We start from the raw sequence: 288358 nt of genomic DNA, 5'->3' as shown, positions 1-288358 counted from the left end.
CCAGGTACCAGTGCAATTAATGTACTTAAGTATCTGTAATTTACTTGAGTATTTATTTTTCTGACAATTTTGTACTTTTACTACATTTGACCACAAATATCTGTCATTTCTGCTCCTTGCATTTTCAAAACAGATTATTATGGATTATTTTTATTCTGTGTCATTGCAAGCTGCCTTTTCAACATCACTAGATGTACGTAGCAAGACAGAAACAGAGAGAGGGAGACCTGAAATGAGGAGAAGAGGCGTGTTAGTGTCTCAAACCTGCAGAGACCCTGCAGCCCTCTGCCTGTTTTCTTATTTTCTCAGTATGTTGCTGCTCGGGACGTCCTGCGAATGAGACTCAACAATGAACTATCTTTGTGTTGCGTTCATGAACAGCTCGGACAAAGATTCAATCTTTAAGTTAAATAGTCTTTGAATTATATTGAGGTTCAGTTAGCTTTCCTAAGAGTAGAAATGTGCTTCAGAGGGACACTTTTTACTTTTACACTTTGAGTACATTTCAGAGCCTGTACTTGAAGTTGAGTCAGAGTTTTTACTTTTACAAGAGTAAAGTATCTGTACTTCTACTTGAGTAAAGAGTCTGTGTACTTTTGCCACCTCTGTTTAATCAGCTCAAGAGGATGCATTGTTTTAAATTAAACTAAGGCTACAACAAATGAATGTTTTCATCCGTTAACCTGTTGTTTAATAGTATAATCAATTAATTGTTTGTTTAATCCATGAAATGTCAGACAGTAGTAAAAAAAATGGCACAAAAAATCATAATCTCCAAGGTGACGTCTTGAAATGTCTTGTTTTGTTGAACCAACAGACCAAATATATTCAGTTTATAATGATACAATGCAAAGAAAACCAGCTAATCCTTATACTGTATCTGAGAAGCTGCATGGAATTGCTCGAATGAACTACCAAAAATAAATAGATAGATTTATTGAAATCAGTCTGAAAGTGTCCATTCTGCATTATGTGTACTTTAACGTTCGATACTTTAGATATATTCAACTGTAAATAGTTGTGTGCTTTTACCTTTGCTTTGGAAAGACTTTTATTTGTATTTCTTATGTTGTTTTTCCGCTTTTTCATCTCTAATCTGACACCGAAGTGATGAAATAGATGAAATGATCATCCACAACAGCATGGCAGGCTCTGAGCTCACTCACAACACCCCCCACAACTTCTTCTCTGCAAAGAATGTGAGTAGAATGAATGAGCTCTTGTGTGTTTGTGTTTGTGTGTGTGTGCATGTGTGATTGATGGATAATGTTGTCAGCGCTGGAGAGCTGAGATCTGCGGCAATAAACTATAACATGTTGCTATCAGGGAGCTGTCATGTTGCTCACCCCTTTGTGAAGGCTCATTTCCCCCCAGCATCATCCAGAGGACAACGAATGGCCAGAAAACACTGCTCTCCAGATAGGAACTCATACGTGGAGATAGCCGGGGGGGCAGAGTCTATGCGACTGTCATTAAATAAAGTGAGAGTGAAGCTGTGAGGAGAGAGACCACCGATCAGCTGGAAGACCTGCATTGCCAGCGCCAAGTGTTGGGAAGCATCAAGCTGAATACCACCTCGGTGGGGATAATGTCCTGTGAAGTTGAAGCCGCCTGGTCGGGTGGAGCTAAATGACACTAAAAGATCCACAAGCAGATTGTAAAAAAGATGTGAGATTATATTGTAAAGGTGCTGGTTGTTAAAATGGAGTTAGTAGAGATATTTACAGAGCTGTGACAAATAGCAAGCTCATCTACCTTCAGGAATATTGTGGTTAGGTTTAGGCTCAAAACTACTAAACACTGTCCACTGGATATTTTTAAGGAGACGTTGGGACAAAAAATTGTGGTGACCAAAGCAGGTATTTTCAGCCAAAACATGATCTTTTCCTAACCTCTATCTTAAGAGTTAGATTAGATGTGATTTCCTCCCTGTGTTTCTGAACTGGAGTTTACTTCTTTTCCACGTGGCTGAACTGATGCTGATTCTTCTGCTGCGACTGAGCTGAAGTGGGTCTCATCAGCTCACTTGACCTTCAGCACTGCCTGAAGGGGGAGTGAATGACGACAGCCACAACCATTACGAGAGATGACAAGTGCCCGAATGATAACCCGTTTGATCTCCCTCTGAATTTACCTGTCTCTCTCCCTTTGTTACCCTCTGTGTCTCCACCAACACTGCTGCTCCTCTTCAGGAGAAAAATAACGACGGTATTAAATAATATTCACTCAGGGAGGAAATCCCATCCCACTGCAGGGTCCCATCCAACCCACACTGCACAGCTGAACAATAGTCATGTAGCATTGTTTGCCTGTGAGCAAAATAAAGCTGGATGAAGTTAAATGCTGGAGATGTGGTTATAACTTGGGAGCTAATTTATATTATTGATGATTATAAATATTCACTCAGATGATTATTTCTTTTAAGAAACATGCCCGAGGTAAGACCAGGGGAAATAAAACCAAAACATCATCAGTAGCAACATTATAAACACGAGGATGGTGTTTGAAACTTCCACAACAGCTTCCTGCATTAACTTTTCCATATATAATTTAGTATAAATTGTTCTGTTCGTTTCTTTTAAAGAAATCCTACACAACTAGACAAACAAATACACAACAAACAACAAATAGACACTGTAGTCTGATGGTAGGCTAATGACACTTACACAAAGTTTGCTCTGTTTCACCATGGTTATATTACAGTTATTGATCTCACATAGCCACAAACAGACACATTTGATACACATTACCTCCTCGCCATGCATACTGCAAAAAATTATGTGAAAACAAACGCAGACATTCACCAGATCAAGATCTTTACAACAGGAGACGGGCGGTGCTCACACCTTTTTCTGTCCACAGTGGCCGCCAGAATCAACAAAACAGAAAGCTCCTGCTGCTTTTAAAGATTTCTAAATGTGTTGCAATTATTAGCTTTTCAACTGCAACACAAAACCATCTTTATTGACTGAATGTTGCATCATCAGTAAAGTTTTCGACACTGAATATTGAAGTATGTTCCTCTTCAAATGTTAAACATGTGACCTGATGTGTGTATTTTGAAGAAAGGGAGAGATGGTGAAGAGAGGGGAGCATGACCTCTGATAGAAATTCCTATTTTAATGGAGTACATCCATCGTTTAGCATTTTCTTTGTGTTTTCCGGGTCAGAATTTGACCTGATCTTGCACTTAAATATCCATGTTTTATGCTGTGTACCACACACGATGGACACAAACCATACTGCTTGAAACGTAAGATATTCTAAACTTCACTGTCGAGCTGGTATTTCTTGCTTTGAAATAAGTTGCTATCTGGTTTATATTTTGCAGGCATTAGTTTAACTTTGACCTTGTGATTGTATATTTAATTCAGTAAATCATAAATGATGGAGAGCATCTCGTTTTCTCAGAAAACAAAGACGATCTCTGTGGAAGAGCAAACCCTCCAACAAAATGCAGTATGTATTATACATTCTGTGTTCTGCTCCAGTGGCCAAAAGCTATAAAGTATAAGAGGCTTGTTGTCTCAGTGGGCTTAATTATGCACCTGGTAAGTCCGTCAGTGTGAAATATCTAACTTTATTAATTATTAGACAGCTGTCAGCCTGCAGGTTTGCCACAAAAGAGCGTTGGAAATCTTTTAATGTGCATTCACACAATAGTCAAGTCAGTTATTTCTATATTATGGCCTCAGAGCTGAACTGACATGCTGCAGTTAGTATGTGAGCTTTTGTCTCGTTTCTTTTGAGTTTCTCTTCACATTTACAAAAAAGTTGGGACTCTGCATAAAAGGTCAATTTTAAAAAATGCAGTGATTTGCAAATCTGTTTCAGCTGATATTCATTTGAATACAGAATAAATACAAGTTATTTCATGTTCATGTTCTGTAAGACGCTGTGTGAGAAGAAATAACAGCGTCCCAACTTTTTGGGAATCGTGAGTTTTCCAAAAAACAGGAGAAATTAACCACTTTATTCTGGTAAACTAAATTGAATTTTATGCCTGATCCAAACATCTGCAGTTCTCAAGATCTCCAGGATTATGTAACAGAATTATGACAGGCAATAAAATCATCTGTGTGGTTTATTTTATTATTTGCTGAGGTATCTACACAGGAAAAAGGCAAACACGTGCCCAAGAGGCCAAAAGACCTCGCTGGTTAGCATGAGTGTGCATGCTGTTGGAGAAGACACTGGGGCTGATCACAGGAGAATCTGGGCCAACCTCAGCGGCTCTTTTGCTGATCAGCGGAGCATTTAGGGGACGCTCGGTGAGCAAATGATCTGCCAGGTCCAGGCTCCTTTTAGGAGTGGCAGCTAACTCCACGCACAGTGAGGCTGCCCTTTCCACAGCCTGCTGCAGCAAACTCTGATCTGTCATTCTCGTTTGTGCACAGCATTAATCTCTTCTGCTTGTGTCCCATTTCTCCATTATGGGGACGTCAAAACTGTTGTTTTCTTCACCAGCCTTCGTCCCAAAATACATAAAGTCTGTGGATCAGGTTTTAGAGCAGCTGCACCATATAATGAGGTTTATAGATTTCTTTAAAAATTAAGGTTTTTATAATTTAAATTTCAAAGAAATGTGTGAGGAGGTTTTTGATTTTCATTTTTACTGATCAGCTTTCTCGTTAAGATTCTGTCTTTGTCGAATAACAGTTTTTATTTGATGTGGTCACCTGTGCCGCAGGTGATTAAAACCATTATCAAAATAAGAATGTTATATTATGTGTATATACAGTATATGTCTTCCTCTACCTTAAACAAAGTTGCCATCTTTCGTTAAACAGTTATATCAGCCATGGAAAAGGTTGAATTGTGTGTCTTAAGGCTATTAGTCCAAATCGTCACTATTAGGTAAATATTCTTGGCCTTTTCATCTGCTGCTGCCCTTCTGCCTGACATTTATATTACACATTGCATGTCATGTAGGTGTCAGCAGCCATACGCAGCCTCATTATATCGTATGCACATTTTTTCCAAAGGTGAACATGGTGAGATGAAGTCGTACGTATTGACTCATTTCCCACCTGTCTGTTGACTTCAGCAGCTCATTAAGATTCTGTCTTGATGAAATCAGCTTGTCAGATGATGCTGCAGGCGCTGCTGGTGATGATATCATCGCTTTAGTACCATTTAGTATAAGCTTAATGGATGTGTCTTTTGCTGTATTAGACATTACATTTCTTTATTGATTTATCAAGATAAACTGATAATTACATTACCTCGTGGGAGCTTTATTCAGAGGTGGAATGTATGACTCAAATACTGTACTAAACATGTGTATTGTACAAAGTACATTTACTCAAGTACTGTAAGTAAGTAACATTTTGAAGTACTTGTACTTTACTTGAGTATTTCCATATTCTGGTACTTTATACTTCCACTCTACTACATTTTGGTGGCAAACATTCCTACTTATTACTCACTACATTCATTTAATAACTTTAGCTACTAGTTACTTTTCAGATTACATGCTGCATCAGAGCTACATGAGTGCATATTTGAATTAAATCAGAATCAGAAAAATGCTGAATATCGGATCTGATAATCTGGGTCAATAATCGATCGATCCATAGTATATAGTGAATGCATACATGTAAATAAATGTATAGTTAAGTAGTGCTTTTGATACTTAAGTACAATTAATATCAGGTACATTTTAACGCAATATATTCACTTTAACATAAATATGACTTTTGGGATACTTTATAAAACACTGGTAAAAACAAATGACTGTTAAAAAAAAAAAAAAAAAAAAAATGTTTTTTAAAAAAAGTGTGCATATAATGATGACTGCTGAGGGTTAGGATGGGCAGACGCTGCTATCTGTTGGGCAAACAGGGTATCACAACCAGGCAGCAAAGGAACATTTCACCTTAATACTCACGCATGACCTCGCATTTTTAAGTTATAAGACAAATGCACACACAAAAAGGGATGTTATTTAAAAACAAAGATAAATAAAAGGCATGTTTCAAAAGCAGGCATGGCACGAGACCCAGACATCAGGTCTGAAACTACAGCCAAAAAAAAAAAAAACTGAGCTGGTATTTCATCCTAGAAATAAAAGGATACTATTTCATACAATAGCTTGATTTAAAATTATTTTAAAATTCTGTATAATGTCTCCCTCCTCCTGTTTGTCTACACAACGCATGCCTATTCTGTTCAGAGGAGGTACTTGTTGGGTGTACTGTCCCTTTAAGAGTTTCCTCTCGCCTTTTTGGGCTCTGCGGCTTTCCGTTATTTCAGGAAGTGTTTGTGTCGCTGCTGGTTGCGCAGTGTGTTTAAACAAGTGAAGCACCGCTGGTCCGCAGGAGCGCTTTTTATTATTTAACGTGGACTAAAGTGAGACTTAAAGATGTCAGGGGGAACCCAGTTGGAGAACGCGAACCCGGTGATCTTCCAGCGGTCCGGGGAGAGGCTGCTGACGGCGACCGACGAGGATGAAGAGGTCCATGACCCGATCGACGACAGAGAGATCTTCGATATCCTGTTTAACACTTAAGCTAACTTCTTCTGTACTTAACACCTGTTTTTAAACCTTTACATGTGCTTGTTAAGATTATATTTTAATTTATATTCTGAGAAAAAGACAAAAAAAAACATGCGTTTAATAACGTTACAGGCTGTTGCATCAGTTCTGACGTTAACAGTTATGTAGCTCCAGATAACAATAACACACTGTTAATGTTTATTCTGCATGTTACCTGGAAAAGTCCAGCACTGTGTCACTGACAGGCATGTATCAAGATAATTAGATTAATTTAAATTACGAGTAAAATACTGCCAATTCATGACAGCCATATTTTCTAATATATTTTATTAGATATATCAAGCAATATGTCTTGAAAACATCAGAATTGATCCAACAGTTCATCAGCTGATATTGGATTTTGAGATTTGATTTTTGGAAAATGACAGTTTTGGCTCTGGGATGTTGTCAGACAGTCATTTTGTATAATTTCATAGACTTAATAATCAGCTCATACTTGAGAAGATGAGCCACAGATTAATCAAAATTGATATAATTATTAGTTGCAGGCGTTAAATATGAAACTCAAGTGAAAATGGGCTCAAATATAAGTACGCACCATGTGTTGGACCACCATATTTTTTGTTCTCCATGTGCCTTGATAAGCCATATTGCTTCATAACATTTGCATGATGTAATGTCTGGTATCCTTTACTTCATCCTTGCTTTTTCTGTGTTTTATGCTGAGATTTGACGCTCATGATGAGATGTTAATAAGTGCTTATATATACGTACTGTGAATGAAATATGCAGACAGCCTTTAGATCAGTTGTTGGTTTTTTTTAAAGCAAACACACAATTACATAACTTAGGTTTTAACAAAAACAAAAAACACTTATGATACTATCAGTTTCTCCCATAATAATAGATATATTAACTACATTAGAGTGCAGCTTGTGTTGTTTTATTATGTTCTCTTAAATTCTTTAACTAAAGTCACATCTGATCAGATCCATCAACGACCCAGAGCATCCTCTGTCCCTGGAGGAGCTCAACGTCGTGGAGCAAATCCGAGTCAAGGTAAGCAGCTCTTTAAATTTAAATTGTGTCCTTGCTGAGTTTTTTTAATTTTTTTTTTAGGTTTGCTAACAGGATGAATGAGGAATAAGGCATGAGACTTATCAATACTGTAATTTAGTGATGAAATTGTGAAAAAACAGGGTTGAACTTGGCCACCAATCATCATTCTGCCCCTCGTTGACCTCGCTTCAGAATTTTAACTGCACTCATGAAAAGGTGTTTGTTGTATACGATCTTATTTATATTTAAGATATATTTCATCTTTTTTAATGAGATCAAACATTTAAACTAACTCTCACACTCTTTCTTCAGCAAAATAAGCATTATTTACGTAATTCCCTTTATTTTAATTTTATATTTTATTTATTAAGTCTCTTTCTACCTACCTGTTTGTCTTTTCCTCAGGTTAACGATACAGAGAGCACTGTGGGTATTGAGTTCACTCCCACGATCCCCCACTGCAGCATGGCAACTCTCATCGGCCTGTCGATCAAGGTCAAGCTGCTGCGCTCCCTGCCAGACAGGTTCAAAGTACGTGTGTCTATATGTGTGTGTTGGTTTAAGGGATGCACCTTTAACATCCCCTCCTTTGATTGTTGGTCACCATGTGCAGCACATCATACAGTATGTTAATGTTTTGTTGTTCACCTCTTGTCTAAACTTTGTGTGTTTTTCTGTTTCTACTCAGATCGATGTCCACATCACTCCCGGGACTCACGCTTCAGAGGAAGCAGGTAAAAAAAACACATCAAATCAAAGTGATAATAGTGTTGTTACTGCTCAGTGGTAAATGTGAGGAAATACTATGACTGTATGTTATGTAATGTATCTCTTTTATTGTGTCTGTGCAGTGAACAAACAGCTGGCAGACAAAGAGAGAGTGGCAGCTGCTCTGGAGAACTCGTCGCTGCTGGAGGTGGTGAACCAGTGTCTGTCCACCAGGAACATCTGAGCAGCCCGTCAGCTGTGTCGTCCTCTATTTTCACTCACTTACTATCGCAGCAGAATATTCTGATCAGCCAAACATGTCTGGCACTTCTTTTGACTGCTGAGATTTATCTGCCATGAGACTTGACACAGCCAGCTGATAATGGCGGCAAAACAAAGTCAGTTTTAGTGTTTCCTGGAGAAAAGTACAGAGAAACTGTTACACATGGCTGAACTTTGGGTTCATCAGTGTTAAAAATAAGAGAAGCTGAGAATCTGCTGAAAATGCTCACCTGTATATGACATTAATGCTTTTGATTTTATTAAATAATGCACAGATCATTCATTAAAATTAAATGAAGGTGTTTGTGTGTGTTCTTTTGCATCTTTAGGCATTGCATCTTTTTTTTTTATTCATGCTACAAATATAAAGGAGAACCACTGGTAAAATACTTACTTCTTTACTGTGAAGGCTGCACTTCAGTTTAGCAAGCAATTATTTAAGCAATGCAAACAACTGAAGTGATTCAGTGCATGTGCACAAACAAAGTGAAGACTGTCTTAAAGCAGCTTGTTGTAATCTCTCCTTCGATCCAGCAGGGGGCGCCCTTTTCCTTTTCCCTGCAAACTCGGTGCTTGAGGCTGATGATGAGAACTTTTCTTGTCCTTCAGACCTTGAGGAGGAAATCCAGTTTGGCAGAACAAACCATAGCACAGAGTCGTCCAACATGCTTGTCCACCCACTCCCACCTCACTGAACTCAGTCAACAGCCAGGCTTTCCTTTAAGTCTTATTCAACCAGACAAGCTCTCCACGCTCTGATAATAAGGAGGGTAAATATCATAAATCTGTCTGAAGTGAAGGACATGGCAGGTTGTGTCAAGGTGACGTGAGATATGGAAATATAAGAAGATGATTATGCTGCTTATGTAAAAATGTTTTTGTTGTTCGTACAGATCACACAGATGGATAGTTGCTCCAACCAGCTCTCATTCCTAAAAAGATTAAAAGCTCTTATTGTGAGTCACTTTGGCCAAATTTAATTTTAAAAGTTCACTTAAAGTTCATAATAAAAATACAGATAAAGATTTTTGTGTAGCCTAAAAAAACAAAACAAAAGATGGTTATGTAATCCCACTGTTGTCACCATTTAGTGAGCATTCACATAAATACATTAATGTATCCTATTAGAAGTACTACGGTAAATTCTTAACATTATATATAACTTCTTATGTATTTGTTGGGGGGGGAGTCATTGTTGTTCCTCAAGCTAGACTAATAAGGATTTTTTTCCCTCCTGTTCCACATCTGGAAACATTGCATCACTGCTAAAACCCCGGATAAAAGACCCAGCCGGCACAGCTGCATTAGCCGAAGCCAGAGCCGTACATACACAGGGTTGAGTCAACCAAGCACGGTCATTAGAGGATAAAGGGAGGAACAGCCAGCAGTGGAAGGAAACAGAGGGCTACTTTTCTAAACAGACTCAAAATACAGGATACTTACATGTACTTACATTAACTACAATAGTTTACAGTATTTATATTAGCATTGCATTCAGCTGCCTGTCTGGAATAGGAGGGGGCCGTGATGCAGGGCTGGACAGGGGGCCAGGAACAGGACACAAGTCATGATTGGTTGCTCAAGGTCCCAGTTTTCAGGTTTTATCTGTTTCTAGCAAGTCCTGACTGTGGAGGACAGGAAATAACAAAATCAAACAATAGGAAATAGATGAATGACACCGTTAATAAATACAAGATTCTAGAAATGTATATATAAACATGACATACATTGATATTTTTGTTTTATTGCTTCTGTACTTTTTTTTAAAGCTTTATATTGATTCCTTAAATTATTTACATCCCCAGTTTTTGAAAATTTATGTATTTTTCTTCTTCTTCTTCTTATTATTATTATTATTATTATCAATAATATTAATATTATTGTTGTTCTGTTGTTGTTTACATTTTATTCATTTATGTATTTATCAATGAATTTCTTCACTATGAAGCAGGCAGAAGTTTGTAGAAATACAAACTGCAGTAAAATACTTAGAGAAAAGAAAATACAGAAATAAATACTTAAACACATACATAAATTAGAAAAACGATACATTTGTACAATAAATAAATAATAATGTCACATTTATGTAACATTTTTATAAATTAATTCATGCATACGCTTATTTTTAAATATTATTTTTGAGTGCATTTAATAGCATATTAATTTAATTATTGTCATTTATATTATGTATTAATTTATTTATTTCTTATTTTGGCGGTTTCCGTCCTCCATACATGAGAACAGTGTGCGTAAAAGTTTTGATTTTGGCACAGTAAATGCTTAATTATAAGTTTAAACAGGCCAATCAGGATCTTTTCTGTTTTGATAATAAGTTATATAATTAGAATTTAAGGGTCTAAAAAGAAAGAAAGAAAGAAAGAAAGAAAGAAAGAAAGTTTTCAGTGAGCTTTGTGTGATTTAAAGTCTCTTTAGCAGACATAAACATGGTGTCAGTATGACCAAGTGTTAAGTGTCCTCTCCTGTAACATTGGCTCAACCCAGCCTGTGCACGGCTCTGGCGGAGGCCAGTCTCTCTGGCCTGCCTGCCTGGCTGCCTGGCTGCCAGTCCTCTGCAGACTTCAGGGCTGGCTGCACACACAGCTCCTCCGCACCGACCTCTACATACTGACGGGCCGATGGAAGATTATTAGCCGTGCACAGCATTTCATATTCCCAGAGGTAGGTTCATGAAACATCATGTGAAGTTTGCTGTGAGTTTGGTGCGTGTGTGTGCGTGTGTGTGCGTAAAATAGCTCCAGTGAAGCGGAAACCGTGAGACCCGAGTTCGGTTTACAAGCAAAAAAAAAAAAAGAAGTTGTCATCCTCCAGAAAGCAGCTGGGGCTGAGTCCAGCAGAGATGGCGATTGAGTCGAGACGAGCTGTTTACTTCAGCGTCTGGAGGAGAAGGAGCGTTTAGTCGTACAGGGCTCTGCTCTGCCAGGGGTGTTAGGCAACAGGCCAGAGGTTTGTCCCTTTCTCCCACCCACAGCATGATGGTCAATGCGACTTCTGTATTAACTGTTTTTTTCTTTTTAAAAGTGTGTGTGCGTGTGTGTGTGTGAGAGGAAGGCAGCTCGTCACATACAATCAGGCTGAACATCTGAACTGTAGCCATGTGTTTTTGCCAAGAGAGGAAGAGCTGAGGAAGAGCTGAGGGACTGACTGAGCTGCTCTCACATATTTGGGTTTTTTTTATTTTCAGAGAGCTTTGTAGGGAGTACAGGGACCACTGGTGGGTTTACAAACACACACACACACACACACACACACACACACACACACACACACACACACACACACATTCACACAAACACTCACATATACACAAATGCAGATGCAGATAAACTGTTGAATTCGACTGGACGTATCATCCACATAGCATAAATTCATAGGATGGAAAAGGAATGTGTGTGTGTGTGTGTGTGTGGTGTGTGTGTGTCTCTTTGCAACCTGTTTGACAGAATGCCATTGGGCTGTAAGCAGTGAGACACACTCTGCTCTTCAGCTCAGCGACTTCTGTAAACATTTAGTTTGTAGAGAGCTTCTTGTTGGCTGATGCTCGTATGACACTAACCTGAAGAGCAACAGGATCATGGATCAGCTTCCTCCACAGCAGCTGAGCAGATACAGTAGCCGACTCGTCTCAGCCCTGGTTGGTTTACTAAAGTTAGAGCTCGTGTATGTGGGGTGATTTATCTCGATGTTATGCATCCCTGGATTGTTTTGAATAGTTTTGCAGAATGGAGGCCATGTGGGAGACAACATTGTGCAACATGCTGGTCGAGGGGCCGGGCATTATGGTCGAAATAACAATCAATATATAAATTAGTGGTTCTCGGCCAGGGAGTGAGACTCCAGGGAGGCTGTGAGTCAGTTTCCAGTGGTCCCCAGGTGGTTTAGGGCCTGTACCGTTCATATCATTTAACCTAACAGATTTTATTGAGTGTATTTGTGAGAGTGTGTGTGCACGAGTTCTGATTGGACCCATAAAACACAAAAGATTTGGCACATTCAGGATGTTGTAAATCAGTGCTGGGGAGGTTCTGAACGCCAACCTGATGTTTCTGGGCTGTTGTGACTCAAACAGGTTGAGAACCTCCGACATAAAAAAGAAGAATATTTCCTCTGATATCCTGTTTTTCATAGTGAGATAAACATGTCCGAAACCCTGAATAATAATCCAGTTCTTGTTTAGCATGAAACTATTTTCCTACAGTTTGTTTTCATTTGTGGTATCATCAAAATATGATTACACTCAAAATTAATAAGTTATAGTATTGAATTATTGCATAGTACGATTGAGAGTCGCTGGGGACTAACTTGAATCCACTTTTCCGCAAATCAGCAGCGTAGGGGTGCTCCATATTGGGAAATTTATATTATTGGCTATATATCAGTATCTGTAAAATGACAGTCAATAAATAGAGACAATAATATGAAACCAAATTGCTTTCATTGACTCAACAAGCGCAGCATTTACAACTTCAGATACAGTTTGCTCCTGGTTTGTGATCAGCCATTGCCCACAGAGGAGGAGGAGGAGACGATGAAGGAGAACAAATATTAAATCATCCTCCTTTGCTCACATGCGAGCCTTTCTAACCCTCAGATGTGCATAAACTGAAAACTATGAACTTCTCCCTTAGATACAACCATGTGAAGTTATCATGTAATCTACAAAGTAAGAGTAGCGAGTAAGGAGTAAAAGTATAATAATCGCCTCCAACATGTGGTGCAGTGGAAGTATAAAGTAAATTTATATAAAACAGAAAATGGAAAAATGCATGTAAAGTACAACTACCTCAAAACTGTACTTTAGAGCAGTACTGGAGTAAATGTACTTATTACATCACTGGCGTCTGTTTATTCCTGTCAGGACTTTTCTATTGATATGTTTTATTAATCACACATTATCTGTGTTACACTTAGAGCTCTTAAAAGCACAGATAGCTTCTCCAACAAACTTCCATTTAAGTAAAGTCGACGGAGACTTTTAAAAGTGAGCTGCAGTTCAGCTGTGAAGAGAAACGTTCTGCTGTAATCATGATGACTAAGATGAATATGTTGATTGAGTGTCAGCAGTCACATGTAGACTTCAGTGGGATATTGACTAACTGGGCTGAGACTATATTGACATTAGTGTGGTGTGTTCAGTACACTCAGTGGTTATTGTAGGTATGTTTCTGGATCAGTGTCACATGAGCCACTTTGGTTATCTGATTAAAAAGGATTTATCCGTGTAGAATAAAGAAAGCTGTTTGGAGCAGTTCAGGGTTCATTGTCGAGCTCAAAGTCACTGTGAGGAACCAGGACGAGATGCTGTTACCTGAACTGCTGCTGTTTAAACACAGTCTCCTCTTTTTGCCTCCACACCATGTGAGAAATATGAACTGATTTCACTTCATCTTGTGTTTGTCTTGATGACGGTTTTGAAACTTACAGTAAAAGGATCTTAATCCATGGCTCTGCACATCAGTTCCTTTATGTTCATATTTCTTTACAGTCTATACGTTTAATCACGTACTCTTTAAGTTTGACCCCATCACCCTCTGTAAGAGGAATTGGATACAATAACAGGAACCTATGTATAGACACGTGGTGTGCGTCTGTTTCTTAATATTGTGGCCCGAGCTGCTTCCTGTATGGCCGTCACCCAGCAGCAGCTCTGATCAGTAATTCATGGATTTTATCAGTTTATGGTAAAGATCTCCTCCAGACATGTTTTAAGACGTATCTAAAATGCTCTTCGTTGATTAATAACGTGTGTCTGATTTAGAGTTATTTAGTAAGCACAATGTTTCCAAATCCTGTCCAAGTAGTTTAGTTATCTAAACCCGACCAAACTGCGAGCATACGATGGAGGTCCAGTTTTAACCCGTCGCCTGTACGATGTAACGGTCATGTTGTTTTGGAAGTCACTGGCAAACGACATATTTAGTTGTTCAGGTGTGGACGTCTTGTGTTTGAGCACTGCAGGCTTCCAAACAATTTCCTGACGTCACTAATCAGGCCCGTAGGTTCTTCTACTTTTCCAAATACATCATTTCTAAAAGCTCAAACATTCAACTGTAGGAACGAGGAGCATTTTTTGACTGGAGAGGGGCTGTAAGGTGTGAAGGAGGTCATTGCACAGCAGAGAGGAGCCTTGTTTACGTGCTCATGCTGCCTCTGGTTGTGCTTTGTCACAGAACTTGTTTTAGTTCATTGTAGCTCTGAGTTCTTGGCATTCCTCAGTGGGACTAACCTAGCGTCGGTTAGGAAGCGAGGGGCCGGGTGAAGCTCGTACGTTTATTAAACCTACACTTGCGTCCTCCCTCGAACTGCATTCAGAGGTGTTCTGATGAGGTTCTCATCATTTCCTACCGCATTAGCAAACACGCCGTGACAAGAATTGCAACACTGTCCTGCAGACTTTGTGGCCGACGGATGGCATGTGCATTTATTTAGAGTGTGTGGGTTGTAGTAGAAACATAATGCGATGCTGTGCCGTCTGTTTGTGCTCAGCTCTGTTTCCGCTGTAAAGCACGTGATCCTGGCATCTCGCTGGCCGTCCAGCACTGAAACCCATGACCGTGATGTGCCTGATGTGTTGTGAATGCAGGTCAAATGAGTCAACAGTCATGATTTAAACTCAACTTATGTATGTGGTCGAGCATATCGTCATAACTCATTTGCTAAGTGGAGCTCTCTTTGTCGTCCTCTGAGTAAATGTAGGTTTCTAATTATCATTTTAGATACTTTTCAAGCAAAAACGTCAAACTGGATTATAAAGATTTGCTGCTTTTCTTTGTCTGTTTTGATAGTAATGAAGAGTCTTTGGGTTCTGGTCTGTTGGTTGGATAAAAAAAAAAGCTATTTGAAGACGTCACTTTGGGCTCTGGGAGCATTTTTCACAATTTTTATGGCATTTTATAGACCAAACAATCGATTACTCTTGAAAATAATCGGCAGATGAATCGATAATGAAAATAATCTTTAGTAGACATAATGAATATAATGAATCTAGGACAATAAATGGTCATTTTTAAGGGTAACTCCACCAATTTCTAGCACATTAAAGTGTGTTTATAGGTCTTGGTGTCACTCAGTGGGCAGGATGCATTGTGGTTAATGTAGGCACCAGGGTGTTGAACAGCTGGTCAGCACTGCTGAAAATCAGTACAGCAGAACCACAGATATCACCTGTTTTATTCCACACAGTATTCCTCCTTTTTAAAACCTGACCCCTACATTACCCATAATGCAATTCAGCTACTGAGTGACATCACTGGAAGCAATTTATCAGATTACATGCAGCTTCCTCTGGAGACACAAAAGGCTTATACAGTTTTTTTGTCACACATGCAGTTGTAAACACAGTTAATGTGTAAAATGTGTGGAGTCTCCCTCCAAATATTAGAACATTCATATAATACAGTGTCTTAGCACTTGAATCAAACTTTGTTGTACATTTCCGGCTCAGTTTCTCACAGTTGAAGCATTCAGATGACAGTTTGTGGCGTCTCTTCACGGCCTACGCTACATGAGTCATATGTGTGATGTGTGACTGATCACAAAGCATCTAAAGACTGTGACTCGCCTGCAGGCGAGCTGCACTAATGTTCATGTGACCGTGACATGCAGAATGGGGGGCATTTCAATTCTCTTCTCTTCTCCTCTTTTGTCCTGTCTTCCTCCTCATGCGTAGTTGTTAACTAAAGCATCCAAAGACTGTTTAGCCCTTCAGCTCCGTGTTAGTGATGTGGACTACCACATTCATGGTTCTGTGGTGAGATGGGTAAACCCTTGAACCTGGTGACATCACTTCATAAAGTGTGTTGAGACACAGGGACTCTGCAGGGCTGGTGCTGATGTCAACGGGAAACCAAGAGGAAATATTGAAAATATTGAGACACAATGCTGCTGCTTTTGCAACACCAGGCCGTAGTTTTAGTATCGCTGAAGCTGTGGAAAGATTACGAGGAGATGAAATGATGATAACATGCTTCTGAGTAAGTGTGTTACACTACAAGCACACTACGATACAGTAGCAGTAGTACAAGCCTGTCTGTTCAACTGATCAGACCTGTTGATTCTACTCAGTGCATTTAGCATAATGTCTGGTGATGCGTTATGTCCCTTTACCACAGTACATAATGATTCATTAGGTGGAAATGATGCATCAGCGAGTTGGGAAGCAACCTTTGGTCTCCTTTGTGCTTCATGATGTCAGACTCTTGTTTGATTTCTTGGGGAATTCTTTGTTTAGGTCACTGGCAGTGAGTCGGATGAGAGGATTGTTTGTGTGAGTTGGACTGTGGCGCTACAGCCAGCAGCAGTAGCTTCAGTCTACCAGCTTCTTCTGGGCTGGTGCTAGTGCTGGTTAGGAGTTGGTTCAACGTGTGAACCTTTTAGGAACCTGTTCCACGGACATGAGAGCCACCGTGGCGTCACATCATTCAGTCACTGTACACGTCTCCAATTTCCCAACATTGCTAGGGACAACTCTGGGGGACTACATCGACTCTTTACAAGTGTTGCTCTTGGCTTTGCACGCCTACATTTGCGTCCAAACATGACCGGTCCTCTGACCACTGTTACTTCGATTTGGTGTCCATAATGGAAATCTTTTGCCTTTTCTCCTGTGGATAAGTGCTACACTAGCTTTGATTTTTAAAAATGGTGGTCATCAACAGTTTTAGTTGGTCCTTGGTCACAATAAGCTTTGTAACGAGATGATCAATCAGTCAGTCAGAGAGCGATATTGATCTTCTTGTTGAACCAGAAACGAAGGATGTTTATTTCTCAAAAAATCATTAAAAACTGTCTTCTTAATTTTATCCACAAATGTTAATTAAAATGATTTTGTGCTTGAAATGAGGAGGTGCTAATTCAGTCACAAACGCATGCTGTAATGTGGTTAATAAGGCGATCTCAGACATGATGATGGCACACGCCAAAAAAAGAAAGTGAATTCAGCAAAAAGGAAAAAGAGTCACAGACACTGACGTCATCTCTGCGTCCACAATCTCCACATTCATTGAATCCAATCAGCACAATCTGAAGACACCAGAATGAAAACGGGGTTTGTTCTCTTTTCACAATAATTAGTCAACAACGAACATTTCTCAGAGGCAAAGATTTATTTTCTAACCGTTTTAAGGGCCTGGTGTGGAGTTGTGTTTGTTTCAATCTCAGCCAGTATCAGTTCCAGTACCTGTAGTGGCTGAAAGGACTCTTGTAGCTCCACATGTGGAGCCACATTAAGTTCCTGTTGCACATTTGTTTTGTATAAAGTCAAGATGCTGATTTAACAGTCTGAGCATGTTTTCTTGATGCCAAACGCACTGGCTTCTATGGGAACACTGGTGTTTTTTCTGGTTAACTGAAGCACCAGCACTCACACGTTTTTCCCCTCGCTGCAGGCTGGTAAAGAAAAACCAGCTGAGGGAAAGAGCGGAGAAAGCCAAGGTGTCTCTTCAAGTCCAAGCTCTGGTGCTGTACTTGGCTGGAAAGAGGAGACATGAGGGAGAGTATTGAAGTGCGGCCGACGGCGGGTTGGCAGACCGCCCCTGACTGTGTTGCGAGGCAGGAAGTGTGACACCGAGAGAGACAGGAAGTGGCTGCTGCGGAGCTATGCTAACCCTCTCGTCCAGCAGCTTTAAGGGGGCTGGGATCAATTCACGTTCAGTTAAATAGAAGCTGTTTTTCATTTTCTAACAGTGGAACAAAGGAGACGGCTTTCCATAGAAACTTTTGTTTTTCTTTATACTTGTAGTGTGTTTAAACCTTCTCAGGAAATCCACTTTGTAAATGAGGTCCAGTCCTGTACCGAGCAGCTGAAGACAGTAAAATGCAGACCAAAAAAACGAAGTGTTTATTTTTCTGAGAATTTGAAATGAACTGAAACATCTGTAATACAGAAAACTGGAACAGCAGCGTGCAGCCGTTTGCTCTCCGCCCCCCGTCTTCACACCTTATTTATTCTTTCTTTCAGTATTTGTTGCCACTGCATGTCGGTCATCTTCTACTTCTCCCTTGCGGTGCATGTTTTTTTTCACACTTAGTCAAATTTGTAAACCGAACTAGTCACCAGTTCCCATGCAGAATTATGAGAACAGCTCATCTGCTCTGCTGTCTTTTGACACCGTGGACTCTACTGTCTTGCTTCTGCCAAGATTTACAGAAGTTACATGTTGTGTAATCAGTCGTCATCGATCATCTCCGACGTCACTGATTTTTCTGAGTGGATGATGGATTTTTTTACCTTGTGGTCCCCGGATAAAATCAAATGCACAGATCCTTTCTGATGTGGTGGCCATGAAAAGTCAAAGATTAAAAAGAAATGGTAGTAAAATATTAATCCAAATCACAGAAATGTTCACACCATCATGATTTTACTAGATTTTTCAGTGAAAATGAAAATTGTGATGCAAAAATGATCCGTCCCAGTAAACACAAATCACATTACAATTATAAAATCTGTCAAAATAATTGCAATATATCATGCTGCTATAGCTGTGTAGTTCATACATGGCAATACTGTGCGTTTCTGTGTTAAAAATGATGTTATTATCTCCTCACCTTCATGGTGAAGGGAAGCCGGGGGGAAGTTTTGTAGTCCACAAAACATTTCTGGAGCTTCACAGCAAAACAGTGTTGCAGCATTCTCCTAAACAGCTGAAGTAGCTGGAGACTTGTTTTAAAACGTAAAAAAAACCCCAAAACAACTGAAAGACGACATAAAATGGCTCCGTTCATTCAGCTCGTCTGGCGTAATCCAAGTCTGTGGAAGCGCGAGAACCAAAAACAGGTTTGAAAATCTTTGCTGCAGCCGCTATGATAAAAGCCCACACACTGTCTTGCTTTGTGGACTACAAGACATCTCTCCACTCTCCATCAGCATGGCTGTGACTATATAATGACTGATTTCTTCATTTTTTGGTGAACTTATCCTTTAAGGTTTCAAAAATCAACTGTAATATTTTGTACTAATATTAGATTAGACCAGCCTGGGTTACAAATATTAACTACATTTAATTAATAAAAATCTAAATCAGATAGACCCCAACAGATACTGGATTTTGTTGTTATCAGGTATCTGTATATCTGTGAATACTCTACGTACAGTATACTGTGTTTATACAGAATACATAACCACACATGATATCTTGTGTATTGTTCCGGCTCTAAAAACAGATGTGAAACTTAAAAGATGTTGGTTTTCACGTGGAGGATTGTGCAGCCTGGTGGATGAACACACTCTGACTGCACTCTAGTTTTTAGTTTTCCACTTTGTTGGACCGCTACCTGATACCTGAACGCCCCTGATATGATCCCCACAGATATCGTAAAATGTAGTGGATTTCTATTTCCCAACCTTGTTGAACCTTATTGCAGACTTCATGTTACCCCTCCCCCCTCCCCTGTGTGGGGAACTGAAAATGAGGAAGTAGCGCGTGCCATATATAAGGTTAGTGTGCGCTGAAGTGGGACTTCTCTGAATATGAGATGTGAGTTTTAGAGGAAGAGGAATGAAGAACTTCGACATGTTGCAGAATGTTTTTTAAAGACTTTTAGATGCTGCTAACGTTTCCGCTTTTCCTTCTGATTACAGCTGTATGTGGCTGCTGTTCACATTTTGCACTTTTATGAGGAATGAACTACGGTGCTTCTTCTACTGTCTTCTGAACGTGCTTCTGATTCTTCTATGGACACAGATTGAGTAAGTAGACTCGCTGATCTTTTATTTCCGCCGACAGGTTTTCACCATGTTGTAGCAAAAAGAAGGTTTGTGAAGGGCCGTTATTTGGTGACATCTGAAACTTGAAGCCTGTCTGCAGTCTGCTGATGACTTTTTGAGCTATGTTTTGCCTGTTGTGACGTTTAGAAAGGCTGCTTGTATGTATTGCTGCAGTTTATTAACAGACTCCAGCCCAGTTGTCTTTTCACACCAGGAGATTCGTTTCCTGTTTGTAAAGATGAAAAGATAAAGTGATGAACCCTTTCAGACAGTCTAACTGTGTTGATGATCCATTAATTATTTAGTTAATGCACCAAATAATGCAGTCAGTATTTTGAAATGCTCATAAAAGTTTGATTTTGAGTAAGGAATAGACGACTTTACACAGACATCCAGAATAGGCACTAGGCCCGAGGTTAGACTCTGTTGGAAGGTTAGGAGCTCTAACAACAGTTATTGTCATTATTGATCAATCTGCTGTTTATTTTTCATTTATACTTTAAAATGTATAAAACAAAAATGTGAAAAATGCTCATCACAATTTCCCAGAGCCCAAAGTGACCTCATCAGACTGCTTCTTTCTGTCAAACCAACAGCCTCAAACCCAAAGATTCTTCATTTACTGTCATAAATGCAGCAAATTCTTACAATAAGAAGCAGGAACCAGCTAATGTTTGACACTTTAGCTTCAAAAATGACTGAAAGGAAGAATTTATCATCAAAATAGTTGGCGATGAATTTACTTTCGATCACCTAATCGACTAATGGTGCAGCTCTGTTGTACTTTTATTCACTTTTTTTTGCCTCTTCCAAGGAGGTTATGTTTTCAGCTGTGTCCACTTTTTTGGTTTGGTTTGTTGGTTTGTCAGCGTGATTACACTTTAACCATTGAACAGATTTCCACTAAGCTTGGATGGATCATGTGTCTTGGCCCAGAACAGACCCCATTAACTTTTGGTTTGGATCAGAATAAAGGGACGAATTTTTCCCCCGACATCGTGAGATTTCAGATCAAGGCATTTCTCAACAGTTTGGTAAATTCTTACAGAATAATGAATCGATCATGATAAAGAAAATACAGTTGGCTGGCTTGAATCTATGAGATGGATCCAAATGAAAATCTGGAATCACTGAATTTAAATCTGGTTTTTGTAATATATATTGTACTAGGCTTGATTAAAAGGAGGCTGTTGGGCCTTGGCGGAGGTGTGCGCTCTACTGAATGCCATTCTAGTTTATGTTTTTATTCATTTTTGCAGAAATCTGCATGTACTCAGAGGGAGAAAAGCTGCAGATCCTTGAATTTAAGAAACTGGAACATGACTGAAACAATTATTTCATTATAAAATCGTTGGCGATAAATTTTCTTGCGATCAACTAATCGATGAATCATTACAGATTTACAATCGTGCTTTGTTGCAACAATAAGAGCAGATACACAGATTATGATGCCTTTAATAGCCTGATGATTTATGAAGTATCCTGTGGAGGGTGAAGTTATGTTGTGTGTTGAAGCTGAACAGTGTAATGTGGTTACATATGTTTTTTTATAGCCACGTGTGACATTGATTGGATCCGTCACAGTGTTATACAGATGGGACCTGAGAGACGCACATGATATATAGATGGATGTAAAGGAGGTTTTATCGGTATTAAAGCTGTTCTGTAGATTGTAGAACTAAACATGAGACATAAATAAGAAGCTGCGATTTAAACATCGACCATTTCAAATCTGTTCACCAGGAAAATCTCATTCATGGCCTTTTTTTTTTGCAGTTTTGCAGATTTCATTGTTGTGTTCTGTGTAGGAAGTGGTTTCTGCCATTGTGGAAAACCAGAAAACTAACAGTGAAGGTGGTTTATTGTGTATGTTGCTCAACGATGTGATCTGCCAGGACTGGAGGTCTGATCACTTTTTAAAAGCATCTGTAGAGCAGATGCGTGCAAGAAATCTCTCCTAGTCCGCTCAAACGTTGTCGACGTCCATATTCAAAAGTGCAGAGTCACATCTGGATACACTGCATATGTCAAGAGAGGAAACACACACACACACACACACACACCCTTGCTAAAAAGTGATCCCTCAGTTCTGCAGCAGATGTTTATTTGTGCAGGTCTCCATCACAAGATGTGTTCAGCATTAATTTCTTTATTTGAAGAGTGTTCAAGAGGTAAAATTAACCTGCTGAGTCGAAGTCTAAAACAACAGCAGTCGAACCACATCTGCTGCCAGTACAGCTGCTGTATGTATGTATGTGTGTGTGTGTGTGTGTGTGTGTGTGTGTGTGTGTGTGTGAGCAAGTGTATGTGAACACACCACAGGATGTTAGCTTAGCCACTCAGCACTGTTCCTGCACTGCCGACACATTTATCACTAGCCTGGGCTTACATTCATCATGTCTAAAATTACCTTCTCGGCAGCCCGTGTTTGATCCGTCTCATTGTTTTTGGAACGTTAATGTTTACCGTCGAGCCGTGTGAGAATCTGGGTGGAGCTGAGTCGAAAGTGACGGGAGGTTTCCCCTTCACGGCGCACCAGCTCCCACCCATCGTCACCCCTGTGAAAAAAAAACACGTTTGCGCTTCGAACCACAGGCCTCCTTTTTAGGTATTCTAGACAAAATGCTTAAAGTTGGCCAGACTTTCTTAAGATAATTTAATAGTAAAGCCTCAGCTGGTGGTTTGGATCTTCATTACCTCCACCAAGAACGTTTGGTTTTCACCCGTGTCCGTTTGTTGGTTTGCTTGTCAGGATTACACAAAAACTAATGAACAGATTCACACTAAACTTGGATGGAGGACGGGTCTCAGCCCAGAATAGACCTCATTAACTGTTGGATTGGATCTGGATAAAGGGACGGATCCATTTTAACATTGCCAGATTGGGTGTTTTCCACATATTTGTTACTTTCTCAGATTAATTCATGGATTTTACGTGGCTGGTTTCTTTAAGTGAGTACAAAAGGTGTTGGGCCTTGGCAGAGCTTAATCCCAATTTGCACAGTCAGGTAAAACAATCTCTTCTCCAACCTGGTAGAAGGATGCATGGCTGTGAACAAGGCTTTACCAAGTTATCCTCTTTCTGTCCCCCAGTCAGTGCATACTGCAGCGTTTTAAGTCAATACGTTGCCTGGTTTTGGTCATAAATGGGGCATTTCCCCAGTGTGAACTCACAGATTTTCATTTACTATTTCCCCTCCTCCAATAAACCATCAGCGACTTGATGACACACGGGTGAAGCTCCCAAAAAATCTGATATTTTACTTCAAAGTGAACATAGTCACAGTCGTGCACAGTAACTCTAATGAGGTCGAGGAGCACAGGAGGTTCGGTGGCAGGATGAAGAAGTTTTTTTTTTTTACGGCCATTTGTAAACTGAAACATATGTGAGCTTTATTCTGTGTGTGTGTGTGTGTGTGTGTGTGTGTGTGTCTTGACGGTGTTTCTTCAAAGGATCCACACCCTGAAATCCCTCATATAACCCCACCACCCACCCCTCTCTCCCTCCATCTCTGCTACACTCTGTCTGTCAAAGGAGCCATTGTGAATGCTTAGCTAATATTAGGCTGTGTGTGTTTGTGTGTGTGTGTGTGTGTGTGTGTGTGTGTGTGCGTGTGTGAGAGAGAAGTACTGTTGTGCATTTAAATTTCAACACACAAGCCTGTGGCGGAAGTCGAAGTGTTTTCTGCGTTCCCTCAGAGCTGCTTCAGTATCATCAGTAACTCTGACAGTCGGCTCACAGACGGACTCAGTTTAGTTTCCAGTCTTTTATATTTTGGTGTATTTTGAAGCACAGATTTGATTTTTTACGCTAAAATGAAAACTGTCAGCTTCACAAAAACCAAGCAGGGGGTTTTCCATCCCTTGCAACACATACATGTAAGAAACTCATTGACTCTTGCCTGCACGCCTGATTTCATCTGCAGTTGTGTCCGTGCCGTTTCATCAGTGCTGCAGGAAACGAGGCGATGTGTTAGTCTCTGTGTCCTCCATCAGAAGCGACTCTGCTTTAATTATAGACCAAAGTGTTACGTGACATTGTTCACTCTCAGCTCTGTCTCTGCTGATGAACGGCCTGATCTGTGAATCCAGCGTCGTCTGCTTAAATTCTTCCTAACGTCAGCATATTTAAAATGCAATTAAGGATCCTGAGCACAAAGAGGTAGACGTACATTTCCCCCGTCACAGAGGGTTCAGTCATGAAGGGGGGAAACAGAAACATCTGTAGCTGTTAGCACAGTAGAAACATGCACACGTGTGTCTGGCTTTAAATCAGCCAGTCTGGCCCCAACAGGCAGCTGCTGTGGAGACGTTTGCTGCTAGTGACGTTTTTCTGCTAACAATGAGTTGTTTCATCAGCCAGAACTGAAAAACTTACTTCATAACTATTGATGAATTGTGTCTCAGTGGCTGTTATTAATCAGGTTAAACAGCCAAATATCAGCTGCTTCACCTCTCATATCTTTAAATCATCAGGAAACGGTTACTCTTCTCGGGCTCACACTAGGTAAAGAGATATGAGCATCTGCTGACTAGTGAAGATCAAATCATCAGGGGAATGAATGAGTCCCAAAACCCGCAAATACGTTAGCACTTTTTCAATTTTGGTTCTCTCGTCATTGAGCCAGTGGGCTTTCAGTTAGATGTCTTTATTAAGGTCTGTGGTTATTAGACATAAAATACATCAGTAAATACCCCCACTTTTTTAGACCAACACCGTCATGCTGAACACGGAGAACCATCTACTCCTTAGAGACGGATGTTTGTCGCAAACTAGTCCGACTCTTTATAATAAAGTGTGTATTGTTTAGTGTTAGTAGGAGGCTTTGTGGTGGTGTCACTGAAGTCATGCGACCACAATATAATTTATTTATAGCCTAACGTTACCTTTTCAACTTCTGGTGCTTCTAAAAAATCTTTGACGTGACGTGTATTTGTTAAGATCATCTCGCTCAACACAGCTTACGCCTATTTTCTGCAATAATCCAAAATCCAATTGGGCGTTGCTACTGTAACTTCTGGGTCAGCCTGAATCATCCCTGCAGCACACTATACCAAAGAAAATATAATGACTGTATTATGAGCTGCAGCTGACAGTTAATGAGCCTTTTTACATGACAAGCACTTCAACATGGTGCGTCGATCACGAGCTATGAGCACATCATTTCGTGGAAGAGGACTTCATTCCTCACATTCATAATCAAAGCAGTCTGTGTTTGAGAGTTTGTGCTGATTTTTGTATTCTGTATCTGTTTGCGTAGCTCCAGACGTCTCCTCCTGCTCTGTGTCGGCGCTCTGACATTTGATTGGACGGGTAATTAAAGTGTGTGACCGACATTGATTACATGTTTAAAACGTCTCGGTGTGAGTGTGTGTGGCACTGCCTGGCAGGTTGTTTGAGTGTTGACTGCTGAAATTCAAGGTTAGCGAGGATGTGTCGGTGGACGTGACACATACAGTAAAAACTTCAGCATTTTTATTCTGATGAACTCTAGTCTCAGATGTTAACAATCTGCAGAAACTCAACTTTAAATCATGGACAAGACGCCAAAAATCAACAGCAGTACAGTGTGTCTAATGTAAAGACTCTCAAAACTGATAGGCTCTGAATCAAAGAGTCTATATGTTTGTTTTTATGTATTTATTTCCTCAAGATTATATTATACATCAGCATAAAGCCTGTTCTCATTCCTCAACCTCAGACTTAAAAGTTTTCTGTTTTAGCGGACGTCATACTGAGGCCTGTGTGCTGTACATGTCCTGTTCATGCTTCGCTCGCACTCAGTGTTTAAGCCTATTTTCTCTCCTGTATTAAGGAGCTTCTTCCCATCATGGTCATATATGAGAAACATGTAAACAGCTCATCTGACGTAACTGGCCCATGAGTTACAGTGTATGAAATTTTATATCGGGGTTGGGGTCAGTGTATTTATATTTCCAATAAACATTGCATGTTAGTCTGTGTAGGCCACAGCTGGTGTGATAGGGATGAGGTTGTTTTACTCAACAGTAGATGTGAAAGCTGCCAACATCACCCTATGAACTCAGCTCAGATTGTCATCAGTCTGGTTTCACTGGAAGATTTTAGTCAACCAGCATGCTGAGAAAAAAGAGAAACTGAACACTTGTATTTTTCAGGTTTTGCCAGACTTCCACATTTACTGTACAGAGTTTGAGTCGGCCCTTGTTGTGGCTATGTGAGAGATACCTCATGCTTAATTTACAGTATAAAATATGGACAGAGCTTTCAGTTCTCTAAAGTGAAGCTGCTGCAGAAGTGCTTTCCTCGTTCTTTCTGCAGGCCAGTAGTTTAAAAAAAGAAGTCAGATTTGAATGTAAGCTTATGAGAAAAACCCGACTTCTCATTTGATTTATTGCCTCAGTAAAACGTTTCCCAGGGAAATAATGGTCTAAATCACTAGTTGCAAGTCTTCTTTAATCCAGCATGATGTTCATTTTATACACCAGAGTCCTATTTACAGTAAAATAGACGTAAAAAGCCGGGTCTGCTTTAGAGCGTGGCTACCTGTGACTGACAGGTTGCTACCACGGCGTGTGCTCCTTCAGATCCAAGCAGGATATCCTCCCCAGCTCTACCTTGTTGTCCAAATATGGTCACCTCTGGCTCCAAAAAACCAAGATGGTGACATGCATATGCCAAACTTGACACTTCAGACAGTTCACAGACCAATGGGTGATGTCATGGTGGGATCACACCTGGTCGTTAGTCACAGAGGTGCTGTTAACATGCTGGTTTTTAATCTTTACCATTTTAACCATGGCTGATGGAAATGTCATCGTAGCCTTATTAGCCAAAGATTATTTAACCATTTAAACGATAGCACTACATTAAAAGTAACCAAACTCCACCCCTCAGGTGACATAAACGTGCGTGTGGACCAAATTTAACGGCAATCCATCCACTAGTTTTAGAGATATTTCACCCTGATCCACAAACGTCAACCTCAGAGTGATGCTAGAGAATGAGAGATGAATAGCTGAGTGGGCATGTGTGCTTGCTTAAAGCTGCCACACATTCAATGATTTTTGTTGATTGTTTTAATACAGCACAGACTGTTTTCAGGTGAAGGCAGCACGCTATGAGCGGAAACTTTGGTGTACAATGATGTAAGTGACAAACCTTACAGGAACTGGCAGATACTGAGAAAAGAGGGCTGACAGGGGTCACATAGGTGAGCGTCAAGATGGTGCACACGGATGAAGAGAGCACGAAAAAAGGCAGGAAACAAGGGGAAAGAGGTGATACACAAATGCAGCGAAGGAGCGGTGAACGGTTAAAGGACAGAAAGTGAGAGGAAGGAGGGGAATGTCAAAATGATCCGAAGCCGAGATGTGGAGGTATCATCATCCTGGCAACCGGATGGCTGCGGTGCTGGAGCCGCGTGGTGACTTCCTGTTTGTCAGCAGCATACAGGAAGTAAGAGGCCCCTAGAGGATGGTCGGCCTGCCTGCCTGTGTGTGTGTGTGTGTGACTTACAATGAAGTGAGAGGCCAAGCTGTGTGATTATTTGTGCGAGGCGAAAATGGCTTATTTTAGTGTGAATTTGAAGGTGTTAGTGTGTGTGTGGGAGGGAGGGAGAGGCTGTAATAGGCTGTAATAGGCCGTTACATGCAACTTGTTCTTCCTCGTGCCTCTTGTGTAACTGGGTGTCTGTGTTATTGCATTTCACCTGACATGACCTCTATGATCTCACTGCAATTAGTTTTCGTCATTAAAAATGAAGCAGGTTAATGTAATGCCAAGGAGCCGACACTGTGGGCCTGTAGTTGTAACTTGTACATATTAGAGTTTGGCTCTAATTTGCGGCTGAACTCGGCCATATTTTGCACTATCGATAATATTTTTATTTAACATTCAGCCCTGCTTTAATAGCAAGCCTGGTATTGATGCAGCTTTGCCAGTCAGAATAGTCCCTTTCCACCATGTTCACATGTTATTTTGACACCTTCAAGGCTCTTAATCTAAACCCCTGTATGAAAAAATGGGTGATAGAGAAGTACCGAAAATATCTACATAAATTCTTGTGTTTTGGTGTGTTTACCAGTCCTCACAGTTTAGATGGGGAAGTGCTGTATCTGACTCATGTCATGTCAGTAATTGGATTTGCGAACTGTTTAACTTAACTTGCCGGTTTTGTTTTTGCCCTTGTCATTGTCGGTGGTTTTTAATATGAGATCATTTATAATATATTATATTTATTATTAATGCTGATGTAGTTTTCTGTCTGCAGTTCTGGTCGACAGGAGAGACTGTGAAAAGTGTCTCTTCCACGTCCTTTTTCAGTATTTTGAGATCATCAGAAATTCTGCACAGAATCGATCCAGTCAGACAGCAGCTTCTGTGTGTCACTGTGGGTTGATGTTTTCATGCATGTTGCAATATTGGCCTCAAAGAGTCAGTGACGTGTCTGCAGTTGCTTTTAATATCAGCTGTGGTCAGTTAGTCTTTAAAGGTCCCCTCCACTTATGTATTAAGGCATGCATACATTTTTTTTTGTGTGCCTGATGTGGTTTTGCAGGGAAAAAGTATTTATTTATTCAAAATCCTTAAAATGGCACCGACTTCTCCTCCCTCATTAAAATCCCAGAATATATGAACTGCTTGTGATGTCACAAATCACGCTAGCAGCCCCGCCTCTGGTAAATATATTTTCAACGAGCACGGACAGAATTTAAACTTTGAACTGTGAATGTGAAAACAGTCTTCTAGTGTCAAACTCTGCACATACATCACTCTGCGCGGTGAAGCTCGAACATTCAACTGTAGGAACAAGAAGAAGAGCATTTTTGACTGGAGGGAGACTTTAAGCTTGTCTGACATGTACTGCCGGCTTGTCAGAATGAGATTTATCTTCAGGTTCACATTCAGGATGAGACATTCTCCTCTGTTGTGGCCCTGCATTGTAACTTCTTTGAATAAGTCCAGCGTTTTTTTACGTAAACGTCTTGCTAAGTGCAACTTTAACTATTTCAACAAAAGCATAGATTCCCAGAGGACAAACACTGAGCGTCTTCTCTGCTCTGCTCTGCTCTGGTCTGACAGCCGTGCATTACGAGATGATTTGTGAGAAACTGTTGTGAAAATAATCTCTGGATTTACAGCCTGTTTAGAAGTCATGTTTTAGGGAACTTAACACTCAAGTTCCTGTTAGATGAAACCTTTATGGTAAGCTTGTAACCTCACTATCAGCTGATTGGACCTGTTACCTGAAATTTTTCGACAAACCTTTCCAATTAAAGGAATGCTGTGCCTATTATTACAAATAGTTAATTTCTTAACCACAAAATCAAGTCATAATCTCTACAGAGGGGAAGAGGCTACAGAGAGGAGACCAGATCCAGAACATCTCCCCTATCAGTTTTCAGAAGTTATTACTTTGAACCTTAACCTTTGAACATAACTTTTTTAAAGTTATGTTCACCACCACTCACCACCAGGCCAGACAGCTCTTGCTGAACAGGACAAAAGCTGGATGGAGCTGATGTGTAGTTAGCCAAGCGACAACCACCATAGCCGAGTGTGACAGGCTGGGATCTCTGTGTGCAAGTGTGCAAACTGATTCTCCAACTTGTCAGGTCACAATAAGACTCGTTAGAGGAAGTGAAATGAACTGCTGTGACCACTGATCATAGCGGACAAAATGTATTGACTGTGTATTGAAGTTCATGGTTTTCTGAGTCACTTCAACACAGTCAGAAAAAGCCGATAGCAGATGGAACAAAATGCAGTCTATCTATCAGCGCTACCTTAGGGGCAACTAAACCTCTGCCCACATGTGGAGGATGAACAGGAGGCTTTTCCTTTGAGGTGGCCCTCACTTCACACAGGTGCTGACGATCTTTAAGAATAACACCAGTAATCTTACAGCTCAGCTTGAAGTCAGAGACCGCCAGATCTCAATATCTAATCAAAGATGAACAAAACATTTTCATCCGTGTCACGTCCACGTTAAAACTTTGCAGCACAGCATCTGTGTTTGACTGAAGAAATGTCCATCTGAGGACTTGTATTGTTGTCTGTGTGTACAGTTGGTGGAAAGGTAGCTGTTAAAGTTCTCACTGTCTAAATGAAGTCATTCGGACATGTGGACACCCTGAAACTGTCTGAACGACTCCCAACAACTGCGACTGCAAAGATATCTCGCAGTGCCGCTGTTCTATTTCATTAAGTGTGTGTTTGTGTTATCTGTCCTCCAGGGTGCGGCGTCCAGTACAGATAGAGTAAAGTGGAGAGAGGAAGATGCCAGCCCCACCTCCCCCTCCACCCCCAGGGCCTCCCCCTCCTCCCACCTTTGCTGTGGTAAGTCATACAACTGTCTGTCTGTCTGTCGGTCTGTCTGCCCAGTGGCATCTGCTGCTCTGTCCTCTTGAACCTGCTCAGCAGAGACATCTTGTGGATGAATTCTGTCATTACATTTCCTGATAATCCTGTATTTTCTCCACTCACTTCCCGTTGCCATTCCGCTATTATGGATTTAACACGCATGAATTGATAAAGGCATCAGTTGCTTTCCCTTTTCGGGGTGTTTTCTGCAGCTTTGCTCTGTCTCAGTGACTGTATATCGCTGTGTGTGTGTTTGTGTTTCAGGCCAACACAGAGAAACCAAATCTGAACCGTAATGAGCAGCAAGGAAGAAACGCTCTGTTGGGGGACATTACTAAAGGAGCCAGATTAAAGAAAACTGTTACCAATGATCGCAGTGGACCCACACTGGACAGTGAGTCAAGAACTTTTATTAAGTCTGTCTTTAGTGTCCTCAGAGAGGGAGGTCAATATGTAGCTAGGTTAGTCACACCAACTCAGTCACTGTGACAGCAGACGACATCAGAAAACAATGAATTTACAAAAAGGTCTCATGTGATGCCCACACCACACCTTCATACAAATGTGCAGCACTACAGTGTATTTAATGTAGAAAATGTATCCTGCAAATGAACAATTCATTTAATATTTTTTGTTTATTCTTTCAGAACCCAAAGGAGGTGGAGGCGGGGGAGGCGGAGGTGGTGGAGGAGGCGGAGGAGGAGGTGGTGGCGGTGGCGGTGGCGGAGGAGGTTTAGGAGGCCTGTTTGCAGGAGGGATGCCAAAACTGAGGTCTGCAGGAAACAAGTCCAACGGTAAAAAAATCGATCATTAAATCAGGAATAACAGTCAGTGAGGTGCTCCTCCCACAATCCACTTACATGCAGGTGAAGTTAAGCAGGGGTAGACTCGGGATGTTTGAGGACCAGGGGCCAAAAAAATAAAAAGGGCACCAGCCGAATACGGCGGGGCACCGGTGTGCAGAGAGGGCCCCAAATCAGGGCTCTAATAACACCACTAAAATATTTTAAAACTCTATTTCCTTTCTCTCCTGCAGACTCACCACCCAGCCGAGGACCCGTGCTCCCCCCTGGAGGCCGCTCTGCTGGTCCCACCCCCTTTGGTGGCGGTGGAGGCCCGCCTAAACTCCCAGGAGGCCCTGTTGGTGGCCGTGGCAGCATCCCTGATCTTCCCAAGGGCCGTCCCAACCTCTCATCCAGACAAGACACTTCAGGAGGCCCCCCTCCTCCTGTTCCCAACACACCTCGACCAACCCAGGGCTTCCAGTCTCGTGGGGGCCCACCTCCACCTGGTGGACCCAGGCCCAGCCATGCCTCCATGCCTGCACCTCCCAGTGTTCCTTCAGGGAGACACGGACCTCTCCCTCCCCCACCTGGAGGCTCCTCACCTGGGCCGAGACCAGGATTCTCTGCACCTCCTCATCCACCCCCAAACAACAGCCGACCTTCTTTTCCATCTCCTGGAGGGAGGCCTCCGCTTCCTGACGACAGACCTCCACCACCACCAGCTCCTGGTGGAGGTCATCGGCCATCGATGCCCCGTGATGTGCCCCCTCCTCCACCCTCTGTCAACTCCAAGCCTTCTCCCGCTGTGTCTTCATCCTCTTCCTCCCGGCCCTCGGTTGGTGGGGGTGCACCCCCCCTCCCACCGGGCCGACCGGGTCCCCCTCCTCTCCCACCTTCCCCGGCTGGAGGGGAGGACCACAGCACCCCTCGTTTGCCGCAAAGGAACAGCTCACTCAACAGGTACGGGAAGGTTTAACCTGTTGATGGATGAATTACATTGAGGCAACGAGTGCACACATATTTGTTATCAGGCATCAGTCGCTGAGAGAATATTCATGATAGCTTCATGATTTTCTTACCACAAATATTGTAAAGTTGGTGTAAAGATAAAATTTAAAGTTTCTCCTTGCCAGCCACAGTCCAGCGGCGCCACATGGTCGGTCAGGACCTCTCCCTCCTCCACCAAACGAGAGACCACCAGCCCTCGGAAGGAACCAGTCCTCAGTGCGCTCAGGTAAGCAGCCTGAATTTGATTTGTGGAATGACGGATGACTGTTGCACATAAATCATATGAGAAGAGTGATCATCCAGCATGTGACTTCTGTCGGGAGCTGCTGTAAATATTAGATATGAATGATTACAATCTTAATTCATCCACTTCACTTTTCATCAGCTAACATGTCAACTTTTACTTCCACCTCCAAAGGGCCTCTTCCTCCCCCTCCTTCCTCAGTGCGTAGCCCGGGCGGGGGCAGCATGAGGTCACCAGCAGCTCCTTCTCCTATTGGTCGGCCGGGCCCGGAGCCACCTCGTGGTGGACCCGGCGGTAGACCTCCCCTCCCTCCGGACAGGCCGGGGACAGGAGCGCCCCCTCCTCCACCCCCCATGGGTAACGGCTTCCAAAACTCTCACCACAACCAGATACAGGGTGAGTAAACCCAGGAAGGTTTATGTGATGCAATCAATTAAAGAATCTGTCAGAATGGTGCAAAAGTACACGATACAGTAAATTATGAAGGGAAATAAAAACCCTATCAGTTAGCAAAACGTACATCTAATAAGTCTGTGTGTGTTAGAGGTAACTGTACAGGCAGATAATACAAACTCTCTGCCTTGTAGAGGATTAACTGACAAAAACTGTACCGTACTGTCCTTGTCCCTACAAGAGACATCATGTTGTTTTTACCACATGAGTTCCAGCGAGGACAACTATGGCAGAGAAACCCACTGAACCCCCGCTCGTGTTGTTTTATCCCATTGAACCAAAGGAGTCAGTTTGATTTGGAAGGCAGCGGGGACAAGAAGTGACAAGGGGTCCCAAATGTCCTGATCCAGAAAAAACTTTGACAGTTTATAATCACATTTCCTGAGTATCCTGAGAATATGTGGTGCCTTTCAAAAGATTTTCGACACAGATACTCTTCGGCTGGCTGCTGGGTATCAAACTTTTTAAGTGCCGAATGAAATCAAATCAGTTTTATTTATATATCCCAAAATCTAAATCACATTGCCTCAGTGGGCTTTACTAACAGTACAGTGAAACGACATCCTCTGTTTTACACCCTCGATTCGAGTGAGGAAAAACTTGCCATATTGAGAAAAAAAAAAACTTTTAACAGGAAAAAAAAAAGATGGAAAAAACTGATATCGAATTCTAAATGGAAAAAAACGAAAAATAGAAAAAAGGTTTCCAGAAAATCAGTGTTTTCCTAATTTAATTTACTTGTGCAGAGTTCCAGTGAAGTTTCTCTGCACTAGTCGACTTCTGTTCTTCTGTGTTTTCAGAGAAACATGTTGATCTCTATTCATGTTTCTAATCTTTCTCTGAATTGTGTCAAATCATAAGAGTCATATTCAAATGAGAAACAAATCCAAAGCCATGTACGTTTGTGATGTTTCACAGGGGGTTTTTAGTCAGTCTGATGGCGACAGATCCACTAACCTTCATTTCTCTCTCTCAACAGACGAGTGGGAGTGTCGGTTCAATTTCCATCCTGTGTCAGACTTTCCTCCACCCGAGCCCTACGTGCCCTTCCAGAAGACCTACCCCAGCAAGATCGGCAAGACTGACGGCAGAGGTCAGTCTCACACACACAGACGGCACACACACTGCTTTCAGGTTGACTGTCACTCAGTCAGTCTGAAGTTTCCACACAATCAGGAGTTACTGCTTTTTCTCTACTCGCACAAATAATCATGAAGTCACTTTTTTTTGTTTTACACATGAAAATCATTCCAACATCATTTTATACAGGCTGAAATTAGTTAACACTGAACAACCTTCATGAATATTCTGTGGTTTTTGAGATATGCTGTCAGATAAAGACACAAACACATGGAACAATAACCTCTGAGGTAGCAGTGACAAAGCGCCACCTGGTGGAGGAAAACACTAACTCCTCTGTGCCTTTGCTTCGTTCCAGGGTCTGGTAAAAAGGAGCGAGGAGCTCCTCCTCTCCCTCCTATACCCAGGTGAAGAACAGGTGGCAGCAAACACAACCCCCGGAGCTACTTTCTCTGTTCCCCCGCCCGTCTCTCTCTCCCCTTCTCTCTATGTGCTTTTACCTGTGGCATGTGGTCCATCGATGGACCGCAACACGTTAAATGGACCTGCAGCACGGTCGACCAAGTAAAAGGACAGACTCACAAACGTGGAGTTTACATCACGTGCCTCTGTAGCAGCAGAATGGAAAGCATTCAAACACCAAAGCCTGTTTATATACGTCGGTACACTTTGTTAAAAAAAAAGAAAAGATAAAAAAGATAAAAAGAACAGAAGCTTGCACCTCTTTAGGCACCGTGTGTTCCTTTCAGGTTTACAACTATGCTGTACAGCAGCCGACGGATGCTTTTGGGTCGGCTTCTTTGACCCGTTTGCTGTGAGATCACCTAGAAACAACAGTATTGTCGTGAACCATGATCCATGTTGACTTTTTTCCAGTGACTAACTTTTCATCCTTTGCTTGCCAGATTTTATGTTTTTCCAACCCGCTAAACGTTTGGAAAAAGAAGACTAACTCTTACTTAAATAAACCAGAGTTTGGGAGGTTGCACATGAGACATTCCCAGCATGTTTACACAACACAGACAGCATTCGGTGAAGCTAAGTCAGCATCTTATTGCAATAACATTGTAGTCCCAGGGTGTCAGTGCAGGGCTTTAATGCCACCAATCGGCTTCCTCAAGCTATTTCTCTCGGTTTTTCCCTTGTGCCTTCTTCTATTCAGGATGGTAATCTCCAGGCTGCTTAAATGAGTTAAGGGAATTAACGTTTTGTGCCTTAAATTATGTTTATACGTTTGCTCAGCTGGATCAGATCACCTCTGCTGATGTAAATGTAAAAAACAAACAAAAGCAATACTCGATTGCCACAATATCTACTAGCATAGCAAAGTGTCTTTATGACATCATCACATAGACAGACATGCAACTTCATTTAAAAATGGCCACAACTTCCTGCTAAAGCTGCTTAAAACATCAGGGGGAAATCCAGGTGTTTAGTTAGCCAAAGCCACATGTGCCTTCAGAGTGTGTGTATATGTACATCTGTGTGTTTCTGTTGGACCACTGAATGGTACTTTTTTCATTTGTTAAATGTGACGTGAGCATGCATTTATTGTTTTTTAAAGGACGTTGTGTGGTGTTACGGCAGCATTGGTTTACAATGGAACTGATTCTTATTTTGCTGATTTGTTAAAAGCTGCCTTGACTTGATGATGAAGGACCTGTGTATGTATCTGTATGATTTAATCAGGCGGTATCGGAGGACTGTATTATTTTAAGTTATGTGTCTGAACTGTGCAGTATTATGTTTTTTGTTTTGTTTTTGGCTTCACCCGGCACTGCTTTGAATGGTCTTTGTATACAGGATGTATTATTCTCATGCTGTTCAAAGAAAAAACATTTTCTTTCAGACAATCATATGGACGTAAACCTATTTTACATCAATAAATAAAAATGCTTTAAGATGCTTTATTTGCTCTATATGAGGTGAAATGCGCTTTTGTTGGACTATTCATTTTGAATAATTTCATACTCCTGCATAAAGGACGGTTATTTGATCGCAGTCGAGGACATTAATAATGTCAGCACACGGATGAAGCGTCGTGTATCACCAGATAAACACAAGATGCATTTTTGCATGTGCAATAAAGCTGGACGACGCATTGATCCGACAGTGTGTCATGATATCTATTATATCATGAAGTGTAAATGCTGATTTTCTTAACTAGAAATTCTTATCAGTCCAAACACATTGTGATATTATTGTTTTCAAGGCGCTAAGGCAGAAATGTGTTGGTATATTTTGGTCATCCAGCAACATGGAAGCTCATGTGCAGTGTATAAGAGACTTCACAAGCTCTTTGAAAAGCCACCAGGTCCTTTTTATAGCCCCTTTGTGTAGCTGTACTAGTATTTCCAAAATAACCTAACTGTTTGACATTGTGCTGCTCTCCTGCTTCATGCCAGAGGATTTTGAAGTAGGGGGCTGATGGAGAGCTGTACTCTAGTATTTCAATAGATTTCACCAGGGTTTGTAGTGTAATTCTGACTTCATTAACCCACACAGGAAAACGAAAAACCAAGAATCTGAGTTCTTTTAAAAAAAAAGTGGTTTTATTAATTTTCCATAGTCACAATAAAACAAAACATAACTCAACATAAGACAATGCAACATTACATAACATAAAACCAAGCACCATCATAACGAATATTACACCTCGCATTTGACACATACACACACTTCTCCCTCCCACACAGAGACTGGTCCTCCAATATCTATCCAGAGTGAAAATACAGATACATCAAATAGTTAGTATATTAATAAATAACATAGATTTTATATGTCGTCAATGGGTTCAGCATAGGCATCTTTTCTAAAGGAAAACATGTTTTCACCTCATTAATCCACTGAGTGATTCCACGAGGATGTGATGCAACTGTTGGCAAAATGTGAGTTCTTCTCAGAAACTCAGCTGCTTGTTTGCCTGTGGACCAATAACGTTAGATACGTTGTTTTTGGGTCGCTGCTCATTAAAATGTAATTTCATTAGTCAACACTGTAGGAAATGATTTATGTTGGTTTTGTCTCTTTGATCACAAGTTCCTTCATGGAACGATGTCTCGTACAGGGTGTGTCGTTCATCATAGATCTGTCAGCGTGTGCATCAACAACGCTATGAAGTATTTATATGGAATAAAAGAGAAAGGACACCAATAGATACACTTTTGAGTTTTACCCTTGTGTATATTATTGGTGTACACTGAGCGTAAGTCAGATTGTGGTGGTTTTATCAGTGATGTTGCTGCATCTGAACCGCAGAGAAAGGGATTTTGGTGTTTTCAGTAACGCAACAAGACCCTGATTGTGAGTACTGGTGAAAAATAATGTCAATATAACCAATAAATCAACATGTCTGGGGATGTGTATGGATTTTGAGGGTAGGAGACTTAATCTTGAGCTGTGATGGCCGAGTGGTTAAGGCGTTGGACTCGAAATCCAATAGGGTTTCCCTGCGCAGGTTCAAATCCTGCTCACAGCGAAGAGGTCCTCACCTTTGGTTGAATGACTAAGAATGTAAGATGTACTTCACAAATATCATGACAGAAAATGCATCTCATTGACATCCTAATATACATAAAATATATAAGTATCAGGCAGTGACAGTGCAAATCAGATAAAGATGTTCATCAAAAGATCAATTACAGAGAGATAAAGACAATATTAAAACACATCTTCATATTTTTTTATTTAAGGCATTGCTGCTTCTCAGCTGAAATTATATTCTGATCGATTAAATAACAAATGAACGACACAATCACGATGATCCACTTCACATTTCTTGGATTTTAATTTGTTTTGCTGCTATAAAACACTAAATGAGCTTCGAGGTCACATGAATGCAGCATCTCGCCGCACGCTCTCATCCAATCACAGTCGGAGTTCGAAGCCTCGCCGCGCGATGATTGGCTGAATCGCCTGTCAGACACGCTTCAGGGCGTTGCCGCTGTCGGCAGCTGTCAGATTCAGGAGCAGAGCGTCTCGCACAAACGGGGGGAAAAAAAAAACACGGGCTTGTTTTAACGGGACAAGGCGGATAAATGTCGTACATTTCAGAGCAGAGATGGTCTTCTGAGTGACGGAGGTAAGGACACACTTTCTGAACAAGGCATTTCATGTAATAAATCACTGCCAGACGCTGAAGGTCCGTCTTTTCCCTCAGGTTTAACTAACCTATGTTCCCTGATGTTTTTAGCATGCACCTAGCTAACAGTTAGCTAACGGTCACCTGGCAGTGACAACGGTGGGGTCACTGGAAACGGTTAGCGTCTGTCACTGTGAGATAACACTGGTTTCAGTTTGCTAGTGTGGCTGTAGAAGTCGACTGTCATTGAATGAAAGCGGGGTGACTTCACTGTGCTAACTCAGCTAACGGTATGTTCAGGCACAGAGGCGTAAATAAGGAATTCTTGGCACCCTGAGAGACTGTTACTCAGCCAACAGCTCTCTCTCTCCAGCTTTTATATTAAAACAATCCGTCTTGGTTTCTTTTGGGCTCCCTCCAGCAGGGAGGAATCACACTTTGCGGTTACTCTCTCTCCCCCCTGCTCCTGTATAATTAGACTATGTATCTCTATCCTGCCTGTTTTCACTTCCATGGTATGTGTTTCCCTCCAGAGTGCTGATATTCCCCAGCCATCACCTGACTATCCTGATCTCCCCTCTCCTCCTCCCCCATCCCATCATCATCATGGAGATTGCCAACAACTACGTGCTGATCCATGGGAAGAACATATCCCATAACACCCTGGTGGGCTCTGCTGCGGTGCCCCACATGTCCATCGACAAGCTCTTCCCGGCTCTCCTTGAGTGCTTTGGCATCATACTGTGCGGCTACATAGCTGGCAGGTAGGGCTGTGCAAGAACAGTACACACTTGATGAGTTTGTCTCCGTGTGTGCACGAATTCTGGACATACCCACTGTGAATATGCAAGTGATGACTGAACAGCCGCTCTGGCTTTCATGTGCATTAAGGACTTTTTCCTCCATTTCCACCTACAGGGCAGACATCATCACAGAGAGCCAGTCGAAGGGTTTGGGCAACTTTGTGTCTAAGTTTGCTCTCCCTGCTCTGCTCTTCAAAAACATGGTGCTGTTGGACTTTGGAGACGTCATCTGGGCGTTTCTCTGGAGCGTGCTGGTCGCTAAGGTCGGTGTTCACAAAAAGAAACGCATTACTTTTTTACTTAACACCGCTTAGAACAAATATTAATTGCCTCAAAACAATAATTCAATGAGAGACTGGCCTTCCTAACACCGTAAGAAGATGATGATAGACTTTCAAGGAAAACAAATAATGAATTATCATGTGAAATTTGTGTTTTAATGGGCCAAACACACTCAGACAAACCCACTTGAGTCACTCGCTCACCATACCACTGCTTTATAGTAGACGAGTCAAGCTTATTTGGCATGTTTATTACTAAATCAGTGGTTTACATCTCAAGGAAGAGTCTCTCAAATCGTCTTTTCCTCCACGGTGTCAGTACACGACTGTCTGGCTGAAGAGCCTCTCCACGGTCACACGAGATAGCATCGCTGTGCTGACTTTCATGGATATGGGGCGAGGTTAGCCAGCCATTTAGGAACAGTAATGCGTTACATGTAGCCCCAACGCTGTTGTGTATCTGTATGTGTGGGTACAATATTCGTCTGTGTGGAAAGTCCGATTTGGTAAATTCTCTGTGGAAAGAAGTCATGTGAGACAAAGAACCAACAAATAAACAGGTCCTGACTCTGATACCTCCATCCTGTGTGTAGGTGACAGTGTTCGTGCTGGTGTGTGTGCTCACTCTGATGGTTGCCAGTCCAGAGAGCAGATACAGCAAAGCTGGCCTGTACGCCATCTTCGCTACGCAGAGCAATGACTTTGCTTTAGGATACCCTATAGGTGAGGCAGACACAAAACACAAACACCGATCTATATGCCTCACAAGTTGTTAAGGATAGAAACATGCTGTATTTAAGTGTGCGTTCCCCTCTCACTCTCTCACTCTCTCTGGCTTTGTGTCTTATAGTTGATGCTTTGTATCGGAGCACGTATCCAGAGTACCTCCAGTACATCTATCTAGTCGCCCCGGTCTCTCTCATGCTCCTCAATCCCATCGGCTTCGCTCTTTGTGAGGTGCAGAAGTGGAGACAGTCCAGCCACTCACAGCACAGCACTGTTGGCATTGTGGGAGTTGTAATCATACAGGTATTGTTTATCCACGTATGTAAAAGATTTTAAGGTCAATAAATAGCAAATGTAACACACCTTTTCAAAATAAGAGTTGTTTTTTTTTTTTTTCATGTGTGAAACCAGGTGTTCTTATTATTTTCCTCCCAGAAGATTTTTGATTCAGCCGGTTTCAGACATGGAAAAAAGATTAGATTAGATAGATCTAATCGAAGATAGATTTTTGGAAAAAAAATAGATTTCTTTGAAAAAAAATGATTTTTCTGAAAAATATAGATTTTTGAAAAAGAAATCGATTTTTTGAAAAAAAAAATTGCATTTTATTTTTACATTTTTAGATTTTTTTAAACATTTTTTGAATTTTATTTTTACATCTTTAGAATTTTTTTTTTTACATTTTTTGAAGAAAAAAATCTGTTTTCTTTAAAAAAAAAATCCATATATTTTTTTCACAAACTCATTGAAACTGACCCATCATGTACATGTAATTTCTTAGCTTTAGAACTCAAGGAAAAATACTGGAAAAAGGTACAGGGGATAAATTATCCTTTCAAACACCAGTTTAATGTTGTGAAAGGGTCTATTTTAACCTAAATCACGTTTTCCTGAACTCAACTCAGTATTTTTGTGCTTGAATCTATACATTTTGTGCAAGAATGGAAGCTCTTTTAATATTTTTTTCTTAGCTTACTTTTACAGGCTAAGTTCCTCTCCGTGTGTGATAGCTGTTGTCTGTAATCACTGTAACAAAGTACGGATGAGAACTTAAGCCTCCCTGTTTTGTTAATTATTGTCTGTGAGAGTCTGTAAAGCCTGGTTCTTATCATAAAAACAGTAATTGACCTTGATCCGTAGTTTAACCTATGCTGTATTTGGTCCGTGAATGTGACGGCCTGGAAAGTCTTTGACAAAGTGGGAACCCTGACTTGAAAATATAACTTCCTGTTTAAAGTTATTGTGTCTGTCCCTCTTTCTGTCACCTCTCCAGGTGCTGAAGAACCCAGTGGTATTCATGGTGATCATTGGAATCATTGCCCACTTTGCTCTGGGCCAGCAGATCCCTGCTGTCCTGTCAGAGTTCATAGACGGCCTGGCTAACTCTTTCGGAGGGGCAGCCTTGTTTTACCTCGGCCTCACTATGGTGATTTTGGTTTTTGTTCAGTCTTACATTCAGCTTAATAATTCAGCTTGACTCACTACTGTATAATCAGTTTTTCTTTAAGCTTTAACAGTGGAACCGTGTGCAAATATGAAGGATATCCTGAGTAAAGTAAATCTCTGTTTCTGCTGCAGGTCGGCCAGCTCAGAAAACTAACCAGAGACACTGGAGTTGCCTTGATTCTCCTCATCACAGCCAAACTGTAAGCATGCGTGTATGTGGTTTAATGTAGAGGGAGCCTTAATAACAATATTCTCTATATTACTGTATATTTAAATGTGTTTTATTTTATTTTTTTTGTTTGTTTGTTTTTTTCATCTCAAAAACAACCATACACAAAGAAAGTATTTATTACAAGGCTTTTGCATTGGATTTGGATAAATTTGTACATCACAGGATATCTAATTATATAAAGAGAATAATCAGATAATTCAATAATTGTAGAAGCTAGCAGGATTTTTCTGCAGAGTGTGTCAGTATGTGATTGTGTCCTATTGTTTTCCAGCCTGATCTTAATGAACAACAGGAGCTTAACAGCGGGTGCTTAATGCAGTTTTATAGATTCATTTCCTGGCTCTCTCTGCCTCCTCCCTCTGCAGCCTGGTGATGCCTCTGGTCTGTAAAGACATGGTGGATATTCTGGATGTAGGAGTGAACAGCACGAGTGCCAACCACACCAGTCTGTCCAACTTTGCTTTCCTGTACGGAGTCTTCCCAACTGCACCCAGTGTGGCCATCTATGCTGGACACTACAACATGGAGCTAGAGGTGGTAAGTACGGTTGATGCAGTATTCTTTCTTTAAACAGCAATTTGTAAGAAATTAGTCTCGTACGATTATTATCGGAAAATACAGGAGGATGAATCTGGATTAAAAAAAAGAAGAATCCAATACTTAATGACTAAACAAGGCATCACCGAGGCAAACGCCTATCACCTGGTCCCATCACATGACAAGAGTACGCTATAAAAGGATCACACACACTAAAGCCAAGAAAATCCCCATTTCTTGCCAGTCTGCCGTTTCAAATGTATTTACTATACTCTGTTTCCTCCCCCACACCATGACACCACCCACTTACACTCTTCTACTCCATGTAGTAATAAATAGTTTTTCGAAAAGGAACAGGAAGCTCTGTCAACATGGATGTCACAGCCATCATGATTTTATATAGATTAACACATCTGTGATCCTGTTCAGACGGTATTCAAATTAATATAGTCAGATCCCACTTTCCACGCAGTACATCATAATCTGTATCCAGATTACATTCACACTGTCAGTGAGTCTCGTGCCTCATGTTTTTAAATGTCTTTCTCTCTGCTCTTTCTTCAGGTAACATCAGGGATGGTGATCAGTACGTTCCTGTCTGCCCCCATCATGTACGTCTCAGCCTGGTTGTTAACGATCCCTCTAATGGACCCGACGCCCCTGGTGACAGAACTTGAAAACGTTAGCTTCAACATCAGCATCGTCAGCCTCGTAGCACTGGTAAGTGTGTTTGTCTGACAGGAATGAATCCTGAAATACCGGTCACACAAAAGGAGTATGGACAGATGTGAAAATCACGAGAATGTGATTAAGAAAGTTGGTTGTAGTTTTATGGACAGAACATTGGTACTGATAGATAATAAATAACTGAACCATTTCCCAAATACAGTAATAACATGTGATCATGTGTGTCTTCTCTCAGGTGTGGACCATTGTGGTGATGTTGCTCAGCAGGAAATTTAACAGACTTCCTCACCTGTTTGCCTTAAATCTGTTCCTGGCTCAGGTCAGTCTCCAGTCATAATGTGCTGTGATTAGTGATGCTGTCTTATAATGATATTTAGAGGTCATTTTGTGTTTTCTGTCTCACATTCACCTTCATTTACTTTCATTTACTACTGTGCTTTACTCTGCTCTAGTTCCTGGTGTGTGTCAGTATGATCTTGTGGAACTTCTTGGTGAAAAAAGAAGATAATCTCGTCGGCAAAATCCTCACCTTCACTCTGCTCTACGGATCTCTGTACAGCACCTACATTTGGACAGGTGTGTGTATTTAATGAGCGGTTAATAACACCTCTGTTTGAGTCAATACTAATTGTGTTTGTTGTGTACACTCTAGTTCTTGCATATCAATGTTTTGGGTGTTTTTTTCTTCAGGTTTAATCCCTCTCTGTCTGGCTCTGACTAACAGAGATGACCTGTTGAGACTGAGACCAGGAGTGTTCATGATTTTGGGTTGGGGGTAGGTCAACACAACCAAACTCCTCAGGACTTTTCTGTAGAAACCTTTTAAAAATCTTTAAAGTTATATCTGCTTTGTAGATCAACGTAAACAAAAATGTACTTTGCCACAGTTTAATTATGAGAGTAGAATCTCGAACATGAGAAAGCTGTGTGAACATCATGGTACATATGTCTATGTGTGTGTGTGTGTGTGTGTGTGTGTGTGTGTGTGTGTGTTTGTGTAGGGTTCCCTTCCTGATGGTCGGAGGTCTTCTGATATCAGGAGAGAGGACTGACACCATAGACTCTGCCTTCTTCTATGGCAGAGCTCAGGTTAGAAAAATGCCATCTGTAATTCTGAGTCTGTTTAGTACCTATTTAAATCTATCAGCGAGATCTCTGCTTTCACTAAGAATTATGAATGTTACATAAATCCCAAGATAAATGCAAAACAAAGTAGTCCATGAAGTTTAACTCATATTCTGTTCTTTGGTATTCCAGATAATCAGCACAGCGGTGGTGCTTGCAGTCAGCCTGGTGCTCGGTGCGATTTCTCTGATGGGTCTCAGCCAAGGTGAGAGGGAGCAGAGAGGCTATCAGGCCCTGAGCAGAGCTGCTGTTGCAGGAATCAATGATGAGCAGAGGGCCCCTGGTGTCCTGGAGGATCCACAACAACAACAACAACAGCAGCAGCAGCAGCCACAGTTGGCAAATTCACCTGCCTGCAGCATCAACTCAGGTAAAAAAAACAACTTTTTGAAACAAGAAAACATTGTTTGAAAAAAAGATTTTTTGAAAAAAATAAATTGTTTGCAAAAGAATATAATTTTTGAAAAAACAAGAATTTTTGGGAAAAAATATTTTTTTGAAGGAAAAAAAATATGCGTGAAACTGAGTAAAAAAAAAGGGTTTTTTTGGGTTTCTCTGTCAACTCAGATAACCCTGTTCTAAAACCTTTGGTTTAGTCTGAGCTGGACAGGGTGCAGACTTATGTCTGTTGGTAAATTTGGGTTTCTGAAGTCCCTTACACATTTATGCCCAAATAAAACCTAAAGGCTGCATGTAAGCTGAATTTCTTCAGAGTTGAAATGAGTCATAACTTCCTATCAATACTGACCAGATGTCTAAGGTCGATATTTATACTCTTTCTGTTGTGTTGCCAGACCTCCACAGTTTCTCTCCTCTTCAGTCGTTACCTGACATGATCGCCAGCACGCAGAGGGAGCACACAAACAGCACAGGTAACAAACGCACATGTCATTATTTTCTCATTTAAATTGTAACACTTTTTTTTAGTAAAGATAATTCTTATTTTATAAAAAATTTTTTTAAAACAACATAAAAAAGAGTACATTTCTATATTGTGCGCTAAAATGATTAAAATAAAAATATTTTTGTGCAGCTGAAATTACAACCTGCTGTCTGTCAGTGATGTATCTAAATAAACACAACAACCATAGTAGTACCAGGATGTTAAGATTTTTACTTCTAGTCAAAAAATAAATAAATAACGACCAAACAAACATGAATGAAAAAAATATTGCATGTTACAAAGTGCGATAAAAGCAATGGAGTCATATGAAACAGTATGAAAATATCAGGACGTGAGGAATTTCTCCAGTCACTCTGGGATCTTAACAATAGTCTCCTTTCCTCTCCAGGCCACAGTGGGGCGCTGTGTGACGGACAACAGCAGCAGGGTCCTTCCTCCTCAGAGCAGCCTCTGAACCTGCCACCACCTGGGCCCCCGACCACTGATGACAAACAGACGGTCAGACACGTCCTGCTCTGTCTGCTGCTCTTTGTCAGCCTGCTCGCGGTGAGGATTGAATGCTCAAGTGTGTCTGTGAATGTAAAAAAATGTATCAGAGAAGGTTTCAAACGACAGTGCCACGTGTTCTCGCTTAGAGAAAAGAGCCTGGTTAACTTGTATAAAGTGTATATGTGAAGCTGAGATGTAAAATGTAAGGATGAATGTCCTGAATGTCTCCGTCCGGATGTAGAACCTGTCCAGCTGTCTGTGGTGGCTGTTCAACAAAGATCCAGGAAGACTTTACCTTGAACTACAGTTCTTCTGCGCTGTAGCCAACTATGGACAGGTACCAGCGTCTGTCCTCTTTAAATGTGTAAACATGTGTTTAACTGTTACTACAACTGTAAAAACATAATTCTCCGTCTCTTCGTTCAGGGTTTCCTGTCCTTTGGGATCTTCGGTCTGGACAGACACCTCATCATCCTGCCTTTTAAAAAGAGGTGAACAACATGACCTCCTTTTACGTTAAATAATCAGAAGAGACACGCAGAACTGGAATAATGTTTGTGTCTGTGTCAGGTTGCTCGGGCTGTGGCAGGGCAGGGAGAGTGATGATTTGAGTCCCTCAGGTGTACCAGAGGAGGTGAGGCTCACCTGTACCCAGTTTGTCCGCTACCACAAAGACCAGTGTGTACAAGACATAGTGCACACACGCAGGTAAGAGTGCTAGTTTGTGTGTGTTTTGTCTGTTAAAGGGGGAATACACTTGAATTAACTTTATGAATTTTGAATTGAATTTGAATTTGTGGAAAGTGAATAATTCTATTCTAGCTTTGATTTAGTTCTGTTCTGATCTGAAGTGCTGTCCTGGTTATTACCGCTGGGTTATTATTTTGTTCCCCCTGATTTTTCGTCAATATTTTGCATCATCTTTGCATGTGATCTGTTGATCTGATTTATACATATAATATAAATTAGACATTTATATTATATGTTGTTCTAATTTAACATTTGTTTGCAGCACAAGTTTATAGTTACATAGAAGAATAAGCTGTTACTGCTGCTATCGCCTGCAACTTTTGGACATTTCTGAGCTTCATTAATGTTTCATTACTGTTTTAACGTCTTTTCAGTGATATGCAGGCCACAGTGGGTGTCTGATTTCCATAAAAGAGAAAGATTAGCTCAGATTTTGAGATAGTGTTTCCATTGTTTACTTTTTAGCAGTAAGCAATGTGAAATCTTACAATATTTAATGAATTTTGGCATTCTACTGCTAAATCTCTACCAACTAAAAAACTTTCTGATTGGTTTTGAGTCTTGGGTGCTTTCTTTTCTTTTATTCTAACACATAAAATGCTTTCCACCCTTCATTTCCTCTCTTTTGCTTGTTCTTTCCTTTCTTCCCCCAATATTTCCTTTTATTCCTCCCTCTGCCTGCCTTTTTTCCCCCTTCCGTTCCTCCTCTATCACCCCCTAGTGGCTCAGGGGAGAGTGTGAGCGCTTCGACAGGTGAATCCTTCCTCTGATAATGACAGGTTTGGGCGAGGAGGACGACTGGAGGAGGTGGAGGCTTTGAGACATTCCCCCTCCCATCAGCCCCAGCATCTACACCTGCATCAGGATTCTCAGGAGCATCTAAACAGGAATCTGCACCAGATTCACCAAAGTCACGGTCCAGCTGAATCCCGCGGCCAGCGTTCGCTTCCATCCCAACTTCAGCTTGTGCCTGAGAATGAACACCAAGCACATATTTACAACTCTGGCATCCAAGACGAGCCGATTTCCCAGCTCCACTCTAACCAACACCTACCCCAGCATGATTTTGCCTCTAACCCACCCCATCCTGATCAGAACCCCCAGCTCCATTTAGAAAGAGTGTTTCGGGGCAGCGACCTGGTGGGCTGGCTGGTTGAGCGGGGCCTGTGTGCCGGGCGAGCTGAGGCCCAACTGTACGGTGTTCGACTTCAGCTGGGAGGAGTGTTAGATCACCTGACGGGTCAGCACAGCTTCAGGGATGAACCCACTCTGCTGTACCAGTTCACACAGGGGAGAGGGGAGGGATGGTCCAGGAACATTTGAGAGGAAGTGAGGAGAAAGGAGGTGGTGAAAAGGAAAAAGATACCGAGCAGCAACCACCATGGCCGAGAGCCAAAGCGGAAGTGCCTTATGGTGCAGTTTATCCGACAACCACTGGACCGGCTCTGGAAAGGCTAATGGTACTGAAGTCAGTGAGGCAGATCCATAACTTCTCTATAGAAAGTGTCCAAATTTTGACAAATTTGTTACAAGATGATATCAAATAGTATTTTTGAAGGTGTGTTTACTTTAATTGACATGTTTCTTGGGCTGTTCATGGTGGTTGCTGCTTGCTCGTCCGCTCAGGCTTATCCCTACATTTGAAAATATCTGAGAGTAGTTACACGGGACCGAAACAGTGATGGCAGAGGTCGTGGACGAAGAGAAGACAAGCGCTCCCTGCTGGTACTTCACGTCACCCGACTCTGGACCAAGTCGTCTTCACTCCTCTTTTTGAAAAACGTTTAGTTAAAATCTTATCACCACTCTGAACTGAGCTGGCTTCGATCATAGCTTTTTGATTTTAGTCGCCTTCAGATGTGAACATATACAATCGCTCTCTGACATGTGACGGAAAAATGATTTTCCATCTTTTCTGTGAGCCAGTAAATTCACATTTTCAATATGTGAAGGACACATAAGCTTTGTTTTAAGGACAAGTCGTCCATTCATCAGCCTGTCGATTATTTATGTGACATTTTGCGTGCAAGCGATGAGAAGACACTGTATGTTGTCTCTTAGCCAATGAGCTGCAGGCCTGCTCACTCCGAAAGCCAATGGCGTTGTTGCCTGCTCATTCTGTTTTATGTTGTCATGTTTTCTTTCAGATGAAAGAACCTGCCTGTTATTTCAGTATTTGATATTTTGCACGCTGTGTCTTTTAACCACTCTGGTCTACGTTGACTACTTGCATGACTCGGAGCAGAACAGACTTCTGCTCAGCACTGAACCTTTTGCACTGACTGAATAATGACATTCTTGAAGTCTTTAACATTTAGCAACTCACTTGATATTTGTCTTGTGACGATGCTGTGGAGAATGTTTGTTGTCTTTACATCGTGTAATTGCGTTGCCGCTGTCAATTTGAAACATTTGTTTGGACTGGACAAAAAATGAACTAACGTTATCAACAGTGTGACGAAACTGCTGCTTTTTGCCAGCTCTCCTTGGCTGTTGCTAGCAAAGGTTAGCTAATTAGCTCATGGCTTGGCTCTGTGCTTTGAGGTCCCGGCCCTGACAAACTCTAGGGCCACTGGCTCCACGGCTAACTCGGTCATGAGCTAACAGTAGCTAGCTACACGTAAGGATAACGAGCAAAGAGCAGCAGTTGTTGGGTGGAGGGCCTAGCTCTATAGCACACTAACTTAGTAGACACCTCCATAACGCAATACACAGATGTCTTTGACATTAACGTCAACACTCCATTTCATACAAAATTGCTAATGCTAGCTAGCTACAGCTGAGGATAGCTATCAAAGAGCAGCATGTTGTCAGTTTCTCTGGTTATATTCTGCATCCTTTGCTTTTGGAGCTACATTTGAATTCTGGCCATAGCCTAAAAAAAATTACACGTTTAAGTGAAAAATACTAGAAATTCACCATATCTGAAACTCATCTGTCCATCTGAATTTTTCATTCATCTTGTTAGATTTTGATGAGACTGATAAGTTCATGATAACAGTCCTAAATTAGCTCATATTGTACAGAAAACTGACCTGAGTCGTAACCGCTACTGAACTGTTTACAGATCGTTTGACTCGCACTGAGCGACTCGCAGCACTAACTACACTACAACTACTGTTCGCCTGTTATTTGCTGCTGATTTGTCTCCATGAAGTTTATCGTGTGTTGCCAGGACTGAAGAAGATGGATGGTGATATATTTACATATGAGCCATATATGTTGACCCATGTGTCTTCTGCCAACTGACGCCACATTTATGTTCATGCAATTCACACCAGGTCCTTGTGTTATAATGAGTTGTTAAAATGAGTGCCTGCCTGCGCCAATGTGAAGGTGTGTGTGTGTAAATGTGTTTGTGTGCATGAACAAAAATGTCTTGAGTTTCTGTGTGTGTGTGTGTGTGTGTGTGTGTGTGTGTGTGTAAGCTCTGAGAGAGAACAAGAGAGATTATAATGTGAGGTTGTATCTGTGTGTCGTTGATCGATGTTTTGTTTCAAGTGCGTTGCAGTAAATCAATCAGGGTCGATGACTGTGCGACTGCAAGAAAAGGCACAAATAAACTATTGTTTGCATCCAAAATCGTACATGTTTCACTTTGTCACAAAAACCTGTATTATCCTCAAAAAAGGTTCTTTTTTTCTTTTTTTTGGTCAAAGAGGAGAACAAAAATCATTAATAAAAAAAGGACATTTTTTGCATCTTAAATTCATTTAATTTTGCTGTTGGGACGTGAGCAGCAGATCCAAATGGGATAATTGGCACTTTGGGTCTTATTGACATTGTTTTTGACATTTCTCACCTCTGTAACTAAAGATCCTGAACTTCACAACACGTCAGGCTAAAGAGAGAAAAAGGATTTTACAAATTATCTCTGAACAGACGAACAGACAATATGCAAAAAAAAAAATCTGGGTTTTTAAAAAACAACAGATTTTTAAAAAAAAAAAAAAAAAAAGAAGAAAATTAGAAAAACAAAAACTGATTTTCTTTTGCAAAAATCTGTTTTTTTAAATCTAAAAATCTATTCTTTTTAACTTAAAATCTGTTTTTTTCCCTAGATTTAAAAAAAAGTTTTACTCGCTTTTGTCTCCTCCAGAATTCGCTTTCACCTGGTTTCACACATCAAATAAATCCTTCTGCAAAAAATACATTGCTTGAAAAAAACATTATTTTTTAAAAGTAGTTTTTTTTAGAGTTAAAAAAAATCTTGTTTAAAAAAAAAAAAAAAAAAAAACTACTTTCAAAAAATCAGGGTTTTTTTCTCAAAAAATCTTGTTTCAAAAAAATTTTTTTTTTTTTAAGAAATCTGTTTTTTCAAACCATGTATTTTTTGCAGAAGGATTTTTTTTTTATGTGTGAAACCAGGTGAAAACAAATTTGGAGGAGAAGAAGGCGAGTAAAACATTTTTTTTTTTTTTTCTTGGAGAAAAACTAGATTTTTAGCAAAAAAGAATAGATTTTTGGATTAAAAAAAAAATGATTTTGGGGGGGAAAAACAAGATATTTTTGAAAAAGAAAATCAGTTTTTTTTTTTCAAAACCTTTTTTTAATCCAAAAATCTGTTTTTTTTTGCTAAAAATCTAGTTTTTCTCCTAGATTCGAAATTTGAAAAAACTTTTTACTCACTTTCGTCTCCTCCAGAATTTGTTTTCACCTGGTTTCACACATGAGAAAAATCCTTATTGACATTGTTTTTGACATTTCTCACCTCCGTAACTAAAGATCCTGAACTTCACAACACTGTCAGGCTAAAGAAAGAACAAGTATTTTACAAAATATCTCTGAACTCTGAAATACCTCTAAAATATACAACAGACAATCCAGATCTGCAGAAAGTAAAGGCTTCACAGTTGCAGACTGTCCCTCGTCGCTACAGTCACACCTGAATTTAAGGCAAACATGTACAGCTTGCTCCTTCTGGTTAATCTTATTTTTTTTTCTTTGGTAAGAAGCTACAACGTAAGACCATTTACTATAGACTCTCCACTCTGCAAAATACTGATAAAAAAAAGTACATTTCCACATTTAAAGTGTATCAGATACACTGATAGCAACAGACACGGTGCAACACGACACTCAGTTAAAGGCTTCATTTTCACCGGAGCACAAGATGAGATCTTCTCGTGACTGTTTCACAATTCAAATACAAAGATACTTGAAAAAAGGCTAAGTTGAGTGAAAAAGGAAGGGAGTAAACTTTTCCCTCAGGTGATGTCAAGGTGCCCTTGAGCAAGTACAACACAAGAACCCTCATTGTGTCATTGTGGCAGCAACACGGTGAGAATGTGTGTACCTGTCAATGTGATGTAGTGCAGGCTCGGTAAAGGTTAAAGAGTTACAGCTGGTTATATCTTTAAGAAAATGTCACTTAATGTACAAAACTCTCTGACAAGAAAAGGATACATTTATATTTTAAGAGTTCAGGGAGCTGCTCACCACATTACAGTGTGTTTGTGTTCATAGGAAGTTACATTTCTCTTTGCTGAGACCATCGTGAGAAGATCAAACCTTGTCACTGTCGGTTAGCTACTGTAAAACCGATCCGTCAAGGCAGCCACGGCTACATTAAGACACATAAGTGCTTGAGGAAAACAGACTCACTCAATCTTGAGACATTCAAAAGTCCAAATATACTAAAACTTTTTTTTCCATGCAAATCCCAGAACCTTAATGGCTGCACTGGTTAACCGCCTGATCTCCATAATCCACAGCAGACGTTTAAATAAACAAAAAACAAAAGGAACAAAAAGTGGCAAAGGTTTGTGAGGAGATCCAGAACAGATTCTTCCACAGCAGGGTCAAGCTGGGCCTCCTGTGTAACTAATTACTTTCAAAGCTCTCGTGGTAACTTGGCACAGTTGCACAATTCTTCATGGAGGCGAAGAGAGAAAGAAACGTATCAAGAGCAAAACTGTGATGTACAACAGACCGCGAACAGAGAGGCAGTCTTTGGTTGCCCTGAGGCTGGAAACTCTCCGTATGACAAGAGGGCAACAGTCTGTTTCGGGTCAGTGAGACAGTATTTCATTTCCAAACCATCTCAATAATTGACAAGCATGAAACATCTAGTTGGGCGAAATTGAATCTATATTGTCATTTTCGGGGTCATCCCTCTGTGTCAATTAAAAATCAAGGTCATTTAAAGCTGCTTGTTTTTGGTTTTTGGGGCCCATCTCAGAAGATATCACTTCAGCTGTGAGAGATGTGAACTGTGAGGAGACAGAAGCCTGCAGCCTGGTGTAACATGACCTGAAGACGTTTCCAGACTTTCAGAACGGATCATACTGTAAGTATGAGGAGACTTTGGTGTGACCTTACAGAAATCTCAGGGCTCACGAGGACAAAGGTCGCGTACCACTCAGCAGAGAGTGTTTTCCATCTCAGTTCTTCTGACACCATGTTGTGTTTGGGAATCGCACCAAACCCGACGACTCTTTCCTCTTCTACCCCAGACTCATCGTCTCTTCCGGTCCTGCTTGATCTCAGCCTGGCTCGGTCCGTTGCTGTCCATGCCGTCCACCTTGAGGTGAGTTTTGCCGTAACGTTTGATCAGCGCTCCGGGGAGGAGAGCCATGAGGGCGATGGCGAGGAGCTGAGCCAGCGTCCCCCAGGAGAAAATGTCATCCAGGGAGGAGATCTCTGAGAGGATGGAGCCGGTGCGAACACAGATGAAGTTGTAGGGGATCAAACCTGGAGGAGAGATCAGCAGCCGGGTGATCAGAGTTTGTGGCTATCTGTGTTGTGTGTTTGTGTTTTATTTAGTGTGGTGTAGCCTCACCTATGAACACAGAGAAGAAGAAAATGGGCATAGGGATGTTGAGGACAGGACAGGTGATGTTAAGGAACCAGTTAGGAGTCATAGGGAAGAAACGGAGGAAAAGGAGGAAGAAGAACAAACTGCTACGGTTTTCCTCCACCTGACAGGAGAGGGAAGAAGAAAAGGGAGAGAAAAGAACAAAGATGGTGAGAGGAAGTGAGGGGAAAGTAGATGAAAGCAGAAAGAGAATGAAAAAAAATTAATTAAAAAAAACATGGCTTCTTTTTCCATCACAGAGCTGCTACCATGGACTATCAGTCGCCTACCTTCCTCTGCAGCAGGGCAACCTTGTCAGGGAAGAGCTGAACCACATGCTGCTTCCCAAACGCAGAGGAGAGCAGGTAGCAGAATGTGGAGCCTGTGGTGGTGAGCAGGCAGGCCAGCACCAGACCCTCCCAGGGCCCGAATATCGCACCGGCTAACATGTTCTGAAAGAGGGGGGGAGGAATGGATGGATGGATGAGAGAGATGGATTAGTCATTTGTGTGAACCGAGTACTGTGCATCATTCCTCTGTATGTTTGTCAGAATGTATATGTGTGATATGAGTGTCAACAATTCTTTGAATGCAACTTTCTTGTTTTTTAATAAATATTATCTTCCTGAGTCAATAAGATGTAGATGTTCTGACGACTCTGTCAAACCAGAACTGTCTGATGTTTTTTTTTTTAAATCTATTTTTGTCTCGTTTTTTTTTTTCAAATAAATCTGTTTCCTTCAAATAAATCTGTGGTTTTTTCCAAAAAATTTTGGGTTTTAAAAAAAAAAAAAAAAAGGTTTTCCCCCCAAAAAAATTTCAGGTTTTTTTTCAAATAAATCTGTTTTTTATAAAAAAAAAAAAAAATTTTTAAATCTGGGGGGTTTTCCCAAAAAATCTGGGTTTTTTCAAACAATGTATTCTTTGCAGAAGGATTTTTTTAATGTGTGAAACCAGGTGAAAAGTGAATTATTGAGGAGATGAAAGCGAGTAAACCATTTTTTTGTTTAAATCTAGGAGAAAATAAGATTTTCTGAATAGACGATTAATGAATTCTCTCCACAGGTCTGGTCAGAATCATGTAACTGTGTGTGTCCAGTATGTCTCACCAGCAAAGAGGAGCCCGGTATGGCGAAGGACTGTTTGTAGAGGTAGGCGCTGCAGAACAGCAGCAGGACGTAGCCGTGATTTTCTCTTTTATAAAACTTGAGCATCTCTGCGAGCTCCCGCAGCTCGTCCAGGTCCGACGGGAACTTCAGCCTGCGTGGAGAAACGCAACAGAACAAACATTGGTACCTACTGACTTTTCAGCTAATCCTGAATGAACAATAAACAATAAAGCTTTTCACCACCATGTCTGTGATGTCTGATGTTCATTGGCTATTTTCTTGTGCATGACTTGATTCTTGATTTATTGCTTTTAAACTCATACTTAAAAAGTAGTGGCAAATGGACTTGCATTTCTGAACAAAACAGGAATCGAACCAGCGACCACCTGATAACTTGGCGATGCAGTCTACCTCCTGAGCTACAGCTGCCTACTTTAACAGCACGATGGGTAACTTGTAATATGAAATGTGTTTTGAGTGAACCAAATATAAGCTTGACACAACAAAACATGGCTGCAAAACGTTATTACAGAGAAATAAAAGGAAAGATCATATAAGAAAGAAGATAGTGGGCAGTGTGTGTGTGTGCGTGTGTGTATGTGTGTGTTTGCAAAAGCGTGTGGGAGGGTAATAGGATACATTTGATTGGGGGACAGAAATAGTGTCGCTGCCTGTAGACTTGAGCTGAGGGTATGAAAACACTCCTCTCTCTCACACACACACACACACACACACCCAGAATCGCCCCCCCACTTGAAACTCAAGATGCCGACTTCCTCTCCCACCTGCTCTGACCTTCAGCACTCCTTCTTCCTACTGGTCAGCGTTCAACCATTCCCTTCTCTCATTGGCCGGCAGGTTGATGACTGTATGAATGTATGTACTGTATTTAACGAGGGTAATGTGTCAATGTGGGCACTTTTAATTTCGCTTACACATAACCCCATGAGACACACATTCACAGACACACACACAGAAGTGTTCACATATAGGCCGGTAGTTTGATTCACTACATCACAACTAGGAACTGATATGAAGCGGTGTCACGTCAGGTTTAATGTTGAGAGACTGATGTTGTTAAAACTATAAAAAGTGATACAATTTCATTTAATTTTTTTGAAAACAGAATACATTGTTTGAAAAGATACAAATTTATTGTAAAAAAACATTTTTGAAATCTGTTTTTTCAAACAATGTATTCTTTGCAGAAATTTTATTTTTCATGCGTGAAACCAGGTGAAAATAAATTCTGGAGGAGATGAAACCGAGTTGAAAAAATCTGGGGGATTTTTTTGAAAAAAAAAAAGTTTTTAAAACTACAAAAATCTGTTTTTAGTGAAACCAGGTGAAAACGAATTCTGGAGGAGATGAAAGCGAGTTAAACATTTTTTTAAAATCTAGGAGAAAAACAAGAGTTTTTGAAAAAGAAAATAATTTTCTTTGTTGATTTTTTTTTTCAAAAAAATGTTTTTTTCTCAAAAAAAAAAAACTTCCTTAAAAAAATTCTGTTTTTTCTAAATAAAATCTGTTTAAAAAAAAAAAAAAAAAAAAATTCTGTTTTTTTCAAAAAGAAGGATTTTTTTATGTGTGAAACCAAGTGAAAACAAATTCTGGAGGAGATGAAAGTGAGTAAAACATTTTTTTCTAAGATCTAGGAGAAAAACAAGATTTTTTGAAAACGAAAATTCAAAAAATGTGTTTTTTAAAAAAAAAAAAAAATCAGGGGTTTCTTAAAAAAAAAGATCTGGGTTTTTTCAAAAAGAAGGATTTTTTATGAGTGAAACCAGGTGAAAATTAATTCTGGAGGAGATAAAAGTGATTAAAAGATTTTTTTGAAAAAAAAGACGTTTTTTTTTCCCGAAACCCCCCCCCCCCCAAAACTACAAAAATCTGTTTTGAGTGAAACCAGGTTAAAACTAATTCTGGAGGAGATGGAAACGAGTAAAACATTTTTTAAAAATCTAGGAGAAAAACAAGAGTTTTTGAAAAAGAAAATCATTTTTTTTTTGATTGAAATTTTATTTTTTCAAAGAAATCTGTTTTTTTTTCAAAAACAATCAGTTTTTTGTTTTTTTTCCAAAAAAAAATCTGTTGTTTTTTTTTTCAAAAAGATGTTTTTTTTTCAAAAAAATCTGTTTTTTTTTCTTCAAAAAGATCGTTTTTTTTTCAAAAAAATCTGTTTTTTTTTCAAAAAAATCTGTTTTTTTTTCAAAAAGAAGGATTTTCGAATTCTGGAGGATATGAAAGTGAGTAAAACATTTTTCAAAAATATCTAGGAGAAAAACAAGATTTTTTGAAAAAGAAAATCAGTTTCTTTTTTTGAAGAAGAAATTCAAAAATGTGTTTTTTTTTTAATCTGGGGTTTCTTTAAAAAAACCAGGTGAAAACGAATTCTGGAGGAGATGAAAGTGAGTAGAACATTTTAAAAAAATCTAGGAGAAAAACAAGAGTTTTTGAAAAAGAAAATCAGTTTCTTTTTTTGAAAAAAAGATCAAAAAAATTGGGGGGGTTTTCAAAGAAATCTGGAGTTTCTTTAAAAAAAAAAGATCCGTTTTTTTTCAAAAAATCTGTTGTTTTTTTTCAAAAAAAATCTGAGGGTTTTTTCCCCCAAAAAATCTGGGTTTTTTTAAAAAAAAAAAGACGTTTTTTTTCCCGAAAACCCCCCCCCCCAAAACTACAAAAATCTGTTTTGAGTGAAACCAGGTGAAAACTAATTCTGGAGGAGATGGAAACGAGTAAAACATTTTTTTAAAATCTAGGAGAAAAACAAGAGTTTTTGAAAAAGAAAATCATTTTCTTTTTTTGAAACATTTTTTTTTTTTAAATGTGGGGGTTTTTCAAAGAAATCTGGAGTTTCTTTAAAAAAAAAATCTGGGTTTTTTTTTCAAAAAAATCTTGGGTTTTTTTTCAAAAAGAAGGATTTTTTTTGTGTGAAACCAGGTGAAAACAAATTCTGGAGGAGATGAAAGTGAGTAAAATATTTCTTAAAAATCTAGGACAAAAACAAGACTTTTTGAAGAAGAAAATCAGTTTTTTTGTGGAAAAACTTTTTCAAAACAATTTTGGTTTTTTTTCTTCAAAAAAATCAGTTTTCTTTTTCAAAAAATATGGGTTTTTCAAAAAAATATATGGGTTTTTTCAAACAATGTATTCTTTTCAGAAGGATTTTTTTAATGTGTGAAACCAGGTGAAAATGAATTCTGGAGGAGATGAAAGCGATTAAAATATTTCTTATAAATCTAGGAAAACCAGCTAAAACAAAAATCTTATGGAAAAAAAAAAAAATCCCGAAATGTACTTTTTCACCCTGTTTCACACATGACCAAAACTTTTTCACTCAGTTTCAGACATGAAAAAGGAAAAAAAATTAAAAGATTATCCTGGCAAAACCCTTTCCCCGACACTTTATGAAGTCAAACACAAGAGAGAAATCAATTCAGAACAGACTTTACAAAATGGATACTTAAAGACTATTCACATGAGTGACTTTCACTTTTTCCACAGTAATATTGTAACATGACTTTTGTGTACAATTTCACTGCTGAGCCGATATGATGCTAATAAATCTTAACTCCAATATCTCATCACTGAAATCACAGTCGCACACAGAAATACACGGCTGAGCAAACATGATGCCAACCAAGTTCACTCACTTAAATTACTTGATAAGTAAGAGTATAATATGAGTAATGGGTGCAAACACACACACACTAACACACACACACACACTTGGGCCCTGCTCTTGGCCTCAGAGTGTCTGGGTCGGCGTTATTCTATCATCCCTAGACAACCTCACATTTGACCGTCTGGCACATTACAACATACCACTTATAAGACTCACACACACACACACACACACACACACACACGCACACACACACACCGAACACTCACACAAATTCTGAGGAGTAATGCGATCAGTCCAAAATGTACCGAGAGGAGAGAAAAAGAAAGGAGAGGAGATGAGAATATAAAAAGACTTTTAATATTTAATAGCTATGCTGACATTAATATTATTAATATTAAATCCGAGAACACAATGTTATTATGACAAATCTACGGGTGGCTGGTGTTGAAATGCTCAAATCACCACAGACTGTCAAGAACTGATTAGCGAGGTTGTTATTTCCTTTACTTATTTCCTCCCTCCCAGGGATCCTATCCCAGCATGCACTGGGAAAGAGGAAGGTAAACAGTGTTGTTGGTCTTCAATCCTTTAAAGGTGTTATTTATAAGAAAAGTTGATTTTTGAGACTCATTCCCAACTCATCAAAAACTTTGGGATGGTGGCCGACCGGACCTACAATCCCAGAACGTCATCATTTGACAGGTTGGGAGTCAGACTCAAAAATCAACTTTTCTTACACATAACACCTTTAAGAGGATTTCAGGTAAATATGAGGGGTCATTATGACCCTAAACTATGAGACATTACAATATGTTCACACCACACCTGTTTGAATTTTTGCTTATTGTTTCTATTTTCTTTCACTGTCTTTGAACTGCTCACACTTAATGTCCAGAAACTGCGACAACAGATATTGATTTATTATTGGGGGTCAGTAGTCGGATGTGACAGTAAAAGATTTTATCGAGGATTGCGATAAAAACACCATAATCGAAAATCGTCAATATCCTCAGATGAATGACTTGAAAAAGGTGTCTAGCCCACAAATGTATAGATTTTTTGGATTATTTTCAGAATAAAATAATCTGAAAATAATCCAGAAATAATCCTAAACCTGTCACTATGGCGGATGGCAAAGCTTCTCCATCGTATCCCCCAGAAAAAAAGTTAAACAGATGCGTGGACACGTACTCAACACGTCCAGTTTTCTCCGTTTAGGTACATTTTAGTGCCATTTTAAGAGTTTTAAGCATAATTTTGTTGGTTATCAGGATAATATCATGAATCGCATTTATTTTCATATCCTCCCGTACAGTCACAAGCCAAAAAGATTGGGAGCCATGACGGGGGGAAGTTTTTGCAATCATGGCTGTGGGTAATTTAGTCTCTGAGACACTTGATGTTTCTGTAATGTAGGGGGGAAAACCCGAACCAGTACTCCGACAACTGAGTCACTGCACGGTCACTGCCAGTGTTTTGAGAATAACTCAGAACTTTTTTGTTTAACTTAATAAAAGTAGCAACAACAAAGTGTATAAATACTCATTTTTTAAGTAAAGCATTCCATGTTTTATGTAGGTAAAAGTAATTATATTTAATGTACCAAAAGTTAAAGCACTCATTTTGCGGAATGACTCCTTTAAGAATTATATTTTGTGACTGGGTTATAATTAGAAAAGCATTAAATGTATTAAATATACTTTTCATGCTGCTGAGTATCTTAGTAAACATTGCATACATCATCATTTATTTATATAAATAACCTGAATGTACAAGGTAACTAGTAACTAAAGCTTATCAGAAACATTTAGTGGAGTAAAAAGTGCAATATTTACTAATAAATGTAGTAAATAAAAGAATAAAGTGTCAGAAAATTGAATTATTTAAGTACCTTAACATTGCAATTAATAAGCCTGTAATAAGCCAGTAGTTGAGTAAATGCACTTAGTTACTTTTCATCATGCTGACCCAAAAACTTGGGCTTTTAGGCCATAAAATTATCTTACAGCAGAAGTAATTTAATAGCCCAGTATTATAATGATTTTGAGTTGTTTCCTCTGTATTTTACACAGATAGTAATGTAAGTTTGAATATAAAGTCACTGTGTCTCTTTCCTTTGCCCCACCTGTACTCCTGCACCGCCTCGTCCTGCCCCTCGGAGCCCGGCTGGACGTGCTCTGGTCCCGGGGGGAGATGAGTGGACAGCAGGTAGAGGTAGACACTCGCCGCCGCCACAATGGCAGCCAATCCCACCACGGAGCGCATGTTGCTCCCCGCTGGAAGTCGCTCTTCACCGGCAGACTTCCCCTGGCTCCTCGGCCTGAAGTTAGGAGGAGGGCAGGACCTCCGGGGGGGGGGAAGACAAGTCGACGTGTTGGGGTTCAGTTCACCGGGGAGGAGCGGCGTCTTTACCGGCCGACGGGCTACGACTGACGGTTGACATTCTGGCCGGGTTCGGCCGGAGGATCACATGGCAGCCGGCGACCAACAACTTTCTTAAGGGACGACACACTGTTGACATGTGTGTCACACTGTAACACAACCGCCCGAACTCAGGACTTTTCTCTTTAGTTCCTGCTCCTTTTACTGTTTTTATTTATTATTTTAACCCCACAAAGATACAAACTGAACATGTTTAACTGGTTTAAATGAACTTTCTGTGTGAGTTCAGCTGTTTGTTGGGACTCTGGATGTGTATTTACATGAATCATCCACTAGAGGGCGACATTGTAAAGGCCATGAGGAGTTCATAGGTATGAAATTATATAAACTTACATTTTGCAGTGGAAGTATTAATAGATCAGGATCCTTATTATGCAGCAGTCTGATCCCATCACTGGGTTACTAGTAAAATATATATATTATAAGATTCCTGCAGGTTTTTGCAGAGTAACCTAAAACTGAGGGGTTATATATAATGTATATATATATATAGGTTGTTTTTTTTAAGAGACAAAGTAAAATGAATGTTAAAACAGCAGCACTGGGTAGCAGAGAAGACTGAAGAACAATAATTTACATAATAAATTACCATGATCTACAGATAGATGTTACTTCCCTGCAGAAATGCTTAGTTGAGACTGAAATAAAGCCAATTTCATGTTTTATTGGTCACTTTACATGATAGTTTTTTGTTAAATATCCTTTATTATTATCCTTTATAATGATCAGATTGGCTTTTAATTGGCTTTTGAAAACCTACTTTTAAAAAATTGATTCTCAGTGATTTTATTTATGAATTTCTTTTTTACTCTCTTTGAGTCTTATGTTAGTTTTCATGGCTTTTAGCTTGCTTTTATGTGTGTTGCGTTTATTCAGCTGTTATAATTGTAAAGCACTTTGTAACTGTGTTTTGAAAGGTACTATATAAATAAAGTTTTATATCATAATAATTATTATTATTTCTAATTATGTTTTTCAGGTTGGATGAATAAAAGCTGGGGAATCTTTATTTATGTCAGATTTTATTGACAATAACAAAACATAATATATATTAGCTAATTATACAGGGATACATTAAATTAAATAACCTCCATAAAACCAAAGAAAAGTAATATTCACAAATTGAAAATATTGCCCTCTAATAAAAATGACTGTCACACTTTTTATCCTCTTAAAAAACAAATATAAAAGATAATCGCCACAAGAACACGCATTTTATTGTGTTTATTTCTTTTTCATCTTTTGAGTGAAACAGTTTGGGTCAGATTTTTAGGTTTTCCGAGCTGTTCCCGAGTCGTCTTCTCCTGCAAAAGAAGTTCAGAACATTTTGTAACAAATAGTTTTCACAGTCTGGTATCAACACAATCACAACACCTTCTCAAAAGCTGAAGTTAGTGACCCTAAACTCTGTGGAGACACTGAGAAGAGGAAATTATACTTCGATAAATGTGGTACGAACGCATGTGAATGGTTTTTATGTGCTGATGAGGTGTAAAGATTCAGCTGCTCTGATAGTTTACAATTCAATATTACAGGACATCCTTTTAAAACATTAATTTCCTACTTTACAAGCTGCCTTTGTTTTTCATTCAGATTAGTTTGCTATGAAAGTTCACTTTGCAAAGATTTGTTCTGAACAGGTATAAAGCCTTCACATTTGGGTTTTAGCCAGAATAATGTTGTTGCTTTAATGCAGCTTCAAGCAGGAATTCTTGAAAAACGTGACTTTACTTTTTTCAGTAACGATTTAGTATTATTATAAGTTACTGGCCTGGTGAAAATCAAGAAATAAATATTGTTCCATGTTTCCTTGGCTCCTCTTATGGTATTGCAGAAGCCTTAGCACTGTTTTTTTTTTTTTTTGAAGGGTATGAAAGTAAAGTACAAACACTTCTAAGTAAATATTAAAGGTCCAGTGTGTAGGATTCAGTGGCATCTTGCCATGTGTTTGCAAATTCAACTGAATACCCAAATCTGACACTCTACAATGAGAAGACCCTCTGTAGACCCAGTGTTTGGATTGTCCGTTCTGGGCTACTGTAGAAACATAGAAGTACAACATGGAGGAGTCTGTGGAAGTGGACCTTTTCCTTCTGTAGGCTCATTCAAAGGTGACGAAAATAAAAAAGATTTGTATGTTGCATTCAAGCAACCAACTCAAACATTTCTGGTCGTCTACTAGAAAATTACAGTGGGAAGCCAAAGTCGAAATTCCTCCGTGTACACTCAGGAGAGAGCAGTTTTCTGATGTCAGCATCAATGGGGAGGAGGTAGGATGTATTTGTGGGTGACAGTATTGGTATAAGTCTAGTTGATGGAATACTTAGATGTGTTTCCACGTTTAAAAGTGCTCTAAAATAAAATGTATAATGAGTCGTTTTATGTAAGGAGGCATCACTGCTGAGGGTTCAGCTGTTTGGACACTTGCCAAAGAGACATCATTCTGTTGCAGCTAAACAAGTTTTTTGTTGACTTTTGTCGACGTGCACCTGAAACACTTGCAAGTGTTAAACTCCAATCTCCGAACTTAACAGTAGTTTCAAGTGATTATGCACTAATGCAAACATTGTTTCACTTTGTACCTTTTACATAAAGGTAATACGGCCATATTTCACATACTGGTGAGAACACGTCAGCATCAGATCCTGAGTGGAGTTGACTGTGTCTGATAATAAAAACTTAACATATAAGTGACACAGTGTAATTACTAAAGTTTACCGTTCGTATCCACGGTGTTGGGTTTGCTCCTTTTTATGTCGTCCAGACTGATTTTCAAAATTTCTGGCACAGCCACATCTCCTGGGATAACTGTAGGATTGGAGCAGATCCCATCAGAAACAAATCCACAAGGTTATTTCTTAGTGCTGCTCGAGTATGTAAGTAAGAATTACCTGGACGCTGCCCAGGTGAATCAGGTGTCGTCGCTTTGAGCCCGAACACAACAGCCAGGAGCAGGAACATGACCAGAGCTTTCATTTTCTACAAGAGAGCACTCAGACTTAGTGCAACCCTCAGTCTGTCTCTTTATGGTAAAAATTAATGATCCTTTTTAATTGTCAGTAAAGTCTGGAAAGAGATTTTAAATAATAACTCACCTTTGCTATTAAACTCAGCAGCAGTCCTCTGTGGGTGGGTCTTAAACGCTGAAGCTTTTATGGTGCCTCTGCTGTGAGTCTGACTTTTATATCAGACTGGCAGGCCTCAGTCGGGGCGTGTCGGGGTGGCAGAAGTATCTTAAAAATCTACCCAGGTCAGTTTTGGGAAGAATAGGCTCTATAAATAAACAACTCACTTGTGTCTTGTACTTCAAACTACTTGTATTACTTGGTTGTTATTGAGCTTGTAATTGTAATAATAGGTCGGGCAGTATTTGACAGTATTGAGTTACAGAGAAAGTGTCAATTTTCCACCTGAATATTGCCCAGATGATGCTGCAGGCAGATAAACATCCTGTCTATATAGTATGCTCTTCTCACATCTCGCATCTGGCAGCAACGCAGCTCTCTGAATCTGTTTGTGTAATATGTAAGAATGTAAAAATTCATCTCCCACCCGGTCCTCCACCATGCAGGCTTGTTCTAAACAGCCTGAAGGTGAACAAGCATGCAGACCCATCAAACATCCTCCTTCAAGAAATCCCAAAGAAGCAAATATTTGCCTCTCACATATTTCTGGAAGGTCGATTGGAAAGGAGTTCAACACCAAGGTCTCATGAAGCCGCTGGTGAGATTTAGCAACATTTGAAGTTGGCAATTGTTGACTTTTTGTTTGACAAATAGTCCGACTACTGGCAATATGTTCAAAGATGTTTGCGTGACATTGAAAAAGAAAGTCAATCGGTCAGGAAAACGCTCAAGACATCAGTTCTGTCAAATATATGCTGGAGTAACTGCACACTCAGCCCATTAAACCACAGGGTGATCAATGATCCATAATCATCAGGGCTACCACACGTTGTCTCAGCTCTTCTTCTGGTATGTTAATTGCATGAAGCTACAATATAGTACATTCACTTAAATGTGTGTGTGTGTGTGTGTGTGTGTGTGTGTGTGTGTGTGTGTGTGGACATAAAGAACAGGACGCTGGGCTTCCCGTGGACGCTGAAAGTGAAAAAGAAATCAAAAAACACAAAGACAAAAATATTAATTCTGCATGTTGAAGCATGTCTACAGATCATTTGTTTGTGAGCGAGTGTTTGCTCAGAACCAGCCACTCAGATTCGTATAAGACTTCAGATTTATTCACTCTTCTCTACAGAAGAAAATATTTAACAAAATCTCTAATACAGGAACATAAAGAAACATTATTGACCGCAGTTCCTAATATATACACGAAGTCTGTTGTCTGGAAAGACGGAGAAAAGAAAAGAGAGAGAGGAGAGATGGGAGGAAGTGATACACATGTCAGACATTTACATTTACTTACAGAGAACGCACCCACAGTATAGTGCTGCTATCCTAGCTGAAATAAATAAACAAGTGTGCTAGGCCCGGAGCAATCGGAAAAATATGTCTCTCTACTGTAATAATACTGACAACCTGATGATCTTTACAACTTCTCCTCTAATCTAATAAAAGCATTAACACTCCTCAACCTAACACAAACTGAAGCAGACCCAGGTGACGACGCTCTGATTCACCGTCCAGGGTCACACTTTTTAAACAGCGTGATGAAAGCTGAATGTCACGTTGTAGTTCTGTATCACCCTCTGCTGGATGATTGGGAAACTTTGACTTTGTGTCGGCTGTGTAAAGCTCTACATTCGTTACTGATCTGGATGATATTTTCAACGTACGTGGGAACGTGTGCAAACACGAAACACATTTATTTCATTTTCGAGTGAATACTGGCTATAAAGAAAGCAACTCAGGAGGGAATGAAGGCTTTGGAAAAAGGTGGATTGTTTCATGATTAGAGTTGAATGCTTTGCTAGATTCTCAGTGTAACTTTAAATTTAATATGCTGTATTTTATACAGTCAGCATCCCATAAAAACCTTCTAACGAGGTGCAGCACTGTTTATATCGACTACTTTCAAGAACGACTAGTCTACCAAGGACTTAGAAAAAGGCTCCACAACCTACTCCGAATATAAGAACAGCGCGTTACAGCGGCAGGGATGCAGGCTCAACGTTTTGTTGTACTTGGAAATCATCATCAGGAAGTTTTTAACATGCAACGTACATATTTTCAGATATCAGTTGGTCTCCTTGTTAATTTAAATTTCATTACAATTTCCTAAAAGTCTGTGTCATAGTTGTAGATTAGTAAAAAGGCTAATTTTGTGATTTTGTTGTCTGATTCCTCTTGAGTTTTTACAGGACATGCACTTTATTAATGCACTCAGAGTATATTAAGCCTCTCTGTACGACCTCTTTCACGTCTTGTATAGTTTAATAACATTACGTAAGTAAACACACTGAATCCCCGGTCACCAATTGAATTTTTGGGGTAATTTCAAAATCTACTTGTTTTCACCGTCACTGACAGAATTATCACTACATCACTAATTGGCCCACCGAAGCCGATCAATCAATCATCAGAAGCAGATGAATCCAAATGAGAATAATAAAGTGTGTGGGAGAGAAAGCAACACAGAAAAGAGAAAAAGAGAGTAACTAAACATGGATGGAGGAAAAGCATGCATGGCAAAAGATGTAAAAACCGAGGATCAGATATTTGGTGTAATGCGAGGACAAGAAACGGATGTAAATTGTGCACTTAACTCATCTTCAGCTGCCAACATCACAACGTATCAGCAAGGATTCAATAAATGATAAGATCTTCCACACCACATCAGAAAACCAACACTTCATAACATAACGGAACATAAACAGCCCAAAGCACTGGGTTAGTTGCATTGAGATTATTAGATTATGGCTACAATGTTCAAGCTAACAGTCTGAGGGCTATCAGGCACATATTTCAAACACAAAAACAACGTCACACGAGGAGGACGATAAAGTTACCGAGAAAAAACACAATCCCGAAACAATAAATAACATTTTGCATTGTTATTAAAACTCAGCCTCATTGACGTCCTGCTTCAGTAACTGGTGATACACACACAACTTTTTATTAAAACACCGCTCCTTTGCTTCTGTCTTTGTCACAATATGGTAAATGATGAATACGTTGAGGTGATGGAACAGGGTCTCTGCAGCCGTAGTGGAGGTGTCCTGCTCGAGGGGCACAAACAGTGGTGAGTTGCTGGTTTAATCTTGTGTGGCCACACATAACGCTGCCTGGATTATTATCCATTATTATTATTTTTTTTTTTCCCAATGAGACATTTACGCACTTATGCACAGGATCAAACTAAACTCTGGTTAAGGTTAGGCAAAGTGAATCCTCTTGACAAAAGGTCAGGAAGAGTCTGCAATGATGATTTATTAAAATTTCCATTAAGATGGGAGCTGCGAGCCGAGGTCTGTACTTTTACATTTTCTGCTGCACTGTGACCTTGGTGTTGCTGAATTAAACTGTCGAATGTACTTAACTTTTTACTGATTTTCTCAACCTACAATCCTTTTACGCACCAGGGGCGATTTTTTATACGTGTGCAATTAATCGAATAATTTGCACGTCAACATTTTATGCACACAAAAGTGAAAACAAAATGTCAGAGCGAGGTTGAATTTCCTGAGCTTCCACTCCACAAATGAAGGAGTCGACCAATCACGGTGTGCGAAACAGATGTCACATCACATTGCAATGGCGGACCTGTTGACCTAGTTTAAAAAGACAGTATGACAAAGGTGATTTGGGAGGAATAACCTCGATCGTTCCCTGTACTTATGCAGGGTTTACCGATGGGAACCTTAAGCTGTCATACATCTGCGCTCTCCTCAAATCCACCAGACTACTTTGATAAAAACTGTAATTTTACCTTCTACCTCTGCAGCCCCCGGGGCCTCGCTCAGAGCTCTGCAGGCTGTCACTATTTTCTTGCTGTCATAATATACTCATGTCTTAAATTCACATATTTGAGCAAACTGTCGCAAATTTGAAATGCTGTCGATGTGAATCACGTGACATATTTGCAGGCGAGTATTCAGCAAACTCGTGTCATGTATTTGTCACGTCCCTGGTGTGAAAAGGCCTTTAATTTCTCTGAGATGCATCACTTTCATACCTAAAAGTGAGCATTCAATTTCTGCTCTGCTATTAAATAATTAATAATTTAGGACATTAGATGAATCGTAGAAACAAGCCGCTTTTTTCTTTATAATCAATTACTCATTAGTCATTTTTTGAATCCTCAATTGCTGGATGTAAAGCTTATTTTTTGCTGTCTTGTGAACTGAATATCTGTTTTGGACTGTAGTCCGACAAAAAAAACAGCGATTTGAAAACGTCACTTTGAGCTTTAAGACATTGTGGTGACCGTTTTCACTGTTTTCTGACGTTTCATAGATCAAAATCTAAATTAATTAATCAAGAACACAATCAAAAGATTAATCAGTAATGAGTACAGATTATTATTCCTGTCGGGTTTTTGGCAAATTAATCTAGTCGAGGCTAAAGTGGCCACATCAACATCCGTGTCTTTCCCGAATTAGCAATCTGATGAATCACATGATCAAGTTAACACCATCCAGTGGCTGCAAACGCAGGTTAACTGAGAGGATGTTTAAACCTTTAGTGCAATAACGAAAAAAAAAACACCTACATGATGGTTCGAGCCGAGTTAAAGACAAAGTCAGAAGCATCCGTTCCTCTAGTGAACAGTGTGTTAAGGTCTACAGTTTATGTGTAACGTCTTTGTTGCATCAGCCCGACCTCATCAGGAAAGGAGGGCTGCGAGCTACATGTTGCTGCTGGGGTCCAGTTAACAGAATCGATATTAAAACCAGAGCCCTTGATAGAAAAGAGTTACGACAATTTGTACGACAGTGTGACAAGTTGAAAGCCCCTCTCTGGTGATGACGGATGTTCTGCTGTAAATATTAACATAGTGCTTGGCCCAAAGGCTGTCGGACACAAGTGGATTTCACTCTTTCGTGTCCAGGTAGCTTCCTAACCATTTCATTACGGAGTCATCGCTCTAACGACTAGGATACTACCACCACACTGGAAGCTACAGAACAGCACACTGCTCTAAACACACGACAGAGACGGAGACTGGAGATCAGCAGTGGTGTTCTGGTAGTTTATGAAGTCTAACACAATCATCGATCATTTAAATAGACGGAGAGGTGAGGATCATACCAAAAGAAATGTGAAGGGGTGGTGGGGTACTCCGTGTGCTTGTTTATACCTTAAACTACACTACTAAATACCACAATGATATTGTTTTACACTTTCTTCTACAAAGTCAGCTGGCTGTCGTCAACAGTGTGATGATTAGATGCATTTTCGTTCCAGTGATTCAGCCTCCAAACTCCAAACACCGACACGTGACTCTCAGATCAGTCCTCATCCAATGAAAGAGAGCTTAACAGTCAGAAAATGGCAAAAACTGAACCAGACAATGGCGTCATTACAAGGAGGAGGATACTGTCCGAGGGAGCGTCAAACCTTTTTGGAAGCTGTCGTTCCAGAAACTTTACAGATCAGTGAGTTTTAAATTTTTATCCACAAACAAACTGTAGTTAAACTGTCGAAAACTGGAGTCTTGGCTGTGTTTCAGTCCACTGAGAAGCTGACGTCAGCAAATTTTCAGCCTTATTAGGTGTAAGCAACTGTGTGAAAAAGGTGTGCATCTCATTTAGTGTCCTTTGTCTGGTGTCACAGCTGCTCCTACCAGCCATTTTGTGCGCCCGCGTCGCAAGTGTTTGTCTGATTCAGCTGGAGACGACCAACAGCGCAGGTGAAACAAACAAATTAATCGTCCTACGAGATCTGGTTCGCTCCCGGCTGCGGGGAGTTGTCATCACCCCCCCTCTCTGATTGGTGTTTATAAAGGTCACATGGCATGAGGGGGAGGGGCTGTCCCTGCTCGGCCAACACTGACTCATAAGGCGGCGCTGCTTCCAGCGGGAAGGAGATGGATGCGATGTGTTGCGGCTCCTGCTCCTGTAGTCCCAGAGGGTAGAGGGAGGGGGTGAACCAGGCGGCGCTGGCCGAGGTCTCTCCGCTGTATGGAGACGGATCCAGACTGGTGTATTCAGGCTGCTCCTCCTGCTCTGCCCCTCGCTGAAAGGGGTCCAGTAGGGAGTAAGGAGGCGGGTCATCTGTAGGGATGTAGATCTGGGTCGATCCTGGGCCAACACACTCATCGTAACTGTGGAAATAAATAACAAAAAATAAGGAATTAGTACTACGGGGGTGAAGATGATGGAGAACCAAAGTTCATTCTCTCTGGTTCGGATGTTAGCGCTAACAAAGCAGCACACTGGGAGAAGAGTTGAGGGATATTTTTATTTATTTTTGGAACTAGAGTTTTGTTTGACTGCCAAGACCTGGATGAAGTCCAGTCCAAAGTGTCTGGACCTCTAAAGGGACAGTTAAAAGTATAGGGAGGGCGATTCTGGGGATAGATAGTTGTTTTTTGAGTCTTGTTCCCAGGTCACTTTGGGTCAGAATTTCAGGCTGAACATCGACCCAGAGCGTCAGTACTAAACGACATATACGACTTATCCATCCAGACTGTCTTGGTGTGAGTGATGTCTGCCTTCTCTATAATATAATAGAAGTAACTGGTACTCGGCCAACAACACAGAAGGAATCAGTTTTCTTTATATAGCACCAATTCACAACAAAAGTTATCTCATAACACTTTTCGATTGGAGCAAGTCTAGACCATACTCTTGAATTAATTCTTTAATTTACAGAGACCAAACATATCCCCCATGAGCAAGCACTTTCTGACAGCAGCGAGAAATAACTGCCTTTAAACAGATAGAAACCCTCGGAGCAGTGCAGGACTCATGGTAGGCGGCCATCTGCCTCAACTCTACTTCTGAAATGTCCAAAACTCGGCAAACACCAAAACAAAGACGAAAATCTAGATGGATAAATGGCTCAAAAGGTGAGAGGAAAAATATGTATTTTTGATTTGCAAGTGCCGGTTAAGAAATCAACTGTTCCTGTGACTTGGTGAGCAGAAACAAACAATTACACCTTGTGCAAACCTAATAAAACATTCAGCACTTTAAACTGGGTCACTAGTTCTGGATCACTTTTAAACGAGCTGCAGCTACGGGGCAGTGTTTTGTGGAGCCGTCTAATGGAGATTTTCCTCAATAGCATCATTTGCTGAGGCTCACGGCTGACGAAAGCATTGATTATTAGTGACATAAAATCATCCAGGAGACTTCTGGAAGCAGTCCCAGTTCGCAGCAATCCCATTGTCCCGACTCAAACAATGTACAATTGTGCGTCTGCTACGTCACAGCTAACTCTATGATCCATTATGTGCTGACAGCTGTCCAGTTTCGTCTGTCTCTCCGCACTGACAGGGACACAAAAAGGAAGAGAAATAACCTTGAAAGATCATCTTAATGTAACAACAACAAATGCAAAAATAGCTTTAAATATGTCTTAAAAACCTGCCTTCTTGATCCTGCCTCCTTAGTTGCCAACACAAATGCAGTGCTGCACTGACTTGATACCATCCATCAATGCAGGAATGTTATGATTTAAACATGTGCAGAGAATATCTCCTCCAACGAGGTTCATAAAACATACAAACTTTGGTTTCTCCCCTGACTGTGTTTAACTCTCTCCTCGGGAGATTTATCAGTCTGTGTTTGAGAGTTCAGAGGTTTGGGCTACATTGCTGAACAGCTTGCTGGGAGCGGATGAAAAGCCAAAGTCTGGCTAAAGGACATCTCAGAAGGCCAAACAGTGTTTTTTGGTTTGGAAAACATTGTTTTCTGGTTAACTACGGCACACTGCAGAGCTGCAACCAAAACAGGTTTTTTTTTTAGCCAAAACAGGGTCTTTACCTAAACCTAACCGGATCAGACCTGGTCCAGTGATCCATTTTCTTCCCTGTCTGCCCATTTTGACCTGGACATCAGCTGAAACAAGCTATTTCAATGGTCTGTCGTATACTCGGAGGTGCGTTCAAATGTTTTTTCTCCTGAACAAATGCTCTGCAGTGGTGTTCTTATGTTAATAAGAACCCATAAAATCATTTTTTAAAATAAATTTCCATCCAAATTTTTTAGATGAAAATCTTCTTTGTGTGAAAGGGCTTTTATTCTGACGATCGAGTCTGAAAACTCACTATTCATGGTTTTGGTTTTAGTTATTTGTACGACTTTAATCACACTAATACGTTAAACTTAATGCAAATTATTCTTAAACTGAAGATAAAAATGCTGCGTGTTTCACCAGCAGCATGTAGCAGCAGCCTCCGTTTGTTCTTTACACACAAACACACACACAAACACACACTCAGAGCCTGCTTCCTCCTTCCTGCTGTTTTTTTGGCAGATTCCCAAAACTCTTCCCTGATGAACTCCTCCAGCAGCCCCAGAGGTCGTGTTTCTACCAACCTCCTCCCTCAGCCGGAGAGAGCAGAGAACATACAAAACAGAGTGAAACTAAACAGAAAACAGGATTATAAAACCAGCGAGTGTGTGTGTGTGTGTGGTAGATGGTGATGGGGACATAGGAAGCAATAAATCAGAGTAACTCAATCAGCTCGGCGGTTAACTGTATCAGCCTGGTACCACGCAGTGCTGCGAGTGCGTGTGTTTTACCTCGCCCTCTTTCTTTCCTTCAACTTCTGTTCTTTCTTTTTATTCCTGTGTCTTTTCTCCGTCTCCTTCACTATCCTCTGTGAGGGTGTGTGCCCACTTGCCAGCTATTTTAAAGCAGTGTTGGAGACTTTGAGTGTGTGTCTGTGTGGTTTCCTGTTCAATGTGTAAGTTTCTTTTAAGAGAGGGGAGCTCTTCTATTTTAGCCGTGATGTGAGGACGAGGCTCAGTCAGAGAGACCTGGTGTCACCTCACACACCTCTCCCTGTGACCAGTGATCAAAAGATGGTGTTTTGTGTTTTGTTTAGCTCATTTTATTACATTTGTGTTACAAAATCACTGGTTGGTCATTAAACTCGCAAATTTGCAAGAACTTTCATCAGAGAGAATGTTTTTTCATTGATCTCGGCAACTTTTGGACATTCACATCAGCATTTTCTTTCATTTTTTAACCAACAATGGCTTTGATACCCAGTCATAGTCATTTATCCAAACACACTGGATAGAACCAACATTTCTAAGTACGATCTTGTGAGAGAACTGGAGCTCGTCTTATTCCCAGTGTGATCCAACCACCAGGGGGATGAAGACACACTGCTGGTCCTCTGATAATTGCAAGGAACCTTTAATGTGACCCGCTTGGAGATTTGGTTACTTCAACATCTTCTTTAATGAAGAGTTTACACTGTCAACACAGTATTTCTACATAGATGGTTAGCAGTATAATCACTGTGTTATCAACATTTAACTGTATTATTCTCTTTGTGACACTTTTTAAAATGATAGCAACAATATTTTTCTTACATTAAATCTCCCCTTCCACTAAACACAAATCAAAGGACTGGGGGCGAGCTACAATTTTTCTAACTATTTTATTCTGATTGTTTTCTTCTGCTTTGGGAAAACTGACCTTGAACACTCGAGCCACTGCACCTGACGAGGTGAAAATTGGAGACGGGGGAAAGTGTGTGCTGAAGGTGTTACCGAGGTGTTGTAACACGCTGTAAGTCCCAGCGTCTTTGTTCTCTCAGGAGTCATAAGCTCCTCTTGCTCCCCCGCGGCCCTCTGCTGGGTGTGTTTCTGCAAAAGCGTCACACTAGATAATGACTGTGGTGTTTTACACTCATGTGTGTTCTGCTAATGAGTGTGAGCGTGTGTGTGTGTGTGTGTGTGTGTGTGTGTGTGATAGCTAGGTGTGGCTGAGTGAAAATAATTCGTCCCCTCTGAGACACATGCTGGGAGTTACACAACTGTGTATCTGTTTATCTGTGTTTTTTGTCTGCTGCTCCTTTCTGTCTGAGATTCACACACTAATTTTCATGGTACGGTTGCACTAAGAAATAATTTTTTCGGCCCTATGGAGAAAGAAGATGGTAAGATGGTACCCCTCTAGTGGTAGTGAGTGTTGTATATTTAACTTTTAACATTTCAAAGACTGTACCAGGCGACTTTTTACACATCAGATTGTTGTCTCCTGTTACATTTCACCATTGTTCCTGAGAACCAATTTTTGATCTTCCATCTCAGCTCTCACTTTCTCCCTTTCACTTGCTCAGTCCTCGTCCTCGCTATCTGTTATCCTTTCTCTGAAGCCTTCGCTGTTTCTGGGCTCAGTGTTAAAATTGCTGTGAGACGTCCGGACCTGAGATTCTTGAATGTCTTGAATGAGTGTGTACATACTGTTTCTTACTCACAAAGATTCACTTAGAAATAAAATCTCATGCTGTGTACCGTATTGTTCCACGTGTTTTCTAATGATCCTGCAAAAAACTTGCAGTCGGTAGAAAAGACTGAAGCGGTGTGACACTGGTACGATGCTGTAAAGCCTCTCTAGGAGAAAGTTGTCTTCACTCATCTTAATAAACCCTCTCACCTATAAATAACATTCACAATAACATTAATTTGCAATTCTATGTTTACTAACCTGAATTTTTTCACATTCAAACATGATAACTTATTGTTATAACACCAAACATTTTATCATAATATAACAAGCATCTTTATTTTTTTCTGGCATGCAGCGATATGTTTCAGTTTTTCATTGCGACTGCATGAGGCATCATAAGACGTTTTTATGGTCAGGTTTATGCACTCACTCACTGTTAGGGACCGTGGTCTGGTTTAATACAGAAATGGTGATTTAATACCATTTTACTAAAACCACAGTCTTTCTCAAACCTGGACCAAAGAGCCTTTCTGGCTTAAACCGAACCACAGAGGGGAGTTTTGGTATGAACACTGCTCTCTGAACTCCTGTGATTTGTACGCCCACCTTCCACCCGACCTCCTCTCTGTGACTCTGGCAGCGATTATATGACACCAGAATGTAATCAGGAAAAAACAAACGACAAGATAAACCTAATTTTCTCGATGACAGGTTTACAGTCAGCGTTACTTTCTTTTAACAGTGATGAGGATCTATCCCTGACCTCATCCTGGATATTTGTCACGTTAGTAAAGGTAGTCAGATACACACAGGTCATGAGAAAGGGAGGACCTCTGGCATGTGTTCATTCACTGGTTGTGACGCTCTACAGAGCTGGACGCCGGACAACGCTCGCTACAGAATCGAGCATATGGTCTCTGTGTGTGAGTGTGAGCATGTGTACAGCTGGCATGTCTCTGCTCTCGACCACTGTGAGAGGCACTAGCCTGTGGAGTGAAAGGGCCATATAGATGCTGTACTAACAGGTGTGTGTGTGTTGTGAGGATCTGATTTCTCAGCATAAATCAGATCACAAGACAAAGCATAATTTTAGGCTTAAAGATAAAGTACGTAACATTTTTGCATTAAAATGTCCAAAAATGACGATATGTTCTGTTGAGTTGTGCAAGTTTACGCTATAATAAACGATCCCAACAATGTTCAAACTTAGAGGAATATGTCATTTTAGTCAAGGTGTTTCATTTAGTCGCCTGTCAATAACTTCCAGGAGAGAGTCAGAGAGGGAGGGAGGAAGAAAATGTGACTAAAGGAGGGCAGTGGATATGGCATCCTCTGTGGATCTGCTGGTTCTGAAAGCACACTGGTGAGGGTCCAGCCTCTCCAGGCTTCCTCTCAGTAAATCCTCATCATTGCTATCTGGTGTTACACTTTCTCCTTTCACCGTTCACAGGTCGAGTGTTGAAATTGCTGTTAGGCGTCCTGACACGAGTGCACTCTCTGCACTGTCTTTGTCAGTGACACTGACCGTTGGTGTCATACAGTATGACACAGCAGCAAGCTAATCATTAGCAGCGCCGCTATTGCCAACAGTCAATGAGGCCGCCGAACAGGTAATCCAATTGAAGAATCTTTCGATTTTTGTCATGCAGCCTGTTGTGTGTGTGCCAGGCAGGGCTGCTACGATCTGAAAAACATATGATATTACAAGCACTATGGTAATTTAATGCTGAAGAAGAAGAAGAGGAAGAAACAGTCCTACCTGAACACTGCAGGCTGGATTTATGTCTGTGATTATAACTTAAAATAAAAATGCTGTTTAATATACTGTATTTCCACTGCGCTCATAGTGAAATGTCAGGAAATCAGTTGCATTTTTACATTTTTAATCATATTTAATGCATTTTTGCAAGACAGTGTTGTCTGTAAACAAGACAACTTGTTTTGGTTCACTATTTGTGAAGTTTCATGTTTAGAGAGATTTTGAAGCAACTCAGCTGCGGTTAATTATTTTCACCATCAATTTGTCTCTCAGTTACTTTTTGACTAACTGATACGAATAAAATGTCATAAAATAGTGAATAAAAGGGAACAAAAATTTCCCAGTAGCCTGAGATATTGCTCTCTGTTCAGTGTTTGTGTTTATGTTTTATTGTTTGTGTCCGAAAGCAATATTTAGATATTTTATAGATTACATATAACAGAAGAAAAAGCAGCAAATCTCCACATTTGAGAGCAGAGAATCGATTCAAGTTTTGCATTTTCTGTTTGATAAATATATAAATCAATGTTGCTTTTAGAAGATTTAATTATGGTTTAATACAAGTAAAAAGACACCAGATGACATGTTTCTAAACTTTGTGTAACAGTTTAGCTCTTGCCCCGTGTGTGTGTGTGTGTGTGTGTGTGTGTGTGTGTGTGTGTGTGTGTGTGTGTGTGTGTGTGTGAGTGTATATGTGTGTGTGTGTGTGTGTGTGTGTGTGTTTGTATGTGCCAAAGCTTGCAGAGCGTCTCCCTGAGAGGAAGCAGAAGCTTGCAGTCTCCACAGGTGAGCTTCTGATCTGTGAGTGTGAGTTTTTCTGTGTGTGTGTGTGTGTGCGTGTGTGTGTGTGTGTGTGTGTGTGTGTGTGTGTGTGTGTGTGTGTGTTTGTGTCGGAAGCGTTACATTCACAGTCTCAGTAGGTGAGCTGTTGATCTGAGTTCTCTGAGTTTCCCTCAACCATCTGTGGCCCACACAATCACACCGACCCACCCACCCACCCACACACACACACACACACACACACACACACACACACACACACACACCCACCCTGCAGGATCATCACATGACTGCAACTACCTGCCTGTTGACAGCGTACCAAACCACGACGCGCCAGCGTTATGGTAAACAAAATGTGCAATTTATATGTATGCATGTGTGTCTTTTTCTCATGTGTGTGTGTGGTTTGGCTGACGTCCCATCGTCCGGGCCAGAAAGTCCGGCTCTCACACAGGCTGTCCAGAACACTCTGCTTCCCTGCCAAAGCACTGACGTAGCAAGCTAGCTCCCCTTTCCTTCTCCTCTCCTCTCCTCTCCTCTCCTCTCCTCTCCTCTCCTTTCCTTTCTTTCCTTTTCTTTCCTCGTGACATTTTACTGCTCTTCTCTCTCTCAGGTTTCTGCTGCTGAAGAGAGAAGACACACCCTGATTTTGGTTTCTGTCCTGAACTGCTAAAAGGCAGGTCCACGGTTTTTCATAAACATTATGAATGGATTCATTAGAAGTCTGGTGGGAGCCGTGATGGTGCATTGGAACATTTTCTTGGCCCACGTTCGGCCCTGCAGCATCAACCATCATTTAAACACCACAGCAAAACTCAACCCTGCTGCTGAGCAGCTGTATCCCTCCACAGACCATGTATCTTGCAGCACGGCGCACTTTGTCTGTGTTACAAGACAGGACCAGGAACATGACAGGAGCTTTGGTTTAGTCGGCAGATTACAACCTCAGCAGAGACCTTCAGCCTCGGGTTCAACGTGATGAATGTGATTGTGTAATGCTATTGAATCAGCATGAATGAGGATCCATGTGGAGCATTTCCTACAGTGATGAGGCTTCAAAGAGTTTGATGTACAGTATGTGGAATAAAACGGCTGTTGAAAAATATCAATATCTTTTTAATCCATGTTCACTTTAACTGTTTGGTGACTGGCAGTTTGGCCTCGATAATCATGAGACTAGGCCTGAATAATCAATGAGAAATCAACTTCGATAATAAATATCTGGTTCCAGGATGACAGGAACAATAATAAACATGAGGGCCACATTTCCATCTCATTTTATGCATAGTTTTTTTTAATAATGGTTTAAAGACTGGAGAATCAGTCAATGAACCACATCCCATTTGGCAGAATAAATGTTTGCAATGTCCGTTTCTGATATGTTGAAACCTTTTATTTATGTTGCCACCTTATGTTTCCTTTGGTTCAATTTTCTATTTTATGATTTGCCAATGCGCTGCTTATGATCTGATTAGGTTTAGGCACAAAAAACAATGGTAAGGGTTCAGAAAAGATGATGTTTTGGCTTAGAAATGCCGGTTGTGGTCGACAGAAACACAGCTGGAGATGTCCTGAGGTTTCCTTAAAAATATCACAGTCTCAAACTGTGGTCACTGGCTTGAACGGAAGTGGATGGGAACATACATTCATTTACATTTTATTTTGAAGATTTTCTTGAAATCTAGTGAAGTCATTTGAATGCCATCTGACTCTTAAGGGGCTCTTAAATAAGAAATATCAACCAAGTTCAACATTGTGTGAATGCAGCAGCAGCGTTGAGCTGAATCTAAAGGCAGCGTTTTGTAGATTATGATTATGACTCAGGCCATCAGGCTAAACTCTATAGGGGTATCATTACATTTACGACCATCTGCCATCTGACAGAAATGTTTATTAGCTGTCGGCCTTCATGACGGGAGAATATAGTGTTTCCATAATGAAAAACATTGGTGATTTCAGCGTAAGAAAACGTTAAACAGGAATTCACTGGGTACCCATAACCTTTCATATTGATGCCGAGAGCTGTTAAGCTGGAAATGAGTCAGCTGGAGACCAGAGGCATCAGACCCAATAACCTTTCATATTGATGCTAAAAGTCGTTAAGCTGCAAAAATGTGTCAGCTGGTGATCGGGGTCATCAGAGAGTCAAATACAATCGTCTCAGAATGAATAAATAGAAAATATAAGATACTATCCAACCGACGACCGATTGTTTTAGGTGAAGTAGGTGAATGTTTGTGAGGCAGAGCATGGAGGAGAGAGACGCGCACACACACACACACACACACACACACACACACAGCAGGGGAGGGATGTATGTGAATTATTAAAGTTGCCAATTAGACCAGTTGACATTTAGATCAAAAACACGATGACACTGGCCTTTAGCGAGCTCTTTCTTTCTCCGATTCTCTCTCTCTCTCTCTCTCTCACACACACACACACACACACACACACACACACACACAAACAGACACACACAATGCAACACTCATTCCAGCACCTTTACAAAGGGCACCGAGGGTAACAGTGCTCCTTAATAAATGAATTACTACAGAGGAAGGGTCAAACCAGGTGGAGTGAGAACAGCGGGGGGACACGGCTGAATGGTCAGTTACATTTTGAAATTTGACATTTGACATGACAGGAGGAGGGTCTATCGTGAAGCTGGTGGTGGGTGCAGACAGCCCAGGCTCTTTTCATTTCATTTGAATCATTCTTCTGAATATTTCAGCTCAAGTATTTGTCTGTATGTGCTGTACGCTATGGGCTTATTTCCTTTTTGAGCAGAAAGTAAAATAATATTTTGGGAAACATGCTTCCATACTTGTCAACTGTAAGACCTCGACAATAGGGAGGATTTCAAAAGCAAACTGAGGCCCTGAGGGTCTGCCTCAAGAAAATCTATTCATGTGAAATACTTTCTGGCAGAGTCAGAGTCAGAGTCTTCACATCAGCACTTACCGTGGTGGTGAGTCGGGGTACAAGTTGTTGATTTGTGACAGAGTGTCTCTGTATGAGTCAAAGTCTAAACCAGGAGGAAAGTCTTCTAAGCAGGTAGATCTCAGCTCTCCTACTGAACCTCCATATGAAAAACCATCCAGACCTGCAGAAACAGAGACATGAAGTAACATCCTGGCAAAAAAAATGACGTAATGGATGCAATTTTTGGCAAACAGCACTCAAGCTGATGTATCCTTTATGATGACAGAGGCAAAGAAGCAACAAAATTTCAAAGGACAATTAAACAGATGAGGTAATTTGCTTTTTCTATCGATCCATTTTTAAAGTCCTGGCAGCAACTATTGTTTAATATTTGCTTAGTGCCTTGAAATATTTACATTCTCTTGGGAAACAAAACAAACCTGCTTAAGATTTTGGAAGCAAGTGATGTGCACGATATTGTGGGTGTAGCGAAACGTGAGCAAGACAAATGTGTAGGGGTGTTTCATCAGTTATAAGAAATATCCTGAATCAACGGGCCTGAAATCTTAACAATCATATAATCTTAACAGTGTGATACATGCTACAACAGAGTTTATTTCAAAACGACTTCATGTTCTGCTCCATCGCTCCACAGATTGCCCTGGAGATGGTGGAAACTACAGATTTTTGAAAGACGGTAATTGCTGAAAACCTAAATGACACTTGGAGGGGAAGACAACATGACAGCAGGTCACAAAGTCAGAGCCGCAGACTGACCGTAGCTCGCTCGGAGGTGGGGGTTTCGGAGTCGACTGTCTTTGCGCAGGCTGCCGACGATGATGGTGATGCAGGAGAGGAAGAGGACCAAACCTATAACAATCCCCGCCACCACCAGTGGAGACACCAGGAGAGACGCCTCCCCTCCCGACTCCCTCTCACTCCGGCAGTCTGGGTACTCCCCATGGCTCTGGTTGGAGCTCACTGCAGGGGGGAACAGAGAGATGGAGGTCAAGCTTGAGTGTGTGTTCCTGTGTTTCAGCGTGTGTGAACATGTGCTGTATGTTCAGATTGGAAAACAGGGGAAAGATAATTGTTATCTGACTTTGTGCATTGTTTTCTACTTATGTAGAAAATAGTTCACAAAAGCCTTGTTTCCACCAAGCAGTCCGGTTACTTCAGTCTAGTTTGTTACACTTTGGAGCGGTTATTTTTGCGTTTCCGTGGTCAAAAGTTAAAAGAACCGATCCGTACGGTTCTGTTTATTTATCACCTTTCTGTTGAGGTACAGTGATCAGTTATTATGAACCACATATCTGGAACCAACTCCCAGAAACCTGCAGGCCGCTCCAACTCTCACCTCTTTTAAATCAATCCTTAAGACCTTTTTGTTGCTCAATGTCTTCCGACTTTTAATGTCTTTTAATGTAATTTTATGCCCCTGTAAGGCATTTTGAGTTGCCTTGTGTCTGTATTGTGCTATACAAAAAAACTTGCCTTGCCTTACCTATCCAACACTAAAAGGTGGAGTTATAACACTGCAGCCCGCTGATCGGTCAGGCGAAAACAGCCGGAGTCGTCTCGTCCTAGTAAAGGATCTCACCTCTGTCTCGCCGTGTGCAGCCGTCTCTAAAGCTCGTCTCCTTGTCGTAATTAAAATAAATTAATAAAAATCAAAACACATTAATAAACAAATTAACTGTCTGTCTGTCCGTCAGGCCTTATGACGCTAGTGCATCTGGAGGTCGTGTTACATAACCGCCGTCTTGCCCGGCACACATCGTATCATCGAGGACTTATTCCATTTCAGTGTGTGACAGATAATTAGAGCTGGAGTCCACAAACACACACACACACACACACACACACACACACACACACACACACACAACACACACACACGCTCGCTCGCTCTCAGTCACCATCATCATTAGATTACAGAACGATGCTGTTCCCCTCCATTTCTGTTTAATGTCTCATCTGTCTGTTTGCTCTGCCTGTCCACCCTCTTCCTGTCTGTCCTCCTCTTTATCCGTCTTACTGCCAGTCACTCTGGATCCGTCTGTCCACGTTTATATCACATCTGAGGGAGGAGAGAGACTACGACTTGTTTTTGCTCTTTCTTTTGACATAACCAAAATGTTCTGATGCCCAGCCTGTGTTTTTTTCTCTCTTCATCGCATGTTTCCTCATAAATACGAGGGGAACAAAGCTGCTTTAAATGTTTAGACCTTGTGTCATGTCACTAGATCAAGATCACAAAATACTCAAATCAGGAGGAGCATCATCGAAAGGGCGAAAGGTTGTACAGGTCCTGTATTGTATCAGTCGATTCTTTAATGTTGGCAAACCAAAGCAGTTAGGTACAGGAAGCGTCAGCATCAAGGACAACAGCAGCATTGTTTCGAAGGGAACAGCTTAGTGCTCTGTATTGATAATGACAAGGACAAAGGAGGAAGTCGGATGAGGTTGTAATAGAGTAACAAAGCCTGTATTGGGAGGAGATTAGGGTGGACTGGATTACCAAAACGCCAGACTTCACTGTGAAATGGGAGGTTGCTGTTCATTCCCTGTTTCCTACCAACAGTCAATGTTAGATTATTTTAACCTCTACCACTGTCATTTCCTGATAATTGTTTATTAATGATAATAATTGACCATGACAACCAAAGTCCCCAGCTCAGCCGAGGTCATTTCAAACAACAGCGATAATGTTTTGTGAGCTTTGTCCAAAGTCGGATCAGAAAAACACATAAAAAAACTCAATGTTTTGTCATTTAAAAGTGTGATCTGTATGAAATGGTCAGAATTTGAAGGTAGCTTAAAAATTCGCTTGTAGCACTGGACTTGTTGTTCTTCACTGCAGTTGTCTTTGGCTGTCGCAATCAGCTGCCGTTAGCAAGCAGCTCAGGTAGCTGTGCAGCTAAGTGGCTACTGAATGTTGGACTAGGAACCCTCTGCGACGATCATGGATCTGCAACACAGGTTAAATATCTGAACGTCTGGCTAGGACTCTTTTTGGATGTTTGTGGACGTGCAAGAAAGCGAAATATCTTGACGTGTAGCCAGGACCTGTGTCTAACGCAGGTCCAACATCTGAGCCAATCATATTGCCATTGTTGGAAACCAAAACAAGTTTTTTTTGGGACAAATATTAATGTGAAATACATGTTAAGCAAAGACAAATTACTGAATTATAATGAAAATGGCAATTATGAAATAACATTTAATATTTCAATATGCTAAATCTGTCATTTTCCATCAAATGTACCAACTGAAACACAGTGAAACGCAGATCATTTTCTCAGCTGACTGGCCCAGAGGGAAACTGCCTCCTCTGTGTTAGAGGACATGTTTCCTCTTGTCTCTCTCTCTGTGTCTATCACTGCTCTGAATATAAAGCAGCAGAGACAATCAAAATCGCAAAATGATTTACACTCACAATATCGTTTTCATTTCAGTCTCTGTGCTTCTCTATTGCTCATTTCTCGTCTCTTTCCCCCCGCTGAATGTCTCCGACTGTAATTCTGTTGTCTACAGTAATATGGTTTCACACAAATTCCCGAGAAGAGTAAAATGTTCTCTCACCCCAAACGATCCCCAGCAGACCTCTCTCCTCTCTCTGCAACGTCTCGTCTCTCACACACTTCTTTGTCTCCCCTTTCTCTCTCTGCTAACGTGATTTTCTCTTCATTTCGCCTCTCATCTCTTCCTCATAAACTCCATTTTCTCTCGTTGTCTCCGGAGAGAACTCGCAGAGAAATCTATAATTATATAGATTTAAAATCACATTAACCTCGCTCCTCTGTAACATTAGCACAAGGAAGCACACATACGTGCACACAGAGACAAACTCATAATAACCTTAGAAGCTACTCATCCAAAACATTATTCTTTCTTGCAGGCGTGATGGCAAAATGTTCAGACGTTCATGGTGCAGCTGTAGAGGCTGAATCCAATTGATTTCCATCAGTCTCTGACTTTTGATGTAACGCCTTCATCAGATCAAATTTCCAAATTGTTTTATGCCTCACTACCAGTTGAACCAATGCTATTCCCATCAGCCTCAGCTGTAATTTATATTTATCGCTAATTAGCATATGTTATGTTATGTTATGCAAACACACATAACTGAGATGGTGAATATGGTATTAACATTCAACCCTGTCTCCTAGAAATTATTTTGTATGTTACTTCACTGTTTTTATTATGTTGCGATGAGAAACGTAACACAGTCGCAGGGAGGTGGTCACACAAAGTGCAGGATTTTCACTCCAAAGACCTGAGTAGACATCCTGAGTGCCACCTGTGGTTAGGTTTAGGTATTGGGTTCTCAAAGTGGGACCCCCAGGAGATCCTTGAGGGGCTTCCAGGGGAGGTACCCACCAAAAAGGGGAATAATTTACGTTCACTTTAACTTCATCCAGTTGCTTTTTAGTCATGTGTTTCCAACACATTCTGTAATAAAGACTCTTCTTTTAAAATCTTATCAAATCTGGGTATTATGGTCTAATTTACGACAGTTTTGGGTTCCTTGGCATTAAAAAGTTTGAGAACCACTGTGTTTAGACAACATGTTGGTTAAACACATTGTGTCTCAGGTCACTAACGACTAAACCAGACCACAATCTTCCCGAACTCTAACCATGTGCTGAGAGTGGCTAAACATACCATACCACAGCCATTTAATAATGCTGAAGTTACAGAAGCAGATATATTTCTGCAACATCTACTGTAATACTCTCCATTATCTATAGAAAGTATAATCCAGTTGGTATTATATTTTCTTCAAAATGTATTACTGCTGCTGAAATTGGTTTTACATATACATAATCCTTTCATGTATGGTCTCCGCTACAGTGGACAGATATTAGGAAGACATTTTTAACCTTTTAAATTGGAGTACCGTGTCCCAACCATCAGGCCAATCCAAAGCCCATGTCCACAATTCCATCTGATCACTATCCTTGTATCTCTTTGACATTTTTTAGATATGGCATCATACATTGAAAATGTTGGAGAGAAGAGGAGACGCACCAAATAACTGTTAAAATCACCTCACTCTCAGAAAAAACAACTTTCAACAACATTCAACAAAGTGTTAGAAATACTTTCACCCAGAACATTTTTCTTATTTACTTTTTTTTGCCTTATTTTGCATGTTTCATTCAAAAACAGTGATGTTAGATAGTTTTGTGATTTTCTATAAATATAGGTCCGAGTGAATGGTGATGTGATATAAAATGGTTTGACTTGTTTTGATTGTACCGAGGTCATGTTGGATTTTCTGATCTGTGCAGTTACAGTGATGATCACTTTTGCTTCATCTGCAGTGACAGAAACGTGGCACACACACACGGGATATGAGACAATATGTTTGACAGATGGTTTGAAACTGTATTTATGCCCTTGATGTAAATTGTGGCTGTTTGATTAAACAGTTTTCAAGCTAATTTTAGTCTTTCCTTGAAAACTGAAAGCAAATAGATCTGACACACAAAGTTGTTCTAATCTATTTTCAAATTGGTGTAAATTGCCGTGTGCCTGGTGTCTGCAGGATGACTTTGACATAATATGTGCCTTTGTGGTGTAGGCCAGCCACGGACTGTCCAATGACGTGTCATATTTGTATTTTTAGATTGTTTTCTTTATGTGTTTTTGTGTGTGTACTTCTGTTTGCCCTCAAATTGCCCCTTGAGGGATGAGTTAAATATCTTGAATCGAATTAAGAGATGTGATCACTCTGCTATAAACCAGTCACAGTGCGAGGCAGGGATGAACTGTACTCCTACTTTCTTGCTTCTACTTTCTCCTCTTATGAAAACGAATGACCACCTCTCACGGACGAAGATCCGGCTTTTACGTGTGTGGCTGCATGAGCTCATCCTCCCCCGCAAGGCCACTGGACGAAACTGCCCAGCAAATATCTTTTCTGTTCTCTGCACTTGATGATTTAAGACAGAGGAGGGGAGTTTAAGAGATACGAGGAGCGGAGAAACAGCGGAGAGAGGAGGCAGGAGCACAATAATTTCGGACGAGCGAGGGAGCAACACACAAAGAGAGAGAGAGGGAGAGAGAGAGCAGGAAAGATTGTAATAAATGGTGATAGTGTTATATTTCAAAACCCTGAGGGGACTGGACCCAGCTGCAGAGAGAAAGCAGAGAAAGAGGAGAGAAATGTGTATCTACGTACATGTGTGTGTGTGTGTGTGTGTGTGTGTGTGTCTGTGTGCGTGACTGTTGTAGTGTAAAAATAGTAGCCCTGTTTGCCCGTTGCATGAAATAAATCAGGGTAAATGATCAGAGGGAAGCAGGTTAACAAGAAACCTATAAATCTCGGGACATCCAGCAGTGGACGGTGTCATAAATCATCTGCACACTTACGGTGTCGCACCTTGTTTGTTTTAGTGAATCTGCTTTGTCTTCTTCGTCAAAAAAACCTGTCAACTGTCATTTTAAATCCCGGATTTTGGTTTATCACGTGTGTGTTCGAGTGTGTTAGCTCAGAAGCCAAATCCTTGAAGAACTGTCACAAAAACACACAATGAGTGAAGCTAAGATCCACTATCGAAGCTTCAATATCTGGAAAATAAATCAACTATTTAAAGACAGACGTTGAGCCTTCATTAAGCAGCAGTTTCTGATACTCTGCTTGTTAGGGAGACAGTGACTTGCCCAAAGGCACTCCAGCAGGGCTCGTGCTCACGGGCCTTCTGCATGAGAAACACGCAGTGACCGCTAATATGACAGAGTATATGGTGCATGTTCATATATAATGAAACAGCAGCAGTGGTAACTCACTTTGACAGCTTGTCACTAAAGCTTACTGTTGAGCTGGCGCCCACCTCCTGCACCATATGTACCATGCAGTGTGTTACAAAAAGCCACTTCATAATCTTGATGTTGACACCAGCCCCGAGCCAAGTGCTGACCTGGGGCTTATTTAGTGACTTTAAATGTGCATGAGCTCATGCTGTTTGTGTTTTTCTGCTTTTTGTGTCTTCACACCAGAAGTTGTTGTAACTGTGAGCAGAACTACAGATGCAGCTTTTTATTTTCCCGGAGAGGAATCATCTTTTTGAAAAACTTACAGCATGATTTTTTTCATTTCAGCTGACAGACGTGACCTGGGAATATGGTTTGAGTTTTGTTTATTGTCATGAAAATTTTTACTTCACTGCACTCAACATCATCATTGTTTATTTTGATGCTGCAGCAACATTCAACAATGTAGAAACAGTAGAAGACATCAGATCTGCAAGCAAGGAAAAGCAAGTGGCTGCATCGGTGTGATCGTGTTGCCACAGGTATTCATTAATATCCAGGAAGTCCAATTTGGGTAATACATCTATGAGTTAGAGGGCTTTTCACAGCACATTGGTCTAAAACTTCATGCAACACGTTCTCAGTCTCAACTCGTCATAAACAGCAGCTTGGTCAGTGGCCTTAAGCTCCAAACTATGACGCTCTACCTGCTGTACACCTCTAGTGTCAGTTTTGTATGTGAAGGGCTCCTCCGCTGTCAAGTTAGCAATAATACGTAATATACAATGTCGAGTTAGACTTCCAAAATTAAGTTAGCTGACAAACGGTTCACATGTTATGACATATTATGACTTTTGGACTGTTGTTAACGTTGGTTAGGTTTAGAAAAAGATCATAAATTGGGTTAAATTACTACATTAAGTGATACGTTAGTGATGTAACTTAAGTTAAGTGTAGTTAGGACAACACTTATGTAAGTTGTGTCATTCATGTACGTTAACTTACTTGCATAAAATAACTTCAAATCACTCTTGACTCTTGGTCACAGCTTGAGTAATCGACCCCCCCAGTTTCTATACTACTGTACTAGAGGGGCACTTCAAGAAGTGAAGATACAGCAGCAAACTTAGAGGCGTAGTCTGCTGTATTTGACGTGTCGGGAGTGAGAGCCAGCTGTACGATGAGATTTTACAACTCTGAAAAGGAAAAATATCGACCATCTTTTTATCCCGTCTGGATGAACGCAAGAAAAGAATTTCATCATTATGTTACAAATTATAATACAAAGAAACTGTAGCTGCAAATACTGGAGACTATGAGGTTGCCGTATGCAGTAGGTTGCGGCCAAAGTTTAGAAAGAAACCACTCAGAGCCTCCTCATTTACTGAATGAATGGAAAGATGCAGTGCTATTGATGGTCTGCATGCAGCCCCCCTCTTTTTTTGGATGGTAAAGAAATTAAATGTACATACAGTGTAAATATAAATATATAGTGCATCATTTTCAGAAATGTGTCTTTAGGGTATTTTTTGTTATTAAAAGTTGCATCTTTTTGGAGTACTGCAATGATAAATCAAGAGACGCAAACACACACGGGAAGACAAAATGATCTGGTGTCAAAGATCAACATATAGGTCCCGTGTGTGTCTCTGTGTGTGTGAGTGTGTCCATTCAGATTCGGTAGTCATTCATTTTTGGTCGTCACAAACTATAAAGGTTAAGAGCCTGCAATATCGACTGCTGCTGCGCACGCTGCATCACTTTGTACATTAGCTGCATACATTATACAGAAGCATCAAGCGGCCCCTCAGATTCATTCTGACAGCTTGTCATTATGAGTTACGACCACCGTTCTCTTCGATATGAAATATACCATAGTGCTGGCTGACTGTACATCCACAGACATAGAGGCAGAAAGAGTTTCCTCCCGGCAGGATGTTCAATAACGGACGACAACAAACTCGACTTAAGCCAACAGCGGCATCGACGTCGATTTTCAGGGCGGGTACGAGAGGAGGAACTTGAGGAGTCTTAAGGGACCACACCACTGTTTTTCCACATCCTACAGTTTACTCTCTTTGGTAGAGTATGGAAATTATTGTGCACACTTGGAAGTAATCATAGTGTGCACAGTTTCCTCCCTAATTTAATATATTTTGTTGAAGTGTTACTGTGCAATGACTCATAATTGATCCATAATATCCTTGCATATGGCGCCGAACATGTGGCGCAGTGGCGATGCTACAGTATATAACAGGCAGGGACATCTTGAAAACCTTCAGTTGCCCTTAATCTACCAAACCATCATCCATGTATCCGTCTTTCTTTCCTCTATTATTCTTCCTCCTTCTACCTCTTTCAGTTTCTTCCCTTCAACCTCTGATCTTTCCATCTTTCTCACATTCCTCACGCTGCGCTTCAGTAGTCGCCGAACGTTCACAGCAACCCAACAAACCACTACAGACTTTCCTCTGTTGATAGCTGACAGCTGGACTGCTACCATCCCACACACACACACACACACACACACACACACACACACACACACACACACATGCATCCCTCCTGAGACATCAGCATCTTCTTCAAGGTCAGGACAGTCTTCAGGCTTTGTTTGTACACCGAGTTAATCATTAAGAATTATCTGCATAGTAGAAGCTGAAACAATCTGTCAGCTGTGTTGTGAGTGATCAAGAAAAGAGTACGAAATAAAGATCGATCAGCGCAGAATGAAAAAACTCTAATAAAATTGAGGAATAGAAAAAAAATTGGTTAAATATCAGCTTCAGTTTATTTTCAGTTATTTTTCACTCTTCACTTCAGTTTGACTTTTAATAAACAAATCATTATTTTCTGACATGATTCATAGCTATTGTGTGGAGTGGAAGTAAAGCAGCAGAAAAGAAAAGAGTTTCCAAGGTAGCAAAGCCTTTCTAACTGACAAAACACTGTAGAACAAGTAAATGTTTAAAGGACCTACTTACAAGAAAAATGTATTTTTCAGTCTCAACTCCTCAAAAACGTTGGGGAAACCAAAAGCGTCATTATTTGATGAGTTGGGAATGAAGCTCAAAAATACACTTTTGTAGGCTGTGTAAATATATATTAAGTATAAAGTGACTGATTCTTCTGAGCCAGTTTGGCTCTGTATGTTTGAGAAACTTGTTTAAAGTGACTCCAAATCCAGTCCCAAAACACTAATTAGCTAATGGACAACATTCATCACATCTGACACTGAAGGCTAATTAAGCCGGCTGCACAGATAACAATCAGTATCAATGCAGTTAGACCAGGATGCTCATTAGGATGCATTAACATCATTGCAAGTCTCTGACCACACAGCTGGATTTTTTAGGCCAATCAGCCTAATTGGTATTGAAAACAGCTCCGTCACAGCAGGGAGTCGTTCCTCAGACTTTGAACATACGGTTGAAGTTTGATCGGATAACTCTAAATGACAAAAGCAGTAAGAGTACAGAGTTCTGGCACATCTTGTTCGGTTTCTTTTTCTTGAAACTCTGAGGATCAGAAGTCATTTTACACTGATGAACGTCTTAAAAGATGTCTGTCGCATCTTTAAAGAGATATTTAAAAGTCAAAAGGTAGCTATTAAAGGAGCTAAAGCATAAAGATATCTTTAAAAACATCTACAGCTCAGCAGGAAGGTAATAAACTAAGACTATGATAGTTTTTATATGTCATAATTTATTTGTTTCTATCTTCTTGGCGCCCAACACAACCACAGTGACTTGTGGTTGGCTGCTCCATCTACTCGCATCAAAAAGATATGATGATAAAGAGACCTCGAAATTATATTAGATGCATTTCTTTATTGTTTTATTTTTGTCTGTCATGAGGCCAAGAACTTTTGTGTATCACACATTGTTTCTTTGCTCATGAATCAAAAATAAAACTGCTGTGAGGAGATTTTTCTCTGCATTCAAGTATGGAAAGTTGGCACCAAACGTCTTCAGCTATCCAAATATGTTTCATTGTTTGTTGGAGCTGATTTGATTTAATGCTGCTGCAGAGTTTTCACATCCAGCTCTTGAGGGACCCTGCAGGGACCCGGTTCTTCTCTCTCCTGAGCCTCGACCGTAGTGAAGCACTGTTTTCTTTGTTTTTCTGCAAAACCCCTCAGACTCCACCTGACCTGAGCCGGATTTGCATGAACTGACACAGGCACTAATTAACCTCTCAGCTGGTGTTGTTATTGTTGCAATATTATATTTATTTGTTTAACATAACAGCTGAAAGAGGGGGATCATTTTAACTTTTGGGTGGTTTTAAGAGATGATGTGACCTGTTTTTACTTTGTTCAAAGGATTATTTTTACACATCCATCGAACTTGGGAGCAGGTGCATTGGAAAGATCCCTCACGCTGCTATTGCTCAGCATCAAAATCTATTAATAAAGTTTGTGTTTCGCCTGGACCTTGTGTTTTAAATAATTTGTTACAACAATGATCTTTAATAGATGATGCTCTGCCCATGCTTTGTTCACAGGTGGCTCATCTGCTCACTTATGTTTATTAAACTTTTATAATTTTGCCGTGAATAAGAGCATCTGCTGAAAGTCAGTCCAGTCTCCAGGATGAAAAAATGTTGGCAGCAAACGTTCCTGCAAACCGCTAATACATTCAAATTGTCACAGGCTACATTTAAAGAAAACATGTCATACCATGTTCACATTACATGTTTATGACCTGACTTTCATGTGTGGAGGGATAGGAGATGGTGTTGGAGTTACAGGCGAGAAGGCTGCCAAGCCAGTGATCGCTCTTCAAAAGTGTGTTTCAACATTTTCAACATTTCACGGAGACCTCGGGAGAAAATATTTTTGATGAGAAGCCAGGAACGTTTGTGGTGACCAAAGCAGGTATTTTAATCTAGAACATGATCTTTTCCTTACCCTTACCAAGTTGTTTTTGTGCCTAAACCTAACCAGACCACAAATGTAGTGTTGTCACAAGATAACAAACCAAAAGAAAAGTTAAATTTCAACATAACGCTGGTTTTCAGAAACGTACATTTCCAACATTCATTCTGGTAATTTGGTTGTATGATCCAAAACAAACTTCACTTCAATCAGTGTGATATTGGAAAATATATCCTCTGTTTTCACAACATATGTTTTTTTGAGAGTGTGTTCAGCATCCGAGGCAGCGGGATGACCTCCAGTGTCTGAACCCCTCGGGACTCCAAGAGATACTCCACCACTCGCAGAAAAAAAAAATGTTGTTCCTCCTTTTGTGACACATGAGCGGTCTTACACTAAAAATATCCCCTTCAGAAAGACTCAAGTAAAACATGACTGTTGTATTGAATGACAGTATCTGTAAGTACAGCGGAGGAGGCACTTCGGTACGGTCGGAGTTTGAAACGAAATGAGAATATTGAGAATATAAGTCCCATTTTGCATGATTTAACCGATAACAACATTAAGACATTGTATCATCAGCAAAGCTTGGGTATAGTGAACTATCAACACTTCTTTAAAACTAATTAATCTCATTTATTGGTGTCCATCCTTGATCTTAACAGATTTCTAACCAAAAAATCCAGTTTTACCTTGAAAAATAACTAAATTCCCAACTTAACATGTGGCAACGGATCCCTAAAATGTCTTTTTTTTTTCTACAGTAAAAGATCTGAAGTATCTTTACTTGCAGAATATGTAGTTGTGGCTGTGACATAAAGTGACAGATGTTATCTCCTCACTTGCTCAGTGTGCTGGAAAAGCTTCAACCTCCCTACAGCCCGGTCAAAGGACAACAGGGGGCTCAAAGAGAACATCTCTCTCCCGCTCACACGCACATCCTCCTGCCTCGCTGTCTGTCATTGCGGTCCTACACTTCCCCTTCCTTTTTTTATCTCTGTCTTATCCTTCCTGTTGTTGTATTGACTGGATTCCAGGAGGTCTTTGGTGTTCGAGGAAGAGGACATATGCCATTAAACCATCACGATGCATTATCACTGGAGCAGGAAAAGGAAGGAGGAGATGGAGGAGAGAAAGAGGAGCTCTGAACTAATCTTTGATGAAGGCAAAAGGTTCAAGCCCTCGCAAAAATGGGAGTGAAATATTCCCTCTGCAACTTAACACCAGGCTAAAAATCAGTGTGATGGACTGTATGATAAATAGTGGAGGGAGGTCTCAAATGTGGCATTACGGTGGTTGGTTTTTCGAGCCAGAAGCGACCACATTCAGCTGACAGAGTGGAGCTGGGGAGGTTATCCTGATTGGATCTGACTGTGAACCCGAAGAAAAACGCTGTGGTAGCCACTTGTTCATCACAAGGTAGCCACAGCCTGAAGCAAACCCTGCTCTATCATCTATTTTACTCTAAATGGGACCATGATTTATAAAATGAACATCATGCTGTGTTGAAGAAGACTTAAAACTAATGATTAAACTAGTGAAAAAATAAAAAATTAAGACCAAAAACTAATTTGGAAAACTGTTTACTGAGGTAATAAATCAAGCTATGAAATAGGGTCATTTTCTCATAAACTTACATGCAATCGGAATTCTTTTTGCAACCAGTAGAAGCACCGTCCAGTCATTACACTGTGGATGGTTTCAAGGCTGTTTCACATAAGAAGTGTGCTTTGCTGGAGAAAACAAACACTTTTTAAAGATTGGCTGACCTCGACTAATTACTGTACCTACTGCAAAAGTTAACTTTGTCTGACATTTTTATTTCCTTCTACCACTCAATTGAAGAAAACACATTTACAGTTGCAACTAAACTGCATTTTCTTCGGTCCAGTACCTCACAGTTGAATCTTGTGCCCGAGCGTCGACACAATACTGTTATTTACCAGCCTTTTCTCTTAACCTGCTGGTACGACCCAAACGTTATTCACCTGTCAAATATCCAGTATAGCTTAAAAGTAGTCATCAGCGACACAGCCACCAATCCAGCCTGTGACATAACAGAAGACACTCTTCTTCCCCAGTATCAACACTTTCCAGCTCACAGCTAGCTGCTCTCTCCTTGTCCTGTCATGTCTGAATAAAGCCGTGAGGAGCGTTTACATAACACACACCATTCCTTTAACTGATGGATTAAATCGGTCATGTTGTGTATGACTCCTGCCTTTAACATCTACTTGAGTGAATGATTGAATTTGGAGGGTAATTAAAAAGCAGTACATGACAACAGGACTCAGTTAAAGCGAATAGACTGTTTGGATTAAGTTACTCTCCCCTGTGTAGAGAGTCAGTGAGCCAGGGGGGCGTCAGAGCAACAATAATATTGGAAAGCATCAAGAAACACAAAAAATGCCTTCAGCAAGGTAAACAGCAGACGTTCGCTGAAGACCTTGTAATTTCATGAATGCAGATGTGTTTGTTTTGTGAGAGGCCCGTGGAAACGTTCCACACACTTGGTTCCCTCAACCTCGGGCCCGACGCCGTTTCAAGGTTGACAGCTCATCAACATGAGTGACAGGTGCAGTGGCTTGAACCGAGTGACAATGGAGAGCACGACACACTTTGCTGACTCGCAGCGAAAAGTTGCACACTGTGGATTTCAAATCGTAGGTGATATTTGATGTTGACAGACAGCAGTTACACAGAAAACTGGTTAATGTAAGCAAAGCATGACTGCACATAGAGCTAGCTGTATTTTATTTTATTTTCACTTTCTGTTTAAAAGATTGCTTTGATGATCATTCAAGTATTCTTAAACATTAATATGTTATTCAATCTTATTTTAAAGTGTGTTTTTGAACCGCTGCTGCCATAATATTACAGTTTTTATAGTTTTTTTTAATTTATTTTTTTACAGTGTGTAGTTGGCTTATTAGTATCTTGGATGGATTATTGAACGGGCCTACCAATTTAAAGTCCAGAGCCCAAGGCCCTGAGTAAGAAGAAGTCAATCAAACAACTACAAACACATGCAAAATGACCCAAAAGAGACACAAACAACAGCCACTAAGAGATGAAAAGCTGCCACAAAGACAACAAAGAGATGCAAAACAACCGCACATGAAGATGAAGATCAAGATGGCCACCTCATGCGACTTCACAACCCCTTCTCACCCTCCTCATACATCTCCCACCTCTCTTTCTTCAGGTACAGCCTGTGGTCCATAATTGGCCTTTGTGACTCTGGAGACACATCTCCCACACTGACTCTCCTTCTCCCCCCAGCCTCCAATACATCCATCATAGCGGAGCCTAAATGGACACCTTCCTCCCTTACAGGTTCACCCCCCTCCTCACATCCAGTCACCCGTCGTCAACATCCTGAACTTTGAACCTTATTGCATTGAATCTTGAAAAATGACATTGTTGTGGTATGATAGTGTGACAAAAAGAGCACAAAGAGACAAACAAAAGGACAAAAAAAAGGACCACAACTGATTTTGCCTGACTGACTGCGATGTGTGTTAACCTATAGCATTATCACACTGCAGTGGTATTCGAGGTACAGGATATTGCATCCATGCCAGTGAACATGCGCTCACTCACACAGATATCAGTATCAAATTGGGATGTGTATTTAGATGAGGTAGTATGTGGGTCACAAAACATCACTGGGTGCATGAATATGGGTCAGAATACATCATACATCCCCTTAATCTCTCTCTCTCTCTCTGTCTCCCTCCCATGTGAGATAGATGGCAGAGAGACAGATTATTACACCCTGCTGGCCCACATTCCTACCTTCCCCTCGTTTTAATCATCCTCCCCTTTTCCTCGCTCGTTCAGCTCCCACCATCACTTGTTGTTGTTGTGGTTTGTGGTCACATATTTGGATAATTTATCTACGTAAAACAACGGCAGACCTAATTCTGATTACATAACCGCTCACGAATTACAAGGAATTATAATGAAACAGGATTAGGTTTTCTGTGCAGTGACATCATTTGATTTTGTTTCACCTATTACGTAAACGTTTTACGTGCTTTATCAGCAAGTATACAAGGAGGCTGGATGATATATACAGTAGATGCAGACAGAGTTATCAGTAATCAAGTGTGAAGATCTATGTTGTGTGTGTTAGGTTGTTTCTGGAGGCTGTAGAGGCAGGAAGAGGTTCACACATTTAAATTTTGATGAGATCTAGTCAATTTTGTTTATATAGCCCGTTGTCGCAATTCACAAATTTGCCTCTAGGGGATTTACAGTCTTCTAGACCTCACTTCATGCAAGGAAAAACCTTTGAGTCCGTTGGCTAGTTTGACAAACAATACAAACACATCAAAGCGAATAGCACGATGCCTCAATTTAATTGTATAGTGAGGCCATACATCGTTAGAAAGCTTGTGATTGGGTTCATGCAAACCATTTTGAGATAAAACTACAGGTACAATCAACAAACAAACAAACCAACTAGCCTACAAACAAGCATGAACAAATTTTAGGCAACTCACCGATTAAGGGTCTGGGTGTTTTCTCTTATTCCCAAATGTCCCATAGATCCATTTCAGTAAAATATTAAGTCCAAAACTCAGTAGTCAATGCATAAATGGCAACTAAATAGCAAAAGACTGTGGTATTTGAAAGCAAAACTGCAATACAGAGTTACCTAAGATGGCTGCTGACCTTTGACCTATTGATTGACACCTCACATGACCTGTTAGGGGCTTCTGTGCCCGCCTTGTGACCTGCAACAGCCAACCAGTGAGCCCCACTCTTTGTTCCATCCCCTCTCTCCAGATCCAATTACCTGCCAGCCTCCGGATGACTGAAGCGTCATGTAGCCAATGAGACATGAAATAATAATAACAAAAGTGTGAAACCAAAATAATTTTGCATGAATTTCCAGGAATGGTAACAAAAATGAGAGGATTATCAAGGCTCACCTTGATTACAGATTTCAAAAGCTTGCTCTCGTTGGTTCACATCAGCAGAATCAATTCTTTTTTGGGGCAGTTTTTTTGTGCCAAGCTGACTAGGATGTCCTTCAAGTCCAGGCTGGGACACATTTGCATCACAAGCCTGAGCAATTCTTCAATAATCCTAAAAGAAATACGCTGGTCCGCTGCTTTGCCAGATGTTCAATAATAGGATCAGTATCAATCGATAGAAATCTCTTTGTATTCAGGAGCGAGATGTCTGCTACTAAGTGGCTTCAGCACCATGTTAAGGCAACATCTTACATCCTGATTTTACATGTGATATACTCAGGATAATTGGCTCAGCAGGTTACAGCATGAAAATGAGACAGCTCTAGAGTTATTAGACGTCCCCTCAGACAGAGATGTAAGCTAGCAGGTTCCCTCTACTTCCAGTGTTTGTGCTGAGCTAACTATATGTTTAACACAGAGAATAAACTGATCTTCTCATCTAGCTGCAAGTAAGAAAATCATCTTAAGAGTGGGAGTGTGTTGGATTGCATTCAAACCTGCAAACTAGCATGGAGTTGTAGAGAGAATGTTACTTCAGAGATGGATGATTTTACAAGTTACCAGCTGAAAGCCTTCACTGGGCCACTTCACTACCTGCAGCTGCTGGTTGTGTGGGTTTGACAGGAAGAAGGAACAGAAATGTTTTAATAAGCAGGTGCATTCGAGGCCTGAGAGGTTTACTAGAAGTCCTGTGGTCTGATTGTGTCACTGCACAGAGCTACAGAGAAACCTGTGTAAATATGTTTAGGCCTAAAAAAAAATGCACACAACTCGGAGTTGCATCTTTCTGCAACAGACCAGACTGAAAGTAGATCCCTGCAATGACTGCAGCATATCCCTCTGTGATTGGTCAGTGATCTCCGTAAATCCAGCTTTGATTGATCCATAAACACTGCAGATCAAGACATGATTGGCTACTGCCCATGAAACGTCAACACTGGTTTCTGAATGAGCCTCGTAGATTCAACTCCAAATGGTCAGGGAGCAATTTAAATCCAGCTATGATTGGGCCATCAAGACTTCAGCAGTGCAGAAAATACCATCCACTGTCCCACACCTACTGTACACACACACTCACACACACACACACACACACACACTCACAGTACAGTAGGCTGTATGAACCCGTACATGTACACACTTGACCATTTCCACTGAGGCCATCTGGTAAAATATTCTGTGATTAACGTTTTAACGAGTGTGAGGCTCGGATATAATTGGTAACTAAGTGACTCATTTCCTGTTCCTCCCATCTGACCTCGCAACAAGTCACAACACCACGGCCGTCCCCACGAGCCCCTCACAGAGAACTGCTGGGCCTGATTCGTTCACATTTGTACGTGTCCTTGGCCACGTGTCGAATTGACATTTTAACAAAACGTTTCATGTTACGGGCAAAAAGGTGTGACTTAAGCTCGAGGCTGCGTTTCAACATTTGCAAGTGTGAAAGATCGCTTTAAACCAACAATGGGACGTCTTCAGCCGTATTTGTGTGACCAAAACAAGTACTTTAAGCACAAACATGATCTATTTCTGACCCTAACCAAGTGATTTTTGTGCCTAAACCTAACTAGACCATGAGCATCATCGCAACATCTGTTGTTTGCAGAAATGTACATTGCCATAATTTCTTCTGGTGATTGGGTTTGCTGGGCAGATTGTAAAGTAGCTCATTTAAAATGATCAGAAACTGTGAGACAATGAACAGTATCCTTACCTGTCTGTCATCAAGACTTCCACACGGCTTATCTTAACGTAATTTTCCCACATTTCACAGGTAGAAACGCAGCTGTCTGTCTTTTCTGCCGGGTACATTATTTTCCTGACTGACAGGTGTCACATTCAGCTGAAGTGTTCGGACTTGTCTCGTCACTTAATCCTCTGAGGCTCACCTTGTTGCGCCTCGCTTTCTTTTCCCCAAACACCTGACAGGATGGTGAAAAAGCTGTAAACCCAAACTCCCGACTTGAGAGCGTCTATTCATAAACCTATGAGAAGCATCACAGACGTGTTTTTATACATTTCTGGTCCGTCTCGGCATGAAAAGATAGAGCTGCCCTTAATGCATGCTGGGGTTAACACCATCATCACTAAAAAGACCTGAGCAAGTAGACAAAGTGAAATGACTTGAGTCGTATCCCAAATACAGACTTTTAAAAGTTAGTAAACAAAGATACCATCTACAATTTAGATCTTAAACTTCTACAGTCAATTGCAGATTGGGACATTAGTTACATAAGAACTAAAAACAACATGAAGGAGAACAGACACAACTGACTTCTCTTTCCTCCTAATATACTCATCCGGTCACTTATCCGCACTTATAGAAATGGCTTGGTGATTTACATGCATTAAAAAAAAAGGACGCAGAAGAAAAAAGACTGAGCAGCAAGCGACCTTTTGACAATTGTCTGATGCCTTTTCCTGTTACACAATAATCTCTCTAACGGCATTATCACCTTTCTGGCCTGACTAGACGGTTAAAAGCTGAGAGATTGATTTGACATTTAAATAAAGAAAGACGTGGAGGCAGAGGTGTCTGCCGAGAGTTCGGCAGCCACATGCAGGCCTGCACAAACTTTCACGAGACGACATGGTTAAAATTCGACTCATTCTGATATGAAATGTTCAGCTACTGTATATTTTCTGTCTTTCACAGCATTTCAGAGTCTGTCAGTCAGTCAAGTAACAAAGGAGAAGGATTAAACACACACACACACACAGCATCTCACACTGATTTGTGAAAAAAATCTGTCGGTTTCGGCCGACCGATCGGATTCAGTCTGCCTGAATGTGTTTTTGTTCGTCTGTCAGGTCAGCGAAGGAGGATTACGCCCAATCCAGTAAGTGCCGGTGGCTCATGGCAACTGGAGCAATCTGATGAATAAAAGCCAAAATAGTCATAACATCATATCACGGGAGCCCATTTCAGTCAGCCCCTCTTTCTTTTGAATTATAAGACTGTGATCTCTTTCTCTCCCTGACCTTCCTCGCCCCGCACTCTGTCTGACTCCCTCTTTCTTTGCCTTTCTATGTGTGATTCCCTGTGTGGCTCTTGCCCTTTCTGCTCATCCCCCCCTTGCTTTCTTTCTTTTCTTTCTCTCCTCCTCCCTCCTTCTTTCTCAGAAGTGCTGCGTAGGGGATAATGACTGGTGAGAAAACGGTGGAGGAGAGGGGGGGAGAGGAGATGATGAAATAGAGGTGTAGAGGGGAGGAAGAGACGATGTTTAATCATGTTAAAACAGCTGCTGCATACACACACCCCTGTGTAGCCTTCTCCCCTCTGGGCACACACACACACACACACAAATATTCACAAACACACATTTATGCATCGCACATGTTGCATAACATGTTGTAGATGACATTATTGACATCGCAATATTGTAAAGAGCCAATCTGTCATCTGTCATCGTTCCTTTACTATTCATTCTTCCATTTGATTTGATTTTTCCATCTGCTCTATCAATCTGGCCATCCATCCATTTCCAAATTATTCACACTGAAAAGCTTATTAAATATTAAAGTTGTCATCTCTTTTTTCCTTCCACTTCTATAAATCAATTTGCGTATAAATTACTGATTAATTCATAAAGGGGGCACCAAACTAAATGCACATTTTAGCTTATTTTCATGCAGGTTTTTGGTTTGATTTCCTTCCTCCAGGCAACCACTTGAATCCCCCTCCTGCTTAGTATGAAACCAGCTTGACTCAATCCATCAGACTGATCAATTAAACAAATGTATTTTACTTTTTTCTTATCAATCATAGAACTTCAGGGAGTTATCGCTGCACCAGCTCGATCACAAAGAGTCAGGGATCGCCTTCACCTGTGTAGGGTGGCATACCTGACACCAAGTCAGGCCTCCAGGGGACAAAATTAGCATCATACCAGCCAAAATGTGCAAGTGACCGGTCAGCTTGATTCACTTATTAGCCAGAAAAACAATGGTGATCTATTGCGTGGCTGGTACATTCATTTGAACGTTCAGTAGCCACTTGATTGGTGGCCAAAAATGTTAATCTGGAACCCTGCAGGCCTCGCTGACTACCCACTGCTGATCTGTGTGAGGATGTCAACAGGTCTCCTACATGAAAGTCAGATATCTCACCACCCAACCTCTCTCAACCTCACCCACTGCCTTGCTACTGTGGATACTACATTGGCACTAAACATTGATTCCAGTGGGATAAATGCATTTATCACTTTAAATAGATTGACTACTGTACGGTCAATCGGAAAAAATCCTCAGTAATTCTGTTTGTAAGTACATGTGATTTTGTAGTTAATAAGCTTAAGCTGTATAGTCCTTTAAGGTTTGATACTCCATCAATCCATCCATCCATCCATCCACCCATCCATCCATCCACCCATCCATCCATCCATCCATCCATCCATCCATGATGATATTGAACAGCTGAGCCAATACGTCCATTTCCAAATGACAGAGCTAATGAACTGAAGAGGAGGATGCAGCGAGTGGACTGAAGTCAAAGGGAGCCGGCGTTAGTCAATATTGGCACCAAAGACATTAGCAAAGACATCTACCCTTCACTTCTCCTTCCTCCTCCCTCCCTCCCTCCCGCTCTCCCCCTTTTTTTATTCTCTCAAACGTTCCAAGTCACCTCCCTCAATTTCTCTCTCCGCTCTTCTCCTTTCCCTCGACTTCCCCTCGAGAGTGATGCCGTTTCCCCCCCGACGCCCATTTCACTTCCTATACTGTACCTTGCTCCTGTCCACCGCTTTCCCCTTGTTTCATCTATATCGCAACCTTTTGTTCCTTTGATTTCACCCACGCTTCATCAACCCTCTCCCCTGCTTCTTCAGGCGTTTTATTCTAGATAGATAGATAGATAGAAACATACTTTTTTTTCATAGAGACAGGCACACACACTCAAACTTGACCACCTGGCGTGTGTCTTAATTGTCTATGGGCCCTGATGGGGGGGTTAGCGAGGTGGAACAGCGTTGGTATTTGCTGACCTGCTGGGCCGTGAAATCTCCCCGCATATGCACGCGCCTCATATCCATTTAAATAGATTTAAATAAACGACCTTACACTGTGACCAGATTGGACGCGAGCGCCGATTGGACGGGCGGACAGGTGGACGGACAGATGGACAAAGAGAGATAGGTGAGATGAGATAGAAGGTAAAACGCCGTTAAATGAAGTTTTCCCTCCCATTTCCATACGGCGCGGGAATGCGATGATTGATGGCTCGGCGGCGGGAAAGGCGAGGCGTCGTGGCGCAGCGCAGATAGATGGATGGAAGATGTGTGCAGCGAGGGGGAACAGAAGGAGATTCCATTTCAGATCTGCCCTCATCTGATGCACGCACATGCCAGCGCTCTAATATGAAGATTGTGTTTAGCCTTTATCTTTTGCTGTGGCATGAGAGCGTGAGACACACACACACACACACACACACACACACACACACACACACACACACACACACACACACCAACACTCACAGGCCCTTTTAACTATCATGTATATGGAATGAACGCAAATACTAATTTGTTTGGATAATCTATTACTGATGACATCTGTATTCATCAAGGTCATGACTGAGTTGTGAGACACCATATATTGGACTGTTGCATGTACAACAGTTAAATAGCAATTTCCCTTCTTAATTTCAACACGTGCAAGAAAATATCTGACTAAAACAGAGAAAAACCCTCTGAAAATAAAAAAAACTATACTTTTACTGAGTGACTTTCAAAACCAGAGGGCAGATGTGGATGTTTATGCTGCCAGTTGGGGACTGGATGCCCTTCTCTGGGGCACAGCAGCAGCAACCCTGGGGCACAAACAGCTGCCATGTGTTGCACGTCAGCCTCCTTTCACTCACAGCGATATCACCCAGAAGGATCAAGTTTTTATAACCCTTATCAACTGATGTTTTTTTACCTAACAGCAACAATCTTGATCTTGGGGTAAAAATTCACCACATCTGTTCAAGATCAGGGAAGTTCAGAGCTCAGAAAGCTTCAAATCCAAAGCTAAAAACCCAGAATCAACACATTTAAAGCAAAAAACAAAAACATAGTCCCACAGGGATACTCTCCTTCACCTTCACTTTCCACCAGCACTTTTACATTGTGTGTCCTCATAGGTTGTTTGTGTCTTTCAAAAGTTTTACAACTTGTTTGAAGTTGGGGAGGATGAAGAGGATGAGGTCAACAGTACTGAACCTGATCTTGAGTTTTTGAGTCCTGTAGAAGTCAGTCCTGCTGACTGATGCTGACTACTGAGGCGTCTTCCTGCTTATTTTTTTAACTTAATTTCTTCTTGCTCTTGTCCTTTCCTGCTCCCAACTCAATCAGCTGACTGGGGGCGTTCACACATTTCAGTTCAACCGATTCGATTAAGTCACAGTCTGTGTATGCCAATTGCCTCATTGACGTCAAGCTTTAAAACTCGTCCTTTCTCTGCCACCCAACAGTTTCCCAGCCTTCACCACATTTACGACCCGATGTCATCAGAACCAAGTCTCCAGGCAGTTGCCTTGTCAACACACTCTTCTTTCAGAAAAGTTCTCACACTTTGTAAAATGTAAATAAAAGCCCAGGAAGTAATATCTTTTAGTGGTGAACCTCGCTCCATACTCTATTACTTTACATTGATTTACAAAAATCAATGAGGTTGAGATAAAACATTAAAAATGTATTGTCTTTGTATTGTTTCAATTGAGTTTATGTCACAAATGATTTGCAGATGATCCCAGTCTGTTTTGTTTTTGTTTTACACAACGTCTCAACTTTTTGGGAATCAGGGTTTTAGGTCTATTGCGATTATTTGTGCACCAAAGTGCTAACATGAACGCCACAGTAACCACAATGCAACATGCACGCACACGAATTTAAGAAATTTAAATTATAGAAACCAGCAATCAACCATATTCCTTTTGGCTTGAATGGCTTTTGGTTTTGTGAGGGCTAAAGTTTATCTGAGTTAAGTAAATGTACAATGACGATACATTTAAAACAATGAATTGGAAAGCAGGTAAAGCAACCAAGGTAATGAATAAATAACTTATGGAATATTATCATCATATCATCAATATCATCATACCTGTTGATATCCCACAACATCAGAAAACTAAACAGGAGTAAGTATTTCAGAATATTACATTTCCACTTTGCTCTGACTTCTTGTCCTCACTGAATCTTACATGGTCGGATCCGGCCGTTGAGAAGGATTACACACAGGACTGTGTTAAATGTCAGTCTATACAATGAGCCACATGGTAAGAGAGACGTATCTATAGAGCTGCCCATCCCGAAGCTTTTTATCTGTCTCTTTGCTCTGTTCTTTTATTCATCATCCTATTTCTTTTCCTGAGAGGGAAGCACTTTTGGTTGGAGGTCTAAACGCCCTGCAGCCGACGGAGGGATTTCAGGTGTCATGGGAAAGAAAGAAAGAGTCGGAGAGGGATGTGAATAATAGATCAGAGAGGGGAAGAGAAAGTGGGAGAGAGTTCGAGAGGAGAGGATGAGGGAGACATAAAAAGGTGGGAGATGGAGAGAAAGAGAAACAGATATAAAGAGAGTGTCAAAAGGACGGAGAGTCAGGTGGGGAGGGAAGTATTGACGGTTTTCGTGGAGGGCAACCGTGACAGGAAAACACACATCCATAAAAGTCATGCATCCATCCATCCATCCATCTATCAATCCATATGTTCAGCCATCCGTCTGTTCACCATCCATCTGTCCGTCCATCCATCTGTTCCTCCCCTCTTCCTACCGTCTCTTCTCCTGGCTCCGGTCAGGAGCTGTTGCATAAGCCAGCGATTCATCTTTTATTGAGAAGGGAGGCTTCCATAAATATGTCTACCTTGTTCTCGGGAGTTTTTAAAGCTCAACCTGTAATCCGGCTAAAAATAAACAAAGGATACCCACAACAGCAACAAATCAGAAATATACTGGAGAAGCAGACACGACACAACTTCGCCTCAATCCAGAATTATCGCAGGGGAACTGAAAGTGTGTTTGCTGACAATCATACCGTCAGATTTCTTCTTTACCGCAGGGCTCCACCGACAAAGATGACAGTTACAATTGGATAGAAATCAAAGACTGACGGATATTTTAAAAGGCCACTTCAGGCACTAATTTTGTAGTGATGCTGCCAGATACCCATCTATGCTGATAACAGCTCATTTAAAACATAACAATCTAAGTTGAATATGTTTCCACTTGGAAATTATTGGAAATTTTCAGACCACCAGGGACTCAGAAACTATCAAATATGACCGAAGACTGACAAATCAATAAAAAGTTTAGCGTTTATGTAGTACACGACGGCACAATATTGACAATGTAATATTGTGGTTAATCTGTTCAAAGTGTTGTATCATTGTTGTAAAATAAACATTTATATTATTTTTGTATTAATCTGAAACATGTCATTTATTTCACACTATGCTTTCTTTGGATTTAAAGTACTTTGAGACTTTTTCCAGTAACATTTTATATTAAGGTCCCTTGTTATAAGCCTTACTAAGGAGGTAAGTCCTTATAAGATGCTTATTAACATTAATAAGACTATATATAAGTGTTAATACTGTATTGCAGCATCATAAACATGTCTATTGTCAGATTAAAATAACTTTTCGAGCGCTCATAAGACACTTGTTGATGGACAGCTTTAGATCGTTAAAATAAAAAACTTAATAAACTGTTGAGTTTTGTTTCATCTTTAGATTCGGCAGCTGCAAAATAGCAAAGTTCACTGTGAAAGTGCTAACTGCTAATAACCATGTTTTATTAATGTTCTTAAGCAGTCTGTTAAAGGGGCTCTGTGAAACTTCTGTGTTGTGCTGGACGCCAGTTAGTTGATGTTCGCAGACTCCATTTCTAAACTGATGTTAGCTACTGTTGCTCTCTGTTAGCGGAGCGGAGAGAGGCGCCGAGACGAGGTACTCGAAAACGGGAACAAAGTCACGTCATTTAAACGGTCTTTGAGTCCTTCACAGAGAATCCACAGTCCAGCAGCATCAAACAACTTAAACAAAACGTCCACAGGCTTGTATAGGCAGTGGAGCGAGGCAGAGAAAGTCTCATTTTTCCCGTCACGTTACAATCTGCTCACTTATGGCCAATGATTATATATATTTTGCTGCTTACATATACCCTGACAGGCGCATTTGTAGATCAATAACTGTATATATGTTCCTTAATTTGTGTTTTTGTGTTGTATAATGACAAATAAATGACCTTGTACCTTGTAAAGAAAGTGATTAATACATGTAAATTGATTAAAAAAAGAGTCTCTTTAATAAGTTGTCCTTATAAAAGTCTTATAGCAATATTTTTTTATGATGCTATTTTTCAAGCTTATAGTCTTATTAATGTTAGTAAGCATCTTATAAGGACTTAAAAGAGCTTAATTATCTATTAACAAATGCGTTTTACAAGGAACTTGATAGCATATAAAGCGTAAATGTTTATCTTCAACAGAAAAATAAGTTATTATGTTTAGTAGAGCAGAAATTATATTGTTTTAACACTAAAGGATATTTGTAAAAACTTTATTTATATTTAACCAAATTTAAAAAATGGGTGTATTTGGTATAAATGTGGCATATCACTGTTTAGATGGCTACATCCCTCTTTACAAACATGGACAGTTTGTTAATGTTGAACCTCAATATTAAATGATGGTAAATACAAATACACACATCTTTCTATTTTCACAGTCCTACCCTACAGTACAATCCAAGAATCTTGTTTATGCTCTTGGTGTCTACACAACAAACAACACTCAGTACCAGGGGACTAATTAAAGCACAGAAGCACAAGGAAAAGGAAAAAAGAGTCATGTTCCTTACCTGAGCAGATCAATTTCATCAGCATGAACCCCTGTTCACAGTGTTTCCTATTGGCACATCTCAACAGGCAGGAAGCCAACTTCAACTGGTCTCCACCACACAGTGCTGCCGTACATGTAGCTACAGAGCAAATGGAGAGGGGGGTGGGGCAGGACAGCACGTTAGTGAGAGAAGACAATGTGCGCAGCAGGTCAAGAAGAGAGGAAGGAAAGGGAAAAAAGAAAACAGGTTGATGAAGAATGAGAGAAATAAATGAGAGAGAGTGAGAGAAGCTGTGTTGTTCTACCAAGAGAGTGAGAGGAGGAGGAGGAGGGAGGGAGGGAGGGAGGCAGCGGAGACTGATGTGCGAGTCACAACCTCCAAGCCCGGCTGTTTATAAAGCCCCAGGCAATGTGTGTGTATGTGTGTGTTGTGTTGTGTATGTGTGTGTGTGTGTGTGTGTGTGTGAGGCAGTCAAGTGGCCACCCACGCCACCCTGTGTGTGAATATGTGTGTGTGTGTGTGTGTGTGTGTGTGTGTGTGTTCATTGCTCTTTCCGGAACATGGCCACAGGGTTCAAATGTTCCAATCAATACCTGAACCACACACACGCACGCACGCACGCACACACACACACACACACACACACACACACACACACACACACACACACACACACACACACACACATGCACACACACATAAGTACATATACGCAAATGCTACTTTACTACAGGGATGTAATGCCGGAACTACCGCTATTAAAACGAACAATAACAATAAATATAATGAAGACGGTAATAAATATTATCTTCATCAAAGTGTAATCAGCAGTTCAGACCATAAACGCACCTAACGAGAAACAAAGAGCTGCGCATGTAAATAAAGGTCTGCACACTTGAATGCATTTTAAAGCAACCTTCCTTTCTTCCTGCTCTCCTGCGATGTTTAATATTGATTCAAAAAGCTGTTTATTCTCTGTTTTTTTCTTGTTTTTGTAGCACAACTAGCCCTAGTTTCTAGTGATGGTCCTATGTGTATTTAAACGGGTAATAGACTTGCTTTAACGGATCATTATGAAGTAAATATTGACTGCACTGACGGCTATAGAATAATGACACCATCTGTGTTTAGATCGGTTCCCTATAAACCTCACTTTCAACATGTAATGTCGTCTCCTGGGAAAAATGAAGGCACCCTGGCAACATTTCTATCCGCTTTCACGTCTCCATTACAGACAAAATGAATAAATGAACTCAGTTTGTTCTCTGTTGTTGGTAGTTGTGGCTCTAAGGAAAATGGAAACAATCTAGTTGTCTTTGTTTTACCGGCGGCAACAATAATAACACAACAAAACACTAGATTCTGGGAAAATTGTAAACCAGGGATATATGTTGAAACTTCATATTTGTTATTATGTCCCAACTTGATGAATATGGTCTGGTTAGGGTAAGGCTAAACCAGAGAATAAGCACAGTTTATTCAAATTTTCACAACAAAAAAGAAAATTGAACCAAACGAAATGTCAAGTTTCAGCATATCTGTGGTTTGCAGAAGAGAAATTTCCGTTATTCTGGCGATTGGGTTACATTTACCACATTAGTATTAGAACCTATTGTTGGATTATAATCAAGGAGTTTTATATGTTTATCTGAGGAAGTTTAATTTTAAAGTTTGAAGATCTTATAACTTTAACTACTTCATGGTCATGTTTTTGTTATCTGCCATTTTTCACCAGATCCGTGTCATTATTGATCCCACAAGTTTTCTTGCAGGACCCTGATATTTCGCCTCTGATTACCTTTTTTTTTTCTTCTGGAAGGACAAAAGCCGCAACAGCTTCAACGTCCTGGTACTCCCTGCTTATTACTTCAGAAGGCGAGAAAAGCAGTGAGAGTCTAGAGTTAAACTCATAGGAGCCTTTTTCAGGTCATAAAAACCTGACAGAGATTTTTATGGCCCAGGTAGTCATTGGCCAACCAGAGGGAAGGAGGAAGGTCAATGGGCAAAGATGAATTTAATATTTAATTGCAGTAGAAATGAGACAAGAATTAGCTAGCTAACGTGCTATTTCCTCACTGTATGTTCAGTGGTTGTCCAGTGTTAATGGGTTGTGCCTGTTTTTTTTTTCTTTTGCAGTTGGTTTGTAAACAAACAGCCAGATAAAACAAATAGAGCTGATACAGCCGATTCTGACCTTTGGTTTCCCTGGTAAACACATCGACCCATTGACTGTCGCAGCCGCAGCCGCAGCAGCAGCAGCAGCAGCCGCAGTCGCAGTCTTTGGGCTAGTTAGAGGACCACTGCAGCCCTGCGGACACCCAGCCTGCCCAATCTGCCTAGCCCAGAGACACTCTGACAGCGAAGAGAGGCTCCTGGAGAAGGAGTTACCCTGAGCAGAGCAGCAGAAGACCTCCGTATGAGAACCGTAAAAAAACTGATATAACCAGAGCTACTTTGTGAGTTAACAGTTTGCGTCAGCATAACTAAACCAGTGGGATCCATAATAATGCCACAGCTCCTGCTGCACAAGAAGCCATCCAATGAGAGGGGATCTCTTGTTAGATATCATTGTTTTTTTTTCGTATCATCCTCATGCAATAAATGTTTGTTTTTTTTGTTGGAATTTGTTTATTGTTTTCGAATGAATGTGTTTGTCTTCTCAGAAATCATCACCAACAGCGAGGGACCATTGATTGCGAGTCTATAAAGCCCATGGAGACACTCTGTATGATAGTGGTCATAATAAACAAAATTGGGTTGGATAAACCCAAATCCTACCTGTCAAACACTGTGTCACTGTCAAATCATGGCGATGAGACATAACGCAGCACTTCCTTCTACTTCTGATAAATCATGAAATTGCTGTCTAAGATTTAATACCTCACTTCCTGTCCTGACAAAGAGTGTGTACAGGAGCATCGGTGCATGTGTGTGTGTGTGTGTGTGTGTGTGTGTGTGTGTGTGTGTGTGTGACTCATGTGAACCTACAATGCATTCTGCTTTTGTTGTTACATAACTGTCCCTGCTCACACAGACAGATATTACAGACAACACACTCTGGCAGCTAGACTGAACTATCTCTTCTCTCCCTCACACACACACACAATCACACACAGAGTCGGTTGTTCTCACCAGAGTGTGTGTGTGTGTGTGTGTGTGTGTGTGTGTGTGTGTGTGAGAGAGAGAGAGAGAGAGAGAGAGAGAGAGAGAGACACACGCACACACTCACACACACACAGGGATAACAGGATATTTGTCAACTTCAAGAACTGAAGCTACAGTAGAAGAGCTACAACAAGAGAAGTGTGTGAGAAAATTAAACACAACATGACCGAACACTCATAAATTACAGGAATGAGAGATCACAAAAACACAAAGTACATCTCCGGGCCCTGTGTGGTGTCGTAAAATGTGACCATATTTAGGTTGTTAGTCTTTGATATCATCCATTTCTTGCATTTGACTTCATATTTACATTTGTAATTTTGATTTATTGATACCTACTGTATCCTAATATGATGATTGTTTACCAAATCAAAATGCTGAAAGATTTTCAACTTTTGCAATCTGGAATTTAGCACGTTTATTTTGCTTTTATTCAATTTTGCTTGTATTAGTTAAAAATGGAAACATCTGAAATCCTGCAGGAAGAAATATAGACAGCATGTCACTTCATCACTAATCGTGATGGGAATTATAATTATTTGATTAGTTGCATTTGTTGTCTTAATGACATATTATCTAGCCCATATCTGCTTGTATTGGAATACGCTGACGAATAAATGTTAATGTTTCATGAGAAGTAATGAAGAAATGTGAGTTGAGGCCTTTGTTTCCAGATTTTTTTTAGAAGTGCTGTTATGGCTACAATCTGTTACAGAAATATATCTGTTATAAAAGCTTTTAAGATAAATTTCAGGAATTTCAGCATTTAAGCATCCAATGCCACAAACTGTGCCTCACTGTAGATAGAAGGTTCCAGTTGTATGTGGTTTACTGTTTCTGAGCCGGCGGATAAAGCACTAAAGTATGAGTAAGTTTATTCAAACAAAAATCCTACTTACAAACAGCCGGCAAGAGATAAAATTAGCAATGACAGGGAAGTGGGAGAGAGCAAAAATGATAGAGACAAGACACAAAGGCTGATAGTTTTGGGAGTTGAAACAAACAGCCCAAAGCAAACTGCACAACACAAAACAGCCAATAATAAAACCTCCATCATGCAGCACTGAAATACAGCAAAAGTTACTATTGTGGAAAAAAACAATTGAACATGAATTCATTTAATTCATTTCCAGGGAAGAATAAGAGACAGGCTGTTCAGAAGGATTCAGATTATTTATTTTTTCTAGAATTGAGTGCAGTTCAAAATTGGAGATGATGTCATTTCTCTGCAGACTTGCATTGCTTATCGTTGCCAAAGGGAGGCTACTGCCAATTTCTCAAAATCACGTATAAATGTCCTTAGAGAGAGTTTGGTTGGAGATGAAAGGCTTCTGAAAATCCTAACTGGACGGAGAGGAAGAGGAGAGTAAACACTGTACATGCTTTAGATTTTACATGCTGCTCGTCTGCATGCAAAACAAAGCAGTTCTGGGGATGAGACTACACGACTGTTAAGGCAAAGCACAAACAGATGACAGTGAGATGAGAGCAATGAATGAAATGGCTGAAGTAACATTGTCATATTGTACATTATTTCCCCCTGTGTAACCCCTGTAATGGTCGATGATAGTTTCTTGTATCTTCAGTCCAGTCGGAAGGAGAAATTGTTGGCAGGTAACGTTTCTGCAAACACTACGTTTACATTTGTCTGTTTACCATATTAACATGTCTCCAAAACATGTCATATTACGTTTACATTACATGTTTATTACCTGACTTTAATGCTAAGAGGTGGAGAAGATGGTGTTAAAGTGCAGGCGACAAGGCTGCCGATGACCACAGTTCAAGAATGCGTTTCAACATTTTTAAGTGTGAAACCACTGGATATTTTTTAGGAGACCTCAGGACAATTTCCAGCCATGTTTGTGGCAAGGAAAACAGATATTAAGTTGAGACGTTCCCAGATGTGTTTGTGGTGAGTAAAACAGTTACTTCAAGACAAAACATGATGTTTTCCTAACCCTAACCACGATAGGGTCAGGTTTCTGTGCCTAAACCTAACCAGAACATAAGCACAGCAGTGTGACAAGAGAAAAATATAACATTGAGTCTAAACAAACGTAAAGTTGCAAAGAAACTTAAAGTTTAATGATCTGTAGTTTTGCATAAATGAACTTTTCCAACATTTAATTCTGGCGATTTAGTTGATGCAGGCAATCTTTCCCAAATCTTACTCAAGTAGTTGCCAAAAGTTTTAAACTAAAGCGTAAGATCACTTTCATTTCATTTCAGAATAGTCTGAAGGAGAATATTTTTCTTGACTTGCTTCAACTAGTAATGAAATGGGAGGGAATACTGTTTTAAAAAGGAAATTGCCTCAAAACACAACCTGTAACACATTTGTAAGGTGTTACACCACTGCTGAAGGCAAACAAAGCTCCAGATACTGTGCAGTTAGATTAGACACAAAGCAGGCAGAGATGGGGAGAGAGGAGGAGTGAATGAGGGACAGGACCAGTCAGAGACACAGAAACTGAGGGTGTCAGGTATTGCCTGTAGCCACAACAGCACTCCATCATTTCTTCATCTTTCTTCCTGGTATTCCCTCTCTCTGATTCTCTCTCTGTGTCCCTCTGTCCCTCCTCTCATCCATCTCCTCCCAGCTCTCTCTGACAGTCTATTTGGCCCACACAGCCCTGTCATCCATTCAACCTGTCAGTCCTGGCAATGGCACCAAGATCACACTGACGAGTGTTTGTAGCCGGGCAGGCAGGACCCGCGGTTAGAGCGTCCGTGCCATCGCTGAAAGCCCAGGGGTGCAATTCCCCATAACAGGCGGGTCACCGAGCCGACCCCGCAGTGAGAAGGTCAGGGGTTCAGTCCTCGTGGAGCGAGGAGTCTTCATCTCTTGTTTCACGCAATCTGAATTTACTGTATTTAAAGTGCTGCTTATTTAAATAAAAGTCCAAACTTCTTTTACAATCTTGATATTTTCTTTATAGTTTTGTTTTTCATTATTATCAGTGTTAATCGGTGAGATGTGGGGGGCTCAGCATTACAACCAAATGATAGAACGGTCCGAGTTTAAACACGTTTAAACAAGTGTGAAGTCCACTGATGCTTGTGTGCACAGCTACCATTAGTTCAGCTCACAGTAAGGTCCGAGTTGAACCGAGAATTGGTTCTGCAAAATAAAATGAATGTTTACACCAAACAAATGTCTTTTATCTCACCCTGTGTCATTTTTGCCTTTTTAATTTCCTAAAAATTCTGCAAACAGACTGATGCAAACCAGTCTCCAGAAGAAATGTTAGCAATTTACGTTTCTGCAAAACCATGGTTAGGAAAAGATCATGCTTTGGCCCTAAATACCTGCTTTGGTCGCCACAAACACGTCTACAAATTGTCTCGAGGTCTCTTTAAGAATACCCAGCAGTGTCCCGCTTACAAATGTGAAATGCCGTGGTCCCTTGTCAGAAAAATCCAGTGGTTTCATGCTTAAAAATGTCGGAACACAGTCGGGAACTGGGGTCACTCCACCACCCAATGTGAAAGTCAGGTCATAGACATGTAATGTGAACACGATATGACACGGTGCGTGGAAATATCAACATGGTACCTGGCCTGTGAGTACAAATTGAAATGCATCTGTGGTTTGTAGAAACGTTAACTGCTGACATTTTATACTATTTACATTGACCATGCATTATACCTGCCCTAAAAACTAAATCTCAGAGTCTTACATCCAGTTTCGGCTTATTGAACTTGCCACGGTTTACAGAGTCAAACATGTTGCGTAAATCAGTGAGTGTCACATGAAAGTCAAAGGGCTTTTTGTAGCGCTGACCTTCATAGCTGAGTGGAGAGAGAAAGCCACTTAGATAACCCATGGAAGGGCTTTGATATCCTCTGGGGAAGCCGGCATTAAGACTGTGTGCAGCCCTGACACTGTGAGGCTCTTTAGATCACACTGTCGACCTCTGTTGCTGAAAAAGTCGCACGTATTAAAGCTGGAAAATGTTGCTTTTTAACACAACAACACACATGACCACACTCGAGGGAGATTTATATTCTTATTTTTGCCGTCTTGTTCGTGCCTTCTGTTTTTGTCTTGACCCGTGAGGTTTTTTCCGTTGCATCACCTCCACCTGTTTGGATTTCCTCTCCTTTATAGGTCTAAATAACTTTTTTTTATATAACTCCAACACTCTAGCGGATCACATGCGTGCTGATGCTCCTACGAAAACATTTGGCCAGTGTTCCTCTCTGCACTGTTACTGTTACTGTTACTGTAAGGCTTCTGTACTTCACTGCTGAAACAAGAGAGTTAAAGTGTGTGGGAGGAAAGCCTGGGAGGAAAGCTGAGCGCGAGAGAGCGAGAGAGAAAGAGAGTTGAGCCTATCCAAAAATCACTATAACACGCCTACAACAGTCCTATAGGGAGCTGCAATGTGTTTGTTTTACTTGGTAGTAAATTTTCTTTAGGTGACTTTTAATTTCCTCTCACCGTTGAAGATGTTTTTGTAAATCTCCTGTGCATAAACACCGTGCGATAACTCAATAGTGTTAGTAATTACATGCAGCTCTTGTTTTTGTTGGATGGCCCGCATGTAACACTTAGTAGTGAGTGTTTGTATTTATATTGAGTTTTGTGCTGTTATTTCTCCTGAACCTTCACTGACCCGTCCTGCCCTGTGTGCATCTGCAGTTATTATGTTTCTACATTAATGTGTTCAGGCTGCTACAGTAGTGGAAGAAATGTTTGGACCCTTTCGCAGTACCAGGTTTGGGGAGTAACGGATTACATGCAACATACAAAAAAGTATTCTGTGAAAGTTAGAGATAAAAGATGTAATTGGATTACAGATACATTTAGTGGAAACAAGGAGATTACAAACAGGATTACAATTTTAAAAAAAGAGTGATATACTAGTCTGTAACCATGGAAATGTGCACACAAGACAACACTTCAAAATCTCACACAACATTGTGAAAACCACAAATTTGTATTCTCACAGATACACACTTGTGTCTGAAAGTTAAAGGTCCTGTTTGTTTGAAAAGTAGATTTTTGAGTCTCGTTCCCAACTCGTCAGTATTCGTCTTAAATGAGACTCAAAAATGTACTTTTCTTACAAATAGGACCTTAAAATAAAATGTATCTCAGTGATATTTATTTTCTCTTGTCTTTATTTGCATCCAAAAGTAACGAAAAGTAATATTGTAATACTTGGATTAAGTGACTGACTACATTTTAAAGCAACACTATGTAGAAATTAGCATTTTGTGCGATTTGGTGCCCCCCACAGTCTCTGATTGCAACACCACTGTTGTAAATACAAACCCCAGGTGTGTAACAGTTTGTCATAATGTAGGTGCTAACTACAAACAAAACTCATTACGTCATAACGATGTTCTGTGTTGAAGACTTGTATGTTGTAGTAAACATGTATGTAACGCTGTGATCCTCCCCTCTCACTGAGGTGTCATAGAAACAAGTGATCGGGGGGCGGAGAGGCTGAGACAGAGACACCATTCACCCCTTCACGAGATACTGTACCGTCACAATGACTTTAAAGCTGTTATTTTAAGATACAAATGTTACATAATGTTGCTTTAAAGTCAAATGTTTCTGCAACCTGCCGACTTCTCTTCCTTTTCCACATCCTACTGTAAAAATCTGATGAACAAAAATATATTTAAAATGTCAGTAAAAATGTAAACGACCTCATTATGCAGCAGGTTTTCTCTTATAAATATATGAGTGGATTATTATTGTTGATGCATAGGCAGCATTTTCATGATGAGGTCATTTTAACCACATTATAAATTATAAAGTCAATAAAATAATAGCTGCCACCTACATTAAACACAGTGAAAAGTATCATATTTTCTCCTGAAATGTAGCATAAAGTGGAAATAATCAAGAACAAAAACCTCAAAATTACACTGAAAGATCCACGATGCAGTTTTTAAAAAAAATCAAAACTCAGAAAGTTCATATTTAAAATATTAATGAGGCAATAACACAAACTCAGACGTATTCATTTGATGTATTTCCACATAAACAAGCCGTCAAATGTAGACTTACACGCCACCACTGAATCAGGTTTGCAAACTTTACAGCGTAACAATAGTCATTTTGTCAGTGCATCTATTGGGATATTACATAACACGACTGTGATACTGTAGGAGGTGAAAAACTACTATGAAGACAATGTTAGCAAGAGCTCACTCACCAACATATACAAACCATACCTCCCAATAACTCTCTGCTCTGGTGTGTAGTGTATATAGTGTGTATAGTGATCAGCAGAGAGGGAGAGAGTTGAGATGAGGGTGGAAGGAGAGAGAGACATAGACAGCCAGCATAAAAGAGAGAGAGAGAGAGAGAGAGAGAGAGAGTGAGAGAGAGATGAGCTGCTTACCTGCAAAAATGTAGAAATGTGTGTCCTCCACATGCAGGCAGGAGTCCTGTCATCAGATCCTTAATGTCGCTTCACATCACTGACAGCAGCAGCAGCAGCAGCAGCATCCCACAGATCAGCCAGTCCGGAGGTCCTCTCTCTCCCTCTCTCCCTCCCCTCTCCTCCCTCCCTCCCCTCTCCTCCCTCTCTCGGGACTTGGCCCACCTCCTCAGAATAGCGCTTCGTTAAACTCTCGCTGATACCCGAGATTTTACCCGCACGATGATCAACACTGAGCAGGAGGAGAAGAAGAAGGAGAAGAAGAAGAAGAAGCGTCCGAGCAGCAGCAGCAGCATCCACCTTCTCCTCCGTGCAGGTCCCGTCCTCACAGCACCACCACCACCACCACCATCATCATCATCATCATCATCACTCTCAGCATCCTCCTACCCGCAGAGATTTATTTGCCTTCCCTCTCTATGTCGATAGCATCATCATCATCATCATTATGAGCTCTCATCTGCTTCTCCTCTCCCGCATCCTCCTCCTCCTCATCATCATCATCTTCTCCTTCTTCTTCCTCTTCGTGTGACTCTCTGTCCTCACGGCTCGCTCCTCCTCGCCGTGTCTCTGTCCCGTGGCTCGGCTCTGCAGCCCAGTAAGTGTGTCATGCTCGGGAAGAGAAGCGCATCATCCAGGGCAAAGGCATATGCCGGTGGAGAGACAGACAGGAAATCCCTCACCAAAAAACACTCAAAGCGCGATGCTGTGAGAAATTAGGACAACGATTTAATGTGCAGGAAGCAGCCCAGAGCCGCTGCGAGTCAGAGCATCACTGAGCTGCAAGAATTACATTAAAAGCTTAAAAAGCCCGCAAGCATCATCCGGTTATTGGGTTTGGAAAGTTCTGATAATGCAGTGACACCAAAAAAAAACAAAAAAAGAAAGTGAGAGGGACATGTGACTCAAGTCAAGCAAGTCACAAGTCAGTTTTTTCTCAGGAAAGTCAGGTCAAGTCAAATAAAATCACAGGTTGTGTCAAGTCAAATGTCTCATAATGATATAATCGTAATTACTGACATTCAGTGAATTAAATGGAATCAGATAAATTAATAAATATGTTTGTAAACGCTTATTTGTTCTTGATTTCTTCTCAATCAAAGCAATGCTCCCTGTTCGTCTCTTTTAAACAGTCAAATGCTGAAAGTCACACTAATAAATGACAAAAAACTACACTGAAAATATAAAATGAAGACAAAAATGGTAATTAGAGTCGTCAGTTGCAAGTCATTAAAACTGTGACTGAAGTTGACTCGAGTCAGAGTGACAATGACTCGAGTCCTGACCCAATCACCAGACTTAGTGTAAGCTAAGACACTGAACACTGAACACACTGAACTTTATTTAGGATGAATTTTTATGTTTCTCTCTTGTCACAATGCTGAACTTCTGTTCTGGTTAGGTTTAAGCATAAAAACTACCAGGTCAGGGTTAGAAAAACATCATGGTTTGGCCTAAAATACCTGTTTTGATCACCGGATAGAAAACGGTCCGCCTTCGCCACAAAGACAGACTGAGTTGTCTCGAGGTCTCGTTAAAAACACGAGGTTTTGTTGGCACAAACAAACAGTCTCGGACTATGTTCGATGGCTTGGAAGCCTTCTCACCTGTAACTTCACTGCCATCTCCTCTAGCTCCTGATGCGAAAGTCAAGTTTTTTTGTAGAAATCAATATGGTTCGTAGCCTATGTACAAATTTGAACCTGTCAGTGGTTCAGCGAGATGTTAAAGGTCCAATTTGTAAGAAAGAGGTCGACCCGACCTTCAATCCCAAAGCATCAGTATTTAATGAGTTAGAGATGAGACTCAAAAATCCACTTTGTGAAGCTGAAATGAGGCAAATCGTCAACAAACGCTGAAATATTTGACAACGGTGTGCTTTCTCCTGCGTGGCCCTTTCCTGTTTCAACGTGACAATCTCAATACGCACAAACTGAGATAACAAAGAAATCATTTTCCCGCTTTGGTTAGAAGAACTTGACTGGCTTTCACAGAGTCCTGACCTCAACCTCGTCCAACAACTTCATCCGTGGCCGACCTTAACTCACGCCCTCCTGACTGAAAGGGAGCGAATTCTGGTGGAAGCCTGAAACCAAAAGATTGGAGGCTGTTAACAAACACCAAACAGGTGTTTTCCACATGGTTTAGGTTTGTTTAAGGCCCTGCACACTGTACTGAATCCAAGCAGGTGTATGAGCTGAATATTTGATTGACATCTCCATCACTTTCCTGTCAGCTTCATATAAAAAGCTCTTTTCACAGAGGAACTCACCTCAGTCAGAAATAATAACACGAATGACGGCTGAATTTTTAATCAGCTGCTTTGGAAGTCATTGTTATTGTCGTGAGTAACACCTGTGCTTTCTCTGCTTCGACAAGACAAAATGTCTCCTGAGAAAATGGACTACAGTAAAAGTCTGGTGAGATCCTGTGACTCTCCAACCACCTTCAACCTGAGCAGAAGTCTCATCAGCCAGAATGGAAATCAGCTGTTCAGGTGTTGAGCTGCGAAAACAAGTCGGATAGTTTGACAAACTGTGTAAAACGTCCTTTTATTTCTGTCTACTTGCTGTTTACAGATATACTCTTATTTTATTGAACAGTTTTAACACAGGCTCTTTAAGCAGAGGGAGATTATGGGAATCAAACTGACACCCTACACACACACACACACACACACACACACACACACACACATCTGGACTTTATCCCAACAGTTTTAGAAAGAAAAAGACGTTTCCTAATCTCTAAACTGATTTTATGCAATTTCATTTATTTTTTTTATTTTTTCTAATCAAAATGTGTGGTCTTATTATTTTAATACTGAGATAATACTTGAAATGAGGGTTGAAATTGGCCCATAACGATGATTTGATAGCTTTTTCCAGCACTTTTGTAAAGCAGCCTGTGTCAAGATGCCCAATTAAAGAGCAACATTCATCATAACAATACAGATTAATTATCAAAAAGTAACATTTTAATTAGCACAAGAAACATTTACTATGGGCTGCCTTGTTACATGAAATTAAATAAACAGTTATTTACCTCTATTTTACTGATTATTAAAATACAGGGTGTACTTTATGCTTTTATCCACGGGGTGGCGACAGAGCATTTCCAGTTTTTAGCCAGCTGCCAGTTTGTAATTTTTAAGGCAGTGCTGTCTGCTCCCTTTGTTGGTTCATACATGATCTGTTATCCAACTTCTGGTGCATATAATGAGTATCAGAGATGATAGTCAGCATTTTTTAAGCCACGAAGTAAAACTCACAAACACATCTGTCAGACAGTCTCTAACTGAAGGCAAAATGTTCAGCTATTGTGGGGGAATTGCAAAACTTTTTTCTTTTGTCTTGTTGAAATGGATTACAAAAGATATTTCTGCCTGTCTTTTAACAATGTTTGATTCACAACAGCTTGAGCATGAACATTAACCACATATCCTCATTTAAATCCCATTAGATCAAATAAATGATTTGCATTCACATTATTTTCTCCTTAAATTAAAAATCATGAGGCTTCAGACCACCTGCTCTGAACTTTCCAAGACTCTTCACGCTGGATACAGATGTTTTCTGTCTTAATGACTTGCTGCACAAAGCAAAAAAGAGGCAAACAAAGAGGATGGGGAAAGGGGATATCCTCCTCTTCACATTGTTGTCAAGTGTTTACCGTACAGACAGGACGTTAGTCAAACATCTACAGTGGCAGTCGTTGCTGAAATCACCCTTTGTGTATATGTCTCACTTGACATTACAGCAGCAGAACAGAAAAATCCGTCTGCAGTGTTGTAGCACGAAACCACAACATGTCCCAGCTGATTAGTTAGCGGAGCATGTCTTCATTTTCCCCAAACAGCTTCCAACAAACACTCAGTGAGACGTCGGACCCCATCTGCAACAGCTCCTGCTTTTGTGGCGGTGGTTTTGAACTCACGTTTGTTTGTCAGTGTGTCAGTGGGATGTTTGATGCAGCTTTGCTTTTGTGATGGTTGACTGCAGTGCTTTTCAAACCCAGAATGAGGACCAGGCCTGTTTCCAGTGGGCATCCATACGGGGAGGGGTACCGGTATGTTTGAGTAATCCTGCTCTGCCGTGACTTACGCACAGGGGAACTGAACCCCCGATATCTGGCGATGCCACCTTTGTAGCTACACGCCACAGCTTTATGACAAAGACAAAAACACATCTGCTTTACAGGCCAACAGAGGACGTTGAAACAAAAGAGGCCCAAATCCTGATCCACAGCGAGAGGCCAGAACCGGTGTGTGCCACAGTGTTTAGTCTGTAGATGCTTGTGTTACACCACAGTGACATATTTGCACAGACAACCCAAAGAAAACAGTTTTTCTCCTCCTGCAATAACAATAGACAGCCAGATTTTATTTATGAGATTTTATCGAAGGATGTGGGCGAGGAGACAAGTTGGCAGGTTTCAGAAACAACATCAGTTCGTCTCTGACAATGGGAGACATTCCTCACGATGAACAGAATTTAGTCCCGAAACCTTCAATCCGTTCTAGAAACCTGGTTTCTTGTTTTAAACTCATTGAAATTTATTCTGACTGCTTGTTAGGATGCCAACATTTCCACAGATCCCGAGCACTGTGTAATCATAGGGAAATGTGCATCAAATTATGCAGAGACATCAAGAGTTTTGCATTTACTGTAATGGTCCATAAAAACAGAAGTGTGTCTTTACAGTGTGCAAAATGATATTTTCCTGCTTTGAAGTTCCCTTTAAATAGTTTTTTTTTTTTTCCCCATCTAGTTTGTGGAGACAACATGATCTTTTCCTGACCCTAACCAAGTGTTTTTTGTGCCTAAACCTAAACCGGATCATAAGCACAGCATTGCTACGACATAAAAAAGAAAAACGATCCTCAAGAAACAATAAGTTGCAACATGAAGTAATGTAAAGTTTAAACATATCTGTGGTTTGCAGAAATGCAAATTACATTACAGGGTGCATAACTTGCATCCGTACTAACTGAACAAAATAATATTATAGTAATAATACAACTATGAGCTGAAATGTTTAACAGCTAAAGGTTCATGAGGCACACATTAACAGTACACTGTTAATGTGAGTGTGAATTTTAAGATATACCCATTCTAACATCGAATAAATATTAAATTGGTGATTTTATTCATATAAATGCTGCATATCTAAATATACCAGCCCAATCAATATTATTATTATTATCGAAAATGATAAATGATAGCTACGTATGTTTCTGCAAAACCCTGAATAAGTTGAAACTGAAAGTTCCTTTATGTTTTCTATTTCTCTCTCGTCACAACTCTGTGCTTATAGCCTGGTTGTGGTTTAGGAAAACATGGTTTGGCTTAAAACACCTGTTTTTGTTGCCTCGATCACAGCTGGAGATTGTCCGACTTCCTGTTAAGAATGGGCAGCAACGCCAACTGCTAACTGCTGATATGAGCACGGTCAGATTAGGTAACGAGGCAACAAAAAGAGAAAACCAGGTTGGAAAAATGTTCCCTAAAAACCTGCACATGTGATATGTGCATGCAATACTTCAAATGTGTGTTTTTCTGCACAGGTACAGTAGCAGTGCTTCTCCCTGACAGTCATCTGTCCTGTTTTTCACGCTAACAGAAACGAGCATAACTCCTCGTGACACGACACAGAATATTCTCTAACCGGATTACATGCTGTGGTCATGTAAACAGCTACCCATATCAACTCCTTTTACATGTAAACACACTGCAGCCCACTTCAAAATTCAGACTTTCTTTGATCAGGCTTCAAAGGATTATCCATTTTCAGTCTCCATGTAATCGTATTCGAGGATAAAGCACGTCTCAGTTTAATAGTCTGGTTTTCTAGTTTAACGCAATGTTTAGCATGTTGCCGCCAGCTGGTCCCGTCCCATCCCTCGCCACAAGTAGAACAAAGTTGAGCCGAGGTTGAGGGAGGGAGGGAGGCTGAGATGGAAGCGTGCCGCTCTCCTCTCTCGATCACCATCTTCATCCTTCCTTTCAGCCTCGCTCCTTCCTGCAGACATCCGTCACATCTCCCAGCCATCCTCCTCGCCTGAATAACTGATGACAGAGTGAGCTTTGGTGTCTGTGCAGCTCACAGGACTCAGTGAAAGCTTTCTGAAAGCGTCCCTGGTCCTGATTAGGTGGCATTAGAGAGTGTAACCATAGAGGAAATATGAGAAAATATCAAGGGTTGGACGCTGGACCGCATGGAGTCATTAAGAGTTGTGTTGTGGTCGTACTGGAGTCAGAGATCTGCTTGAAATGGGGATTCATGAATGTTAAGTTTTGGGTTTATGGTTAGTGAGATGCTGCTTTGGATATAATGGTCTTAGCCACTGATGTCTTTTAAAATAAAAAAGGGTACGGTACTTTTTTGTGAAAGTGCTCTCTCAGGTTGGATGAATCGGTGTTACAGCCTCCCCACTCGGGTGGTTTGTCAGAGTAAGTGGCTGCACCTGAGAGATGGGAGTAGATATTCAAGGCCTGCGTGCCCCCCAGGTTTTTTTACTCTTTTTTCCTGGGCAGCCTCCGTATCCGCCACTTTCTCCCAGCTCGTTTATGCAATAAAAACAGCGCTCACACATCTGCCCTCACTTATCCAAACAAGCCTTAAGGCTAACCCAATCACCAGATTAATGTTAGATAAGTATGTTTCTGCAAAACCCACAGATAAGTTGAAAACTGAATGTTGCAACTTTACGTTTGGTTCAATTGAATTTTTCTATTTCTATTGCGTGTGAAACTAAGTTATCTGAGGGTCAGCTCTTAGCCTGGGGGTGAGGATGGCCTCTCGGGCTAAGCATATGCAGTGTGAAGCCCTATACTGAAACAGGAAACACATGCTTGCATTCGTTTGTCATTTGGACCGTCGCCATCCGTGATCATGGCGACCAAAACAGGTATTTTTTTAGCAAAACCATGATGTTTTCCTAACCTAACCACAGGGTTATTGTATCTAAACCTAACCAGGGCATGAGCACAGTGTTGTAACAAGAGAGAAATAGAAAATTCAACCAAAACAAATGTAAAGCTACATGAAGAAACTTGGCTAACATTTACTCTAGCAAAGCTATTTTGAGGTTTAGTTATTAGGAATTGTTGAAATTGAGCTTCTTGATACATATATGTGTAAATATATAGTCACACATTACAACAAAGCCTGAAGGTAAACGGACACCTGGTCCTGTTTTAAAGTAATTTGTTGGCCAGATCAAAATCACAAAATCTTCTGTGTTGATCTTTAAAAGCGTGTGTGTGTGTGTGTGTGTGTGTGTGTGTGTGTGTAGTCCCAGCAGGGAGTCCACCCAAGAGAATTGACATCACTTTGGTATTTCCCCTCCTCTCTCCCTCTCTTCCCTCTCTTGTTTTCACCCCTATGATCTCGTACACTCGGTCATGTCTCATGTTCTTGTCTCATATGGATGTGATCACACGTGTGGAGGTCTCACCCCTCAATCCAACCGGCCTCAACCATAATAAAACTGCCCCGAACCTGCGCTGAATTTACACTCGGGTTCGAAAAACACAGGATATCCTCCGACTCACATCTGATCACATGTCAAAGATCAAGGTGAAGAGAGATCAGAGCTTTTCTTCACACCGCCCCACAATGTGTAACATTTGACATGTTGGATCATTTTACACAAAGGAACAGAGCCGATCGTCATCACATGGAATCTGTACATAAAACACTGACTCACCATGAAAGCTGGCTGGATATATATATATATACAACTTTTTTGTTTTTCAAACTCATGTCAACACTCAAGGTTCATGTTCGTGTGATTAAAATCTGCTACATATGTCATACCTGACCCGAATAATAGTTGAGTTATAACCAGCCAATTTAACCTTCTCCTTTTATGGGCATGAGGGATGATTTTAGTGAGGAAAAACTAACAAACTTAAAATCCAAAAAAAACCTTTAATAACCATTACTCCGACATACATGGTTTGACATGTACTTTTTAAATTATAACTTCCTTATGTGCTCTTGCTTAGTTTTCTTTCATTGTTGAAAGAAACAATGAGTTGGCTTCACTAGGAAAGAAAGACATGACCCATGTTCATGCTCTGATGCTGTAGTCTTAAAGGATAAGTTCACCCAAAAAATAAAAATGCAGTCAGTATCTCCTCCCCTCCATGCTGATGGAAAGTCAGGTGAAGTAGTACGAACAGCAAACCAGCATTGGAGCATTCTCCTAAACAACTGAAGTAGATGGGGACTTGTTTTAAAATATAAAACAATAATTTGCAACTAATTCATAAAATGGCTCCGTACAGCTCGTCCAGCGTAATCCAAGTCTCCAGAAGCCCTGCCAGTTTCCTGTCGGTTTGGGATCTCAGGGGCTTCCTATGACTTGGATTACACCTAGCTAGCTGTTTGGAGCCATTTTATGTTTATTCAGTTGTTCTTTTTAGCATTTTAAAGTTAAGTCCTCCTCTACTTCAGTTGTTTAGGAGAATGCTACAACACCAGAAATGTTTTGTGGACTGCGAAACTTCACCCAACTTTCCTTTCAGCATGTGGGTGAGTAGAGAAGGCCTCATTAATTCAAGCTTTTCTATAAATACAAGCTCACTTCTTGGCTTATTTACATGGTTTGGTTCACAAAAACATCAAACTGAGTGTCCATAGAACTTCAAAACACAGATCACAAGACAGCACAGACATCTTTGAATGTTTTATTTTTATTCTACACTTACAAAAATGTCAGGTAATAAAAAGTAGTTGCTATACACCTTAAAAACAATATAGAAAACATTGTGTTTGCCATCAAAAAAATGAATTACAGTATTTTTTTTTTTTAAAGAATAAAGGCACATGTTGCTCCCTTGACAACCCCTCACTGTATTTACACAAGAGAAAGCATTTCTGCTATGTGGTTGCTATTTTTTATTAGGTCGAAAACCCATTTGTGTGTATGTACATGGGTACAATCACAATCACACACTCTCACACACACACAAGCACAAACATGAACACAAGCAAGAAGAAATCACATGTTCACTCCGGCAGTCGCTCGCGCGTCATCTTTCGTTTCGTAGAAAAAATGAACCTTTTGTTACTTTTTACAGCAATAAAAAGAGATTGTGTCAAGTTTAACATCTTCTGAATACAGTAACTGAGGCGAAATATAAACAAGGTGAGGCCAGAGAAAATCACTATTAGGCACATTTTTTTTTTATATATATACATTTCACTCAAAGTAACCCCTCAGTATGACAATGGGATACACAGATGAATGATCCTTTAAAGGTCTGGTTTGTGCAGCGATAATACATGATACATACGGGGGTGTTTGTTTCTTGACATGAAGGTGAACAGCTTCTTTTTTTTTTCGTGCCTGGATCCCAACCTGAGAGATTTTATATTCACCGTCTGGATCCAACGTTTGACATTTGAAACATCGGTGGCCAACGAATAAAAATCAAAAAAATGGCACTTGACAAAGTTGCATCACTGTTACACAGCTGATTTTTGCAGATGCACAACAATGCCAAAGAGAATACAGAAATCCTCATAAATGTTGTAATGTTTTTTGCAACCTATTGTGAGTCACTGTGGAGGAGCAAATAACACCATAAATAAAAGAAAAAAAGCTTGAAATAATCATCAGTCATCATCAATTCAGTTTCATTCCAAAACAATATGTCCAAGTCATTAAGTTCCCAGCACAAATAAACCCAAACTTCACATTTTAAAGTGTTTTTATGCTATTAATACTCTTTCAGGAGTGTAAATGTATATATGTGTGGAGCAGCTCTATCTGCTACAGGCTGCTGATTTCGACAAGACCAAATTTTTTTTGTTCACATACTCAAAAATAAAAAGCAGTATTCGCTGATAATGGTGATAATACACAAATTCCTTGAGAACCACAGGTCTGAAATGACATTTTTCCTCCAGTGTAAAGTAAAGTGAAGTGGATTTTATTCTGCCCAAACAAAGATGGCAGCCATAAAAGAAGCTGTTTGCTCAATGATGGTTAGAAATGGCTTATAAAACCAGTTATGCTCGGATTTTTTTGGGTAATAAAAGCTTTCACAATGCTCACCAAGGTTTTTGAGAACTTATTTCTCTATTTCTGCTTGTGATATGAATGCGTTTACTAGTGCAAACTTTTAAAATTCATAAATGATATTATAAGACGCTAAAAGTCCTTGACATCTTCAAATATACATTTTTCTTTTGCCATCAAACTGAGGCGTTTGCTTTTATAAATTAAAAGATTAAATTGTGGGTATTTCTTATGGATTTCTGAATGTTGCGTTCAACGTCGCTTCAAAAAGATGCCTGAGCAACAGGATGTGAACAACCCTTGCATGCTCGCTGTGTCTCAGCGTTTCATCACACACAATCTTTGCTCTGAAGTGTTTCTGCTCAGCTGGAAAACTCATCACTGCTCCACATTGTTCTCTTCATCTTTCTTTGCTAGTTAAAGCCCGACCTCATCCCATGTTTCTCCTCGTCGCGCTCCCTTTTCCTCTCCAAGATTGTTTCCCAGGCCGGGCTAACAGGAAGTGAGCACAATGTGTTGGCTCGCGAGAGAGATAACACGGACAGGAAGGGGCGGGCGCAACGCCCCAGATGGACAGGAAGTTGACTCCACTGTTTGGTTAAGCTGATTAGAGGACGGCGAGCGAGCGAGACGGTGCGGTAGAGATACGGTGAGGCAAACAAGGAGAGGCGGAGGAGAACGGGAGAGAAAGACTTTAGAGCTGCTCTAAGTATATATATGAAGCCAACAGGAAAGCATTGAGAGGGCTTCCAGCTATTGTATCCACCGTTTATCAAATAGCATTCCACACAGGACGGTTTTAAAGAAACAAGTTCAGGTCCAAACAAAACAGAATAAACAGGAGAGTGAATAAATGATATTGTCTAAACTAAAAAATGACATTAAAGAAGCAAAGCGCCTGTCATGTAGACACGTGGTCGTGTGTTCAGCAGAGTGGGGCGCAACAATGAATTTAAATACTTCATTGTTAGATTTTTCTATTTGGGGAACGGGCGCCACTTTACATTTAAGCAAACTGATTTATAAGTTGTCACCGCTGACAAAGAGTAACCTTTTACCTTTATGTTTTTAAGACCTTTGTGAATCACTTCCTAACTGCAAAAAGCAGTGATTTATTTCCATAACCTTCATTCATACAATCCACCAACATGTCGGTCGGCATTGTTTAAATGCTACCGAGTCACTGATGTACGGTTCTCGGACAAATAGCCAGCAGCCAAGCAATCTGTGGGTGCAGTTTTTCCTGATTACTGATTACGCTTATCCTTAATGTTATTCAAGGATATACTGAAGTGATAAATCAGAAAGCTTACAGGCGACTCACAATAGCCAAAAACTCAGTTGGCAACTATGTTTGATTGATCGATTTTGCGTTGGGTCACTTCTCAACAAAACTGACAAACTTGTTACAGCTTTTTAAGCGTGAGTTTGGCTGCTTTTTAACTTCTTTATATCATTATTAATTAAACATCTTTGGGTTTTTGCATTTTTTGGTCACACCAACTAAGCAGCATCTGAGGCTCTGTGGCCTCAACTCGGGGATTGTCATGGGGCTTTTCACATTTCTTGACATTTCATAGCGAAAACAATGAGTCAAATGTTGAAGACAATAAAGTCAAATTAATCACGATGACGGTAATCATTAGTTGCAGGCCTAATCCTCAAAAAAAAAACATGCAGAAGGAGGACGAGTGTGGCTCCAAGGAGTGTGTTTTTATGATTAACTGTAAACTTCTGTTTATACCAAGACCAGCCTTGCAGAGATATATGAATAACTTACAAATTAATAAGCATTTAGTTTCTTCATTGTAAGATGACAAAAAAACTGCAGTCGAAGGATTCAAGCTTTGTTTAAAATGAACGTACAGCACCTCCATGTTTCTGTAAATATGCTAAAAATCATCTAAGAATTGTCAGATTTTAGGATCAGAGACTTTTTGCTCTGACTGTAGCCAAAAAGGATGAGAGGTTAAAGTTATTCGAGCCACCTCAGAGTCATCACAACTGCCCAACTAGCTGCTCGTGCCACTCGGCGTTTCCTGAGTTGTCTGAATGACTTTTGTTCTAGCGGACCTCTGAGAGTTGGGCTTTCATCGCAACAATAACTGTGATGATGGGCTCTGTCAAATAAAACCCTGGGAACACACTGTATTGCCGTCCGAGCAGCAGTAGCTCCATTTCCTCTCTTTCTGTCTGTCTCGTCTTTTTTTCTCCTCAGAGCAGAAGATAACTGGGAAATTGGACAAAATGACTTACTTAGAAAATGACTCCTCGCTAATTTTAGATGGTCGGTTTCAGAGGAGAACAGAAAAGGAAACAACAACAGTGCTGAATATCATCAACCTATTAGAAAGTTTTCTAAATTCTGTGAACATGTTCTCTCAAGAATGTTTGCAAGATTGCATTCAGTGAAATGTAAGTAAATCTGTGACTAAACTCAACGAGAAGTGGGCACGTCACAATATAACTCACTGGACATCACAGAGTGATGAACAGCTAAGAGTTTTCCATCAGTTAACTTTCCTTAAAGCCAGTCCTTTTTAGTATTTCAGATAAATAAAAACACGGCATCCTGCTGTGATCAAACAAGTTCAAACCTCTTTGAGTTAAAAACTCAAAGTTTTTTCACCTCAAACAGTAAAACGCCTCCAGAGTTCCTATTTACAAATCAACTTCAGATCAAAAATAAAATCAGCTTGTTCTCGTTGTGTTCGTGGCCCCTTTGTCAAATATATAAAAACAAAAAACATCAAAGATTAAAGAGAGTTAACAGGCCGTCAACACCAAAAACAAGAGTAAGACTAAAAATATGGCAAAAATCTCAAACTCACCAATGAACTGCTTTCATGTGCACCATTTTGCATCCCCAGAATGTCGAAATGAAAACTTCAATGTAATTAAAAAACATAAATATAGGTAAATATAGGCTTTGCTTCCATGTTTAGTTGTGCATTGTAAGGACTAAATTAAAAAGAGACAGGATACAAAGCCTCCAATACAGTCACTGGTGGTAAACAGGAAATGCACAGTCTGAGCGCCAGGATAAAATACTGGCAGTTTCTGCAAAACCACTGATACGTTTATGTGTGTAAACGTGTCATAGGCCATATTCATATTTCTACAAAACATGTAATGTCACATTCAACATGTTTATGACCTGACTTTCATAGCAAGATGTGGTTACAGGCGAGAAGGCTGCCAAGCCATTGGCCGCACTTCAAGCCTGTGTTTCAACATTTGTAAGTGTGACATCACTGGATATTTAAAAGGAGACCTCAGGACAGTTTCCAGTAAAAAAAAAAAGTTTTCTACAGGAAGTCAAGACATCTCCAGCCATGTTTGTCACAACCAAAGCAGGTTTTTCAAGCCGAAATATAATCTTTTCTTAACCCCAACAAAGTGTTTTTAGTGCCTAAACCTAAGCGTGCCTTCTACAGTGCTGTTACAACATAACATTTAAAATTCAGCGTAAAGAAACATATAGTTGCAACATAAAGAAATGCAAAGTTTCAACATATGTGTGGTTTGCAGAAACGTACATTGCCAGCATTTATTCCGGTGATTGACTTGGGATGCAAAATGGTGCTGCATGAAGGAGCTGAGTCATGAGCTGAACACATAAAGAATAACTGAGTAACATTGCTGGCCAGCAGTGAACTGATTACCACATCAATTATCCTCGATAAAGCCTGAAGTGGGATCTCTTCTAATTGGACTTCCAGATCTTCTCAGGTAGAATAAAAAGGGTTACAAAACATCTGCGATGGAATAAAATGCATCCTTGAACTGTGAATCTCGCGCTGTCACCAACAATCAATCGTCTCTCCAATCTGTGAAGCAGTTAGTTCTCACTTTCTCCTGCGCCGCGATATCCTGGTGTTACTTTAAAAATCTTCCCAACATGTCATCAGAGGTGGCAAAGGGCACCGTGTCATCAAAAACAAAAAAAAACTCCTTGATTCAAAGTGATGGAGCTTCCTGGAGTTTGACGCAGCTCTTATTTTTCTGAGCAGTCTGGGGAGGCTCGACAAACTAACGGGGCTCACTGACATACACTTGATAACAAAAGCGTTGCTGTTACACTGTGGAGCGCCCTGATTCTGCTTTCAGAAGCCAGAGAAGTCTTTGGAGAACTCAGTTGTCTGCTAGATTGAAGGTCCTTGTTGAGATTCAAAATGAAAAGCATGGTACTATAGGTGCGTATGAATGTGTATATTTACCTCACTTTGTCTGAGCGTATTTTTATGGCTGTTTTCAATGTGTGTTTGTGTGTATATTTTGGCATCACATATGCTAATTAACAGACGCTCTCCCCATCAGTATTGATGGTAGTACTCGGGTCCATCCACGCCGTACAGCTCGGCCAGGGTCCTGAACCTCGGCCCCCAGTCGCTGAGGAAGTCGTAATCCAAGTTCGAGCCGGTGGAGGAGCTCTCCAGAGAGCTGAGACTTCCGGCTAAAGACTCGGGTCCCTCGTAGCCGTAGATGTGGAGCGTGTCGTAAGGGAAGATGTCTCTGTCGTGATCCGCCTCGTCTTTCTTCATCTCGATCATCACGGCCATGTCGCCCTTGCACGCGGTGGGTTGAGAGTGGTGAGGGGGTTTCTGGACCATGGCGTAGAGCGAGGGGTGCGGGTGGTGGTCCGGGTGACGGAGTAGGGAGCCGTCGTGGCAAGCGGAGGAGAGGATTGAGACATCATAGCTAAAAGGAAAGATTATAATATGATATAATGTGTTAGCTTATTAATAGCTGGGGAATAGGATCATGGATTTATGCATAATTTAATATTTGATTCCAGGGTAACATTTACTGATCTTCAAATATAATAACCATAAGTCCTAGATATGACAAAATAAGGAAAACAAAGAGTGACAGAGCGCTACCAGAGGAATACAAACATAACCTAAGATTATAAGATAAAATATTTAAGCCTATTTCACCAGTAGGATGTAAGATTTTATGTTTCTAAAACATTAAGGTCATTCAGAAAGCCCTTAATCCTAAATCTAGTACATATTTGATTGTATAAGAACAGAAACGTAAATGTTTTCTTTCTTGCCGCTGCTCTACTTCCTGCAATTTGCACTTATTTACTACTTCACCCGAAGCCTTGATGTCTTTTGACAGTATTCAATGCGATGCAGTTAATATGGCCGGTATTGAGGATTATGTATGGTCTTAAAACTATTTAAATATGGATAAGATTAGATTCAGATTAGATTAAACTTTAATGGTTTAGATAAAGTGGGTCAGCAGATTGACAGATACAGCAAAGAAAATAAATATTGCAAATGGGTAGAGTTAATAGACTGTGTGATTTTTTTGTGAAGTATAAAGAAAGTGGAACATGAATACAGGAAAAAATTATGAAGCAAGGTATAAAAAGTATCAAGATTTAAGCAATACAAACGGAAATGTTAATTTTAAGAAGAATATTTTGAAATCATAGCAAAACATTTTTTGTTAAAAAGTTACATTTATATTTTATGTGTATTTAAATATTTCATTCTGTATATAAATCTAAGTGTTTTAATCAGATAATACATTTGACTTCACTCTGCTTTAGTAAGTTCTTACCAATCAGGAGCACAAGTTACAACAAAAGAGAAATTAATGACAGCAAGAGTAAAAATATAATTAAAAGAATTCATTTACTTTCTTGTAAATTATAGTTAATTTGTTTAAAAATGGTTGAAACTCTCAGTATTTTGTGAGAAGTTAACAAAGAATGAAGGTGAATGTACGTTGTCGGCACATTTCTGAATAAAAGTGGTGTTTTTCTTCATCTACGTACCCGTTAGTGTCCATCTCTCCTCCTCCCTCCTCATCGTACGTGACCAGCTGCTCGTGAATCTCCCCGCTGTTCTTCATGTTGGCCAGAGAATCCTTCTGGTAGCGTTTCCTCATCACAAACAGGATCACTATGACTGAAAAATACAACAGAGGAAAGTATGTTACTAAACACATTCATTCTGTGTAACTCTTCATTCATTCTTTGCTACTATCTGCTGCCAACTGTAGCTGCCGTTAACGAGTTAGCTCAGTTAGCCATGAAGCTATCAGTCTGGACTGGGAGCTCAGAGCACTGGAGAAGTGTTGGTGTTCACACTGCTCACACAGGAGCTTTGGACCTGAATGGTTCAGGGCTAGCTGGTTAGCATGCCAAACATGCTTTTTAACATAAAACATAGACGTTATGGCATCAAAACTATTATTCCTTTACCTTCTATTGATCATTTTAGTTAAGTTTCGAATGTTTTCAACCAAGATTGTTATATATTGCACCCTCAACACAAGTGAAGTCTTCACATTTCTTCTTTTGTCGAACCAACAGTCCAAAAAAACCCCAAAAAATCTTAATGTAAGCAGCAAATTCTTACTTTTAAGAAGCTGGAACCACCAAAGGTTTCATATTTTTGTTTGAGAAATGACTGAAGCAATAAATCTATTGGACTATCCACTATCAGCTGGACGTGTTTCAGTTTCTTGAAGACGTTTCACCTCTCATCCAAGAGGCTTCTTCATTTCTAGCTAACTGGAGGGGAGTCGCAGGCTTTTAAACTCTGTGTGGGAGTGCCGTTAACGGCTCTGTAAGGACACAGTTTAAAAGCCAGTTGCCTACGATATAGCACTTAGAATTACCATGACCTGGATGACTGAGAACCTTCATCAACATCATAATAGTTGGCAATTAATTATCTTTCACTCATGAATCGGCTAATCGTTGCAGCTCTATTGCGCATTTTAGAGGTGTGAGGTCCGACCTTGCAAGATTAAATACATCTAAAAACAATAAACCAAACACCATCTGAGAAAGATCTCAATTAGAAAAATAAATATATGTATTCAGGCCAAATATAAGTGTTAAACGTCTCATCTGTTGAAGAAATTACTATTCAGTGGTAACAACTGAAGACGTCCACAAAAGAACAAAATTACAGACAGATTGCTCTGCCGCCTTCTCTGCTGGACCGACACTTCAATGAATTTGAAAACATGAGAGAAAAATTAGGCCATAAAAGACACAACAGAATAAGAATGGGGACAGGAAACAAGTGGGGGGAAAGTGGAACACTAATGAGGGATTGAAACTAGAAAACAGAGCAAGCATGAGGGGAGAGAATGAGGACTGGATGGTTTAAGGTGTCGGAGACGTTCGCCTCGAGCGTAAAAAAAACCTCAAAAGAATCTACTCAGCCAGAAACAAGCAGATAGCACAGAGAGAGAAAAGAGGGGGAGCGCATACGAAACAGGAAGAGAGACTCAGTAAATACGGGAGAGGAAGTGGAAATGAGTATGAGAAAACAACCTGAGAAAGAAAGGAAAGGGAAGGAAAGTTGGAGCTGGCACATGATGAAGAAATAAACAATTGAGAGGGAGGGAGAAGAGGGTGAGGAGGGGAGCGAGGGCTGAGGAGAGGAAGTAAGAGAGTAAAGACAAGAATGTGCGGATAAGAGTCTTAAAAATTACAAAATGCCAAAAAACAACGTTAATACGTCGTCGGGGTGTCAAAGACCTGCAGCAGCTGTGTGACTCCTGTCCGTCAGGAGCAAAGATGGAGGTAGCGTGACATTGTTGTAAAGCCACAAAGACCGCAGAGGAAGAAGCTTGTGGTATTAAATGGGTGAACAGAGACCGCTGTTCACTTCCCGAACATTCAACGCTGGTTTCTAACCCAGAACATGATGTTTCCCCAAACCCAGATCAACCTGACCAAACCTCAACCACAGCAGAGTCGGATCAGAAAGCTGTGACAGTGATTCGTAATTTTATTTATTTTCAACATGACAGCTTTGTTTGCGACAACAAATCCAAGTATTTTAGGCCAAAACACAACGTTTCCTGACCCTAACAAGTGGTTTTTGTGCTGAAACCTAACCAGACGACGTGCAGAGAAATGTCACAACAACAGTTTGAGATTTAAATCTACAGACATGTAAAGTTGCAACATAAAGCGATTTTCTGTTTTTCTGTGGAAACCAACCCAATCATCAGAATAAGTGTTCTGTACTTTTCTGCGAAACCACAGCGTTTCCTAATGTTGTGACTTCACGTCTGTTTAAGATGAATTTTCTCTCCCGATGCTGTGCTCATGCTCTGGTTAGGTTTAGGCACAAAAAAAACACTTGGTTGGGGTTAGGAGGACGTCATGGTTTGCCTTTTGGCGGCCTTGTTGGCTGTAAGAACGTCATCAGTTTTCACTCCACATCCTGATGGGAAAGTCAGGTAATTAAGTATTTAAAAGTTGAATTTTTGAGTCTCATTCCCAACTCGTCAAAAACTGATGCTTGGGAACAACCTTTAAGATAAGTGCGACCAAAAATGACTCAAAAACCCATAAGTTACATAAAATCATCACACACACAAGCACATTGAACGAAAGTGGGAAAAGCATGAAAAGACAAGGTCACAGGGATTTTTTGACATAAACAGAGACATTCACAGGCAATATGAAGACAGTCAACATGGTTCAAACGGTAATTTTGCGATGCCTTTGTTGCATTTTTCTTTGTCTTAACTTCGTGTCCAAGATGACAAGAGCGTCGGGTAAAAGAAACAAAGTGAAGTTTCTCTCTTTCTGACTTACATCCTGCCTTTCTGTGGCCATAGAGATGAGGAACGAGGACAAGGAAGGAGATCGAATTAAAGGAAAGGAGAAACAAATAAGGAGCTAACGACTGCGGGAAGGAGGAAGAGGACGAAATGGGAGAAGGGCTGAGGAAATCAGGAGACGAGACAGATGAAGAGGAGAGGGATACATTTGACATTAGATTAGGCCCGGAGTCCCAGTCCCGATATGAACCTCTTTCTCTCTCAGCGGACGGGCAGCATTAGCCATGCCTTTTAGTCGAGGGCGAGCGGGACTAATTTAAGTTTGCCTGGGAAACCAACAGATTAATCTTTTACAACACATGCTCTGCAGTTTAATAAGCTCTGGAGATATCAGACTTAGAGCGACGAGAAAAGAGGGGGGAGAAAAAAAAAAAAGAAGAAGCCCTTTCTTTGTACAAAAAAACGACTGAGAAAATTTTTCTTTTCGCGTGTCAAACCCCGACTTCTTGTGAGAAAATGCGTCGGTGAATGGGGAGCGCGGTAAATTGCTTTGGGGCCCTCGCAGATAATGACAAGTGCATTAAATAGTTAATCTGGCCTGCGTTGGGGGTGTTTGATAAAGAGAAACAGTGAGGGGAGGAGAGGAGAGGAGAGGGCGGCAGAGAGGGAGAGAGAGACAGAGAGACCCAGAGGGAAAGAGAAAGAGGAAGAGCGAGATGAAGGAAAAAAAACGAAGGGAATAGCGCGATAGTGAAGGAGTGTATTAATAGTTAATAGGTTGAGTGTTTGGTGGTGTTTGATAAGCAGACGGCACCTAAAGAGCTGATAAACTCTCCTCATTACCAGTCCTATTCTTCTACTGCTTTTCCCACAATTCTCCTCTTCGGCATCTCTCGTCGTTAACCTCTTTCTGTCTCGCTCTGTCACTCAGTCGGTCTCATCCCACCTCAGCTCTCCGTCTCGCTCGCCTCTCGTCTGTCTGCCTGCTTCACCTCTCTCCACCTCCCATATCTAAGTCTTGATATAAGTTTTTTGTTCCCCCCCCCCCCCCATCTGTCACTCTGCCTCCGTCCCTCTTAATCTTTAACTTCTTCTTTCTCTTTGCCTTTCTCTTCCTCGGCACTCCTCATCTCAGATCCCTGTTGTTTGGCCAACTATCTCCGCCGTGTCTCTCATCCAGCATGACAAGTGTCTCTTTTCCCCCAGAATAAAGGAGCAGGGGGCGAAGGTATCAAAGAGAATATTGAGCTCACACAACCGCAGGCATTATTTCCACATCCGCCGCTGCATTATTCATAAAACCAACAACAAAGGGAGGGGAACTGCTCCCCACATAACACAAACCTTATTTATCGCAAAGCGAGGGCAAGTGAATCTCTGCACATGGCCCAATCACTCAGCGCTGGCTTTGTGCATCATTGATGCTATCTCCATGAATATGTCTCGCAGTAAAAACTGTGTGGGTTGAAGAGACCTTTTGCACCTGTTTGCTGACAAACTGTAAAACAACCAAGACTTAAAGTACACAGTTTTTCAGAAATGTTTCTCTATTCATGATAAAAACAAGGAAAAATGTCACCAATGCTTGTTTATCGGTATTTGATCAGCCGTAAACAAACCCGGAGCCACGCAGGAAGAGGTACATTTTTGTTTTTCTGCTTCCTGATTTGGAATAAACTTGTGCTTGATTGTGATTATTATTTGTTTACTTTCAACAGATTTCCTACTTCCAACTTCGAAAAACAAGAAAAAAAAGTATGTTTTCTAAAACCGCAGTCCCAGACTTGGAGGTCAAATGGCTGTCCACACGATAAACAGGAAATAATGTCTTTAAAACACTATGACAAAAAGCACCACAACCAACGTTCATGATCTCGCCTTGTCACTCAAGGTCAGCAAAATTGATTTTCAGCTGCTATTAAAGGACCAGTGTGTGGGATTTAGGCAGTGAGGTTGCAGATGTCAACAAAAGCAATACACCCTCATCTCACCCTGCCCCACGGTGACATTATAGACAGTTCAGAGCAGCAGAGCAACAGGTGTCTTTTTAAATCCATGTGTTCTTATTCCTTGTCAAAACTGGGCACTTATATTACCCACAATGCAACTTTTGTTTGATTTGTATGTGTTCAGCTAGTACTGGCTAATGTAGCTTTGAGCCTCAACATCAAGCAGAGATGAGGAGCTTGTTTCCAACTTCACATCACTGGATTTTGTTTCCACTTTGTAGTCTTTCAACTAGTAGTCCTCAGCCCAAACTGATGCCGACTCAAGTCAAATCACATGAGGCTTTTTTTTCCCCCCCTTTAAGGTGCTCTTGATAATGGAAATAATCTCACTGTAGTTTGTGAGACACTTGTAGGAAGATGAAGAAAACAGGAATGTTCTCCACCTTGATGAAAAACCCTGACAGATGATCTCACAGAAGTGCTGAGCAGAAAACCTCATGAGCATTTCCACCAAAGATGAAGAAGAAGGGTAGAAACTTACCCAGTATGGTCAGTATGCAGAGCAGGATCGCTATCAGGGCATGAACGCTCACTCCCATCCTCCGCGCTCCGGCTTTGCACCGCGTAGGAATCCGCCTGGCGTCGCACTGACACGACTACAACAGGCAGCACAAACAACGACTCAATCAGGACGCTGCATGTGATTAGATCCTCTGAGTATTATTGTGCGAAAAACTGGTGATTTCGAGGAAATTTATGAATATTAAAAAACAGATTTTGCAATTCATCTGTGTGCTGAAACAATCTTCACAACACACACACACACACACCTTGATTGCCAGTTTGGTGATGCTGGTCTGGACGGGTTGTCCGCCATCATCGATGCGGACGTCCACGCTGTAATCCTTGGGGTCGTCCAGGCTGAACGGCCCCATTTTCACAATGACGTCGGCCGTGCTGTCTGAAGAAAGCAACGCATAAATACACACAGTGAGTGCACAGAACATGACAACCAGCTTCACAACACGAATTTACCTTTCCTGTCGACAAAATCCGAGTCTAATTTGTCTGACTCATCACTTCATCTCACTAAAGCGGATCGAATGTTCACCTGCTCGGTTGTATATAGAGTCTTTAAAGTCTATTTATACAGCGAGCGCCCGCTCCACAGATAAAACAAGATACGAGAACAAGGAGTCGCTACATAAAGGCAGACAGATAATTTGTGATTATCTGTCACTTCGGTGCATTTAGGATTTGAATCATTTAGGATTATAGATAATGGCAGCACCGGAAATTGTGGCATCCTTCACGCGGGCCCACAATTTGTAAGTGCTCAGATAAATGCATCATCACGCTGCTCTTTCTCTCTCTTTGTGATTGCAAATGTCTGTCCAAAGGTAATACAGCCTATTATAATTTGAATGTCTTGTGGTAAATTGATGGGCAGAAAGGTTCTGAGGGTCAAAATACACAATGAGCTTAAAGTCTGAGAGCACAAAAACAAAAGAATAGAAATAAAAACGAGGATCGAAACATGTTGAGCGGAGCAGAACAATGTCTCCTCCGCACACCGGACCAACAATACAGTCATTAGTCAAATCCTAGGCAGGCAGAAGTTTCCTGCTGAGACGATGGGGAGAGCAATTTTTCCACAATATCCCACCGTTGGAGGAATTTCAAGGAACACAATGGCAGGAAAGACCCTTGTGAGCACTCGGACATACCTAGACCCTCTCTCAGACAAAGAAACACACTATAGCTCTGGTTATAGGGCGGCTTTGAATAAAAACAACCTGGCTATTGCTGACATTTACACTTAGAATACAAATGATATGAAAGGAGGTACAGTAAAGCTCTTGGCTAAATAATTTCATCTCCCTGAGATTTTTTTCCCCTTTATTTAAATCTGGTCCATCCTTCAGTGGCATTATATCGTATTTGAAAGGCCCTCCTTTGGAAGGACAAGCGTTTTTTATGCAGATTTGTGCAGTTCTACCAAAAAATATGAACATAAAAATCGTCAGAACTTTTACAGTAAAAGAGAGTGATGGAGGTCATTTATCTTGAATTTGAAATAAAACCTCATTCATCTCCATTTTACAAAAGCCCACACAACACCAGAGAGTAGCGCTGCTACTTTCAAAACACGGCGGTTCTAGACGCTTAGTGACAACAAGGGCTGTGGTCGAAATAGTCGAAATAATTACATCCTATGTCTTTTCCTAAACATTTTTCCTTGACCTCAAGGGAAAACCACCGGAAGTCAAGGAAAGATATCAGGAAAAAGACAGCAATGCTAAGACTTACATTAATGCAAGTTAAGGGATGGCATTATCTCCTTTTATTTTGGAAAGGATGGTCCCTATGCTAACGGAGAAAACAAGGACTGAAGCACCTTTCCTTAGTATTTAGAGTCTGGGTCTGCAACAGGGGGCTCCTCAGGTGGGTGGCGGCCAAATTATTGTTTGATAATATTTCTTTTTTTGAATTTAATGTCTATGAAATTAACATGAATTCAACATAATATTGGCAAAGAGACATCAAAATACATATTTTACACACATTGATTTTAGGCTAACCACGATTCCTCATGCATGCAAGCTAACTTAACGCTGCATTAAATCACTACGCAGCGACCACCCATAACAGTTAAGATTTTGTTTTGCACATTGCACACAGATGCTAAACGGTACGTCGTGCATCAAAGGCTGTGACAAAGGGTTCATCGGTAAGATGACAAGAACTAATTATGTTATTGTAACATGCCCAGCTTTAATTCATTATAAGCCCACTTTATTATTCAGTATATGCAGTAGGGTGTCCTTGCTCCCCATCTCTATCCTTGACATGAAAAATGTTTGAGAGCCCTGATTTAGAGAATTTAGAGAATCCTCTGCCATGAGATGTTTCAAGGTACTGCACTCATTTAGAAACATTTCTATTTTATTTAGAAAGTTGCAACCAAGGACTCACTCAAAGGGCTGAGCTAACGGCTACAATACGAGCGCTACAGTCAGTCACAATCATGGCCGCCACGGCTTCATGAGTCAGTTAGCAAACCATAGCTCTTGTCGCTAGCGGCGCAAAGAAGTACACACGTCTCACAACATGGCATGATACTACTGGAGGTAAGTGAGAAAAGATGATTTTTGTTGAAAGCTCAAACTGTCTGACACCTAAATAAGCTTTATACGAGCACTTCGCTGGGATCAGATTTCCACTGTTGCCTACGAGACATCGAGCAGTCACTGAAGGTGTGTGTGTGTGGGAGGACATGGGTACAGATGAAGTCTTTACCAACTGAATAAAAGATGAAAACAGCTTCTGTCCTCCCTTCATCTCATCCCTCCTCTCCGTCTCGTCTCCCGCTCCTTCGTTGTTTGAATTCATCTCCTTCCCGTCTCTCTGGATTTCTCTGGATTTCTCACTGTCCCCCTCTATATTTCTTTTGTTCTCTCCATCTGTCTCCTCCTGTATCTCATTAGTCCTTTCCCCTCTTCATCTCTCTGTTTTCCCCTTCCTCCTCCTCCTCCTCTCCCTTGTCTGTCTGGTATTAATGCAGCGAGCTTCGTGTAGCCGCCTGGTCTGAACACAGAGTCCTGTCACTTCACTGTGCGGCTACACTGACTGTTGGAGTGTGTGTGTGTGTGTGTGCAGATGTGTGTGTGTGTTTCTGGATAATGAAAGCATGCTTGTTTTGTGTTTTTTTTTGCAAGTTTTAAAGAGCTGGTAGTTGATAAATATTTTAAAAGCCCTCACTTTGCAGCTCTTGTTGCATGTGTGTGTGTGTGTGTGTGTGTGTGTGTTTGTGTGTTAAGTGATGTGAGGCGCTGTCAGATGATTTTTGGGTGACCACAGCGCTGAGCCACAGGGGGAAACCGAGGTTCACACTGACAACCAGCACTTATAAAACAACTATCCACCTCCTCTCCTGTCGTTGCCTTCTTCCTCACTCCTCCACTCTCCTCTTCTCCGACCGGTTTCCTTAAAATCTTTCCCGGCTCTCGGTTATTTTTTTCCCCCCCCTCCTCTGACTGCTTTCTTTTCAACCTTTGATTTAAACATTAATGTTTCTGATGTCATCTTTCCTTCTTCTATCATGTCATCATCTGGTCTCCTTGTCTTTATCCTCGTTTTTTTCTTTCATTCCTCCTCTCTCTCTCTCTCTCTCTCTCTCTCTCATGTTTGGCCTATTTTCTCTTCTACCCTCATTTTTTCTTCCTCTTTCCTCCTTTTTTTATCTTCCTTTCACATACTCCTGTTTTCTCTTTACTCTCATCTTCATTCTTCTCCACTCATTCACACTTCTGTCTCCTTTTTCTGCTTCCCCCCCCCTCTATTTATCCTCCTGTTTATTATCCCCTCTCCTTTTTATACTCACCCCCTCTCCTCATTTTAACACGGTCTCACTTTAATATTAACCGTCTCCCTTAATCCCGATCTCTTTCCTCTCGCCTCCTTTCATGTTTTTTTCTCCACCTCTGCCTCATCTGTCTTTCCTTTTCGCTCTCTTCCATCTTCCTCTTCCTCTTCTCCATCAGTTCAACATGTCAGCCCCCTCCAGGCACGAGCAGAGAGGAAATGGATGAGGCAAGTTGAAGCTTTTTTTTCGTTTTTCCTCCCCCCTCTCTGTTTATCTTCCCTTTAGTATGTTTCAAGTTCCACTTAAATTAAACAGTAACACATCACCTAAATCTTTCATCTGACCACCTTAGGCTTTCATCTATTCCGACTTTTAATATTTGACTAGAACAGTTGGTAACACTTTTCCTCTGGCTTTCATGTATTATATGGTTGCGCGATGATCAAAAATGATGAAAACTGTTTTACTTGTGCCATTTTGTGTCCTTAGTCGAATAACCCAAATAGGCTTTCGGAAATCTGATGTAACAGAGCACCAACCTTTGCCTAAATATCAATGTCTGGATCAAAGGAAACGTCTCTGTAGAGTTTTTTTTACACCATCCTCTGTGTCACAGTCTGTTTATTTAAGCTGACATTTTTTAAACTTGCACAATTATTTCCACATATTTTTCCTCCCAAATGGCGCCGGATCTACTGGCTTCAGATGCTGCTTTGAATTTAGAATAATCTTTTAATGATAATAAGATCTTTCTATGTTGAGTGTGATGGAGATAGCAGCAGTCAGCTATGTGGAGAAGAATACAAGTGGGTCAATTGAAATATATAACTCTCTTTTAAAACCACACTGCTGTGTATTAAATTATAAAAAAAATATGAATATCAGTTAACAGTCTGTCCGTCAGATCGATGAAATATTTACATTTATTCAGTTATAATTTGGCACAGATTTCACGGTGCCCAGAGGATGAATCATGATGGAGATTTGGTGATCCTTGCTGACTTTTAACCGCCCAGAGGTCAAAATCCATTATTCAGTTCAATTATTCAGGGAAATATTTCATCACCTACAGGACGGAATAACAAAACCTTGCACAGACGTTCATGGTTCCCAGATTATATATGACATTGACTACAGCATTCCCTGACTTTTCCTCCAGTGCTACAATGTAAAAAATTGTAATTAATGGTGCACAACATTTTCCCATTTAGGGCGTTTAGATCAAAGCACAGTGGGTAAGCACACTATAGCCTCACAGGGCTGCTAGCATGACTATACAGTAGTTCTGGCTGCGTGTGCAAACAAATACACATATGGCCGTATGCAGTGGATGTGGAGGAATTAACCCCAGATAGTCACACTGAGGAATCTATCTTTTAATGAGTTTACTTTTAATGAGTTTGTCTACTGCCAGACAAGTTTTGTGCGCTGCTAGACTATCAAGTAAACTCATTATTAAAACATATATTCCTGAGTGCCACCCTCATGCATCCATAGTACAACGCACCAGTTGGTCTGAGTGCTCTGGCAATGAACCCCACAATTGTGTCATGCATTTTTGTCATTTTTATAACCTACAACATATATTCATTGACATATTGTTCATAATGTGCGTGCTTTCGTGCAAATCCCTAATAATTTAACTTCTTGGTGCAGTTTTCCATGTGCACATTTTTCCATAATTTCACTGTAAAACAAACAGTAGCACCACAGTAGCACTATGTGTGACAAGTTACTTGAACATCCTGAGCCGGGATGAGTTCAGAATACATAGAGAGCCATCTGCAAGTCCACCGAGCCACTTGCTCTCATTATTTTCAATATTTGCTGTTGTGCATTCTAGACAACACTTATGGTCCCAGACAGGCTTTCTAAATCCCCCCGTCTGGCTGGGAGAGCCAAAGCACTCTTTGAGAAGTTAAAATAATTTCAACTTTCAGCAACAAAGCACTGTGCCTCAAATGGAGCTTCAGTTGTTGCATAGCAACAAGTGCAGAGGCCAGCGCTTCCTCCGAGGACCGTTTAGAGCAACAAGCACTGGAAGAAAAGGTAAATATGCTCAGAGCACACAAAGACTTACTGCCGTGGTCTCTGATGGAGAAGTTGGAGCTCTCACTGGCCAGGCTGAAACGAAAAGTGGCAGGCTGGTCGTCTTTATCCGTGGCTCTCAGTGTTCCTATCACCTGAGGAAAGGTTTAAAAGAAAAAAATATATAAATCCATCCAGGACACAAACTTTGTTTTTATGCAACGCAGTCTAGATGTATGCAGCATACATTTTATGTCAATAAAATGCAGTTTAAGGCACATATTAATTATACTGTATATGCAATGCATTTTACATGCAACCATCTTCAAAAGACTCTGTGTAGTAGCTTACATGGATACAGAAATACTGAGTTTATCTTACTGTATCAGTGGGGTCGTTCTCACAGAGGAAGATCTCATCCACAGCCAGTTCAGGCTTGTTATCATTGATGTCCTTAACTGTAATGTTCACTTTCACAAAGGACTCTAAACCTGCAGGGGAGAGACAACAGCAAATGATTAACTGTAGTGTGTGTTTGTTTCAGAGGCTTATTTTGTAATTCAGATGTCTTAACTATCTCACAGTGTGCTGACGATGGGAATAGTGAACAGAAATGCACGAGACATGTCGGTGAGCTGTCCACAGGGAGTTTCAGTGCAGATGCATGTGGGGGGGATCAAAAACACCCGTACATGTAACTCTTGTGATCTGATTTAATGCACGTCAGTCTCAATATGTAACAAACAGACACATTATGCTGTGAAAACAGAGATTGTTAGTATTTTTTTTTGTCACTGGTGACTCCATTTTCTTATTTACTTGTTTTTGCAAGTATCTAAAAATCCCACTGGTAAGTGGTCTAAGTCTTTACTTAAGTCTTTTATCTCTTTGTCTCATATGGCTCACTTCACTCAGCATAGTTGTCTTTACCTTAATGAAGAGATCCGACTGCTTCGCCACAACACCGATCAGCTGCGTGCGTCTCTGTCTTTGATGGAACTGATTAAGGTCAAGTGACTGAAAGGATTTCTATTTGTGAGCTTTTTGTTTGGCAGCTTTTTTTCATCACATCAAAGCAGCTTTAACATTTATTTTACATCACTGATGTTGTTTTTGAATATGCATCTTTTGATAAAACGCGTGGCTCTCTTGCTCGTCTCTTGTACCGAGATTTTGAAACTATCTTTAGTACAGTACATGTACTGTATATCAGGGACCTTGTCAAGCTCTGGGGACCATTGTGTTCCTTAAACATCGTGACAAGCCACGAAAATAGATCATTGGATTTCATTCACTGCAAGTCTAAAAATATATAGTTTGGTTTGGAAGCTGCAAGTGAACAAAGAGAGACACTAATGTGATTTTCCTGCTTGCTCTCTCCTTCCCGTGTGAGTCGACCAGGTGTTGAGGCAATATATTAAATCTATAAAAACCCCTGTTAACGTGTTACACTCCCATCGCTCAATAAATCCAGAAGAGCTGCTCGGTGAGAACACACTGTCTTTTTGGCCTCTCTAACTCCCTCCCTGCATGCATTGTTGGAGAACACACATGGTTTTAATTTTTTATCTGAGGTTCTATTGTTTAAAGGAAACAGGATGAATAAATGAATGTGTGACGTACCACTTGGCTCCTCCTGAGCTTTAACTTGAAACACGTGTGTGGCCTCCAGCTCTCTGTCCAGCATCCTCAGGGTAGACAGCTGGCCTGTGAACGGGTGGATAGCGATGGGACAGTCCTTGTCTAAGATGGAGTACCTGAAGAGAGAGAGGAAGAGATCAGTGTACAGGCTCAAGCAGCAACATTATTTATTCTCTGTTGAAGTTTGCACAATATCGTACCGTATGTTCTTGTTGGCTTTGTCGGGATCTCTGGCTGTGACTCGTCCGATGTTGTTCACGATGCTTTCTTCCTCCACAGTGAAATTGTAGATGAGCTCGGTGAACACTGGCGGCTCATCTACATCCAACACGTTGATGATTACCTGCCAATTTAAAATCATTCATGACAGTTGAAAGTCAGCTTTGTGCACATTTGGTCAATGTTAAGTATTTAAATGGACTGCACCGATTGAGACCTGTTAGCTAAGACTCTACCCCTCTGCTCAGGGATATATAATATCTACAGCCAAAAAAGGAAAACAAGAAATAAACACTGAATTTGAGGAGAAACTGAGTTAATAATTATCTGTCCATGCAGCAAGACTTTATTTGAGGAGAAATGTTGCTTCAGTCAAGAAATAAACATCCTCAAGAGTGGTGAGTGTAGAAAGTTTTGAAATATGTGAAAATAGCTGGGTTTTAGATCAAATTACTTGATACCAGACTTGCTGCAGCACAAATAGACTGAATACTAGCAAATGAGTCTTACATCTTTAGCGCTCTGGAGGCCAAAGATCAAGAAAAAAATCAGCAAATTAAGCAGCAACTTACTTAATACTAGTGGAGTTTGATTATGCTGTTACTTGACTGTGAAAAAAAGAATAATATTTGACTTCACTGTATCTCTCAATTTCAAGATTTCATGACTAATTGAGGCATAAAAGACATATTCATGATTAAATTAAGAATATACTACAAATTCAAGATAGAAAATTGTAAGTAACTTCCAAAAGTTAATAATTAATCTTATATTTCCAGTCAAAGATCCTTCAGTTTCCGAGTCACTGACTGTTCAGTTGCATTAACATCATTGTTGCACACGGCTGTGGTACGGTATTTTTCCTTCTTTCCTGTTTTAATAGAAAGTGAATGAAAAGCAGTCGATAGCTTCCCTGTACGATGAGTTAAAAGCAGATGTCCTGTCAGATATTTACCTTGGCATTGGTGACAGCACTGTTCGTGTTGTCAGCAGGATAGTGCAGGTCTTGTAGGTTTTCTCGCACCTGGACGTTGAAAGTGTAGCTGCTCTTTGTCTCGTAGTCCAGAGCCTGAAGATCCCAGAGAGAGGTGAAGTCAAAAATAAGTACATAATATGCTCGAAACATAGAGGCCCTCTATTGTCAAATATGATCCCAATATGAAAAGTTGGTTCCCCAAACTGTTTATAACATTTTAGTGATTAAACAACAAACCAACAAGGCAACATTCACCTCATGTCCATACAGTCTAAATCTTACGCGGCTGGAAAACCTAAATTTCTCTGTTCTCTCGCTAAATGAAGTAAACTCGTTCAGCGTCACAGTCCCTCTCCTCATGAAGTTTAGCCGTTCCATATTTGGCTTCATCCTCTGAGGTATTTTCACATATCTCGCACCTGTTTTTAGAGCGAGGAACACATTGCATTTGCACTTTATTTTTTTTTTACACGCTCGAATGCGTTTCCTATCTTCATCCTCAGAGCATTTACACCTGTTCACCGAGGACAGCAGGTGTAAAAAGGCTCTAAATGTAACAAGTCAGTGGAAACAACCTGGTTAAGCTCATACACTGGATTTAAGAAACACATTGAAATGCCAACTTCTTCCTCCACGTTAAACGCACCGTGCACCGAAATACATCTGCACAAATTGAGACTTGCACAGTGTTGCAGATACATTTTCATGTCGACAAATATACAGCAGTGAGCTCTGCTTACTGTCACATTTCTTCTTATCATTTCTCTCCCCTGTATTAGAAATAACCTGTTCACTTAAATGTTGTTTCTGGCGGACTGTTTTATCTGTGGATGGGACACCACAGGTAGACATATTCTGTTAACTGGATTATTCATGGAAACAGGGATACTCAGTCGCAGGCTATCAAAGGCGTGTGTAAACAGCTTAACAAGAATAAGACCTTAACCGCAGTGTGGCTGATAGCTGGCTTTACTCTGTACATGTAAACACAGCCGGTGAGAAAGATGAGAAGGGCTACAGAGCTGAGGGGAGAAGATTGCGGTGCGATTCGATTCCAGGCCAGCGTGAGTACAAGCTATTACAGCGCTCATTTCATTAGAATACATTTTCAGCTCTGTGATGTCCTAAATACTTTATCAGAAGAGCACAATCCAGTCAAGTAAAACCTGCTAGAGTTCCTGCAGGCGTAAATAGCTCTCCCAAACCAGAAGGAGGCCAAGCGTTGAGGGTTTGAATGCTATGTTGGGCATCATTGTCCTGCAATAACTGATAGATGCACATTTGTACGTGCCATTTCACGTTGACATTACATGATTATGACCTGACTTTCATATCAGGAGGTGGAAGGTATGGTGATGGGATTTCAGTTGAGCAGGCTGCCAAGCTAGTGATTGTGTGTGAAAACATTGGATATTTTCAAGGAGACCATGTGACGATTTTCCCGCCATGCTTTTGGCGACAAAAACAGGTATTTTTAACATGACCACATGGTGGCCAAATCAGGTATTTTAAGCCCAAAAATAATCGTTTCACAACCCTAAACTGAGGTTAGGGAGAAAGAAATATAAAGTGTCAACATATCTGTGGATGCAGAAACGTTCCTTTTACATTTATTCTGCCGATTACGTTGCACTACCTCAACCACTTTCATTTAATTTTGGATTAACCGTACAGTTGAGCTACCCATATGTTACTTCTTGGGGACATTCTAGTCTAGCAGGTACTTGGAGAGACTGTGGAGTAGCTCAATGAATTTGAAAAAATTAGGGCAATAAACTGGATAAAAAAAGGTTCATTGATAATCTAGAGGCCATTAGTGGTCTCAAAAACCAATAGTTCCACTGAAAGTAATAAATAAGTGACTGAAATGTGTCATGGGAGAACAGTAGTATGAATGCAAGGACGATCAAGTACTGACGAAAAGAAATGCACAATGGCCTGTATGGATTCATACTTGCCATTGAACAACCACATCAACTGAGTGTTCTCTACTGCAGAGTACTATCCAATACAGACATGAAACCATCACATCTTTCAAAGAGGTAAAATGAAGAGGCACTTGAGCCCCTCACCCAGTGCGTTGGACAAAAACGATTGGAAAGCCCTGCTCAACTCTACCACAAATTGTGGACAGCAATCATGGCGGCACATTCACTAAAGGCAGAGAGGTTAAACATCCATAAGTATCCCAACTACAAAAAAAACCACACACACCAAAAGAAGGAAACACACGGGCTGAATCAAAAAAAAAAAGTGTTAGCCTTGAGATCGTCTACTCATTTGTTGCCACGAGAGCCTCCTACCTTTTTGAGCACGAGGTTGCCGTCCTTGTTAGGGCTGAGTTCGATATTAAAAATGTTGCCAATGTCATTTGGGATTGTGAAGATGGGTTCTTTGTTCTGAATCTGATCTCTGTCCTCCAAATCCAGAGTGCCTATCTTGTCATTCACTCTGCGGTCCTCTGGAACGTGCAACGTGTATGTGTCTGCAGACGGAAAAGACAGCGACAGCAAAGGTAAAGAAAACACACGTTATGATTGTAATCTGACCAGGAGATAAACTTGTGATATATCTCTTGATCATAACCACAGATTGTCAAATAGCTCGAGCACTCTGTTCTTACTCCGGGTGAAAGAAGCTATGTTGTCGTTGGTGTCTGTGATGGTGATGGTGACAGAGGTGGTGGCTGTGCTGCCAGAGGGCATTCCTCTCATGTCCTGAGCTTTAACCACCACCACATACTGACTCCTGGTCTCGCGGTCCAGATTTCTTATCTTGCAGCTGATCACACCTGCAGAGAGACAGTGAGACAGACAGAGACAGACAGACAGACAGACAGAGGGTGTTATCTCTGAGGTCAGCTCTGACCCATATTCCAGAGTAAAACAGTTTGTACATCCACATCTCGCCTAGATTAACTTGTTAAGGAAGAAAAAAGACAATGTTGCTGTAGGATAAGATCATGTTGGACGTCAGCGCAGTGAGCTCACCTGTCTCGCTGTTGATTTGGAAGGCAGAGAAGTCTTGGATCAAAGAGTACTTGAGGTCTGCGTTAGCAGTGGTGGGGTCATCGGCATCTGTTGCACTCACCTCAATTACTTGTGTTCCTAGATAAACATAAAGGTTAAAGAGAATGTGCACCATCAATAACACATCGTGCTACAGTGCTCAGCAGCTGAACTCATATTGAACATCATGGCTGTCTAACTGATTAATGCATTGTGATTACGTGCTAAAACTGTGTTATTTAAGTCAGCAATGTGGCTTTTTTCACAGAGGGGTGTGCTAATGATTGTGACAGGTGTTGACATAATGTTTCATTTTTGCCAGCCTTTCAAAAATGTCCAGTCTATTTTTAATCTAAAGTACCGCTCAGTAGTAAATGTCAAACACATGCAGTGATGGAAACTTTGCTCAAGAAGAAATTGCTTCATTTATAGTCATGGAAACACTGTTATTCATGTTTTAAGCGTGTATGTTTTCTCATAGAGGTTCGGCTGGTTTGAAACATATAAAGCATATACAGTATATGTTATCACTGCGTTGGCGTTGTTTCTAGTCAAGTCAAAAGACGTTAAGGGTTAGGGTTAGGAAAACATGTTTTGGGTTAAAAGATAACCTTTGGGTTAGGGTTATGACACGTGTTATATAGGAAAACTTCATGTGTTATGACAGTTATGACAAAACATTTCAAAAACATGATTGGTCAGTTGCAAATATGGTCCTGGAGTAACATTAATTATGATGTTCCAGGAGCAACAGCAACAAGATGATATCAGATTGTGAATATAATAAAAAAGGTATACAAATAAACCTAATTTGACTCTTCTCATTCCATCACACCTTGAAAAACAATGAGTTTTCAACCCTGACGTTGATCTTTTTCAAATAAATCCCCCGACAGTAACCCAACTCACCTATCATTGACCGCTCCTCAATAGATCCATTATACGATCCGGGGAAAATGGGCGTGTTGTCATTGATATCCGTCACTTGGACGATAAATTCTCCAGAATCCTCGATCAACTTTTTGTTCCCATCATACATTTTGGCGATCAAATGGTACATGCTCTTCTTCTCTCTGTCCAGAGATCTGTGCACAAACAGGTCTCCTTTGGCATCCACGGTGAAGATGGGTGAATCGGAGGTGGCTCCTTCACCTTCGATTACAAAACTCTTCACCTCCAGTTGCTGGCTCGACTTCAGCTGTGAAAGAAAGAAGAAAATGAATACAGCTGACTGGAGCGAGGACTCAAATTGACAACCAACCAGCAAATATCCACAAATAAACTGAGTATTCTAGCAGAAACGCTCAGATATTCATCAAAGAGCTGGTTAGCAACAAGTTAATGCCCCAGATTCTTGGCATGCTACAACATCAAACTGAATGAAAGTGACAAAAATATACATGTGCCCTCCCTTCAGATAGCCATGGCAAGTAGATTACTGAGCATTTAAAGACAAAACTGTGTAAGCCGGGCCCAGGAGTTAGACCAGAAACGTAAGGAGGATTCTTGTGTTAGTGATGTTAACTTACCTGTCCTATCTTGTAGGGTCTGGGTGCCGGTTTCTCTTCCTCAACGTAGAGAGAGTTCCAGATCCAGTGTCTCTTCTGCCGGACCAGGACAGGATGAGACTCCTTCTTCACAATGTCAACAGAGCCTAGCTTCTCTGCTTCCACCACAGGAAGGCCCGAATCTTCAGCAACAGCAGGTAAAACGGACAAGGCTACGGTGGCCATAAGCCCCATAGTCCACAGCTGGAGCCAAGCCATCATCTGGGACAGAAAGGATGGAGGAATGAGGGAAATGAGGGGAGGGAGAGGAGGTAAAAAGCATGAATAAGGGTGAGAGAAGGAAGAGGCAAGACCGAGATGAATATGGAGGGAGTGGGAATGAGAGAGGGAGCAAAAGAAAGAGAGAGGAGATCACATTAAAACCACTTATCAGCCGTGGACAGACCCCTTCACTGTGCCAGGGTGAGACTCAGAGTGAAGGCCAAGGACTCGCCGTCCCCTTACAGGCCGCCGCTGAGCTCGAGGTCTAGCTATCATTTAGGACCAGGGCTCTTAAACCTTTTCAGCCTGGGACCCAAATGAAACATTTAGCCTCTCATCATGGGACCTGGGCTGAGGAATTTCACTACTGTGGCCGTGTGGGGATCTATTAAACATAGGCCTGTGACCCATTTTAGGTCCTGACCCACTGGTGTCGCATGAGAGAGAGACAGAAAGAGAAGGAGACAGACAGACAGAGGCGGAGACAGAGACAGAGAGAGGAGCTGACATTAAAACCACTTAGGGTGTCTGTCTTTATCAGCTATTAGAAAAAGGGCATTTTCCATAAAGGGACTGGTTGACATTTTAAATTTTTGATTGGTATTTCCTTTTTTTCCGCCTTCAATACAGCACATACAAATGAGGGGCATAAAGAAAAGGTTTGGGTACAGCACAGAGAGGGCTTTGTTGTTGATACCATTTCTTGTATTTGCACACTACTCTTAAAGTCAAATGCAATGTTTCCGACAGAAGTTTGCACAACGAGGGGCCCAAAACAACAGCTCCGGTTAAACAAAACACATTCAGACATGTTCAGCAATAAAGATTGGATCTGGATGTGGCAACAGACTGCATTGCATTGGCCAAAACAAATAAGCAAGTCCACATTCCCAGTGGATTTACCCTTTTGAGATCATTGACTTGAAAAACAGGGGTAATATTTGGGGGTTACTATAGTATTATAAACTACTATGTTTTGGCATCAGATACACCTTCAGACCTTTGACTGTATAAAAGATGGACGGACCTTCCTGGTCCAAAAAGTGGCCAGTCAGACTATATGTAGGCTTATGAGAAAATGACTCTACTTGACTCTACTCTCACTTGATTTATTACCTCTGTTTGCAGTTTCCCTAATGAGATCATTGTCTCAATCACAAGTTTCAAGTCTTCTTCAATCCAGCATGATGTTTATTTCATAAATTATGGTCCAGTAAAATAGATTATAAGGCAGAGTATGCTTTCAGGCGCGGCTACCTTGTGATTGACAAGTCGCAACCACATCGAGATAGAGGTGTAACAATGTGTTTCCTCCGCAGTTCCTGTCTCTCCTTGTCACAACATAAAACTGATAATTGGACATCAAGAGTAAAGTTTTAACATATCAGTGGATGGCAGAAACATTACACATTACCAACAACTATCCTGGCGATTGGGTTGAAAGAACATGATTGCATCAAAATGTAATGGCAATCCAGCCAACAGCTGCCAAGGAGAAAACACAAAACCAAAAACTATGAACCCTCCAGCCGCACTACGGGAAAAGTCAGGTGATCAGCAAAGTCATTAGGATCTTCCTCTGGAGAACAGGAAAGTCTAAATGAGACTACGTTAACAATGATAAGCTGAAATATGTTTCAGACCGGCCGTTTATTCATACACAGTTGACTGCAAAGGCTGTCTCACTGCCTTTCTTCATAAAGGATAGTTTCTCACTACATCAGTGGTGTTTGTTACATCATGAACATCACTGATACATGTGTGCGATGTAACACGCAAACAACTTGCAATATTGATTTCCTCGATAAAGACAGACTAAATTGTCCTCGGGCGAGGGTTTCACTCCTGTTGAAGTCAAAAATTTGGAGGAATTTCCATTAAAATTTAAACCAAACTGGCATCTCATCTGGTTCATGGCTCTTGACTGATTACGAGTTTGGAGACATTTCACTGCCTTGCATCACTTGCGCCTGCCTGCAAGCCATTTTAGCAGTATTTAACCAAAATAAAACGTATAAGGCACACACGCACACAAACACCAGCAGTCTGGTAAACTTTAGCTTTTCTCCCTCCCATTCTTTCTTACTGTCTCACCCTCTCTGTCTGTCCTCTCTGTCTCCCCCATGGTTCCTGTCTCCCCCCACTGGGCTCTATCTAATAACGCAGAAATGCCAGGGAAATAATCTTCAAAACATTTTAGTCTATGTGCTCTGTACTCCAGGAGATATCTCAGCACAGCCTCGTGCCATCCCAGTGGAAAGATTAGTGCATTTTATTGTCTTCCAGCCATTAGCAGCAGGGAGGGAGAAAGAGAGATTACGATGAGGGGATTATACCGGCACAAAGTCTTCTCCCTCTAATGGCCTAATCTCGTATTCTGCTGACCTCCCCTGACCTCTTCACACGGCTCCCCACAAATCAGCTCAAACAAAGACTCAACAGTGCTTTTTGGCCTTTACTTCACATGCTTTTGTTTGGGTTTTGATTTTTCCTCTTGTGTTTTGTCTTTGTTTGGTTTCTTTTCAGGACTATAATTAATTAAACAGAAGTGAATCATCCTCTATTGCGATTTACTGTGGACTTGAATGCGAAGTGTGAATGGCTACAGAGAGTGTGATGCCGCTCTTTTCCGATCGTGGACCCCAAATCTCTGTTAATAAACAGAAAGTGATGACCTTATTTTGCCTTTTAATACCTTAATCTCACTTGTAACTGTCCTTCCTGTACGTCAACACTTTGATCTTACGCGGTAACTTCAAAAGCACCTTTTGGCACCCATTTATATTTCACATTTAGTTACAGTTTAGGATTTTGTTTATTCAAAGCCACAGAGCTGGTATACACTTAATTAACTTGACAAATTGATGTCTTTCATCAGTTCACACTGAGCCTCTCGTATGTTGTTGCTTGTTCCCAATCTCATTTATTTTCTGCAACCATTTCAGTGCTTCAGAAACACAACCCTGAACCTAACGTACAGATGACAAGGCGCTTGCAACGAAGTCTCATTCAGCCACCGCCACAAACAAGAGTGTCAATTTTGCCATGTTGATTAGATATTCTGACCCTTAGTAAACTATTAAAACATTAATTTACTAGATCACTGTAGATGCCTAGTCTATATAAAGAGGCAAAGTCTGAATCCTTGAAGGTGAAATTTGTAAAAAATGGCCAGATTTCAAAAGTTAGCTCCGAAACCATAACCGCTTACTGGTGCGCACTATACTGCTCTACAGTACAGAGGTGATTTACAGTGGTTTGGATCAGGACTTTGATTCTGGCCGTATCTTGAAATTGAAATTGGCTATGTCACCATCAGTGAAAAGAGGCTTCTCCTTTTAACTTCCATTAAACTTGTATCATGTAGATAAAATATTAAATCTCACATAAATAAAACTGATAAATCTTATATCTCAGTGCTCACTGGTTTTGGCCAAACAGAAGTTGATGTTGTGTGACTGAGTGGATCGGATTTCTTCAAACTTTCCACTCCTCCCTGAACCTTTACACATACTCTGTGCAGTGAGACACGGCTTCTGTTTGTGACCCAACATGCTTCCTGACAGTGTCCTGCAGTGTCCTCCTCACGGTGCAGTTTTAACGACGCGTCACCCCACATCCTTCCTCTCAACGTGTTCTGGACAATCAAAGCTATCACAGCCTGTGCTGTCCGCACATGTGTGTTCTCACGTAGTGGCCTCCGAAAACACAGGGGTCCTTAAATGACTTTCAAGGAAGCCGGTCCTCGTGTGAGCTTGGACAACATGTTTTAAGCAAACTTTTTTTTTAACGCAACATTAAAGTTCTCAACATGAGAATTGAGCTGTCAAACTTTTAATGAAGCATGACTGAAGCTGTTTAATTGATTAAACTTGAGCATGAAGACCTTTTTAAGTTTGTGTTTCAAATAAATGTATTGTTTATAAATGGTTATACCTGATTGAGACTTATTTATGTTTACTGAAGATTGTCAGTATTACAAGAAAACAACGTCTAACCATGTACATACAGTATTTAGTGAGATAAGTGGGGCTTCCTTTTACTTTTTATATTATCCTACTGTCCATTCTCCTGGATAAAATGTTAGCAGTTACTGGTTCTGCAAACCACCATGTCATACGTAATAAACTGTCATATCACATTCTTATCACATGTATATTACTTTCATGTCCGAGGGAGCAGAGGACTGTGGTGAAGTTACAGCCGAGATGGTTGCCAAGACAGTGACTGTCGTTGGAGACTGTTTCAACATTTGTCAGTGCTCAACCACTGGGTATTTCTGACGAGGGATCACGGCATATCAACATTTTGAAGCGTGACAGCACTGGATACTTTTAAGAAGACCTTGGGAAACTTTCCAGCGATGTTTGTGACAACAAAGCCGGGTATTTTTAATGAGCCCCTGGGACTTCTCCAGCCTTGTTTATGGCAACAGCAACAGGTAATTTTAAGCATGATCTTATCCTGACTTTAACAAAGTGTTTGTTTGTGCCTAAGCCTAACCAGACAATATTTTAAACAGCATTTCTACAACATAAAATTGAAAATGTGAACCTTAAAAAACATTGTCCTGAGTTTCAAATCACCACTGGCAACAGATTGTATCTACAAATAACATGTTAACAAAAATAACATATTCGACGTTTTGCTTCCGCAATTTTAGTTTTCTTGGATTAATAATTGATAATGTTTTCGTTAATTGGGGCTGTAGCCATCCTGGGATATAATGTTAAAAAATGGTATCAAGCAAAGACTTAGGAGAGAGGCTGAGTCAGAATCCAGCTAGACGTTTCCTCACCACCACATACAGTACAACATCTTACTCACACATATACAGTAACATCCTATGACCGGTTACACACACGCACAATTATTGCTGTGATGACAAATCCACTGGGGCCATTTTCCCTAAAAGGGCATTTTTTAAAATTGCATTTCCGTCTTCAGCAGCCAGCGTCTTACTCCTCCCCTTTTATCAGCAACAGGAAGCGTAAACACAATGCCTTCTGGGAAATGCCGACGGGTCTGTTAATGAAGGGTCATCATTAGTGAGCGTACACACCCTTCCTGGTATTCAGCTGCTGACTGCATGTCTTTCTCAGTTTCTGTCTGTGTCACACTTTGTCCTTTTCTCTTTCATTCTGTTGGTTGTTGCCTCACACTCTTTATCCTGCTTGTCTTGACTTTCTGTCTCATACTTTTCTTCCTCTTAAGTTTTCAACATATCTCCCCAGTTGAATCGCTTAAGGTGAAAACGGCATCTTGTTTTTCAGTCTATTCCTGTCTCCTGTCTATCATTCCTGCGTTTTTTCCTTTTCTCACCTTTGCTTCTTCACCTCTCTTCTTTTTCATCCCTGTCACCCTCTTTACCTCACCTTAAAAGCAAAGTTAGCACCCCATAAGATGGTGATGATGCACGCCAATACACCAGACCTTTTAGTCCAGCCCAGCCTCTTCAATCTGTGTACAATAACAGACCTTTAGCAGACCTTTATGAAATAGAGTGCAGCGCGTACGTCAAAGACTGGTCATCATGTTCTGTGTGAAACCAAGACTCAAAGCTGACTTTTAAATCATGTCCATAATGTTTTGTAATGTTTTCCTGAGCCTAGCCATGAAGTTTTGTTGCCTGAGGGCCCGGCCGCACAAAACTGACATCAAAGAACTAGTTGCAACAAAGGCCGCCTCACATCGCCTGTGTCTCGACCAAAAAGCTGCGCCTGAACACACCGCAAAGATTACAACTGACAGCCAACTAGCTTCTATGTTCTGCACCTATGGGGTGGAGATGAAATACCTCTCCATAGCACAAGATAGTGGTAGTCTCTATTCATCATTCAAAAAGGGCTCCGGCCTGCAGGTATGCAAACCATTGTTATGATAAAGCAGTGTTTTTTGATACCACTCTTGCTTAATCAAGAATTTGTCTGATAAAAAAAAAGTTGCAAATAGCACTGGTGAAGACAAAAAATAAGCAGAAAGCGCACTAAATGGGTGAAATCATGGACAATGCAGTGACCGGGTCAATGGGCTTTCCCTTTCTTATCCAGTTTCTCTTCTCCTGCCCCCCACAGATAACAGTAACCCACTGACCAATAGAATAACTACAAGGATGCGAGAGTAAAATGACCTTAAAGTAGTCCTTATTTCATAACAAACAGTAAAATAAATTTGAAAAAATATGCAAATAAGCAATACAAAGTCTAAATCTACAATTAACATCACAGATAATAACATTGTGAGAGTGTGAGACCCTTCAGAAAGCACAAGATCGGGGGGTAAAATGATGCAGGACAACACTCAACACATGTTGACTGAAATTTTGAAGCGTTTTTCTTTTTCTTGGCACCTGTTTCATCCATCTTCAGCAGCAAATTAATTGCAGTGGAGGGACAAGTAACAAACGTCAGGCAGGATTGTTTGCGTATGCTCACCTCTACGTCTGGATTGAGTTGTCAGGTAGCCTACCATCCCTCAAAGAAACTGACACGCTTCCAAAAAAATAAAATAAGGAGCCTCCCATGGGGATCTGAAGTGTTGGCAGGTATGCGCAGGTCACTGTGGTGACTATGGATTTACTCTCCACAGACGTTAAAGGGAAAGATTGGCCTATCATTATAAATCAGTCGAGGCTACACAGACTGATGCATGGAAAGTGACATGAGTATTGAGTATGATCAAGAAGATGTAAATTAAGTTTAGATTTGTGTTCATAGTTGTTCATACCTGTCATTTTTGATTTATGCCGGCAGTTGTTAGTCACATTTATAATTTTCCTCTCAACTGTGAGCGCTATGCATGCAAATCTCACTTCAGGATTATACAAAGTTATTTATGGCATCATTTATCAAAGGCATCTTTCAGAGGTATGAAGAATAAATAACATCCAGGAATATCTGTAATTACATCTTTACATTGTCCGCAGGCTAGGGAGTGTGTGTGTGTGAGTGTGACGGAGGAGCAGAGATACAGTTGTCATTCTCCGGGATGTTTTGTGACTGGCAGACAGGTCTGACCTAGTTTTACTGAACCAAAGGCTAAAGCACAGAAACGAGTCAACAAGACTTCATAATCCTGGCGGTTGTTGCTGAAGGGTGGTTGAAGTTCATGCACAAGTGTGGCTGTGTGGTTTTTGTGTTTTGAAAAAATAAAATTCAGCTCGGTCCTCCGTGATGAAACCCGAGGAGAGTTTGTAATTATTTGGATGTCATTCATCACATCTTTGATGCTGATTAATGGCACTTTAGCTTTCACCCTGTTCGACATAGACCTAAAAAACAAAGTAGCATGCCGTATTTTACTCTCTGCTGCTCCATTACAACTTTGCACCATGCCCAGGAAGTGGAATGTTCTTCTGATTTTTAAGCTATTTTAAAATTATTCAAATGTGACATTCAAATTGGCATGGTGACTCAGCGGTCCACGTCACCGCCTAAACCGAATCCTCACCAGTGGCTATACCCAAAGCCAAACATATAAGAATTTGAGCTTACGGGAAGACTCTAGCCTGGTTTCAGCTTGAAGACAAGAAGTTTGATCCGAGATCAAAGATCTTCGAATGCCGGAGCCAGAAAAATTGTAACAAGCATAAATTGATTGATGCATCTATAAATGTTACAAGTCTACTTACAGAAATAGCACCTCTAAAACTGTCACATTTCTTCTGATTAACCAGAAATATACTCTTATACAAGTGTCAACCAAAAATGAATCACAAATGACAACCCCTCTGTCCTTGAACTTGAGTTTATTGATGAATTTCATTGAAAAGTTAAGCTAATACATGTCGTAACCCAATGATTTCAAACTAAAGTCCCACTGTATGTAAGCTTATGAGAAAATTACCCTACATCTCAGTAATCAGTGTTCAAATGTCCAAATGTAGTCACTTCCGGCTCAAAAAACAAGATTGCGACCGCGGTAATGCCAACTTGAGACTTCAAAACGGTCTAAGCATCTGTCCATCTGGCCAACTCTCTGTCCAAGAATTTGGCCCATTGCAAAATATCTCAACAATTGGCCAGGCTGCCATGATGTACTGTATTTGTTGTGAATATTCACCGTCCCCAGAGGATGATTCCCAAAGATCTTAATCATGACCCCCTGAACTTACAGTACCTCTATCAGCATGCTGAGGCCACAATATCCAACTGTACGTAAGAAATATATATCTATGCAGATGATCATGTACTCTACTTAGCTACCTAATGCTCCCCAGAGGATGAACTTTTTTCCTTTATTTTGACAATCTTTAAATGCCCAGAGGATGATCCCTGTTGACTTTGGTGATCACAAGACGGTTTCTGTAGCAGCACCCTCACATGAACATTTTTTACTTGCACACAAGATAGCCTGCTGCATAATAGAGCAGGCTGACTGCGATGACATTTGCTGAAGCTCCCCAGAGAAAGGACTTCAGATGTGGTGACTGTACAGTGTGATCAAGAGGTCAAAGTTGATACTTGTAAGGCTCAAAAAAACAAAATAAACGTTCCTGTGTTGTTCATCTTGTCCAACACTTTCTTATAAACACAGCAGGAGCTTCAGACCTAAAGTCTTGTTACGTAAAAATCTGCCTCAAAATGTTGTCTTTGACACAGTTTAGCTTACTTTACTCCACGTTTACTACCCTAAACCCATGAGTTTGTTTATTTAACAACCTCAAATCTGTGGTGTTGGACTGCTGGGCGCTGTAGTGTGAGAGTGTATGTGAGTGTGTGTCTGTTGTTGAGATTAAAACAGGTTTAATCACAGAGCAGCTTCTAACAATCTGTCTGCCAGCAAGTCACACCAGGAACCGCTTCTACTCTCACGCATGCACACACACACAGACACACACACACACACACACACACACACACACACACACTCGTGTCCTCACTGACACCACTCTCATGTCACAGTAGTGTATTCATGCTCTGATTGGTGTTCGTACATTTTCTAGCTAATTCTATTTTCTCTCGCAATCAGACAAATCAGATTTTATTAAAGTGAGCCGTCATGAAGGATGTCGGCCAGATTTCAAACCGACAGTAATGACCAACAGTCATCTGAAAGTAATTTGAAGCCCAGCCCGTTGGATTTGGCTCAGCTGTCAGCCTCTGTTTCTGCTGAGGGCGAAATGTCCAACTACAGACCCCCAAATGGTGAAAATGTGGAAGGAGGACATGAGGGATTAAGATTTACTCGTTCTGTTAGAACATACTGAATGATTGGAAAGTAAAAACATGCTGATTTGTTCTCTATTGTTCTCAAGCCTCCATTTTCAACCAACACATCACATCTGCAGGTGGTGTTGATTGGCTTTTGCTGATGGAAAAAAATAGAAAAATCTGTCCAACAAGGTCAGTTTGCCTTACGTTCTCCATATTTAATGAAAGATGGAGCTACGGACCAGATTTCCTGTAAATTTCAGTAGATTTAATTCCACCTTATTTCCCTCTTAACTTCAAATGAAATGTGAATTATATGTTTTTCAGTCATGAACATGTTTGGATTATATGCCCCTTTAAATCCATTCCTTATTGTAGTTTTTGTATCTTTTTGTTTGATTTTCATGTATTTTCGATGCCACCAGGACAATTTTGTGTTTGTCTTCATGGGTTGTTCTACTTGTTGATTAATGTGTGGAGATATTTGACTTGTTCTCTAATCTTTTTTCGTATTAAATGCAGAGTAATTTAATTTGTGTCCTATCTTCATGTTTCATTGTATTTTCTTTGTTTTACTGATAGTGAGATGTTAATTTGAGTTTTTGTTGTACGGAAGATTAGCGACCACCTTGGGGAAGCTAATAGAGATGAAGAAAGAAAGAAGAACAAAAGATTTAATAATATTCAGAAAACAAACATTAAACATGGTCAAATACAAGTGTGCTGCATTCTGTAAAATACAGAATACAGGTCAGTAACTGAAAATAAAACCCTAACTGGGTCTTTCAGTTGTAATCAGAGACTTCAGCTGTGCTAACATGGCCACAGCTGGACAGCTTGTCAAGCACTCTGACATATATCTGAATGAATGAATGGCTCTAATCATGAATCTTGTGTTTGTGTACGTGTGTGTGTGTGTGTGTAATTGTGTGTGTATGTGTGTGTGTGGGAGGGTGAAGTCTCCCAGATGGCACCCAAAGGATTTTCCCTGATAGCTCCCTCTCCAGGAATTAGACCACTGGGTTTAGTTGCATCAACGGCTTTCAACGTAACAACCAAATCAAATCACCTCTGTCCCTTTGGGGCCATGGATCCTGATCCACAGAGAAAATCCATCAGTACAGAGGAACTGTTCCCCTTTACAAAATTACAGAAAACACTTGTGACACTGTGAGAAGGAATCCAGGACAACTGGAGCATCAGAAAAACCCTCCCAAACAGCATCTCAACAATAAAACATCTACACAAAAAGATCGTAAGATTATCATAAGATTGCCCACTCCTCCATGTGCTGTTTAGGAATGATATATTAAACTAATTGTGTATGAATAGCCAACAATATGACAACATTCGACTGACAAGATCGTGCCTTAAATGGTGTCATCAGTATTTTACAGCCACACCAACTTAACATCAACTTGACAGTCGCAGAAATATAAGATGTTTTTTCTTCACGATGACCCTGCAGAAGAACTCCTGGTGGATTTAGTCTGCTGTTAAATCTTTTTCCTCCTGTGTCCACAGATCATCCTGCATCATATTAATGGTCACAGCAGTCTGTTTTCAAGAATGACAGTCCAGCCTCTGGGGTAGGGGGGGGGAGAGAACAGCGCTCAATTACAGCATTCAAATCTGCACCGAGCTGTCCGAGATCATCGGCATAACGTATGTGCACGGTGACGGTGGTCGACAGCCTGTCCTTAAAGGGCTTATAACCGTGATTTTTCGAGTTATTTCAGTGCCGTCTTAGTGACAGTTTGACCGGTATTCATGAGCGTTTCACCCTGGAGTGACTGGGGAAGTAGCCTGGAGCGCTTTCAAAGGATCTGGGTTACATTTTCTGGCTGTGCTGCCGTACACTGCTTCTTTGAATCAGAAAAGGAAATGTAAATCCACAGCCCCATTTTGCTGAATGAGAAAAGCTGTGGATGTATCTGTGCATTTGTCACATCTTCACACATACTTGCTGTCTAGCACACACGCACACACACAGACTCACACCTGTGCAATCAGTGATTCCCTGCAGAAAAACAATAGAGAAAGAAAACTCACCACACAGATGAAAAGTCCAAGCCAAGTAGAAATGTTCAGATCTTTGTTTTGGTCCAAAATGAAGACTAAATCCTTCAAGGTGCTCTCCTGCTCACTCTCAGTGGGGTTATGCGTTATTAATGTGGCAGGCTGTGGTAGAAATTTGTGGCTGGTAGGTGGTCGTGTGCTCAACGGGGAGTAAAACCACCTCCTGATTCAACTGTCTCTTCCGCACTCGGGCTTCTTTTTGTCTGCTGCCTTTTTTCCCTGACGTTGGAAGAGAGCAGCAGGTGTACGGGCAGAGATTTCTCTCGTGGCTCGCCGGGTTTCTGTACAATCAATTCCTTTTCTGAACTGTGGAGCAGATAATAAGATAAGTCTGTATCCCAGAATTGGATTTCAAAAGAAAAAACCCTACAGAGGAACAAAAAAACCAGAGTTCACCCAGCAGGTAATCGCTGAGATTTCACTCTGTTCGAGTCTGACGATTTTCTTCCCCAAGAGGTAATAACACCAGTTCCTCCACCTCTGAATTTTTTATTTAAAAAAGTCTTTATCACCCTGTTTTCCCTCCTCAGGTTGTGAAGGTTTTTCCTCAGGAGTCCAACAGGTTTCAAGTCGCTCTTGCTCTTTTTCCCTCCCGCCGCCTCTGATGTGGTTTTCACATCCAGCGGCAGAAAAGTGTTGAACCGCAGCTGTCTGACCACAGTCCGCCCTCTCGCACAGGTCACTGCCCACTTCCTCTTCCTGTTATTGTGGTCAGTCTTCTTCGCCGGTGCTCCCCGCTACCGCTCCTTTTCCTGTCCTGGAGGGGAAAAAAGAGGTATGGAGAGAGGTATGGGACTGATGGCAAGACAGAAAGAAAAAAAAAAAAAAGAAAGAGGCAGAGGAGCAGAGATGGAGCACATATGTCAAAACAGCTCAAAGACGCTCGGAGAGGCAGTGGAAGCAGCCGGCTCATGTTCATGAAGCAGATGGAGTGAGTGTGTGAGAGAGAGAGAAGAAGAAGGGAGGGAGGGTGATGGGGAGTAAGGTGAGAGAGGCGTTACTTCTCAGTCCTTCTCAGAGAGAGGGAGAGAGCGACGGAGAGTGGGGGGAAGGAGATTTATTATTCATGTGTGTGAGATAAGGATTAAGTTAAACAGGTTATTGGGGATAATCCTAAGAGATTTCCCCACATGAGGCTAGTAAATATTTCAGACTTCGGCGGGTGAGTGTGTGTGTGAGTGTATCTGACAGAGAGATCTTGTCTAAGCCGGTAAATGAGATGAGTCGGACGCCCTGCCACACACACACGCACACACACATGCACACACACATGAACACACTCCATCTATCTCACCCCCCCTCCTCCTTCTCGACAGTAATTTGGCGAATTGGACAGGAAAGCCGGCTGTGTGTGTGTGTGTGTGTGTGTGTGTGTGTGTGTGTGTGTGTGTGTTTTTACATGAAACCTCTCCTGTGGCAACAGCAGTCCTCCTGTCTTTCTTTTCCACTTCCATCCCTCCCTCCCTCCGCTCTGTCTTTCTTTTTCTCCTCACTCTCATTGTTTGCTCGCTCTCTTGTTATTTGCAGTTTCGGCTCCGCTCTACATACAATGTTTTTATTACAGCTGGGAGCAGAACTGCCGAACATCAACATGTCAAAAATCAATATTTACTTTGAATCCTATTCTCTTATTGCTAGCTGTGTATTTATAGTATCTCATTTTCTGCGGCGTGATTGGTCAGAGCCGTGATACCGTTATACAGAATGTACTTTTTCCAACAAGTTGTACAAACCGAAGAACGACGAGGCTGTTAGGCATGAAAACAAATATCTGCTTTTATATTTAAGGAGCAGTTTAGGCTAATAAAACTTTTTTTTACCGTTTTGTGTTTTGTGCACGCAAATAATGATGTGCAAGCAGGAGCATGAGCATTAGTGCTGTGAAAATGAGTTTATTAATCCATAAAATGGATCAGAAGAAATTTAATTGCCAAGCATTTTCATAATCAATAATTAGTTTCAGTCGTTTTTCAAGCAAAAATGTCAAACACTGCTGGTTTTAAAAGTGAGGATTTGCAGTTTTTCTTCGTCAGTTATGATAGTAAATGAAAAGTCTCTCTTTTGGACACTGTTTGACATTTTATAGAGTAAAACGATCGATCACTTAATCACATTTCCATCCTGCCATTGGTTTGAGTTGACGGTTAGCAGCAGTGACGCACAAACAAACCTAGAATCGTACCAGAGCTTTCAAGATATAAAATTTTCACTTCACGATTATGGTGGCCACAAGAATTCACGATAACGATATTATCACAATATTTACCCGCACTGTGGGTAAATGTCTTTCTCTAGTCTGTCATCTCCTCTGACGGTAGCCTCACAATGTTGTAGTAGTTAGCTAGTTAGTTACTGCATCTTCTTCTTCTTCTTTCCCCTTTTATGGCGGGTGGCAACCAGCATTGAGGTGCGAAAGAAAGAAACAGAAATAGTTTAAGAGTACGTAAGAGTATTATCAACAGTATATCAATATTTCATTTTTAAATATCAAGATTATTGTCATTATAGTAATATCGTGTCACACCTACAGTGTACGAGCGAAAGCCGCGGAGAAAAAAACTAAACATGGATGTATACAAAATGCCAGATTTTAAAGTGCAAATGTTTTTTATTGAAGGTCGACGCTTTTGTTAAACCACAAGGATGTACAGTTTTTGGTGCGTACCACTGAAGTCGGTGTAATTTTTGTCTGCAAGTCATCATCGTTTTGATAAACCGATGTTGATCGCTGGCAGGAAAAAGGATGAGACAAGCAACGTCAGCTCGCTTTGCAGAATCGTTGAACCTGGTCCACGTTCGCAAGACAATGTCAGCCAGAAAAATGCACTATACGCTGGCCAATCAAATACTCGCAAGCGGAAATTCATGGTCGATTATTTTGTAACGTGGTCATAGTATTTCTGCCTCAAGATCAGTAAAATGGAGAATAAAGTGATGGATCCCATGATAGTTTTCAGTTGTCAAACCCTGTCACGTGTGATTATTAACTGCCGTTCAGGGTTTTACCATCTTCAGACTCATGGATCTATTAGTTAAATGGTACCAGAAGCAACTCGCTGCCATTAACACATGACAGTGTGATATATTATCTAAATGCTCACATGGTTTTGCAGCGTTAAACCAACTTCGTGCGACCTTCTTTCACTTATCATCCCAGTTGCTCTCTCTGTCTTCTCTTTATCTTTCTTTGGATATTTTTTTATTCTCCCATTTTGTCTTTTTGTTTCCCCGGTGAGCTCCACTTTTCTGCGTGTCATCTTGTTTTTGACAGAGATCCGACATCTAACTTCGGGGGGGAAAAGAAAAAAAAATTCCCTCTCTTCACTCTTTTTCTGCCTAAAAGTGAGGTGTGTGTGCATATATGTGTGTGTAAAACTGTCATTTTTAGACAGATAAAAGAGAGACTAGTGACTTTGATGACAGCTGAACATCAGAGAGAAAGAAGAAAAAGCCTGAAGGACAGTGACTGAAAATGTATTTTTTAAATCTATCACCCAACATTATTCTAATCCTTATTCACCACACATGAAATTAAAACTCTAGGCTTTACGTATCTCTATTTACTTATGTGTAATTCAGATTGTACACATTGTTTTGTGCGTGCCTCACTGTGCCTTTAAATCACCTTTAAATTGAGTTATTTCTGATCGAGGTGACACAGACAGTGATGTATATGTATGTAGAGAAGAAGGGAACAAGAGAGGAAATGACAAAGAGATAAAGTTTGTCCTCCTGTCGGCTGTCGGTTTTCTTCACAAAAAGAGGAAGACGTGTACGGGAATGATGGTTGTCCCGCAAACAAACAAAACAAAACGTCACAAATATGATGGAAACTCTCTTGTTTACACATCTCATTTCCTCTCTCCCTCTGTGTCTCCCTGTCATTCCGTCTTTTCAAAAAATCCTCGTGCTCTTGGCCTACTTTCCTTATGAAAAAAAAAAACACTTTGGCACTAAAAATTGCATCCTCGTTTCACTCATGACATGTAAGGAAACGGGTGATGTTCCCCCACTGGTGGTTCGACTGGAAGAATACCAGTGGGAGCCGAACATCAAGGACTGGAGGACTGAGAGAGAAACAGAAACGAGAGAGAGGCAAATGTCTGACATGACAGATCTTTTTCAACGGTGCTATATCTGCCTAAAGGGACTGCTTTCATCATTAACACCTACAATGCTTTTGACATAAGCAGACTTAGAGGAGAGACAAAATAATGTGGAGCAGCCAAATCGCCACCAGAAACACCAAAACCATCGCCAGAATAAATGTTGCCAATGTATTTTTCTGCGAACCACGGACATGTTTAAACTTTACACGTCTTTAGGGTCAGTTTTCAATTTATTTTGCGACAGCTCTGTGCTTTTGACCTGGTTAGGTTAAGGCACAAAAAACACTTGGTTAGGGTTAGGAAAAGTACCTGTTTTGGTCGAAATGGTCCCTGAGGTCTCCTTAAAACTATCCAGTGGTTACCGAATTACGAAATGTTGAAACGCAGTTTAAACATCTCATGTTACAGCCCATAAACATGTGATGAGAACGTGATATGACACATGTGGCGTACAACATGTCAAGTGTGGTGCGGATGAGTGGTTTGCAGAAACGTTAACTTCCAAAACTACAAACAGTGCTGCAAAGACGGGTCTTGTTGGGGTGAAGGGCTCCTAGTTTTAAAGCTAAGTAATGCGGTTGGCTGACAATAACACAATATGTCTTTGGATTTAAAGCCTTTTTCCTCAAGGTTATTTTGTCAATACAACTGGTAGAACTTCTAATTTTAAAGGGCCAGTTAATGAATGAGAAAAAACAAAACCAACGAAGCAAACCTTTCTTAGAGACAGTCATCTCAATAGTCCACAGTGTCCTTTGTGAACGATGTTTTTTGAAGAAGATAAAAATCCAGATTTAAAGGTTTTTTTTCAAATATCAGTCTTAAATGCTTTGAATGCAGCTGACCTCCGGTTGAGGTCTGGCCTTCACTACCAAGCTACACTCTGTTGCTGATTTATTGTACAGTTTTTTGCTGTAATGCTGTCATTGATGTCTCCACGATGTAACGAAGTGTTTACCTTAAATGAAGACCCTTTGAAGTTGACCCTTTGAAGTTGTAGTAGTGCCAGGTAGAGATACATTTGTTGTTCCTATATAGAAAAGCCAAGCATTTTTGTTTTATCCTGTTTTTGAAATAAACTGGGAATTGTTGATTTTCACACTGTTTTTAGTTCATATGCAGTTTCTTAAAAGATGCAGCTACGTATAAAATGTAGTTTATTTCCCATAGACTGATCAAAGATTACATTTTTTTTCCTCCCACCATCTTTTATCTGATGAGACAGTCAGATGGCGTGATGAATAACAAGAAAAGCTGCCGTTTTCCTGGTTTTAAACTCTTACTTTAGCAGCCTTTTCTTCCAAATCTCTCGGTCTTATCTGGTAAAAAGAATGATTACAGGTCTTAGGGCTGGAATGAGTCTTTCTTACCGCCGTTGGGCCACCGCTTGCATCATCAGGTGAAGGATTTTGGGTGGTGAACAGAGCCGGCCTACGAGAGACAAGGAGTATTGACAAGTGCAGTGGAGTATAAAGGAATGTCATAAAAATGACAAAAGCGTGAAAAACAGTGAAGAGGTTCCTTAAATTATGAGAGGTGGCGCGTCCTCCACGCGTCCTTGGTAAATCATTGGGATCCAAAATGTTCTGTGAGCACACAGTTTCACAAATAAAAGGAAACACGAGTGAATGAAATCTCCAATAAAGTTGTTAAAAAGGGAAATTAAAAAATGAATTACACGGCTCAAAAGGAAGGTAGGGAATATTTTTCCTCATTGAAAAAGAGATAAAGAGATTTAGACTGAAAAGTTTTAAGAGCAAAACTAGAGTGGATAAGAAAGGAAGTGTAGTTTCCATTTTCTTAAATAATTAATTTCAATGTCAGCAGATGTCTTAAGGACGTTCTGCTTCTTTTGAAAAGGTTGCTTTTTAATTAAACTCCTCATGTTGCTCTGTAGATTTAAGCATCTTTAAACCACCTAAATATTGCCATCTATCATCAGCATTGACTTGTTCATCCACATGTTGTCGACCCTCAGGCCAGCAACTATGACTACGGACCGACTGAGACCACACGCAATCTGGACTTAATTATCTCCACGGGTCTGATCATATCTAAGGTTGAGGTGACTGATGTTCCTCTTTCCGACTTGGTGTTTTCTTGGAGATGACCATCTCAGTGCGCACAAACGCTCAAACTGAGTACATCACAAAACAGCACATCACCAAAAACACCAGTCAATTATTCATTCGGGCTTTCTTGTCCACACTTATTCCTGCATCGTGTCTCTCAGTCAATGATTTACTGGATAATTTCAGTTCAAAAGGTAAGAGAAGAGCATCGTGAAGAAATACCTTCGCTGGTAAATATTGATAAACAAGACTGTCGAAAAGCTGAATGCAAATGTCAGAAAACACATCTTTCAGGTTATTTATGACATCTATAAAAAGAGACTTTGCATTTTTAATAACTGAGAAAGCAAGGGAGTCCTTCTTCTCCGACATAATTGCCAAAAAACGACAGTGATGCATGCGCCTTATTTCCTGTTGACAGGCTGACAAACGCTCCTGAACTTTTATCCAGGAAGTCATGCAATTAATTTGCCTCTTTCTTTCTTTTCATCGCTGAAAACTGACAAGTTGTCAGAGCCTCGGCTCATCAGTTCTGCATTACGTCCACTTATAATCGTGACACGGTTCAATCCTATCAATCACAACCCTGATTCTCAAAAAGGTTGGGAAGCTGTGGTTCTTGCAAGTAACGGTTATCCATAAGATTCACATCTACAGCCGTATCGCCATGTCACTCGAAACGATGCCAATATCACATCTACTGCAGAAAGCACCAGAGCATGTCAGTCCGCCATTTTCGTTGCTAATTAACATTTGTTGGTGGAAGTTATTTTTCAAACGTTTTTCATAAATTATGCTTTTAAAACTTATTTGAAAAGTGGTGAGGACATGTCCCCAAGCGCTCCCAGTGTCAGTGACACATGTGGATTTAAAGTAAGTGATTAGTTTGAGTTGCTTGCATTAAAGACCACAAACAAAGCCAGATATCTTGGTGTAGTTGGACCTAAATTTCAATAGACACATGCAAAATAAGTAAACTATCATCCTTAGATTATATCAAGCATTAAAAGACTGGTGTCTGGGCCAGATTTGGAAAAAACATGCATTTATCTCCACTATGCTCGACAAATGTAACGGCCACTGTCCTCCTTTTCTCAGCTGCAGTTGATTCAGACCGTTGCTAATCGAGTCCTCACTTAGACCTGCAGAGTGGCTCACATCACTCCAGTTCTCAGGTCTTTGTACTGCCGTCCTGTGTGTCAAACAATCGCTTTAGATCAATCACTAAATGGTTAAGTACCCAAATACAGTTTGTATGCACCACATGTCTGGAACAAAGAGAAAAAACCTGAAGTCTTGCTTTAATTCATTCTTTTTAAATCACTACCTTTTATTGAATAAAGTTTTGGGGCTACTTATTCACATCCTTAACTGCACTATAATCTTTACTCTCATGTCTTATCTGGAGCCTTTTTGAATCACTTTGAATGGCCTTGTTATTGAAAGTTTCCACACAGATAAAATAGCCTTTCTCAAATTATACTCCATGAATCCAAGGTTAAATCTATTATTACAAGGGAACTGCTGGACAAATGGGGTTGTAAGTGTTCTTACCTTGAAACCATTGAATTTAACACACATTTCATACAAGTTGAATAAAAAAAAAAAAATTCTATATGCAATACTCTCCTAAGATCCTAAATAAACAGCGAGAAGCAGTTTTACTTTAGAATAATCTACACCCACCTCATCTGCCTAAGTACAACGTGTCCATGCTTATTACTACACGAGCCAATCACTAAATAAATTCAGCATGTATTTTCAGTCATGATTCATTAGTCGCGCTGCAACACATTTGTTAATCGCCTCACCATCACATAAAAGGCTGTTTGAAATGCTTTATGTAAATGTCAGTCAGGAAATTTCCACACAGTGATCAAAATGGTTTAATGGTTTCACAGACTTCATCATTGTGTTGTTGCATCAGACGCACCATTCATTTCTGAGGGGGGGAAAAAACCTGTGTTTCTTTGGTTTTACCTCATCCTGAGCAGTTGTTTGCGAGTACTGTGGGTGTTGGGACAAACATATTTGGATTATAAATCAAATTCAATGTAAACATTTGAGACAATCTATTTTAAATGTCCAATATCATGCATGTGATATAAACAGTATATCACACCGTTGTGTTTGTATTTCACTCTAGAAAGTGTAGACAGTTGCTTAGTTTCCACTTTTGGCAGTGAAAGCTATATTGGTAACTGATTTCCCACAAGTCATTTTGTCCCACATCATAGTTGACAGGAGGTTATAGCGTAAGCAACAGATTCTCACTCCCAGCCTGTCAAAACATTATTACATATCCCACACGTTCACATTATATGCTTGTTAGCTGACTTTCACGTCAGGAGGTAGAGGGGAGGATGGGTGGTGTACAACCAACAAGGCTGCCAAACAGCCAACCACAGTTTGAGTCACACTAGTGGATATTTGTAAGGACACACAGACGGATATTTCCATCCGTTTTCGTCGCGTCAAAAAGGGATTTCCTGAGGACGTTTCCAGCAAATTCTGTGGTGACTTAAACTGGCTTCTTCCACAGGATGTCAGACCATCTCCGTCCGTGATCGTGGCAACTGAAACAGGTATTTTAAGCCAAACCACGATTTTCTTCCTAACTGTCCATAAACACAACCTCCACTTAGCCAACAGTTATTCTGGCGATTGGGATGAAAAATCATCTCAGACATGTAGATTGTCCCCAAAATACACGTCCTCAAACTCCTGTCAAAGCCCTCTAGTGGCAGTAGTAATAATGACATTAAACTTTGGAGTTTAACACAGGATACAGCTGTTCACTTCCCATTTTCCAATAGTCAATGTTGAGTTTTTTAACGTCTTGACCCCAAACCTTAACCAAACGTTTCTTATCATAGCTATAATGAAGAAGCTCAACCCAGCTCAAAGCTAAGTCTCTGAGCAGGGTGGGAAACCTGGAGGATTGTGGTGGACTGAGTTCAGTTGAAATCCCCAAAACAATGAATTAATCTGTGGATCCCAACATGCCCCCTGCCAGTATTGGTGACAGATCAGGAAACACTTCTATGTGTCATTCTGGAAGACGTGGTCAAACAAACATACATTATTTTGTTGTTTAAGTTGAAGGACCTTTGCAAAGTTGACAGCAACCGATAGTCCTCCACAAGTAACAATCCATAAGCTACACTATGATTTAAATAAGGAAGTAATGAAGACACATTGGAGTAAGCAACAGAAAACAGCATCAGTATGATATAGATTTTCTGGTGATCTTCGTACAGCTGTAAAGGTTTTACTCTGAACCTCCATTTTCTTTTGTTTTTCTCAGCTAAAAAACGCAATACAGAGCTCGAAAACCAGCACACAATAACCCCCATGTCCGAATTTTCTTCTCTCAGTGAAGTTTTATAATGACTTGTAAGATCAACAAAGAGATGTTACGGCCCACGATGCACCATCCACCAGAGGAAAACAGAGCCCAGCAGAAGACTTAGGCTGTTCTGCATGGCCGCCTCAGGCAAACTGTGGGTGCATTTCATCACAACAAACAATTTAGAATAGATCAGATGGAGTTGCATATGTATGATTTTGTTGTTTGCTTGTGTGCCTAAAAAGCAGAACTACCCAGCTTTCCTTCATGCTGTCAGTCAGCTCTATAGAGAAGGTTACTACAGTATGTGAGTTGTGTCTATGGATCCTTGTTCTGTTACTGGGGACAGTAGAGTGGAAATTTTAAGTATATTGCCATGATTTGCCGAAAATACTTTGCAGTTTGATCTCAGAATCGGCACTGGTCTGCTTCTAAATCTGTATCTACTGTTGCTATCCAGCACCTGTTTCCTGTTAAGCTACAGTATATTATTTGGGTCATCTAGTATTAACGCTAAATTACAAATGACCTGGAGATTTAATAAAGTAAAAGCACATGTGTGCTCTGTCCAGTGGGTGGTCGCATTTCTATAATTAAGTCCATAAATAAAACCAGAAATAAATCTGAAAATGCTGTACAAAAAAAAAAATGGAGTCATGGCAAAACAAAGAAAAATGCCTCCCTCTCCCTCAACAACACTTAAATTAAAAAAACGCCATTTCAGTTTTTTACCAGCTTGAATTGTTTCGACACACAGATCCGGGGAGATGGGACATTAACCCCTACTGTGTGCATGTGTGTGTCAATGCTTTTGTGTGACTATACAATGCTTGCGTACATGTGCATGTGTGTGTGTGCGCGTGTTGTGTAAATAGACAAAGATCCCCGAGGACAAATGATGAGGAGATGATATCTTGTGAAGTGTGCCCTTTAAAAATAGCAGGGTCGCTGTCAACATTACTCGGCTCTGGATGAGCTCTCTGTTTTCGCGCAAGCGTGTGCTCTTGTGCGTGTGTGTGTGTGTATGCACGCTCATGCATGCCACCATGATCTATGTGTGCACGATTGTGAGTGTGTGTGTGTGTGTGTGTGTGTGTGTGAGTTCCTCTGCTGTATTTGCCTGAGTTTTTCTGCGTGTGTGTAGACATGTAACAGCTATTAGGATCTGTCATCGTGCATGACTGAGCTCTACATGACCTGTGTGTATTTGTGTGTGTGCTAATAAACGTGTGTGTCTGCAGAGAGGTATGAGGTGCATTTAACCAAAGCTCCTGTGACTGATGTACATGGTAATGTGAAATACCGCCTCGGGGTGACACAGGCAGGGAGAGAGGGAGATGGAGGGTCGGAGGGTAATGAAAGGGGAAGATGATGAAACAAAGGAGCGTATAGAACAAACACTGTGAGAATTATTTTCATCTACACTATATAAAATGTAATTTAATTCACGTCTACGCTCTGATCTCCTCACCTTTTCGTATTTGTGACATTACATTACTTTTTCAAATTTGTAAAGCTAAATGCATTTGAATGATATTTGCATTGTCCACGAACTAAGGAAACTTATTTGTTTTCTTTCAGACTGAAAAACTTGGTTGCACCTCTTTGTTTTGTGGAGGCAGGAGATGATTTAGCCCCTGATATGACTTTCATTCAACACTAAAGGCCTCAGTTAGCTTAGAAAGTGCAGTTCGTCACATCCTAAAGCGGCACTACGTCATTTTGGAGAAGAAATTCAAACTCAGAATTTCAATATTTACAATATTAATGATTACATTACCATAAGTGAATTTTATTTAGTTTCTGTAGGCAGAAAAAAGTCAGTGATTGAAGGTCTTTCTCTTCTGAATGAATTTTTAAAACACTTTCTACATGTGCATTGGTGCACTACGTAGTTTTGGGAGAGTGTTTTAGAAGAGTTAAGGTTCCAGCAACTTTTTTAGCTCCCTGAGAAGGGAAATTTGACAGCGCCCAGGTGTTTGGAGATGGGAAAGTATGGTTGCATTCAGGCAGACAAAAGCACTGCACAAAAAATGTCAGGTCCTTCCGTCATTTGGATGATGCCACCCCGTCGACTCAGTGAGGGAGAAAGAAATAGAAATAAAACACCGGAGTCCGTCTAGAAAAGTTGAGCCTGACACAACTTTTCCCACAACAACATGTTAGTAACCTGACACACCAGATGGTTTGTTACTCATAACAGTCGTACTTGGCAGGTCATTGGACGAACCATCTATCTGTCACTCTTACTGAAGCCAGTCGAGAGACGAGCGAAACCACCTTGGTGAGGGTTAGGAAAACATCATTCGACTTTAAAAAAACAAACTGTTTTGGTCGTCACGATCACAGATGGAGATGGTACGACTTCTGGTGAAAAATAGACATCTTTGGTCTTCACAAATATTTCTGGGAAATCCCTGTGGTCAGTCCTTTGGCAGCCTTGTTGGCTTGTAGCAACTCCACCACCTCGCCCTCCACCTGCTGACGTGAAAGTCAACCTTGTCAACCTTGGATGTATCTGTTGGTTTGCAGAAACATTAACTGCTAACATTACATCCTGGTGACAGTCACTTTGCTTACCCAGAGCTGCCAGTGGTTCCTCATAGGACACTCATTAATATGAACCACCGTGGTGCGGTCACGAGCGTGTTGTTCGAAGCCTGGCAGGATGCATTATTGAGATCAGGGTATCTTGTGAATCCATCTGATAAGGTAATAATGTAATGTCATCCAGCAGGGAAATGTGTTGGCCTATCGAACATGCGCTGTCACATTGCAAATTACTCCTGTGCTTTACAAGTTATTAGACATCAAAATGTCTGAAAAACAATTTTCTGAAACCCGGAATCAATTTAGAGGTTTGAGAAACAAGTTGTTGTATTAGCCTGATGACTGTGTTTTATGTGTATAGGTTAATCTGAAGGTCCAGGAAACCGATGGTGGTGCCAGATGGAAAGTTAAGAGATCAGTAAAATGATTATCCTATGGAGAAAAAAATTAATGTGTGTATTAAATTGTATGGCAAATCATTCAAATGTCAATCTCACGGTGGCTCTAGAGAACAAGTCAGGGGATCATCAAAGTCAGTGGGGTCAATCCTCTGAGGACCGTGAAGGTCTGTGCAAAATATGGCAAGACATTTAAGTCTAGACCAAAGTGGTAGACCTACAGACCACAGCACTAGCATGCACACAGTCTAGTTTCTATATCACTGAGGCAGATAGATGCTGTTTAAAATGCAGTTTTAAGATTTGATTAGAAAGGAGTACAGGAGGTGTCGAACATTCAGGAGAAATGTGGGAGTAAAGAAGTAAAGGGGGGGAGGTAAGAAGAGGAAGAGCTGAAGGACAGAGGAAACTCTCCGTCGTACACACACACACACACACAAACACACACACAGAATTTATATGCAACACACCCATTAAAATCTCGAGATAACGACCTACAAATTTCTCCCAAACGGACTCTCCACCCTGCTGCCTCGTCTTGTTTCACTCCCCCATCTCTCCTTGTCTCCCCCACCTGTCTGTCTCTTATTGCTCCTGTCTTTCATCACTCCCTCCGCTCTGTGGCCGAAACCTATCAGAGGTTGAATCAATGACGAGATGTCTGAGGGTGTCTCTGTGTGTCTTTGGGGGGGGTGTATGTGTGAGTATTTGAGATCTGAGTGAGAGAGAAGATGTGTGTGTGTGTGTGTGTGTGTGTGTGTGTGTGTGTGTGTGTGTGTCTGCACGTTGTGAAAAAAGAAATCTGTGCACATGCGTATTTCTTCCTCATTATGGAGAGATTTTGTGGTTTAATGTGCTCTGCCTGGCTCTCATCTCCGTATTGCATGTATCAAAAAATGCGAAGAAAAAAAAACACATTTACAAGTGTGTGTGTGTGCATGTGTGTGTGTGTGTGTGTGTGTGTGTGGGTCTGTGTGTGTGTGTGCGCTTCCTTGAGGATGCTAACTAGTGGATGCTAAATAATGCAGCATTCTGCCGAATGCCTCTCCTCCCCAACAACATCCCCATTAGTGATTCGGGGTTTGAAAATGTTAATGCTTTTAACACAGTCACTCCTCATTCACATCAAACTGGAGAAAATAGCAGGAGTAGAGAGGCTCGCACATACAGTAGACACAAACATGGAGCGGATAGACAGACTTGTACCAAACCACACTACATATACAGAGAGACACAGACATGCAAAGATACTCAAGAGAAACATAGAAACTGACACATACATGCTAACATATGAGCCAGACACACAGCTGGCAGAGAAAGAGGTTGAGGGGAACGCAGCTTTTAATCTTCTTCTTTGTTGTTTTTTAGTTCTGTCTAATCAAATGGTCTCTCTGTTGTTTTCCACCATGTTTCTGTTGTGTGATTTTTTTATTATCTGTAACTTGCACTGCCATTTTTGCAGAGAATATCTGCAAAAATGAAAGAATTTCCTGGTAAAATAATTGTTAAGATAGAAAAATAAATGACCACTGGCTATCGAGGAGGTTAGAAGACTCTCTTCAAGGTCTTCAAGTTGACGCTGAAGAAGCGGTTTGTCTAAATCCCTGAGCGGTGTAACTCGACTGTTTGCAGGGGAGGTGCATGTGCTTCCTCTGATACACACAATGTCATCAGTCACTTCTCTTCACTCGCATCTGTGGAGGTTCATCAAGTGAGTGGCGGTCCAAGATACCCCTGACTTGTAGTAGGCGGCAGAGCAGGAACAAGTAGGTGATCCCTCACTGACTTTCCACCCTTAAACTCTGCCAACAAAGCAGATATAGTGGTGAATCTGCTGGATGACTTAATAAAAAAAAAATAAGAGAAAAAAAACTGTTCTTCTCATGCAAAATGTAAAAAATACTGCGGATGTGTTTCAACCCAATCACCAAGTACGTGTCTGTAAAACCACAGATAAGTTATAAATGAATGTTGCAACTTTACGTCTGTTAAGGTTGAATTTTCTATTTCCGTTGCATCATAATGCTGTATTTATGCTCTGGTTAGGTTTTTGCACAACATCCACTTGGTTAGGGTTAGAAAAACATCATGCTTTTGCCTAAATTACCTGGTTGGCATGAACATGTATAGAGATGGTCCGACTACCCGTGAAAAATATTCGTTTTTTGTCGTCTAACCCTAACCCAAAACTGCAAGAAACGCCTACAGGTCTCCTTAAGGAAAACCCAGTTTGTCGTCACGCAGACGGATAAATATATCCCCAGGTGTCCTTAAAAATATCCACTGGTGTGACTCGAGACAGGTCGGCCATTGGCAGCCTTGTTGGCTCTAATAAATTACTCTGTATTTATTTTTTACACCATGAAGGGTCAATATTTGCCTAGAAGAGCTATTTTTATGTGTGTGTCGTCTCATCATAAAAACTATATGAGGCAGGCGTGCCGGGCCAGGGGACACTAATGCACATAAATGGCTGAATTTGGCTTCTTTTCCAATGGGCAGCACATTTCAGAAGCAAACCAAGAGGAGAAATTAGCTTTTTTTTTTGCCAAAGGTATTATACGAGCCATTTTCAGTGGAATGAATGGCTGCCTTCTTTGTATCAGCTCCCATAGCACAGCCAGTGGTCTTTCAGATTTTGTTCCTAATAAAAAGATTGTCTGTGGAATAGAAACAACACAGTTTATAGGAAATGTGGTCACAGGTTTTGAAATCAAGAGCACTGACAACGGTGTATCCACACTGGTGGCATTTGTTTACAATATTTTTCTATCCGTGCGTTCTTTCAACCGAATGTAGAGACGTTTAATAATTCTTTATGTGGCGGCAGCGAGCAGCACGGCTCAACACTTTGTTTACAGGCAGAGGGAGGGATGCTCGACTTCTGAAATGAGGCAATAGAAAACCAACTCACATTGCAGCACGGAGCATTAAAATTCAGAAGCGTGAAACTGCCGTTCGTTTTATTCTCCCTTGTTTGAATTTCGGGCAGCGCTCAGCAAACAAGGTGAAAAGAATGAGCTCCCGATTTTAAATTTGGGAAAGAAAAAAAAAAAAAAAAGAAAAAGAAAAAGTGACAGAGAAAGACTTTATCTTTTCAAATGACTGAATTCAAATGAACTCACAGTGCAAAAAGGAAAATGTGTTCAGTTTAAACCGCCTGAGGCAGGAAGGGAGAAATAAACATGCTCTGCACGCTTCCTTTTGTTATTCCTCGCTCTCTTTTGGTTTGAAAATGGAGCATCTTTAGAGGAATTCTACATCTGTGTGAGATTTGTAGGAAATAAAATAACAGTTTGCACGGCATGTTTTCTGTCTAAAAAGGCAGTATTTTATTATTTAACAATGTATTTGACACATAATGATTCTTATTTCTTTTTAATTTATTCTCTTTTTTAAACCTTTTGTCTACTACAGGCACATGAATATTGTACTTTCAGCTATCTAGGAACCGTTCGGAGCTGTTGGGTTCACTGTACGTCCCTCTGCGTAGGAGCGCCTGCCAAATGTGTTTTAAGGTGCAAAAAATGCAAATTATTTCATTTTCAAGGTCACCATACTGTGAGATTTTCTTTGACGCCGAGTCATGCAGCTGTGATACGCAGAACATCAAGGTTAAACTGTTTTGATGTTTCCAGTAGGTGATCTCCCTCTCCCCCCCTCTCTCTGATGATGCAACCTCTCCTCACCCCTTGCCAAAATGGTGCTAACTAGTGCCCAGACTCTGGGACTGTCTCCCGTGTGCCTTTTCTTGTTTTTTCTTCTTTTATTGGTGTGTTTTGTTTTTTTTTTCCCTTTCCTCCTGCATGCGATTCAAATGCCCTCCCTGGGAGCAGGCGGAGCGCCGAGCGGGCCAAACAAATCTGACTGAGTTGTTTATCACAAGCGCTTGAATGTCAACTTGGCAAAACCTGCAGCTATAGCTGTTGTGTGGAGAGGAATGAGAGTAATTACACAGACTGACAGACATAAACACACACAAGAAGCTTGCAAGAGATGCAACAGTGCAATCAGAGACACACACACACACAGTGGGGTTTTTTTTTAATGCTAAATAGACTGAGGCAATGCTTTCATGTTGTCTTTACTGTATGATGAAGCCATTAATTCTTTGACTCTCTCTACCTTTCTCTCTCTTTACTTAATCTTCCTTCACCTCGCTCTCTCACCCATCCTCCGTCTCTCCCTTCCCACCTCCACCTCTCTCCCTTTTCCCCCCCTTTTCCATCTTTTTCTCACTCTCTGGTTCAATGATTGGAGACTTCAAATTGCCACTGAATTTCATCATAAAACCCCACTCTGCTCCTACTGCCCTTGTTGCCTCCTGCCAAACACACATAGATATGCAAGCTACACACACACACACACACACACACACACACACACACACACACACACACACACACAGGCTCATGCTAACATGCCACCAGAAACCCTATTATTCAGGGTAACTATCAACAAATCCATGTCAAAAACAATTAGAGAGAAATCGGGCTCAGAATGAAAAGCAACAGAGAGAAAATTGGAAGTTCCTTGTTTGCAGAGAGAGAGAAAAAATATTTATTGAAGCGTTCGATGCACACAAATCAGCAAAAGCACACAGCGTAGAGGAGGAGGATAAGAATGACTGAAACATAACATGCAAATAGGCAGGCGATGTGCTCTCCCTCCAGCTGCAACTAACCACTTTTCACACAAACATGCATATACAAAACCAGATTGACATGCAGGTACACTTGCTAAATACTCTGATTTCTAAATAGCATTTCAGAAAAACACACTCACACATTCTTGTTGCACCAGCCGAAAGGAAAGTCTTAAACATCCCATGTTATTTTTAACACAAATCTTCTCCTCCCTTTGACTAATTTCAACACAACTTTGATTCATCCGTTAGCCAAATCTGATCGACTGGCAGGTTTTTCTAGTGAAAAATCTCCTCTGGGACACAGGAAGTGATGAGTGTTATGCCTGGAAAAGTGGGTTATTTAAACACAGGAGGATCTGAGTTACCATGAGCAGTAATATCTGGCAAAATGAGTCAAATTCAGAGTTTTTATGCAGACAACAATGTAGATCTCTTGGTCAGATCATTTCTGCGGGGGTTCACAGGGGACAGTGTTAACCTTGCTGCATGAATATTTGATAGCTCGTGGATGAAATACAAAAATGTGTACTCATAATTATCATTTTTTAAATTCATTGACTTTTTGGGGGGCAACTATAAACCACGAGGCCATAGTCAAGCTCAAAGGTAAGCATCATATGTGTCATGTACACTGGTGAGGCTGATGGCATGACCCATACACTTTTTGAAGTCATGATTTTGTTCCCTTCACTTCATCAAGCAGAATTTGCCATAAAACAGTCTAAAAAATAGCAAGCGCCAAGAAATGTTAACCAATGGGAACGCTTTGCTCTCCACCAGCATCTTAATTTGTAACTGGCGGCTGATTCTGGTGTGAAATTATGTCAAACCCTTTATGTTTAACCCAAAACCTAAGGTGAAGTACACCACAAACTAAGGCTAAGCAACAGCCTAGATGTGCAGGAACATATTTAGATCATTGCATCTTATTTCATTGGATTTGATGCTACATAATTAGATCTATTAATATATAAATATCGACTACAGCCTACACAGTAGTTGTAGTAATTGTATATTGCCTAAAATGTCCAGACCATTTAAAAAAAAAAAAAAAAAATGTGTGATCTTACTTTTAGAAGAATGTATCACATAAAACATCAGTCAAATTATCAGCCAGCAATTTTTGTGGAAATCTGAGATATTTCATGTGCAAATGTAAGTGTGTTGTATTAACAGGAAGTTCACAGACTGTCCTGAAAGGGTTCATCCTCTGAGGAGCATGACTATACTGTATATGGAAATCTACCCTTTTATCTTCTGATGTTTGTTGTGGACAAGATAGCCAGTTTGGGCTGACATGAATGTAATGGTCACCTTTGAAAACATCAGGAAATATCTTCAGGGAACCATATTCACAGCAGAGTTCATGAAAATCTGGTTGATTAATTAAAGGTCTTGTAAGAGCGCCTTTCTTTGAAGTGCTTTTAAATGTCTTAAAACTTAACAATTAACATGTTTTTGATGTGATTTTTAACACCAATAAGCGTCTTATAAGGACTTATTACCTATTCATTTATAGCTTATTTCAAGGAGTTAAATAAAAAACATTAACCAAACTTGAAAACTCAGCGGAAAACTTTGCTTCGTCGAATTACGCTTTCATGTTTCAGGTGAGGTCACTTCATTGTTGCACTGTTTACACGAGGAAACTGGTCACAGCGCTGACGCAGACCGGAACATTGTGTGAACTCCGTGTTGTGGCATTTACCGTAACACGCTGGTCCGCCGGCCGTCTGCTATCTTTAACACATGACGTTAGATTTCCATGGAGGGAAACGTCGAACGTCACTTCCATAAAAGGATTTTGTTCCTGCCCAAATCTGGAAAACCAGTGTGTGTGCGTGTGTGTGTGTGTGTGTGTGTGTGTGTGTGTGTGCTTGCCAAGTGAAAAGAGAAAAAGACTTAATCTCATCTAGCCAATCCTTAATCAGGTCTCTCCAGTCCTTCCCCTGATTTCCCTAGCAACAACCATTCACTTCCTCCAAGTATCCTCTAATCTGGCAACGTGTGTGTGTGCATGTGTGTGTGTGTGTGCATGTATATTTGCAGACATGTGCATGTTTGTGTGCTCATGTCTGCAGCCATTGTCTCGTTCTCCTGTTTACATTTGTTGTTGTGAGTTTTGTATTTATTTATGTGTGTGCACAATTTGGCAGGGAAGTTATTATGAACATTTTCTCATTGAGAAACAGGAAAGTTTTGTTCTGAAATATATAAATATTTAATATATATATATAATGCATAAAATGATATAACAAAAAACAGCTACTTTGGCCAACTAACACTGAGCAGAGCTGAACATCACAGTTGTTTCTGCAGGAACTGGAGTCAAATAGCTGCAGTGTTTTCGCAGCGAGGTTTAAATGACCGCTGTCCAGCTGTGGACCGGTCAGGAGTTTCCATCAGCTCAACAGGAAGACGGAGGTTACAAGGTTTCACAGCACTCTGTGTATGAGTGTGTGATACATGCTGCTACTGTTTCAATAGGAGGAAGTCAGTGTGACCCTCGGCAGAAGAAGAATTCCTCGGCTCACAGCTGCGATTGAAGGGTAAAAAAAAAGAAGAAGAAATTCCTGATGGTCACCGGTCCCCAACTTTTTGCATTTCACCCTGCTCACGTAATTCTGTTAGGTTGACATGTACTCACACTCGCTGTCCTGCCGGCCACTGAGGGTGATTCATGAGAGAAGAATGAGCGAGTGATTCATTCCACTCGATTCGAGGTGAGAAACTGCCGAGCCAAGCAAGTTGCCTAAAGCAGTGGCAAATGCTGCTATAATGCAGCCAGCGAGCCAGAGGTGGCCACACTTACACAGACCACAGCATCAACAGAAATATGACAAACAAGTTTTTTAAAGGACTCAATAGTCAAATAGTAAAAGACGGAGGTTAAAGACGGAAAAGGAGAAATCAAACAATATACAAACAAGGATGAAACTATGGAAATATTGTGGGACAAAGAGGAGAAAATACATGCGAAGACAGAATCCATCAGATGTTTTAAGGTCACTATTTTAATGTATTCACTTTCTATGCCCTCTAAGGATCAAGGCACATCTGTCTTGCTCTTTTTTTCTTATTTTGCTGATAATTTCAGGAGTAATGCTCTCTCAATGGCAGCACTTGGTCTCTGTTATAACAAATTGTCTCCCACTTGCCAGAATAAACGTTGGCAATGTACTGTTTTTATTGTCATGTTGTGACAACACTGTGCTTATGGTCTGGTTAGGTTTAGGAAAAGAGCATGTTTTGGGTTGAAATACCTGTTTTTGTCACCACAATCACGGCTGGAAGTTGTCCCGAGGTCTCCTTAAAAACAGCCGGTTTGGTCACAACTAACACAGCTTGAAAATAAACCCTGTTCATGACAGACATTTTGAGGTGTCGAAGCAGGAAAAGCACAGGTGTGACGAACAACGTTGGCTCGTGCACAATATCAGAGTCTTGGAACGAGCTCACCTACGTGGAATGCGGCCATCGTTAATGTTGTAAAATCCACCTGGGCTTTTCCTGCTTTGACGAGCCAAAATGTCTGCCATGAAGAGTCTATCAGTGGTTTGCAGAAACCTTTACTGCCAACATTTTATCGTGGCGACTGGGCTGCTCATATCATAAGCTGGACATCTACGCTGCAAACTGTGGGATCATGAGGTGGTTTCAGGTTTGAATTGTCTCCACAGCAGGAAATGCTTCATCAGTCCTTCCCTCTTTGTCCGTGCAGTGTTCAGCGTTTGCAACCTACAGCTGGAGTGCAGCTCCTTCAGTTTTCTGTCCTCTCATGACTCGATTTATGGACAGCACCTTTTTTCCTGATAGTGTTTTGGTGGATTAGTTTTTTGGGGGCCGGCGTGACGCAGTCTGTCAGGGCTGCTGCAGTCAAAGAGGAACGAAATGTGCACATTATAATTCAAACTAAATAAAATATTAATAAAGCACTATTAGTATAAATTTAGAATTAAATTACCAAGATGTGATCCAGCACTTTAATTATTTGATGATTAAATAAAATTACCATGAAAGTGATAAAAAAAAAATGCCCCTGAAACATAAATTGAGTTGAAAAATGCTGTCTGAATAAAAAGCTAATTTCTTATCTCACTTTCTCTCTATCGCACCCTCTCTCCCTTGTCCTTCATTGCCCTTGTGACATACATTACTCCCCCCTCTCTCTTTCCCTTTCTTTCTCTCTACATGGCGGTTTCCCATCGCTTGCAGTTTCTCTTCTTTCTTCAGTGAACTTGATGAGTGTAACCAGAAATGTGTTCCCACAAATCACCGTACAGAGTAGAATAAAAAATAGACTTGAATTCAACAGTATGTAAGGGAATACAATAGAGGCCTAGCCTTTAATAGATAAAAACCAAAATCCATTAAGTGGATGGCAGATTTTCTAATGAAATCTCACTCAATATCTTTTCGTGTACAGGTTATCCCATAATGTGATTCAGTGTCTGGAGTGAAAGCCAGACAGGATCCAGCCATGCACGACTGACAGGTGGACCAACAGGATTACACAGACTGGAGGTTCAGAAGCTCCTTTCAGTGCAAAAATCTCTTAAGAAACACCTCTGATCAGCCTGATGTGGAATAATTTCCTCTTCGTCTCGGCTGCTTCTTGCAGTCTTCTTTGTTAAATTCTGCATCTATTGTTTATTTATACCCACTTTGATCCAGACTGAAAACAACTGTTGGATTGATCGTGATGGAAAGTTCAGGCCAAATCACGGTCCCCAGAGGCTGAATCCTACTGACGTTTGTAATTCTGAATGATTTTATTTTTTAGTGAAACATCTCAACAGCTGTTAGATGGATTGTTCTTTGATTCTCCCCTCTGATTTTCCCACTTCATGCCTTATCATCTCGTGTTGCAGCCTTAGTTTTCCTTGTTTTGTATTTTTCATTTTTGCCTGTCTTTGACCCCGCCTTTGTCATTCTCCTGATCCAATTTGTTTGCCTTCACTCACTGCTAAAGGCTGATTTATGGTTGCACGTAGGCTCTACGCAGAGCCGACACCGTAACCAACACAGGTGGTCTACGCCATAGTGAGCATTTACACGTGCTGGTGGTGGTGAGCAGATTGCTAGTTGTACTTTCCCCTTGAAACACACTGACCCCCGTGGCTCACAATTGTGTCTCTGGGCTAAGGAGAGTGGAAAGGCAGAGTGTTTGAAGGAAGAGCTGCCCTTCGATTCTTGAAGCTACTTTTGCCACAAGGCTGCTCACAGAAGGGGCATCCAGCCTGTCTGCCCTGTGAAGCCTAGAGACACTCTGGCTTCAGAGGAGGCGTAGTATAATCCAAGAACAGCAGCAGAGGGCCAGTCAGGAGGGACTGCTACAGGCAGTGAGTGTTGTGTGCTTATTGGGGACATTGCAGGACTCGATCCCCTATATTAGACGAAAAATGCAAAGCTTCCAAGTGGACCAATCACAGTCGTTGCGGTCCACGTCGCTGCAACGTGCAATTTCTGAGGAGGTATACGTCAGGCTACGACGTAGGTATGCAACTACGCAGAGGCTACGTCATACACATAGCATGGATTCAATGCAGAAGCATAACTCAAGCTTTACCTGGGTACCGAACCCTCTTCTGGCAGGTAAGCTGTGATTTTTAAATCAAGTTCTGTTCTCTGAGTTGCGTATTTGAGTCCTGTCACTTTACCGGTTTACCGGTCACAATAGTAGGCAGGGTTCTCCCCAAAAACTGTCCGATTGCGAAACAAATTCACCACAGCTGAAATGACTTACAGTTTAATTTCAGAATTTATACTCCATGCACATTATTGCTTTTGGCTTTCCTTTTCCTTTATCCCTTTTCTCAGCGCAGCTCAAACTGCTGCGCTGGTATCAGTGAATCATTGTTACAAAAGTATGCAAGTATTATCTTGATTTACCAGAACTAATGAATTAATGGTGGACACACCCTGCACATGTGAGAATCTGGGTGTGTTTGACTCCTCTGCTCTCCCTCCTCTCCTGATATTCAGCATTGAGACTCCATTACGTGGGATTTCTGTTTCAAAACAGATTGTCTGAGAGCAGCGAGGGGTGATTCAGCTTTCAGCCTGAACTTTTACATGCTACAAATCCTCTTTCTCTCCTTCCCCATTTATACAAATCCTCACCTCTATCTTCTTTTTTCTCTCTCTCGCCACAGTTAATACTTGTTACTTTATAGAGGCTTTGCATTTATGCCATCATGACAATCCACTAGGGAAGTTGATCTCCAAAAAAGTGGAAATATATAACACACAAGCTAAAAAAAGTAGAGAGCAGTCAGAGTTGTGGCGCTGGTGTCGAGGAGGTTCAGTTACCATTTGGCATTTTTAGTGCCAAGGAGCCAGTTGCCAAGTTTATTTGCTGTAATTTGAAGTAAATAAATAAATAAATAAGTGGACAGTTCTCAGGATTTTGTGTATTAATGATGTTTATCTGGTGCACAACATGAACCACTTCATTCTAATAGCTCATAAAATGCCCCAGTTGTGCACAGGTCAGAAAAAGTCCACAGTGTTTCGGTAAGAGTGAGCAATCCTTCCTCCTCCTCACAACATCTGTGTGCCTGTTTGTAAAAAAGCTGTTGCACAATAACCCAAGAGTCCCATCAGCAACAGCAGAGGTCCGTCATGACAACCACGCACTCTGGCCACAAGGCTGGCCGAGCATCACGATTCAGTTTGTGTCCACAGGGTACCTCCAGGAGGATGAAAATAAAATGAAGTTATTGTTGCATTGGATGATTCAGATGAATTTAAGGCAAAATGTGTGTCGGCGGAAAAAAAAGGCATTGCCAGAAAGGGTCTGACGATGTGTCCAGCTTTTATTACTTTGTTTATTTAACCATTATTTTCACTTCCAGTATTTTCTCTTTCTTTTTTGGTCTTGTTTTGACGTTGGGTGGGCTTAGTGGGTCCCAAAGGGCATTTAGCAAGTGATTGGCACGGGTCAAAGGGTCACCTCCGAACCACTCGAGTTTCACTCCCTCAAAGCAAATAGAAAACATGGAGATGGCAGAGAACCAAATACCCTGAGTGGGTAACCTCTGACCGTCTGTATTATTTTTTCTTATTCTCTCTGTCCTTTTATGAATCAGTGTTTCAGTTTGTAACATGAAAATACTCATTTTAGGATCGTCCAGCTTGTTAGTCAGTCAGTAAATTACCTACAAAATATGCTCATACATAACTAGTTTGCCAAACTTGATTTGGACGAAACGTAATTGCTACCTGGGTGTCATTCATACATTTTTGCAGCCCTGTTTAACATATACGTTGTAATATATATATATATATACACACTTGTATATAAGGAGTAACAGCACTCTATTGTTTAGATAGCAGCTGCACGATGCCTTCAGGATGTTAGACCGTGCCGATGCTGTTTTGCTACATGTCTTGATCGTCACACCTCCTTTGCTTGGGGAATGATGGCATGCTATCCAAAATCACACACCAGGATTTAAGTTATGTTGTTTGGTTTGGTGTAAAAAAGCAAAAGCAATGTAAAGAAGGGTCTTAATTGTCATGGTGTCGTGCATTTTTTGTGTGAAAGTGCTAATGGCTTGGGCGATCCTTTCAGTTTTTATCCAGCCGCATCATCAGGGCAAAATATCGATAATAATATTTCTGTTAAGTGCTAATAAGCTAATTTCAGCATCCTAACACACTAAAGTATGATGGCGATGATGGTAAACGTTATACCTGCTACACATCAGTATGTTAGCATCATCATCCATCTTAGCATGATGTTAGCATTTGGCTCAAATCACCACTGTGATGGCTGTAGACTTTTACTATATTTGTTTCATGCTTACAGTTTTCACACTTTTTGACCCTCAGGTGACTTACTCCCTTTCTTTCTCTGGTTATTCTGCCCCCAAAAATTGTCTTCAGAGTGTGCTTTTTGTTATCCATGTCTCTGCACTTATTGCATTTATTCAAGAGTGCAATGTGTCACCGTCCCCAGTCACCAAAACCATGAAAAGGTTGGGAAAAGCCTGCAGGTAGAGTACGAAGACGTCCAATCACACACAGAGGAGACGGCGGGGGGTCTGACATCGGCTTTGCCCCGGGCGACAACAGCATCTGGAGAGTGTGTGTGCGTTAATCTGAGCAGAGTGTGTGTTTAAAGCGCAGTGGGATGATCTTCCCTCACATCCACCAAAAGGGGGAGAGGAGAGGAGGGGGGTGGGTTTAAGCTTGTTATTAGGAACACCAGTCAGAGTCTCTAGAAAGAGACGGGAAATCCCTCTCTGTCTCTGCGATTGTCTCTCCATCTCTCTCTCTGGATTTGGAGACTGTACTCCCCCCCCACACAGCCCCTCTATCTCCCCCCAACCCTCCTACTATTGAAGCATAAGCAGCATTTCCCAGAAAGCAAGAGAAAATTGATTGTGATAGGGTTAAGCCAGTGCTAATGTCCACATACACAAAAAAAAACCCTCCCCATCCAAAGGAATGGGATTATAATAAAGTGCTGCATGAGACATAAGACCTGCTTTCTGTTTTTCATCATCTATAGACTAGGGATTCATAAAACTATGAGAAAAGGAGATTTTAGAGTTAAAGGACAAATACAGATTGTATTTTTGTCTGAGCTTACAATGTGTATCACATCATATATGCATATTTTACAATACAACTGGGCAGCGCTGTGCTCAACTTTATCTGTATCAAAAACACTTTATTCAGGTTCAAGTTAGTCCAACACACACAAGAGAAGTGTGTTAAACAGTGATGTGAGTGTGATAATGTTTATAGATGAACTACAACGTACTATATAATAAACAATTGCTTTATAAATTGTTTACCAACTATCAAATAACTATTAACTTAAGTTTAATTAACTATAATTTTATCTTGCGATGGATATTATGGAGTGTTACCAAACAGATTCTTGCAGACTTTTATTGATTTCATGATCCAACAGAGCTCCCAGACTTTAGTTTAGTCAACCTAACACCACATTAATGTTACATTTGCCTTTTTCCACAACATCAGCGTCATACCTGCCAACAATCCCAATTATCGCAGGAGTCTCACTATTTTTAACCCCCTTTTCTGCCGCTGTGCTACCGATTTAATAGTGATACGGATCAAACGAGTGTTTCTCAGTTTATTTGTAGGATATGAGTTCTGGTACCTGGCAACCCAGAGGCAGAGAGCCTCCGCTCTGCTCAGTTTGCAGCTGAAAATGGATGAAACAGGTCCTCACTCACTTACTTACTCTGTCTCTCATAGTTCTGATATTTATCGGATGTAAAATTAGATGTTGACTGTTGATTACTTTTTTTGTAGATTTTGTATGTTCTTTATTTATTTATTACTGCGAGCTATGAATTTGAGACTGATTAAAAGTCATTTCACTTTCACATCTTTGTATTTATTTTATATTAATCTGTGTTGTAGGGTTATAAGGGAGCACTGAGAGTACGACATTTGCTGCTAACCTAGAAAATCTTCCTCTTTTTTGGCAGCCTAGTGCTGGCAGATGTCGGTGAGAAGTTTCAACATTAAAAATCAGATTGTGATTCATAGCCTTTTGTCTTCTGGGTTAGCATATTTGACAACGAACAACAATAAAAGCCGGCCAAAGGTTCAATGGTTAAATTCAAACCAGCCTTTGTTGCTTTTACTTCTCTCCACTTGTTTCCAGTCTCCCTCTCTGCTATTGTTTATCCAGTAAAAGCGTAAAAAGAAAAAATGACACCTAACACTTCCAAGAGGATCAGAAAACCTATTTTAAAAAGACAGTGAGAAAAGGCCTTGGATGTTAAGCTAAATAGAAATTAGCAGAAACAGATGCAAAAAGTTTGCAACCATGTACATTAGTAAAGTTTAAACACAAACAGCTCAACAGACCAAAGAAATACAGCATTGATGATCTTGCGTGGGAAACTATTCCCAAAAAGGGGCCTATTTGCTGCTCGGTCAAATAAATAAAAGGCTAGAGACAAAAAAAAAAGAGCTTCTAGAGCCAGAAGAAGCACCAAGGCCAAAAGGTTAACACTCACTCTGCATATAAGATCTCGACAGTGAGTTCACCTAGTTGCTATTTGTGGCAAAGCGGCTCACAACGCAGGCGGAAGGATTGGATTTCAGCGCCGAGGCCCAGTGTCTCTGAGCTAGTGGCTCTGGGGCTAAAGGCTAATCGGACACAGGAGACGATCAGTCAGGCGTGATGAGAAGGTAGACACAAAAAAAAAAAGTGAGACGGAGAGAAAACAAGGGCAGAAGGTAGGGATTTCTGTTACGCCTGGGCACTAGCATTAACACATCTGCACACACACACACGCACACACCCGGGGGGATAAGACTTTAGTCAGTGGCCGGGGGCAGCAGTCGCATTTGATGCATGATTAACAAATTAATCTGCAGTCCTACTCAATATGGATTAATGAGCTATAAATAGCTCTCATTAATCTTCCATAGAAATAATGACATTAGCATCGTTAAGAGGATCTGGATAGTTAGCATCATTTGGGTTTTTCTAGACCACTGCCCACTTTGTGTGTGTGTGTGTGTGTGTGTGTGTGTGTGTGTGTTCAAGTGTGAGAGAGAAGTTCCTCATAACAGCCACGAAGTAAAGAGCCGAGCGGTTCAAGTCAGTTGAAAAGTAAAGACGGTCAGCGTTGAGGCTTTGATTCATGGAGCGAAGCATTAAATGCCACGGTGAGAAGTTCATTTACCAAATGTCAAGCGAATTATTCAAAAGTGGAGAAAATGTCATCGACTGTGTGTTTTATTGTAGCTTCAGAAATGAGTGAGGAACAGTCTGTAACTGCTGGTTCAATGTCAATTTTAATGGTCTTTCAAGGATCATTTCAAACCGGCCGACAAATGAATCTGTTTAATGCCCGCAATAAAAAATGATGCAAGCATCATTTCATTTAACAAGATATTTCAAGTGAGTTGTTCAATGTCAATTACTGTTTATGTGTGTGTTCGCACATGTACTTTGCGGGGACTCACTTGAGGGTTTTTTACCTTGAGAAGCTTTTTAGAAAAGGACATTATCGTATCCTCTCTTCGCTAAAGAGGTGTTTGAGATTCAGTTTTAAGGTTCGTGACGAGGTGAAGCCTAATGTTCGGGTAGAGGTGTCAATGAGAAACCTGCGTGTAATCACACCTGGGGACACGCTGTCCTTTTTTTACCTCACCTGTTTTGCCTCCATGTCCTGCTTTTGGGTACAGATTTATTTCAAGTTGACAAAAAATCCCCAGAGGTTTTGTTGTGCAGCACCTCTGGGCGTAGACCTTTATTTCTAACAAACGTTTACACATGAGTCAGTCCAGACCTCTGGGGCGTGACAGGAACAACGTCTGGCTATGTGAGATTTGTCACTGTCCAATATAAAACATGCATGTATCTGCATGTTTTCATGTGATTAGATACTCACATGCCGCCTCCTTTAAGATTCATAAAAACAACTCAACAGATCGTTTCAGAGATGAAACGTCATCAAATTACGTTTTAGAGATTTTTCCTGGACAGCAACAGATTGTTTGTTCAGCTGCTGCAGTAATGTGTCTGGGTGACAGAATTGGTTCTTTAAATGCATAATGGATCTTGGTTCCCCTCCCCCCCAACTCCGACAAACAAAAGCCATAATGTTCGACCACTGAATTTTACTCTCAGAGAACATGAAGTCTCTGCTGCACTGAAGGCATCGGTCTCTTCGCCTCTTTGTTGGTGGACTTCTGTTGGCATGAACTGAACACAGCTCAAGACAAAAGGCTCGGCTCTTTGATTTTGAGTGACAACCCTGACATTTGTCACTGTTCTTTTAGGTGACTAAATAAAAGAAGGGAAGACAGAGCTCCCGCATACTGTCCCTTTAACTCGCAAAAAACAGGCGAACCGGACCTTCGCTGTACCGTCACATTTTGGTTGGGTTTAATATTTGTTACTTGTGTATCTGTATTTATGTTCTGTACGTCACGTCACTTCAATACATACAAAGTTAAATGGCTCACTGTTCACCATCAGTCTCCTGGGTGAAAGTCCTGTGCTCGTTGAACCCAATCATCATCCGTCCCCGACCTCCTCCCTCATGCAAACTTGTCACTCTTAATACTACTTTGCCTGAACTTCCTCCTTTGCTGCCAAAATAAAAACAACACCTACTAGAAGTCGCTGCCTAACAACAAACATTATGGTGGCTCACAATCAAGCCCCAAGGGAGAGCATCGGCTTTTGGAGCCAACTTGGCGTAGTGTCCAAACTGCTGGGGCCCAAAACAGTGGATACATCTTTTTTGAGCATCCCAACCCCAGCGAAAGTTTAATTTCTCCAACATTTTTTGATCCATTCTGTCTGATAACGTTAGGAAAGTCTATTAAATCATAATTGTATCCCTATTCAGGTAATTCTGTATCCAGAAAGTCTATCATTGTTTTGGCGTCACGCACCACTGAGCAGCCCCACCTCAGATGCTGTACCCAGATTTCCTTTTTTTTGGTCCACGGTTGTGTTTACACAGACAACCTTTATCATTTTTCTGATGAGGACGGGCTGTTTTTACAAGTTAAAGGACAGCACGCATGAGATCTCTCTCCTCTTCTTTTGTGCATTGATATTTCATCCAGCGTATCTGTCTGGAATAAACTGAAGATGTGCTCGAGCCTTTATAGCCGAGAGAAAAAAAAAATGATGTGAAACTGCTGACCAGTCATTCGTGAGAATAAGAAAAACGCATGCCACCGTGAACGAGTAAAATGGACCCAGTAATGTAAAGCACATCACTAACGGCAAACATATTTCAGAGTGTAACACTGACATGGAAGCAGTGGGGAGGAGACGGGGAGGGGGGAGGGGAGACATGAAAGGGAGGAAAAATAAGAAGTGCAACAGAGGAGCACTTAAACACACACTCATCAGTGTCCTGCACAGTATATGGACATGACAAGTACATGAGAAACACATTCCTCCACACCCACGCACACACATTTTCACTTTCTGCCCTGATGTTTCCAGTAAACATCACACAGACGCACACACACAGCATCCATTTCCTCTAAAATACAGGCCTCTGTAGGACATTCACTTCAATATTTGTGCAGTTATATATGTTTTTCCACAAGCTAAACCAGAGATGAGACCGGAGCGGATAGTGTCTGATGTTATCAAGATGTAAACCATTTGATTTCTCAAAACATGCGAAAACAAACACAGCAGGACGCAGAAAACAGAAAACAGAAAACAGCAACATTTTTGGAAGAAATATCGACTGTTTTTTTTTTTTTTGTAGTCCAATTAGGATTGTTTGTCCCTGAATTCTTCGATAGGAAACTCTCTAACTTAATTCAGGATGTTTTGTTGGTTTGTGTCCTCGGTAAGAAAATGGAAAAAAAAAAAAAAATACTGGATGAAAAGAAACTCACTTACCTTGTATTGAAACTTCAGCATCACCCCACAGCCTGAAACCACACAAAGAGTGTGTTCTGCTTAGTGCAGACTGGACCCAAAGTATACATGGACTACTGAGGTGTGTGTGTATGTGTGTGTGTTTAACTTCTGATGTTAATAGGTCTCATTATGAGCAACCTCTAATCAGTAAAAATAGCATTGTAGGCCGCTGTTTAGTCTGCACACACATGCATGTAGTGTGACACACACACACACACATTCTTTGTGTTTCACATGATCATTAAATTTCAAGGCACATGTGTGTGTGTGATTACACGCTGCTGAGGTCGCTGAGGCCACTTAGGCCCCATGGACATGGAGGGCCTCTCCACACACACACACACACACACACACACACACACACACACACACTTGGAGTGAGGTCATTGGAGAAAGAGTGACAGCTCCAGGAAATGAAACACACCTCGGATTACAGTTAAACAACATTAACTAACATTTAAAACATGTGGCTTCGCACGACTCGCTCTCTCTCCGTCAGAGCCGTGCGTTTCCTGATTGAAACCTTTCCTTCGGCCTTTAAACGCAAAACAGCAGAGTGTGAATATGTCACTCGGAGAACACCCAGGACTTTTCTCCTCCAGGTTGAAATCCTTCTTCTTCTCTCCCTCATTATTTGTGCCGATCTTGTAGTTTCATCGTCTCCTCGGCATTCTCCCCGCACGCAGTCAGCATACTAAGAGACATCAAGGTTTATTTTCCTCCCCTTTAGGAGAAGCCATCTGCTGCTGTTTAATATTAAAATCAAGTTTCAGAGTTAAGTAAACCATCATAGTAAACACTCAGGTTTTCTGTTGAGTGTTTTCGTATCAACTCATGCATCCAGTTACTCTTTGCTCGCTGTCAATCAGCCCCCCCGACATCACAAGAGGAGTCTTCCACCAGGAAATCGTCTTTTAAAAATATACTGTTGACTCACAAACTTTATTGTTACATCCGTGCGCAGCTTGAACCGAGAGATGAAAGGTGACGTTGCTCCAAAGCAGCAGCAGCATCGAGCCTGTATGAGTAAGCAGTGTTTATAGCTGGTTCACTGTGATGGATGAGCATCAGGCGTGTGGTTATGTTCCTTTCTCATTTGAATCCTTATATGAAAATAACAAGTTCTTGAAAGTATGTTATTAAAGCATCTTTAAAATGACTGTGATGATGTCATGGCTGTGTGTTTAGCTCCCTGTGTTCCCAGGTTGGACTTGAGTGTATCGCTGCACCACAATAGTTTTCCACAGTGGTTTTTTTTTTTGGGACAGCCAATTAGCGGCCACTCACACCGAGACACGCCGGCAAAAGCATTGTTTTTCTACTGTAACGCACACCTGGCGGACGCTCCTCTCCTGTTTTCATTCCCGTGTTTTTAATTTGTTAAGTCGGTCAGTTGCGTCTCTTTTGATTTTCCTTACTGGTAGGCTTTCCTCTCAGCATCGCCTCCACAGCGTCCCATAAACCACTCGGAGACATGTCATCGCTTCTAAAAATCCAGATAATCCTTCATTTCCTTTTGAACATATTCTTCAAATCGACAATCATTCAGGACGCTAGAATTGAATCTCCAGAGAGAGAGTGAGTTGAAATCACTTTTTCAAAAACCCAGGAACAGTCGCAGTGTGTGTTCAGGTGGCTTCAACGCCCACTTTGTCACTGAATCAGAGGACTTCTTTTGATGAAAACCACTTTAAAAATGAGTTGGTACGACACCTCTGTCAGCAGATATTAGCTCTGCAGAATCAAGAAACTTTCTCTCCAGCAGCTGTGCGGCTTAATTTAGTCACACATTACTTATCAAATAATGGGAGAGGAGCAGCACATGGTTGCCTGCTCTCCGGGGAGCAGACTGTAAACTTTACTGAGTGCTGGAACAATTCAAACACCGCCTTTTTAATTAAAAAACGATGCTCCACCCAAAAATATGTCCTTTAAGTTTGAAACACTCAACCTCCGTAGTGCTCCTGTGATGAAACCGGAGTCTCAGCGGTCACGAAAGATTCAAATAATGACAAGCTTTCATGGCGGAGAGCAGCATGATCCACTCCTCCACCAGTCATCCATACACTCCGTATATTCGAAACATTCATATTTCTGACAGAATTTGGTTTAAAGCCACTTTTATCTGAGTTAGCATGCATGACCCTGCAGCTCAGTCACTGATTGCTCTGTAAACTAGACTCGGACTAGACGTAAATGAGCCATACGGTCTCTAAGCGACACCACGACTCCTCTTTGAAACAAATATAATCGCTGTCTTGACCACAAAACTCATCATAAATCATCACTGGAGTTACTGACTCACTAACCAAACAGAAACATTATAGGTCTTAAAAAACACTGGCAGAAAATCATCAGATAGCAGCTGACTTACAAAATGGATTTGAAGGGTTTTGGAACGAAGCCCGTTAGCTTTGGTGGAAGATTTTCAGCACAGACTCTGGGCTCGCATCCAACATGTTTGTCTGTTTTTGTCCCTAATTTGTACACGGACATTTATATCCTGGTGAGAGCTCGCACGTGCCACTTAGACGGGCGTACAATCCTATTAATCTGAGAGAAAATTAATATGAACACATACTTATGCACATTACACCCGCTTTCTCAGACACTAATATGGATATCACCTGACAGAACGAGTTGGGGAACGTCTTGAATATTTCAGGACGTCTGGTCTGGCTGCACAAAGCCCGGGATGCAGCGACAGCTCCCCTGAGAAGTCGTATTGGCGGAGCAAATGTAGGTAGGTAGTGCAAGCCCCGTCATTAATGCCGCTCAAAAGAAAAGAAAACAGCTGCTGGCTTGTTTATGTTCATACTGCTAGCAACCAGGTTAAGTTTAGGGTAACTTACCATTTTCAGCAGGTAGGTTGCTCACTCGGAGGTTCTTGTTGTTCCCCGTAGAGATGGAAAACACTAACAGGCAGATAGAAGGGGAGGAAAAAGTTAACTTTACTCAGTTATCAATAATCCAAGTTTTTATTAAGTTAAAGTTGATGAAGGAAGAAGAGAGGAGGAGGAGGTGGAGAAGAAGAAGAAGAAGAAGAAGAAGAAGCTGGGTTCTGAACATGTGTTGCCAAAATTCAGTTCTAGTGAGTCGTTTTTCGCTAACTTCCTGTCTGCTTTGCAGTTTGGCTGTCGTTGCCTCTTTTCTTCAAGTGTTTTTCTACTCTTGCTGTGTTTGGTAATATAGGTTTTCACTGGGAGCGCTGGAGTTGCTGGTTTTACCTGTTCCTGCCAGTAAAAAGGAGGATCCTGCTTCCTGCACGTTGCCCGGGCAGACGGGACCGCCTCTTTATGGAGTTATCTATCCTGATTGGATAAAGTGGGCAGGGATACCAGAAAATGTCTGTTTTTCTGTTAGTGCATGAGCAGGCGGAGGTGAGATGTGAACTGTTCCTCTTATCTTAAGATTGTTACCAAAAACATCTCCTCCTTCTAAAACCTTCAGTGTTTAAAAGAAAATTCTCAAAATCAGACTAAATGAATCAATTCGTGCTTTGTTTTGAATTCAGTCATTAAAACTGTATTGCTGGTGTGAATCACAGTGTCAAAAGAAAATGAGAAATAATTTAACTTTCGCTGGTTCATTCTGAGCAGTCAAGTTAAAATGCGGCTCTTGCCTCCAACTCGTTAACAGAACTTTACTTGAGTTTCCAGGTGTCATCGTTACTGTATAGTGGGTTTTTGAAGCACTAGCAAGCAATTTACACTTACTGTGTTCTGGTCGTGGTCAGTCCAACAACATTTCCCAGTGTTCACCCTGTGTTTCTTCCTCTCTCTCATCTTTCCAGTGCTCTCCTATCTGTTTCTGTCATGTGTGTCTGTGTGTGTCCTGGCGTGGGTGTGGTTTCCCCTCCTGGCTCAGCTCGTTGTGCACATCTTGCTGCAATAAACTCGTCACTCTGCCTCTATACACCTGCCTCTCATCTACTCATCGACCTGCAGTATATCTACCCCGGCTGTGTATCCACTCTCAGCCAGATGGTGGTTACACCTCAGGTTCAATTCCTGGTGGTAAATACAACAAAGAAATTTTGCAAGAAATGTCACATTAGTTGGCCCAACTTCAATAAATGTGCACAAATAATATATAATTTTTTAAGGCTATCGGTTCACATGCTTTTTAAAGCACAAATGAGAATCTACACAACAGTCCACAAAGACTAGCACAACTGTGAATTACCATGAGTGTGAGAACATGTGAGTCTGACACACTGAATGTTTAAGCATTTCTGAAGTAAACAGCAACCTGCACTGAGACAAATCTGCTCTTTTCAAAAATGTAAATTGTGACTGTAAGTGCTGCTGCATCAAAGCAAGTTTATCGGCGTAAACTGTGAAGGAACACGGTCAATTAGAGGAGACATTGAAATCAAGAAGGAGGAAGGTAAACATTGTAACGTGTGTGTGTGTGTGTGTGTGTGTGTGTGTGTGTGTGTGTGTAAGATCAGGAGGGGATGGACTGTGAGAAGGGGAGAGGATTATCGACACAGAGATAATCTCTTTATTCCACTCAAATCTACATCGCCTCAGAACAAAAGTACTGTATGCACGATGCACCTTCACTCATGACGGAGACAAACGTGTGTTGGAGGAAACACGTGCGTACAGATATAAATGTCTACCTACACACACACGCACACCTATATCCACTTATTCTTTGATGCTGCGAGCTACACATAACCAATAAAGGTCTTACTGTTGCTCCCTCGCCTTGATATTTGCACTCCTGTTCGACCGAGTTTGCAGCTTTGCAATAAAAGTGACGAGACGAAGTAGGAAGGTTTCATTCACCTGTATGCTTCAGACTGTCTGTATTCATGGTTAAAGAAATCGAGAGTAACTTTTTATAGAAGATGAGACATTATCCGTTTTCCCTGATGTCAACTGCCAGAACAGACATTGGCGTGTACGCTTCTGCAGGACACGGATATGTTATAACTTTACTTTCTTTATGTTCACGGCACAAAAGCTACTAAAGATCATGTTTTGGCTGACCCTATTCTTTTATAAGCAACTTGACTTTTCTGGCTTTTGGGGGGGTTTGTTTGAATATGTATCTAAATATCTTGTTCATTCAAATATATATTTTCCATCTATTTCTTCATAATTATTGACTTAAGTCCTTGAAACCCTTTGCCACATTATTTTCAGTGGTAATATGACTATTTTGAAAATGGGTTTTGGTATATCCGTGTTTATAGATGACGACAGTGCTGTGCTGTAGGACCCCCTCAGGCCTTTCTGCACTATACTTGACCCATTTCTTGTGTATATAGTACTAAATTTAGAGAAGTGCTTTCTTCACTGTGAGGGATTAAAGATATCTTATGATTTGCAACCCAATCGCCAGAATGAATGCTCGTTAAATGGAAGCGACACCTGCAAGCTAGTTCAGGCAGACAGCTCCAGCTGCACTGCTGTACACATGCGACAGGCCCCACTCAACACACACTCTCCCTCTGCTGGTCAATACCACCGCTGCCCTTAGTATTACTGCATGTTCTTTCAGGCCCGCCGCCACCCCAGCATCCACCTGGGGGATTCAAGATGTTTTGCTCATCACTCCCCAGTATTTCTTTGAAAACATATCTGCAGGGAGTGACGAGGTCGGAGCCTGGACGCCGCTATAATAAACATTTCAAACACGAGTTGTCTGGCTGAACTAACTTTGACAACTTTACGTTTGTTTAGGTTGAATGTTTGATTTCTCTCTTGATCTGGTCAGGTTTACACTCAGAAACCACATGGTTAGTGTTGGGAAAAAAAATGATTCTTGGGTTTAAAGTACCTGTTTTGGTCACAACGATCATGGACGTCCCGTATAAAAAAAGTTGGTTTTTGTTGCCACAAAAACGGCTGGAAATGTCCGCAGGTCTCCTTAAAAATATCCAGTGGTGTGGTCTGTGGACAGCCTTGTTGGTTCATATAGAAGTTATGTGAATGTGATAACACTTCTTGTAAAGCTGTTGAAATGACATGTATGAAACGATACTCCAGTGATTTGATGTTGCACTTCCAGGTGACCTAACTTTTAGTGCCTAGCATCAGTCCAGCTAAAAAAAAAAGTGGGTCTCCATAATGCATCTCAATAACATCCTTTCCTCAGACAGAAGATATTTCAGCTCCTCATGACAAATAAACTGAATTTCATGTGTAAAATCAGTTTAAGTGGCCTGCAGCTTTTTATGCAAAAACACTAAACAAGTCAAATAAACATTTCCTTTACGCTCAGTCTGAACACCAATGTAAGGTTTTGCAATACTATAGCAACATCATGCTAATTGTGCCGTTGCTAATTATACGAGCCGAGTCATTATTCAACCACAAGAGACTGTCTGTCAGGAAAGCATAAACATGAGTTATTTAAAGTGTTTGAACAAGCAGCGAATGCAGTCATTAGTTTTGCTATTGCCATTCATTTAGCTTTAGTTTCACAAAATTATACATGTGTGTCATTTTAAACTGCTTAATTTGTATTTATTTTCTTGCCCCCTTGTCTGAATGAAGGGGACTTAGCAGTCATCCAAAACCCTTTTGTGAGAAATCTCATTTGGCTTTGTTCACTGAAAAGAGCAGCCTGCAAATAGTTTTTTTGTTTTCTTGCCAGGAGTGTGCAACAACGCGAGGCAGAGGAGGGCAAGGTTTCCTGCAGCGCCGTCATTGTGCCGAGCCTTGGCAGGGCGGTGGTAAATACACCGTGAATGTGGGGGATTGTGTCATGTCGCATTGTGCAAAGTCAGCCACTAAATGTTAATGAAATTATTTAGTCTGAGTTAGAATGATTTCATCGTCCTCCTAAATTTTCTGAGTGCGCACAGACCGACCCTTAGTTCAGCCTGGGGCCTCCAAATCACCAGAAGTGAGCCCCTGTGACGCCACACTGATCCTGTTTATGTGAATGAGATTTGCTTTTCATCAAATTAAAGAACATGCTCCATATGCATACACATACATAAACCATCTCACCCACACTCAAAAAAAAAAACAATCTTCCCTTGCTCTCGTCTCTCTCTCTCTCACCCAGAAAGTCCAGATTATGTATCATGACTCACTCTGATAATCCTGCTGTGTAATTATCAGCCTCCAGTCGCATTATCTAATCTGACACCTCACATCACAGCACATGAGTACACACCCATCCACACTCATGAACACAACCTTCCTCTTGTTTTTTCAGGCATTTTAATAAACCCCTCGTCATCTTTCTCTCTCACACACACACACACACACAAACACACACATATATCTGTATGAGGCTCTTTAATCACTTTCTAAACACGTACCTGAGATAAATATTGAACCCAAGTCTAAATCTCTCTGTTTGTGCCCGTGTGTGTTACATGTCGAGATGTAAAATAATTATTCTGGGTGCATTCAGACTCTAGAGCTCCATCCTCTTCAAATTCATCAGGTTTTTTCTCTTTTTTTTGCGTTTTGTTGCATCATGGCCCAGCGTGCATCAGGAGACAGGGTGATAACCAGTGCAACCAGCTGTGCTACATGCTGATCAGTGGTGCAGTTGTGCAGAACAGAAGTCAACAAAATAAAAGCAAAATCTCTGGGAAATGTCACATTTTTGTCACAGCGTCCAGATGTTGTCAGATAAAATAAATCCAAAAACTCAGTTATGGATGCACATTTTGTTTCCTTTTTCAAGTTTTTTTTAATATATCCTTTTACAATTTGGCCGAAAATCAACACAGCAGGCCACCAAACCATCGACTCTCTGCAGCAGGGGGATCAGTTTCTGTCCTCTTGCTGCCCCTCGCTGGAGAAAGTCTGTCATTACAATCAGTGGATCTGCAGCCTGAGAAAATCTGTGCTCAGTACAGTGTTTCAAAAATAAGAGTTATGGCATTAAGGCATTTTGAGTTTTTATTAATGTTTCTCACGCTTTTTTTCACTTTGTGTATTTGTATATTACATGTTTTGTCAAATGCACCATATAAGCACTTTACATACTGTTATAATAGAGTCAGGGCCTCGTGTAATGATTCTGGTTTGGCTTCCAAATACAGTGTAACTCCAGTTTTTAATCATTCCTAAGTCTTAGATACAATATTAATAAACCAACATGCGGTTAATAGAAAATCATCAAGCTAATCACCACATGTTGAACCTGGTACCATCAGTCCCCCAGTGCTCAGAGGCTCCAGGACAGTGACCTCCTTGCTTTTGTAATCTAGCTTTAAAAAGTCAGAGGTCTATTAAGACATTAGTTTGGGGGGAACATGAAGGACAGTGCAGCTTTAGTTACGTGATAAAGGCAACAGACAGGTCAGAGAAGCACCAGATGAGTTGATAGTTCTCTGTCTGCAGGCATCGCTGCCTCCCGTGGTCTCTCCCTGCAGGAGGACTGAGATCAGGGCTCATCTGGTCCGACTGGATGCTTCATAAAGCTGCTAATTTGGTGTCAGTCAGCCAGTCTCTATTTTCTGTCTCATACAATATTCCCATACGGCACTAATGTTGTAAATAATCAACATAATTGCTCTTTAGCTCAGTGTTTCTTATCTATTTTGGTTAAGCATAATTAATTGCATTTATTCCAAACATCAGACAAACATAAGGTTTTAAAATGTCTCTTGATGTGGGTGAAGATGTTTGTGGCATGACTTGGGACTGGACTTGACCTGAGACAACCTGTGACTTGACTTAACTCAACTTGCCCCAAGAAATAAATAACTGGGACTTGCTTGAAACTTGGACCAATTGATATGAGTCACATTTTTGACTTGAAATACCTGTATTATATATTTTTTTCTTAACTGTTTTAGTGTATATTTTATCTTTGAGTGTCAAAATCCACATTTAATCTATAAATAAATTCAGGCTGTGGGGTCATGAGGCTGTTGTTGGCCTGAGGCTCCAGTCAGGTCATGTGGTCTGAGTGGTCCAAGGCTGTGAACTTCTTCAGTGTGATGCACCTCTGTGTTTATTTCTCTGTCTGTCTGGTTGTCTGGCTGATGACCTGTAAGTGTGCAGCGTTCGGACACTGCGGGTCATCACTCATGATGTCACAGCTCCTGGAAGTTCAAAGGTCACACTCTGACCTCACAGGAAACCTGGAAGACAGACACTCGCTATGTCTGTCGCGCGCACACACACACCAACTGCTCAACTGCAGGGTAATCAGAGGTGATTAGACGTGACCGTGGAGCTCGTCTGAGACCTGGAGGCAGAGACACGGTCAGCCAGGTGTGAACCGAGCTCCATACCAGGACTAAAAATAGATTGATTTTTTTTAATTAAAACGTATTTTATGTGTTTGTTGACTTCAATGTTGGAGCATTATCCAACTAAAAAACATGTCAAACACGGGATAAAATCTCTTTATAATTTTGTTATATGCATCCCAACATCAAATAATTAACAAACACCTCTCTATGTTGAAGTCATGACATTTATTTTGTAGGCACTTTAAAATCACACAAAGAAACATTGGTGGAAAAACTTAATTATCATTATGTCCATGTGTTTTTGTACAGAAGAAAAGCAAGTATGCCTGCCTCGCATATTCTTACAAGCTTCTAAATTTCCTGGGAGGAAAAAAAAAAAAAAAAATCAGCAAAACATTTGACTTCAAGTCCGAGTCCTGCTGGGAAACTCATACCAAGACTCTCTGAGAGTCTGCAGCTATCTGTAAATGCACTATGATGCATGTAGACAGCATCTGTGTGTGCTAACAATGGAAAAAAAAAGAGCATATAAATAAATCTTGGCCTCTGGGTTGGGAAGCATCCACCCTGCTGAAGCAACCTTGAGCCTGACCCCCGTCAGACCATCTACAGCCGGACTTCTGACCCTCCTTCCATACATGTGTTGTCAATACTCTCAAGAATGATCTTTACTTTGATTTTAGGGGACTATATCTCATCTATGATCCTCTGCACTTCTTTCAGCGCCATGCAACAATGTACAAGCAGGAAGCAAAATGGAGGATGAAAGCAAGATTCACAATGGGGCAGGTATGTGAGTATAAGCTGTTTTTAGCTTCGTAGTGCTACATTGAGGGAATAAGAGGGGGAGGGACAGAATGTACAAGGTGAGATAATACAGGGAGGTTATTCTGCGCTTTTCAAGAGCTCTTGTCTTCAAAGTAGGCCTGTTCGATGCGTCTGCAGAAGGACAGCAGGTTGCTGTAGCTCTTGATCCTCTCTGCCAGCTCTGTGCTGGTCAGTCTGGTGGTCAGTATGGTGAAGAGGTGACCGAACACCAACGCATCCAGTTCTGTAGGCCTAAAACACACACACACACACACACACACACACACACACACACACACACACACACACAGACACACATTTAATTTGTCATTGCTGAAATCAACCATTTCATTAATGACAATTTCTTTCTGCAAGAGTGGAAAAAAACAATTTCATCAGCAATAACTTTATTTGCTATAATGCACAACATTTTTAATCAACATCTTTGTCATTAATTATATCATAATTAAATAATAATCACTTGAACCACTGTTTTCGTATTGTAATGTACATTACAATTTTATTTTCGCATTTGTCTGAAGACATTAAAACATGCTGTGTGAAGTTCCACTGTCAGGTGATTAGGTCATTACAGTAACATACCACAAGGTGGTGCTAAAGAAAAGCTGTCAGATGCTTCAACATTTATTCCTTTAAGCTTTAACTTCTATGAAGGACAGGTACAGAGCAGAGGACTCAGCATATTGTTGAAGTATTAAAGACTCCTGTTCCTACAGCTGCAATCAGCCAAAAATAAAGAAAGATATATTCAATCTTCTTGCTGATGGATCTTTTGCTAATGTAGGACATATAAAAGGCATCAGTATTAAATTGAGACTACTTCATAACCAGTTAAAAGCTCCTGATCGTACATTTAAACAGACACAGACAGACAGATACGTACTGTTTATTAAAGAAGTACGGTTGTGTTCCCAGCCTCTGTGAGAGAGCCTGGCAGCACTGACTCACATCCTCATAAACCTGAAACATACAAGTAGACACAAAGTTACAAGAAAATAAATAGCATATGGGCATGACAACAACTGTAAAGCATGTGAGACATCGGACAATAATTGCCAGGGTGGTTGCCAACCTGCTCCAGGGTCTTTCCTCCCCAGCCGATGGCGTTCATCTTCCTGCGAACCTCATACTGCTTCTGATAGGCCAGGATGTTACTGAGAGGCCACGAGTAAGGACTGCTGTATCTGGGGCGGGAGATCTACGCAAAACACATGCACACGATTAATTATACTAATAATAATCACTGCTACAACGTATTCTTATCATATAAAGACAGGTATACACACCTCAGCAGCTGTGGCATCATCACACCACTGGATATACAACTGTAGAGAGGAGAGGAGGTGTGAATGAGAAAACATTACCCAGAAATATTGATAACAACTGTGTGTAACTGTGTTGTAACATAGTATTGTTTGAGCTGTGTGTGTTTCTGTACCTCAGCAGTAAGCAGCATGTTGTTGACCAGCTCCATATACGCTTTCATTTCAGCCCTCTGAACATCATCTAGGCCGTCACTCAGAGAATGACCCTGAGAACGCAAACATGCGCACAGAAAATTCGTTTTTTTTAGTTCTGATCTTAAATCAATCCTATTTTTTTAACTAATGAACAGAGTAAGAAACTATGATTATTTCCCTGACACAATATACTTGTTAAATGACATCAGTGACAACTACAGCTGATAAAATGTCTTAACATGTCTCTGAGCATCAAGCAAGCTGGGATGAAAATCAATAGCACACACCTTAGCTTTAGTGAATTGCACTATCGGCCCCAGTTCTGACACCACCTGGTTTCCTACTTGGATAAAGGGAATCTTACCTACAGAGAGACAAAAGAAACACACACACAGAAGCAGACCATTAAAAACTACAGTTACTTTTGAGGGAGAACTCTCATTGCCTATTACCATAAATATTCAAAAGACAGGAGTGAGTAGGTCTTTCAGTCTTATCCAGTTAAAACTGCTCTTAGTTTTATGTAGACCACAAAGACTGACAAGTACATGGAAGTCATGACACTGACTTTACAATAAAAGACAACCTAAATAGCTGAACGAGTCTGAACCAGCTACAGTACAGAGATATTGCGATCTTAGCAAATTCTGGGATTTAATTGTTATCATAGCATGACATGACAGCAAGATAAAATCCACCTCTGCAGCATTTCTACTGACCAGAGGGTGACATGTATTCAGCATTTGCTCTGCAAGCCACCCGCACTGGTAAGTTGCACATCCTGAGGTAGGCCTGCGCAGGAGAGAGACAGGACAGCAGAACAATATGATGATCAGTCATCTACTATATAACATACAAATTCATAGAGAGGTATGATGCATACAAAAAACAAAAACATGCCGACATATTTGAGGAGAACACAAAGAAAGAGGGCTTCACCTGAACAGCGAGAGATGAGGCGCAGTCTGACAGCAGAATCTGACCCTCTGTAAAAACACCACCAAAGTAATGTCATTGGTTACAGTCACAGTCATTCCTCTATGGGGACAATTCAAACTGTTTCTCCATTTCACACATACTCTGACTTACCCTTCAGCGGTTGGTACAAGGTTGCAGTTTCAGGCCAAGGCTCAGCAGCTGTCAATGTCAAAAACAGACGCACAATTATAAAGGTGAGCTCGGCTTATCAGGCAGTTAATGCTGGTGAGTATCAGTTAACACCTATTTGATTGTTCAGTACATTCATTATTAAACTGTGCACTAACAGGCACGCCCCCCCACAGAGGCCCAGACACTATACAGCACATACCCCATGTATAGCTTAACTGAGATGAGACGCGTGTCACACATTCAGCGTCAATAAACGTGCTAATCGGACGAATATTGAAAATACACACTCTTCAGAAGTGAGATTAACTTCTCGGGAACAGTTCAGGAGGGTTCACATCGACGCCAGGCGTTTATAAAGCAACAAAAACACGAGTTACGCCGAAGGAGTTTAGGTAGAGTTGATACAACTATAGACGAGCCGTGTGAAATCCAAGATGGCGCCTGTTTTCTTCTCGACTCTAATGTTGTGCTGCTCAGCGACACTGCGCTCACTACTGCCGCTGATGGCCGCAGGTTGTATTACAACAGCCAATGGTTCAGCACTATTATTGTTGCAATACAACTCCCAGCCACAAGAGGCAGCTATGAGCATACCAGAGGAAGAAATGACTCGCCATATTGGCTCCTACGATGATCGATACGTTTGATATAAATTACCCGCTGCTTCACTGGAGTAAGTCGTGTTTTTATGACTAAAAACTTGGCTGTCATCGACGTGAATCACCCTGGACTGTTCCTCCTTCAATTTACTCTCCTCCCCTTGATTTGTATTTTTTAAAAATAACCAGAAGAATGATTAAATCAGCGTTATACGTCCAAAACTGGTTCTATACTGGGCTAGCCGTCTAGGACACGCAGCCGGTGTGGCAGTCCTGCACCAGAGCTAGCCTAGCAAAGCTAGCATTTGCTATACAAACAGTATAAGCTGGACACGGAAAGCCATCGTTACGGTTATTAAACAGTCATGCTACGTGACCTGTTATATGTAATTAACTAATGTTATTAAACCAGCTGCATGGTTGTGGATGTTAGCTGATGTTAGCCGACTGAAGCTAGCTTAAAAAACAATAATAGACGCACGGAGTAAAGAAAACACGTTACCTGACAACTGCGACACGAAGGCCTCTGCCGCAAGAGACATGGTAACGTTATAATATCCTTATCGGTAAATATTAATAATAACGAGGACAGATGAGGTCAATTCAACTGCATGCAAGTTTAAGGGCAAGTGCTTGTTCTGCAGTCACCGACGGGTCCGTCAGTGATTATTGTCCCGCGGAATAAATGTAACGCAAACTTTAGTTCCGCTTTACGCCTAAACTGGAGACATGTCCTCTGTGGTCATTCTGTGTGGGATTTCTGTCGTATTAAAGAATACAGCGATGTTTAGCCTTAAACTGGTCAACATCAGCTTGAATCAGCTTTGACACAGTCTCAAGAACTGAACATTTAGGCTTTATAAACTGTAGTGTGTACAGATGGTTGTCGCACAGGTATTCCTTTTGTTACCCCTGCCTGATTTAATTAATGGTAATTAAAATCCGATTACATCAGACATTGTTCTAATCCAGAGAAGTTTAAACTACTCAGAGTATACTCTCATATAGGCTGTTTTCCTGTGCCAAGTCTGGAGATGGAGGTGTTGCTACACGGTCCTCATTTATTTCTCCTCCATGCTACAGTGCTTGGTGCAACCAGCAGGGGGCGTCCCTGCTTCACCACAGTCAGAGGTGGAGTTGGAGTAATGTACAGAAGCCAACATGCAAAGAGTGCAGATCACAGTATACAGCAACAAACACATGGCTTGGTTTATATTCAGAAGAACTAAATCCTAGATTTCTATTTTTCTAAATTTTAATTTTAAATAAAATGTTGTTTGTTGTTGTAATGGCTGTCTGTAAAAGTGCGATCACGAACTGCATAACCAAACAAATACATGCGCAACATGGGATCTGAGTAATGAATTCCAAGTCTGGAGTTGATTGGGTTTTACTGAATTTCCCACAGCTGAGGAAAACAAGTAAAGCAGGCCTTTCTTTCAGTTCTGTTGGCTGCTGTTTCAAATCGCAGACGTGCACACCTTCAGGAGCTTTTCGTCTGTGAGTGATCATTTGAACTTCTGTTGGTCAGCTACGTGGTGAATCTCCAGCATGTGATAGATATTCCACGTTGTCAGCCCCTTTTCCTGCACATTTAACCCTGTCTGGAACGGAAGCCACCAATTAATGCCTCTCATTTCCCTCACATCCCACCACAAACAACACACGCACGCAAGCACAGGAGATTTCTTTCACCTAAAGTAACCCGCGTCGTCCCTTTGCCGCGCGTAAACAGTGCGTAAAAAGAGCCTCCGAATGACGAGGAAGAATTTAAACCATGCCGAGACGGTTAATGTATGTCTGTCGTGTTATTATTAAAGTAGCTTAACAAGTCAATTCAGTTTAATTTATATCGCCCAAAATCACAAATCATAATGCCTCAGTGTACGACACCCTATGTCCTTAAACGAGTAAGGAAACAACTCCCAAAAAAGCAGGTTAGAAAATCGATTAAACATTTTTAATTCGTCTTGTAAAAATCTACCTAAATATTTAAACGCAAAAGCAAATCTAGAGTATTCTACCTCCAACACACTGTGTCTGTGATGCTACTTTATCTCTGTCTTGGCTTAAGCCCGCAGTTAAAGCAAACTGTCGCTCGAGTGATTAAACGTTACGCATCACAGTTTATCCGCGGAATAATCCGGAGCACATTTTAAATCCTCCCACGGGAGAAAAATCCTCCCATTTTAAAACGGCTCCTCAGCAGAGACATCACGGACTCTCCAGCTATTAGTCCTGGCTCACCTCGTGCGGCCTGACGCTCCGTTAAATCAAGGCTGTGACAAAGATCGTGTATATTACAGAAGATCGCTCTGTTACCAGAAACTCCATAGGCCTTTCAAACGCGCGTGAGCCTAAGATGAATATTATGAATTCGTCTTTCATAAATCATGTTCAGCGTAATTTCTGCGTCACTTCCGGCGATCCGCACTCACCATCACGTCACTCGTCAACACAGAAAAAAAGTCATCTATCCTCCGCTTAAATACGCTCACAACACAGATGGCGTGTGTGTGTGTGTGTGTGTGTGTGTGTGTGTGTGTGTGTGTGTGTGTGATGCGATGAGAAAAATATTCACACACGCATTTTTTTTTATCATCTAAGTATTTTATCAAAACATTTCCACATATAAAAATCTTACACGAAGAGTTTTTTTTCTCTGTCACATACAAAAGAAGAACAAAGATGCTGCTACAAAGAATAAAATATGCTTCTAAATAATACAAATAAAATAAGTACTGGCGTAGGCTATTACAATAATAATAATCATAATAAAGAAAACACAATAGCATATTGAACTGGAATCAAAGAGAGAACACGCTCCTCTAAAATGCAAAGCTGTCATGTTGCTTCAGAGAGTTTTCATTTCAAAGTTCTCAGTGCTGAATCAAATAACAAAACGTTTTCAGAAACTTCTGTTCGTTAAAACCCTGTAACCCTGAGAAAAGATGTTGGATTTACAGTCAGCGTCGTGCACCAAAAAAACCTGCCTCCATTTAGGCTGTTTTTTAAATTTATTTCCTCCTGTATGTGCGTTGAAATGTAAGACTTTCCCCCAAAATTATTACAAAGTTCATTCAACCTTTGGATATTAAAAAAAACAAAAACAAACCAGCATGATATGGCTGCTCATCCTACTACATATGCATTGTTTTTGGGATGCTCCTCTATGTACAAAATAAATGCTAAAACATTATTTGATCCCACCCTCCTGCAGCTTTCTGTTCTCTTCTGTTTCGCCTCTTTAAGCGCCAGTTTGTGGAAACAACATTTTGGTAATGTGCATATTCATAATTTACGCTTAGGTAGCTTTTTTTTTTCTATATAAAACCCTGTATTATGTTTACCCTGTAGAAATAAAAACCCTGTTTTCTCCAAAAGACACAAACCTCTCCTGGGAGAGTTTGGCACGACTGCAACCGACAGGCACTATCTGCTTTTTAACCGCCACCTCAAGATATGAAACGGTTCCTGTCAAGACCATCCACAACCTCGAAGTTCACCTATATTAAGACATTCATTCATTCATTAAATATCGGATGCTACACAACAGAATAAAACGCTTCAAAGTAAAAAAGCTGAAATAAAACGCAAATGAATTCATGAAGCGTTACTGAGGCAGACAGATGGAGAGCCTGTAGTTTTAAAGCGGTTAAGAAATGTTTGTCAGTTCTGGAGAGTGAAGGCGCAACACGGCGGCGTCAGACAGTGATCACCGCCTTCACGCTGCTGTCGTCACTGCTGCTGCTGCTGCTGCTGCTGTTGTTGTTGTTGTTGTTGTCCGTCGCCTTCTTGTTTTTGCTCCGTCCTTTGGTGTTGGGCAGCTTGTTGTCCTTCTTCCAGCGCATGCGCCGGTTCTGGAACCACACCTTCACCTGCCGCTCGGACAGGCAGAGCGTGTGGGCCACCTCGACGCGGCGGCGGCGCGTGAGGTATCGGCTGAAGTGAAACTCCTTCTCGAGCTCCAGGACCTGCTGGCGCGTGTAGGCCGTCCGCAGCCGCTTCGGCTCCGGGCCCACGTGGTTCGGATTAACTGTAAACAAACAAGCAGACAAAATAAATAAATAAATAAATACATAAATAAATAAATAAATACATAAATAATAGAAAACGAGAAAAAAAGGAAGGAAGAATTGAAGCGTATTTTACGATTTTTGTTTCCTCTTCTTACTCATTTATTTTGTTTTGGATTATGAATATTAGTGTTAGCCGATTTTTATACTGGTGCACAACAATACCGTCTACAATAAATTTGGCAAAATTAAATTAAATTAGCCCCTAAATCTCGCGTTTTTATATTAAATGTGAACATTTTTGCAGGTAATATGGTGCAGTATTTTTTGTGGTTTCACCCAAACTCTCCCTTTTTACTTTTAACTCGCAGCTTTGTGTTCTGCCGCAGGGTTGCACACCAGAGACACACACACACACACACACACACACACACACACACACACACACACACACACAATTTCTCGCGCGTACACACACACACACACACACACACACACACACACACTCAAACGCTGTGGCAGGGCCATAAAACTTTATAGGGGTTGTAATTCTCTCTGACTCTCACTGAGATCATAAATAACTCAACAACAAAAAAAGGGGGCTGCTTACAAATGGACAAAATACTGGAAAGAAAGAAAGAAAGAAAGAAAGAAAGAAAGAAAGAAAGAAAGAAAGAAAAAGAAAGAAAGAAAGCATCTGGCGAAGAAGAAAAAAAACATAAACATGGGAAACATCAGACTGACTCAAATGATGAGCAAATGAAACGAAGAGTGTGAATTTAGAGAGATACTCACTCTGTGCGACGTGCACCTTCTTCATCCACGGGTAGACAACAATAGGCGGCTTGTCTTTCCCCTGGCAGGCCGTTTTCCTCTGCACCTGAGCGGGCTTCGGGCAGGTCATCCAGGCCTGGCACTGCAGGTCACCCACGGGGAACCTCTGCTTGCCGGGCGCCGCGTCTGTCTCCCTGTAGCCGGGGAAGGGCGCACCTTGGCGCTGCGAGTGGTCCTCTCCATCCTCCCGCTGGTTTCCCTGCAACGAGTGTTGATAGCCGGTTTGTTGTGGTGTGTACGGAGGCGGAGGGGGCTGCATGGACTGATAACCTCCTCCATAACTACCACTACTGTCCTGGGGGTTGTTGTAATACCCCCCTTGGTCACTAAAATTACTGTAATCTTCTTCACAAGGCGGGAACTGCGGCTCAGCATATTTACAGCTCACCACGTAGGACTCCATGATTGATTTATAGCGAGGTTGGTAGGAGAATACTAATTTTTCTTTCTCTCCCCTCTCTCTGTCTCTTTTTCCCCCTCTGGCATCAAGCCATCCTGCGGCTGTCAAATAGACGGACGGCCATGCGGGACACGTGACCCTGCGGGCAGCCAATCAGAGGCGGCACTTTGGGTTGTTTATGTCAGACGTAATGGGATAATTTGGAGGGGAGGGGGGGGGGAATGCTCATTATAGGGCTAATGAAGATTTGGTGGCGGGGAAAAATGGTTAAGAAAAGATGTTTGTGAAACTGAAAAAGAAGATTAAGAATCCAAATAAGACCTCTCATTGAGTTTAATTACTAGGGAATTAATTAAATGTTTTATCTATCTATCTATCTATCTATCTATCTATCTATCTATCTATCTATCATCCACTCCTCCCCACCCCCTCCCTCACACAGCAGCACCTATTGAAAAACCCCTCGGACTGTAGATTTATGACTTTTAGCTGAATGACTCTTACCCCCACACAGATGGCCGGAGCTGAAAAATTAATCTGGCCCATATTGAGGGACGGCTGGGGCCATATTTGGCCTTGTGGCGAGTCAAAGGATGGACAACAAAACATGGGCCGGTCAGAAAGGCCTCCAACATAAAGAATGAGATAAAAGGTTCCCAGACAGTGACTAGTAGTTGGCTTTGTTAGGCCAGGGGTCAGCCCGAGGTGTCCCGCTCACCACCACCAACCAACTCAGAGCAGTGGAGGGTGGAGGGAGGAGGGAGGGTTAAAGAAAATGCATTGCTTGTCTTGGAAAAATGATGCTAAAGCAAGCTGAATGACAGATAAATGCGACAGGGGCTGAGAAATGAAATCACGCTGGATAAAAAAATCGAAGAAGGTGAAGGAGATAAGTGAGAATATGCTAAGTTTAAGCCCTCACACGAAGACACAGTCATTAAGGCTTTTATTCTGTGAATATTTTGTCTTTTGTCTGAAAGAGAAAACCCATCCCTGCAGCGAGGGGCAGACCATGAATCCTCCTCTTATATCCTCCAGGTTGTTCATGAGGATTTTCTTCTCCGAGGATGCTGCTGCAGCAGGTCTGATGCTCAAGCCAAAACCTCTTAACGTGTCCTGCTGTATATGTGCTATTACTTGTGCCTAATCCAGCCTGTAATAATGCTCCAATAAAGAGGAAGAGGAAGAAAGTGTCTTGGCTTGGCTGAGGTATTAAAGGGAGCTCATGCGGAGGGTGTAATGGGTGTGAAGATCTTGGCATGGCTGATAGAGTGAGAATGAACTACAGCCTCCCTGGGCTTAATCTATCTGATCTAATGAGTCATTTGTTCAGAATGGCTCATAATGAATGACTGAGAATGACTCATAAGCTACAATATTAGTAATAAAGGGGCCGAATCTCACTGTTTCTGTCAGTTTGAACAGTTTCCCTTTTGATTCAGGCGGTGGTGGAGTATGGAAACAAAACCTGGGTGTTGAATGAGTCCCTTGCTTCATCTTCCACTGAGCTGTTATTGAGCGAAGCGCTTAAGCCATGTTTTCTCAATGGGGAAGTGTTAGTGGAAACCAATGTGCTCTGAAAAGATTTTTCTTCACAGCAGGATCTTGAACCACAACTTCAAATCTCAGATATTTCACATCGTATTTAAAGGAACGACTGCGCTGAAATGCTTTAAAATATCAGGCGAGCTGCAGAAGTAAAAGCTTCATCAGGGTTGCATGCGCATGAGCACCCATGAATTGTATTGTATCATTGAAAAATGGCTGACAAGCTACCAGACATGTAATTAAGTGGCAAAATCACACATTTAGTTTCCCCTTTGTTTCATAGGCAGTGGTGGGCTAGGAAAACAAGACCTGGGTGTAGAATGAATGACAAAAAAACATATTTTGCAATTGGAAGTGCAACGTTTTTATTTATTTTTTGCCCACAGGAGGATTTTCAGCCACTTTATTGTTTAAATCTTCAATTTCAGACATTCAGCATCAAATTTATAGGAAGCTCTTTGCTTGAAATATTACAGACACATCAGCTGCAGAGGCAGATTTCTAGCAGGATATACGCACATCAGAACCCACATCAAGGTAACGTGTTGTTGAAATTGGCTGATATGCTACTGGATGAGTAATAAAATGCCAAATCTCACTTTTTACCCACATTGTTTTCACAATTTTTAAACTCAGGTTTAGTTTCATAGTCTGCAAAACATTTCTGGAGCTTCACAGCGAAACAGTGTTGCAGTGCTGAAGTAGATTGGGACATAATGAAACATAAAATTGCTCAAGCTCATCCAGCCAAGTCTGCAGAAGCCCTGAGATCCCAAGTTGATCTGAAAAGAGGTAAAGCCAAAATCTTTACTGTTGCTGCAAAGCTAAAAGCGTTTGCATTGCGTCTGAAGTGGGTGTACGAGCCCAACTGTGCAGTGAGGGTTACAATAACGTCTTTTCAAATACATTTCAGATCTCATGGCTTCTGGAGACTCGGTTTACATTGGACAAGCTTTTTTTTCCCGGTTGTTTCTTTACATTTTAAAACAAGTCCCCAGCTACTTCGGCTGTTTTCGGAGAATGCTGCAATGCTGTTTTTCTGTGAAGCTCCAGAAATGTTATGCGGACTACGAAACTAGAGTAGATAATGACTGAATATTCATTTTTGGGTGAACTGTTCCTTTAACTCATAAACAGCTGGGAAGTATGAATTGTAGCAGTTTAAAAGAGAAGCATGACTAACAAAGCCAACACAGCGTTAACAGTCCTCAGCTTTTCATTCCCCTTCTGCTGGATTTTGATAGATGGTTAGTCATCGCCCATAGACTCCCCTAGAACCCAATCTGTGACCGAGGCAGCTCCACACACATTCGGTTCTACAGGGTATATATAGGCGAAGGTTCACTTCACGGCTGGCTGCTGATGACTTCTTTTTTGCTGTTGACAGTGATTTACACTCACATGTTCTCACACGGACCCTTTTTTCGTTGTGTTTCTTGCGACTCTGCCTCGAAACACGGCAAAGACGTTTCTATTGTTCAACATATGATGCATCAGTGTCGTTGTATAATTGATGGAAACCATTCATGGCGTTGTAGCACGTAGCATTTAGACATCAATAACACATTAAGGCACACCGCATTAATTCTACTACACAAGTGTAATTACTGTAAGCAAGAGAGAGCATCATGTAGGAGACTGGCAGCCTTAACCGAGCGCTGTGTACGAGCTGGATGTTGGGTTGAGAAATCTGTCTTGTGGCTCAGCAGGAGAGTGATTTACAGAAGAGAATAGCAGGAGGGGGAGCTGCTCGTCCTCTGGAGCTCAAAGTTTAAAAACGCCAATGAAAGGATTTATGATAAACAGCAGCATTAACAACACTAATAGATAAGTGGTGTTAAAGCGAGTCGGCCGTGTATTGATGTTTGTAGTCTCTCCATCATAATACGTCAGTCAGCTCGGCACTGCAAGAGCATTTCTAATTAGTATGTGACCTTGATGGTAACGGCACCTATAGCTCTCTCCTTTATATGCTGATGCTGGGCTGGAAAAATAGAGTGTGGAGGAAATTGTAAAACTGTGAGGTCAAAATGAAAGATTTGCTTTAATAGAAGATGTGGTTTATGGTTTTTGAAACATTTGTCGACAACCAGGGGAAAAAACCTCTTTTACAGCAGCTGGTAAATCCACCGTTTTCACATGTTCATCAGCCGCCCAGTCAGACCACGGTACGCGTCATAGGCTACGTAGCGTATTGTCGTTCCTTCAAAATGTGTCCTATCATGTTTTAAATAACGTTTATGGTGCAGTCACAGGCGAAGCCAGTGACCACAGTTCAAGACTGTGTTTCAACATTTCTAAATGTGAAAGCACTGGATGTTTTTGACAGGTGAACGCAGTGTTTCAATGTTTGTAAGCGTTACACCACTAGATATTTTTAAGGAGACCTCGGGACCATTTCCTGCCATGTTTGTCACGACAAAGAAAGTAATATTTTTGAGGGGAAATCGGCGGAGACATCGGGATGTCTTCGGCCATGTTTGTGACGATCAATACGGGTATATTAAAGGTCCAAATTGTAAGAAAGTTGATTTATGAGCATCATTCCTAACTCCTAACCCAAGGCGTCAGTATTTGATGAGTTTGGAATTCGTACAAATTGGACTTTTCAGTCAAAACATGATGTCATCCTAACCATAACCAAGTTGGTTCTGTGCCTAAACCTAACCGGATCACAAGCACGGAAGTGTTACAAGATAAAATTGCAAATTAAACCTAAAGAAATGTTAAAAGACATATACTGGGTTGAATGATGGCTGGTCACTAAAGAAGCGACCAGCCGCAGTGCAAACATCTGCAGTTATAGGTTATTTCTGAACTTGGCCCGGATGTCAGATTAAAGTTAAAGGGAAGATGCTCATCTCATTTAGATCCCGCTGAACATTTATGACCTGTGGAAGCACTGAAGGCTTTATCTAAGGATGCTTGAGTTAAGATTACAATCAGGCAATCAGCACAGATTTGCATTAAAGTTGCTGTTGTTGTCACTGTCTCGTTCTACACTGTTTCTGCTCGGGCACATACTAAATAAAGGGTCAAACACATATATATTGATGTATTGATTTATCGATGCCCCACACTCGACTGAAAGCAGCATTATCCTCTTTTTCCATCCCCGCACATCACATTAACGTACACATATGCACATATACGGGCTTGTTGTGCGTGAGTACTGACTGTAAGGTGCCACAGGGATTTTTCCTGTTTCAACTTCTTGCCTGGAGCAATTTTCTGGGGCTCATTTTGGCTGTTTACATTTACTGAATTCCCATGGTCGCCCGAACGAGGGGCTGCTGAAAACCCAGCCTGAACCATTTGTTGCAAGAGGGGAAAAAAAAAAAAAAAGCTTGTGTGAGAAGTGAGAGAAACAACAAAGAAGAGAGCTTTTATGTAAAAACAAGATGGTTAAACAGAAAAGAAGCTTTTTTTAATGGATTTGAGAAATGAAGATCTGCAGATGAAGCACTGATGCTCACCAGTCTATTCAATTTCAGGACTATTAATCCATGCCTCGGCTCTAAAGAGAAAAGGACTTTGACCTAAAACTTTCATTTTTCACAGTTATTCCAGCCCCAAACTCTCCTGCTGAATGGGGCGTTTGGAAACCTGGAATCATTAGCTCGCGCCTTCTGAATGGGGCTCTGAACTTTCGAGGCAACAACAACAACAGAGTGATGTTTCGCTTTTTGAAAGAGCATTCTTCTTTAAGAATGTAGCCTAGCTGCCGTCGGGTCGAGGGAGGGTCAATCAGAATCGTTGACCGCTGGTTCACCGTTTCATTAGTCCTCGCGCTGGACAGGGCAACGCAGGGGCTCGAGCTGGGGACCACGCAGAGTTCACGCGGCCTGCGGGAGTCGCGAGGGCCATTGTTCCGATGGTTTCTGCCCTCTCTCTCCCTCTCTCCCTCTCTCCCTCTCTCTCTCTCCCTCTCCTTTATTATTGTTGTGTAAACGCAAATGCTGGTTTGAAATTAAAGGGTTAAATTGGGAGAAAATGAGGATTATTTTACATTTAATTCATGTTGTTTTTTCATGGAAATTAAATTGATTCCTCTTCCTGATTCCTGAAGCTGCCGTTTAATCACAACACATGTCAATTTTCAATTACTGGTAAGAGTATCGATTAACTCCGGGACGAATATTCCTAGAAGCTATTATTCTTTGTAGCTCCATATTCAGCCTCTCTTAAAATCTTCATGCTGTACTTTACGCACGGCTCCAGGCCCTGATCTCAACCACAAACAGTTTAAACAGCCTCTCACGCAAACAGCTCATTACCCTTTAAATCAAACTCTTCGATAAATCTCATCCACACTCGGCTTCTTGCGGTATAAAGCCATTCAGATGTGGGCTTTTCTTTCTGGGGTCGTTTCACTTTTTCATCTTAGACAGGCTGACCGCCGGCTCACCCCTCCGCCCCCGGCCCTCTGCCGGGTCAAAGCCGAGCTGAGAGCAGCGTTAACCCGGTTTAGACATTAACTGCGACCTCCAGCCCCCTTTGCATGGGAACCCGGGCGTGCACCGTCTCGGACTGACCACGAGTAGAAAGCCGAGAAGATACAGACTGTAAATTAAGATGAAAAGATGAAATCATGGAGAGCCAGGATTGTAGAAATTTTAGGTTTATTTTATGCGTAAATTTGAATGTGATTCTGAGGGAATTTCAGCACAATGTGACATAAATACGATCGATTTAATAGCTCTGAAAAAAAGAAGAATTAGCCGGATCATATAACCGAATAATATGTTTTTTACTGTCTGTTTTAGTCTGTTTAATAGACTGAAATAATAGTCACAATACATTTAAAATAATCGAGTGAAGAAATGATTATTATTTTTATTATTTATCCTCGTTTTCTAAATATTTCAGGCTGTAAACTAATAATTAATAAACGTTAGTAGAAGTTATTCACTTTGACCAACAGCTCAAATATAAATATCTGATGTGTGACATTAAAACTTTAGATGTCTGTTTGTATAATGCTGCAGAATATTAGACTATTTAAATGCCGGGTAACATCATCCTTAATAAACGGTAAATGCACCATTAAATATACAGTTAAAAGTTATTTCACTGTTAATAAACAATTAAAAATATTAAGTATTTATTGTAAAGCTGCAGCTGATGTTTATAATATTTAAATGGTTAATAAATTCAGTGTAGTTCATTTATTAATATTATTTGGATGGTCATCATGTTTATAAAGCAGTTCGTTGTTTGTTAACTAAAGTCAAATTAACTTTAATTTAACATTTATCAGTGGTGGTTATTAAATTGCCGTTTTCTGCAATAATAGCTGAAAAAATGAATTTAAAATTGGTTACAACAGAAAATAAGATCAAATAAAATTCGTCCTTTCCGTCACATTCAGCCACATCTGTGCAGAATCCACTGAAGCCTCCAGCAAAACATCTTCTACAAGCCTGAAGATGATCTGATTAAATGTTTAAAAGATAAATGTGTCTGTTGTTATTTTTTTTCCTGTCCTGAGGTTATGAAATCATAATTTCCTCCTCGTCATAAACTGGAGCTGACTTCTGTTTACAGCCTGCAGAGGAGTGAAGCTCAGACCGAGCAGAGACCGTCGTAAAGATTTAACATCTAAACTCCTGATAACACACACACACACACACACACACACACACACACACACACACCGATATACGAGCAGAATAGGAAATGATGTTTGAATGCGGTAAACACAAACTGCAGAGAAACGACGGACTAAAGTTACTGAAGTGAAACTCTGAATTCTCTGAAATGTGTTTTCTGACACAATCTCGTCAGTTTCATCTCGCTGCTATTTAAATTATTGTTATCATGTCGTTCCTAAATGGTGGATTATGATGTCAGAATCCTAAAAAATGATAATCCTCAACGTCTGGAAGAAGAAAGTAAAGGTTTTACTGTGAAACTGTAAATGATTTTACGGAAATCGTGCACACACACACACACACTCACACACACTCACACACACACACACACTTGCTGTTTCGTGTTAAAACATGGAGCTGAATCCTGCGGGGCTGATATTTGATCCACCACCTCTCGGCACTGTGGTGAGGGCAGATATTGGATCTATCATCCCGAGAAAGTCCTTGAATGTTTTGGATTATATAAAATAAAAGACTTTAAACGTCTGAGAAATTAAAGTTTGACCTCATGAATCGACATTTTTAGGATCTGAAAACAGAACGAAGCTAAATTATTTAATAATCCTGCAGCGCCGGTGAGTTTGATCATACACTGACCGGTTGTGGTGATGTCGCAGCAGTTTTAGAAGTTAAAATAGAAAACATTATTAACAAAATATCTTAAACAAGCCAATTCGACGTCTTACCACTTAAACACACCTTGAATTTCACCCAATCAAAGCCTTGAAAGTTATTGAATTTGATGTCCGAGCGTCCTGGAGGATGTCCAGTCAAAAACTACAACATTTGGAGCGAGTTAATTAGATTATATGTTGGACTACAGGTGGATCTCTGGTCCCTCTCCAACAAGGGGCCCTTTGGGTGCACCCCGGACCACAGCTTTAACACCCCCACTTCCACCTCTGTCTGCCCCCCCTGCGCCCGTACAGTCATAACTTCATATCTGTGCCAAATATGAAAAAGCAGGACGCACTTACTTGTTCTGTTCTGATCTCGCGTTATCGTTCGTTACTGTAAAATCCCGTTGGAGCGGATCGAAGCTGATTATCGGAAGCGATCTTGTTGTTTCTCTCTGCGACACAAAGAGCATTCTGTTGATTTCGGACAAATATCGGCTACCAATCCCATCTGGCCGCCTGTCGGCTATTCTCTCTGAGTTATATTTTGGGGCTTGTCAAACCGCCGGCAATAAAACACACTTTATTACCGTCACGTGCTCAGTTTTTTTTTTCTCCTCTGCTCCCACGCGGGTTCATAAATTATTAGGTGCTGCACCGAGAGCCACTTTATTCGATAATGGCGCCAAGGAAGAAAACACTTTAATCTCTGGGGGTGTGTGCTGCTGGAGATTAAAAAATTAAGCGCTTTGTGCTCAGTTCTGAGCGGTTTTTCTTCCTTTTTTCGATTTTATTTGGTGTTTTTCTTTTAGTCTGTGGAGTTTAATAGAATGATCTGCCTTTTATCTTATCTTCGGGCTTTTTAAGTGCTATAATAATGGAAGGCAACGCGTGCTCTTTGATAAAATCATGCTGGATGTTTATGAAAGCTTCAAATCCGTGCGTAAAAGTGATATTTCGTGTGCGTAAAACCAAAAGTCTGAGTTCGGTCGCCCTGCGTGTTGAGCCCCCCTGTGGGGTTTTAGCACTGCGGTCCTTTTCCTCCAAAACAAGCAGAGACTGAACGCTGTTTGCATTTTTCCGGATGTTTCTGGAATGCTGTTTGGAGCATTTGTTTCCTGCTTTGATTTCCGTAAATGGGGAGCAATAAAGCCATAAAGTGGCTCTGTGAAAACACACCGCGCCTCTCTGTGTGTGGCTGCGGGTCAGCTTTTGCGGCTGCTGAGGACATCCAAGTGTCAAAACAATCAGATAAAGCAACAGTTACACATAAAAAAGATTTTTACAAATAGGCCCACTTGAAATAACTTCATGATACTTTAATAACAAATGGATTAGTGATGCTAAAATTTGGATAAAATGGCATAAAACGTTTGGAATTTAGCCAAATAAGGGCGCATTAATTGAGCCTCTGTCTACAGGAAAATAAATAACACATATCTCACCTTTATTTCAATCAGGTGCAGCAAAAGACACTCTTTAATTGTCTTTGTGCAACAGTTTTTCTTTTATTTAATCGTGTTGGTTGCATAAATATTGCAAAATACACTTAAATTGTTCAGTAACCGCGTAATTAACCGTTAAATAAATGAATAGCAGCACAGGATAAGGAGAATGTGTGCTTTAGCAGATAAGATGCTGCATGTCCAAGAACAGCAGCGCTAAAAGAACCAGATTTCTTTTATTTCCTTTAATTAACAAAGTGTCAGCGCCGGTTTTTTAAAGCTCAGCCCACTTGGATCTGTGATTTACAGCGCCTCGGCTTGGCGTCCTGCCCAATAACGCCTCCCAGCTGCTGGAACATGAAATCACGTCCAGACTGAAAACAGAAATGTCCCGGGACAACAGGGGCGAGGTGCATTCAAGGTAACTGGGAGAGGAGAGTTCTCATGACCTCCAAGCTGAATGAAGTGGAGGGTGAGGGGGAATGAGATGTGGTTGATGAGAATCTGTTTACTGATGCTGGAATATCATCCGTGAATCTGTAGCGCCATCTAGTGTTTAAAAGAGACACAACAGCGCCAAAGGACGCAGCAGCAGGTCTGCAGTGTTTAGTCGCTTAGAAGGATGTTCATGAAGAAGCAGCATTCACATTAATATGATGCAGCAGATTTAAAGTAAATGAGTATTTATGGATAATTTTTGTTTTAGTTATTTGTGCTAATTATCGTCCAGGTCGAGGGATGCACGATATGGATTTTCTACAGCCGATACTGATAATTGATGATTTGTTATTTAAGATTTAGTTATTTAATGCTGCTAAAGGACTCGGGTCGGCACCAAAGGGTGTGACTTTATGCACGCTAACAGAGAGCAACAGTAGCTAACTTAAGTTGAGAAATGGAGTCCTCTTACATAAACAGTACAACAGATAAGTTCAGCAGAGCCCCTTTAAATATCAGACCTATTTGGAGTTACAAACATAGAGAATAGTGCAGCTTTGTTAATCATTTCTGACAGTTGGCACCCCCTAGCGGCTGTGAACAGCAACAGCACTCCTGGCATTTACTTTTTAAAAATAGGATACAACTGGACATCCATCAACATCCATCACTTCACATTCAAAGCCACAGAATCAAAATGGTTCTTTTCTTTTCTTTGATAAAAAGAATGGACTCAAACTCAATTTCATTTTGCATCCCTGGTGTTGTTAGACGATGAATAAAGGACAAATCATACTTATTATACCTCACACACTTACATTTGTAATAATCTTTGTGTTAAATCTCATACAAAATTAGTTTAATCTATGTAAAACAGTCTTTAAATAGCCTTTGGTTTTTCCTTTTTGTTGTGTTACCTGTATCAGATGATGATGATGATGGCCGTCTGCTTCACTTTAAACTGCTCAGTTCTGCAGATTAAACAAATAAAAGACTCATCTGTGAAATGCAGCAGAATGAGCTCACAGAAATGAGAAATTCTGCAAATAAACATGAAAGAAAACTATCGACCGCTGTCCCATATTATCAGTTCTTAAAATGTGCTTTATTTTGCAGCAAAATGAGGTTTACTCAGTAAAAGAATCAGGCGTTGAGGACAAACCTGCGGGTTGTTTTCCTCTTCATAAACCTCTGTCTGAATGTGAAGTCTGTGCACCGTCCTGCAGGGACACAGAGACAGACATGTTCTCAGGGGGACACAAACACTCTCAGGCTGTCTTTCTGTCTCTCTTGTGTCTTTTCTGTCCGTCTCAGGCTCTAATTTAATGTTTGTCTCCTTCTCTGCGTCACTGTCCTCCCCATCTCCTTTTGTCTCTTTGTTTCTCCCTCTCACACACATTGACACATAAACCCACGCACACACACACACACACACACACACAGATCTGCTGCTGCATTGCAGTAGGTTGTAAATACTGAGTGACAGCTGAGCTTGACTGAGCAGCACCAGTGAAATACTGTCTTTGTTTCTCTCTCTATCTCTCACACCCCACCTTCTGTCCTCAGGAGGGGGGAAAAAGAAATGTGAAATTCAGGAAAGGAAGAAATACTGTCTCTCTGTGTCTTTGTCCGTCTGACACTGAGGCTGCCCTCATAAAAACCACAACGTCAATGAAAACAAAAAGCACGGAGGAGAGGATTCCCTCTGTCTGATTCTGTCCATCTGTCCAAGTGCGTTTTTATGGACGAGGAACGAGAAATCCTCTTTGACAGAGGCCCCGAATTGTTTCTTAAAAGCAGTATGAAGAGCTGAAAGCCTCAAATGGAAAAGGAAAACATTTTCTGATCATCTGCTGAAGGCAGAAACCTTTTCACGACACCAAAATAACCATTTTTTGAGGGTTTTTTTGTTAAGAACCTCAAGTTTTCTTTTCGTTTGTCAGCTGAAAGACACACATCAAGCCACTTTGCGTGATAAACAATGTATTTGTGGATTTAACAACTCCATTTCTATGAAAATAGCCACATTTATACATGTGCATTTAAAAATATGGCTTTAATGTGTCTAATGATCACTTTGAGGACTGTTCAAGGGCAGAAACAGCCAACAACAACCTTTAGTTATAAGCTTATTAACCTTTCACTAATCTAAAGCATTTGTTGGTTTGTACAGACAACTACACACTTAAATCTACATTAACTTGGCCTGGTAATTGTGACAAAATGCGATTGTGTTATGAGACAAAAATGAGTCACACATGATGATGCTTTCGCCTTGTAACCCTTTCCATCAGCTTTACGTCTTGGTTCGAGCATTTGGAGGAACAGGGACGGTTTAAAGGAGGTCCAGAGGTTGTTTTATATAACTTACAGACCTGCTGATAGCATCTCTGAATATACAATCTATTCATATTAGAATTATGTGCAAATGCAACTACTTTTATTTTGAAAGGCTGGTGAAAAAGATACATTTAGCTGGCGGAAGCATGCAAAACAAACAGCCTAATACCACCATTATTCTGAAGTCCAATAATAAAACCCTGCCTACTGAGTGAATCTCATCTATTATGCAACATGCACTTAAAGCACATTGATCCGTGAACATTAATAACACAACAATCCGCAGCAGATCATGATGGCTGTATTAAATCCACAGCCAGGAGCATCAGTAACTGGATATCTGTTCGTTTTCACGCCATCATGCTGATAAACTGCAGTTCAGATGTCAGAGTGTTGCTCAGTGTTGGTACCTGATGCGAGCCGCCGTCTGCTGGACTCCATTTTCCTCTGCAGCATCCTGACAGCAACACAACAAGACAGGGAACAAAATGAAAAACTCAAGAAAGATAGAAATCAGTCAGAAATCAGTGGACACGACATGTGTCCGCAGGAAGTTTGGAAAAGTAGAACTAGACAGTCGAAACAAAGAAGAAGACGTGAGTTAAATCAATGTACGCATCTGTTTTTTTCACACCCTGTCGGTAATAATCGTTATTTAATGTGCGATGTGTGTGCACGAGGAGTGTTAGTACATCACTATCTGACATTAAAGCATCACATCGAACGAATAAATGAGACAAACCTACGTGTTTTTGGGGGGAAACAGCAGAAAGATGAAAGAAATGTAGAGAGGAACCGTCCATGGAGGCGCGCGGGTCCCGAGGAGCAGCTCTGGGCGAGCGAGAGCGCGCGAGGTGAGGCTTGCCCGTGAGGGTGCGCACTGCGCGCGCACACATGACCGACAGCGGCCAATAGCCGCCGGTGTTTGCTCGTTAAACGGGTTTTATGATCCTTGTGTGTGTGTGTGTGTGTGTGTGTGTGTGTGTGTGTGTGTGTGTGTGTGTGTGTGTGTGTGTGTGTGTGTGTGTGTGTGTGTGCGTAAATCACGCAAAGAGAAAATGGGAATTTGTGGCAGCTGCACTCAGGAGAAAGCTGTATTCCAAATAAACACACACTTATACATAAAGAAACGTGGATAGACACTCACACGCACGCACACACACACACACACACACACACACACACACACATGCACACGCGCACACAAACACAGGAGCCTCGGTGAATCCAGCCTAAGAACATGTTTTTATTATTATTAAAAGGCCTTTAAAATAATCTACTCTGCAAAGTTGTTGCATTTTTTTATCCTGGCTAAATGTCGATGTCAGGAATTTATTAAAAATGTATAAAAGTAAATGTCAGCTCATTTTGTGTCTGTAAAGTAAAGGGAACCAAACGTTACCGCAACCTAAAATATCTTAATCCCCCAAAATTTACAGCAGCGATGGAACTTCAGCCTGCATCAAATGAGACTAAATAATCAAATCAAATCAATTTTATTTATAAGCCCAAAATCTCAATCACATATCCTCAATGGACTTTACAATCTGTACAGTGAACGACATCCTCTGTCCTTAGACCCTCGATAAAACAATACAAAAGATTATCCTGTGGGAAAAAAAAACATTAAACACAAACACACAAACGTGCGTAATGTAAAGAAAAATCCGGCATTTCATAAAATGCGTTGATAAATGTTGAGACTCACATGAACCATCAAACCTCTGCAAATTCACTGCAGGCACGGCTGGTTTATATTCTTCTGTCTGCAGGCGACACGTTCAGCTCCAGTTCTCTGTCGCAATATAAACAGTATGACAGAATAAAACGCAAAAAAAATGTTAAATATATAAAAGATTCTTTAAAATTACCAGTGATGAGAATGAATTTAAATCTGTCCAGACTTTATTAATTAACTATTTCCAGTGGGAATAATGAAATTGAAATGTTCCTCTAAAGAATATTTACATTTAATACAATTATTTTTGATTTCTTTGATAATATCTGAAGAGATTATCTCTTGTAAAATATTACTATTAGGCTTTTTCCTTTGCTGTGATGTTTGACTATTAATCTTGTTAAACTGCAGCTGGATATATTTACTGATAATTATTTAAAGCTGCAATAGGCCTCACTTTTTTTTGTTTTGCCCACATGGGGGCAGCAGAAACAGGGCACAGGGGCCAAAAAACACAATGAGAGTGTAAAGATGGTTTCACATTTTAATTTGTTGCATTGTTGGTGTAAAATATCACAAACAGCTTCTTTGATTTTCTCTCTAAAGATCAATAAACTCTTTGCTTTGTCTGGGAAACGTAGCAGCGTAAAGAGTCTTTCTCTGCAGATCTGATATATGAAAGGCTGTTACTCTCACCTCTCCTGCTTTCTGCTTCATCTTCTTCATCCTCATCCTCAACAGACCAAAGTCACATATTAACACCTTCACTTTTTACACCTTCTCTGCAGGATAAAATGGCTGCCATGTCAAGAACGCTGCACGTCACTAGTTTAAGGTCGCAATCATTTCCATTTTTATTCAACTTGCGAGACTTAAATCAGCGGAACAAATCTTGTGAGTGCATTTTAATGGCTAACAGGAGTTTGAACGAACAGCAGAGCGTGCTCAGAGAATCATGGCCATTTTAATTCAACACCTTGAATATTACAGTTCAATTAAAATTATAATTCATCTTATAATTCATCAAGGCTCTTTTATACTCATGTGTTAACATATCAAATACCAGGTGGTTTATATGTCGCCCAGGCAAATCTCCAAATGGTCTTCTTCCATCTTCCTTTCTACAAATTAAGGTATAGCTGCCACAAAAACCTCCATTTACATTTTCATGACAATGGCAGCCATCTTACTTTAGGTACAAACACCACAATCTAACATTTCTACCATGTTAGTTTACTTTATAATAGAAAGAGACATGAACAGCAGGCAGAAACCATGAACAGAGCAGCTGCCATGTTTCCCTCTTGTCACCTGAGAAAACACATCACTGAAATCCAAAGCAACATTTAAATGTATCACACGGTACTGCTACATGGCAGACAACAGCCTCATAATTAATTCTCCCTGGCTGTAATATACAACAGCCAGTATATGTTCTGTGTATTTGTCTGGGTGTTTGATTTATGGCTGTGTCTTTTTATTGCAAAGCAACTCTCTGAAACATGAGCAGACGGATGTTTACAACGTTTTAATGCCCACATTTATTTTAAAACTCGGTCATTCATGTCACAATTTAATCCACAGTGAAAGAGAGAGAGAGAGAGAGACAGAGGGCCTTCAAAGCAACACATGGATCTCTCACATTGTGTTACAGATTCACAGTATTCACAGTCAGTCATGCTGTCATCATTTTGTTATGAGATATTTTAGATTGAGCTTAATGTAAATAGTTTTAAATAAAGTGCATAATGTTTGAATACTGTGAGAGAAGAAGTCATATTCAAAGTTGTCTTTTTATTACGGTGGTATGTTGTTTTTGAGGTTGTTCACTGGAGGCCGGTCAAGGTGACTGCAGAGACCTTGAGGTTTTATTTTGAAGAGGAAAGAGGAAGTGGAAGTAGCCTCACACACCCCTCTGACTGCAGCTCGTTGTCCAGCTGTCACAGGTAAATGGTTTTGGAGCCTTCATGATGTGTTTGTTGTCTTAATTCACATTTCATATCATTGAACGTCCTTTTGCCTTCAGTATTAACTCACCATGACCTCTAAATCAGGGAACTTCAACAGGGTGAGCATGTATAAGACACCGTGTCACTGTGTAGAAACAGAGCTTTTTATTCTGAGAAGTTTACATTTCAAGCTTTTAACAGAAAGCAGCTGTGTTTTCTGATGGCGTCTCGTGTCGACTGTTTAATCTTAATCTGCACATTTATCCGTGAAACAGGCCGGATGTCATGGATTATAAATACTGTTACAGTGGAAAAGTCTTACAATGACACTTTTACTCCAGTTTGTCATTGAACAATTATGTAAAGCACAGACAATTACACGCTGGAGGTATATAGGCCCACCTGTACTGTACTGGCTTCTTTCTTTCTTTCTTTCTTTCTTTCTTTCTTTCTTTCTTTCTTTCTCGGGTCTACTTCCTCTACCCTTACTCTTGTATCTTGTACATTAGTTCATATTTTTCAATTATTATACTTTTTTAAATTTAATGTTTGTTATACTTTTCCCTGTACACTGACATCAAACCTAACTAGAGTCATATCCCTTGTTTCTGTCACATACTTGACCAATAAATCTGATTCTGATTCTAAAATGCGTTGTTTTTACTTCACATTTTAATTTACTACAATACAAATACATATAATCACATACACAACACATGTGTAGCTGATGAAAAATGATGGTTTGACTCATTTTGATTGAACTGTCACAGTTTACCGCAGCACGACACTGCCACCCAGCGGACAGAGTCAGTAACTACACACATGCAGGATCAACACCAGTGCCTTTTCTTGGTGCTGAGTGTTTTTGTGTGTTTCAGTCTCTAAAACAGCTTCACATCCTCAAACCTCCTGATCCAGAGGCTCCACTTTGAGACAACAACATTAACATGCTCAGTTTGTTGACAAAATACATTTATAATCACATTTTATTTATTTTATTCCACAGTATCCGACGCTCGTATCATCACATTTAAAGAAAAGATGACCGGGCTGTTCATCTTTGTGTTATATCTGCTGGTGGTGGTGCTGGTGGTGGTGGTGGTGGTGGTCGGCTGCATGTTCCTCCTGCAGAGACTCCTCAGCTCAATCATATCTTCTAAATGATCCTCGTGCACGTGGCTCACCTGAGTTATTTGTTACTGCACCACTGAGGATTAATCTGGTGTTATTGCAAAACATTGTGTTGGGAGCAACAATTAATCTGAAGCAATCATCTGAAAATTGGTCGTCTCATTTAATTCCACAATAATTATTCCCTTTGTTGCAGTTTGTTACGAGGTTATTTCGTTTATTTTCATTTCGGACACACCTTCTGGTTACACCCTGAATTTAATCAGAATTTAAAACCCTTTTTTTTTTGTTTCTCCTTTATCATTTTGCAAAAACTAATTTCGTCTTTTCCCCCCTGTGCTTTTATTTGTGCTGCAGGACAGAATGATTTTGTGTTACTATGTTAAAAATGAACATATTTAGACCTAAATGTTTACTACATTTCCAAGCTTTATTGTCTTTCTCAGCTTTTATCTACTTTATTCTTAACAAAGCTGCAGCTTTCAGTCAATATTTGGAATTACGCACACACACTGCGTGCGTAAAAGACGCACGGACAGAGATTTTATCTTAGAAAATGATGCCAGGAGGTTGATGTCTAACCTTCTTATTCAAAGCAAGAACAACGAAATATAATTAAAAGTCTGTCGTTCATTAAAGCAAACATTATTATTGAGGATTTGAAAATATAAGCGATGAAATCAAAGTAATAACCCGGATTTTAAACATCTCAGGCCTGCAAGTATAAAGTCTAAATCCAGACTCTAACGCTCCTCGGGCGCACACGCTTTTGTTTTACGTTTTAATCCTCCGTCCGGTGAAATTTCCTGTGTTTTGTGGTGCGCAGAGACGTGATTGAGGCTGTCTGGTCTCAGCTGCGGACAATGACTTTTAACATGTAGAAGGACAGTCGAGGCTCCGAGGGGCAGGAAAGAGTGTCCAATAAAACCATATAGTCCCGATGACTGTCTGGCCTAAATGACTTTATGGCAGACTCCCCCTCTGTGTCTTGGGTGTGGGGAAAGTCACGTTTATTCTCCAAATGCATGCTGTTGCTTTATGACCCTGCAGTAGGATGAGCGGATTATATGGCGGCAATAAATGAGGGAAGCTACGAGGCGCTGCACTGACTTTGACAAAACAAGGAGGCCGGAATGTCTCTCTGTGGACTCAGACTCACAACACGTACCTGAGAGCAGTGAAACACCTTGACGTTGGAACAATATCATCCTGACAAAACAAAACAAAATAAAATAAATGGCATTATTGGCCTGCAATCCATAAAAACGTCGAATATGAGATTGGAGTTGGAGGTTTCGTCTCTTGGAGGATAAACGCGTAAAAATACAGGATAACACCAGGAGAATAAGACTCGTTTTAACCTGTAGAAGTAGAAATTCGTGTTCAGCAGTGTATTATTTTGTGTCGTACGAACATTTAATACAAAATATTTCGATTATGAGTCTATAATCCAGTGAAACATTAGACATTACATTCTGCTGTATTCGTGTTACTCTCATCCCGTAATAATATAGGTTAAAACAATGGTACCAATACAAATTCTGCTATTATAAGAAGTCATTTAAGTGCAGTGATAGTTGTGTTTTTGTGTGTTTTTCTTTAAAATAGTCGTGAAACGTCAAACATTGGCCTACATATTGTTTTTAGTGTTATTCTCCCGGTAAGGATCCTCCTATAATGATGCTATAGGATACTATAATGACAACAAGACAGATTTTATCATTAGAGGTAGTATATTTATGTGTGTTTCTCTCTCTCTCATACACATATTAAAGTCAAATAATGGCGTTATTTCTCTATAATCCAGTAAAATGTCAAAAATGAGGAGTTTTTTTCTCTAGTAGGATCAATACAGGATAAAACTATGACAACAAGACTAATTTTATTTTTAAAATAAGTAATTATAATGCAATTATAGTAGTTTTGTGTGTGTTTCTCTCTCTCATAAACATATTAAAGTATAATAATCGCATTATTTCTCTATAATCCAGTAAAATGTCAAACATGAGGAGTTTTTTCTCTTGTAGGATCAATATAGGATAAAACTATGTGATCAAGACTTATTTTATTAGTAGCAGAAGTTTTTTTTAGTGCAGTGGTAGTATATTATGTGTGTTTTTCTGCCTCATACAGAAACTAAAGTAAAATAATCGCATTATTTGTCTATTGAAACATTAGATAAAACCTTTCTTAACGTTTTTCTCATCCCACATGATACAGGATCAAATTATGACCAATCTTATTATTATACTATACTAATTTTAATGCAGTTAAAGCAGTATTTTGTGTGTGTTTCTCTCTCATACACATATTAAAGTCAAATACTCGCATTTTCGGTCTATAATCTGGTGAAACGTCCAACACGAGAAACTGCTTGGTGTCCTCCTCCTGTCGGCTCGTCCTGTAATGATAAAACAGGATCAAACTAAAGGATCCAGACTATTTCTATTATTTAAGCAGTAATTTCACTGCAGCAGTGTATTTTGTGTTAGTCGCATTATTGGTGTATAATCGAGTGAAGCGTCATTACTCGTGTTTTGTGCTGTTTGTATCCTCGCACCGTGAAAATGTAGCTGAACACTGTGATACAACACTTACTCTGTTATTATCTGTCGGCTCGTGGTGCTGCTGCAGTGGGCTGATGTGATGTTGTGTGTCATGATGTGATATATAAAATAATAATGGCATTAGTTTTCTTTATAATCCGGGGAAACGTGAAACACTAGTTCCTGCTGCTGTAGTGTGTGTACAGGGGGATGAAGGTATCACACACACTCTTCTTCAGGACGAAGTTTACTGTGTCCATGTCGAACAACATGCTGACGTGTCGGCCTGCTGGCCTTCATCACGGTCAGATGAAGAGGAGTGTGTGTGTGTGTGTGTGTGTGTGTGTGTGTGTGTGTGTGTGTGTGTGTGTGTGTGTGTGTGTGTGTGTGTGTTACCTTCATCCCTCTGGACGTCCAGCAGCTGCATCATGATTTCAGATCAGCACCATATTAAACACAGTGTGAAGGAGCATCCTCTCACAGGTTAACTCCTGCTTCTGTCTCGTTTGTCTCTTCTAGGGTCATCCCATAAAATAATAATAATAATAATAATACAGGATAAAACTGTAAGAACAAGACTCATTTTATTATCTTAAGTAGTTTATTTAGTGCAGTAGCATCGTAGCAGGCCTAATGTGTGTGTGTGTGTTTCTCTGTCTCGTACAAAAATGATATAAAACAGAACATAAAATCAAAATAAATAACTTTAAAGTAATTAAAGCTATCCTGTGATAACATGAACCAAAGGATTGCATGCGTAACAAATGTATTATTATTATTATTGGGGTTGATTTAATCTGGGGTCGCTGGGAAAAAAGCATAAAAAATGTGATAAAATTGTAAAAAATAAATGAGATTAAATGAATTTTCATGCGCCATTTTCTGCCATAATTACTCATACACCCTCTCACTGCGTTGCCTGAAAATCGCCCATGTATGAAGAGCATTTAAAACCGCCACTAAAAGGTTTATTCTCATTTAGGCCTATTTGTCGCTTTTTACAACACCAATGTTGTAAAACGAAACTGAGTTTAAGTCCCTTTATGCCGCATGAGAGAAACAGAAGGCTGTCTGATTATCACGAAGTGACGCCCTTGGAGTAGAAACAGGCTCGTGCTAGCAGCAGTAGTAGACTGGTATTATTAATATCATTATAATGGCTGTAATTATGTGAAGGTAACGTGATAAAGCAGAATTAACACGTGTACTATAACAATAAAAGTAGCATTAGTGGAAATGTCGCCCAAATGGCGCAAAATCCCCCAGAACATAAACTGAAACATAAAATAAACACAACAGGAAAAGTGTATAATTAACAATCTTTTATTTCATTGATAAAAACCCCCACGAGCAGCATATTTAATGAGCCTCCTCTCATCACACCACGTCTCAGTTCAGTCCCAGGCTGAAGGCTAACGTAGCCTGTTTTGTTGTGAGTCCTTCTCTCCCAGCAGAGAATGTGTTGTGTTTGAGTCCATGTCCATCCAGAAAAACAAAAAAAACTTAGAAATATCCCTTTACAATATCTGGTCGGGTGTTATTGTACATTCTGAAATGACACTGTTGCTGGTTGTGCGTTGATTTTTCTTTAAACATGAGCTTGTTTTGTTCTTAAAGGAGGTAAAATGAACCATCAGACTGCAGTCACACCATAGCTTAGCCATGACTGGTGTGTGTGTGTGTGTGTGTGTGTGTGTGTGTGTGTGTGTGTGTGTGTGTGTGTGTGTGTGTGTGTGTAGAGGGAATATAGGCATGTCCATATCCGCAATATTAGACCCACAGTAACAACAGATATACAGAGCAACAATGACGACAACAACAACAATAACAACAAATATGCCCGTCGAGGCCACATGCACAGTTTATAAAAACAAAACAAAGAAGCTTATTCTGTTTTTTTTATTTTTTAAAAGTCCCTTATGAAATAGTATTTTAGGGGAGACTGGGGTTGGTTGTAACACAGAGCAAGATAAAGAAAAACAGCATGATTATCTATGTAGAGGCCTCTCTGACCGCACCTGAAACAAACTGAAGCACTCGAACGCCTCTTCATCTTCCAGTTTTTTATTGTTTTTTAATTAGTTTGCTTGTTTGTTCGTTTTATAGTTAACCTGATGTACTTTTCTGATCCAGAACAAGTGCTTATCTTCGTCAAAATGCTTTGTGGACTGACAGTACACATATTTCAGCATGTTGCAGCCTGTCCAAACGTAATGAGAGACACATACAACTTCAGCCCTGGATGGAAAGACAAGACCTGACACTGAAACCTTTAACCTTTTCCATTTCTTGTTGTCCTCTAATGAATCTTCAGCAACAACCGAGTATTGGCAGTTCTTGAAATACTTTAGGATTTGTGCACACAGACACGAATTGTCAATTTTCTTTATAAACAAGTTGATAAAGGATCATTTCTTTAGTATTTCACAAACATATTTATATTCATATTGAACTGAAATCACAATCTTTCCCTCACCTTAAACTGGTAATAGATCACTTTTTTTTGCTTTAACTTATCTCTCTTTAGGAAATATTGACTGCACACTGTAATGTCCGTAGAAAAAATGACACCAACCAAGAGGCACTGTTTTCCTCGGTCACTGTCCCCAGGTGACGGTGGAACAACTGGACTAACTGTGGAAACTACACTGCAAAACAAAAGGAACCTGCTGACGGAGGAGGCCAAGACGGTGAAGAGGGAGAGCGATAGAAACCGAGCTGAAACAGACGAGTTCACTCGATGGAGAGCTCTCAGGTGTTTTGTCAAAGTCTGTCCCCCCGTTGATTTGTGTTTTCTCTTACCACCGGGACTTTAGAGGTTCAAAATCCCATTTGTAGCACTAAGATCTGGGTGTTTTAGGTCAAATCTGGATTGTTGCAGTTGTTTTTGCTTTGGACAGTAGCCAGGCAGCTAGCAGTAGCCGTGTGACTAAGGCTGTCTTTGCGACAGAGCAAGCAGTAATACCACAGGGAAAGACTAGGGAAGTTTTCTTTCACCACAGTCAATCGAATAGATAAACTTTGGAGACTGTTTCACAAACTGAAAATGCAATTTCTTAATCTTTAACCACTTTAAGCTCGCAGCTACAGTGAAGACTCTGGCTTACAAATGAGTGTAGATAAAGGCTTTCCAAATCAATTTGGGATCTTGGTCCTTCCGGAGACTTGGATCACACCAGACGAGCTGGATGAAGACATTTTGTGTTTTCTTTCAGGGTGTTTTTTCACATTTTAAAACATGTCCCCATCTGCTTCAGGATGCTGCAACACTGTTTTGCTGTGAAGCTCCAGAAATGTTTCGTAGACTACAACACTTCACCCGACTTTCCATCAGCATGAGGGCGAGGAGAAAGTGAGCGTTTTTTCATTTTTGGATGAACTTATCCTTTAATATTTTGTGTGAACTGGACTTTAAATCACAGCATTTTTAACCAATATTATAATCAGATTTCCACTTTAAAGTCAAACTAACAAACTGATCAGTAAAGTATATAAATTTACAACAGCTGCAACTGAAACTAATCACTTAAACTTGTCTCTATTTTCAGGAAATGACTTTATTCTAAGTGCCAGGAGTCTCTTTGTTTGGGTCCTTTCCACAAGTCCTTCATTTTAATTTCCAATAAACACTCTGCGACCATTTTTCAGGCCGTAACAGACAAAGTGCTCAGACATTAGTTAGTCATGAGATTTATCTAACTTCAGTTGCGTCTCATTTGGCACACTGAAGCAAATTTTTTTACGAGGACAATAGTTTTCGCATTAAATCATAAAACACAGTTTGCATTTTGCCAGAAAGCACGGACAATTTATGTGAAGTCAACGATGTGTCAAGTAGTTTCATTTTTCGGACGAGTGAGATATACAGCCGCATCAGGAACAGATGTGAGTGAAGTCTTTGATATCACCTAGTGTGTTTTCTGATATCATTTTATGGATCTGACCGTGATTGTTTTATTCTGAGCATTATTTACAGCTGCCCACAGGTCACAGGTCATTTGGTAACATGCAGATGGAAGAGTTCGAGAAGATTTAACATGAAAAGGCCAAAAAATAGGAGTATTTTTTTTTTTTTTGGTGTTACAACACATCCTGGTCTCCCCTGCAGAGTCACACCACTGCAGTGCTCCAAGGCGGCCATGTTAGCCCCACAATCCGTTGCTTAGTAACAGCTGATCATGCCAGATGAGGAGCACTGCCTCACCTCCTCCACACCTATCCTGGAAAAAAGAAAAGAAAAGAAAACAAAAGAAAAATCTACCCCAGCCTCTTCTTCTCCAAACCCATCATTCATTGATATTCCTCCTATCCCGGGTCATCAGCTTCTTCATCTTCATCCGTCTGTTCTGGAACCAGATTTTGACCTGTCTCTCTGTCAGATTTAAGAGTCCTGCCACCTCCAGGCGCCGGTCTCTGGTCAGGTACATGTTGTAGAGGAACTCCTTCTCCAGCTCCAGGGTCTGGTGTTTGGTGTACGGACACCTTTTCTTCCGGGTCGACTTGGCGTGGATCCAACTGGCTGAAGGATTTTCTAGCAGGAGAGGAGAGGAGAAAGGTCTTCATAGATTTTATACTTAAATCACACACTTACTTTCTATGGGTTTGATGGCTGCACCTAACAATTACTTTCATGATGAATTAATCTGGCAATTGGTTTCACGAGTAATAGATTAATCATTAAGTCTGTAAAATGTAAAAAAAACTGTGCAAAATGCTCATCACAGTTTCCCAAAGTGACGTCTCCAAATTGCTTCTCTTGTCCAAAACCCAAAAACTATAACTTTATAAACATAAATGACAAAGAAAAGCAGCAAGTTCTCACATTTAGGAACCTGGAATCAGTAAATGTTGACATTGTTACTTGAAAAATCAAATGTCAACATAGTTTCTTTCAGTATTCAATACTTTTTAAACCGACTCATTGATTAATCGACTAATGGTTGCAGCTCTAATTGGTTGGTGTGTATCTGTGTGCCTGTGTGTGTGTGTGTGTGTGTGTGTGTGTGTGTGTGTGTGTGTATGTGTGTGTGTGTGTGTGTGTGTGTGTGTGTGTGTGTTTGTGCAGAGTTCAAAGACTGACATAAAAAAAAATCAAAGAAAATATTCTCAGGAACACATTTTATGAGCCTGCAACTTTTGGCTCATTAGAAAGAGAAACAACAGCGCGCGCTCCAAACACAGCTCCATAAATAAAGACAGTGTTCAGCTGCAGCTGTGACCCAAACCAGTTATCGAACTTTATTGGCATCAGGTCTGTTTATGCTCTCATTCCACCCTTCCTTCATTTCAATCATTTAACATAATGTGGCTTGCAGAATTATGCTCACGGCTCCTGGTGTAGCTATAGACCCTATAGAGAGATGATTTTGGGAGGACAAGCATGCAGCAGTAAATACAGCAGAGTGTCTCCTATAAAGAGGCTGCATCTCTGTCAGAGGGTTGATAAACGCTGCCTCATTTTTAGAATTATTTAAGCACAGTTGGAGGGGAGATATTTGAACTATTGACTGATATGAAAATGTTTTATTGACCACTTTAACAGGCGTAAAGCAGCCAGAGAGTGCTGGGAAATTACGGTTGGACAGACAGGCCGCATCAGAGCAACAAGTCTTTTTTTTTGGCTGAGGAGATCAGACACTCACTCCACACAGGAGACATTTCTGCTCAATTTGCTTCAAATTCTGAATAATTTATTTGATGGACTCGTTTAATCCTCTATTTGACAATGAGTAGAACAGTGAGATTAATCATAGCAGCTTAAAATGTTTTAAACCTGATTTCTGAAGCAAAGAAAAATAACTAGTGTGGCCTGATAATCAAGAAAATCATTCTTATTTTATGAGAGGCCTATTCATAATGTTTTACCTATTTTCCTTGTTCCTCTGCAGATTTTTTCAGAAATTCAACCTTGCACAGATGAAAATAATCCCTGACTCTGTGCTGGAGCTTGAAGTAACTCCCTAAAATCCATAATTAAGGGGGAAAAAAGTTAAATAAATGTGATCATGTGATCACATCTGATGGGTTGATTCAAGCTAGCTTCATGTCTGCACAAAGTGACTTTAATACCAAACAGATGCCAATGCAAGTGACTGCCTGGAGGAGCGAGACAAAACCAAAAACCTACAACTGAGCAGTGAGAAGAAGAGCTAAACACTTGCATTGAGTTTGGCGCCTTCCTTTATGAATTAATCAGCAGTTTTCAGGGCGAATTGGTGGCTGGAGGTGGAAGAATAAAAGACTTCAATATTTAATCTCTTCAGTGTGAATAATTTGGATCCATCGCTCGTGGAAAAAACAAATTATAAACTTATTTGCTGCTTCTGTACAAGCTATGAGCAGTAGAGGCTCTCTAATGTATTAACACAATAAGCTCCGAGCGTTAATGGCAGGAAACTCATTCCTGCACAAATCAAAGCAGAGCAATCCTACCTGTGTTTTCCCTCTCGTGACAAATAGTTAAATAACAGCAATAGCGCCTTAATTATTTTAATGGACAATAAAGTTTTATATTTTACCGTTTACAAGACATTTATAGGCCTATAAAAGTCACACACACTTACTTACTTGGCCCACATTCTCCCTCTCTGTCAAACACACACACTCTCTCACACACACACACACACACACACACAAACACACACTCACACACACACCTGTGTATGCACATGCTAATAAACATTCCTCAGTTTGGTATATCTGTCTTTACCCGGGTCAAGCTGTTGCTGTGTTTTTCTCTCCTCGACCTCCTTTTTGGGCTCCGGCTTCCTCCCCAGCTCCTCCACGGTCCCAAGCCGCTCGAGGACCACCTCGGCCGGGCTGGCGAAGCTGGAATCCGCGGGGCTGTCGACGTGTGACGGCGGGGAATTCTCCGGTTTAACCGCCTCAAACCTCGGGCTCGGATTGGAGAGGTCACCCTGAGCGGGGAGACACGAGGGAAAACCAGCCGACACATGCGACAGAGAGGTCTCCGAGGTGGCAGTCGCTCCCTCCCAGCAGCGGACGAATCTGCTCTCGGAAGCGGCCGAGGATGCGAGGTGCTCGGTGTGGGTCTGCGTCTGCGGGCCGTAGTACGGGTGGTGATGGCTCAGGAGGTGATGTGGATGGAAAAGGCCGGGGATGGAGGAGCCGGGGGTGGACTGCAGCTGCGGGGAAGAGGATGAAGAGGATGTAGAGTTGTTTGTCCAAGGAGAAAAGCCGTTTAAGCTCGTTTGTTTGTTGGAAAAATGTGAAAAATCCGGAATGTGTGAGCCGGGGGTCCCCTCCTCCTCCTCCGCTCCCCGGGTTGGCTTTGCGCAGCCGGCCGTCGAACCCTGCAAGCCTCCCGGGATGAAATGTGCACCGTACGGCTCTTCGGTCTGGAGCCCCATCATGGAATAATAATTCGTTAGCGACATGTTTATTTTATTATTTCAATAAAAAGACACTTAAGTGCGCCTGTAAAACGTTAGATGGGCTGGTATAGTGGCTTACATCCTCCCCTAAAATGGTAGTAATTTTTTTTCCTGCCCATACCTTCCCCTCGACTGCCCATTGGTTACATTGCGGATCACATGGTTAGACTGTATTTACCCGGTATATGAAATAAATCAAATAATTCTTTTGTGCTCAGCGATGTGGTTGTAGGCCCGCCGTCCTGCTGCCAGACGGGCCTGAATGTAGCAGCAGATCCAGGAGGCTTTAAAACTGAGGTTGAAACATCGTTTTACAAGCTGAATAAAAAGTAGCAGGGAGCCTTTTACAAGCTCGTGTGAAGCGTGTGTGTGTGTGTGTGTGTGTGTGTGTGTGTGTGTGTGTGTGTGTGTGTGTGTGTGTGTGTGTGTGTCCTCAAAGTGTAACGGGACTGCACAGAGGAGAGAGATGGGCTTTGGCTTTTCTTTGTCTGGACAAGTGATTTCACTGATCTTGAGCTTCCAATGAAAATATCCTGCATTTACGCACAGTTGCTGTAACTACTACCCAAAATCACAGCACCATAAATAGTCTTTAACTGTTTCATTAATATATTATTTACACATTTTAAGCTGTCTTTTGTTTTTATTCGTTTACTGGCCCAATAAATGTGCCTACTTATTAATTCTTTGTCTACAAAATAAATAAAATCATGTCGCAAAGTGTGCGTAATTACGCACAGATATTACATTCTAAAACCGGGCATATTTTCCTATTTGGATGTTTTGCTGTTGTGATCCGTCTATGTCCAGTGGAAACAATTTTTGTGAGTTAAATTTTGTAAGAAAAATTGAACGACTCAGTTTACCTTTAACTGAATAAACCATTTAAATCTTCGTTGGATTATCTGACAAGTGGAAAAACAGCGCGTTTTTCTTCGCTTATGAATAATTGACATTTTGAAGACACATGAATCCTTCTGTATCTTTTCAGTTGGTATAATAAACCAGTGCTCATGGCCCACTAGAGCTGTACATTTACAATATTATCTACAGCCTATTGAAAACTTTGCAATTCAAAAGCCTTATTTGGCCCCGTGACAATTAATTTAAAGACTTTCTCCATTCACCGTCACTGTGTCCATATTTGTGTGTGGAAGTGAAATCCCATTGGCTGGAGAAGTGGGTGACAAGCAGGATGAGGGCGTGGCTCACACTTAGACAAAAATAGTCCTCTACCATAGACCTTGATCGCTGTTTCTTGTGCACTCTTAGCGCCATCTGCTGGGTGGATTAGTTGAAACAGGACAGGAGGGATTCCCAAACTTTTATCATCTCAAGGCACACATAGGAGGGCCATGTCTACAGAGTACAGACTGCATTTAATAAGATCTGGTCCTTAATTAAATATAACTCCAGGAGTCACATAACAGTTAAAAACATAGTGACATTTCTACTAAACTACCTGAAGCTGTCTGCCCCCTGGAATAACCATAGTCCAAGTATATCTATTCACCAAAAACCTCTAACAGCAATATATAGCCTGCAGCCCAGAAGACCTCTGGTTTGTTTCAGCACACAAGTCACTTCAATACATTTTTGTGATCACACCATATCAAGACAGAATAAACTCTGTCGACTGGTCCCAACAATAAAGTGAAGACATCAATCACCACTTATAGTTTCATTGAGCTGGACCCTTGAGGATTGAGGCCAGATGGATGTTATTGCAGTCAGCTCCTCTAGGTGGCAGTGTCACCATCACCGCTCCTGTGGTGGAAACGGGGGTCAAACTCTGTTCAAACTGCTGTTAGAAGCTGACATATAAATGTATATAACAGACAGCAAGAAGTAATGGAAAGATAAGAAAGATAAAAAAAGATAAGATAAAAGATACTGGCAATGTAACTAAGTACATTTATTTTAAGTACCGTACTTAAGTACCGTTTTGTGGCACATGTGCTTTACTTGAGTGTTTCCATTTTCTTCGACTTTATAATTCCACTTTGGAGGCAAATGTTATACTTTTTTCTCCACTACAGTTATTTGATAACTTAAGTTACTATTTTGCAGATTACATGCTGCATCGGAGCCAAAGCAGCGCGTTTTTAAATACATTCAATCAATCAGATAAAAAGAAACACTGATTCTGATAATTTAAAAAAAACAGCCTGGCGGGTAAACAGTCCACCCACAGTACACAGAATATACATGTAAATATGTGAATATTATTTTTAACACTTAAGTATTTTTAACACCAGATACTTTTACTCAAGTACTATTTGTATGTGTGACCTTCACTTTTACTTCTGTGAACTTTTTACAACACTGTTGACTATAACCTGATACCAACTGTTGTAGAGATAAAGACTAAGAACATCTGTTAGTGAGGCACGACTATTACTGCTGCATTTACTACATTCACTCTTTATATGTCTTTTACTGTCAGGAATACTTTGCTGTTGCTGTTACTAGCACTATTACTATTACTTCAGCATTACTACTACTTAAGTCCCCCTAGCATGTACAGTCAGTGAACAAACAGTGAATAACATTAATGTTTTAATTAAAGTCAACCACTGAAACTACTTTAATAAATACATAAACATATGTAATATATATAAAGATGTTTTCTTATATCTTTATCAGTTTTTGTACACCAGCTTCAACTTATAAGTTTTTTGTCCCTGAAGTTGTGATTAAATACATTTCTTAAGATGTATATCTGCTTACAAATGAATTATAGTGTGTTATTAACCATTTATTAATGTGTATAGACCGCTTATAAATTCATAATGGGGCGTGGCTTAAAAGTGTTGGCGGTTACACATAATGGACATATTTGTAATGTGTTTTAATGCACCTATAGCACTATATATTCTTAGTTATAGGCACTCATGAATACTCATAAAGCTTTATAGCAACAATTAAAGCTCATTACGCTCTAATGTTTATAATGCATTAAAAGCATACTTACAATATAATGTGTTATAGTGTGATTGTACTTGTGATTGTACTTGTAAGCAATCATAAATATTGCTATAATTTTCGATTGTAAGTCACTATAAGTGGTCATAGTCTGCTTTAAATAAAGTAAGGGGAAAATATGAAGTTAATGCACAAAATGCCATAATTTATTGTTTTGTTTTTTATTGTTTAGGCAACAACAAATATTATAATACTGTTTATAATGCATTGTAGACATTGGTGTGATAATGACTGCTCATAACTATAACTATATAACAGCACTAAAGGTGCATTACAACACATTATAGGTAATGTTCATAATGCATTATAGACATGGGCTTGATAGAAAGTGATACCTTTTAACTGTTACTCCTATTTCTATAACTGCTGCTGCTATTGCATCGACTACAACAGCTGCTTTTACTGCTATTAACTGCTAATTGGCTGAAATATTACTGCTTTTAATTATTCATACAAATACTTTCAGTGCTGCAATATACAACTGAAACTGCCACTGTTTCTCCATTTAACAATTATCCTCCTGTTCAGCTTGCTTCTATTGCTGCAGCTGCACGACTACAAATACTATTACCATTAACCCTGCCTCTTAAATTACAGCAACTGTAACCACAATTTGTACTACAGTAACTACACAAATGCCACTGTTATTGCTAGTAATTCTTATTATATTACTAGGATTTAAAATGAAATGAAAGTAGCACAATGCCTGGCAATAAAGATTTTTAAAAATCGTGGACGTAATGGGAGAAAAGGCTGAGCAGTCTGCAGTTGAGTTTATTGTGGGTCATTAGGTTGAATGCCTTTAGCTCGGACCAGAAACACAATCTCTCCTTTCATCTCGCGTCACACACAAATACACACTCACCACAGTCCCCCACACCCACACCCACACCCACCCACACACACACACACACACACACCCACTCACACACAGACCCAGGAGTGAGACAAAGAGAGACAGCAGACCGTCTGTATTGCCCCAATAAAAGTCATTAGGGTTGAGGAAATGGTGGTTGTGACAGTGTTTTGTGTTGCGGTTCAAGGTTCATTTGCAGCCTTGGACTCACTGAGTGTTTCTGCTGTCTGGTCCCGTGTTGTTCAAAGTCTGGGTCAGAACTCAGAGAACACAGAATACATGCAAGACAATCTTTTTAATACTTTTGTGTTACAGTTTGACAAAATCCACTCTTCACTTAAGAATGTTACTTTTTATCATATTGTAAACTGATGCTGCAATTACCTGCTTAACAACCTGATATTTAGTCAGTGAGGTTGTGTTTACAATTCAAGGAATCATCTAAGTAAAATGTGAGCGTGTTTAATCGAGCCTTCGGGAATGCTTTGTTTGTCACAGAGGTGCCCACACATGACATTCATTTCATTTTATTGCTGCATAAAAACAGGCAGACAACACCCTGTGAAGGCGTCAGACAATGCTGTCACAACCTGAGTGCAAAAGCAGTTTGTGCAAATATTTTCTTATGTGCTTCATTTTACACAACCAAGCAGAAAAGTGTGCCTCCCCCAAGAGAGTACTTATAAACGGTAAGTTTGAATTTATAATAAAACCTAAATAAACCTAAACTCCACATGTGACATGAATTTGTTGTGTCAAATGTTTTTTTTGAAAGTTGAAACCTTTGTCAATTTATTAGTATATTAGCAATGAATTTGAAAATAAACTTTATTAACTCAAATGTTTTTATATGAAATTAAGGATTACACTTTTCTATAGTTAATATTATTAAAGCCCCTTCCAAACAAACAAACCAATCAATCAGTTCCTTTTTTTATTGTATAAGGTTGTCAAAAATGTTAACACATTGTCTTCAAGTGTACATGTTTTGAAATACTGTATAATAAGATAATAAATAAAAACACACGCAATGCAAGGACACATAAAAGAAGAAGATAAAGGCATGAAATAATGATTTATCTCTCATTCAATATTTCATCACGTTAAAGTTAATTTGTCTTTCTTCAGTATTAAAAGTATTTTTGCCTAAAAGCACAGAAGCAAAATGATAAAAATACAAATATCAAATGTGACGTGTATCAGAATAATTCATGTAAATTGTCTTCGGTTCACCTTAAATGATTGTCAATAGATGATTTAATTTGATTTTATCGTCGAACATTCATATGAAACCTTGAGCAATTCTTAACAAATTCACATGAACAGCAACAGGATTTATAATTGAAAAACTCCTGACATCTGCACTGATGGATCTGTTCAGCTGTGAGTTGTAAAAGCACACGACTGCTCTGTGGGATGTCAGATTGTCAGCAGTGCACGTCAACATCAAAAAATCTAATCAAATCAAATCAAAAACACAAGGCGCCACAGATAAACCACATCTGTATTTGATGTTCCTCTTATTAAGTGTTCAGACATGAAAAATAATAAAATATGTATGTCCTCATTCCTTTGTATTAAGAGGAGATGATGGCCTGAGGCAGAGAGAGAGAGGTGGAGGGGGGTAATTTCTTTAGAGTAAGCCACATGACTTCAGAGGGTTCAGATGAGGCAAGAGCACAATCCTGAATGTTTTCTTAATCAGAGGCAGCAGATTGAACAGAGGAGCTGCTGTGTCCGACGGTGCAGGGTGCATTTAGTTGGACCTTACGTCGCCTGCCGACATGATTGGAATGATTGGAGAGCTGTCACAGTTTGTGCAAGACGTAGAAAAGAGCATGACAGTCTCTTGCTGCTGTCTCCCTCGTGTGTTCATCAGAACAGTTGGTATCCTGTGTAGTACTGCAGTCGCTCTCTTTTCAGCTTCTTCTCTTTCATCCTTCTGTTCTGGAACCAGATTTTCACCTGTCTGGAACAGCAAAGACAACAGAAATGTAATTTTTTTGATTTCTTTGTGCTTATTTAAAGATTTCTCATCTAATTAACCTGATCTAACACCAGTTGGAGCAACATTGTTCCCTTGTAACGGGGCTCAGTCCTGCTGGACCTGCAATATGTAACTTCTATTAAATTAAAAACACAATGAAAGACATCTAGCAGCATGGACGCACCGGTCTGTCAGGTGGAGACGGTGGGACAGCTGCATACGTCTGTCTTTGTTGATGTAAATGTTGAACAGAAACTCTCTCTCCAGCTCTCTGGTCTGCTGCTTGGAGTAAGGACAACGCTTCTTCCTCTTCACACAGGCCCCTGACATAGAGATAATAAACAGACAGATGAAGCTCATGTTGATCAGTTTGAGTTGATTTTAACTGAAATGTCAAAACATCTTAATTTCTGATTAAAGGAGAATGTCAAGGCCCAAGTCAAAACAGAAGAAGTTAAGAAGTTAGTGACCTTTTAGTCTAATTGACGCTCAAATCACATTTTTAGATTCACAAATTGTTTGTTATATTTGCTCATTTAGGCCCACGTGTGGTTAGGACCACTGTGACAGCCTGTCAGTTGAGTGTGTAACTAACTTGCAAAGATTGCTGCAGAAAATGAGAATATTGAATAGCTTTTATTGTGTAAATTGATAAATAATCACATTTACTGGCACTGTTTGCCAGTGCTAGTTCACTGCATTAATCCAGTTCCAGGCTCCTTTCACATATTTTAAACAGACCCTTTCTTTTACACAAGGAAAAGTCTTAATATAAGCTACAAACAAGCGTGTACATTCATGAGCCTATGCAGTTTGAGAGAGATTATATTGTCATATTAAATACATTCCTTACATTTTTTTAGATATGTATGTCAAAAGTCTGTGCTATTATCTTTTTTTATGTTGATGTTCAGCCTTTGTTATATCCAGTCCTCTAGTCCAGTAGCTTTACTTCAAAAGACAAACGTGTTTTTATAAAATATATCAGACTAAATAAATAACAGACATAAATAAAAGAGTTGTCCTGACTTTCAGTCTGTTTCCAGCCCAGACAAAAGGTCTATAAATGATTATTCTTAACTGCTCAGTTTGGGCCCATTCTGGCTCCTGACGCAATCTTACGTGCCAAACTGTTTGTAGTCAGTTTGTTAGTGTCAGTGTAGCCGAGAGAAAAAAGACTTGTAGGCTATATTTCATCCAAGATAAAGAAATATGCCTTTACATGAAGCCTTTCATTAAAACATGCAGGATATCACACAGTGATCAGCTGGAGGCTCCAGACTCCAGGAACTACAGTCTGTTTTTTAAAAGGTCTCCTTTAGGAATTACATAATTTAGCTTCATTTTCTAATTTAAAAATTACAGCACATTTTTATACTGTTATATAACTTCCACTTACTTTGTGCATGACTGTATTCTCCTCCACAGCCGCTGGATAACAGCGCATCCTCCTCGTCCTCCTTCCCAGCCTGGGTCGTCTCTGACCCCGCCCTCACCTCGCTCCTCTCCCCGCTATGACAGCTCGTCAGCTCGGCCCGATTCGTCTCTTTCTGCTGTGCGATCCCAGTTACAGTCTGCGCCTTCGGGTCCAGCTCTTCGTCTGTATAAGCGGAAAACTGGTCGAAAGCCGGCGGCAGCACTCTGTCCCGGCCTGCCGGGAAGAGGAGCTGTGAGTCCGGATTGAACGCCGCGTATCTCCGCGCGTCTTCCCCAAACGCCTGCGTGTGAAAACGGGGGAAGCTGTCCTTGCTGGGGTTGAATATCGTCTCCGACTGGGGTGGTAAGCCGTGGTACTCGTGGTAAACAGATTCCCAGGATGGAGAGGTGATGGGACGGGTCCATTTCCACGGAGGAGGGCAGCAGTGGCCTCGGTACTCCGACAGTCCTCGGGTCGCAGCGGTGCTCTGGTCCAGCCGAGTGGAGCCGTTTTCCGTCAAAAACGGTGAAGTGATGGAGCCAAAGTCAGACTTTGACGGATAGGTGCAGCTTGGTAAATACATGGATAAATACTGAAAATTTGAACGGGGTTTGGTTTGGCTAAAAACCTAAAATAGTCATAAAGAGGGTAAGATGTCTGCAGCTTTCTCTATTTATACATGGGGTACAAAAGATGAGTTGTTTCTCCCTAAATCTTATAAAAAATCAATATAAACTTAATTAATATAGATCTGCGTCGTGACCTAAGCCCTGACGCTTAAAAGAAAGAACCATAACCAGCCTCTGATATAAATAATAAGCCACATTTCTTTCCTTAATCCCCCAGACCACAATGAAAGCAGCTCCCGGTGTCCTGTGGAAAGTCAGGAAAACATACTGTACAGTGTTTGACCTTGAGCCTGCGCAACCTGGGTCTGCTGAGTACAATTAACTAAACCTACAGTGAGAGTACAGGCTGGGCTGCACGTTTTTGTTGGCAGGCCAGCCCCAAACACACACACACACGCACACACACACGCAAGATAGCACAATAGTTGCTGCAGTTAAGCATTTATGACATTTTGCCAGGAGGTGAAATTGGAATTTAAACCTTCACACTGAGTGTTGTAGCCTGTAATAAAAAAAAAAAAACAGCCTTTCAAGAAAACAGAAAAACAATCCTGTTGCATGTAGCCTGTGTTTATCCCTTATTCGTATGTGCAGGTCATATGACTTCATGGATGTGTTTGACTTGTACTGTAAAAACCACATCAGACGTTCAGAGAAAATGTCTTCATATTTTTTTTATGGAGCATGAACATCTACACGCAGGACCACGATTTCAAAGCCCATTCTGGACATTATGTAGTTAGGGAGGCTTTGTTGGGACTAGATGTTCTTACTAAAATAAGTCTTCTCAACAGTTTTATCCTCTGTGATCATCCGTTGTTTCCTCTGTGCCCAGGCTGAGTCGAATTAGAGGAAAACATCCCTGCAGCTAGACTGAAAGTTGCTCGGCGTATGGTTTGCTTCTCCTCTTTATGGAGAATTAAAGCTTTGTACTCACATTTATGGTACGAACCAACACAGTCATCTATTCTAAAAATACATATAAACATATAATGTGTTTGAAGGGAACATTATACTTTTAAGGCTACTATTTCTGATATTTTGTTGACTTTATCTGTTTCCATACCAAAACGTTAAAGACAATTCATTTTTGGTATCCTTGACATTGTGTGAAATATTGCAAAGTTGCAAGAAAAACTTCTGTAACATGTTTCAGTATTGAATTTCTCTAAATCAGCTCAGTATTTTGCAGACTAGTTTACGTCTTTTTCACTTTGTTGGTGACTTTTGCATCATGACCACCAGCAATTAGTTCAGGGATGCCCTAAGATGCTCCTTTGAGGGCCAAAAGTGAAACTTAATGATGGGCCAAGAGCCAAAAGCAAGTACCTATTGAACTGTATTGTTAAAATTCAAGAGTATCAGTCAGGTTTTCTTTTTCTTGTTCTCAAAGAAACACCTGGCAGGGGCCAAATCGAACCTTATTGGGTGCCATCTTTGTCCCGAAGGCCTCATGTAGGGCAGCCCTGAACTAGTTTATTGTCAACCTTCCTCTTAATATGCATAGTGGTTCACTGAGTTCTGTTTGAAAGACAAACTTTCCAAGATAATGTCGGCCTAGCAATGTGCTGCAGTAGTTGTTAAGTGCTGGTGAGGGTTATCTGAGCACTGCTCCTCAGGCTACATCTCCTCATGCAGTGCAGGATATAAGAGCTCTGTTCAAGGAAAACCTTGTGCTGTGAGGGGACTTTCCCATTTATGGCTTCATAAATATATCTGTCAAACCAAAAGACATTTTCTATTTCATGTGGTCGCTCATCATGAGGACATCTCACTGAAACACATCCACGTGTTGTTCTGATGCAGAGGACATTGACACTTAAAGCCCAGAGGTTTGTTCTTGATGTACGTTGACCATATAATGTGTTCAGTCATGTCACTTCCTTTGGTCAGCCTGAAGTGTTACTGAATACATGCGAAACACAGAAAATTATGTTTCAGATGTGCTTTCTAACACGTGAACTCACTCACGTAGGCTCAAGGAAAGACCATAATATCATAGATGCCATTAAAATTTCATATTTTATTAATAAACAAGATTTCAATCCACGTGAAAGGCAGTTGGAGGATGTGACAAGTTCACTCAAAATTGAAAATTCAGTCATCATAATACTGCTGATGGAAAGTCAGGTGAAGTTTCGTAAGTAACATTTCTGTCGAACAAAATTTAACAAAACAAAATCATTTCTTCACAGCAAAACAGCGTTGCAGCATTCTGCTAAACAACTGTGGTAGATGGGGACTTGTTTTAAGAAACAACCACGAAAAACAAAACATGGCTCCATACAGCTCATCCGGCATAGTCCAAGTCTCTGGAAGTCCCGATATCACAAATTAATTTTAAAATAAGTTATTTATGTCCCTTTTAAAGCCGAAATCTTCTCTGTAGCCGCTACGCTAAAAGCTAAAAAAGGTCTTTTAAACTCTGTTTGGGGTGTTGGGGCTGGATTATTATTATTATTATCCAGAGACATGGATTATGCCGGATGAACTATATGGAGACTTTTTATTTTTAAAATGTATTTATTATTTGTTTCTTCGAACGCTGCAACACTGTTTTGCTATGAAGCTCCAGAAATGTTTTGTAGACTATGAAATGTCACCTGACTTTCCATCAGCATGCGGGTGAGGAGATACCACGTGAATTTTCATTTTTGGGATGAACTTTTCCTTTAACAGGAAGGATACTTCGGGGATACCCAAAGTTTTGGGCTTATGAACTCAGGCCAACAACTTTAACCTAACTTCCCCGAAACAAAACCTGAAAACTGGACCGCCATCTGAAAACAAAATGACGTATACATCTATAACATCTTCAGGCCTTGTGCTGGTCTCCTCTCCACCTTCCCGCGGACAACATCAGCTCCGTTTCATCACTTCGTTAGGGCCTTCAGAGAAAAGAGAGAAGACATGAGAACAGAAGTGATAAACGGAGTGCGAGGGAACGCCACCAGAGGCTCTGCTAACTGGCTGACTAGCTTTCTGTTACTGTCGACAGGAGACGCCTTGAGTGTGTGGGAGGATGTAAATCATGCTGGAGTGGCTTTTAACAGGACCGGTACACATTGTCATGGAGTGTAAAGCAAAATGTCTGCATGTATGTTAGCTTTGCATGATGATGATAGTTAAGTTATACAGTATAATAATAAAACGTTCTCCTGCCAACCGAGAGGCCTTTTTTTTTTCACAGGGGACATCTTGATATGTCACAGGGGGAAAAGCACAGGTGAAGATAATAAAATGGTGGCTGATGTTTTATTTAGCTGCTTCAGTTTCATGGTCAGACTATTGTTCATGCTGGGACACATAGGAATGGAGACATCATAGGCACACGAGAAAACACACCTGTGTTATGAATATATGATATGATTGTTCACGGCCGCTTCTCAGACCAACGTCTAGGGAATATAGTGACATCTTTTAGAGGGTTATGCACTTGCTCGTAGATCTAGAGCAACTACACATTTTCTTCACACCACCAACAGATTCCTCAGCACAGACGCCGTATTAAAATTGGCAGTTAACGTTTCTACAAACCACTGAAAGGTTCACATTTGTGCAATACGTGTTGAATTTGCATTCACATTACATGTTCACGTCCTGACTTTCACATCAGGAGGTGGAGGGCCCGCTGGTGACGTTACAGCCAACGAGGCTGCCAAACGACCGACCGCAGTCCGAGTCACACCACTGGATATTTTTAAGAACGCTTGGGGGGATTTCCAGCTGTTTTTGTGGCGACCCAAAACCGGCTATTTTTCACAGGAAGTTGGACCATCTCCATCCGGGATCGTGGCAACCAAGACAGGAATTTTAAGCCAAACCATGATTTTTTTTTTGTAACCTTGGTGCCGAAACAGAACCAGAGCATAAGCACAGAGTTGTGACGAGAGAGAAAAAACATTCAACCCAAACAAACAGAAAGTTGCAACATAAATAAACCTTCAACCGACAAAAAAACAGATATTTTTGACAGGAAATCGGAAATCTCGGTACACCTCGAGCTGTGTTCCTGGTGAATAAAAGCTCAGGACGTCTCCTGCGTGTGTGTGGCGACTAAAACAGGCATTTTAAACCAAAACAGGAACTTTTCCTAACCCTAACCAACTAGTTGTTGTGCCTAAACCTAACCAGACAAGCACAGCTTTGTCACATCATAACATTTAAAACGGAACATAAAGAAACATAATAAAGAAATGTAAAGTTCAAGCATATCCGCTGGTTAGCAGAAACGCACAACATGTACTCTGACAACATTTATGGGTTGCAGTGATTCTCTGCTGGGTGGTTTTCTTTCTGGTTACATGTCATACACTGTGGTGCTGATGTGACTTATAACTCACAGAAAATGCAGCACTGTTCCAACCGCAGAGATCTCAATGAGCAAACCAGATGTAGACCTTTAATGTGCATTGTGGATATATTGAGGTCATCACTTATCAGAGGCAGAGGGAAGTCCTTAAAGGAGCAGGCTACACTAGAAACCCCTCACAGGCCTGTAGCAATATAAATACATGAGTGCTGAACAGGGATTCTTTGTTTTATTGCATAATAAATATGAATGTCTAATTAAAAGACTTTGGCTATTTAATGCTCAGCACCAGGACGTAGGAGTGAAACTAATGGGAAGGTCATCTTTAACAACTCATTGTCCTGTCTTTGATCTTATTATAAAGGCCTACTGATCATATATATCACACATATCATATGGCTCTAATGTTAGGTGAACACATGATGGTCTACAGTAAACATGCTGGTCAGCTACTAATCATAATGTTCAGCCTACAGTCGTGTGTGTGTTGCTTCCTCCTGTTTTTGGGTTATTTCAGGTTGCCTTAGCTAAAAGAGGATAAAAACCAGCAGAATTAAAGTAAACGATGATATGGAGGGGACAAAAATCAGGTCGTTTTTTAAAATGTGTGCTTGAATGTTTGATTATACAGTATTAGAGTAACACGCCACGACTATAGAGGAAAGAAAGAGAGAATAAAGCTGAAGGTTCAGCGTTTAATCTGCTGAGCTGTTCCCTGTTTTGCTGATGCATTTGAGTACTGGGTGTAAATCGATATCAGGCCATGTGCAGGTGGCGAAAGGGGAAAAAAATAAAATAAAATAAAAAACAGAGGGAACTACACACACCTTCAAACCTCTTACGAAAAATCAATGAAATCCAATAGGCCCACAGTAAAATAAAATAAAATAAACGGTAGACTCCAATCCTCAATAATTTAAGACCGGCCAGGCCTTTTTCAAAAATTCAATTCAGAAGTTCATCTCGGGGAAAATCTCTTTTTAAAGACGACAATGAAATCTTACAGCAGCATTAACGCACTTTAAGGCTGAAGTCGTGAAAATCATCGTTTCCCTTCTCAAATAATAAAACCCGCGGCCTGTTGGATTAACATTCACGCGCGATCCCGTCAATAAAAACATAACGTAGCAATAATTTGAGTTTATTATTCATACAGGTAAAATAAAAAATCAGGCATTTAAACTATTTAGTCAGCGGTTATTTTCTTTCCAGGAATGTAATAATGATAATCATAATAATTATAATAATAACTTGAAGTTCACTGTTTTTTTTATTTCAAGTAAATTAATCAACCTTTTGTAGACGATGACATTTGATAATTAAATTGCAATGTGTTGCCTTATATTCATGGAGTGCAGGTAAATAATTAGCCCTATTTTTTTTTTTTTATCTTTCATTTAAAATAGAAAATAATTACATGTGGACTCGTAGCGCATTTAAAGCGTCGGCCTACTGCGCGCTGAAAAGGGAATACATTAAGAAACTCAAAATGAAGATAAGGACGCAAACATAGATAATCGAATATTTTGAGTGATGATTGAATGTGAATAACTGAAATAAATAAAATGTATTTTAACTGAATCCAGCTGAATGAATCGAGGCTTACCTGAGAGCAGAGGCCGAGCTGCAGCCGGTCCAGCTTCACGGGCCGTGTGTCGCCGAAGCAGGTGTCGTGTCTCCTGTTTCCACTGACTGACTGACTGACTGACTGCCAAGTCCAATAAATGGTCTAACACCCCCAAACGTGGCCTAAGTGTCTTTGAACCATGTGCCTTTCACTCAAAAACGTCCAGTCAATAAAAGAGATACGGAGAGCAAATGGTGGCTGCAGGAGGCCTTTCACCCGCACTGTACAGACCCGGACGGAGCCGATATCAATGCTTTAATATCAAAACATACAATCATAGTCTCACCACGGCTCCAATAATGTGAATGCATGTCGGATATTTTTAATTTAGAAAAAAAAAAGACTGCATTGAAATATAGATAAAGCAAATAGATCACAATAAAGGGACTATCCCCAATTTTTCATAGATTTTAACCTGTGTTTTTTATTTCTTTTAGAGAGTTTTAACGGTTTAACCAACATTTTACATTTAGGCCTACTTTTGCCACACTGCAGGGGAAAAATCAACTGTAATACATGTAGTTTACACATATCTGAGACCAGTCTGAGGCTAACTAGTGAATAAGTACTGGCCTAAAGGATTAACTCAACACAGAGTCTTTTAAACTCTACTTCCACTAAAAATATGAAAAAATGCTCACACGAGTGCCCATTTTTATTTCATTGTATCTTTGTCAGATAGCGTAGTCGATTTAGCAACGTCCATTTGTCCCACAAACACACCTCAAGTGTGTGTCTGTGTGTACTTAGTGTGAAGGAGTTGTTGGAGAATTGTTCATAAAAGTCCCCGCTGTTCATTTTATTCAGAGTGTTTAATTTATTAAGGGTTAATGAAACGGAAATAACATCAGCATCAGGATTATTCATCAGCTATAATATACATCAACAGTGTGTGTGTGTGTGTGTGTGTGTGTGTGTGTGTGACGGAGAGAGAGAGAGAGAGAGAGAGGGAGAGAGAGGAGGGTAAAAAGAGAGTTTTATTAGGCCCATAACTCTTCAGACTCGAGAGGAAGCTGTAAGCATTAAAGCTGAAGGCCAAATCTCTGCAGCCTAATGTGAAACAGCTCAGCTGGGAGTTGAGAAAATGCTGCTGAATATTGGACAGAATCCACGACTTCTCAACATTTTATACAACGTGATAACAGTGGAAACACATAGGAACATACGTCTTGGTCTGAGGAGCTGAGATGGGCCCCCCCAATTTGTTTTGGCCGTATGGGCCGGAGCCACTTTTTCTCCAAGGAGAACTGAGATTATTCATTTATTATTGCGAATGTTTATCTGAGCTTCTGCTTCCTAAACCATATGAAGAGGGTCTCACAAATATGCAAAGTGCCTCACCAGCTGTCGTTACCTGCAGAGAGACAGAGAGAGCATAATAACCACATGTTCTGCTGGAAAGGAAGTGACTGAGGGCCCTGTTAGAGTAAAAATGCACGGTAACATGTCTGATGTCAAGATCAGGGCCCGCAATGAATTGTTTAATTAAAGACTTAATATCATCACAGCTTAGTGATAACCCAATAAAAATATATTATTGTCAGTCCCACTAACTTTGAATGCTGTAGTGAATAATGAAGGCCCACATGAAATAATAAAATTGCGACATCTAGTGGCGTAAACTTGATTTACAGCTTTAAATTGCAGTAATAAAGCAGTACACTGTTATTTTTTTAGGGGTTCCTTCATGGGTTTTATCTCTTCTTACCAAAGGACGTTGACTTCAGGTAATTCTCGATTTTAGTTCTCTTAATAACTCGTTTATGATAAAATGGATTATTACATTTGAAAAAGGATATTATCTGGAATATCTTCTCCAGTTTGGCTACCTGTTTGATCAAGTGGGAAGCAAATTTCAACTAAAATGTGACTTTTATTCAACTGTTAATAAAACCCCTAATAAGTGAAGGCAAGCACTGCATGGTAATTACCTTGCATCATAGCTTTTTGCTAAAAAAAAAAAAAAAGACTATTTTCTACCACAGATGGTTTTATTATGGAATTCTGACATTTGGCCAATTACTTAATCAAACTGGTCGTTTATTATCTTATAAGGAATTTCTTTATTTCTATTAATATATTCAAAGAGAAGTGCACCGACAACAATATTAGGATCACATTTAGTTATGTTGCTGTCCCTTCATCTAGGCTGATGTGATCGGTCCTCCTTATTCAAGGATATAATATAAAATAGATTCATATCCTACTGTGTCACTGACAAGCCTAAGGAGGCGTCTTTCCAGATAATACATAGAATGTTATTGTGTCAGAAAGATTCAAAATGGATATTGATTACATGTTTCTGTGGAGTATTTCCCATATTTTCTTTAACTGCATATACACATATGTTACATTTGTTTATTTGTTTTAACTAATATTTAGTTGATTTAATTCATAAACCTGCCAAATTGTTTCTAAATGCACTCCTTATCTTGTTCTTAACACTTAAACACTCCCAGCATAGTGAAAATGTCCAAAAAAAGTGAAAAAGACTACAACGCAAAGGATTCTGGGAATCAATTCGCCTCACTGCTCTCGGATTACGTCACTTTTAGCATACGTTGGTTACGTCGGTTACGTCTGCACGCCGCGCCAACTCTCGCTTGGTGGCAGTTGAGATGTCAGTTCAGGGAGCAGCAAAAGTCTGCTTGTGTGCTTGTTTCTGCGCTAACTTGTTGACCAAATGACCGGCTAACAGGAACATTGTATCACCGCCTGATGTAAGTACTGATGTGAATTAAAAGCTTAATGAAATTTAGCCTTAACGAGAGGGTTTCTGTGTGTTACTGTCGGTGCTAGTCTGATCACTGTTATTGTTATTGATGCAGTAGCTACGTTAGCTAGGTACAACAGTTAACACACACTTTTTGGCATAATTGTGTTGAATTCACATTAAAGGTACAAGTTAAGGTTAAGGTTTGCGTTGACTAACGACCGCTCTCTCTGGTTATATACCGTCATTGTTGCTTGCTAGCAGCGGCGTGAGATGCCCAGTGTTTTGATGGAGCAGCTAACGTTAGCTATAACTACATTAGCAGTGAGCGTGTAATGATATTACTGTTTATTTGTCCCATGTGAATCACAAGGGCGATGCTAAATAGGAAAATAGCTTACTTTGCCTTCCAACAGTTATGTGTTGTCAGTGAGAGGTCTGAAGAAAAGTAAAGTAACGTTAGCGTTGCAGTAATACTTGTATTTATGTCTGGTCATCCCTCTAAGGTAACTTACACAGGTTAAGTATGCTATGCTGATAATGTTGATACCAGAACACCTAAGATTTCTTTCTGTTTTCCTATTGTCCTTAAACGCACTGCTTTGGTGACAGCATGATTTCACAACAGCAGCCATATGTGGACTTGAATCATGTGTAAAGATTACCGAGTCATGTTCTGTTAGGTCATACCTGGTCAAAAGGTAAAGCATTCCAGGATGACATCATACTTTTTGAGCAGATGTAAACCTTTATCCAGAGAGCTGTTTATAGTGAGTGTAGTAGACTAGAGTGAATAGTTATTAGTGTTGATTATACGACAGAACATGCTATGATAAGAATTATGTGACCGATTTCAGCAAAGACCCACGCTGCAGTGAGATCAGTACCATGCACCACCATATTTGTTGTGTTCTTTAAGTTATATAAGGAGCCACGAGCAGAGACTTTCTTAATAAATCCACATCAACAACGGCGACCATTGTGTCCATTTAGTCTATAGGCAGCTTGCTAAATCCTGTGTTGATTTAAATGTTATGTAAATGTAGCAGCAGGGCTTAAATGTGGTGTTTAACATCAGCAGCATAAAAAACTATACCAGGAAGGATTATGTGCTTTACTTACCTCGGACATGTTGTTTAACAGAGACTTTCTGTTCCAGAGTGAACCAGAGGAATCAAAGAGGCGACGACGGTAACTTACAGATATGGGGGCCCTGATATCCCGGTGGAAGGTAAGTGCAGCACTAGTGAAAAGGAAGAGTTGAGTCATAAAAGTACAAGAAAGTTTAGTACAATAGAGAAGATTACATAATATAAACAGTGCAAGATAACAAAAATAGCAACACGAAACAAGTATGACAGAAGACTAAAACAGGTTTCATAAATGCTTAATAAAAGTCCTTTTTAAGAAGAGATTTAGCAGATCAGACCTTGGCTTGGGCTCCTCAGGGAGAGAGCTAAAAGGTTGCCTGTCATGACAGGGAGTTAAGAGGTCTGGCAGATATGTAACACAGGGCGAAGTTATGCAGTACTTGGACCAGTATTAGCAAAATCCTAAAACCAGTTTCAAAACATACAGGCAATGATTGTAAACAGACAGAAAAATCACTAATACTGACCCTTTACCCTGACCCATCAAGTTTTTGAAACAGGAGCATTCAAACATTTTGGTTTTATTCAGTGTTTGGTGTTATCACACTCCTGAAAATGTGTTTAACAAGCACTTGATTCTTAAAGTGTCACTCAGCATTGAAAAGAGGTGAGGTGACCTATTTCTATTCCATTTCTTTTTAAAATTATTTTGACAACTGAATCATTTAATGTCACAAGCCTTAAATGGTTACATCTGATCACTGATTCATAGCAGATATTTTCTTGTACTCTTCATATCTAATGACAGTGTTTGAGGCAATTTGAAACAACACACTGAACCCTGCACCTGAGCTTGATGAAATTCGTATTTATAGAAACGCTATTTTTAGACATACTAGAGGAGTCAAAGGGAAGGAGAGGGAGACGGCAAGAGAGACTGAGCAATAGAAAGAAAGTGTGACCCTTGATGTTTGCATTTATTCAAAGAGATAAACATAGGTACGGATGTCAAGAAATGTGAAATGGTACATCACATGTAGCTGAGATATTTCAGTTAACCAGGAACTGGCCCTTTGATAAGTCAAAGGAACAGGGTTGATTGTTTACAGACAAACGAATCAGTATTAAATCTGTTGGCTGTGTGTGAATTTTCCTAATGAATCTCATGATAATTCTCTGATCTTTATCCTCAATCCAGACAAAGCCAACCACAGTTGAGCAGCTGGAGAGCCTTGACAAGGTACGGACTAAATATTGTATCAGATATGATGTGCTCACACAATGCTTATAGCACAGAACATTTATTTTTAGTAACAGTTTGCATTTTAGTTGGAGATATTAAGGACAATGAACTGGGGCCTGTCTCAAAGCAGGATTGAGTTGGGGCATGAAATCCACGTTTTACTCAACAAAGATATCCAGCTAACACCATTAATCCTGCTTCTTTAGATAGGTCACTCTCATATTGAAGATGGGATTAGTAGAACATAAGTTAACATTGGGGAAATGGTTTTCCTGGAAATTTCATACGTGATACGTTGAGATTCACTGTTTGTTTAAATAACCTTTCACCTCTATGTTTCTGTGTTGTAGGAGATAAAAGAGCTGGAGGAGTTTAGAGCCAAAAACCAACGTCTCCAAAAGGTCAGCAGAATATCCAAGAAGTGGAATAATATTCTTGAAGTGTGTTTTCTTTATCCTCATCCATGTCTGTGTGTATCTGTCTGCAGCTGTGGGTCGGCCGGTTGCTTCTCTACTCGTCAGTCCTCTACCTGCTGATCTCTCTGATCGTGTACTGTCTCTACCTACCTGAACAATGGTTGCACAGACTAGCCATGGCTCTGCCTTTCTTCATATACCCTGTGCTGTAAGTATATGTCCTTCACAACCCTCTGCAAAGTACAGAAATTTAATTTTTTATCTGGTCCACAGCGTCTTACATATGTCATGTTAGGATTTTATTTTGATACTCTGTTTTTATGCACTGTGTTGTCGCATTTTTGTATTCTCTATTAATTTGAGAAGCTGTGCCGTAAGCAACGACAAGTGCTTTTGTTAGTTGACAAAGTTAAATTGGAAGTTGATAATCAAGAAAAACGTCATCTCTTGGCTTCTCTTTCTCATCATCAGGGTTTGGTTCATCAGGAAATTGTTGATCTTCCTTTTTTCCAAACGCACTGAGAGAAACGGTAAGCTGTCCATCAGTCTCTCCCTGTCCATCTGTCCATTCAGCTAACAAAAAAGATATCTTATTTGAAAGTGCAAAACTACGACAACAAATACAGCGTGATAATGTTTTAATAAGTTATTTCTGCTTCTTTTTTAGCTGAGAAACTAGAAGATTTAAAAGCTGCCAAGAAAAAGATTGTAAGTGTCCAATTCTTTTCTTTTATGTATCGTTTACTGACTTAAGGAGAATTTAGAGAGAGTATGACTGTCTTTTTCCTCACTCTCAAAGTCCAAATGTCTTCTTCTCTACACTAAAAGTAGTGCTTCCTGCCATCAGCACAATGACTCATCAAACAAGAATTGCTGCTCATTAATTTCAGCTGCCTCCTAACATTCAATTTTCTGCATCTTTTTTGGTCTTTTCTCTGGTCCTAATTTAAAGTTTGTACTGAGAGAAATCATTCTAGCCAAGTTTATTTTTTATTTTGTGTTTTAACCAAAGGACTATGATTCATTCTGCATGAAAGAATAAACGTTTCCCTGTTTTGTGTCTCCAGCTGGAGGAAGTGATGGAGACAGAAACATACAAAAATGCCAAACTAATCCTGGAGCGCTTTGATCCCGAAGCTAAGAAGAAAGCTGTGAGTGCTGTTGTGTATGTTTTTGTTTGTTTAGTGTGACCTTTTATTGTATTTTTGTCTTGTTTGACTTTTATTTTGTTTTCTGTGCTGTCACGTTGTAGGAGCTGGAGTCTACTCCTGTGCGTCCTCAGATGACTCCCCGACCAGGACAAGGTACAGCACACATATCAATACACAACAAAAAAATAAAGCATCACATTTTCAGGCTGTTGAGTGGTGCTCGATGGAGCTTGGGTCACAGTTATGCAGAGACTAGAAGAAGAGTTACAAAAAGTGATTCCATGTCAATATAATAGTGATTAATGGATAGAGAAATCAAATCCTTGCCTCTGCCAAAAAAAAAAAAGTTTTGTGATGTTTCTTTCCTATGCAGAGATTCGACAGAGAGGCATGCCAATGAGACCCATGCCGATGGGCACCCCGGCTGCAATGACAATGACTCCTGGGGGAGCGCGGCCTCCTTTGGGACCTGGGGGCACTCCTGTGGGTAAGGGGTCACAGAGATACTGAAGATTAAGAATGATGAAGTATCACAGTTTGTAAGTGCATCAACTTTGATGCTGGGTCAAACCAAGTGAAATCTCCTCTGGTCTGTCTGAGCAGACTCTGAGTAATCCAGGTCATGGGCGAAGTCTAATGCAACTGGAATAAACAGCAAGTCCAGTTGCCTTTGACTGAGTTCCTTTAGACATCTGTGTGCGTCTTCATCCCATGTTGCTCTCCCTACAGAACCTGTCCTTCTCTCAGCTCCAGGAGGACCACCGGAGAGATCTGCTCTGTCTGCCTCTGTCCTCCATGGGGCAGTACCCAGGACCCCCTGCTCCCCCATACCAGGTGTAGGTAGGTTGTAAAGCCGGGGAATGCATCTTGGAGTAAATGCTGCTATGTGTGCATGGAAGAAGACACATCTGCTGTAGCTGACTTCTGTATTTTAAGTTTGTTTTTTTGAAAGGCCCACATACTTCATTAGGCATCACCTGCATGTGCACAATCTGTGAACTGAAATGTAAAAACCTGAATCTATCTGTATGTTAATTTCCATGTTTGTGGACTGTCTTTACAGGCCTACACCCACCAGGTCCTCCATTAGCAAGACCTATCCTACCCAAAGACAGGGGAGCTGTGGACCGAGTCATTGAGTACCTGGTAGGGGATGGACCACAGAACAGGTGAAGACTCATTTTTTTAAGATGTAAAACCCTCCATTGAAGTAACTTGTGACTTCTTCCCATACTTGCATTCATTCAGATTGCAGATTTTTTTCTGGGAAAAGGAAAACAGCTGCAGTTGTAACACTCATTTCCCTCCTGCAGCACAAGTGTTAGAATTGCAGAGACATTTATTATCCTCTCCTGTAGATGGCACACATCATCTTCATCTGCAGATCTGCTGCTCCTGCAACTTTACCTGCTTACAGGACTCATGTGGAGCCCTTGATTACAAACCTATCTGCCATATGTTTAGTCTTGATTGAAAAGTACAGTACATTCTCTGGGGCAAATGTCTCACGGGGTTACCCGAAGTCCTCTAGTAATCAAGCAACCATTGGTGGAAGTCGACAAGGAACTATTACCACGTACCTCGTGGAATATACACTGTATATAATTAAAGTATGATATCAAACAGTCTCTCCTCCTCCATCTGTTTCTCCTTCCTTCCTATAGATACGCTCTGATCTGCCAACAGTGTTTTTCTCATAACGGCATGGCTCTGAAAGAAGAGTTTGAATATCTAGGTAAGAACATAAACACACCCCTGCATGTAATGAGAAGGACCATCCTAATTAAGAGGGAACATAATGTGAGTTGATTTTTTGAGATGATAGATTGCAGAGCCATAGTTTATACATTGGCACACTCTCTGATCTAAGCTCCCTCTCTTTGTTTCTCCAACCCTCAGCGTTCCGTTGTGCCTATTGCTACTTCCTGAATCCTGCCAGAAAGACACGTCCTCAGGCTCCCAGGCTTCCAGAGTTCAGCTACGAGAGGAGGCTGAGAGCAGAGTCCCGTTCCCCTGGACCAACACCTCGTTCTGGGACTGAGACAGAGGAGAGTGCACCCCCCTCTGGAGGTACTGAAAAACAAAGATACACACACAAGCAGCAAGCAAGACCAACCAAGACTGGGTCTGAATTTAGAAAGCAGTGAAAGGGGTGTCTGTTAAAGTCGAGGAAAATGCTGATGAGAGCAAGTTCTAATTAGAAGCACTGCTATAACTGTGGACACAAATAGTAACTGTCCTGATTTATATATACTGAAATAATATTCAGGCATTGTTTGACCTGAGATCTGACAAAAATAAACTAGGTCTGAATTTGAAACATGAAGAGAACATTGGTTCAGACTTGACACCTCACCCCTGATGAAGACCTACACACACACACACACACACACACACACTCATACTCACACCGCTCTGTGCATCTTTATGTTACTTACTCCATGTTCTAACCACCCATGTTCAGTGTTTTTTAGTACAGTGCTGTCCTGTTGACCTTGTTTATGTGTTTAATGTTTGATTCTTTCCCAAACGTTAATGATGTCATCATGTATCCTGTTGTAGTTGTTAGTGAGCAGTGAGCCAGCAGAGGTGAGACATCACCACCAGAAATATCACCATCTTTGCGACAGGAGGAAACAGAGCGTTTCAGATATAATCATTTTAAAACTGAGAAACTGGTGGAATTTTTGCCAGATGAAATCAGTTGAAAAATTGAATCCTGACAACCTTTTTTTTTGTTGTCACGGTGGTGCTAACACAACCCACCTAGTAAACAAATCAGGTGCAGGAAAAAATGTAAACTAATGTCTTTGCTTGCTGTCTTTTGAACAAATGCAGGGTGGCATGCAGCTTAACGAGTGTATATCTCACCCAAAATGCCAGTTACTTGTTATCATTTCCTATGTCAGCCCTGTGAGCACACTACCGTGTTGCGTTAAAGTGACCAGTGGGTTTAACGGTGTGATCTTGCCTCTAGCCAAGGCTCCGGCTCCGTGGAATTTGGTCCACAGTTTCCAGATCCAGCAGAGTCCAAAGAACCCTCAGAACCGACCTCTGCAGAGTCCAGGTTCACCATCCTCTCCCTGCACTGTCTGATCTGGTGTAATTTGAACTGATTTGAACGATTTGATTACTCAGAATGGGTCGATTTTCTTCGCTGTAGAATCCATAACATTGTAGAACGCAGACCAACGCCTATCACGAAATCGCTTCCTCTAATCACACTAAAGCAACAATGGTTTTTAACAGTTACTGGATGTCTACACCAGACCTGGGTGGAATAGTGTTTAGAAATGTTAGATAATTAAAAATTCATCCTGCCATTTAGAAGAAAACATTGTCCAGATGGATTAATCCTGAACATTTGGTGCCCAATGAATTTAAGCAAATGCTAAACAAAAGTATAATAAGAAATACATTTGTTTGACCCAGATCTGGTGTTCACTGTGTGTACAAAATATTTAGACAAGTTTTTTAAATGATTGATATTTGTTTCCAATCTAAATTTTTAAATTGTCTCTTAGATCCTTATATCTTCTTACCTTCGTCACCTATGCCTACATTGAGTAGAAAAGAGACCAGAGTTTGTTCTTGGTCAAGTCGGTTCATTTAAAAAAAGTCAAATATTTTGTGCATAAAGTGTCAGTTTGTATCTCGATGTTTAGCCCCCATTCGGACAAGATGCGTGTGTTTTTATGGGATTTCCAATCACTTGTATTAATCCTACCCATACCACATTTTTTACCAAATCCCAGTTGTAATTTGTGCGTCCAATGCCTCCTTTTTTTGTGCACATGCCCTTCATTCCATGCTTGAAGTCCCATCTGTTCAGACACCTTTAGTATTTCTCTGAGCTTTTACACATTCAGACCTGTGCTGATAGTTATTTTCAGTTATTTGTGTACTGAATGTTCTCATCTGTTTCAAGCAAGCTACTATAATGAGACAGTGATGTCCGCATCAAATCTAGTAACTGTCCATCATCCTGTCCGAACGGGGCTCAAATCTTCCTTTTGACACAGTGTGGATTTATGATTATTTTCTATCGAATGGAATGAATCTTAAAGTGTGCAAATAATGATGCAACCATAAGAAGTAATGATTCTAAAAGTGTAGTTATATTGGCTTTCTGTAACACCAGATCCTCTGGCATTGATTTTCATGATGACAGGGGTTTTAATTATCCTCTTGAACTTGTGTTTGGGAGGTGGGAGATTTACAAGCCAGTTACGTTCTCTGCACTCTCCCCTCTCTAGTGTTCATCGACTTTTGTTTAAATTATGTTCACGCTAACTAAAGGAATGCTGCTAATTCTCTTTCAATTACCTCTGATTTTAACTCCAAACACCCAATCATTTCTTGTATTGCAAACTATTCACATTATCTCAGATGCTCCCTTTATCTTTGAACCTTCCCGATCATTCTGTCTGTTCGTTTTCTGGTTACGTGTGCATCTTATTTACTTGTCTTCTCCTCAGATGAGAAAGAGGTGGGGGATGACGAAGAGACAACTCAGGAAGTCGAGAGTGAGACCCCATCAGAGGAGCAGCCGCTGCAGCAGCAGGAGCAGGAGGAGGAAGAGGAAGTCGTAGAAGAAGAAGTGGTTCAGGAGGAGGAAGAGATGGAAACAGAGCAGAGTCTCGGCGCGCCAGGCGAGACAGAACCGCAGCCGTCGTAGTTGAAGAGCGTCCAGAAGAAGGACCGGTGATGTCTGATCATTCTGTCCAAACAAATGGTGTTGGTGTTGGCCATGATAGACAGGTAGCATTTTAAAGCAATATAGGTGGACAAGGTTTTTCACCAACATGTTTCTTCCTTTCAACCAAAAACATCAGTCTCACATTTTTCACATTCATCACGCTAAGACAAAGCATATAGAGGAGTTTATGTCCTTAATGTGCTTGGTAAATGGTGTGAATTCCCAATGGAACAACAATGCAATGTTCACCTTATTTAATAGTAAAATTGTCCAGTGATATTGCCTAAAATGATGCCAACATATCATGGCCTTAACAGTTTGATTGGTTGACTAGGAAGGTGTCAGATTGATGATTGTAGTTTTAATCCTGAAGCTGTTTTCTCGATAGAGTAGCTGGCTGCTGACGATGCTCTATGTGTGGTCACTAATGTGGTGATAATTTTTCAGTATTCTAATGTATGATTTAGACTTTAAGGATCTTTTGGGTTTGAAGTAGTCGCTGCTGTTAAAGGGTTATGATTTTAGGCAGGACGGCTGGTTTACGAATAGTTTGTCCTCAGATGCAGCAAAAACAAAAACGTGCTCTAAAGTAAATCGGTACATTTAGTTAAATATGAGTGTGATATGATGCAAATGTAAGTATAGTACTTACATGCTATTTATTATTTTGCTGGAAAGTGTACAAAGAGTTCTCACTTAAGCTTTGTGAGCAAACATTAAATTCAAGAAAGTGCATCTGAAGACAAACATGTTGTGGATCGGGACATCATCAATTGTGTTTACAGTTTATACATGAATGCCATAAAGTTACAGCGTCCCTGCTTTGGCTTTCATCATCTCTCATACAAGTTCTCAGCATAAAGATGAAGATCTTGGATACTTTTCATATGAAGACATTTTTACCAAACACTGATGCATGCACACATTTTATCCTGCTGAGATTTTAAGTTTTCTTTTTTTTATGATGTTTATCAGCTTGTCCCAGACAGGTGGTATCTGAGATATGAGATGTTTCCCAGAAAACTACAGTTTGTTTTTGAACAACGCTAATGTTTTACTTGTTAGCTGCACTCAAATCTGCAAGAAGCAAAAGGTTCTGAAGGGCCAATATAAAGAAATGGACGAGGGGGTGTACCAGTGCTTGTATCTCCAGTAAATGGACGACGCTAACCAGAGAAAGCAGCTGCTGTTAAGTCAGTACACCGACTGTTGTTGACCATCCATGCCTGTTTCCCCCTTGTAGGCAGTCTGTCAGTAGCAAATTATTTTCACTAATGTCAAACATACCACTTGTTACTGCAGTTACCATGGACACTGTGTGTAGCACCCAGTTACTGACCTCAGATCAGCCATCAGTAATGCAGCAGAACATGTGTGATTTGAGGATAGGTGTGTTTGTTTGTGACTCTTTTCACCATTCAGCCTGCAGCTTTTATCTGCTCTCCCTGAGAAAAGTCTGAAAAAAACAGACTTTGCAGAAATAATCTGGGTTATTATTTTTCCTAACCAAGCCTTTTTTTGTAGTATGGGAAAAGCAAACCTCTACAATTAAATTTTAGCTGTTAATTTTAGAAATATCTTTCTCTGACAACCTTGGCTAACGTATTAGCTTGAGGATAGCATTAGTGTTGATGAGCAATGCTAACAAAAAAAAACAACCAAGCCTTTAAACATTTTAGCAAGTGTAAAAAAAAAAAAAAAAAAGAACAGACTTGGAGCTAAAACTGCCAATTTCTCTATCTGGTCTTTTAGGATCATAGTTGTCAACAGAACTATCATTTGCCAAATGCACTGTTGTTTTATCTGTATTATTTGACTCCATTTGCACTGAGTTTCTCTTTGAATTTATTTATTTGGCCTTTTTGTGTTTTGATCTGTTCTTCATGTATCGCTGCACTGTTTGGTTTTAAACAATTAGAGGTGTAGTCTATAAATGCCATCGTACTGTCACAACTATTTAAAAGTCTAGGCCTGGTTTGGGCTCTGTAGCCTTCAAGTTGCTGCAGATTGGCGTTTATTGAGATATTTTATGTGCTTACATTCATTTAAAGTGTTTTAAATGTGTGCACTCACAGTAGGAACCTGGTGCCATGATAATGCCTGCTTTGGATGCTGCTGTTTTCATTAGTTTACTGTGTGTCTAACTCCTGTGGAAACATGCAGATTGTCTCATGGTTCATTTGGACTGCACTAGAACAAAAACAGTTCATCTGTTATTAAAAGAACCAGAAGAAATAGTGAGTGTCTATGCAAAATGTAAATATGTCGTATCGCCTGTGTTGCACAGGCCTGATCCTCCTCAAAACTTCACAACAACCCAGAATCATTTGGCAGAAGTTGGGCGTAAAGGTTTGGGGCTCGCCTTCTGAATGTGCACATGGCAGCAAAAGGTCTTTTGGACAAAGCTTTGTTGAATGTTGAGGAGAGGTTTTGTAATGAATTTGAAGTAGCCCGACTCCTCGACCGCAGCTTGACATTTTGATTTTGTCCTGTTACTTCCCTCCACCAGGCATCATGGTACCTGTGCCTGTTTACTGACTTGTGATTAACTGGATGTTACCGGTGTTAACAAGCTTTGTATCCCACCATAATACCTGCTGGTGAAGAAATATAAAGCTCTCTCTGTAATATTTAAAAACTTCCTCCTCAACAAGTTGTCTTTTAAGTAACCGTTTGTTTTTCATTTGTTGCTTAGTTTTTTTTCTGCTAGATTTATCAGTTATGTTTTTGCCAATGCTGGCTCATTAAGTGTGCGCATGGCACGCCAAATAAAATTTTTCAACAAAGGAAAGCAGTTGTTCTGTTGTTCTTCTTCCACGCTGCCCATGATTCACAGATTAATTTAGTTTTGGCCCAAATTTAACAATCAGTGAGGACAGATGCCACTAACGATAAGAGAACAAATCTTTGCTTATTGTGATTTGGTTGAACTTCCTCAAATTCCTCAATCTGAGCTTTTGCACACTTGGTATCCACAACACCCACCTTTAACATGTCTGGACCATCCTGTGTGTCCTAATCAGAAGCTACAGTGTTTTTAGCGGAAAAAGCACCACACACACAACAAAAGCTCCACAGAGCCTATTTTAAGCCCTGTTATCAACAAAATGATAGTTTTCATAATGCAATAAACAACAAGAAGGAGAAAGTGGCATTATATAAAGGATTAATGACCTTTATTCTTCACTCTATTTCACATCTACACAACTGCAAATATAAAAAAAATCACTCTTTCTTCATCAGGAATCACAGCTGCAAAATAAATCAAGTTGCCCTCAGCTGGTTGCTGTTAAAACAGGTGGCAACACCGCACCTGCGATACATTATTGTCATGTAAATTTCATGGAATTTTTCACATCCATTGCTTCACAATGTTCCTCTCTGCCACTGCTCGCATGATTAAATCTACACAAAACACACAATTCTTATCAGCTTTAATCCCACGTTCGACCTCATTAATTTAAATCCTAAACTGTCTTTGAGATGGAGTTCATGCCTTTGTTGTCTCTACATTCACTGGTAACTATTTATAGTTTTTACACATTTTCACAGAAAAACATACAGATCGTTTTTAAAGCAGCAGATCATTTAAAACTTTTTAACCACAGTCCTTCAATGCGGTTGAAAATAACTTATTGAAACATAACAACAGAGTCAAGAGAAAATAAACATTGCCACTAACCCATGAATGTTTACACAACTCACAACGTTGAACCATAAATATAATCGAGACTTTCAGAAGTTAGATGAGTGAATCAGGCAAAACAAAGCAATAAAACTTCCGGGCAGGAAAATATCTTGCCTGCACTCAAAGTCAACTTAAGCTCAGCCAATGGAACTGCTAATTAAATTGCATAAAAAATACAATTAAATCAGTTGGTCTGTTTTGAGCTAGCTGAACTAATCGTACTCCCGTACCTGTAACATCCATGGTGGGTTTCTACATAGACATTCACTCTGAGCTGAAGCCCTCGACTGACCTACGGTAATGGGATTTTCTGTTAATATAAAGTACGTGTATTTTCTAATTATGTAGCATTCGTTCTCAGCACAGTGGACATGCAAACCTTCTCAGGGTTTAAACTGTTTCTTTTTTTTTCCTGTTTTAACATTTAATCAAATTCTGTGACCTTAAATCAAGCTGCCAAAAGACAAAAACAAATCGATTATTACTGTCACGGTGTTCACACAACAGTACTTAAATACACTCATCGAGCCCACCAGAGTGAATTACAGCAATAAAAGCCTGTAGAAAAACAACTAAAACAATAGAAAAATTGTTAGTGACAACAATAGCTTCAAGTATGACCCATCAAGATCACAAATACACAAACTTTACAGCATTTAAAAGTCAACTCGAACTGTGTCTGTTTGTGTGTGAGAGACAGAGGGAGGAGAGAGCAAACACAACCTGAACCAGTCCGGTGATAAAACTCCTCTGATGCATCTCCAAGTGAGAGAAAAACTATATACTCCCTCATGGGTCAGGGCCTCTACAGCGTGTTGAGCTCGATGAGTCTCCCAGCGAAGACGGCGAGCGTCCCGATGATGCACACGGCCATGAACACACAGAGCAGGATGTGGTCCAGAACCATGGCGACGAACTTCCACTCCTCTGCTGCCTGGAACGTGATGAGACGAGGGAGCAAGGAGGTCACTTTGGATTCACATCATTTTGTTTCGATTCAACGGTTTATACATCTGCATCCATTATTCATGCAGGTCTGGTTGTCTTACATTGTTGGATTCCTCGTCTGACTTCATGGTCTCAGCGATGTACTTCACCCCTTCAATGGCGCTGCGAACATCAGGGTTTTTAGAGATGGGAGACTGGTAGGTGACGCTGGTGGGGTTGGGGTTACCTGCAGAGGAGAGAGCAGGGACAGGTTGTAGTCGTGGAGATGCGACATCCATCCTTATTTTATAAAGCATATTTTAAAAAGCGTTGTATTGTCTTTAATCTTTCTTCACATCTGGGGTCACTTGGCATTATCTCTGTGACTGACTACTGGCACTAACACTTTCTACCCAGAACGTGCACCACTTATTCCAGCTATGTCAAGATGTTTGTCTCATCCGTCATTTAGTTGGAGCCTTGCCTGAGATGTCAGAGATGTCCATGTCAGTGGGGAACAACCTCTTCTGCCGGATCTCCTGACTGGGACGCTTCATTGTTGAGAAGAACATCATGTTGGGAATGGTTTCGATGAAGACCTGAAAGACAGACAGATGCAGATATTGATTCAAACAGTCACATATATATAAATGGTCACAGGCAGATAATAAAAACAAAACATGAACCTTGCGGATCCAGGGGGGCATGGTGTGCGTGCTGGGCGAGCGGTGATGCGTGTTGATGACGATGACAGTGATGATGATGGAGGCGATGACAAACACCATAGTGAAGAGCATGTATTTCCCAATGAGAGGAACGGCACTGGAGGTGGAGGGGATCAGCTCCACAATAACCAGCAGGAAGACAGTGAGAGACAGCAGGACAGAGATGGAGAGAGTCATCTTTTCACCTGGAGACACAGAGATGGATAAAGACACACGTATTTACACCAAAAGAATTGTTGCCAAACTTCAAATCTCTCCTTATATTGCCAATTATTTCTGCAGCACTGGACAGCACTCGACAAATAAGCCCACGTACCGGAGTCAGTAGGCAGGTAGAAGACCAGTCCGGTGAGAAAAGAGAACAGCATACAGGGAATGATGACGTTGACAATGAAATAGAGGGGCAGCCGCAGCATCAGGAAGTGATAGGTGATGTCGAGGTACGGCGTGTCGGGACAGCAGGTGTAGTAAACCCAGTGTTTCCAGCTCCTGTAGTCCTTTAACACCCATTCACCTGACTCCATGAAGTTACTGAGGTCAGGCCGATCACTGTCCTAGACGACAGAAGAGAAGGAAATAATCTCTACGATAGAAACAGGTACTGCAAAGAGGATGAAAGTATTATAATCGACACTCACTGGGTTGATGACCACCAGCAGTCCATCATATGTCCAGGTTCCCAGTTTCATGCTACAGTTCTGCAGGTCAAAGGGGAAATGGAGGACGATAATCTCACAGTAGCTCTTAAAGATGGCTGGAGGGTTCCAGATTATCATCCCTGTGTGCTCCAGCAGGACTTTAGTTTCATGGATGATGGCAAAGTCACCGTCAGCACTGCAGAGGAGGAGGAGGAGGGACAGAGGAGAGGGTGACTGTGACAGCAGCAGTGAGATGTTTCAGGACATATTAAGGAGACGAGGAGAGGACGTGTGTTTACTTGTTGTATAGCACCAGGTCAGGTTTCCATATGTCGGTCGAAGGGACTCTGATCTTCCTGATGCCTCCGTAATCATCCGGATTCCACTTCAGGTTCACATCTAACCATTGCTGGGGTAAAGATAGGAAAACTAAGATCATTTTTCTACAAATTTACTGATACAACAAAGTTGAAGGAGGGTGATTTAAACGTTTTTAGTTAGCAGAACAAATACAAATTAAAGCTGCAAGCAGCGATGAACGGGCCCTCGCCCCCCCACGTACGTCGGGCCGTGGCGCCGTCGGAGGGCAGACGCAGAGGGCAAGTTTGTCCACTATGTGGCCCGAGAGCTCACCCATCAATTATATGTCATGTTGTAATGTATGATTTGGAGAAAACAGCCTGTGAATGTCATGTAAATTGGATGATGTTTGTCGTCACAGCACATAGCTGAGCGAAAGATAGCGCCTCAGTAAACTTCTGTCAGAAATGTATGTATGTGTTATGTGTGAGAGAAAGTGTGTGTGTGTGTGTCATTTGGTTTCACTTCTGTTTTGTTGTGCTTGCTTTTATTGTGTGAAGCTCTTTGTGCTACATTGTATTTGTATTAAATGTGCGATATAAATGACGTCTGATTGATTGATATCAGGCTGACCCACAACACAACGTAGCCGCCTAGTGGACAGTTTGTGTCCAACACACACCACACATTGACATGGCTCTTACTATGGCCAAGCATTGAAAGTTCAGACTGTCATGCCCACCAGGAATTACGCAGGCGAAAGCTTTTTACAGGTTTTCATCATCAAGGTATGAGGATGACTCTTAGTGACTGTGAAGTCTGTGGCATTAAATCTGTAGGGCAAGTTAATTAAAGTACGAGCCATGGAAATGGGTGGAAATGGCGGCAACATCTCAACTTTGAACCAAAATGGCAAACTTCCCGTTGGACTGAGGTTATGGGTCCAAGAGGCTTTTTTGTGCGTTTGGTCACGATACTTATGCGTGCTGAAATTCGTTAGTGTATGTGCATGTAGGAGGCGGGGCTTCAAGTTTGACAAAATGGCCGCTGTCAACCAAAGTGGCCGACTTCCTGTTGGACTGAGGGTTTCGGTGCCAAGGGGTATTTTGTGCGTCTGGTCATGATACATATGTATGTCGGAGGCAAAAGCTTTTGACAAGGTGTCATCATCAAGGTCTGAAGATGATATTTAGTGAGTGTGAAGTCTGTGGCGTTAAATCTGTAGGATTAGTGAAATAAAGTACGAGGCGTAGAAATGAAAAAAAAATTAATGGGAAAAGCCATAAGGGGGCGTTAGGGGGCGCTACTGAGCTATCATGCTGCACATGAGGGCAGTTGTAGTATCGAATTAAGTACTCATGTGTAACGAGCGACGGGCCAAATCTGGTGACCCATGACTCATGCAGCCAGTGTAGTTACATGATCCCGACATGATTTTGAGTCAATTGATCACATGACCTGGGAGCTATTGAGCTAACATGCTAATATTTACATATAAAAATTTATAAAAAATATTTAGAGATGTAAAACGTAAAAACAAGAGGTGTATCTCATGCAGCCAGTGTAGTTACATGATACCACACTGATTTTGAGTCAATCGATCACATGACCTGGAAGCTATTGAGCTAACATGCTAATATTTACATATAAAAATTAATAAGAAATATGAAAAGATGTCAAATGTAAAAACAAGAGGTGTATCTCATGCAGCCAGTGTAGTTAAATCACCCGTCTCCTTATGACTATTGACTATTACAGAAGCAGCAGAGAGGATCTTTAGAAACATGTTTAATTGTAGGCGACCTATTTTGCATTGTAGTTTAAATGTTGTCATCTATTAACCATCGTTATTAGGATTTCTATATGATTCGCATATTTTTTATCTTTATGAATTCAACAACCAACATTTACCTGTTTTAGACGGACGTTGCTGGTCACAATCTGGTTGACTTCATCCTGAGAAAAGAACAGAAGACAGAGCATTCACAGCAAAATATCATAGTTCCTGTTACCCTTTAAAAAAACTCTCTTATTTTGCCATTTAATTCATTTTTTACCGACTTAAAATCAAAGGCTAATCTTCCAACACGTCACCGCCACCATCCAGTGACTGCGCATGCGCAACAATCCCCCAATTAACGCCGAATATTGCCGGTGGATCAAACGAACTTGACGTCCGGGAAAAAAGTTTGCTGCGCCACGTTTTTGGAGGCAACGACGAAACTTTATGGAGATGTACACCATGGGACCTTCATTTTTAGGATAAAGGAATGACTTCTTCTTCGAGCAGTAAACTTTATTGTCGTTCACTATCGACAGCTTGTGGAAAAATGTGGATACTGCGCCCCCGAAGAGAGCAGGAGACCTGAAGCTGGAGTCACAATGTCGTCGAGGGACTTCTTGACTTTCAGCTCTGGTGAGGAAACCAGGCGAGGACCCAGAAGGAGAGCTTCAACAGTGAGAGCAAGTTTTTATTTTTTATTATTATTTTTTTTTAATTGTGCTGCTTGTGTTTGTGGCCGCCGTGCCATCACTGAGCCGACATGCTTGTTGTGGAGGCACACACCTGGCCGCCGAGCCTTTTTTAATGAGGGGGTTTTTGTCTTGAGGTCACCGTCACCTTGTTGCATTATGTGCTCGTTAACGGGTTGTGGCTGAATTCATAAGAGTTGCTGCTTTTTGTCTTCACATTCACCCAAATTCTGCCTGTTTTACATTATGTTTGCATTATTTTGACTGCCATGACATCGCGTGGTTTAATGCTTGTGACTTGCTGTCTGTATGTGACAGGTTCACAGAAGTAAACCTTGTTTGTTGAGTGAATTGCAGATTAGCTAACAGGTGTTGTACAATATCCTTCACATCACGTGGTCAGTAAATAGAAATGTATGTGACGTATAAGTCTTTTTGTATTGACTTACCAGATTGTCAGACTTACCATATCTGTCTTAGTACCAAGGACAGTGACACTAGCTGTAGATGTTTTGATCCACAGATTGCTGTGATTCTTCCTCTGAAGAATTGGATATTTGCGATAAATAAATATGATATATTTAATATATATTTAACTTCAGACATGTTGGCAGCAAGGTTTGACACACGTTGTTGCTAACCCACTGCTGTGCTGCCTGGCCTTTAAAAATAGTGATTGCTACAGTGTGGTATGAAGAGTAATTTTTACTTTTTAGTCAATAACTTGTCTGCTGGATGTCTTGGTTTGGACCTTGTAATGCAAAGAGGACATTTCTTTAAGTTAGAATATTAATGAGAAATGTGGTCTTTCTGAATAAGAAGTGTTGGCTAGTGGCAGCTACAGGTAGCAGCAGTTATCCTGGTGATATGAAGCCCTCATTTGTTTGTGGTATGAATTCGACAGTTGCCCAATTCTTACATATCGCACCTTTAAATGCAGAGAAAGCTAGGTACTGCAACCCAAACAGAGGAAAAGACCTTTTCAGGTTGTCTTCGTGGGACTGTCAAACATGGACATTGTTACGGACCGCCCAGTGAAGCGAGGTAAAGACCCAGAAGGAGAGCTACAAACGGTAAGAGCAACTTTTTTTGAAATTTTAATTGTGCTTGTGTTGTCCTGCTTGTCTGTGTGGCCACCGTGCCAGCGAGCCGACATGCTTTTTATGACCCTGGGTCTGTAGTATGGTCGACATACCCTACACAGGCACACATGGCCGCCGAGCCCTTTCATTGAAGATGTTTTGTCAGTATGTCAGCTTGTTGCATTATGTGCTCGTCAAGAGACTGTAGATTAAATTCACATTCACCCAAGTTCCTGCCTGTTTTGCAGTATGTTTGCATCATTTTGGCTGCCATGCCATCACATGTTACATAACCTTGCGACTTGCTGTCTGTATGTGACAGGTTCATTGCAATTAGTTGAGAGATATTGTAGAATCTGTTGTTATTTCACATTACTTGGCCAGTGCATAACATGTCATCCTTTCTTTTATGCCTGACGAGGTTTCCATCCCTTCCTTACCTGTTTCAGTACCAAGGACAGTGACAAATGCTAAGTAGATTTACATTTCTTGATGCACAACTATTCCCCAGTCTAAAATATGTTATTTCATTTTCTTCTCGACAACCATCTGTTAACCCCTGGAAATTAAATTGCAACTACCTCCAAGGTTAAGAATCAACGGCTTACCACACTGATCAGCTGTATCAGTTGCAGTCCCACGGTGACCACTACGGGCTCGCTGAAGTGGTTAACGGGACGAACCACCTTGTTGTAACCAGTAAACAGGGTTTTCACCAGACGAGTCTCATCCGCTGAGCTGGATACTGGACCTGGGACACACAGATACACACAGAGAATCAGACTTTATTTTGTTTTTACCATCTTTGCTTGATGAGTCTCATCTTCCAAACATTATTTCGTAAGGAGGTCAGAGATCTGTCAGAGGGAGTGATCGATAAAGAGAGGAAAGCACAGACTTGTAGGTGGTGGTGTGGAGGAATGAAATGTAAAAAACTCTTAGACTTTACTTGGGACTAACGTCTGATGTATGATTTATGCTGTACACGAACTCTGGTTCATACTTTCATAACAGATTTTATTTCGGGCTCACTTCAGCTGACGTACACAGTCAGTGTGACATGTTGCCATACCCAGCTGACGCCCATGTCCCCACAAATGTTTTCATACTGGAACTGAAATCACAGCTGAAGCGAGAGGGAGCTGTGATTCACACGCCAAACATTTCCCTGGCTTACAACCAGCAACCTGAAACCCTTCAGAGTGACTGTGAGAGAGTTCACAGGAAGAGAGGACGACAGGAAGGGATGGGAATTATCTCGATGAGAGAGAGGCAGGGACAGGCAGACAGAGAGACAGATCAACAGCAGTGAGTCGAGTGACTGGAATTCCATATTGGTGAAAAGCCTCTGCACCGAAGGCCCCATGAGCTGTCGAAGCGCCGCGATCAAATCTGTTTCTCCATAAGTCCTTGGATCGAACCTAATCTGAGTGCTAAGAGGGAGTTGGGGAAAACCACCTTCCAGTCAATCCACTTGACATTCAGTCAGGATCAGTCGGAGTTCAGAACAGTTAACCTGCAGTTAACACCCCCTCATAGCAAAGGTGTTTCCAGTTAGCAGGCTTACTGTTTTTTTTTTTTAGGCCGTGTCTTTATGAAGCCATAAATTATGATATATACAGATGGGGATACACGGCATAGAAATATACCACAGCCAGGAAAAAACCCCCAATTTATTCAGTTATTCATTCTATACTCATTTCAGGCAGGGACAGAAGAGGCGCTTTGGTTGTTGGTTACATTCTGGCAGTTTCACAATCTTTGTTTATATGGCAAAAGTTGGTGTTTTGTGTGGCGAGGATTGTTTCTGCAACTGGGCAGTAACATGGTGCCGACCACAATTAAGTTGTTAAATTGAATATATAAAAAACTGACGTAGACGAGTGAGATTTTAATTGCAAGAGCTTATAGCGAACACTCTTATGTGATAATGCCCAAACAGCTGATGGTAAGATTAGCCAGTTGACATAATTCTGTTCCTGCCCCTCGCTTCTTTTCAGATTTTAATGTGGGAGATGTTTATTGCAACTTGTGAAATATCCACTTCTTTCCCTTCGACACAGCTCTGCCTGACACAGCAGCCTTCAGTGTTGATAGGCTGTTGATGTGTAACCAGTTGGTTTGTCATGTGTGCGGGACATTGAGAGGAACGTCAGAAGATTGACAAATAGCAGATACTTTTGAAATTAAGATTTACAGAGTTTTGTTCATATTATGCCTTATCATCTCAATTTAATGTACTTAAATTAACATATATGTGACACAGATTCTATTTAATATTCTGGCTGCTTTTTTATGCTTTGTCGGTGGATTTATTTTGGCCAGAGAGTCAAAATAAGTTAATTTTGGATACGCAAGACTTGTTTAGTTATCAAATCATGAAACGACCAATCGGTCCATCTTTATCCTGCCATCATTATCCTACAAGTGGACCATTGCATCACCTTTGTTCCCGTAATCGCAGTAAACACATCATGTAGTTTTGTCACAGCATGACTCGGCAGATTAGCTTCATGCTGCTAGCCAGGTTGTGACCCGTGTTACATCCTTTGCATGTTATTTCTGGCATCTGCAGGCGATCCACACTCAGCCTGAACTGAGCAGGCGAGGATCCTGTTTCATTTAGCCAGCAAGAGCAGAGGACACACACACACACACACACGCACATGCACACGCATAGTTTATCTTGGTTCCCTTTCAGGCCTTTTTTGGGATCTTTCTCAAACACGTTGAAGCGCAGTGTGGTGGTGTTGTGTACAGTGCTGATGTTCATTTCCTTGGCTGTCAGCCATTGTCTCTGTCTGTCACTGGCTTCCTGCTCCCAGTCTGTTGTCCTGCTAGCACGCTTTGATCTGGCCACATACAAAAATAGAAGGGGAGAAGCAACGCCGGCCACTTGGAGCTGTCAGTCATTGCCCACTAGACTCTAATTTCCGCATGAACCACCACTGCAAAATAAAACAGCTGAATCCCTCTCCATTTTCTGCCACTTGCTAGCTGAAAAGTAACAAAAGTGTGGCCCTGAAGATTGTATCGGGTTCACGTCCATGAGGATGTGGGCATGAGACAGCTATTGTTCAGATGTCACTGGTATGAATCACATGACAGGCTGGAAAAAAAACCAACAACTGCGACTGAAAACGCATGTGAGCAGGGCTTTAAAAGGGAAAAAATGAGGTAGCCTTTCACCTTCAAATTGCCTCATCTGTTTACTTTCCCAGTGACTCTTTGTAACCGTCACAAAATGGGCATGAATTGTTTTTGTGTTTTGCGACTGACAATAAGCCTGAATTTTCTTGATGATCTTGTTGATAACAGAAAAATTTAATTATTTAACATTAAACATCCTTGCTGTAGTCTGTTGATGAGACACATGTGTTCTCTGTTAATTAATAATAATGCTTAGGTAACGTTTACTAGAGAAATACCACCTGCAATCCATGAAATAAATCCAGCTAAATCTAGCATGTTTGAACATGCTCACCAGAGGTGACGGCATCAGACTGAGATCTCAGCCCAGCACATTTTCTTACCAGCTGTTTATGCTTTCTTGTTTGTGAATCAGTTTAAATGGCATTAGCTGTATGAAAAGGCCACTAAGATTTAGTTTTATAGTGTTATCATCTGCAGATCTCAATAGATTTAACAAGGAGACAAAACAATCATATTTTGACTGTGGAATAACCTGTTTGATATACTGACATACAAGCTCCAGCTAGTAAATATTTTTCAAAGAGGATGTGTAGCATCCGGCAATAAAGACCTTCAGATGATTTACTGAGCACCATTTTTATTGCGCATCTGCAGTGATGCAGATAATGTCCAACTGGTGGCTTACAGGCCGCATCCATTCATCCTGACACACCACCTCTATCTGGCCATCTCATCAATTTGTCACCACTGTGTTGCATTTGCCAGCAACCAGATCAGTGAATAGGAAAGGGAAAAATAAAATAAAATACCTGTGGAAATTAATATACTGGTGATCTTTCTTGTGCAGACTCTGAATGCATGATATAGGAAGAACTAAATGATAAATACTAAACATTTGATAAAAATCAGGTACACTAAATTGGCAAAAACTAATCTGAAATCCAATACTTCAAACTCTGATCGCCATTTTATTTTAAACTGCATGATATATCAGATAGAGTTCACTAAATCTCTTCTACCTTTATATCCTGGAACACATTTAATCTTGCATATGTGTGTAATATCTCTGCAAATATAATATTCTTAGGTTAAAGCCTACTTAAGTGTACTAAAGTGCAGTGCGATCGACTCAGAGGACACTGGGAAATCACACTGTTCTTGTTCCTTCTGCCTGATTTCATTTAAAGTTAATCTCAGATCATATGTTCTCTTTGAGAGGCTGCCAAAAACCCTAATTCTCCACAGCAGGTATGAGTGGATCATGTAATTTGATGTGATTTAGGTGTTTTCAGTAATTAAAGTCCTCGTCTCTTTATTAGCTTTTTGCTGCTCACCAGATAAACCAGTCATGTTACGTTATAATTACTGTCCTCCATTTCAAAGCAGAGTCTGTAAAACACATGGTTATGAGCATTTAATTAATGTGAAGTGTATTCATTTGCAGGAGTAAGTGGATGAGGATAAGACCACTCACTTTATGGGCAAAACATTTATTCAAATGATATAGAATATCATTAAGGAGGAGATAAAGCAAAGCAATATGGTTGAGACAAACCTGTAAACTCCTTCTCATTTCAGTGAGGCAGCGGAGGCCTGGGTGTTAGGCTGCCCACTACTTTAAAGTTCAAAGGTTTAATCCTCCCAGGAGACGGAGTGTGCATCAACAAGCATGTGTACTGTCCAAGTGTCCTTGAACAAAGACCAACAAACCCATACCTACTCACCGATAAATATAAATCACTCTCGAGGAGGACATCAGCTACAGTAAATGACTAAAATGTGAATGTGGAGGAATGCTAACAATGCAGAGCTGCCTCCATTTAGGCTTCTTGAAGGACAAATACTAACAACAGTCATCTCTAGAAGTGCTTCACACAGAAATCAACTGGCAGAATGTCAGATATTGTACAAACCATTCATCCGCCTGCTAATATTGTTTAAACCATAGTAAGAATCCCTTTAATATCTCTGGTTGTGTTAAGCCACTGGGTGAATGTTGCAAATCAATGAGCAGGTTTGATCTAAGGCTGTATTGGATTTTTATGAGTTCTGCATCAATATGATGAAGCACTTTGATTTGCCAGGTATTGAACATGCTGAATTAGCCAAAAATAGACTTCTGTGTAGTTATTTTATCCATAAACTGTTTCACAATGGGGTTTTTTCTCTCCAGAAGATAGCACTAAATAACAGGATTATTTTAACATAGTAAAAATACGAGGATTTTAGTCATATTGCGGTACCTCTTGTGTTCAGTGTATCTCTAGTTGTTTCTCAGGCCATGTGTCTGGAAGCTTTCTCCTGTTTCTCAGCATGGCCACTTGACACATGAGTACAATCTCTGGAGAGATCAGCATTTTATCCACACAGAACATGTAGTTAGCAACAAGCAAAGTACTCTGCCTGAATACTTGTACACAATCCTCATTGAAAATAGACCTGACAAGATAATGGCTTTCCTCAAAAGCCCACTTTTACAGCTCTGTGTTAAATTTAACATCTTTTTCAGCCTTGTTTGCAGCTGTTTGTCTTTTTTCTATCCTCTTGGCGCCGTCTTTAAGTACTTTACATCTAATGCAACTAAAAAAGTCAATACCTTGTTTGTGTGCACAGTTGAGAGGTTGTTATCTAAATAGTTGAAGTTGCTGGGATTGGATTTAGACTTGTCGAGTCACTCCAAAACACTTCAAACTAAACTTTTTTGAGACTTTTTCTCACGCTGCACTGCTGCAGCAAGCTCAAAAAATGTAACCAAGATGGTTGAAATATCAAGACCCTCACATACACACACATATTGCACACACACACAGGAAGACTTACCGGCAAGTACACAGAGAATCCATGCCAGCCCGATCTGGACCATAGAGAGGTTCATGTCTCCAGCAGACGTTTATAAAAAACACCCCCTTAAATTTACAGCATCCGTTTAATAACGTGTTGTTAACCAGTTAGCGGGTCGCAAGCTAACTCATTAACTGACTTCGCACAGAAGCAGACACATGCACGAAAAGCTGCACCAGTCACTGTGGAGTTAAAGTTGAGTGGTGGGAAGGTGGATCAGCCAGTAAGTGAGCTCTGGTTTCTCCATTCCTCCTCCCCCACCCAACAACATCCCAACCTCTCAGCACACTTCAAGGCACAGGAGACAGCTGGTAGAGAGAGTGTGTGTGTGTGTGTGTGTGTGTGTCTGTGTGTGTGTGTTGAATATACACAAATCAACACTGTCATCATTTCTCACACACGTGGAAGTTTTTCTTGTGGTAGTGACTCCAGTATAGCATGTTATATCAGTGAGATAGAGAAGCAGAGGGCAGTGAATGGCATTGAGACACACCGCAAAGGGGACAGGAAGACAGAGACACAGGCAGACAGACAGACAGGGGACAGGGTAGAGACAGACACAGGGAGGCAGACAGCTGAGAGCTGTCACTGAAGGAATGAAAAGCATGTTCACACATGCTGCTTCTCTGCTACACGCACACACACACACACACACACACACACACACACACACACACACACACACAGATACACACTGTGCCCACAGCCCTGCCAGCATGCGTCCCATGACAGGAAACCGACCAGTGTGTCGGTGTCAGACCCAACAGCTGACCAGTTATACATCTTCCAAAGACAACAAAGGTTTAAGGTTTCCCTGTAGTTTTATGTGTCACTTGTTTATTTTTTTCTCAATGATACATTCAGTTTGTTGTTGTGAATATGCAGTTAAGAACAAAGTTAAACTGAGGCTGCACAACAAATGGAAACAAAGAAAACACAATATGGCTACATGCAATATCCATTGTTAGCTTGTCATGCACATTTGTAAAAAAATGGTTGGGGAGATTTTATACAAATCGACTGAGCTGATCCCAACTGGCTCAGAATTGGATACACTTTATATAATGCAGATTGGCCGGTCATGGCTGGTCATGCATATAACTGTCTGAATCTGGTCTCTGGCCGATTGATTGGTGCTTTTCTACTTCTAAATGCTTTAACTTTATGAGATGTCCATGTCTAATGAACTTTGTGTGGGTGAAACCTCCTTTTTTTCCCTAGATCCATTTAAATTTTCTGCTTTTTTACTTGACATTAAACTGAAAATACTGTAGTTTTGAATGCTGGTCATACAGAAAACTAACTTGGGATGATCATATTTTCCTTTTTAGCTGTTGAGCCTTTTGCAGCAGTTCACTTGTTCTTTATTAGGGTTTGCATTGTGCTCACAAGATTCAGATTAGTGGATGCTGACATGGTGTGGTTAGTTTGTAGTAAGTCACTCAGTTAAAACAATTATTTGAATCAGCTGCTGCTTCCACTAGATGGCAGTACAAGACTGAAAATCAGCACTGGTCACAGGGTTTGATGGCATTATGGCCTGTTCTAGGGTGGATATGTACATGTAATTTGTGTGTCTTTTGATCTGTTTGTCTGTCAGTCTGGCACTGTAAGGTTTGCTTCTCTCTGCCAGGCTGTTTGCCACCAGTTGGTATCTCTTTCTCCCGGGTCTACCTCACTGTTCTCATCTGCCTCTGCTGGTTTTCTTTCCTGCCTCTCTGTCGCTGTTCAGGGGACGCACACAATGACCTCCATTTTATCCTCTTTTCTCACTCGTACAAGGAGCCAAAACTGAGACTGAGTTGTAGTAGTAGTAATAATAATAATAATAATAATAATAATAATAATAAGGAAATATGAAAGACATCTTTGAGAAGAGCAGTGTACACTCATAACTCAAAATTTAATGGCATGCAGACATTTCATTATTTCCTTTCCCAGTCTGGTTCTGAAATCATCCAAAGTTCATCTGTATAACAAAAATATATTGAAGATAATCCAGTCAATCAAAGACCTTGAATTACCAAATGTCCTTTTTTTTAAAAAAAAAAACAACTCTCTTCCTTTAGATTAGTCTATTTATTCACAGTGAGTGTCACTTCTTTGAAATTGAAGATATCTCAGTGTGGCATGAAATTTAATTTAGTTGTTGATGAAAAAGCTCACACAGTTGAGGAAGGAAGCTTTTCTGCAGGAAATTGACACTCAAACCAATAACAACAAATTATGCATTCAGAAATTCTGTTTTTGATTTTGCTGGAGGTGCAGTTCAGAGATTGCACTTACTGTATTTTCTGTGTATATCCTAAACTAAGCTAATCCTACTTGCAAATGAACAGACATGATTTAATATGTGACTGGAGGCTTATTGAAATTTATTGGAAATTAGAGGATCCGATACACATGTTGGGCTCTAATTGGCAAAGACAAGATATAAGTTGGTGGGGAAAGAAGTTGCAAAGTGTTAGTGTATCACAAGGGATTAATTTACTTGTGCCGTGAGAGGACGTGTCAGTGCAGAGCTGTTCTGTAAGGATGACTTGCAAACTCAAAGCAGGGTGAAGAAAACTGACTTTTGTGCGTAGTTCATTGTGTATCATTGTGTTCTCGAGGTGTTTTGATCAAAGGGAGAAATGGCCATGAATCAGGAGGTTTTGCTCCGTCTCGAGTGCTTTTTACACTAAAAAAAGAAAAATCTTCATGTATAACATTTGCCGAATTCAAAAGAAGGCCAATCTATTCAAGAATATGTTGTAGAAAGTATTTCAAAAAGTTGATTAAGTTTCTCCTAACCCAGTGACTCACATAATTGAGCAATTTTTTAAGGGAGTCTGGGGACTTTCTCGACAGGCAACAAAGAAGCTGCCTAAATTGGTTATATTAATGTTAACTGTATTTGTAAAATTTGACATGTTTACTCTGAATTAAATGTTGCCTTCTTTCCTAACTTTGGTGCAATTTGTGAAATCAGAAACTTTAGACACGAGTAGACAGGCTGGTGCAGCTTTGCTTTTTACAGGGAAAGAAACAACTTAATTTATTTCATTTAATGCCAAATTTACAAGAAGGCATTAATGATTTGAAATTTGCTGTAGCTGTTTTGCAAAATTTGTTTCTCCTCACCCAACAACTCTTAAAATCACAGGATTTGTAAAGTGCTTATTTGAACCTGACAAACATCTGCTGCTAACTATGGCTAACTAAAGGCCAAACGTTTACATTACAGTGACTCACGTGGAAATCAGACGGCGTGTAATCCATTCAGCTTCTTCTTCTTCTTGTTTTGTGGACGACGTCAGTTGAGTTAGCGGTCCTTCAGGGTGGACCAGACCACCTCTGACTGATCAGATCTCAAATGTGTTGGGATCACTCAGGACCACGGTGATACCAGTTCTCAACAGAGCCATACTCACCCATGTTTCGTTCAAAAAATGAGAATTGTCAGCCTTAAAGGGTTTAAAATGTACTTTCATCTTGTTTAATTTACTTTTAGAAATGCAGCCTCTGCAAGGACGAAGGCAGCTTTTCACAGAGCAGAAAATGGCAATACAGTATAAGCCTTCTCTAGTCTGAACTGACAGTTATCCTTTATAAATACAGCTAACTGTCAAAGAAAAGGAACAGCCAAAGTAAATGAAGGATTTTATTTGGGCTGCATACAATTCTCACTTGAATGTTATACACTGGAGTCAAACTGTTATTGTGTAATGTCTCTAATCTGATTACTGCCATCAGACTACTCATCTAAAAACACCTGAAAAGATGATCTTGGTTGTGTACTTAGGTACTATATTTATACTTGAAGATGTAATCCAGGCCACTAAAGGACCTAAAAGAGTTCAAGCACTACCTTGAAACTGATTTTTAATTGATTTGTTGAGGAAATATATCGTGATACAGGTTTAGAGAGGTGTTGTTGTTCCCACAGTTCTTGATTGGACCCAGACTGGAGCTCTGCAGAGGAGACGGGTGTAATATTTCACCCCATGCAGGATACTGAGAGATAACTCTGAGTGTTTTCAGATTAAAAAGGAGCAGATTTTTACCAGCTGGTTGAAAGATGTCTGGTGAAGAGCTCACATTCCAGTGGGTGGAATCTGAGAAGACCCGACAGAAAGATGTTTAACACGTGTTCAATGGAAAGCTTCACAGTTTGAGGTGCTTTGTGATGATTTATAGCGATGTGTATGAGAAGGAATTAATTACCACATGGATATGGAACGTTAATAAAACACAGAAAGCAAAGAAAGAGGAGGAAAAAGGGCTGACATACTGTCCATCTTCAACCAAAAGTAGCCTTCAGGTCAGGTGAAGCCAGAGATCTTCTAATTGAAATGTATTTCAAGGATTTTTATAAAAGACCTTCATTGTGAGAAACCATCGCAAGAATTTGAGTAAGTGTGTAGTAATCAATTTCACCCTGTTATGGTATTTGGTTTTTACACAATCATTTGTTACAAAAACCACAAAGTCCCCCTAAAAGGATAGTTACTTGCAAAGAGTACATGTGGATATGTCCTCTTTGGTATTGAGTGTTGCATAGTTAGTACAATATAGAGTGCAAAAGATGGAAGACAGATTACAGTGTCTTCCACACAGCAAATGATGTCTTGTTGATGGAAACTTCAGCAGCAGCAGGTCGGACTCATGCTGTCAGGAGGAAATGGTGGGCTGCAGGGAGTGAAAGGAGCAGAGAAAGCTTGCTGGTGAAATGGAGACCATTGTCATTGAGAACAGCCAGCCTGCTTTAGTGTCTTTGAGCAAAGCTTTGTATCTCTATCTGCCTCGGTGGTGTAAAGGACCTCTTCCTTTGTGTAGGAAATAATTCCCCCATCAGGAATCACTAAATGATAGTCCATCATGCGTGGAACAAACGGACAGTATGCTTTTTGCACTAAAAAAGAAATATGTTCATGTATAACATTTGCCGAACTCAGACGAGGACCCAGTTATTTAAGAATATGTTGTAGATGGTGTTTCAAAAAGTTTATTAAGTTCCTCCTAACCCAGTGACTCACATAATTGAGCAATTTTTTAAGGGAGTCTGGCGACATTCTCTGCAAGAAACAAAGAAGCTGCCTTTATCGGTTGCCGTTTACTGTATTTGTAAAATTTGACATGTTTACTGTGAATCAAATGTCGTCTTCTTTCCTAAATTTGGTGAAATTTGTGAAATCAGATACTTTAGACGAAGAAGTAAACTGACTGGTACAGCAATGATGAAATTACATTTATGACGACAGCATCCAGATTAGGTAGAAATGATTTCTTCAGATAAGATGTACGACTGGCTGTAAAGTATTCTGTTTATCTTCTGACATTAATGCTTACACATGTGTAGGAACTGCTTCCAAAGGTTTCCTGCTTGGTTTATTGGATGTCAGATGCTCCTAGCTTTGTGTTGTTTTGATTTACTCATGTCATCCACACCATCACAAATACTTAACATTGAAAGCTTGTTGCTAAATCTGGAAGAGAACTGCAATCTCTGGCACAGTAAGCCCTCTCTTTACTGTTACCGGCAGTAACGGCAGCTTGTGAGAAGTGCGAGAAAAAAGTCAAGGTTAGCCAAGGAGTAAAATATAAAAGTGCTGGTGGCACCGACAGAACACAGATGTGAGGCCTAGTCCACACATACACGAGTATTTTTGGAAACAGTGTTTTTTAAAGACGACTGTTTTAACACTGTTTTAATCACCATCCGTACTAACACAAGGACATTAACTTGGACTGAACTCCTTTGGGTTCAGTGGATTAAACTCTGAGTCTTTCACATGCGTACACTCACAGTGAACCAATTAAAGTGCTGGCTTAAATGGAAAACACCTCGAGTATTTCATACCATTTAAAAAAAGAAAATGTAACCGCTTAGTTATCTGTAAATGGGTGTCGGCTTGTCGAAAGCAAAATTAACTGAAACTGACATCCCTTTTCTAAACTCAAGGTGAGACTGAACAAAATGGATTTCAGTAAATCATCTCTGACTCCACAGCATGGAGTATTGAATACAGCACAGTTTGAAAGTAGGAGGAGACCGAAGGACAGACAGGAGGAGAAATTTAATTTGTTGCTGTTTCGGGGCATCTCCACTGTCTCCGTTTCCCCATTATGAGTTCTGTGCCGACGGTTCTCTGAAGTATAGCAGAAAGTCTGACCTGCTCTCCTGTTCAAAAGGAAGTGTTTGAGGGAAGGGAATTTAAAAGACAAACGTCCCCTTGAACACGCCCCAGGTGAGAGATGATTACTTAGTATAAGTCCCTAAATGATAAGAGTCCTACTATATTTTAATTAGCCTGGATTCTTTGGTTGAGATGCTATATTTACTCGCATTAGGTCCTCGTAAGACGAGAGCACTGATGTGTTTTTAATTTACCTACATTTATGTTTTGGTCCCTGATGGACATAAAAGGTAATACGACTGGGTCCCAGGAAGCAGAGCACACATTCAACCACGAAGCTTGTTTGTTAAGATTCAAACTGTTGGAAATGAGGCAGGGTATGCAAACAAGAGCCACGTGAACTGACAAGTGTTATTTGCAGGAATTTGTTTCTGCCGAGTGGGGAGAGAAACAAATCACACTTTACTCATTGAGACTTAACTAAGTTGACATGACTTGCATTTTGTTTTTTGTAGTTGACTCTGTCTGGTGTTCTTACCGGCTCTCACAATGTAATCAGTAGAGAGACTTGAGTCTTTGTTGAGTGGATGTTAACATGAAGAGTCGAGGGCAGCTCATCACAAGTGCAGCAAAATGGGTTTTAGAGACCAGCCTCAATGACAAACTTTCACCGAGAGGCAAATGCATCCCAGACCCTTGGTCATGCATGTAAATGAGCTGCACATTCTGGTGTGACAACACATTTAGACAATTTGATTCATAAAGGAGGGGAAGGTGAAAAGCTTCACTAATGACAGTCACACTCAGAATAATCGCCAAACTTTAGGTCAGTTCTCATCAGCCAGCTGCTGGACATGATCTGATAAACCAACTGACGACCTTTTCCAACACATTCTCACACCTTTACGGCTGAATAGGTTGTTTGTCACCATCTCTCAAAACAACATGGACGTTGCACCATAACAGCGACACACATACCAGACTTCTTAAGGTTGAGGAAAACATTGTGGTTTGGATTCCAATCACTACGTTACTTCTGCTCCAAACATACTTACGTCACCTAAGTCACTTGCATTGTGGAGGAACTCACCACTGACTTCAGGTTTCCCACTAGACGCCAACCTCAGTGTCCTGAATGAGTCCTTACCTTTTTTAAGCCACACACCATCCCCCTGTCCCCCTTTTACGTCCTTTGTCTGCTTCTCTTCTCTTCACTTCCTCCTCCACCGCTGTAGTGACTACTACAGCCACTAGAGGTCGCCGCCTAACAGCAAAGCTAAATATGGGTAGCAGTACTTGATTTTTCGACCTGTATCGTTGTTTGTCTGAGAACAGGTTCACCTTTTCAGCTGAAAATTCAGTTTTCTAGTTGACAAAGTGACTAGCTGATAATGAAAGTCAGAAAGAAATTCAGGGTTAGTGGAGAGGAAAATGAAATTAGACTGAATATTTGACTTCAGTTAGACAGAAATAGAAGTCCACTAGGATGACAATAACTTCTTTCTCAAAACACTTAAATCCATTAAAAGAGCACATGATGAAACAGAAAGTTCCCTTTATTTTTTATTATATCCTGTATCTGCTTTGGATCATGTACCACATTCCCGTTCACTCGAGAGAAGATGGATCCTCGGCTGATGTATACCAGCTGTAAAACTGCCTGAGTAACATGGTGCTGAAATAAATATTCAGTGTCTAGGACCGACACAAAGGGATTGCATTTACTCAATTTGGAGGCAATATACCCTGACATAAAAAACAGTTAATGAGTTCATCAAAAAGTTTTGTCAGCCACTATTGTTCACCAACTCTTTTACCCTCATCTCTTTCATTTTAAAAAATTCTGAGGAACAAAAAAGTGGTAAATTTGCCACTACACTTCAAATTGACATATGAATTAGATGAAACTAATTCAGTGTTACTGATGTTCAACTACATTTCTTATCTTTATTCCCTCTCTTTCTCTTCACCTTATCACATTTACGCTCAAACACACAAGTTGTGTCATCCACAAAGTGCACAATCAGACCACAGCAGGACTTTCGCTCCTATAAACTCTCACACAGTGGGGCCAGTGTGTGTGACCTGGATATAATGGGGTCGTGACCCCTGCAGCCACTGTGGAGAACTCATCACTGGGCTCTGAGCTAAGTACACCTGACAGCTCTGGTATTGCTTGACACACAGATGCAGACACACACATTCAAACATGTGGCCTATGATAACACACACACACATGGACAAACACATCGAACACATTCACAGTCGGATGTTAATAAATGGATGCATGATGAAACACACATAGGGACACACAGAGTATGCTCCATATATCAGCAGTCCTGTGGGGAAGAGGTATCCTATGTGTGCATGATTGTGATTATCAGCGCTGCTTGATGCGTGTGCTTTGATAGAAAAGGGCAAATCAATCTTTCACCCTCCTCGAAAGAGACGATCATTCACCTGGAAATTGCTTAAGTATAACAGCAGACATCTTATAGTATCAGACATCTTATATTATAGGATCACAAGTGGTGATTTTACTCTGACAGACGCAGCCACAAGATACGATCTCAGACACCGACGTATCCATTGTATAAATTCCAGTCATTGCAAAAATCTGCTTTTGATATGTGTAATAGAGAGTGAATAATATATCATTTCTTTGGTTTTGTATTCACTTGAAATCGTCATAGAAATGGAAAAAATATCCGAAAACATTCACTTGTAACTTCTTGAGAGCTGAAGTCCAGAGTAGTTTTCATTAATAGCTACTTTATATTCCTTATTTAGTTTATCTAGAGCTGGCTTTTCCTGAACGTCCGTTACAAAATATTGCTGTCTGACATTGTTCATCAGCTAAATTTAATGCTGTGTCTTTTAAAAAAACAAATATGGGAGTTCATGTTTTCTCCTGTAAAAGTGTAGATATCGTTATCCATAGATCCTGCATTTCGCTTAAACATTCTCATATTTCCTTCATCCTCATCTGTCTGCAGTGGAAATGCTTCTAAAGCGAAAAGTTCAACTCTATACATTTCAGACTGTATGAAAACACACAGGCAAACAAAAAAAATCTACAAGTCAAGTGATGCTTTTGTGTTTAGGTTTTTCGTGTCATCTCGCTCTATCGCATCTTTTCTTTACCTTTTGATGTAGCACTCAAAGCATGGATGGAAAAGTTTTTTCACCCGTGAATATTGCTTTTTTCCCCCACAAGTTTCCGTATTCTCTCTTTGATGCTTTTCTGTGTACCACCTGTATCTGTATCGTCTCACTCTTTTGTGCTGGATGTATACATCTCCATCTTGTACTTTCTATCTGTTTTTTTCCAACGTTGGTGCGACCTCTGTTTTGGCAAAGACCTTAACAAGCTGTCAAAGGAGAGGTGGGAGGCGTGGGGGACAAGAAGAGAGACGTACTGTACTGAACCATATATGAGTCATTGTATTGTGCAATTACAGCAGCAGCACTCATTCTTCACATTTTTAAAAGCACTTCAGTGCCAGGAGCTAAGGAATGACTAAAGCGCCCTCTGCCATCTGGACACAGGGCTCAGCTCAGTAAAGCTCAAACAATTTAACGTTGAAATCACTGGCACACTTTGAAATTTGTCAAATATTCTTAATTTAAATACTTAAATATGGAGTAAATCAAATCAAACAGCGAGTAGTACTTCACTTGGCAAGGCTCGCTATCAGGGACATTAAATCCTTTAAACCGATATGTCCTTCAAGGGAACTTATTGTAAATGTCCTGCTAACAGCATGGCTTCACGTGTGCGGACGGCACGTAGGTAGTGCGTATGTGCCACAACGACCCACTCTGCAAGCGTACAGAAATACAGAAAAAGAATTGGGTCACAAAGTCTCGATATTTTTTCAAACTACTGTTATAAAAGAATTGACTCTGCCGAGTAGTTTTGACAGTTTCTTTTATTTGTTTCCTGTCACCTGTGTCCTCTAGTAATAGCTGACAAGAGAGATTGAAATGGCAGACTGAATGGGAAAAAAAGATTGTATTTTTTTTTTTTTTCTTATTAGCTTGTTTGTTTTTGTTTTCTACATTTCTTCCAGATTTATTTATTTTTTTGGAGTTTGTCTTATCCATTTGCGATTCAGGGAAGGAAGGAGGGGAAACTCTAAATAAGAGCTTTATTTGTCAGGTTGTTGAATATTTTCATATTATACATGGATAAACAAGAGTACCGTGCTGGTATAGTTAGGTTAATCAATGTCAAGTATTATAAATGCATGTAATGGCTGATGGCTGTCATAGTCAACCTAACCTTCAGCATCTGAAAAATATAAAAGAAATTGAAAACAAAAAGGAAAAAAAAAGATAAGCAATCACAGTTTATTTCAAACAGGGCTTCCACTTTGGGGTCTTGATCACCCTGTCGGCTTTTAACTAACAGCTGTAGGTTGCTTAGTAACTTAATCCAGTTCACTATAGTCAGTAGATGTTACGTTACCCATATTAAATAAACTCTGAAAAGCTGGTGCAAATTTTCTTTGTGGGATATGATAATTGTTCAATCTTTGGTCCAAAAATCAAAGATTGCTGTCTTGTTTTGTGCAACTCGCACAACGCTACACCGCTTGTGTGTTGCAGCCAGTAAAGAAAATATATTCTGCTGCACATCAGCTCCGCGAACGGACTGAATATGTAACGTGATCAATGTAGCTGGAGTGCAAGAGTCCTTCCTACTAGGAAATTGGGGTTCGTTGAGATTTATTTGTTTAGGAAAAAGTTGAATTTAAAAAAACAAATATAATAATATGTAACTTTTT

General features: G+C 40.6%; 12 protein-coding genes and 1 long non-coding RNA gene across 20 annotated transcripts; 4 read left to right on the top strand and 9 right to left on the bottom strand.

Annotated features, from left to right (window-relative positions):
- The first annotated feature begins 6249 nt into the window (after positions 1–6249).
- On the top strand, positions 6250–8850 carry ciao2b (cytosolic iron-sulfur assembly component 2B). The gene is made up of 5 exons (XM_084375154.1): positions 6250–6493; positions 7481–7558; positions 7964–8089; positions 8247–8292; positions 8410–8850. Exons 1-5 carry the CDS (start codon positions 6365–6367, stop codon positions 8508–8510), a joined length of 480 nt encoding a protein of 159 aa, XP_084231280.1. The 5' UTR covers positions 6250–6364; the 3' UTR covers positions 8511–8850.
- Positions 8851–11109: 2259 nt separating this feature from the next.
- Positions 11110–36104, top strand: wipf1b (WAS/WASL interacting protein family, member 1b). 4 transcript variants are annotated; one of them, XM_084376275.1, is made up of 10 exons: positions 11110–11227; positions 20145–20252; positions 30489–30591; positions 30880–31009; positions 31263–31409; positions 31652–32360; positions 32534–32634; positions 32827–33048; positions 34085–34198; positions 34544–36104. In XM_084376275.1, exons 3-10 carry the CDS (start codon positions 30532–30534, stop codon positions 34594–34596), a joined length of 1536 nt encoding a protein of 511 aa, XP_084232401.1. In that variant the 5' UTR covers positions 11110–11227; positions 20145–20252; positions 30489–30531; the 3' UTR covers positions 34597–36104. The 4 variants fall into 4 exon arrangements, with proteins under 4 accessions (XP_084232401.1, XP_084232403.1, XP_084232402.1 ...); XM_084376276.1 differs by lacking the exon at positions 11110–11227 and adding an exon at positions 19983–20000; XM_084376277.1 differs by lacking the exon at positions 20145–20252.
- Positions 36105–38107: 2003 nt separating this feature from the next.
- On the top strand, positions 38108–48977 carry gpr155b (G protein-coupled receptor 155b). Of its 2 annotated transcripts, none has more exons than XM_084375610.1 (20): positions 38108–38266; positions 38800–39030; positions 39185–39332; positions 39944–40073; positions 40201–40379; positions 41350–41502; positions 41655–41722; positions 42120–42291; positions 42856–43011; positions 43214–43297; positions 43431–43554; positions 43669–43753; positions 43980–44067; positions 44236–44473; positions 44898–44975; positions 45396–45553; positions 45738–45833; positions 45923–45987; positions 46067–46204; positions 47026–48977. In XM_084375610.1, exons 2-20 carry the CDS (start codon positions 38873–38875, stop codon positions 47567–47569), a joined length of 2862 nt encoding a protein of 953 aa, XP_084231736.1. In that variant the 5' UTR covers positions 38108–38266; positions 38800–38872; the 3' UTR covers positions 47570–48977. The 2 variants fall into 2 exon arrangements, with proteins under 2 accessions (XP_084231736.1, XP_084231737.1); XM_084375611.1 differs by having other exon boundaries at positions 38109–38266; positions 46968–47138.
- Positions 48978–49901: 924 nt separating this feature from the next.
- Positions 49902–60277, bottom strand: LOC311270618 (transmembrane protein 41A-B-like). Its single transcript, XM_084375612.1, has 5 exons — positions 59905–60277; positions 54152–54302; positions 53333–53494; positions 53028–53166; positions 49902–52939 (listed from the first exon to the last, which is right to left on the bottom strand). Exons 1-5 carry the CDS (start codon positions 60042–60044, stop codon positions 52704–52706), a joined length of 828 nt encoding a protein of 275 aa, XP_084231738.1. The 5' UTR covers positions 60045–60277; the 3' UTR covers positions 49902–52703.
- Positions 60278–64439: 4162 nt separating this feature from the next.
- bean1 (brain expressed, associated with NEDD4, 1) lies at positions 64440–115685 on the bottom strand. The gene is made up of 5 exons (XM_084375115.1): positions 114984–115685; positions 105469–105588; positions 79779–79982; positions 79041–79182; positions 64440–69446 (listed from the first exon to the last, which is right to left on the bottom strand). The coding sequence occupies exons 2-5, from the start codon at positions 105491–105493 to the stop codon at positions 69056–69058; spliced, it is 762 nt and encodes a 253-aa protein (XP_084231241.1). The 5' UTR covers positions 105494–105588; positions 114984–115685; the 3' UTR covers positions 64440–69055.
- Positions 115686–123704: 8019 nt separating this feature from the next.
- cdh5 (cadherin 5) lies at positions 123705–161696 on the bottom strand. Its single transcript, XM_084376093.1, has 15 exons — positions 160769–161696; positions 149325–149564; positions 148705–148993; positions 147778–147894; positions 147411–147578; positions 147091–147272; positions 144767–144880; positions 143793–143935; positions 143575–143708; positions 142333–142442; positions 142004–142106; positions 136388–136518; positions 136099–136213; positions 130850–130982; positions 123705–129756 (listed from the first exon to the last, which is right to left on the bottom strand). Exons 2-15 carry the CDS (start codon positions 149562–149564, stop codon positions 129372–129374), a joined length of 2364 nt encoding a protein of 787 aa, XP_084232219.1. The 5' UTR covers positions 160769–161696; the 3' UTR covers positions 123705–129371.
- A 22735-nt stretch (positions 161697–184431) lies between these two features.
- Positions 184432–194241, bottom strand: LOC311270769. Its single transcript, XR_014624293.1, has 3 exons — positions 194179–194241; positions 191306–191337; positions 184432–184613 (listed from the first exon to the last, which is right to left on the bottom strand). It is a non-coding gene; the product is annotated as an uncharacterized lncRNA (long non-coding RNA).
- A 6475-nt stretch (positions 194242–200716) lies between these two features.
- Positions 200717–205167, bottom strand: mtx2 (metaxin 2). Its single transcript, XM_084374741.1, has 10 exons — positions 205010–205167; positions 203888–203935; positions 203738–203784; positions 203518–203590; positions 203086–203162; positions 202777–202869; positions 202625–202663; positions 202411–202536; positions 202222–202298; positions 200717–201569 (listed from the first exon to the last, which is right to left on the bottom strand). Exons 1-10 carry the CDS (start codon positions 205047–205049, stop codon positions 201410–201412), a joined length of 780 nt encoding a protein of 259 aa, XP_084230867.1. The 5' UTR covers positions 205050–205167; the 3' UTR covers positions 200717–201409.
- Positions 205168–207129: 1962 nt separating this feature from the next.
- Positions 207130–209843, bottom strand: LOC311270421 (homeobox protein Hox-D4b-like; the record flags this gene model as incomplete). Its single annotated transcript, XM_084375273.1, is given in 3 exon segments — positions 207130–208543; positions 209319–209826; positions 209829–209843. Coding segments are annotated over 3 exon segments (855 nt in total). The 3' UTR covers positions 207130–208211.
- Positions 209844–230410: 20567 nt separating this feature from the next.
- Positions 230411–236867, bottom strand: LOC311270232 (homeobox protein Hox-D9b-like). The gene is made up of 2 exons (XM_084374978.1): positions 235813–236867; positions 230411–233634 (listed from the first exon to the last, which is right to left on the bottom strand). The coding sequence occupies exons 1-2, from the start codon at positions 236498–236500 to the stop codon at positions 233390–233392; spliced, it is 933 nt and encodes a 310-aa protein (XP_084231104.1). The 5' UTR covers positions 236501–236867; the 3' UTR covers positions 230411–233389.
- A 4956-nt stretch (positions 236868–241823) lies between these two features.
- On the bottom strand, positions 241824–244660 carry LOC311270589 (homeobox protein Hox-D11b-like). The gene is made up of 3 exons (XM_084375548.1): positions 243725–244660; positions 242510–242648; positions 241824–242307 (listed from the first exon to the last, which is right to left on the bottom strand). The coding sequence occupies exons 1-3, from the start codon at positions 244323–244325 to the stop codon at positions 242214–242216; spliced, it is 834 nt and encodes a 277-aa protein (XP_084231674.1). The 5' UTR covers positions 244326–244660; the 3' UTR covers positions 241824–242213.
- Positions 244661–252896: 8236 nt separating this feature from the next.
- lnpk (lunapark, ER junction formation factor) lies at positions 252897–264414 on the top strand. Of its 4 annotated transcripts, none has more exons than XM_084374874.1 (16): positions 252897–253030; positions 254183–254254; positions 255313–255354; positions 255708–255758; positions 255845–255981; positions 256245–256303; positions 256441–256481; positions 256841–256924; positions 257026–257077; positions 257298–257411; positions 257672–257764; positions 257988–258093; positions 258589–258659; positions 258824–258994; positions 259902–259991; positions 261403–264414. In XM_084374874.1, exons 2-16 carry the CDS (start codon positions 254228–254230, stop codon positions 261600–261602), a joined length of 1338 nt encoding a protein of 445 aa, XP_084231000.1. In that variant the 5' UTR covers positions 252897–253030; positions 254183–254227; the 3' UTR covers positions 261603–264414. The 4 variants fall into 4 exon arrangements, with proteins under 4 accessions (XP_084231000.1, XP_084230998.1, XP_084230999.1 ...); XM_084374872.1 differs by having other exon boundaries at positions 257654–257764; XM_084374873.1 differs by having other exon boundaries at positions 254167–254254; positions 257654–257764.
- Positions 264415–264767: 353 nt separating this feature from the next.
- On the bottom strand, positions 264768–277659 carry chrna1 (cholinergic receptor, nicotinic, alpha 1 (muscle)). Its single transcript, XM_084374905.1, has 10 exons — positions 277429–277659; positions 272064–272206; positions 269813–269857; positions 267901–268010; positions 267602–267797; positions 267280–267517; positions 266925–267148; positions 266723–266837; positions 266361–266485; positions 264768–266245 (listed from the first exon to the last, which is right to left on the bottom strand). Exons 1-10 carry the CDS (start codon positions 277481–277483, stop codon positions 266117–266119), a joined length of 1380 nt encoding a protein of 459 aa, XP_084231031.1. The 5' UTR covers positions 277484–277659; the 3' UTR covers positions 264768–266116.
- Between the last annotated feature and the right edge of the window lie 10699 nt (positions 277660–288358).

Source organism: Pagrus pagrus, assembly GCF_965226575.1.
Source record: "Pagrus pagrus genome assembly, chromosome: 15".
Taxonomy (NCBI): domain Eukaryota; kingdom Metazoa; phylum Chordata; class Actinopteri; order Spariformes; family Sparidae; genus Pagrus; species Pagrus pagrus.
The sequence above is the reverse complement of the archived record's forward strand: the minus strand, read 5'-3'. Positions and strand labels throughout refer to the sequence as shown.

What these genes read in the sequence shown, in the direction of transcription:
- gpr155b (XM_084375610.1), top strand. Translation starts at nt 38,873, where the DNA reads ATGGAGATTGCCAACAACTACGTGCTGATCCATGGGAAGAACATATCC. An exon ending in GGAGCGTGCTGGTCGCTAAG is followed by an intron (nt 39,333 to 39,943) that starts GTCGGTGTTCAC and finishes TCCTGTGTGTAG; the next exon opens with GTGACAGTGTTCGTGCTGGT. An exon ending in TTTACCTCGGCCTCACTATG is followed by an intron (nt 41,503 to 41,654) that starts GTGATTTTGGTT and finishes TTTCTGCTGCAG; the next exon opens with GTCGGCCAGCTCAGAAAACT.
- lnpk (XM_084374872.1), top strand. Translation starts at nt 254,228, where the DNA reads ATGGGGGCCCTGATATCCCGGTGGAAG. An exon ending in GACTCCCCGACCAGGACAAG is followed by an intron (nt 257,078 to 257,297) that starts GTACAGCACACA and finishes TTTCCTATGCAG; the next exon opens with AGATTCGACAGAGAGGCATG. An exon ending in ACCTGGGGGCACTCCTGTGG is followed by an intron (nt 257,412 to 257,653) that starts GTAAGGGGTCAC and finishes CTCTCCCTACAG; the next exon opens with AACCTGTCCTTCTCTCAGCT.
- LOC311270232 (XM_084374978.1), bottom strand. Translation starts at nt 236,500, where the DNA reads ATGTCGCTAACGAATTATTATTCCATGATGGGGCTCCAGACCGAAGAG. An exon ending in ACAGCAACAGCTTGACCCGG is followed by an intron (nt 233,635 to 235,812) that starts GTAAAGACAGAT and finishes CTCTCCTGCTAG; the next exon opens with AAAATCCTTCAGCCAGTTGG.
- bean1 (XM_084375115.1), bottom strand. Translation starts at nt 105,493, where the DNA reads ATGCTGATGAAATTGATCTGCTCAG. An exon ending in GATGAAATTGATCTGCTCAG is followed by an intron (nt 79,983 to 105,468) that starts GTAAGGAACATG and finishes TCCCCCCTGCAG; the next exon opens with TGAGCTCCAACCAGAGCCAT. An exon ending in CCACCTCCGAGCGAGCTACG is followed by an intron (nt 79,183 to 79,778) that starts GTCAGTCTGCGG and finishes CTGTTTCTGCAG; the next exon opens with GTCTGGATGGTTTTTCATAT.
- LOC311270618 (XM_084375612.1), bottom strand. Translation starts at nt 60,044, where the DNA reads ATGCGCTCCGTGGTGGGATTGGCTGCCATTGTGGCGGCGGCGAGTGTC. An exon ending in TACCGGGCTCCTCTTTGCTG is followed by an intron (nt 53,495 to 54,151) that starts GTGAGACATACT and finishes CCCCTCTTTCAG; the next exon opens with AACATGTTAGCCGGTGCGAT. An exon ending in TTGCCCTGCTGCAGAGGAAG is followed by an intron (nt 53,167 to 53,332) that starts GTAGGCGACTGA and finishes CTCTCCTGTCAG; the next exon opens with GTGGAGGAAAACCGTAGCAG.
- mtx2 (XM_084374741.1), bottom strand. Translation starts at nt 205,049, where the DNA reads ATGTCTCTTGCGGCAGAGGCCTTCGTGTCGCAGTTGTCAG. An exon ending in CCTCATCTCTCGCTGTTCAG is followed by an intron (nt 203,591 to 203,737) that starts GTGAAGCCCTCT and finishes TCTCCTGCGCAG; the next exon opens with GCCTACCTCAGGATGTGCAA. An exon ending in CCGTACTTCTTTAATAAACA is followed by an intron (nt 201,570 to 202,221) that starts GTACGTATCTGT and finishes TGTGTGTTTTAG; the next exon opens with GCCTACAGAACTGGATGCGT.
- ciao2b (XM_084375154.1), top strand. Translation starts at nt 6,365, where the DNA reads ATGTCAGGGGGAACCCAGTTGGAGAACGCGAACCCGGTGATCTTCCAG. An exon ending in ACGACAGAGAGATCTTCGAT is followed by an intron (nt 6,494 to 7,480) that starts ATCCTGTTTAAC and finishes CTAAAGTCACAT; the next exon opens with CTGATCAGATCCATCAACGA. An exon ending in TGGAGCAAATCCGAGTCAAG is followed by an intron (nt 7,559 to 7,963) that starts GTAAGCAGCTCT and finishes TCTTTTCCTCAG; the next exon opens with GTTAACGATACAGAGAGCAC.
- chrna1 (XM_084374905.1), bottom strand. Translation starts at nt 277,483, where the DNA reads ATGAACCTCTCTATGGTCCAGATCGGGCTGGCATGGATTCTCTGTGTA. An exon ending in TGCTGGTGGTCATCAACCCA is followed by an intron (nt 267,518 to 267,601) that starts GTGAGTGTCGAT and finishes TCTGTCGTCTAG; the next exon opens with GACAGTGATCGGCCTGACCT. An exon ending in CTACCTGCCTACTGACTCCG is followed by an intron (nt 267,149 to 267,279) that starts GTACGTGGGCTT and finishes CTGTGTCTCCAG; the next exon opens with GTGAAAAGATGACTCTCTCC.
- wipf1b (XM_084376277.1), top strand. Translation starts at nt 30,532, where the DNA reads ATGCCAGCCCCACCTCCCCCTCCACCCCCAGGGCCTCCCCCTCCTCCC. An exon ending in CTCCTCCCACCTTTGCTGTG is followed by an intron (nt 30,592 to 30,879) that starts GTAAGTCATACA and finishes TTTGTGTTTCAG; the next exon opens with GCCAACACAGAGAAACCAAA. An exon ending in TGCAGGAAACAAGTCCAACG is followed by an intron (nt 31,410 to 31,651) that starts GTAAAAAAATCG and finishes TCTCTCCTGCAG; the next exon opens with ACTCACCACCCAGCCGAGGA.
- cdh5 (XM_084376093.1), bottom strand. Translation starts at nt 149,564, where the DNA reads ATGATGGCTTGGCTCCAGCTGTGGACTATGGGGCTTATGGCCACCGTA. An exon ending in AGCTCAGGAGGAGCCAAGTG is followed by an intron (nt 142,443 to 143,574) that starts GTACGTCACACA and finishes TCTCCCCTGCAG; the next exon opens with GTTTAGAGTCCTTTGTGAAA. An exon ending in CTGCATACTGACCATACTGG is followed by an intron (nt 130,983 to 136,098) that starts GTAAGTTTCTAC and finishes TGTATTTTTCAG; the next exon opens with TCATAGTGATCCTGTTTGTG.
- LOC311270589 (XM_084375548.1), bottom strand. Translation starts at nt 244,325, where the DNA reads ATGTATTTACCAAGCTGCACCTATCCGTCAAAGTCTGACTTTGGCTCC. An exon ending in AGAATACAGTCATGCACAAA is followed by an intron (nt 242,649 to 243,724) that starts GTAAGTGGAAGT and finishes TCTCTATGTCAG; the next exon opens with GGGCCTGTGTGAAGAGGAAG. An exon ending in CGTCTCCACCTGACAGACCG is followed by an intron (nt 242,308 to 242,509) that starts GTGCGTCCATGC and finishes TTGCTGTTCCAG; the next exon opens with ACAGGTGAAAATCTGGTTCC.